At 34.7% G+C, this 288,358-nt stretch overlaps 6 protein-coding genes and 1 long non-coding RNA gene across 10 annotated transcripts; 6 read left to right on the top strand and 1 right to left on the bottom strand.

Annotated features, from left to right (window-relative positions):
* The first annotated feature begins 5,057 nt into the window (after positions 1–5,057).
* On the top strand, positions 5,058–11,795 carry LOC123550218 (multiple epidermal growth factor-like domains protein 10). The gene is made up of 4 exons (XM_045338650.2): positions 5,058–7,114; positions 7,880–8,015; positions 9,293–9,336; positions 11,446–11,795. Exons 1-4 carry the CDS (start codon positions 5,425–5,427, stop codon positions 11,532–11,534), a joined length of 1,959 nt encoding a protein of 652 aa, XP_045194585.2. The 5' UTR covers positions 5,058–5,424; the 3' UTR covers positions 11,535–11,795.
* Positions 11,796–67,568: 55,773 nt separating this feature from the next.
* LOC123549261 (multiple epidermal growth factor-like domains protein 10) lies at positions 67,569–82,243 on the bottom strand. 2 transcript variants are annotated; one of them, XM_045337191.2, is made up of 5 exons: positions 81,925–82,243; positions 73,625–75,532; positions 73,294–73,405; positions 72,972–73,018; positions 67,569–67,933 (listed from the first exon to the last, which is right to left on the bottom strand). In XM_045337191.2, exons 1-5 carry the CDS (start codon positions 81,977–81,979, stop codon positions 67,803–67,805), a joined length of 2,253 nt encoding a protein of 750 aa, XP_045193126.2. In that variant the 5' UTR covers positions 81,980–82,243; the 3' UTR covers positions 67,569–67,802. The 2 variants fall into 2 exon arrangements, with proteins under 2 accessions (XP_045193126.2, XP_045193125.2); XM_045337190.2 differs by having other exon boundaries at positions 67,569–67,939; positions 81,925–82,242.
* Positions 82,244–93,883: 11,640 nt separating this feature from the next.
* Positions 93,884–112,603, top strand: LOC128558117 (uncharacterized). The gene is made up of 3 exons (XR_008371529.1): positions 93,884–94,035; positions 95,305–95,485; positions 112,467–112,603. It is a non-coding gene; the product is annotated as an uncharacterized LOC128558117 (long non-coding RNA).
* Positions 112,604–114,191: 1,588 nt separating this feature from the next.
* On the top strand, positions 114,192–129,423 carry LOC123549264 (hemocyte protein-glutamine gamma-glutamyltransferase-like). Its single transcript, XM_053546742.1, has 14 exons — positions 114,192–114,201; positions 114,560–114,817; positions 115,459–115,577; positions 115,977–116,084; positions 116,896–117,070; positions 117,783–117,921; positions 118,621–118,724; positions 119,175–119,337; positions 121,409–121,524; positions 124,607–124,686; positions 126,128–126,329; positions 126,857–127,017; positions 127,407–127,543; positions 127,905–129,423. Exons 1-14 carry the CDS (start codon positions 114,192–114,194, stop codon positions 128,050–128,052), a joined length of 1,920 nt encoding a protein of 639 aa, XP_053402717.1. The 3' UTR covers positions 128,053–129,423.
* Positions 129,424–134,814: 5,391 nt separating this feature from the next.
* On the top strand, positions 134,815–161,262 carry LOC123549263 (protein-glutamine gamma-glutamyltransferase K-like). Of its 3 annotated transcripts, XM_053545534.1 has the most exons (16): positions 134,815–135,085; positions 135,306–135,478; positions 141,945–142,154; positions 143,023–143,280; positions 143,532–143,650; positions 146,127–146,234; positions 148,190–148,364; positions 148,774–148,912; positions 153,579–153,682; positions 153,913–154,075; positions 155,593–155,672; positions 156,644–156,723; positions 157,043–157,244; positions 159,366–159,526; positions 160,029–160,165; positions 160,463–161,262. In XM_053545534.1, the coding sequence occupies exons 2-16, from the start codon at positions 135,343–135,345 to the stop codon at positions 160,599–160,601; spliced, it is 2,211 nt and encodes a 736-aa protein (XP_053401509.1). In that variant the 5' UTR covers positions 134,815–135,085; positions 135,306–135,342; the 3' UTR covers positions 160,602–161,262. The 3 variants fall into 3 exon arrangements, with proteins under 3 accessions (XP_053401509.1, XP_045193134.2, XP_045193135.2); XM_045337199.2 differs by lacking the exon at positions 134,815–135,085 and having other exon boundaries at positions 135,250–135,478; XM_045337200.2 differs by lacking the exons at positions 134,815–135,085; positions 135,306–135,478 and adding an exon at positions 140,611–140,960.
* Positions 161,263–164,213: 2,951 nt separating this feature from the next.
* On the top strand, positions 164,214–213,007 carry LOC123549262 (protein-glutamine gamma-glutamyltransferase K-like). The gene is made up of 15 exons (XM_045337197.2): positions 164,214–164,679; positions 167,680–167,904; positions 196,924–197,181; positions 198,991–199,109; positions 199,757–199,864; positions 200,468–200,642; positions 201,484–201,622; positions 202,353–202,456; positions 202,626–202,788; positions 205,853–205,932; positions 206,763–206,842; positions 207,114–207,315; positions 208,621–208,781; positions 210,766–210,902; positions 211,153–213,007. Exons 1-15 carry the CDS (start codon positions 164,541–164,543, stop codon positions 211,298–211,300), a joined length of 2,238 nt encoding a protein of 745 aa, XP_045193132.2. The 5' UTR covers positions 164,214–164,540; the 3' UTR covers positions 211,301–213,007.
* Positions 213,008–227,866: 14,859 nt separating this feature from the next.
* Positions 227,867–284,454, top strand: LOC123549265 (uncharacterized). Its single transcript, XM_045337202.2, has 13 exons — positions 227,867–228,380; positions 254,133–254,201; positions 268,007–268,265; positions 269,495–269,679; positions 270,541–270,740; positions 273,091–273,259; positions 274,828–274,857; positions 275,578–275,742; positions 276,292–276,501; positions 276,835–276,975; positions 282,651–282,707; positions 283,166–283,297; positions 284,296–284,454. The coding sequence occupies exons 1-13, from the start codon at positions 228,371–228,373 to the stop codon at positions 284,412–284,414; spliced, it is 1,746 nt and encodes a 581-aa protein (XP_045193137.2). The 5' UTR covers positions 227,867–228,370; the 3' UTR covers positions 284,415–284,454.
* The last annotated feature ends 3,904 nt before the right edge of the window (positions 284,455–288,358 follow it).

Raw genomic sequence — 288,358 nt, 5'->3', positions numbered from 1 at the left:
AACAGTCTTAACTATGCGTCGTAACACAGGTAACAGATAAGAGCAGTTTAAGAAACACATGCTTCGATTAGTTTTGATTGAGTTTGATTGGATTATCACACCTATCGATTATAACCATTAATTAGGATATTTGCAAGTACATAAAATTTGCACGCGACAATTTTTTTCCGCGCACTTTTATTATACCTTTGACTTCTAAACAGCTGACCACCTCTATTTACTTTAGGTGCTTTCTTCAAAGAATTTTGCTTTGATACTATGGATGTAAAGTGTTTTAGTTTTTTACTATACAATAAGTCATGTTTTTCAATAAAATAAAGGATTATGTGTGCTCTGTTTGCAGTGTGACTCCATATTCTGTAAGGTAAGTTCATTAAGATATGACTGTACAACATATGACATAATTATCCATATCATTTGAAAGTTAAGAACAACAGGTAAATTTGATATAATATTCCATGTTTACACAAACAGTTCAAAATGAAGATACAACCGTATTCCTGTAAATTTTCAACGAATGATATGCAAGAGCAAGATGGATTTTTATGTTTCCGTTGTTTATTTTATTCCTCTTCTTCTCTCAAACGTTCATGTCGACAAAAAGACCAGTCATTTTCCAAGTAACTCAGATCTCTATTTCTTTAGTAAATTTATCGGAAAAGAAAGTTGCTTCGAAACCTACATTCTTGTTATCTAAATTCGACATTTGTAACGCTTACAAGATGAACAGTTTCAATGTAGATTCAATATAACTCCATTACCGTAACGAAACACTCCATATTGAAAAAAAAAAAAAAAAAAAAAAAATGTGATATACGACCTGAACATTTATCCGGACCATCTCTTTTCGCTATATTCTATACCATGTCGCCTTAAAAATACGTTCTTAATATTGAAATTGAAAAACATCATATGATATAAATTGCTAAATAGTGTTTAATACAGTTAGATAGATGTCTAATACAGTTAGATTTAAGGGAGGGATTTTGTCCGCTTCATCATTCATATTATATATAAGGGTGTCTTTTTAACTGACATCCCGATATTAATGAATTCCGATTCCTTGAACAACATTTCTACATGGAATTAATTTAAAAGGTATGGCTTGAGGTAGAGATGTCCCTACTCTCTCCCGCAATATATCTTCTTTTTTTAAATAATTGAAATTATTTGCAAAAATAATTTGAACATATTCAAAGTTTCAAAGTCGAACGCTCACAAAAAAAGAGAAAGAGAAACGTCAACATAGATGTTATCATGTTCACATTTACGCCAAAATGTTACCAACTGAAATCGCAATTAAAATACAAAAGTCAAATAGGATAAATGATTTCTTTCTTAAAACACCGATACCGGTATGGGAGAAAACATCAAGTCTGTGCTATTAAGAGGACCCTCAATTCTGATTATAAGTAGATCACAAACACCCCAAAGGCGGTATTGCACTTTGAACTTTTTGGGACCGGATATTAGTCACATGTCAATATTGTAAGACGCCTGTTCGGAATTAAACAATTTTGTGAAATGCGAAAAAAGGCTATGTTCCTTTATATGGATATATACTTTTTGCTGTTTTCACTGCTTTCAATTTCAGTTTTCTTTTTTAATTACTTATTTCTTTAACTTTGTTTTGTCTCTTGCAGTTAGCTGTAAGAAATTTAGAAAATATAAACGAAGTTGTGAAATAATAATTTCACGGAGAGGCGATTCCCAATTTTTAAACAGACTGAATGTAAAAATATTTGAACAAAATTGAAAAAAAAAATAACGGTAATAAATGGCGGGGTGGGGGTATGGGGGTGAGGAAAGATAACGTTAAAGAGGGGATAAAGGGGTGGGGATATGTGTGCTGTAGGTGTGATAGGGGAGGGGCTCCAGTGGCGGCGACGGTGATTTCAGGAGCATGATATGTTTTAATATTTCTATAGAAAAATGCGATTTTACATTTAAGGGAAGTATACGGTAAATGAAACGAACGGACGCAAATTCAGGTGAAGTGTAACTTCAATCCCGTGAAGTCAGATTGTATAAAGAATATCATAACAATTGGTACAAAATAATTATATGCATTATTTTAAAAACATTCGGCATATACGAAATTAAATTCATTTTCGCATTCGCAAGCTTTTTTAAAAATGATTTGTTGCCTCATTTGGATCCGTTAACAATTTTATGACATTGATCCTTTTCATGCCCCTGACAGATAGTTAACTACTGTTTGAATCAACATGTGAGGCACAGTTGTCTTCCAATGCAGATTATTGACCAGCTATGTCATTGAGAAAGCTTGAAAATTATACTATTATTTATTTTCGAATCAGTTGAACACCGTAAATTCAATTCACGCGCCACTGTTACATTTTACGCATAAGGCAAAGAAATATATCTCTCAAGTATGTGTAAGCAGATCATTTAAATAAAATCTACTTCTCCTTTATTGTTAGCAAAAGCAAATCGCAAATTTAAATCTTTTTTCTTTTGCGTTGATAAATTGATTTGTGGAATTATGCCGCTGATAATACGTAAGTAAGTAAATGTTTTATTAACGTGATATGTGCATAAGTATTAAAATACATATATACAAAATAATACAGCACCCGGCTATATGTGTCTTAAAGTTACCTAAAATAATATTTATGTTATCATCTTAAATTAAATATAGCGAACTTGCTTTACCCTAAAAGTATATTCTGTGGTTCATGTTCATATACAAATCAATTATCAGCTGAGAAATATATATCACTGACATATGCAGACAACAATAATTTAGAACGTCTTTTATTAATTAATGAATAAAACCAATGTATGTAAACGATGAAACAAAAGAATTTGAAGGATTACATGTTCAGAAAAACATTTTAAGTGAAGTGGATGGAATTCATAGTTTCGCTGAGATTTCCTTAATTCACGAGATCACTTAAATCTGATTTTATTGACTTGTTACAAAAGTTCGACCTTAACACAAATCCGTTATGGTAATAGGTGATAATGTCTCATTTGAATGAAACGATTCAGATTTTTCACGGTTATCGTTTCTTTTCTCGCTGCGCAGTCGCAGTAAACTCTCGTTTCACGGTTCTCGTTTAAAGGCGTGCATGCGTATTCATTTACACGTTTCACGGTTATCGTTTCATGAACACATACCTAAGGATACCGTCTCTTTTCCCGAAAGCACGGAAATTTATCGCGAGCGCCACTGTATATGTTGGCAAGTATAGTGCCGTGCATTTGATATATTATTGTAATTTGAAATTATTGTGTGCCAGTCTATAGCATATCTTTACAATGTCCGTTTTGTTGTATGGTAGTTGTTATTACATTCCTACCAGCTATTGTATAACGTTTAATTTGCATAGCATTGTGTTAATTTGTGGTTGTAAATAATAGCTGCAGTTTATCATTTTCTCATCTATGATTTTCATCATAATCTTTTTAAATCTTTTCCGTACTTTAACACCAGACTTGTAAGTAATTAATTTTAGAAATAATGGAAGTAATAAGTGACGTATTGTAATCACGTGACGTATGAACTTTGTAGCACGTATATTTTGTATAAGTAGCACGTATTATTTATGGGAGCTACGGAGATGTACCCAAAGGAGCAGTTTTATGCCCTTATTTGTTTTTGCTATGGTGCTTACCATATGTTATATATTTTAGCTTCTTCCACCAGACGACTTTTTAACTGGTGATGATGTCACGACCCGGAAGTATTTTACCCGAGGTTCACTTGATTTTACTCGCCTGGATGTGAATTTCCCAGCACAGAGATCCTTCGTCCCATGGTTGTGCCTTCACCGCAAAGACGCTGATTTTTGTAGTCAAATGAGACAGCTCAGGGATACAAACACCTACCCACATGGGGAGCCAAAAAGGAGTGAACGTTTTCACGGTTTAACGGGACTCTATTTTAAGATATGTTCTAAGTGCTCCTTTAAGTTTGAAGTAAAAGGAAACACCTGTGAAACGTCAAACTAGAAATGAACTGTAATTTTTAGGACTGTACATCTTCTAGAAACAGATACTGAGCTCAGATTTTTTTAGTTTTCTGTTTGTTCTATTCTTCTACATGTAATAAGATTTTTTTCATTCATTGTAAATAATCATTTTCTGTAAATAAACTTTTTTATATTGTAATGAGTGTTAAGTTTTCCCGATAGTTGCTTTTCCCGGTTCGTCCATCCTCTCACATTCTCAAGCAGGCAGGCGTGTAAGATCCTTGAATTCATGTAGTCGTTTGACGCAAATACGTTAAATAAAAAAGCGGAAAACCACAGGTCTCCCAACACGACATAAACGAAAACGATGCAAGCTCGGTTTGATTGAACCTGTTCATGGACGGTAGTAGCAATGCAAGCTTCCTTCCACGCCCTCTAGCCCCGGATTGAGCAGAACTCAATATTTACAATCGTGTTTTGATTGATTTAGATACTCTCGGATTTGGCTTATCGACGTGTGGTAGAAATGACTTGGTATGTGCAATGGGTCGTTACATAAAAAGTACAAAAATGTACAGCGGTTAACGGTATCTGCATTCTCATTATCTTCGACCTCATTTAGACTATAAGAGTGCCTTTTAAATGGACACCACTAAACCCCGCATTGATATAAAAAAGTTTAGAATAAACTCATTATCTTTGGAAAAATACTATTTCAGATTGTCAGAAATGTGAGAATGGTTTCTGGGGTAACAACTGTACAAACAGTTGTGAAGAAAATTGTGGAAGTGACGGATGTGATGTAGAGACCGGTGCATGCGTTAATTGTGACAATGCCCATTGGGACAGATATTGTAATGAAAAGTGCCCGATAAACTGCAAAACCATATGTAATAGAACTACAGGTATCTGTAGAGGTTGTAAAAGGCATTTTTGGGGTAAGCTTTGCAATAACACATGCAATGAAAATTGCCTGGACCGGTATAACTACAGGCCGTCCTGCGATTTTGGATCGGGTTCATGTCTGTTTGGATGCGTAGACGGCTGGTTTGGGAGTAAATGTGACAGAAAGTGTCGAACGACCTGCTTAAGATGCAACAAGAGATCAGGAGCGTGATACGGATGCTACGACGGATACTGGGGGGAGGTCTACTGTGAGAAATCATGTATACCAAACTGTAAGGCGTGTGAAAAATTTACTGGGCAGTGTAGTTCTTGTATACATGGATTTTGGGGTAATAACTGTTCTAGAGAATGTCATGGGAACAATTGTAAAATTTGTGAGGCACAGACAGGCAAATGCCAGGCATGTGTTACTGGACTGTGGGGCGAAATATGTGACAAACGTTGCGGACATTGCCTGTCTGGCAAGTGCGGAAAGACTGACGGTAGATGCGATAAATGTGTGGACGGGTACATCGGTATAAACTGCACGGTCAAGTGTGCCTTGACAAACTGCACTGATCTTAGCTGCAATTCAGACAGGATGTTATGTAGTAGTTGCAACAGTGGGTATTGGGGTGAATTTTGCGACCGAAAATGCGAATACTCTTGTCCAAACACATGCAATAAGATTTCAGCAGAATGCACAAGCTGTAGTTATAAAACATTCGGTTCTTTCTGTGAACAAACGTGTAGCAAAACATGCTCCGGAAACTGTGTTAGACAGTCTGGTAAATGTTACAGCTGTTTACAAGGATACTGGGGTACATTTTGTGAAAACAGTTGTAACAAGTCTTGTGAAGGAGGTTGTGATAGGTATTCGGGTGTCTGTAGCAGATGCCTTTCAAGTTATTGGGGACCATCTTGCAGTTACACTTGCAGTCAGAATTGTATGTTGAAAAGGTGTGACAAAAACACGGGTAAATGCGGAAGCTGTGCTCATGGCAGATGGGGTGAACTGTGTGAAGCGACTTGTAGCCTACAGTGTAATGGAAACTGTAACAGAGAAACGGGCGTTTGTTTGTCTTGCAATGAAGGTTATTGGGGACAATATTGTAAATATAAATGTGAGCCTGGATGCAATGATAATTGCGACAAAACTTCAGGGTATTGCAAGTTCTGTTTGTCCGGATCATGGGGAAATTACTGCGAAAGAAACTGCAGCTGTGATTGTAGTAGAAATAACGGTCAATGTGAGTCCTGCATTAGTGGGTATTGGGGAGTGTCATGTCTACAGAAATGTCACAAAAACTGTGAGTCAGGATGCTACCAAACTCTTGGAGAATGTGTTGATTGCAAAGATGGTACATGGGGGATAAACTGTACAAATTTGTGTCCACTTAATTGTGCAAGTAATTGCGACGATCGAAGTGGTGAGTGTATGTCATGTCACAATAGATACTGGGGACCGAAATGTGAAAAGGAATGTAATAATACCTGCGAAATATGTCATCAAGAAACAGGTAAATGCCTTATGTGTATGAAATCAAAATGGGGAGACCAGTGCAAAGCAGACTGTCCAAACAAATGTAAAGAGCAGTGCGATATCGCTACAGGAAAGTGCGAAACCTGCCTCCAAGGCTACTGGGGTGATCAATGTCAGTTTCAGTGTGGGCATCATAACTGCAAGAAATGCAACACAAGTACTGGCGAGTGTGAATCCTGTTTTGAGGGGAAGTGGGGTGAAAACTGCGATAAAGACTGTGCTGATCACTGTCTATTGGGATGTGTGAAAACAAATGGTACATGTTTTGCATGCGAAGCCGGTTACTGGGGTCCCAGTTGCAATGTAATATGTAGGATTGAAAACTGTTCAACTTGTAGCCAAAACACAGGACTTTGTGAAACCTGTATATTGTCACGATGGGGTGAGACGTGCGACATATCATGCAGTGAAAGATGCAGGCATGGTTGCAACTTTACTACTGGTAAATGCAATGGTTGCAAAATCGGATACTGGGGAAATATTTGTGAAAATGAATGTCCGTCTTTAAAGTGTGAAATTTGTCAGCAACAGATCGGTGTTTGTTCTGTTTGTCAGACCGGATACTGGGGAATAAAATGTGAACGCCAATGTAATCAATGCCTTAGATGTGACACTAAGGAAGGATATTGCACTTCGTGTCATAAGGGGCGTTGGGGCTTGTCATGTGAAAACGAGTGCGAAGAAAGTTGTGTCTGCTGTGGTATTTCCAGTGGAGCTTGTGAGAGGTGTCCTGTTGTGTCTCTAAAAGGTGAGAAGAAGTTCCAATCTAAACAATAAAGATAGAATATAATTTACAATAACGATATATACACTGAACGGCTTTGAAAACGCACAGTCTTTTAAGTTGTGCCAAACCAGATTTAGAATATTTTGAATATATAGTTTTAGACCTATATCGTACAATTTCCAATGTCTAATTCTAAAACCATTCATGCAAGAAAGTCAATTGAATGATTCAGTTTTAAATTCCTGTTATTTTAGCCTCATCCTCAAAACGGATAACGAAAACAGGTTTACGGACAGCTCTTTGATTTACAAACGAAGTAAATATGCATAAATATATTCTGCGTTGCTCTAAACACTGTTTTGTAGCCACCAACAATTACAAGAAAATTTATTTTGACGGAATCCTACTGATATTCTTTAAAATTGGTTAAATGACTTTAATTTTCACGTCAAATTCTTTCTAACGATCACAAAATAGATTATGCGTTTCTTCATTTATGAAATTTTAGGCAATTATGAGTAACTTATAGTGTTACATCCTTAAATTAACTTTAACTATAAGAATAATTCAAAATGATATTTTTCACAGTTATGATTGGTGTGCATCTTCAAAGCCGTTAAGTGTAGTCTGTTGCGGCGTTTCTTTCAATTGTTGAACTGGATAGCAATATTTACTCGAAGTAATGTTAAAGTGTATTATGGCGTTTAAGTAACGCACTAACTTTAAAATCTATGTAAGTCAAAATTTACGACAGAGATAAATATTTTTTAAAACTTTTACGTTCAGGTAATGGGACAAATGTTGACCTTGCCTTCCACCTTGATTCGAAAATAGGACTGATTACCATAGTCATAGCAGCTACAATAAGCGCAGTTGCAACAGTTACTACCACAGTCTTGGTAATGGTCTGTTTCTACCAAAGGTACAGTGTCATTTTTCAATTCATTTATACGTTTACGGGATTTCATAGGTAAGGATAGCTCCGTGACCGAGTGGTTAAGATTACCAACTTTAATTTACTTGCACCTCATCGATTTTGGTTCGATGTTGGGCGTAGAATTCTTCAAGATATGCAGCTGGCTTAAGGGAGGCCGGTGGTTCTACCTAGCCCGTTAGCAATGAAATGATGCCCAGAGGGGCAGCTTAGGATTTCCTTTATCACGAAGCTGCAAAGTCGGCATTTGACTTTAATTTTGTTGATGTGACGTTTGTAACACTATACGCCTCTTTGTAGGTTGCATAGATTAAGAAAATTAGCAGCTTTTGACACACACAGGTTTATTTACAAGACGAACTATACTAAGAATCAATCAAGATATAAATGTATTAGCTTTTCAAACAGTGTTTGTCCTTTTAAATAATTCATATTTCTAAGCCGAAAAGTTCCATGTTATAATAACTAACAAACCCGTTTTCTAAATTTTGCATATTCCTTAACCCTCTGTCTAACCCGATCTGATTACCATGCCTTATTCGTCGAGTATTTATACCTTACCCTAAAACTGTGCCACAGAAACATGTTTACAAACATTTGAAAATATTTACAATTTCAAGAACATGTCAATCAAAACATTAAACAGTAAACAACAGATGCAAAATAAATCACAACTGGGCATTTTCATAAACAAATGACTAGTATTGAAATAAAATAATTGATTTTATGCATTTGATTTAATCAATGAAACAGTCTAATGTGATTCAATTTGGCAAAGTTGTATACAAACTCATGTTACTGACCCTGTAAAAATTTTTATTAAAACTTCTGAGCAATTAATAGAAATTCTGTTCAGGATAATTACAAAATAATTAGTGTCAATGGAGTAAATTTCGATTGTGTATTTTGCACATTCTGATCAGTTTATAATAGAAAACAGAGAAATAATTGATAAATATCTCATTGTTGCAAAGCTTTAGTTGGAATAACAAAGATCAAAAGGGGTCCGGCCAGGTAAACAGTTAATTGAATTATTTCTAAAAACATCAACAGGTCGTTTGTAATTAAAGACAAGATCTATTACTAAGTACTTGATTTAATAGACAAGTTATTACTACCGGTACTTCCAATGTGTTACGCGTTAAACCCGACAAAAATTGTTTTGATGTAAACGATCGATTAATTAAGATCAGTTTTATCAAGAATGTTTTTCATGTGTACTTCAAGTTTATCTGCTGTTTACCATAAACATTTCTTTTTTTCAGAATTAGTCGGAAATTGGCAGGAAGTACAAAGGAAAAGCAGTCAAGTAAGCTTTCTTCCCTGTACATGAATTGCATTTTTTTGTAAAAGGGTAAACTTTATTTTCAAATATATCTTTCGCTTTACGTATATGTATAGTGTATCTTTATTTAACAAAAGTACGAATAAAGATGAATGCTCGAACGATAAACAAAATCTTCAAAGGACATCGGTCATTATGCTAGAGATTTTGCCCAAATTTCAATGTCATTAATTGACTTCAATAGCTGATAATTTTATATAATGACTTTAAATGCTCATAAATAAGTTATATTCCTATCAAATTGTCAGTCACAAATGATGATTTTATTTCATATTCGTTTTCTTGAACTTTGAAGTTTGTGACTAATGAAATAAAATGTGTATGTTAGTGAAATAAGTATATGCATTTAAGGTATTTCTATAATAAAATGTTTTAAAACAATAAATAAACTTTTACCATGCAGATTATCAGTTTATTAACATTTCTAAAAATAACTGAACAGCAAAAAGTAAACGTGGAACAAAACTTTGGTCACACAACTGTACTTTAGTTCTTTCCACCCGAGTTCCCATGACAACTGATGCATTGATAGCCTATTGTTTGTTTTCTATATCTCTATTGCTAAACTGTATTTACACATGTACAATAATGACCGGTAATTATAATGGTGGGGTATATATTGCAGTGGTGTAGCTGGCCTCAACATTTTTGAAAACTTCCGTACTTGGACTTTTTCAGTTGTAGCGGAGGGGTGTAGGAGACTACCAAGACCACTGTGTGTTCAGGGTACCTGGGTTTAAGCATTTTACGACACATTTTGGCACGTTCTAGATGCATCGTTTGCTCTTTTGCACAGTCCTGCTATGCTTATATAATAGCGGCTACGCCACAGAGTCATGCACATTTAGTCTAGCAAACATTCAAATGTGCTTTCTGTTACTCCAATAAAAAAGAAGAATAAAACAACGTAACATTACATGTTGTAATAAGATACCCGACTGGTCCAATATATCAATGGAACAGCACTTCACTAGCTAGTAAAAACATTTAGGTAGATATTCTTGGGGTGTCAGTGTTAGTTCTTTGAAGGTCGTTACTAGTATTTCGGTCGACTTCGGAATAATTTTTAGACGTGTAGGTGAATTTGTTTTAAGTCTGGGGGTGTCAGTGTAAGTTCTGGGGGTCAGATCAGAAGTTGGTGTTTAGTGTAGTTCTGTTACAGTTTAGGATGCTGGATCCAGTGGTTCTTTGGTTCGAATTAAAGCAAAGTTTGTTCTTAAAATGCATTGTAGGTGCGCCATAACAGTGTGTTACAAAAGGTAAATAGGTATTTGCACCACAGTGGCGCTATTCCCATAGAAGTTCGTCTATATCTATTTCTCATGTTTAGGTTGAGGACACATACATCTAGTTGTATATGTTTAAGCCACTTGCTTGGTTCATGACTTGCGACAGACGCAGTTGTCTCAATCCTGATGAAACTCAATCGGCGGACTTAGATTGTCAAGAAGCAACAAACCTATTTGAAAATTCATAAGATATACTTATCAGGATCAGTCTGCTTTCAAGCTTGACTTTCTATGTCCGCTATTTATTTATTAAAGTATTTTCTATGCTTTAAATGTTTACAAAAAAAACTAACAAATCTGTAGATATGTACGGTTTGAGAAACATCTGCAAAAGTGTCAAAATATTTAATGTAACAATCATTTTCTGACACCCTGTAGGTAGTGTTTTTCTTCAATATTTAACACTCCCCACCCCTGTGACCAAGTACATGTACCATTATTGCAGCATACGTTTATAATAATAAATTGCAAAGGCAAGTAAAATATTTTGTTGCGTCACTGGAGGGAATGATGTTTAAAACGTAAAAAAATGATTAATGTTCATATTTCAATAGAAATCAGAATGAGAAATTTATATAAAGTCTTCTTTTTTTATCACAAACTTGTAACATTTAGTCGAATATATCAAGAAACGGTCTTTTCTATGCAATTTCAGAAATCTAGCCCTAGTTCAGTTTTTACTTAATCGGATAAACAATCTGAATAGGAAAATGTCCGATGTCTTTCAAATAAAATATGTTACTTGATAATATTTACCAAATGTAGCATTTGTAAAATATTTTAGGTCAAACTGAAATGACAGAATTTTCTACAGACAGTATGGGAAATCATCCATATCAGATATTATCAGAACATCCTGTTACACCGACTTAAACCAGTATCGCGACATCCGTGTGCTTATTGGAAAATCCGAAAGACGAAGAACTGCAATTTCACGGATTTCTTCAGACCTTTTGAGAAGGAAATCATACTAATATAGGGAGGCACAAGGCTTTTGTTTTTATTGTCATTGCGTTATTTTTCAGTTGATATTAATGATAGTAAAATAATAATAATAATGATAAATAAATATAACAGTTAAGCTGAATGATATATGCCTGATAAAGACAGTATTGCTGTGAGTAGTATAGGCTGGTGATTTGGCACCGGTGCCAGATAACCATGGCGCTTGTTGTTAGGTTCCAGATCACCATCCCCGTTCGTTGCTAGGTGCCAGATCACCGTTTAGGGTGCCAGATCACCATCCAATGTACCATAATTATTTTTACCAGTAGATAATAAGAGACAGTACTTTCTTTTGTAAAAGAAATGGAGTGGCCCTGAAAAGGGCTGTTGTGTTTTTGAGTAGCATCTCTACTCAGTGGTGCTATCAGCAGCGACCCTTTGGACATAGGGGTGTACTCTTACAACCCTAACGTAGCGCCGAACCATGTATCTCTCCTCCATTTTGTGCCTTTCTGTCCGTCTCCACTGTTCTCTATCTCTTAAGGATCGGATGATCCTTAACGTTTCATTCGTTCTTCGTTGGGTCTCCCTCCACCTCTCTTCTTCTCTCCTAAGCGTATTGAGGATGCTGTTTTGAAGAACAGCAGCTCTAGCTTCAAGCTGTTGCAACTCCTCAATTTGCTCGGCAATGGACTCAATTGTGAACGAATGATGGAATGTAGGCCAATGTACTTGCTTATATGGGGATCGCGCGGACCGGATAGAAAATCAATATATTAGCCAATGAGATCTGATCTTACATTGCGGACCCACATCTACATGGCTAAGTTGAAAAAACCAGGACCTCTGGTCTTTTTGAGGGATGAGTTTTATGGCGCCTTAACTACTACCCCTAGATAGGGAAAAAATAACAAAACAAAAATATTTTGTGTACACATTTTTGTCACGGTACGGACTTGGTAACGTTAGGGGAGAAGATGTGTCAGGCAGCCGGTTAGCTCGGTTGGTAGAGCACTCGCCCTGTAAACGAGAGGTCCCGGGTTCGAACCCCGGACTGACTGCACATTTTTCTCACCATGTGACATATGGCGCCCAACATGGGACTGTGGCATGCTTGCTTGGTCAGTCTTACGACGCTTGCAATATTATATACCTCCGGAATTCGAGGACGAATTTCCAATTTGTGGGGGTGTATGTCACGGTACGGGCTTGGTCACGTTCGAGGTTCGAGCCCTGGACTGACTGCACATTTTTCTCACTCTGACATTTTTATTGAACAAGTAACTGTATTAACAAAAAGCATTAAGGGTACAAATAATCATGGTCTAACACATACAATTTAAACAAAGCTAAAGCAAGTTTATCAGATAGATCTGCTGTATAACACTGACAATGTTCAGGTTTAGCTAGTGATGTAGTTTTTGCATACAAGTGTCCATAGAATTGTTTAAACCAAGTTCCTACATCGTTGTCATTGAGACACCAATATCTTGGCTCTAAATGAAATGTGATAGTCAATATAGTCTCTAAATCATAATTATCCTCTGGCAATAGGTTAAACCATCATGTTGATTCACCACCACGTTATCAAATCTTGACTAAGGAGTATTAAGAACAGAGGGTAGGGTGGTACTCTTGGATCTCGATTGCATGGGACTTGAAGTTTGAAATCCAGACATGATACTGTTTGGTGAGTGAGGAGATCTCACCGGCGTTGTCTGATCAATCACATCAGAGACACGACTGTCAAAGGCGAGCGTTGTCTTGGTGAAGATTTTCGTGTTACAGTCACAAACCGATCATCGAGTTTCCTCATGGGTGGTGGAAGTGTCCTGCCAGTGGTCTTGCCCGATGATTTCTTGACTTGTATTTTGACTTTCAACGGTGATTTGTGTTTCTTGGCTGGTGTTTTAACAGGTCTCTTTGCCTTTCTTGGCAACTGGTGTTTTGACAGATCTCTTCTTGGCAGCTTTGTCAAATTTTTTCAAAGTTTTTTGACCGTCTCAACGAAGTAGACTTCGAATCGTAACACCTCCAAGAAATCCACTACCTTCTGGTTTTAGTATCAATTTACGTTTGGTGTCGGCATCCACATTGGCGTCTGCTAACTGTTTAATGTCTTGTTGATTTCTGTTCATGAAATTCAAAGTCTGTTTAGGCAGTTGAATCTTTTTCTGTATGATGATCTTGGCTTCTAACGTAAACCATTTGATCATTTCATGCAGACCGGCTTGTAATAACTGTTGTCTTTTATGAAGATTTTTCTCCTGACTGAGCGATTCCAAGGCTCTGATGACAGCTTTTGGTGTATTATCCATGACGAATCGTGTTGAAGTGAATACCTTCTTCCTATGATTTATTCTTTTATACTAGTCCCGTGTACACAACAGGTCCTCGATTTCCATCAGTCACCCAACGATGAAAAATATCTGTTCTCAGTCTGTAGGATTCGGGAGTTCTTGGGTGAAAATCACTTAATATCCATGAGGGACTGATATGGCATCTCGATAGGCTTTGAGTAAATGTGGCAATTGAATTTGACTTGCCAATACTTTGATTTGTCCTGTATCTCTAGTATTTTGAAACAGAATCATGTAATGCGCATTCAGACTCACTGTTCTGATTGCTTTGGATTCTTGAAACATGTTCTGGGTGATATAAAAGATAATAGGTAAGGGTAGATTTCTCGGAAGCACAGAGGTCCAAAAACACAGCCCCAGAGCCACGCATTTGCCAACAACAAAAAGAAGCTGTAACAGAAAAATATTTCAGACGGGTTGCTTCAAACATCCAACAAGTATATATTAATTCATGCTAAATATTGATGGAGGGGAAGGAAATAGTAAAGGGCGAAATGGGGGGGGGGGGGGGGGGGGGGGGGGGGGGGTAGGGGGAAAGGAACCCGAAGGGAAAAGTTGAACAAGGACGAATATACAAGGGAATGTCATGTTCTTTAGAAACAGTCGCACTACAACGTAGTACAATAGCGCAGACACTCATGTACCAAAGATAAACATACAACTACGATCAACTGAATAACATAGAAAAACGAACAAGCAACACATAAGAAAACAGTAGGGCACCGTTATAGACTTACAAGCATACAAACGCACCCACACAAGTAGGAAAAAAACAATCAAGTAACGTCTTAGGATTCGGCTGCCAAAACAAAGGGGATCCACGAAAACTTACTAAAAGTAAAGGGGGAGGGGATGCAAAATGTAGCGTAAATGCAAGGGAAAGGAGCGGGCAATAAGGGGAATGAGGCTGAGGATAAACGCTTACAACAAACAAGAAAATATACGCAACAGTCAATACAAGACAGACAAAACAACCAGTTGAAAATAGGGGCACCGCCTTGGAATGGTCAGTAACACTGGCATTACATAAATCACACTGGCATTAAGATGGTGTCCTTGTCTTGTAAACCAAAGTTTGATTTTACTTCATCTTTATTTCCGAGTATGTAGTCAAACACCAAAAAAATTAGGAATACTGGTATCGCTAACAACCTCCTCCTCGTCTGGGATGCCATTGACAAACTTGGTATAAGATCCTTCTCTTTCTTGAAACATAGCGTAGGTAGACTGCCATTCGTTGTAACACCACACCACTTGTTGTGGTACAGTTTGAAATGCATGCATTTTAAACTCAATTAATTGTTTGACAAATTGTGTTTTACCAGACCCACTTGGTCCAGAAGGAAAATATTTCAAGAATGTTGAAATAGTAAACTACGTTCTTCCATGATGGTTTCAATAATAATGACACCATATTCTTTTTTACATGTTTATTTATACTGACAAAAACAATGTTGACAAAACAATGTTCACAACAAAAACAATGTTCACAAAACATAAAGATTTTTAACAATGTTCACAAAACATAAAGTTTTTTTCAGTAGTTAACAATTATTTAACAAATACAGGTCTTCTATCTTGTCATCAATATACCACTCCAATTTAATGTTTTCAATGTCACAGTTATAAAGTTATAGAAAACCAGTTTAAACTGTCAAGATCTTTCATCATATGCACAGTCATCAATATCATAAGTGCTATTTTTTCCTGTTTGCTTGATGCTTTATCCACTGGCGCCAGATCAGAAAGAAAATGCCTCTGTACATGTTATACCCTACCCCTAGGTATTCTATAAGAACCATGGTCGTGAACGGGAAAATATACTAACCCATTTCAATCGCGTATTTCATACCTAAAACACGCAGTTCAGTAAATGTGTACTATTGATATTAAACAAGTGGTAATTTATCTTCCGTTGTGTACCGGTCACATTTCTTCAATACTTCTTATCTTAGAAAAACAACGTGTAGTTTACAGTTTTTTCAAAGGTACACAAAAAACTTGCTTGAACTTCTCTGGTGAAGTTCCGGTCTAGATTACAGACACACTCTGATTGGCTGATGTGAAAATGTATGTCAGTCGTCATTTTACTACACGTGTACGCTAAAATGTTTATATGCAGCATACATGTGCAAAATGAATTAAATAAACAGAATAGATGTATACCAATGTATGATTTCAAATTCAAAATCATATACAAGATGAATTTCATTCATCATTTCGAGTCTTATCGTAAAACTGTGAATATATTGCATTCTGTTTTTGTTTGTTTACATTTCGCTTAACATGTGCACACTGCCGTGACCTCTAGACCGGATGTTCATTAGGGGAGTTCTCGCAAGTTTTTTCTGTAACGTTGACTTAAGCATAAAATATATGGAGCATCTCTGCAATATGGAATATTGAGACAATGTGACTGGTGCACGATGGAAGATAAATTATCGCTTGTTTAATATCAGTAGTACACATTCACTGAACTGCGTCTTTTAGGTATGAAATACGCGATTGAAATGGGCTAGTATATTTTCCCGTTCATGACCATGGTTCTTATAGAATACCTAGGGGTAGGGCATGTACAGAGGCATTTTCTTTCTGATCTGGCGCCAGTGGCTTTATCCATTAATCTTATCCAGTTGATGACATGAGTGATTTTTCTCCAGGTGTAAAGACTTTCTTCTCTTTACTGTCTGACATGTTGTTGTAATCTGTACTGGTCATTCAGGTACAGCAATTCTGATGCTACCATATAATGCACCCACAAAAGTGACTTGATCTTTGGTAAATGTTCTAATATTTGATTCACTTGGTAAAGGAGATCGTTTATTTCACCTTCTGTAAAGTTGTTCAAACCCTCAGTGACTGCTCCTTGCCGTAAAGCCAGCGGTTAAAGTCCCGACTCGTCAACAAATAAGTAATTCTTGACAATCTACATGACACCATGCATGACCTGGTGATGTCTGAATTCTTTATTTACACTGGCTTGACAAAACAACCATTTCATCACATACTGATATAATGTACCGCGAACTTGCTTTGACATCAACGCTATGTCCAATGTTTTATCATGATGTTTTGGAGTGATTTCACCCACATGCAATTCCATCAACTCTTTGAGTTTGAGAGACAACACAGCTGCCTTGCTTGACATCATGTTTACGGATGATACTTTTTCTGTTGTGTCACTAGTATTTACCATTGTCGATTTGCATGGCGATCACATAACATAGTTGGAATGTTGACGTAGACTTTATCATCTCCAACCATTATTTTGGGTTCCGTCGTGATGTTACACGTACATTACGAATTTGGTTGCAAACTGTGTTCACACCACTCAAGTTCAATGTCAGAATGATATGTACTCATGTATTTTCGGAGCATGTACATCCATGTAGAGAAATTCATATCCAAGTCTATCCTTATTTTTGTTATGCCCTTGTACCTGACGTAGAGACACTTCTTTGCTTCTATATCTACCAAATAATTCTCGTCAGGCAAATTGGTTCACATGTCCGTATACGAATCACCAGTGTGGATGATGGAGAAGTCTACATTCAAATTCGTCCTGTTTCTTATATAGCTTGTGAATAATTCTACCCAAATGTCTGCCGAAAAGCCAAGATGTACTTTACTGTAATGCGCTCCATACTTTGTGATGTACTGGACACACTTACTTGAATTCAGCACCGAAGGAATTCATCATATTCTCGAATACTTCCGAGGTATTTTCCATGTCAGAATGATTGTCTGTTTTTTTTTGTCTTGAAATATAACACAACTTCTTCTGTTTTGTTAATTTTATTCAACACACTTTATGTATGACTTGTTGGTTACAATGCTGAAGTCAGTTCTGATTCATGTAAAAAATGTCCAACGTTTTTCCTGTGAAAAAGTACCACCCCTTCTCCAGTCGTCTATATGTAAAAGCACTCTTTCACTAGTGCTGTTAATAGCTTCCAGGTTAATGTTTGCTTTTCCTTGTTCTACTGCTTTTGTTACAATAGTTTTAAAACGTTGAAATGTGTCAGGTTCGTTCAACCATGCACATATCTGACGGTTTGACCCAGACCTTTCCTCTAAACAATTGATGTGAAATAAAACCACAGCATACAGTTCAAAATCTAGAATATGATACAACGAAATCCAGGGTATTTCTACAAATCTCGATGTACCCGCTGACATATATCTGGAGAAAGCTCGTTTGATGTCGTGTTTACGACTGAAGATATCCGTAAGGCACGGTTTGATGTCATGTTTACGACTGAAGATATCCGTAAGGCACGGTTTTATATTGATCTACTACGACACGTTCGGTATACACTGAACGGAAAGTCTTGGTCTGGAGTTCACTGGTGACCTTTCTATCTCTGTGTCTTTTGATACGGTATGGATATTCAATGAGTTTTGAAAAGGAAACCCTGTTTTGGACAGCTTGTAACATACTGTTGAAATTGACTTTTAGCGTGGTATTGTAATCCAGGGTAATGCCTTTGACCTTGTACACTGTGTGGCGTTCCCCATTGATAATGTACTCGTATCCGTAGTTTTTAGGACCCAGGGCAACATACTTGACAATTCTTCCATTGGGTACTTCATCAGTCCACTTTTCCAATCGACTGTCTGTAATGGGAATGTTGTATTTATCAGGGTCGTAAATGTACATACAACCGTCTGTGCCAAAGTATAAGACCCAATCCCCTAAACGTTCCAGGACTGAGTACACTCAACAAAATTCCTAATCGGTCAATTTATATTGTATTACTATTTTGTTAATAATGCATGTATTTACACGAAATTTCACATACCAACATTTGAATAGGAACTGCAGCTAATTATTGATTTATTTTTGACCGACTAACGGCCAAAGTAACTACATTAGGCGTTTTGACCAATATAGCATAGTTTGCACGTGCAGGGCATGAGCACCAATATGCACTTGTTAATGAGCACTTTTTGCATTACTGACGAAAGTCCTACTAGAAAAACACATATCATCGTGAAATTGACACAAGAGCAACGCGCCCGGGCTGTCGGAATCATACAACGAAATTCAAAATCGGTCACTTCAAGGAATTGTACTTGAGTTAAATTTCGCCAAAAGAGCGCGGGTGGTAGATAACCAACGAGTGAAGGTTCTTGTAAACGGAAATAAGGTTAAAAATGGAAAAAAAAACATAAAGTATCAGCAAAAAACAAATTATATCAAAATTCTTTTGAAATTGCAAAAATAATTATAAACGTGTCGTAAATGTGTCCCGGCTAGCAACATTCCGACAGCTCGATAGCGTTGCTGTTGTGTTAATTTCACCATAATATGTATTTTTCTAGTAGGACTTTCGTCATTAATACCAAACATGTAAACGAATACGTGCATGTTGGTGTACATTTCCTGCACGTGCAAAGTATCAAATATTAGTAAAAACGCCTAGTGCTGTTACTTTGGCTGTTAGTCTAAAAAATAAATTAATAATTAGCTGCAGTTCGTATTCAAATGTCGGCAGGTGAAATTTCGTGTAAATACATGCATTATTAACAAAAATAGTAATACAAATATAAACTGACCGATTAGGAATTTTGTTGAGTGTACAGTTCTAACCTAGCATAGGCAGTGACAAACGCCGCAACTACCACATTGGCTGTAGCATGGGGTTCCGACATATCCGTGTAATCGGAATAATTGATCAGAGAAAACTCATCATGTTCATAGAAGTCAAAGTAGTGGACTTTTTTGTGAGGGTCAGCCATGATCTCGTATAACCTAGCTGGCTTGTCAATGTATTCCGATTTGGGCAAGACATTGTTTCAGGCATTCTTTCCCCAGAAACAATTGAGCATAGTTTTGGCCATGACCCTTTTGCCGGGATTCTTTTCCACATCTTCAAGGATGACACCCTCGGCCTGAAAATAGTCGCTTTTGAACTTGTCTTTATCTGCCTGAGTCTTGACCCAGTTGGGATAACCACTGGCCTCCTGTTTTCTTTTCAAGTACTTATTGATGTATTTCTTATAGACAGTGTCGCTCCATTCCTTGAAATGCCAGATTTGATACACTTCAAGGATTTTGTAACCTAGATTTAAAGACTTATTCAATTCCACTGAAGTCCAATCCCCAACCAAGACCCTTTACTCCTCTGAATGACTACAGACCTGAAGTTCTTTCTCTGCACATGTACGGCACAAGGTACACACCATTTTCTTGTTGCAATACATGGGTAGGACGGGTAACCATAAATCTTGAGGAGGGAGCTCCTTACACTTGACCAAACCCCCTTTATTGTTTAAGGTTTTGTAATATCTATTTCCTCCTGACTTAGAATGACAGGGTGATGAAGGGGATATTCTTTGTTTTTGTTCACATAGGGATACAGTGAACAAATATCAGCGTACTTGATCTCTTGATTGGTGCTTTCATCTACTTCATGGTATAGGGTGACTGCATTGGTACGTCCACCAAACGACCGCCTCGATAGTCTAGTGGTAGAGCGTCCGCTTCGAGTGCGGGAGGTAGTAGGTTCGATCCCCGGCCGCGTCATACCAAAGACATAAAAAATGGTACTAGTAGCTTCCTTGCTTGGCGCTCAGCATTAAGAGGATAGTGCTGGGACTGGTCAGCCCGGTGTCAGTATAATGTGACTGGGTGGGGTTTCATGTCAAGTGTCTACGGCGTGATATTCCAGTGAGGCAGCACTATAAAGTTGGGCATTGTGCTCACTGCTACAAGTAGACATTGTCGTTTATATGACTGAAAAATTGTTGAAAAAGACGTTAAACCCGAACACACACACACACACACACACACACACACACACACACACACACGTCCACCAAAGAGGGCATCAAGAGGTTTGATCGGTTCCAATCAAACTCTTGTACTCGGGGTTTTCCTTGCACTTTTGGTCAAATTTACATTTCCAAATGTTTGCAACGTGGTACCCTTGTTTTTGCAAAGCTTCAAATCTTGAAAAGGTCTCTACATACAATGTATTCATGGTCTTTAACGAGTAGGGATTCTCGTCCTCACGCTTTGGATAGCATGTTTCACATCCATGAGTCCAGCACCCTAAAAACTCATACACCGTACTGGTCTCTGCATTGTACCCATCAACAGAATAGGGACCTATACGGACTTCTCGACCGTTCAGTGCATGACGAATGGGTTTTCCTGTGATAGTTGCCTCGGCCTGTAACCATCGTACACCTTTAATGGAACAACGGGTCTTGTTTGGATATCCTGCATCTGAAATGATACCCAAACTCTTTTCTGTCGATGTATTTTTGCGGTGGGCACAATAAAAAAACTTGATCCAAAGTGACATATTCGGTAAAAGGATTGATACAGTCGCTAGCCAATAACTGATGTTGAAATTCACCACAATCCCTCCTTAAAAGATCTACATCTGATCGGCAATACTTTTCCATCTCCTTTTGAAAATTAAAGATGGAACGTGTGTTAACGTTTTCCTGATACCATTCTAAAAAGGCCTCACGGGCTTCGGGTTTCATACCGCCTGGATGATAGTACTCTGAGTCTAAGTAATCTCCCTAAGTAATTCTGGAATTCAGCTTTGTTAGTCAAATGTGGAAAATAGCCTTTAGCCACTTCAGTAAGACCAAACGTTTTGGGAAAAGCTGACAATGGCGTACTGAGAAAGCTCAAGGATCAATCATTTTGAGTCCATGAGATTTCCTGAAAATAAGTTTGCTTCCATTCATGATGACCTCGGGTTTGGTTGTGGTATGACAATATACCGCAAGATAAATTGACCATCATACCCTTGAAAATTGTGAGCTATGACCGTGGATCCTTTGTGGGTGGGTTTAAATAACTAAGCACAAAATTCAGCCACGGTATTATCATCCCTAAACAACATTTCCCTGGGTTCAGGTAACGTGTCGCAGTGATCGCACGGTTCCGTTATGTCCTTACGGATACATTCATCGCAAAAGCGTTGAGCACAACAAAAGATTGGTATGTGCTCGCTTGTATCGAACCGACGCTCAAAATCGAAAAAGATGTTATCTGAAGGACCTTCAGATTCAGGTAAAACATATTTTGGGATATGACATTCATGGTTTGGTCCAACAATGTCCTTACAATACCTACATTTCTTAGACCCTGATCAAACATGATTTTTCTTCCTACCAACAACAATATTATGACATGTTTGACATTGCTATACAGATTCATAAATACTTTTCTTTTTGTGTCCTGTGATTTGCTTATGCTTTTGATAACATTCAACACTTTTAAAAGTAATCCTACAGTCACTACATGTAACCTGTCTGCCAGGTTCACAGAGTTCCGTTGATTAAGACGACAAATGTTTTCACAATTGTGCTGTTCCAGATTGTTATAGCCAATGTCATAATATTCACAATAATAACTATGTCCGTAGACTCCCTTGATCGAAGTGATGGTGTCATAATGTCCTGCATCGTGGTTTACTGTATCACCTTACTCCCTTTCCTCGTGGTGGGTGGGGTAAACAAAGGTTCACCTTTACCATGTTGAATGTGAACCTTGATAATGTAGTCTGGCTAGAGCTTAGTCTGGATTTTCTGGTACTCCTCTATTCCGCACGGCTCCGATTCCAACACTATCCAATAACATCTGAGCTTCCTTCTGTTGTAAAGGCTTCTTGGATTGTCGCATCAAATGCCATCGTTTTTTTCCATTCCTCGGTATTTTATTTTTGTGCGTGGCATATATCTACAACAATGGATCGTGCCAAGCTCATGTTATCATAAGGAGTGTCAATTTGTATGACACTTTGTTTGTGTTTTGTCATGTTCTCTATACTGACATGCGATCCATGATGCATATTTCGTCTGGCTTTGCCGGATCCTTCGGCATGGAAATATGAGTAATTTCAGCATGCAGTTTACCATCATGAATCTTGAAATCTTCATTGCTTTGCATGACATTTTCAATTTCTTGAAGCAAAGTTTCCCCTGTCACTGCTGACGCATTGGCAAATGGGACGTGTATTCCAAGTTTTAAACCGGGATGATCAATTAAGACTCGAACTTTATCTCTTGGCTTGGTCTGACACTCCTCTTTCATCTTGTCTACCATTGCATTGAAAAGTTCGTAGGTAAAGTCATGCGGCTGGTCAAAGAGTTTGAATATGACATTCACACTTCACTTTGCGTCTTGAATTTTCTTGATTTTCGCTCCATTCTAGGTGTAATGTTAAAGTAGTTGCTTGCCAGGTCGTGTCGTTTCTCATCGTGTTGATCTTGCCTTGCTTGTTAACGTTTTTCTTCTAAACCCTCACGCCGTTCCTTTCTACTAGCTAATATTTGTTTCCTTTTAGTTGATGATAAAAGATGCTTCTTTAGTTCTTCTTCATCATCTTCATTGCTACTTGAAGTATCTGAGTAAAGTACTAATTTACGCGGTGCTGCCATATTTGCCTAGGCAGAAATGATACAAGTCCCTTGATGACTGTCCTTTTATACTGTCAGAAACTAAGCTCACTTGAGGACCTTGAACAATCCTATAAATACGGGGACTGCCAGCACATCGACATCAGTTGATCTCTGAAATCTGAAGAGACAAGATTGAAAGCAAAACTTATACACCTGTAGAGAAAGTAGATGGGGCTGATACCTTGTACTATCAACAACCAAGGGACGTGTTGTTGGAGAAATTAAAGAAGCATATCCGGGCTATGGACTGGTTGATTTACAACATTGGAAAGGACGTTTGTCAATGTCCCAACGAGCAAAGCTACAAGAAGAATCTGAGTTGTTACAACTGTAACGAATTAGGACATTTTGCTAACAAATGTCCCACTGGACAAACAGACGATAGCAAGGACACACCGACGACTTCAGCCTGTAGACCATTATTTCCACCTATCAGAGGATTCACTAACAGCATACCAACACCACTAAGTCTAGTCACTGATATTGCAAAGCCAAAGAAAAGCGGCGTAAACTTTGGTTTTGGCTCTGTACCCTCTGTTGATCCGCGACAAGGTTTTGTTCCACAGAAGCCAACTGCTGGTATACAAGGTATTAAGAAAACAAAAAAAAACTAGGGCATATGCTACATCTGATCTGATCGTACCAACTGTGCCCCATAGGAACACGGTAGAGAATCAGGATACCACACCACAAACGGAGGAACAGGAGGCTAAGAACGAGGCTAATATGCGTTTCATACCCAAACGAAAAGCTGGTGGTAAGAAGAGCCAGGGAGAACCCAAGCAGAAACAGCTAAATTTGACAGTGACATTGACTTTAACATAGTTGTGTGTGTTTTTTTCTTTAAAGTTTTATTTTAAATAAAAGTTTAGAAAAAGATAAATGTTTGTTGTTTTTTCAATTGACAATAAACAAGGTATTTTCTACTCTAAAATAGTTGGTTGGTCCTTAAAATGGCCCTTTTTAAAGTCAAACTTAATAAAACTCAGAAAAGTCTGGGTATAAATTATTAAGTTTGACTGGCTGAGTCTTAAACTCAGTCAAGTCCGGGTACAGGTGCTTTTCATTTTCTGCAGACGCTCAGCCTCAGCCTCTTGGATGGCTTGCCGGAGTAATGAGATACTCATCCCCAACCTGTCGTAGGCCCTCACAACATATGCCAGTCTGTGTTCAAATTACATCGTGTTTACTGCCAGAAAGTGCAATGAAGCCTATGGAGCGCTGCGCTATATAAATATAAGACGCGCGAACCTAATAGCGAGAGCACCATAAAAGTGTCATTGATACATTTTTTGTACGACTAAATATAACGTTAAAATGGTTTATTTGTGTTTCTTGACTCTACGATTTGTCTTGACTTCTCATTGATTAGTCGTCCAATTTTAATGAATAGACCCTTGTTAGGAAGGTCCGGACCTAGACTATACAATACTAATCAGTAATGATGGAAATGATGTTAAGAAAAAAGACTGTAGGAGGAGAAAATGTAAAACATTACGTGGATTTTAGCTCATGTTAACACTTATTGTTGATCAACCAATGAAAACAAGTGTTACATCTGCATCATAGCTCTATGCAGGGTATATAAAGGCGGTGCATCCTACGTCCACATCACTTTTTGAAGGGTGGGGGATATCTTACCTTCAACCAAATCTATACTTGAAGAAGTCGAGGAGGCAACAAATATCATTGAACCGTATACACAAACAGTACCACAGATGAATATCTATACACCAAATCATCAACCCGTGTATACATCGGTACCTCAAAACACCATGCAGAATGAGGTTGATTCATATTATACCTCACCATAGGCGAATTTTACACAACAGTATCAACAGTACCAACATCAGCCACAGCAACAAGCTCAGCAACAAGCTCAGCAACAATCACAGCACCAGCAGGTACATATGGCGTACCTCAATAAAGTTGGAACATCCATACTTGAAGAGATCAAGACTATCAATATTAATCTTGTGAAGCTCAACTCTACTATCAAGGAGAGTAGAAGACATCTGGCGCAATGTGATGTGAAGTTCAAAGCAGGTCAACTTACGGTACGTATCCTCTTCACTTCTCCAACAACGACAAGTACGACTCAGCAGGAAAACAGTAAGGATGAAGAGCAGGATATCAGTACACAGTCGAACAAAAGACCTCTATTGAATGACAAAGATCAGGAGATATAGAGTCAAACAAACGAGCTGCTTCAATAGGACGAGGCGCACACATGAAATCTATCAACAACTTCTAGAAGGTCAATAAGTAAACATCTCACAAAACACAACAGCCTTTTTCAAGGCCACTCCTTTTACGAAAGAAAGTACTTTCTCTTATTGTCTACTGGTAAAAATAATTATGGTACCCTGGATGGTGATCTGGCACCCTGGATGGTGATCTGGCACCTAGCAACGAACGGGGATGGTGATCTGGCACCTAGCAACAAGCGCCATGGTGATTTTGCACCGGTGCCAGATCACCAGCCTATACTACTGCTATGCAAGTGAATTTCTTAAGATATCAAATGAGTTGCGATTTCTCACCTTTACATTTATGTGTGTATGAAGCGGTTCTCTATATGTAACATAAAGAAGCGCCCAACAAATTATAATTGAAACATGTGCTGCATAAAACGTTCGTAATAGGAGGGAAGACAGTTTTCAGTTTTCGTTTCTCTTTTTATATGTTACGCATTCTAACTGGCCATTATCATAATTTGATGACTATGAAATTCAAAGAAATGATAGATACATATTTGTTTCAAAGTTTCCAAATGCAATCATTTTGTCTTATTTTAAATACACACAAATACCCGGGTCAAAGGGTACCTTTTAATTAGCTATGACGATGTATATATGAAAATAAATGATAAGAAATTCTCACAAGAGTCGATGCAAGTACAAATTCTGTTCCGTTAAATCAACGAATAATGCACTATGTATTTGTATTATGTAATTGCTGCACCCTTTATACTATCCCCTATTATATATAATTAATTGCGGGTTATTTGGTACGAAAGGAATCAAAGATGTAAATAACGAACTTAAAATGCGACAGAAAATCAAACAAATTAGTGACCTTTACGAATAGATCAATTGCAATAGTTGGTTCTGGCAGTGTCAGTCAAATCTATCTCATGTACATATTTAAATATTTCTCTTGGAAAGTTGAAACTAAGGCAGACTAAAGTTTTTACTTCCTTTTTCCAGGTGCATGTAGCTAAATACATATAATATGTTGTCGTTGGCCTCTGATTATCGTATGTCATATAACTAAATTAGAATAGAAAGTTAAATACAATTTTCCCAGAAATCTGCAGATGTTAGTTCGAGCTACAATGCTGAAGTGGGAAAGTTTCCAATTTCTTAGGAGATTGCCTACTGGTTAGAAAACATAAAGACAGGCTGTGTAAGCAAACTGCCGTGACATGATTTTAAGGTTATTGAGAAACTGCGTAAATCCAACAAAATCTGGAATCTGCATCGTTCTTTCATAGTTTATACTTCAGTTCATTTATATAACCACGTTTTGTTTCAAGCTGAAGTTGAAAATGACAGCGATTAAGCGGCTATATCCAGCTATAATATTCTTATTATTCAAATTTGAAATAACAACATACTGATAAAAACATTTGAGGTTTTTATCTGAGTGTTCAATATGAATACGATCAAGTTCTGACAAAAAATCTTCGCCATAGTTTTACACTAAACATAAATGAATATATTCTTTTTTGCTTCAGGGCGTTCATTCTAGCTTTGATGGAAAAGAATATATCAGAAAATATAATTTAAAATAGGCAGTAGTTACATTCACTCCTTTTATGAACTTCACGTAGATATTTTATTGTTTTAATACGACGAAGAACTGGATGCAAAATGAACTCTTTAGCATAGAGAGAGGATATTGCATGAGTGTCTTTTCATATTGAATTTATTACCAAAGTTGAAAAGAATAATAAAACGCGAGGTTCTGTCGAGCATTTTATCAATTTTATTCAACGAGTGTAATAAATCTAATGTGGAAAGTCACAAATGTAATATTCTTTTCATCACATGTTAGCTTTTCCTGTCGAAACATGAAAAATTCTACTTTCTTTTACTATATGAACAAGTCAGTTTGACCAACGTCTTATATACTATAAACGACGTCGACGTCAAAGCTTTATTACACTAGTGTATTATCATTTTTATGTAATGACTTTATTACACTCCCTTGACGTCAAACATGAGATAAAAGCTGTTTATTGTCAACGCATAGAACGTAACAACGTGGTTTCCTCATGCGTAGTGTTAGATGTTCCACAAGGTGCTGCATTATGCCTTATTGACCTTAAGTATATACTTGACTGTTTGTTAATTTCTTTGTAGTTAGTGTACTCTCTAAGACTGCGTTGTTGAAAATTTACAAAGTTAAGTAACATTTTTGTATGCTTTATTGCGTTTTAACGTTTCTATTCATAGTTGTCTTTATATTCATTGTATTATACAAAACATTTGTTTAAAAGAAATAAATGGTTATACCATGCCGCCAGTTTGACAGACCGCTAGGCCGCGAGGCTGCCAGGCCGCTTGATCGGAAAGTTTCAGAGTAATTTAAAGTGATGCTTTGTATATTTTATTGAACATGGATTACCTATATACCCGAATGTTTGTTAATTTCTTTGTAGTAATTAAACTCTCAAAGGATACCTGGCAAATAAGCAACATTCATTTTATGCTTTATAAAGCTTAAACGTTTGTATTCATAGTTTTCATTATATATATATCTAATTTTACAAATCATTCTCCTAAAAGAAATACACTAGTATACCAGGCCGCTAACTTCAAGCCACCAGACCGCTAGACCGCTGACTTCAGGCCGCTAGACCGCCAATTTCACTTCAGCAACATTATCCGTGGCCATTTTTATTATTCAATTTGAAAAACGACATTAAAAGATAAGAGGTAAGGGTAGATTTCTCGGAAGTACAGAGCACCAAAAACACAGCCACAGAGCCGCGCATTTGCATAGTAGGCCCACAACAAAAAGAAGCTGTAATGGAAAAATATTTCAGACGGGTTGCTTCAAACATCCAACAAGTACATATTAATTTATGCCAAACATAGATGGAGGAGAAGGAAATGGTAAGGGGCAAAATTGGGCCGCGGGGAAGGAACCCAAAGGGGAAAGTCGAACAAGAACGAATATACAAAGGGAATGCCACGTTCCTTAATAACAGTCACACCACAACGTACACCACGATAGCGCAGACACTCGTGTACCAAAGATAAACATACAACCACGATTAACTAAATAACATAGAAAAACGAACAGGCAACACATAAGGAAACAGTAAGGCACCGTTATAGACTCACAAGCATACAAACGCATCCACACAAGTAGAAAAAAAAAACAATCGTGTACCGTCTTAGGATTCCGGTTGCCAAAACAAAGGGGAGCCACGAAAACTTACTCAAAGTAAAGGGGGATGGTATGCAAAAGTAGTGTAAATGCAAGGGAAAGGAGGGGCAATGGGGGTTGGGGTGAGGAGGAGGAAAAAACGCTTACAACAAACAAGAAAATATACGCAACAGACAATACAAGACAGACAAAACAACCAGTTGAATATAGGGGCACCGCCTTGGAATGGTCGTAACCTATATAAAGGAAACTGGGGGTTTAAACGCGTTTAGGGCATGCCAACCTCGCACTTACCCTAGCCCATCTTCAACAAGTTAGACAACACAATGTAAATAAAATCCCCGCTGAGAAAGGCTCTAACAGTAGTGCAAAAATAACAGAAAAATAAAACAAAACATAAAATTAAGGTAGATCTAAGGTATTATTACGCCAAAGTACTCAACAACTTGTCTGAAGTCAGAGCAACAAGAGCCTAACTTTTAATGGCACGACTAAGAAAACTGTAAGACAAAAATCAACTCCCTCCGTCCGTTGTATATAGGATTTAGGAGAAAAACATCATGGAGTCTTACACTTTATTAGTCATCGCACCATCAAATAGGAAAGCGTAGCAATTAACTGTAGAGGGATCAATCACTAAACATGCACTGTGTTTCACGATTTTCGCATCGTATCCTCTTTTGATAAACTTTTTAACCCATTTTACAAATATTTGATTAAAAAAAGGCTATGTTTAATTTTCCGAATTTTATAAACTACATCTTCATAGTATTCCAGGGGCCGTATTCATAAAGCATCTTAAGTATAAATATAAGAAATTGATTATTTACTTAAGTATTACATAGGTTAGAAATTTATTTTACTTAAGTATATTTGTTATTCATAAAACAACTAAATAAGTAATTCTTGTTTTTATTGTGGACGAAAACATTAAAAAAAACCCCATTAATTTCAGACAGATACAACATGCACAATTATGTTTAAAGTGCTTTTATCTAAAAACAACACTTTAATCGTACTCACCAAGCTATTTTATTTTCTGACTTAAGTCATTTCTTACGTATCTTAAGTTTTAGCTGTTTTATGACTAGAACTTAAGTTTTTACTTAAACTTAAGTTGAAATCACCACAAACTTAAGTAAAATCTTAAACTTAAGTCAAAACTTATGCTTAAGATGCTTTATGAATACGGCCCCAGGTGTGTAGGTCCAAGTTTTAGAAGTGTTTTTAGGTTCGTATTGTATTTTTCTAATAGTTCCGACGACCTGTAATAAAATTTACTAAAAGCTTTTCGTAGCTTATGAGAACGGTAACCCTGTTGTAACAATTTCTTAGTGATATGAAGATTTCTGTCATTAAAATCATCTTTGAGCAAGCTCTTGCAAAACGAATAAGTTGTGAAATATAGACACCGTAAGATGTTGCTCGAGGGACATCTCCATAAAGATTATTATTATTATTATTATTATTATTATTATTATTATACCAGATTATATAGCGCCCTTTACATGATCAGTTTTACGTTCAAAGGCGCTTTAGATAGTTCAATGAGGGAAGTTGACAATTTCAAAATTAAAATCGTCCCTTTTATCATATATTTTCGTTTCTAGATTATAATTCACAATTGTTAAATTTAAATCCAAAAATCACGCTTTTAAATCTGAAGTATTAGTCTTGTTAAGCTGTAACTCTTTTGGGTAAAACATGGTCGGTTAAAATTCAGACACCTAGAAACAATCTTCTTGCTCTACGTACTCTGATGGTCGAGTGCAAAAGCACTTGAAATGTGTCCCCCACCCTTCCTTTGCAAAAAGCGTCCTTCATTGCATTATTTGGATTTGATACCTAGTATTATGACGAGACAAGCGTCCTAGTTTTCCATATTTGACAAAAGATGAGCGCCCTTGAAAATATCGCCTTACTTATGTTGAATTATAAATATCATTTTTACCTAAAGGAGGACAATATAGCTTTATATTACATCAGATACGAAATGATCTCCTGTGCATTATTTTTGTGCATATGCGGATCGAATTAAATTCATTTATGATATTTTCAATTTATTTTATATCATTAATCTATTTACAGATACCACAAAATCATTTAATGATATCATTAGTTTTATATTACTATATTTTTATATTTTATTCGCATTTCTTTGCTGGTTTCTTTGTTTGTAAAATAGAAAGCAGAAAGTACATTATAAAGTTCACGTCTCAGAAGACGTACATGCAGTTTAACGTCATTTGGCGCCAAAAATGTTACTAGAAACAGGAGAATATCGACAACTTATGCATGACAATTGCAATGCATGGCGGTTAATTTTATCTCTTCAGCGATACAATTATTGCATTTTTACCATCAAAAAGACGTGAATTTGTGAGTTATGTTGGAAAACTTATGCGCATAATAGGCTTTCGACTTTACTCTTGTACGTTTGTTCGTAACATCATTATTAAACTGCAAGATGTTTAGATTGCTGACTCTATCATGGCCTCATGAACGTAAGGAAATGATAACACCCGCTATATCAGCATTGCAAACAAGTTCAAAAGATGGACACTGTAATGCAAAACATTGCAAAACATGAACGTAATACACGCAATTCATATGTTCCTAGATTCTATTTCAAGATTCATTAAGCTGTTGTAAATAATTACCGATATTAGATAAATATTGAACTGAATTGTAGATAAGAATATACATACGATTTATTCTTTACCTAAGTCATACCTTAATTCAAAGTTTAAAATAAGGAAATTTAGCAATAGGTAAATACCGAAAATTGTTATGTTTCACGTAAAATCGCAAATGGTCGCGAGCCAGATAGTACTTGCCACCTGTAATAGTATAAAGGTTTAAACATTTTGTATGTTTTTCTCTTGTTGCTGAAATAATTAAAATTAGCTCTTTTAGATTTTTTTTTTATAATTTGTCGTTAGACTTTTTTTATTACAAACTTTAGTTAGCCACGAGGCTAAAATACGACACTATTGGAACACGTTTTCAGTTTTGATTATACAGCACATCTCCTTCATCGCGCCACATTTTTAAGAAACAATGAATGTAATTAAAAAATAAATAGGGGCCGATCACTTACCCATCGAGCCTAACTCAGGGCGTTGAATTCTTCATGAGAGGAAGCCGTCCAGCTGGCTTAGGGAATGATGGTGGTTCTATCTAGGTGCCCTCCCATGACGAAATAATGCACGATGGAGCATCTGGGGTTTCCCAACCATCGAAAGTGGAAAGTCACCATATGATCAATAATTGTGTCGGTGCGATGTTAACTCAACAAGCAAAATAAAAGTTAAATTGATTAACGATTTATCAGTTACTAAAACGCCTTTTTTTTTTCGTTTCGACCCTAGCGGGAAAATAAAAAATACATTTAGAAAAGAGGGAATGCCACCAAGAACAGGTACTATAGAAGTGGTGATTTTAAGGTAAGACCCATGTAATAGCGTACCTCCTTTCGAAAAGTATTTAATTCCTACAATAAGTCTACTTTGACTTATTTTTTTTTCAGAGGGGCATAGGATAAAGCCAAACTGGGACCAAATTTCTTTTCCCTTATATTCCTTTTTTCCCAGTAATTTTCTACATTTTTGCAAAACGATTATCGCATACAAATAGTTATTTTTAATTTTACGTTTGTTCGATGATAAAATCAAAATGTATTTGATTATCGCAAAAACTTTGTTTCTAACTATATTTATAAATCCAATAATCGAAGACATATTTGATACATTACTGTATCTATGCTTTCAATAATCGAAGACGTACTGGTACAAACTTCTAAATGTGTGTCCAATATAGAAGATTTATTTAATACATACTGCTACATGCTTTCGATTATAGAAGACATATTAGTACAAACTACTTACTATGTGTTCAGTAATCGAATACTTACCTAATACATACTGCTAAATGTGTTCGATAATCGAATACATATATTTAATGATACCGCTATATATTCGATATGTAGTTTTATCCACTACATCATTTCGATAATCGAAGACATACTTGAAATATGCGTCCAATAATTTATGTTTAATAATGATTGGTTGAACCACATCACGTGTTCTGCCTACGTCAATCTCATTGCACAGTCAGCATCTGCCATGGCCGTAGCGACCAATTGGCGTGTGACTTTGACCCCTTATGAATGATGGACCCCCACCCTGTTCTCTACAACCCAGATCCCATTATCCCCAACATAATAACAGGAAAATACACCCCCCCCCCAAAAAAAAAAAAGCTATATATAAAAAGAATAAAGGTATGGTACTTCACGGTCAAGCAAAAAATGGAATGGCCTCAGTAACGATCTCACTGCGTACACAATTTTCGGCCGATTTTTGAAAATCTGGTCTTAATCAACGCATAAAGCATAAATCTTAACGGTAAACATGCACTTTGGTCTCAAGGCTGCATCATTTTGATGCAGCGAGACGCTGTTCTTTGACAAATATCATCTCGTACACGATGTGACATAACCCGTATATTTCTCGGGCCAATAGTCAAGTCAATGGCAGCCATCTATTCCCTTCGTTATTTCCAAGCACAATCGTGGCCAGCCTTTAGAAACATAAATAATTAGTCGCTTACCTATAATTACTTCGTCCCGTTTCCGTCAATAACGATGCATCGAGTCAATTTCCCAACGCGGTATTCTCTCAAAACATCAGCTGCCATGTTTTACGGTGACCCGGAACTGGTTTACTGCGCAGCCTTTTTGCGATTGGTCGATTCTGGAGGTGTGTTCTCCACGTGAGCTGGTACCCTACTTCTACGTTATCTATCGTGTACACATCGGTAACCATACACAGTAAACATTGGCGGACTTTTTAAAAGTAGCGTGTTTTTTTTCCGAACTATACAGTTTTCGACGCAATCAAACAGTTATTTGTACAACATGTCATTACTAACATGGTAAAGTATCTTTTCCCTTTTTCTCCAGCGATGTAATATGCAGTTACGTCACATATAACAATACTTTTGTTGGTCTAATAATGCCAATGATTACATGCATAATCATAAAATTTCAGTTTTGCTGTTAAAGACATTTTCACTGTTTTTAGAATTTCATATCAGGTAGGCCTAGTGGTGAACAGGTTATGCTACAACTGCCTGTTTGATTCTCAGTCTGTTGCAACTTTCCTTGAATACCCACTTAGAACAATGAAGGTAACAGTTAATATACGAATAATATCTGCAGATGAATCTAAATTCCGTTTGTACTTTTTGCATGCTTAAATGTTGTGTTCTGCTCCACCAGAGCTACAGGGCTTTGATGGTAGCTTGCATTTCCACTACCGTCCATGAACAGACTCGATCAAACTGCTTCTGCATTTTTTTCATATTTGTTGTGTTGAGCGATTTTAGGAGTTTCCACCTTTGTGTATTTCAAATTATGAAATTTTAGAATAGTTCACATTTATAAGTATATATGTAGTATATATGTTATGTTGAAAAAGTGACATCATAAAGTTGAAGTAACATTTAAAACAAACTTATTAACAATACTGTTACCTAGTTTGCAATGTTTTTGGGTATGTACATCAGACATTTCATAATTTTTCTAACTTCTAGTATAGATATTTTCAAAATAGTTATGCACACTCTGAACAGTAGAAGCGTGCACCTTTCCGCTGATATTTCTTCCACTTCATGTGGTGTTTTAGTCCAGCACAGTTTCGATGTAGCCATGAATCACAGCTATCACACTGAATCCATTTTATTCCCTGATCATGGCTATCACAGATTTTGCACTTTACATTATCTTCATTATCAGATAATGGGTCAGGCTCTGTAACTATATCTTGAGGAATTACTGAAGTACTAGCAGCAGATGCAACTGCTTCTGTTTCAGATGAAGTGGGTAACTCTTGTTGAAATGATGGCTGTTGTTCCTGTTGTTTTTTAGATTGCTTCGGAGCAGTGCTCTTTCCTTTACTGGTCACTGTAGATATACCTTTAGTAGACACTCTGACCTGTTTTCTATGAGCCATCTTTTTCTCAACCTTGAAACTGTCGAGAACATCCTTTCTAAATTGTTTTAGCATTACCATCAAATAGTATTTTATAATACATCTGTAATTTTTTTTTCAATTTGAGACACTTGTAAGGTCATACTTTTCAGTAAATCATCAACAGACTCTTGTGATTGAAGAAATTCTTCACACGCTTCATTTTGCTGAGAACTAATCCTCACAAACTCTTCATACAGCGGAACAGAAGATAAAATTTCACTGTGACATTCCTGGAACATTTGACTCCCCATCTTATTCAAATTTTCATTTATGAACAAGGTTAAGCATTTTTCAGTTAACTTCAAAAAGAAATTAAACAAGCTGTCTGGGATGTTTGTAAGTCCTCTGTTGAAGTTCTGCCGCCTTGATATATCCAAAAGAGAATCTGGCTCTGCTGTGCTGGCTAAAACATTCTGCTCTTCAATTCTAAGATCATTTAAAATTTTCACTGCACATTTTGCTTCTTCATATTCTTCTTTATCGGTCTGTTTATCAGAATATCTATGAGATTTTTTTTTTACAAACTTGTGTCGAACTTTAGCTATGCAATATCCCCCAACATACCCCAAGCTTGGGTTATGGTCCTTTTTGATATTTGCCTAGATGATGGTGTCACTTTTTCGGCTTGTTTACTTAAAATGTATTTTCTGAGCTCCACAGAAATGTTGAAACAAATATGCTGGTGACTGACAGTATAACTTTGTTCATTTTGAAACAATTTTAAGCAGTTTATTCTAAACTCTAAACTGTTTGCATGTTGGTGAATTTTTGAATAAAAGGAACCAAGATCTTTTGAAACAATTTGACCTGTTTCGGTTGAATTGCACTCATCCATTATAGAACTAAGCTTATAGAACTCATTTCTGGCAAAATACTCTAATTTTGATTTATCCACTGATGATAAAATTTGGGTTGTTTCAAACTGCATTGGAGTCAATACTTTTTTCACTGTTAATCTGTCAATGATAGCATTTAAATCTAGGTCTTCATGAAGTTTTCTTTGTTGATAGTCCCCATTATCTAAATTTGCAATTACTTCATTAAAGTCATCTTCAAGATCTTCTGCATTTGGGGAAAGATCATCATCTGCATCAAACTCTTCCAGTTCCTGAAGATCATCAACTGTTACTATTCCCCGTCTACTGCAATGTCCCCTGGAAAAATATATTGGATATTTAAGACAGTCATTTTAGAAACTTAGCTTGAATTTTTTTTTGTAAAGCAATTTGTGCACAGATGATGCAGAAATACAACAAAATTTTGACATAAAATGTTTAGTCTAATTGTAGAATCAAGAAAATCAGATGAAATAAAGCTTGTGTAAGATTAATGAAACAATCAAAATTGAAATTTTGATGTTCAATGGAAAAGGACTACAAAAATTTTATACAGGCCAAAGCTTACTTTCACAGAAACAGTGGTTTCAGGGTAAACAGTATAAATATAGCTTGATAATGGTATTTTTGCTGTCAACAGTATATTTTCTTTTGAGTTTGCTTTTAACATGTTACAAAGAAGCCTGCATATGATCCTTTCTAGCAACAAACACTGTTAAAATGCACCAGTTATGTACACACTTGTGTGCAGTATGTATTTATAAAAAGATGTAAGAATGTACAAAAAATCTGATTGTGTTTGCATAACACTTTTTAGTATGATGCTATCAAACAAATTCATTATCTTCATGGTCAGATTGAATGGCATTGAATGCATAATAATAAAAAAAATATCAGTTAAATGCAACGTATAAGGAAGTGGTTCCAATTACAACGCATTACTGTATATCTCATCGGTTTATGTATTCTTAGCATTTTTGACTCTATTAAATTGCACCATTCACAGGATATAGATTGTGGAATAGTTATTTTATCCTTTTGACACCCTTCTGCCTCACTAACTGAAAAGAAACGGAAACACCCCAGTGCGTTGTAATAGTAACCACTTCTACTGCGTTGGCATAATTTTTTTTTTTTCAATTTTTTTAAAAAATTCATCCAGTATAGCATTCCAACAAGAAAAAACAGTACATAATTTGGATTACAACACATACAGTGGTTCTCACAATTACAACAAATTACTGAATATTTGACACCATTTATGTCTGTTTAACATGTTTAACTTACAGGAAAAATACTGTGGTACAGCCATATCATCTTTTTGACACTAGCCAGCTATGACTATTAACACAAAAATCAGAAACAACTTAAAGACTTAAAATTGTAATTGTCTCCACCTCTACATGTGTTGGAATAATTTTAGACCATTTTTATATGCGTACAGTCCCTTTTATTTGAAATGCATGACAACAGCATTCCAACACTATTTTTTACAGAAGAGCTTACTACACTACTGGAACAGAAATGCTCTGGACAAGACTTGGTCATTGTGTCAAGTAAATGGAACAAATGTTGGCTTCTGTCCCAAAATTGTTTCAAATGAGCAAAAAAAAGGGGGCCGTTTCGCATATCTTATCATATCTCGTCCTTTGTTAAGAAAACTTGTTGATGACAGCAAAAGTATTTCTAACAAGCTAAATGTTCCCATCTTTTCTGCTATAAGGGACATTTTTCATTATCAAACTTATACATTTAATACATCTGACAAAAAATTCTTTAAAAAATAGCTATTTCAGTAGTAATACGGCTAAATACGGGCGAAAAGGAAAATACGGACATTTGACAAATACCATACGATCAGCGGTTTTGCTTTTGGGTTTCAAACAATTCTCATAACGAAGATGAAATATGAACTTACTGCGCTTTGATTCGAACAGGAAAGAGAACTTAGTCTTTACCGGAAGTATACATATGCCATGCGCAAAATCAGTGACGTCATCTACCTTTCACGTCATAGCCAAACTTCTAAAAGCGCGCTCGCTCAAGGTGAATTTTTGAAGTAAATATTTAAGGTTTATGCTTCAGCTTAAATATTGATTATTTGTGTTCATTCGTTTCTTAATTCATTCGACTTCAATTTAACCGCAATTTTATCATTATATCATATGAAAAACGCTCAAAATATTGGAAAATATTAAGTGTCCGTATTTTTCCGAACATTTTTTCAGGTAGGAAAACTACGGACAGCTATGAAAAACGTAATCATAAGAAATCTATATGCTGTTGGCATGCACCATCATGGACCAAAAGAACTGACGACTGGCTCTGCTGTTTATTATGTTAAACCAGACTTATTGAATCAGAATGATAAAGATGCAATAGCAATTTATGAAAATAAAGGTTGTACCAAGCTTGCGGCTTATCTTCGACGACAAGATGCTCTACAAGTGAAAAAACTGTTTGATTTTTGTTTTATACACGACATTTGTTATCTTAGAGCAAAAGATAGCCCTGTGAAATTCAGCAAATATAAGGGGCCAATGCAGTCAGTCAGTATTGGGTTTAAAATGCAAGAAGACAAAACGGGAGAGTTAATAGAACTACTGAATAGACTTCGAGTCGTTTATAAGATTTTCTAAAAGTGTTTTGTGTCATAATGCTTGTGCATTGATTAAAACCTAACTCTAGCGTCATTAAGTATTAACATATATAAAGAAGCAATAACGAGGGAATGAAATAAAATAAGATATAAGTTTGTGATGTGTTGTGTGATTATTAACCACTAGGCTCCATGTATTACATTATCCTTACCTTGGAACTGCAAGCTGTCCTGGTAAGAGTGAATATAACCCAATACCTTTCAAAATCTAGTCCATCGCTGAAACATGTCTTACTATATAGCATGGGGATGTCATTTTATGTATACGTAAAAATTAGATGAAGAGACAATGATTTAGTATCAAACTGGATCTAATATAGATCTATATAGAAGACAACAACAGAATAATAAATTATATAAATGTCCCCTTGTATTGTTGGTTAGCAAGTTAATCATCATGGGAATGTTGTTTATTCTTCAATTGTGTCTGGTTAACGATTTATGAATAATGATCATGCTCAAATACATTTACACAACAAATGAACTCTCACAGAACGTAATTGTATTTGAACAAGCTAAAATCGACAAGTCACTTTGGTGCAAATTCATTTTGACCTTCTTTAACTTTACGTATACATTGTCACCTCATCCTAATCAATCTCCATGACATATGTTCATCAATGGCATGTTTCCGGTGCAATGAAGCATATCATCGCTAGATCGTTGTTATTGGCTTGTGATCGTTTAGCTTACAGGTTGCTTTGAACTCTTGCTTTCAGATGCCTTCAAAATATGTGTACAAAAAGAGGGGTAAGACGATGAATTATACACCAGAAACGCTAGAGAAAGCAGTAATGTCTGTTCAAAACGGAAGTATGTCTGTAAGAGAGGCTGCGTCTGCGTATAATGTTCCTCGTTCTACAATAGGCGATCGCATTAGTGGAAAACACGATCTGCATGTCACCCACGGTCGCCCCACCCACATTCCGAAGGAAATTAAAGACAACCTTGTCTCAGCTGTTAAAATGGCTGCTCGCCGGGGTATTGGTCTGTCCAGAAAGCAGATATTGCAGCAAACCAACATTACAAAGGTAACTAGTAAATAAATGATTTTATTCAAAATAATAATTTTAAATTCTAGCCTATATTAAACACTTCAAAAACTCTTTGATTTTACTTATAAAACACTTGCAATGCATTCCTCACACACCTTACACACACACACACATATATATATATATATATATATATATATATATATATATATATATATATATATATATATATATAAGGAATGTAGATGCCGTAGATATAATACGTAACATGTTTATAGATGTAAAACGTTTTAATCAGTACAATTTTTGTTTCTTGCCTTTCTAGCGAGTAAAGATTGGTGGCATGGTTTAAAGACAAGGTATCCTGATCTGGTATTAAGAAAGCCAGAAAAGTTGACTCCAACACGGGCCAGAATGATGAACAAAGATGTTATGAATAACTACTTTAAGGATTTAGATAACACAGCTAGATAAACGATTTAATAAACAGCATAATTTCCCTGTTGCATGATTTACACTGCAAAGTTAATCAAAACTTAGCCTCTAGTTTTGTTCAGAACATTATTACCTTCGATCTAATTGTTTATGACAAAATGTCGATTTTCCACATAGGGTGAAGTTTCCAGATTGAGGAAGGGTAGTTAGTACTGGTGATAATACTGTCAATGTGAACATGGTTAAAGAAAACAAGCCTGTAAAACTGAAGCATGTTTAAAAACGGCGTAGAATGACAAAGAAACAAGGTAAAATCTGTTTCGACGCAGTTAAAATATTTTAACGGTTAAGCACAGTCCCATTCAAAATCCAGTAAAACAAAATGATTAATGAAATATATGTAGCCAACTTAGTCAGGCACTGTATTTCATCTTTACACCAATCAATGGCTTGATTTTTTTTCAATAAAATTATTTGTTTTCAATAAATGGTGACTTCGGATCAGAAAATGATATGTGATGCAACTCCATTACGCGACAGTATTTGCTTACGTTCACTAAACGCCTTTAAGTTGTGTGAACCTCTATTTGTTTGCTTTTAACATATATTGTACGAAACATGTTCCAATTCTTGGAATGGCTTTCTTTTTTTGTAGGAACTATCATCGATGGACTCAACCTATCGTCAAGTCCAGAATGCATTTGGAATTGCGACGAGATGTCGAAGAACTTCGAGCACGATCCTGGAAGGGTTGTCGGCCAAAGAGGGGAAAGTTGTGTGTTTAGGACAAGTTCGAAGTCTAACAATATCACGGTGATGGCGTGCGTTAATGCTGAGGGAGGGAAGATGCCCCCGATGTTTGTGGTCAAGGGTAAGACCTCTAGATCTCTTCACGGGTTTAATACAACCGCTGCACCAACCGGGTCCATGTGGGATTATTACGTAAACGGTTGGATGAATGACGAATTGGGGGAAAAGTGGTTCCAACAAGTATTCTTAGAAAACTGCGGACCACATAGGCCGCAACTTATAATATTAGATGGGCATAATTCCCACCAAACGTTGGGACTACTAATGGCTGCAATGGAAAACAACATCCACATCTTGGCATTGCCCCCGCATACCACGCACTACAGCCAACCGTTAGATAAGGCTGTTTTCGGTCCACTGAACAAACGATACAACGAGGAATGCTCTCTATTCATTCAGGAACATCCTCTTCATCAAGTAACCAAGTGGACATTTCCATCACTTTTTGCTAATGCATGGGAAAAATCGGTAACTTCAGCAAATATAAAAAGTGGATTTAGAGCGTGTGGAATATACCCATACGACCCCCAGGCAATTTCCGAAAAGGCATATGGCCCAAGTCTACCGACAAACCTTCCAGTTAATGTTGAGACAAGCATGAATAGTACAGAAGATGAATGTTTGGTCGCTACTCCCTTAAATTCACAGCCATCTGCAGTCAACATCCTTGACATTAGTGACCCCGTACAGTTGGTGGGTCTACTTAATGACACCAACGTCACCATAGAGCCTTTAACAGACTCGATAGGTCAGGAAGTTACTATTCCTCTCAACGATATGTCATCTGTAGAGTCTGATGCGGCTGTGATTTATCAACAAGTCGAAGATGTGTTCATTCCTCCAGCAATCACTTCACCTATTATAAGACAACGAAAACAAACAGCCGTGAAATCACACAGACTATTGACAAGTGTTGAAGTTATAAATGAAAAAATAAGATTAGAAAACATAAAAACAGAAAAGGACTTAAAGAAACAACAAAAAGTAAACAAAGCAAAAAAGATCAAAATTGAAAAATGTTAACATTCATGTACATATAAACAGGAGCTGTGTATTGTAAAACACTGAACAAACTTGTGTTTACTGAGACTAGAATATCGGAAAAATATGAATTCCATGTACATGAAAATACTTTTATTAAATTTCATATGCCTACATGGCAATATACTTACATTTTTTTATTATGTTTTGTCCAACGTTTTATTTTCAGTTTGCTAATCAGTTGTTTTTAAAAATATCAAAGTGTCCGTATTTTTCCTACTGCTTTTACATATGTCCGTACTTTTCCTACCGTTGTCCGTATTTAACCCACCACTGTCCGTACTTACCGACTTGCGTCCGTATTATCCCAAATTGGCTTGATATGTTTATTCGACTATTTAAGACGTTTCGGACCACACACAGTTGAAAATTCAACGATATTGTTCGTGGAAAGAATTTTCCGAATGTATTACAGTTTCATAAACGTTAGATATCAAGCAGTAGTTTCAGCATATCAAATCAAAGATTGAAGTCGCAAAATCCGTCCGTATTTAGCCGTATTTACTTGCATTTATTTTTTCAGGCTATTGACTAGGGTGGAAGAAGATGGTAATTCTGAAGTTGACATAAATAAGCTACTTGAAATATTTGAATTTGAGACGAAGGAAGCTGGATTACCATTCGATATTAAGAAAGTGCCTTCTCGGAACACATACAGAAAGTGTATCCTAATGTGAAAAAGGAAAGGAAGACAAACGCACATGAAACAAGGACAATTTACAAAGGCATTAAGGTTAGGCTACCACACGAAGAACAGCACATTACTTTTACAGAACTGTCAGACATTAAGAATCACTTGCCATCAGACTTTATTATATTGAAAGAAAAGTAACTGTCAATATCATGCCAAATAATTAGTGGATATTCATAACATGACCAACCAATTTACAAAATTGTGACATTTCAAAAAGATAATGCATGGAGTCTTAGCATCTGTGGAAAGCAAGTCAACCTTGACAGTTTATATGTGTCAAATAAATATCAGAACACTAAACAAAGCATCTTAGTAGTGTGTGAAATTGTCAAAAGATTGAAATTGTGTGAAGGTGTAGCAGTAAATAAATCCCTTATAGTTACAAGATTTCACAGTGTTGAACATCTTAAAAATGACAAGGGCATTCAACATAGAATTGTTAGAACTATTTTGTGTGACAGAGTTGTTCCCTTAAATAGTGTCAAAATGACTTGCAGAAAATGCCAAAAAATGACATTAAATGAGCATACTGTAAACAAGGAAAATGTTAATCCTGAGTCACAAAATAATACTGAAAATTTTAAAAATCAAGACCAAATGCCGAAAAGAAAAATACTTTAGATGACATTAAACATTTGATCCCAGATGTAACAGAAGATATTGCAGAATCATTTAAGTCAGGCAGGAAATCAGCCAGATCCACGAGGAAGACGATGGCAGAAAAAATTATTTCTGTTTGCCTACAATGGTACTGGAAACCCCTCAGCTCGAGTCTTTTCGGCCAAAAAGCTCTACTCCCTGTCCCTCACTAGTGCCTATAGAAATAAAGAAAGCATAAAAGTGGGGGGTTTGATGATAATGTTCTTGAAGGGATGCACAATGGGCTGTTGGAAAGAAATTCCCCAAAGGAGGGTAGGGGGGAATCGTTATGGTAAATGGTATACGTCAAAATTTAGATATCAAAAAAAGGGGGGATTTTGTGGAACGTGTGGTTTTAAATTTTGGAGATGGGGGAAAGCATGCACTTATTAAAAAAACGGTAAAAATGAAAAACTGGGAAAACATATGATTGAAATTGGTATTTTTGGTTTAACCCGGCTTCAATTTCCCTTTGCACTTTCATTACAAGGGGGCCAAGGGTGAGCTATACTTTCTGTTTTGGGAAGCGGGGAAGCTTCAGATGTTGGTTTTAAAATAATTACATAGTTTTAGAGGGTGCACAGGAAATAGAAATTTCAAAATAATTGAATTAAAATCATATTTAAAACACCTGTCCATGTAATTTTAAAGAGTTGTCTTTACATGGTATTTCCCTGTGAAAAAAGAAGATCGGAAAATTTTTTTGAGTAGGGCTAAGGGTAAACAAAAAACAAACAAGACTTTTGACTCTCCCCTCTTCTATATATTTCATGGAAAATTTTTGTTTTTGCTTCAACGGGAAAAAAAACAACTCCTACAACTTCACGGGAAAAACTTACAAAAGAAAATTTTTTTTAACGTGTCATTAAAAAAATGCGAAACCCACTTAGCAGAAATTTTAAAATTCAGAAATGTTAAACACCATATAAATTATCTTATCCCTGGGACAAAACGGGTTCTGAATGGAGTCATTGATTTTAAAACCCAAATTCAAAACTGATAGACATATTTAAGGCATGAGGCCTATTTCCAATTGAAGACCAAGGATTCAGGAATTATCAAAAATGGTACTTGGTTCAAGATTTGGGCAAGATGACATTAATGCCAGTGAATTTTTCCACAAAAAAAAAGCATCCGCAATGTCATATCAGGTCTGAAGACATAAGTTTTGTTTACTGGTTTATTAAACTAAAAAAAATGGTGATTGGTCCAAAAAGAAAATTGTGACGCAAGCTTAGAAAATCAGTGTAGTAGAGAATACGTTAATAGCAAAGGTCCACTACAATCATGCAAACACCCAACCCAAATGCGTTACAGTATAAAAAAAACCCCTAAATAGGTACCCTGGGGAAAACCTTGTATCAAGAAAGGCAAATGTGGAAGGACGTGACGTGCTATGCCATAAATTTTTCTGTCAAGAATTACCCCAAAAAGAAGAAAATTGACGGGTTTTAAAAGTAATTTTAAACACCTAAGCAAAAAATTTAAAACCCTCATAAGTTTTTGTCTTTCTTTATTTCTTTCATTTGGTTATTGATTGAGCTTAAATTAGAAAAACTATTAAGGAAAAGCTGTCAAGATATAACAACTAGTAAAAAAGTACCTTTGTAAAAAACTTGAAATAAAATAAACTTTTTTTCCGAGCGTACAAAAGGGTTGCCAAACAATTTTGCTTATTTCAGTGTTTTTTAAATAAAAGTAAAGTGAAAAATTTAAAATTATGACAAAATTTCAAATGTGATCTATTCCCCTTGAGGGTAATCACCAAAGTTGATTTTAATTAGTCTTTGTAAAGAGGTGTTTGCTCAAGAGGGTTACTGTATATCTTATCAAGTGTGTAAACATTTTAAAAAGTATTAATTTATTTTTAAACTCCTTTAAACCGGATAATTGTTAACAGCTTCTATCATCTCGTCCAAATAAAATCTTCTAAAGTGAGAAACCTTGGATTTTTGGCTGTTTGATGGGGTTCTTGTTGAATTTTAAAACTCTAAGCCCATCTAAGGAACGAGCTTTTCCAATGGTTTCACAAGGCCCCGGTTTGAAAAACCCGCAGTTGACTTCATCTGAAAAATGAACAAAAATTTTTTCAGCATGAAATAATTTAACTTTGAAACTGTTTATAAAATTTACCCTTTGGAAACATACTAAGTGTTTTTTATGTGTAAAAAATGTATAGACACTTTAAAAGTTCCTGTTGGGTGCCTTTTTTAGGATTTGGCGAGGTTTTGGGAGCTCTCTCTAGGTCGGGGGTTTCGAACCCCTTTCGGGCTTGATGTTTTTCTGTGATTTTTCCTCCCATACAAAAAATTTTTAAAGAAAATTTAAAAAGAGAACCTTATTTTAGAGTGCTTATGTTATGAAGCTAAACATTATCAAGTTATCAAAGAGAATCTGAAAAAATATTGTACATCAGAAAAAAACCTAAAAAGTTAATTACCTTTAAAGGGTCATATTTACTTTTTTGTTTTGTAAAGTTGCTGCTTTAGGGGCAACGGGCTCTCGGGTAGAAAAAAAATTTGTTTTTCCGCGGATCAAAAATAGAAAAAAAAGAAGAAAAAAATTTTATTTAAAATTTTGTTTTTTGAGGATTTTTAAAACATGAATGTTTTTCCCTAATTTGGGTTACCATCTTAATTTACAACAACTTTTTTTTATTGCAAGAAAAAAATATATAGTCACTTTTTGAATTATGGACAGATTTTCTTAAAGTATATTTAGCTTTATTTAAAGTATGAATGTTTGAGTGAGAATAAATGATTTGTGATTACTTGTTCGAAATTTTTTAGCTATTTAAAAAAAAAATTATAATCCCATGTCTTTACTTCCCCGATTTTTTCCCCTTTTTTTTCTACAACTTTTTTCAGTGTTCAGTGGGTTTTTAGCTTTTTTACCTTAAAAATCAAATTGTAAAAAAGATTTATTCCCTTCAAATTTGACCCGTAAAACAAAACTCCACCAGAATCTTCCCGTCATCACAGATATCATAAACTTTCCCTTAAGCCATTCACTAACACATCGGATAAATTTTAAATTTAACACAACTGGAATTCCAATTTTTAACCCCCTTTTTTTGCGCCGCATGCTTAAGGATTTTATCCCCTGTGTCATTGTTTTAAATTCAAAAAGTTGTCAGGAAAATCAGATTTGGTCTCGATTATAATATCAACCAAGTCATTATTTTTGCAAAAATTTTTATGTTTTTCCCTTTTAAAAGGGGTGAATTCAAAATAGGTCTTTTGGAAGTTCACCTAAAGATTTTCCGGATAGCCTAAACCCTTAATTTGTTTTCTGTCAATAACCTTTGGAAAAAATAATAGGGTGGGGGGAAACTGCTCTGTAAATCATTTTCAAAGCAATATGAACCTTTCCTCTTTTTTCTAGAAAAGCCACGGTGAATTTGCACGAGTCACCAACAAGTTTATTGGATTCCACCAAAAATAAAGTTGTGGATTTTTAAAGAACATACTTCATGCAAAGTTTCAAGTAGTTTTTCTAAAACTTTTGAGATTATAAAATGATCAGACGTTGTGTTGGAAATTTGCCCTCCGTCTTTAACGGACGTTATTTTTACAATTTTTTTCATTTCAGATGAGTCAAAAAGAAAATCCCCTACCCCTGCCCAACGATGTAGGGTCATTGGTTTGAGTTGGCGGAACACAAAAACGGGGAAATCCTTTGGGGCAGTAACTGCAATTTTTTCCCCCATGGTAGGAATTTTTACAACTCTATTCACCAAAAAGGATTTAGGTGCTGCCGGACCAACAGTACTAGATTGTGCCCCCAAAAACGAATTCTAACGCCTTTTTTTTTTGGCGTTTAACGAGATCATTTTGAACGAAGCCATGTTGACATTTTTGCGGGAAGTTGATTACGGCTTATTTCGGGTCCCCTTTAAAAACAGGGCAGCTGATGTTTTGAGAGAATCCCGCTTTTGGGAAATTGATCGATGCATGTTATTGAGGAAAGGGGAAAAAAGAAAATTATAGGAAAGCGATAATTATTTAGTTTCAAAAGGGCAGGCCACGTTGTGCTTGGAAAACGGGGGAATAGGTGGCCCCTTTGACTTGTCTTTTTGGCCCGAGAAAAAGGGTTAGGTCACATGTGTACGAGATGATTTTTTAAAAAGAAAGCGTCTCGCTGCATAAAAATGATGCAGCCTGAGACCAAAGTGCAGTTCCCTTTAAGTTTATGCTTATGCGGTTTAAGACCAGATTTTCAAAAATGGGCCCGAAAATTTGTGTACGCAGTGAGATCTTTTATGGGCCCATTCCATTTTTTGTTTATTTTTGGGCCCGTGAGTATCATCCCTTTATTTTTTTTATATATAGCTTTTTTTTTTTTTGGAAGGGTTTTTTTCTGTTATTATTGGGGATTGGGTTGTAGAGAACAGGGTGGGGGTCCACATTTTATAAGGGGCAAAGTACCGCCTTGCCTGTGATTGGGGAAAACCCAGGAACTTGCCTCGGTCAATCTTTTGCCTTCTGCCGCGGCCATTTTTTGCCGGCCAATAAGTGGTCTACAAGTTTAGTTTTACCTTAGCTGTATGAATTACCAGCTGTTCTTGAAGAACCTGATTTCGGTTTAAGAATAGTTTTCGAATAGATTAGTTGTAAAAATATGGGGAAAAACTATCGCACATATCTACGACATCACAACAGTTTGGTATCGAGAGATTTGTAGTGCAGTTCTTCGATTTGGGGCGCGCATTTGATTGGTCTTTTCATATTCCCAGCAGAATCCAAAAGTCCCGCGGTCATTCCAAGACGTAGCGTGGTCATTCAGTTTCTTGTGATTGCTGAGTAAAATTTGCAATAAAGCCTAAAATAAAAAGGGTAAATAACCAAAAGAAGCAATAAGGCGAGGGTATGATGCTAGTACCAATGTTTGCGCATATATCAGTAAACTGTAATTTTTGTAATTTGGGACGTTTTAAAAGACAATACGGGCATAGTTGAGATTTTTTTGATCTTAAAAAACATAAAAACCCCCACCCCCCCCCCCCCCCCCCCCCCCCCCCCCCCCCCCCCCCCTAAAAATTGAAAAATCATTTGCAAATTATTAGATTGACCTCCTTCGGCCTATTAGAGGCATGTTTTAAGAAAATCAGATTCGACGTTTCAGTTTTTTAAATTTGTAATTTTTAGTAGTTCGTGGTTGATTTAAAAAATTTTGTTGCAATGATATTGAAAAAATTTGGAACGGTAAAAATAAATGTCATTGAAAAAGTTTTAAATTTGTCACTGCGATTTTTGTTTTGGGGGGTCCTTTTTATTTCGTTTTAAAAACGACTTCCAAAACTAAGGTATTAGATTTGCTATATTCAAGGAAATAATTTTTTAAATTTTAAACGTCGACGATGTTCATCCAAGCCGTACTTCCCGGGAAATCCGTCTTGTTTGGGCTTTTGTCAACTATGAACAAATGTAAGATAAAAAGGGAATGGGACATTGCGTTTTCCCTGTTCATATCGTTTTGCGAAAACCCCGGTTCAGGATGAAAATTTGATTTTCTGAGCCCCTGACGTTAGGTTCATTGTTTACCACAAAGAGGTCCTTGTGCGCGAACAGAGACGGATCCGTTTTCTCATTTTCCACAGAGAGTGATCCGATATGCAAATACACCGTGTAAAATGTTGATAAATGTTCGCCGTCCTCAAACGTAAATAATACTGATTTATATCAACAAACGTTTTACACTATTACAAAAAAGTGCACAACAGGTATAAACATAATTTGATATCCTTTCATAATCCTTTCATGATTTAGATGCGTCATTAACGAAATTTTAGCAATCTTCAAAAGATTTATCAGATATAATACTGAATCATTTAGTGGTAAAAACAAAATGTTCACGGTATCAAAATATCAAAATGACAGTATATGTTATCAGATACGTTTGCATCAAAATCTTAACACAGTCTAATGCAAAAAGTATCAACAAAACTATAGAAAATGGTCCAATGAAATTGCTTTTAAATGTAAATAGCGAAATAAATACCGCAAGGTAATTTCTTTTCCTTTTTAGTAATTGAATGTCATTATTTGGTAATATGGGCATAAGTTGCAGTCTCATTGCATTTGTTAAACAAAATGAGACAAAAAACTCTTGAAAACTGCGTGAATAATTAAACAGACAAAAAACCTTAATCTATAGATGTGGGAATAGAAAAAATTTCGGAAAAAAAAAAAAAAGTTTATTAAATGAAGATTATGTAGCTACTTTTTTTCAAAAAGAGGAAGGGAAAAAATTTTCCTCAAAATTTTTCGATAGAAATTTAGATTTTATTATCAAATTTAGGATTTAATTTTGATTAAACAATAGCAAAACTCATTCGGTCAGTTGTGATGAACCTAATGATGACTTCTTGGAACACCCTTCCACTTACCATTGCTTCAAAATTGCACTAGTATATCATACGAATAACAAGAGCCGTCGGAGAACAGCAACGCTCCTTTATTCAACAGCTTTGTCAATTGAATGAGTCAGAAAAGAAAGGGGCAAATTTTGTATAATGCAAAACAGGGTTAAGGACCGCACAGTTTGTGTCGTTGAAAGTGGACGGTGTGTGAAGTTTCAATCCCTTCCATTAGTGGGGGGCTGGATATCGCTTTTATACAAAAACTTTTCCCAAAAAACTGTAAGTCAAAAAAAAGGGCATAATTTTGAAAAAGTGCAAGCAGAGTTATGGATTGACAGTGTGCTAGTATCACAGTGAACAAAGGGGTGAATTAAAAGACTTTCCCTTTTTCCTTTTACCGTTCTTTTTTTATTGATATGCAGTAAGAATACCCTTGAAAATAATACTTGTTGTAAAATCACTTTTGTGTTCATCGGCAGCAACCCTTTGGGCGAGTTCGTGCGTTTTCGACCGTTCGGAAAAAACCACGGACGCGTGAAATAAAAAAAATAATACAAAAAAACACCCCTTTTAAAAGTTTTTGGGAAGCAAGAAGACTTTTAAAAAAGTTTCAAAAAAAAACTATAAAAAAATTTTTTTTCAGTAGGAAAACTTTTAAAAGGTAATAAATATTCTAAATTATGAATAAAGTGGCTTTAAAGGGGAAAAAAATAAGATAGTATTACAGTTTTTTTTTATTTTATTCAGAAATATTGCCGTAAAAGAGACTGATAGTGTGTTTTTTAATTTTTATTTAGTAAATAATGTTTATATCTTTTTTAAAGAGAAAAAAAAGACGAACACTTCAATAGGTAAAAATTTTGTGTGTTCGTTTTTAATTAAAACAATTTTTTTTTCAAACTTTTTTTCCTTCTTTTTTTTTTATTGGAAAATATCAACCTGGGTAAAAAATCGAATCGCACAGCCAGGTGATTTTAAGGGGGATAATTTTACGATAAGACGGCAAAAAATTCCCAATTGTTGTCTGTACCCGCTTACCCACAAACTTTAACAAAAAAATCAAGTCGGAAAAGGGGCATAATTTTGTAAAAAAATGCAAAATAGAGTTATGGAAATGTGCGTGTAAGTAGTTTGACAGTGAATAAGTGTGTGAAGTTAATGATTCCCATGCGGTTACTGAGATCCCGTTACTAAAAAAAATTAACAATCGGGAAGCGGACGTGGCGAGTCCAAAAGCTTACCCCCCTTCTTTGAATAGTCGGCTAAAAACTATATCAGTAGAATAAAAGGGGAAAAAAAGACCCAAACCTTTTCGTGGGTTTTTTAAGGGTTTTTTTGCAGTTTCCTGTCATTTTGGATTTAAATTTATCAAGAAAAACCCGGATGCATTTGTCATATTGGGGAAAATTTTTTTTTCAGCAAATCTTGAAAAACCCCGTAAAAAATGCTAAATTTTTTAAAAAATAACAAAACGAAAACCTTTTTTATTTATTGTGTAGAAAGTTCTAAAAAAACATTTAACATGATTGAAATTTGAACATTAGCTGACTATAAAAGTTAAAAAATGTATGGTTAATTTCTTTAGAAATCTTTATTTGATGATAAATTAACTTTAAATGGTACCTGAAGAATTTTATCAAGTTTGTTTTAAAAATTTTTTTTCCTTGCAATCTTTAATTTAAAGAGTTCGATTGCACAGGTTTCAATCATAAATTTATCAAAAATATATAAATGTTTCTAAGTTTAAAAAACCCTTTTTACTACTTTTGTTTTGTTCCATTTGTTAAAACCCTTTAAAAACGTTACAAACACAATCTTTTTAAAATTTTAAAAAATTTCAAGATAACAAATGATGTAAAAAGATAAAAAATTAAACAATGTGACATTTTTAAATTTCCGCAAGTATGCGTTTTTTCTGTTTAAAAAAGATTGAAAATGTCACCCTTCTTATAAAATTTGCCATGTGACATACAAAAAGGTTTGTTTCCTTTTTCTTCCTTTTTAAAATAATTTGGGAAGAGGCAAGTTACAGAATTTTTTAAAAAAAATTAAAAAAGTGAGGAAGTTTTTCTGTTAAAAAAAGTTTTTGTTAAACTATTGAAATGATATTAAGCCTTTGTCTTTAAAATGACCTCAAAACCTTACCAATTGTATTGCATGATTTAAAAATAATTATAGTTTAGTGTTGGTTTTTATAGGGTTTGGATTTTCTTTTAATTTATAAGGATTTTTTTTTCAGTAAAACATTTTTTAAGTCAGTTCATCGAGGTTTATGTCTTTAAAAATGTTTCATACGTAACGGTAACTAAAATTTTTTTCCAGAATTTATAGCATACCTTTTTTAAATTGTTGGTTTTAACTTGCACCCAAAAAAGTCTGAAAAAACATGAATTTTTTGTGCTTAAACAACCCAAATTTTTAGTGTGAATAAGAATGAAAATTTTTCATGACAGAAAACTGGGGACGTACTTCCAGGATATATTTCTATAACGGTTTAAAGTACGATGCTGAGTTAAAATTTTTCATTTCTTCGGTCGTTTTTGTTTACTTGCGAATAACAGTTGCTCCTTTAGGGGAAAGTATGGAATTGAATAGTCAATCTTTGATTAAATTGATTAAAATGATGAGATATGAGTATAGGTTAAAAGTAACTTAAATTATCATCATGAGCAATGTGCATACAATTCACTTCCAGTACGTCTGTACATCAAATGATCATATGCAAACGTGAATTAATAATTGTTTTACTTCAAGATGATAACCTCAAACATGAACTTGAAATAAGATAGCTTACCCCGGTAACTTGAAATATACACCTTCGTCCTTAAAATGCAGGGACTCCATTTTAGTCTGAATTCATCAATTATGGTCCATAACATGATACAGAGCTTTTTGTTCTTTCCACTTACAAATTTAATGTTTGACAGTAAAATGTTTACCAACTCTAGACCCATGCAATACTGTATGATGTGAAAATGTCTTAAAAATTTCACCCATTAAATATCATTTTAATCAATTTAATCATGATTTCGCGCCCTGTGTGGCTGCAGTTGCTGTAAAGCGCCTTTGAACGTGTTTATCATGAAAAGGGCGCTATATAAATCTGGTATAATAATCTTAAATATTTTCGCATTTCAACATACTAGTATATGCAGTCTAGTAAACTTGAGGTTTTACTCCTTCCACGTTCTAATTTCTCGTTCTTCTAAATTTACGTAATAGAATTTAAACAAAGAAATATAATTTTGGGAGTTTTAAAGATATTTGCAAAATATCAAATATTGCATAAGAAGATTTGTTATGTGTGTCTTACCGAAAATAACTGTATAACTTTCAATTAAGGTCACAGCATTATTTATTTCTGCGGTAATTTCTTTCCATCGAATTAGCATGTTTCAAAATTAACTGAGAGTAGAAGGGACTTGATCGGCGTAAAATTGAAAATAACAATGTCTTACGTTTACAATATGCTTTTAATTTTGTTGTCATTGTCCACATATCTTTGATAATACCATGTTTATCTTATATGCACAAACTATTTAATATATATGATAGTCCGCTCCGGCTGCTGTTACCCATGGATGCCACAAACGAAAAATGAAGTGAATATAGGAAAATTCAACCTGCTTTTCATAATTCAGTGTTACTGCTTTTCTTAGAAATGTTTTTTTTTTAACTTATATCTATGACAAACCTCTTTCAAAAATCAATCACATGTGGTACTTGGAAAAAATCGTAACTGATGACATTATAAAAACGCGCAAGTATTATGGCAGTTAATAAAAGTTTTCTTTTTAGGTTCAGTGAGTATCCCGTATTATAAATGTATACTGGAATAGTGAAATAGGGCATACATAGCTTAATTAATGGGTACAGAAGCCAGTCGGTTTGCAGAAAGACTAGAGCTGAATTGTACATGTCTGAGGAGGGCTTTCTAGGTTTAGATTGCTTTTTGAGTGCTTAAATCTTGAATTAGGTATTTTAGATTCCCGTTATGGTTGATACATGGACTAGGTTCAATTTGATTTTGTTTATATAAAATTGAAAAAAATCAAACAATATTCTAGTTAGGGACTGACACTGAATGTATTTCAATTTTCTCATTATTTTTCTTTACATTTCTCCTAATGATATGGAGATAATTGCTTGCCCTATATATGTAGTTTTATGATATCGATCTTTTACAGTTTCAACATCAATAATCAGCGTTTGTGAATTTTCAATCATCTGCGTAATGCAAGTAATTTGAACTTGGTAACGTAGATAAATATATAAATATATATGTGTTACGGATGTAACAACAGGTCAAAAACATGTGTATAAATGTTTAAACAATTTTAATTTTTTGATATATTACTTGCATATTCAAATTGCGCTTCTCTATTCCAAATTCGTTTTTTACATTTTTAAGTTTAGAAAAGTTGTTGTTGTTGTTGTTGATGATGATGATAATGCTGCAAACAGCTGCTGCTGTACCTATCTGTTTGTGACGTATTAATTGTGTTTCTTTTCTCTGAGTAGTTTGTTATTTCTACGAAAATGATATTGCAAATAACAACAACATCTTTATCAGTTACTAAGCAATCAACTGAAATACAGTATGAAATATACGCTATCATATGATTCTTAGGGCAGCCATTTTGGATTCTAAAAATAGAAAAATGCCCAAGGATCTCGCAAAAGTCATGAGATACTATGTATGCTCCATCTAATGAACAACATAAAGCAATAGAACCTTAGATAAACCCCGCTACAAAGTTTTTCATTATTTTTTTTTCAAGAAGAACAAAATTGAAATTAGACGATGGCGGCCATTTTTAATTTTCTTAAATAAAAAAATTTCCCCAAAGATGACAAGATGTCATCCGGTGGATTCTCATTTACTGAAGTCTAAAGAACAGGAAACTGCAAAAATACCTTGTATATACCCTATTGCAAGGTTCAGTCCAAGTTCTACTGGACTAATATATGTTTATCATACTAAAAACGTATATTCGTATAGACTACTTTAAGTCTTACAGCTTTCAATATTCTCAATCAAATTATGTCATTCATTGTAGATACCAGTTTAAACTGTTATCTTTCCTATTCAGTTTCAAATAAGCTCCCATAGTGTAGTATCAGCCAAAGACGAGGGTCAAATGTGTTGCCAATAATAATAACAAAACAATATTTGAACTTTGCATTCGGAGCAATAGCAAAATCGGTTTGGGAAGTTTCTTGATTGACTACTTACGGCAAGTAGCTGCTTAATTAATATCTGTAGGTGACCGCTAAAACTGTACTGTATACCTCTATCAGAGTTCAACATTAAATGTGTGCAAAAAGTCTCTTGAATCTTAATTTCATCTTACACCTTATCACCTCATTTATTGAATATCGTTTTTGTCATTGTAGAAAAATGATGAAATGCCTGTGCGTATGTTACTATTCTGAGCTACGTGCCTGTCATGTGCATTATAGATCTACAAAAGTCATACTGGCCACTCGCTTTTACAAAGAGCCACAGGTTCTGTTCTCTTTCTGTTACCAAAACCTTCAACTGACCCACACAAACGGACGGGGATTCCTCTTGCTGAGAATCCTTCAGCATTGGTTGTACTACGCCCTAACTCTCCTATATATGTGATAAAAAAAGCCTATTAAAACACACAAAATAGCTATTTCCAAACATTCATCCAAACGTCATTTCGTACATTGATACTTAATTATAACCGGAGCAATAATTTACAGGACCTGGGGATAGGGAGGTTGGGGGTTGATTACATGCTTCGCCTGGAAAGTTTACATACCTACGTTTTCTGGCAATTCTATGTTTGATCTCCTACAGTATAAATCCATTTTTTTTTTAAAAACCGGGGCCAATCTTATTTCAACGTATGGTTAAGTTTCAAACTAAACCGATGCATTTGCTAATGTCAGAAGCAAAATTATTTAAAACTTAATGATTTATCATTATATTCTATATGTACATTTTGATATTTCATGTTTATTAAAATATTATTGGTGGACAACAATACAGTTTATTGGAAAGTCATACGCAGACGATAGGTAATGCTGCGTGGACTTGTTGTTTCGTGATCAATTGATGAAACTTTGTTAATGCTGTAATTATTATTCAATATGTATTTGCCTTTTCAACCTAATGACGTTTTATCTAATCTTACGTCGCAAACAATATATTCAATATATTGAAGCGCATTCTACTCTTATCTTTATGGCGATTTATTATCCAGTCTTATAAGCAGCATCCTTTTCGTATGAAAGCAGAAATTGTTTAGAAAACAGAGAGCAACATTAGTCGGAACTTTGATTGTAGGGAAAATTGTTTGAACATTTTTACATTTAATTGTACTCGTATGAGATAAACCAGGAGCTTCATCAAGAAGGATATTGCACATATATCTCCCAAAAAGTAAGTCCTCTGTTGCATCTGAGACCTCCTCCTCAAGAGAGGCACATTACAAACGAACAACGAACCATAAATCGGTATAAGTACCTGGGGTAGATCTCGGAGTGAAAAGGTAATTTGTCTCTTCTAATATATAAAAACAGCCCACCAAAGTGTGTTTTTCATAATTATAATATATTTTTCTTTCTTGCGGGAGCCACTTTAAACCTTACTATAGGACACAATCTAACTAACTAACAACTGTCGGCGCTTTGCTTTTGCCATTCAAATTTTCCTAACAACCAAGAACACAATTACCTCGCTAAATTTTAGTCTCTTGCTACGGCCATGTTTTCATATCAATTTCACAGTTCTAATTCTGTACTTTGGGTACCGTTTGTACCCATGCATTTTACTATGAAATTTTAGGCAAACAGAGTTACAAAATAGAGCCTCCACAAAGGGGTGCTTTTTCTCGCAACGTCTTATTTAAAACTCTGTAAAACATATATATACATACATATTATGTATAACATAATTTCGTACGTTTTTCGAGTTAATGACTTCAAGCTCCTAGATATAAGTCTATATAAACCATATTACCCCCGGGGCAGGGCCATATTTGACCCTAGGGGGATAATTTGAACAACGTGGTAAAGAACCACTAGATGGTGCTATATTACAAATATTAAAAACCTAGGCTTTGTGGTTTTGGTCAAGAAAATTTTCGAAGTTTTTCCCTATATAAGTCTATGTAAACCATGTGACCCTTGTGGCGGAGCCATATTTGTTTATAAAATAAACGTTGTGCATGTGTAGCACGTTAGTGCGTGGTGTAACACGTTAGTACGTGGTGTAGCACGTTAGTGCATGGTGTAGCACGTCAGTGCATTTGTAGCACGTTAGTGCATGGTGTAGCACGTAAGTGCGTGGTGTAACAAATCTTGTGTGTTGTGTAACACTTTAATAACTTACCATATTAGTCCACTGGGTCAAGCAAACCAGGGGATGGCTTAAAATAATTTCTATTCTTCGTTTCTCACATAACATCTTAAGCTTGAATTTCCGCTACGCGCCAGTCAGTTGTGCTTTGTTGTGTTACTATCGCGACTTCAGAATTACTTAGCGGCCACATATCTCGACAACGATAGTAGGACAAATTATAGGAAGTTTTACGCAAGAACAGGGACTGACATTTAATTTGAAAACAGTGTTCTAAGGACTTGATCTATCTGTCGCCTATATGGTACTGCGGATGATCTGATCTATCTGTCGCCTGTTTGGTACCGCAGAAGATCTATCCATTGAAATTCCACAACAACAGTTTGACAAATTATAGGAAGTTTTACGCAATACAGGGACAGACATTTAATTTGAAAACAGTGTTCTAAGGACTTGATCTATCTGTCACCTATATGGTACCGCGGAGGATCTGATCTATCTGTCGCCTATTTGGTACTGCAGAAGATCTATCTATTGAAATAAACATATTGACACTGACTGTTTAAATAAGTGACAATTCATAGTGCTAGCTGTAATAAATTTATCACTATGTGGGCATTTGCCCGATATGAATAATGATAATAATAATAAGAATAATAATAATAATAATAATAACATGATGCTTCTAATTGAAGTAAAGTTGTTGTGTTTTTAATTATTGTTGGGAGACCTAGTCTTCCGTTTGAGTATGAGATTTTCCCAAATGTACATGAATGGCCACCATAAACACCTGTTACTTAAAGCAGGCCAAGATGTTCGGTAATCGAACCAGGTGTGTTGGATTATCCGGAGTCTTAAAATAAAGTATACGAAATGATCGTGAAGAGCATTGTACGTGTGGGTCAGAGTTTTTATGCCCCCGAAGGGAGGCATATAGTTTTTGAACCGTCTGTCTGTCGGTCTGTCAGTCTGTCGGTCTGTCCGCATTTTTCGTGTCCGGTCCATATCTTTGTCATCGATGGATGGATTTTCAAATAACTCGGCATGAATGTGTACTACAGTAAGACGACGTGTCGCGCGCAAGACCCAGGTCCGTAGCTCAAAGGTCAAGGTCACACTATGACATTAAAGGTTATTGCATTGATGGGCGTGTCCGGTCCATATCTTTGTCATCGATGGATGGATTTTCAAATAACTTGGCATGAATGTGTACCACAGTAAGACGACGTGTCGCGCGCAAGACCCAGGTCCGTAGCTCAAAGGTCAGGGTCACACTTAGACATTAAAGGTTATTGCATTGATGGGCGTGTCCGGTCCATATCTTTGTCATCGATGGATGGATTTTCAAATAACTTGGCATGAATGTGTACCACAGTAGGACGACGTGTCGCGTGCAAGACCCAGGTCCGTACCTCAAAGGTCAAGGTCACACTTAGACATTAAGGGATAGTGCACTGATGGGCGTGTCCGGTCCATATCTTTGTCATCGATGGATGGATTTTCAAATAACTTGGCATGAATGTGTACCACAGTAAGACGACGTGTCATGCGCAAGACCAAGGTCCGTAGCTCAAAGGTCAAGGTCACACTTAGATGTTAAAGGTCTTTTTTCATGATAGTGCATTGACGGGCGTGTCCGGTCCATATCTTTGTCATTCATGCATGGATTTTAAAATAACTACGCATAAATGTTTGACACAGTAAGACGACGTGTCGCGCGCAAGACCCAGCTCCGTAGGTCAAAGGTCCTAAACTCGAACATCGGCCATAACTATTCATTTAAAGTGCCATCGGGGGCATGTGTCATCCTATGGAGACAGCTCTTGTTTTTTATATTATGCTCTATATGGTCGAATGGTCGAGTGAGCTAATTCAACACAACTGCTTGCCATTCTAGCTTATGTGTGCTGTTTGTCAGGTGTAGTGACCACTCAGCTGCGCATTTATTGTTATTTTTGGAGTTTCCTAGGACTTCCTTAAAATTATACCACTTAAACCCGTTCATGGAGCATTAGTGGTGTTGTAATTTTAATAACGTTTCAGAAACTGACCGTTCTATGCCTTCGAAGAATCTTAAATAGATTTTATTCACAATCACAACTGCAGTGTTAAGTTTCTGGTCCTTTGGAATCTCGTAGTTTATCAATGGTTTTTGTTTAATGGAGTTCAATTTTAGCCTGTGCCAGGGGACATCAGGTGTTTTGCACATTTTATTGCATGTGATTAACAGACAATCAACTTTACTGTTATTTTTTGATGCGTACTATGCTTATATCATCGCAATAAAACGTGGATACCAGATACCTGACGTAAACGATTTTATTAGGCTGTTGTCCTGTTAGTAATATAGAAAATGTATGGTGATGCATCACCATTGAATATTGTTGTTGAAATGATTATCACTTTGTTCAAATTAAATAGATCGCCCCAAATATACATGTTTTACCACCCCCTTTACTTTATATCCTAGGACGAGGAGCACATTTTTATTCAATCTCGCAGGGCATACGAATGTTTTTTACAACACAGGAAGTGACGTCGGACGACCTTCAGCTTTATCCGGAAGTAAAATAAATGAAAGAATGCAGGCTAAACTTGAAAACGAAAGTCGCATTTGCATTGGTCTAATGTTAGAGGACACGCACAAAAGTCACTCCGTCTCAATGTATACGCTTGGACTTCTTTTTTCCCTACATTTTGCTAACGAGAAGTCAATTTTAAGCATTTTCTAACGACTTGAAAGTACATCTACGAAAACATATTTGAATTTCGGAAAAACACAAACCGACAGTAGTCCGTAACGGAGTAAGTGTATCTTTTGGAACTTCGTCAAATCGTTCAAAATGTCCTTTTTTATGTTGTCTGAAAGTGTCATTATACTTTTCGGATGTAAGATATTTCCGTATTTGAGAATTGCAGACCTAGACATTACAGAAATATTTTCAAAAATGAATTTCGTATTATAAATGTTGATTCTACGGAAGTGTGAATGGCTTATCAAACGCTTATACGTTTTATACGTTTTATTACGTTAAATGTGCGGCAAGGATATATATATATATATATATAATATATATATATCGTAAATATACGTTGTACCAAGGTATTAAATATTTCAAATCTGAAAGCCTGAAATGCTGAATTTCAAAGAGCATGTTAAAACGAAATGTCCTACAGCTACAGTGTGCTACTAACAAAAGATGTTACAGTAAAATGTTTGTCATTTGTGTGTAAGGTGTTGGGATTGGCGCGGGCGTTAAAAATGGATGCGGGGTAGTTTGTGCCTTCTGCTATGGCTAATCTTTATCTTGGAAACTTGCACTTTATTATTTCCTTATTTTTATGCGTGTTTATTTTTGTAGTTTTCATGTGTATTGTGTCCTGTATATACATTAGATACTTCAATATCACGGCGGGGAATCACGTGATGTAAACAGTCGGGTGACACGGACAAAATGGCGTCTAGAAGAGCCGATTTGTTTTCATAAAAACAAGGTAATCTAGTACTTAATAATTTTTGTTTTTGTCAGCATGTATCCTATCATTTGCGGATTTACTTCCGATTTATTTTGATACATGTTTTAAGGCTGAAATCCTTATACTTCCGGGAACATTCATTAAATTTGACGAAAAGTACCCAAAACAAGAATGATGGACTCCACGTACAGCTGGTATATTATAAATATCACCATAAAAAGGCGTGCTTTTTAAATAAATGTTTACTCCCGAAATCATATCCTTCAGTTTTCGAGAAAAAATGTCAAGCTACGCGGCGGCTATAACGATTTTTTCTCAAATGATGGCCTTCACATACATTTGGCGGTTTTCACGTACACCCTAAGTTTGGATGGTTTTCACGTACACATTTTCCACTTTCCAAAACTTCTGTTTGAAAACATAATTTTGCGTACTCGAAAATTGAAGGATATCATTTCGGGAGCAAACATTGTTCAATTTATTTACAAAACACGCCTTTTTTCGGTGATATTTATAATATACCAGCTGTACGTAGAGTCCATCATTCCTGTTTTGGGTACTTTTCGTCAAATTCAATGAATGTTCTCGGAAATTATAAGGATTTCAGCCTTAAAACAGGTATCAAAATAAATCGGAAGTAAAGCCGCATATGATAGGATACATGCCGACAAAAAAAAAATAAAGTACTAGATTACCTTGTTTTTAAGGAAAAATCGGCTCTTTCAGACGCCATTTTGTCCGTGTAACCCGACTGTTTACATCACGTGATTCCCCGCCGTGAATATGTTGACGTACTATGTACACCTAAATCAAAAATACATAACACACATACCTTCTTTACACATAACTTAATTTGCACCGCTTTTTAAGGAAGGTTTATCACATATACCTAGGTATATATGATGAAAAAATACGGCAAGTATGGGAAAACGTAAAAACCAGAGGACATTTCCCATGTTTCTCCGTACACATTACATAGAGGATATTTGTTTGTTTCAGTGAACATCATATGCAACACTTGCTCGAGTGGCGAAGCCACCAGTGCAAATGTAAATTATGTTGTTCACGAGTGAAATATGCTTCAATCTTACTCTGAAACAAACATGTTTTCTATCATTTGTTTTTCTATTTCCAATTCAAGTGTAGATCTAGTTCCTGACCAATTAAAAATAAAAAATGATATTTGCGCTGTTTGAAACAGTGAAAATATCAATGTTATTTCATTCATAAATGTAAGTTTTTTACTGAAAAAGACAGAATAAATTACAGTATATTTTTCATTTATACTTTGGCAAAACAACGATAAACATAATATAAACACGGCAGACATTCTCACACATCTTTTCCAGTCAGCAGATCAACAAAATTGGTTTCGTTTTTCAAATTTCGCCACTTACAAAATTACATTCTTACAAAATTATTCTAAGTACGAAAAGGTCAGGGACTTATTCTATCTCCGATCTTCCCCGTATGTTCGCCTACTTCTATGATCTATGATAAAATTTCATATTTTTACAAATTTCGCCACTTACAAAATTACATTCTTACAAAATTATTCTAAGTACGAAAAGGCCGAGGACTTAGCTCCTTTCATCTCTTACTATCTCCGATCTTCCCTGTATCTTTCCCTTCTATGATCTATGCTAAAATGTCATATTTTTCAAATTTCGCCACTTACAAAATTACATGCTTACAAAATTATTCTAAGGCCGCGGATCTAGCTCCTTTTATATCTTACTATCTCCAATCTTTCCCTTCTGATCCGCTTCTATGATCTATGATAAAATTTCATATTTTTACAAATTTCGCCACTTTCAAAATTACATTCTTACAAAATAATTTCAAGCACGAAAAGGCCGGGGACTTAGCTCCTTTCATCTCTTACTAACTCTGATCTTCCCCGTATATTCCCCTTCTTCTATTATCTAAGATGAAATTTCATCTTTTTCAAATTTCGCCACTTATAAAATTACATTCTTACAAATTTATTCTAAGTACGAAAAGGCCGGGGACTTATTCTATCTCCGATCTTCCCCGTATGTTCGCCTACTTCTATGATCTATGATAAAATTTCATATTTTTACAAATTTCGCCACTTACAAAATTACATTCTTACAAAATTTTTCTAAGTACTATTCTATGATCTATGATAAAATTTCATATTTTTCAAATTTCGCCACTTACAAAATTACATTCTTACAAAATTTTTCTAAGTACGAAAAGGCCGGGGACTTATTCTATCTCCGATCTTCCCCGTATGTTCGCCTACTTCTATGATCTATAATAAAATTTCATATCTTTCAAATTTCGCCACTTACAAAATTAAGAATGTAATTTTGTAAGTGGTGAAATTTGAAAAAAATATGAAATTTTATCTTTGATGATAGAAGTAGGGGAATATACGGGGATGTTCGGAGATTTTAAGTGATGCAATGGGCTACGATGAAAGATGAAAAATATAACTACAGTGTTATATAAATGTTCATAGCATATTCGTTTTACACTGCAGGTAGACATGCACGTGCAGGGTTACGCACATTTGTGCGAATGCCGCATACACAGACATCTGTTCACATTAAAATTGAAATAATTAAAGGGTGAAATAAACTGTTGTCGAGAACTTTAATACGAAAACATTTTCTTGGTGACCTACATGTTTCTATAACAAAAATACATTTCCAGCACGTGCAGCCCACTATTTCAACCAGACAGAAATCGTGACTGCTTTCTCATTATGCGACTTTCTGGATATCGGAGTCCTTTGATTTATTCACATCAGTACGTATGATTTGTAATAGTGTTTTAATTAGTCTCTCAGAATCATTTGATCATACTCCAAACTCTAACATAAATTTGCATAACGATCATTTGACTTTTCCCGAATACGTCCAATCCGAACATCACTGCTATAAGTTATAATTCATAATTATTCGCCCCAAATCACTTAATCATATTCTAACCTTTCACATAAAATTTCGATATTTCTCTTTGATATAATCATTGCATTTCCCGAATAAGGCCCACTGCAGCATCATAGCGACCTGGTCTCCGCTTTATATACTTCTTTCTTCTGTCAGCCGCTGATAGGATTTGAGCTTGTTGCTGCCCATGTTCTTCTAACTTACCATTTCCAAAGTACAGAAGCAGAATTTGTTTTATTTTTGTTTTCCTTTCTTCCTTATTGAAGTTGAATTACTTATTTATTTTAGAATGAAGTTTCCTTTAGAAATTAATTAAGTGAAGATGTGAGCAATAAAAAAGAAATGTCGTAGTTAGTATTCCTGATCACATATTTGACGTCGTTGGAGCGATATAACGCCATTATATAATTTTTGGTTTTTCAGTAGTGAAATTATTGACATCGTTTCAAGTATAGAACACGTTAGTCGAATGACTTAAAGTTTGTAATAGGTAAAGGAGATGTTTCAGCACAAAAACTAATGTGATAAACAGAACATTACGTTTGTGTCTTTCTATACTGAATTTATTAAACTGTTGAATAATACTGATAAACTGCTCGGCAGAGCTTCGTTATTTATTATCTTATCTAACTCATTTAATAATTTCAATATAAAAGCACATCTGATGTTATATTCTTTACGTAGGTTCTACTAGCTTGTTTCGGACAAATTAAGTAAAATATGTAGCACGGTTTTTTATTAGTGAATGTTTCCTGTATGAATATGCTTTTTGGAAATAAATTCATACGTATGTTCGGAAAGTTAGGAAACAAAGTTATGTAGATCTAGTACTATTATAAATTTTGCAAATTGTTCATTGTAACGGTTATATCAAAACAAGATTGGCAATAATGAATTATACGTTGTGTTATATATAACTCAGCTCAACTAATAATATTTAGCTAGTTTCCTGTATTCCTTTGTTTAAGGTGTCCTGTTTTTCAAATGCTTTGAAACTGTCAGAAGCCATTTTGATATATATTTAAAAATACTAACCAAGTACATTGATAATGTAACATAGGTACTAGCATGCATTTGTGTACTACGCATAAAATAGCAATAATTACGTATCTTATGGACGTCCGAGTCAGACTGGCTTTTATGGATACATTGTCTTCAGTACTATGCCGTCTCCGGATCACACTTCTTAAGATCTAGAACCAGTTTGTATGCACTTACGTGTGAAAATTCTCCATGTCCGCTTCAGTCAGATATTAAGTTACTATTTAAATTTCGAAGGCGTAGAACAAAAAAAAAGCTTTCGAAATATAACAAGAGGAAGCCGATAGCCTCACTTTGCTTACGCCCCATTATTTCAGGCACAAGTAGGCATTTGTGTAACACCATCGGCCTTTCATAAGCCATCTAGATAACTTCCTCGCATGAAAGAATTATCCCAAGAAAATTTTAGAACGACAAGTGATTGTAAGTAGGCGCCATTTACAAATTAGCCACCGGGAAACCATTGTGACAAAATTGAGTATTATCTTTAATGAACATCACTTCAAGGATGATCTGTCATATAGCATGTAATTAACAGCTAGAAAGTGTTGTCGACGGTTTTCTCAGACAGTGAAGTTTCTGGTTCGCTTTAAAACAGAATATATACATCGGAAACGCACCAAATTAAATCGATATATCTAAAAAGATATTGGATTTATATTAGCAGTTACAGAAACTTAAAAAAAAAATTTTTCTGGCGATCCCTAAGAAATTTTCATACTAAATTAAGTAAAAGTATGTACAGCTTTAGATAAACCAAAATAATCTTTATTTGAAACGTACAATACCATATGGTATGAGAAAGTCGCTAGAATATACACGAAGTAAGAAACTGGAGCAAGAATTGTTTGAATTTGCAAATTTGTAGTAGTTAAATATCTGTGTAAACTGACAATAACAGCTGGGAATTTGTCAAAGCCATTTTCCTAAAAGCACGTGAAAAAGGGAAAATTGACAATTACAGTTTCAAACTAGTATGATTACAATGACCATACAAAACACTGACATGTAAAAAATTTGCTTTATTATCATTTTATCTGTTTTGTAGCCAGGCAAGAAGACAGACAGATAAAATAAAAGAATGGCGATTCATGACAAATGCAAGCATAGATGTTATCAGTTATATATCTGTAGTCCAGTTAGAAATTAAAAGAAAAATGTTTCACTTAATCAGTTTATTGTACTAAATCTGATTACAACATATGTTTTTCAAAATAACTGTAGCAAGTGCACAATATAACTATATCTATATCAGACATGCTTCATAACTAAATTACATAAATTGAACTTGTACAAACAAATTTCTACTTGAAAAGAAACATAATTGGTGCTTAAATTTAACATCTTTATGAACCATAAAATTGTCAAATACAACATTTTATTCAGATAGGACAAACGAACCCACTTAAACAATCCTTTCAATGTTTATATCTTAACTACTCTATGTATCAATTATATGGTATCAGTTTTTGGTCACTGAACAAATGCTGTTTTCAGTACTGTTAGTATAGCCTTATTTTAGGAAATAAACGAACTTTATAAACGTCCGGATATTTCAATTTGTGCAACTGTCAAATTTCAAAGTAATTGAAATAAATATAACAGATACCAAACCTCTTAAAAGTTTATAAAATATTTCTCATCCGTCAAATAAAAAGAGGCCTGAAACATGATGAAGAAAAAAACCCACAGTATATAGATTTACATCGCTTTGGTTCGACACAAACAATCAAAGCCTGCTTAAAAAGTTTAACAAAGTATTGCTTCTACATTCAGTTAGATTTCTAATATTGTCATAGTAGAGAATATGAAATATGAATGCTTTTCAATAACTATTTACATTTTTAATGGTGGACAACAATACCTCTTGTAGGCAGATACACATCAATCATTTGTAATGTCCATATTTTCTTTCTTAACAGAAAATGGATGCATTCGTTTCAATAGATAAAATGTAATATAAATTGTAGAAAACACATAAGTTTTATTTTTTATGTAAATGTTGACAATACATGAACAGAAAGAAAACATTAAAAATTCAACAAAATATTTTCATAACATTGAAATGATAAAGTGAATAATGAATTTTTATCTCTAGACACCTTCATTAAAAACTACGAGCAATATTGCAAAAGCAGAGAAGAAGAAATACTGTTCCACAAATATATAATAAAATACAGAATATGTACAATTAGAGCATAATTGACCGCACATAGTTATAGATCTTGTTATCGTATATATAAATGTACAAAAGAAGTTGTAGTATATAAAATGTCTCCCTACGTTCAAATATGTTCAAGCAACTATAAAATCAAATGCAAAAAATATATTGAATTGAAAAAAAACCAAAAAAACAAACAACAACAACAAAAAAAAAAAAACACGCACACACGCACACACGCACACACACAGTTATACATTATACCAAATTTATATGGCATCCTTTTCATGATAAGCTTTACATATATACAGACAAACGCAGGACTCAGGACCAGGACTTGAACCTTGACCTCTAGAATGACAAGCATATTTCCACTAAACAATCATGTAACCCATAAACTATTCACAAAGAGCGTCTTAGCTGATCACAAAATGATTACTCTGAAATCATTAATATTCCTGCGGGATTAATTTTCGTGGCTTGGCCATTTCACGAAATTAAATCTCAACGATCAAATACAATCCGTTTTATTTATGTTCAAACGTCGAATTCCTAGAATTCACGAAATTGAATGATTTACGGTATTTTATTTTTCATCGAATTCTTGATACAGTGAATACAATGGTAGGTATGTTCGACACGCACCTGATGCATGAATCACGTTTACGTCGATTCTGCACAGCTTTGAACTCTGGTAATTCGTTTTTTCTAGTTATTTAGACCATCTTCTATAAAACAGCCTAGGCCATCGTTCACCAGCTCTTACAAGGAATGTTTCTGACGGTCAGTTTACTATGCGTTGCACACAAGTTTCCTGCGTAGGTACAATTTACACTAAGCATGAAAATGTGGACGAAATTACCAATTTCGGCGTTTTTGCGTATTTATTCAACGTTTGTTCAGCATGTGTAGTGTTAAAAATATCAGTTTCGACTCATGAGTACATTTGATCGTTTGTTTCAAAACCAATTCTTAGATATATTTTACCAGACAAAACGTTCAAATGATCACGTTTACATCGCACTCAGACATGATCACGTTTAGACCTAAAATTTCAATTAGAATATAACACGTTTTGATATACTTTATGATTCACCATTTCATTTCATTTACTTTTTGTTACATTTTAGACAATAACACAGCTTTTAATTAAGACGTGCAGCGTAATGGTATATTTTGTCATTTGATTGACAGGTAAGTATGTTGAAGAAAAGAAAACAATATTGAATTTACATCGAGTCAGAAGGCTGCAAAAATGTTTTGAACTACCTCAACATGTTTTGTCTCGCCCTTGCGGACAAATGAAATTTTTTTATCTAAATCCATGTAGAAATCAAAAAAAAAAAAAAAAAAAAAAAAAAAAAAAAAAAAAAAAAAAAAAAAAAAAAGCATACACACACACGAAAAAAGATTGTTAGATCTTCTACAAGAAATTTTCATTTTTTTCATCGATTTGCACTGCTTATTAAAGCAGAGAACTTATAGGGACGAAGTATGACAGGAAATAAAACACATTTTACCTAAAACATTTTACAGTTTGTAATCATTTGTTAAAAGCTGACTATACAATCATTTTCTCAATTGCTCGTATATATGCACTGCTGATGTGTCAACTGCAGTGGATTGCACATTACAGTACACGTGTTCCCTTGTACATGCAGCTGCACTCGGGCTCTCTGTCATTTCTGCTCCAGAAGGTCCTGCAACTTGATGAATATAATTTGATATAGATTAAATGAATATAATCTACAATATCAAAATAATTCGTTGCACAATTAAAGGTCCATTACTAAGGGAAAGTGAGTTGGCAATTTTTTTCATAGCCAGTGCATAGACTTCTGCAAGACACTAATTAATGAAGATTGGCAGGTCAAAATTTACAGAAGGTCTTTGGAACTCAAAGAAATGTATGTGTATTATGTTGAAATTTCAATGAATCGACAGAATGACCCCCCCAGGTCTTTTTAACTTTCTTCATACTTCATAGAAAAATAATTGTACATATACTGCGATTTATTTCGAATTTCTACATACCAACTTTCATTTTCCAATAAAATGAAATAGTTTCTGTGCTTTTTAAAAGAAATTAAAATGTTCACTTTCCTTAGTATTGGACCTTTAAGTAAAGTTTTGTCTTATACGAGTATGAAGTTATTTAAAAACTTTATATATCTCAAGAATCAAAATAATTCGTTGCACAATTAAGTAAAGTTTTGTCTTATACGAGTATGAAGTTATTTAAAAACTTTATATATCTCAAGAATCAAAATAATTCGTTGCACAATTAAGTAAAGTTTTGTCTTATACGAGTATGAAGTTATTTAAAAACTTTATATATCTCAAGAAGTGACTGGTCGTTACATGACATCATTGTTTGGAATTTAGATGCGAAGATGAAACCCGAGTGATTTAATAAAATAAATGCATCTGAACGACAAACAATGATTTTGTTCATGGACAAATCACTGTTTGAGAAACAAAATATCAATTCTAACATATTAAGGATAATTATCTACATTCTTGAAATTAACCATCAGTTTTCTTTTCCATATGACGGTTGATAGTTTGATACTATGACGTAATAACATACAGTTTCATTCTTCTTTGTTTAAAAGGGAAATTAATCGGATCGTATTAGAATAAATTGTCACAGGAAGTGAAACTGATATCTTTCAATTCTTACTCTGTGAAAAGAAAAATGACCTAAAGTAGTTACTTGTTGGTGCCATCGTTTGTCGCGTTTCCGCAAGTTCTAAAAACAGATGGTAATATATATTTGGTAGTATATAGATCTACAAATCATTCAAACACGTCGTATTTTTGTTCTTGACCGTCGGGATAAAATATTATACTTAAAAGAACAAGCAGGCCTCCAGATCAACATCAAAATATCAAACTTTTAAAATAGACTGCACGGCTACTAGATTCTACATATTGAAAAAGATAAACAAGCATTGTTTAAGAACGCGCAGGACCTTAGACAATGAAAAAGCAAAACATTAACGCATATCAATGAAATTGTGTCTGAATACTAGCCAAAGGCTGCATGTGCGGAAACCACAGATCTGATACTTATCTTTATTTACAATACCCTTCTTGAATTTTAATGAAGAGCACTCCTAATGGTATCTGCATTATACTATTTCCGCTGTAATTTAGATGAAACTGGTCAAATTTCTTTTTTCCACATACTTAAAGATATTCCATTTTGGAAAATGCCAAATACATATTTTATTACCTTAAACCGTGCAAGCCCGCCCCCTTAGCTAAATAGGTAGAGAGTAGATCTACGGATAGAAGGGCCGTGTGTTTGATCCCCGTGCAGGGCGTATGTTCTCCAGGACGATTTGATAAAAGACATTGTGTTAGATATCATTCGTCTTCCACGTCTGATTCATGTGGGGAAGTTGGCAGTTACTTGCAGGGAAAAGATTTGTACTGGTACAGATCCTGGTTAGGTTAACTGCCCGCCGTTACATAACTGAAATACTGTTGTAAGCTACGTTAAACATAAAAAAAAATAAAGAGTGCAAAACTTTTGTCCTTACGTATAATTAAATTTATGCAATAATTTAAACCTTCATCAGAATATAACGTTTCATATTATGCCAAAATAGCGACAGGCTTAATTTCACCTTTAGAGTTCCACTATATATTACACGAGACCCCATTTTTATGTCCCTCTCATTAATATTGTAAAGAACTCAAGACAGAAAATGATTGTTCATGGTTAAATATACGCTGTTTTCACATTTCATAAAATGCAACATTAGTTCAAATATCGCCAAATTTCTCATTTCATAAAGCGGTTGCTCATCGGATTTGCCACTCGTATATTTTCAGAAACACAACACACAAAAAAAATTTTTTGTTTGTTTTTGGCTTGCGCTCGCCCCACTGAAAAAATCAAGCCAAAATTTGTTGGTGCGCTACTTTTTACGGACGTAACAGTGTACAAATGCTCATAATTCAAGTCTCAGATTGTTCTAAAATGGACTTTAATAACAATAAATACATACTACTACACACATCGTCTATAGCATATCATGATACATTGTCCCCTGAGGAATTTCTAGCCGTCCGGTAGACACTTCCTACATTGTCCTTATATTTTGTTGCATTAAAATCATTTCCCATTATGCAGTTATGCCATTTCCTGCGAATGTTTACCAAATTGAGTTGCAACAAAATCAGATTTATTTCATTTAAATAGGATGAAAAAACATACTAATTTATTTGATAACATCAATCTATATTATTTTGGTAAGGGTAAATACGTATTGATGCATGTCACTTTTCTGTTTTCTGGTTTTCGTGTCCAAATGATCAGCATTTGTATACGACTGTGGGTGGGGTAAGGAATTTACATTAGGAGATGTGTTCAGACCAACTTAGATCTTCAAATTTTCCATTCCTCGAGTAGAATAATGTTAATATAAGTTAATCTACATTTCAGACCTTAACAGAGACTTTGTTTCAACAAATTTAATCCGTTAAGAAAGTTTAAAGTTGGAACTAGCTTAAGATCTTCAGCTCTCTCGGTTTATATACTGGATTTGGACGGGAGAGCTGAAGTGCACTCCGTAGGGAAATCATACCAATAATCGTGCCAGAAATCTGACACGCTCGCGTTTGTACATTTTAAAAGAAATCAGCAGCAGCACTTTCTGATCAGTTAATATATAGTAAAATCTACCATTGTGCCAAATTTTACGCATTAAAACCCATAATTGATGGCAGAACTACCTGACAATTTCGAACTGGTCTGAAACGTTTACTCTACGCCGCCATCTTGCTCCTTTAAAATACGAGACTGACCTTTCACCCGCGCGAACCGCTAAGAGAGCACTCACGTGTGCCGCTTCGTATTTGAAGTTGCATCAGCATCCCGGTGGCACAAAAACTTGGGAAAATGGTTATTTTTTATTGAAATTAATTTGAATTATTACTTTCATAGATAAATCCTTAAGAAAACTTGTATGTATAAATCATTTCTTTTGTTTACAAGGTACTCTACAGACTCTACATGTGTATTTTTAGCGGCTCGCGCTGTTACGTCATGCGAGAATCTCGTTGTAGCTATTCAACAATGGCCGCCGAAATGATGCTGATCTAGCAGTGACTTGTAAATATCGGCGATTTTATTGTAAGATTTGCTTCCAGAATTTGATAAATGGTGTTTACTGATGTAGAAGTGATTACTTTATCAAGATATCCATACATCTTCGTTCAAAATTTCAGTTGACTACGTTTGCGACGAAAAGTTGGACAATTTCTTTTTTGGTATGGTTTCATAGTAGGCCTGGTCCAAAACTCTAAAGCCGCAACTATGAAAAAAATAAAATATAAAAAAGCGGCATTTAGAGTTTTGGAAGCCAGGACTAAGTTGGAACAAGTGCTGTAAAACAGCACGCTCGACTTTTCTCAGTGCTTGACTCTGAAGTAGAGCTTTGCCAGTAAAAGGGGCATAATAGTCAATAGCTTTTAACGTATCAGAGATATTGGACATTATTTTAAAACTTGAACAAAAATATAAGTTAAAAAGGGGCATAACTCTGTCAAAATTTAAATCACAGTTCTAGGAAATGTTTCTCCAGGAGTAGACTTTGAAAGTAAATAACTATTATAAGTTCCAAGTCAAAAGCTTTAATAGTAAGATATTTGACTTTATCAAAAACTTCGGAAAGTCAAGCTAAAATGCTATATTTTCATAGCAGTAAATATTCAAGTCACATATCTATGTCATGATTATGGTTTAAGGTCTACATCTACATCTACTGTGTACTGCCCAACAATCAGTTCTTATTATAACTGGGAGGCGCTTTGTCTGGGACACACTGTTAAAAGATGAGCAAGCTCATTAGGTGCATTAGGTTATGCATGGTTGTATATTTAAGAAATAATAAGTTCCCAGACGTGGTTTATCGTAGAATAACCCGTGTTTTGAGTTCTTATGCGAAAGAATATATCACGAAGTCCGTAGGCCTGAGTGATATATTGTTTCGCATAAGAACGAAAAACTCGGGGTATTATACGATAAATCACACTTGGGAACTTGTTATTTCGATTCTAACACGACATACTAGCACCAACAGTGTTAGAAAAAACTGGTAACTACTTTTTACGACCGTGCTACGCACCTGGATCGGATGACGTCATTGCACGCGAGTGGTTTATTACAGATAACCCGAGATAGATTTTGCTCTACATGTTTGTAGGTTATTTGCTGGTCGTGTTAGAATATATATTTTCTAACAACATTTTTAAACGCATATATTATTTGATTACACTGTAAGCTGTATGCCAGTGTTATTACCTTTTTTTCACGAGTTTGCTTTGTTGTGCGTCTGCAGGTCAAAATGTACCCAAACCAAAATGTACCCATGTTTTCTCAATCCCTGGTGAATTATTTTTAATGTAAAAGGGCTGTACATTTTTTTGTTAGTTAATCGAGAGCCAAAACAAGACAAATATATTTCTTCGCTCTTCGCTCGTTCCTGATTTTCTCAAAAACAAAAACAAATATTTAAATTATTTTTTCGCTCGCCGCCTCAATTTTTCAGAAAAAATTTCAATTTGGTGTGGCCTTATGTATTGAATCAAATTAGTATTTTTATCTTTAACGTTACCGTGCTTACAAACGAGATTTAAAATTGTAGGCCTATTTAAATATTGAGTTTTACTACAAGTATAAATACGACGACACAATGGCACTATCAGAATTCCGTACATAAGTACCTGATACATTCTCCGTTTCTTTCTGCCGCTTCTTTTGTTTAAGATATCTAAAATATAACGTAGAGACAGCAGTACTGAAAACTATACGAAAACATAATGAAGAAAGACACATTATATTCAGTGTTAGAAAATATTTCATAAATTATTTGCAGATATGAAAACAACTTATAAATAATGAGGCGTTTGTCTTGAGGTCAAATATAAAATAATGATAATAATTTGATATCCATGGTGCCTTAACTCTATTTAAAGATTAAAGAACTGGGTTAAATTTGGCTGTTATTTTTAGTACCATAATATACATCATGAAAAATATTCTTACCTGTATTTTATGAAGGTGTATACACCAACAGCTGCAGCAACTACAACTACACTGACGACTACAGCAATAATAACTGTTGCAGCATGTATTCCCTGTGTTGAACCCTCACTCTCTGTGATATATATATATCAATATTACATAATAATAACTTAGAAAAGGCGCATATTTCAGTAACTTTAAGAATTAAGTCAACGCTTCAAATGTAAAACATTCAATATAATGAATACATTAAACAAAAACAAAGCAATGAGCTGTATATTTAAATTGTAACGTGCTTCTAAACAAAGCGTAAATATGTACGAGTTAACAAACAAATGTTTTTATCCCTTACCGGAAACAGGACATGAAAACAGGCAGGCTCCATTACTGATACTGCAACAGGGGCATTCATCTCTGCAAATGTTATTGCAATACAGTCCCCACCGTCCTGGGTGACATTTGCTGCAAAACCCGGTATTCCTATTGCATTCAAGGCATCTTTCTGACCTACATGTATATTCACAGTTAGTTCCCCAATAGCCTAGCTGGCACTTTGTACACAGCCCGTTTGTTTTGGAGCAAACTTCGCAGTTTGAGTCATTGCAAAGTCTACTGCAATCTTGACTCCAGTATCTATTTCTACAGGTACAGTCTCCTGTATATCTATTACAATTCCATGCGCAGTATTTCTTACATGTATTTTCACAAAATGGTCCCCAACTGTCCGGTAGGCAACTGGTACACTCACCTGAATTTTGGTTACATTGGTTAAAATAACATGTGCGGTTACATTCACTTTCACATAATTGGCCCCAAGAACCTTGTTTGCATCCTTTACACGCACCGCTTTGTTGATTACAACTGGACAAACAGTTTTTGTTGCATAGTTCATTACAATGTAATCCCCAGAATCCAGACTTGCAACTGCTGCATTCTCCATTATTTTTGTTGCAGCTACTTGATGAACAAGTTTGACTGCATGTTTTATTGCAAAAGGCTCCCCAGAATCCAGACTTGCAACTGCTGCATTCTCCATTATTTTTGTTGCAGCTACTTGATGAACAAGTTTGACTGCATGTTTTATTGCAAAAGGCTCCCCAGAATCCAGACTTGCAACTGCTGCATTCGCCATTATTTTTGTTGCAGCTACTTGATGAACAAGTTTGACTGCATGCTTTGTTGCAAAAGGCTCCCCAGAAACCAAGTTTGCAACTGCTGCAATGTCCATTATTTCTATCGCAGCTTGAGGAACAATTTTTGGCACATGTTTCATTGCAAAATGCTTCTCCCCAGAATCCAGACTTGCAGCTGCTGCATTTGCCATCATGTTTGTTGCAGCTGCTTGAAGAACAAGTTTTGCTGCATGTTTCATTGCAAAATGCTCCCCAGAAACCATATTTGCAACTACTACATTCGCCATTATTTTTGTTGCAGCTACTTGACAAACAAGTTTGACTGCATGTTTTATTGCAAAAGTCGCCCCAGAATCCCAGTTTGCAACTGCTGCAAAGTCCATTATTTCTATCACAGCTTGAGGAACAATTGCTGGCACATGTTTCATTGCAAAATGCTCCCCAGAAACCAGACTTACATGTTCGGCAAGAAAATTCGGCAGTATTACATGTGTAGTACCTGCAGTTTACAGATTCACACGGAGTCGTACAGTTTGCACCGGCAAATCCTTCTTGGCATTTTTCACAGCGTCCATCAGTTTTGCCACATTTCATTGAAAAGCATTTCCCACAAGTATTCTGACAATTGTCCCCCCAAAGTCCAGATCTGCAAACTTGACATTCGCCTGATTTTGTACTACAAATTTCACAATTAACCCCGTTGCATTTTTCATTACAAGAACTATTCCAGTACCCAGGTTTACAACTTTCGCAATCACCGCTGGAAATGGAACACTTCAAGCAGTTTTTATCGCAGATGTTTTCACATGATTCTCCCCAGTAATCTGCGGCACACAAGGAACATAAACCACTGTATTTATTACAAATTTCACAGTTTGTTGGACAAGATGAATTGCACGTTGAACCGTACCAACCATTTTTACAGCTATAACATTTTCCCTGACTATAACACGAACTGCTGCAATTTTCTGGACATTCCTTATTACAGTAAGTATCCCAATAGCCAGTTTTACAACCGAGACAAGCCCCAGTTAACTGATCACAATAACTCGCACAATTTGTTTCGCAAATGTTCTGACAGTCACTCCCCCAAAAGCCTCTTTCACATGCTTTGATGATACACTTGCCTACAACAAAATTGTTAAGAATGGTTAAAGTACTTTTCATTTATAACAAACACGGTTGTAACAATCTTTCGGTGGTACGGAACAACTTCAAGCCGTTTTTGGTTCTATGTAAAAATAAAATAGTTATACCTAACATTGTTATAGCAAATTATCTGACATACGAAACACATTTTCATGTCCCAGTGTTAAAAAAATTAAATTATAATAATAAAAAATATAGCAAACCCCATGATCAGAAATTTTAATTTCGAATGGTGTTTCTTATTAATTCAATAATGACTGGATTTCGTTTGCTATATTTTTTAAATCTTGCTTTAAATAGGGAGAAAAGGGGATGGGGTGTTGTAGTTTTCCTGGAGCCAAGGATTGTTTCCGGTTTATATTCAAAACATTTTGTTCAGAACTTGAAGGCCAGAGAGTTAACTAAAGACACGTTCAAATATTATTATATTTTTGTTACACTCTCCTTATTCGAAATCAAATAAGCAAGACAAAACTATGCATTCTGTATTAAATAGTCTGTAGTCTGCTTAGGTACATAAAATAGCTAAATGCAAACCTTCTGTCGTTTATACTTCTTTGATAAGAAGCAGTTTGACCCAAATCAGAGCTTCTAATTTGACCATTGTCATATTCAATAAGCAAAATAGTTCAAGTATGCTATTGTTGTACAATTTATAAGTATTTAGTTGTCCAGATTGCTTAGACATTTCAGAGGTACTGTGGCAACATTGATAATTGTGGGGTACTAGTTTTCGTTGCTGCGTCAATTCGTGAAATTCATCCCAACGAACGAGACAAAGGACTTCGGACACTATCATATGCTTCTAGCCTACATTTTAAATGCAAATTTCTCCTTAAGTATTTAAAAAATACCCAAAGCGTTTCGAGTCAGTGATAAACCAATGTATTTGTTAATTTATTACAGCAGAAACTGATTTGTATCTGTTCCTATCAAGATGTTTTTCTTATTTTATCTAGGCCAGGGTATATTTTCTTGAAAAAATAAAATGTTTAATTTCCGTGAAAATATAATGTCATCAATTTACGGAAGTTTTAAATATTTGAATTCCAGTCGAAAAAAGTGACAAAATCTGTTTATTTAAGGAAAAAATAACATTTTAAGATTAAAATCCTATAAATAAATAAAAAAGGGAACGATATTTTAGCAAACAACCTGTACTTGATTTATCTATATAATGTAAAGTTATTGACGCATTACATGTGTGAATAGGTATACATGTATAAGTGACCGGTCAGTTTTATTACAGTGGTTCAGGTAGTTATTTAAGTACATGTACATGTCTGTATAGCTCTGTTTTAAGTGATGGCAGATATTTGTGTGATGTATAACATTAATACTAAGAAAAGGCAGCAATCTTATTAAGGCCGTAGGGTGGATTCTTGCTTAGGATAAGTACCAGTGGCACACATCATATTTGAGCCGCGCCATGAGAAAACCAACATAGTGCAATTGCCACCAGCATGGATCCTGACCAGCCTGCACATCTCCGCAGTCTAGTCAGGATCCATGCTGATCGCTAACGGTTTGTCTTATTCCAATAGGCTTTGAAAGCAAACAGCATGGATCCTGACCATACTGCGCAGATGCTCAGGCTGGTCTGGATCCATGCTGGTCGCAAAGCCACTATGTTGGTTTTCTCATAGCACGGCTTATTTCGCTTAAACATGAAATAAAAATGTATCCGAAATGACAGTTCTTTCTGAGGCTTGCCTAAGGAAGTTGGATAGGAAAAAGTTAAATCGGAATAAGTCTGACAACAACCAATCTATAGATAATGTTGTCTATTCAGGGCTGAAGTTGTGGGCAAACATATTCGAAATGTGTCATTTGTAGGGCTAAAGTTGAAGCAGGTCGCTGTATAAAAATTCCACGTGAAACTCGGCTGGACCGTTTAGTTCGTTTTCGCGTCTAGCCGTATTTGTATATGCCATCTGAATGGAAAGCGACTTGACACATCACTTTCGTGGCATCACAATGAATGTGAAACCGTCACTGATATGACCTGCCAAGAAGCTACTGTTCTTGACCTATGCATCACAGGCATATCAATGCCAAGCTTTATTTCTGTTGGATAGACTAAAGTCAGGATCAGATTAACTGCTGTGCACATATTGCATCCTTTTTGTTGTGTTTAGGCCTAGTCCGCAGCAAAGAATAATCTTCAATTCAGTTTTTACTGAAGGAAGAACATGAAGTAATGAATGCGTGTCACATGTAGTATGTGTCTAAAAGAAATAAATATAAATGCACAGGAAAAGATGAAGAAATAAAGAAATGAAAAATATATAATAAATACAAAAAAAAAAAAAAATAAAAACAAAATGGAAACAAAATTACATCCTCATCGCTAGCGGTGTGCGCGTCGCGAGGAAGGCATGCAGAAGATTACCTGGTGTGTTGCTAGTATTTTACAGCACACATTTGCCAATCTACTACACAAACAAACAGGATATGCCAATGAAAATTTAACCCAAGGAATAATAATGAATTAAAAGTATTTGCTTCTCTCACTACTCTACATGTATAACATGCCTATATGTGCCCATTCAAACATTTGTATAGTATTTTAGTAACAAACAGATGTAAAAATATGTGACTATCAAATTATTAAAAATGAATATAAAAAGTATTGGTTACTTTATATTTGGGAACACCCTGTAGTTATATTTTTTGTTTAAAAATACGGCTCCACCCCTTGCATCAACACAATAGTCACAGAAAATGTGTATAATTAATATCTACATATGCTGGCCAAATATGGTTTTGATGCACGGGGGGGAACAATGTTCTTTAAAGCAAAATAGCTTTTATATGTATATAACAGGGTATGTAATTCTATTTAGAGCAAAAATTACCATTTTATGAAACAAATATTGAAAAATTGGATTTTAAGAAATAATCTCAAATATGTATTTTGATGTATATGTAATTACATACTTATTTCTTAGTGGTTTATTTTTCACTCTTGGAGTAGGCAAATTCATATAGAAAGTGTCCGAAGTCCTTTCTCATTCCTTTATCTTGGTAAGCCGACATTCGCTAACATATATCCCAAGCTGTTTTGGACAAAAAGGCTTGGGATTTATTTCCAATGAAATTAAGATATTAGATGAATTCACAATATTGTGTATTTCCGTTTTATAACAAGATGAGGAAAACAGCATAAACGTTTAGTTAATTGATGTACTAAGCTATCATTAAAATAACAACTGCTGACATGTTTATTTCTATGCCTATTCAACACTGGGATTCTGCTTTTACTCTATTATACTATCGGTCTGTTGAATTTTTAGCTGATTTAGCCCTTACCCTGCTAAATTTCTATAATGATCTTGTCCATCTTTCAATTTTGACAGTACCATTATTTGTTGATAGGGGTGCTTTCCAAAAACTACTGACTGAATGGCGAAAAGTGCAGATCATGATCAGACTGCATGGATTCATCTTACAGTTTACTAGTATCATACACACGATAATCATTTTATCCTTTAACCTTTAGCCTGCTGGCGGCAATTGTATCTGCCTTTGCTACCAGTGCAGACCTAGATCAGCCTGCACATCCGTGCAGTCTGATCATGGTTTGCACTGTTCGCTATTCAGTCAGTAAATTTTCAGTTAACACCCCTTTGAATAATAAATGGTATTGCCCAAATTGAATGATGGATCAGTCCATTTTAGAAATTTAGCAGGCTAAGGGTTAAAAGCCTAGCGTGCAACAAAGAAAATTAATAGCAGACTCGGTTTGAATATGTTCGTAATAAGTTCATGTTTACAGTGTTCTAAAATTAGAAATGTACAGTGATAATGACTACTTTTGTAAATTTTACACAACTAAATCTGATAGATACCGGAAAAAAATTCAGAAATACAATACTCTGTAAATTCATTTGAGAAGATTTATGAGAGTTCTCTTTTTTTAAATCAAACAAATGACGGAAGTCAACAACTTAGAGTTTATATTTCCGTACTAAATGTTTCAGAAAATGTATTTTTTAAATTTGATGATTTTAATAATATTGATTAATGCAAACTTAATGAAAGCATCACAATGAAGGCACGACGTCGTTAATCTCGTTGAAATATGATCGCCGTGCGCTGGGTCTGTGTAAGTAACTGTTTTCGAGGAGGCGTAACTCCTGATTGCATGGTCATAATCACGTCGAATTTACAGTGCATTTAGTAGAAATATATATATTTCTTGTTTTGTTTCATTAAAGTATATAAAAGCTTGAGAAAAAGTCAACGTTATTTTTGAGGAGCCCTCGTAATAAAATGCGAGGCTCTGTCGAGCATTTTATCAATTTTATTCAATGAGTTTAATAAACTGGGCTGCGCACGGATAAGACACAAAACTTATTTCAATGATAGTGCAGTTTAAAGCAAGCAAAATGTAGGAAGCGAATTAATTGATGTATTAACAGCAAAACTTACTCTGATCTTTGGATCAATCCCGTCACATTGCGAATAGATTAACTCATTTCGTTTTACTTTTCTTGTTACCAAATATGCCGGATGGTACCTCAGAATAAAAGCGGCAACGCCTTCGATTTGGAAAATAACCCTGATTTAGTGATATTTTTGTACATTTATTACTGATGTTTAGTTATTTATACTTATGTACAACGTCCTCGATGTTTAAAGTAATCGACATGATATATTTCATTTACCAGACTAGTGTAGCATTCCAGCTACATGCATGTATGAAAGTAGTTTATGCCTTTGAAATGCGAATCTCACTTTAAAAACATTTCTTTACATTTTCATCAATGAAAAAATGACGTTCATTTCATGTTCAGATGACGGGACGTTTAATTTCACAATGTTTATGCAAACATGGCTTTTTAAAAAGACAAACGCATTAGAACACTATATTTAGTATACTGTTATTTAGAGACCGTACCATAGCTCTTCGCATACTTTGATTTTTCAAACTAAAGTGATTTTTACAAGTGCACCGGTTACGATAAAAATGTAAACAACGGACTCTGTCTATGAAACTTTGAAATGAATGAATGACAGTCGATCTCAGTCATAATACTGATTGACAGTGAATGCTAATGACTCCATGTGTTGCAGAAAGGTATTTAGTTTGTAACTGTAATTTCCCATCAATTGAAATCCTCTCAAAACTGGTAAAATAATTACTTATATTTGGACAAATCTCATCGTCTTTGCCGTTCGGCAGCTGCAAAAAGGGCAAATATAAAAGATTCAGTGTAAGTAATATTTCACTGGTACTGCCAGTTAGTAAGTTCATACTCTGAACAACACGTCAGAGAAATTTGGGCAGATTTGACCAATTATGACGTTGGCAGCATTAGATTATATTTTTTCTTTACACAAAAATTGCCGTTAGGTAACAAAGCGAATACGCCGATAATCCGGAGTTCACCGATTATTGTTCCGATTCACGCAATGTAATCCAGCAATTAAACTGCATAGCTATTAGCTACTGCTGTTATAGGGAAGTGGTAGAGTGTCTGCCTTAGGGGTGAGAGGTCCTGGGTTCGAGTCCCAGTTAGAGCTTAACTCTATTTAGATTCTGCTAAAGCATAGTTTTGCTGTTAATAGACTGTTCCAGATGTTCTAAATTTTTAGCACACAGTATCATGGATCAGTATTTAGCAATCCAGATCAAAGTTGAATGTTAAATCAAATGCACCCGATTAGAAAATATTGACTATATTATGTCCCTTTGATGTTTATGCTCTGCATGTTCAAGAAGAGTTACATTTCCTTGATCACAAAATTTTCGTTATCATGAAAATATTAAATGCTCATAACTCTGCACTTCTGGTTAAAATATTGTCTATATTTCTGTTTTTGAGAAATATATGGACATTTCTCTTCATTTCAAAGCTTTTTAACTTCAAACCTATGATTTGAAAAACTTAGGTACTATCTCTATGTTATTGTGCAAAAAACTTTTTAAAACAAACACTTGATATTTTGCGTAGTACGTACTTATATTACTTAAAGTTATTTGTTTTCTTATTATATTCAAGACACCACACTCTTATCCACAAACTACTGAAAATTACAAGTGGTAATGAACATTTTATCTGTTCAGGAATAAATATTTCACCAACCCACCAACACTTTCTTTAAAATCCATACTGTTCTGATTTCTGCATGAATTCTAAAAATAAATATCTGCGTTACGTTTTTCTTTTGATAACTACAAAATGTATAATCTGCTACAAAATTTTTTCATTTTGATGTGGAGATCCTTCATTTTTTCTTTGTCAGGTAGCTCCGAACCATTTAAATTGAGAAAACACTACCAATGATTTTTTAATAGAATGTCTTAATTAATGTTTGTCGTAGTTTAAAGTCATACATAATAGAAAGATATATTAATACGTACCGTTAAAAAATAAGAAAACGAATAAAAATACATAACCAACGTTTACTTCCATCATGAATAGCTACACAGAAACTTATAACCACAGGTTTGTAAAGTAATTATATTCCATTCGTTATAAAACTATATCATAGCTGCAATCTTTACTTCCTTGTCCTTCATAGATGCAATACAAAGAAATGAATTTATTCGACGCCGCCATAGTGAATAGTTTGTAAAAGGACCCACGATATTGCATAATAGATTTTAATGAATAAACAAAAAAATGGCAAAAAGAAAACATAAGAAATGTATGTAATGCAACTTATTATGTGTTATAAAACAATGTTATCTGTCTTTCCTCTCCTTATTTGTAGAGCACAAAATATTTCTTTATTTATAATTTCGTCAAAATGTTGATCCGATTTATTGATAAGGGAGGTTACTCTGTAAGTCAAGATTTCTATTTTTGACCTTAGCATGACCTACTTACCTATCTAATTTTCTATAAATACCATAGATATACCATACTGCAACGCGTGAATTGCGGACAAGGGAGCGTTCATGTATTTTACAATAAGTAAACTTCGAAGAGAATATCAGAAAATAAAAATACGGAAAATTACACTTTGCCTGCATAAAATTCCTTGAAAAAAAGTATTAACAAATTAAATAAAGGAATCAATAAGCATATATATGTTGAAATGAACGTAGGAAGTGCCGCTGTTAACTTATTTTTAATTAATCTTTTGTCTTATTTTCTTAGTTGATAGGTACAGTGATGTTCAGAATGCGCGCATTTTTGCAGATTCCTTTTACAGTTGTATATTTATATAATTGTTATGGTTACCTTAACTTTGAAGCATAGAGTTTCCCATTTGTGACCATGTACAACAGGTCAGAATATTTCTAAATATTTTATAAACTCATCTTGATTCTAACCTTTGGCTTTTTTTTTTGCTTATGTGTCAAATACTTATTGTTTACAGATATTCACTGTTTTCTAAGGTGTGCAGTAAAGGGCCATCATTTGGCTGAAGTTGTCAGTGACAGGTTAATACTTCTTTAAAATATGGTTAGATCGAAATATCAAAAGCCATGGGACGATAACTTATCAAAGCATCAGTGACTTTCAAATATATTTCCTTGTTGAATTTATATTTTCATTAATTTTATATGACTAGTCAGTTGCTCTGGTTGTATTATTTTTTGTATCTGTCCATTCCTGTCTAACTTTAAAAATGATTTTCATTAAAACATTTTCTACACTTTGGCAGTGGGTTATTATGCTTGCTAAATTTCTTATAATATTAGATTTGAATCTAGACACTGACATATTCCTAGTAACCTTACGTTTCAATGAGGACTTCAAGTTTACCGTTCGTCCAAAAAAAAAAAGAATTCTATGATATTCCAAAAGTATATGAGGAAAATTTGTGAATAGGGGCAATTTAGAGATTATTCATGTTATATCATTCTTTTCTTGGACAAACTTTTTGGTTGTTTTGGCAACGGAAACTGTATAATCTGCATTCTGAAACCTATAATGCAGGTGACTATGGTCCACGAAACTTCATCAGTGAATAGAAAACACTCATTACATTATATGATAATAAAAATAATGGAATCTGTGAACCACAACATTGAAATAATTATCTTTCAACATTTCCTCATTTCCCAACAAACTGCATTTCTGTGAAACTTCATACACATGCCCCTGCATATAAGAACTTTTCATAGGTGCTGACATTAGTTGGTGAAATAATTACTTTAATTGTTTATGTAAAGGGACCACCTACTCGCAATGTCAATGTTATTGCAGGTAGAGAATTTGTATTGCATGGTAATACTTTTCTATCATGCTTATTCTTCATGCTTTTAACAGTTTATAACATATATTGTATTATGTGCTAATGTTGATAATTTGTAACGAGTCAGACTAACCAAACTAATAATTAGGTGATTTCTCATATTGCAATAAATGTACTTCAGACACAACACTTGGCGGCGTCTTTGATGCTTGCATCAATGAATTTCCTTGTTTATTTATTTGGGTTTTACGGCGCACCAACACAGTATAGGTTGTATGGCGGCAAACAAAGAAATGAAAGACGTGAACCATAACTGATAACATTTGCAAGAAATCAAATATTTAATATATACAAAATCGCGAGTTTCGTGTTACTTTCTAGTGAACAGAAAATTATGGACGGCGGTTACCGCCAAAATTAGTAAATATACAATCCATCCATAAACAAGTCAGTCAGTGCAGTGCATTTCAACGCCATCTAGTCTAAAACTCAATCCCGTCCAATAAATTTGCATTCGACGCATTGCATTTTGAAACCATTTAACACAAAACTTCATTCCATCCATCTAAACATGGAACGATGCATTGAAAAACTTGTTGCGATGCACCGGACTATGAAATCATCCAACAAAACATGATACCATCCAGCTCAATGTGAAGCCGTCTTAAGCAGACGTGCTATTTTTAGAACTTGTTTCTGATTGGTCCAAATTTAAACATAACGTTGTACAACGAGTACTTGCTCTATCAAATATCTGGTTCCCTTTAACTTTTGTATATGACATAATGTGCGAAGCTGGGACTCAGCCATTCACATAATGAACCCAAATCAGCCACAAATGACCCAAATTCTATTATTAACAACAATTCAACAATAATAATAGCAATGATAGCATGGAAAGGGAGTCAAGCACTATCTGTGCTTATGTGTTACGTTATCAATATATTAAATGTACAAATTATTCTGACAATAGCCCCCTTCTCAAGAAAATACTTTCAGTTTTTCAAACACTTAAGGAATAATTTGTGTACAAAACAAAATCTCATTTTCTTTTTACTATTTCTCGATTTTTACGAATCATGTATCACTGCTATCATTAACATACATTCAGTAATATTCTGATTATCAAAGTTCAGTCATCTCTAAAAGACTCAACATAAGGTATATGATTTCAAGAATATCATACAACGTTCATCATCCGACCTTTTTATACTACTGTCATCATGAACGATATTCATTTGTTTCTTTGATCGTAAGAGTACTTGTCATCTATTCTGTTGACATAATAATTGTTATCACCAAAACCTCCTTTTACACGACAGCTTCTGTCAGACCTACGTATAAACCCTTTACTGAGATCATTTCTCATGTCATTTTGTCTCCATGACTTCTTATGCTTAGATTTATTTGGGCCATGGTTTTTAAAACCCCTATCATCTCGTTTGTTAATATCTCTTTCTATGCCTTTTCTGTTATGCCAATGTGATCCTCTGTTCATAAAATTAATAGACGACCTCTCATGATATCTGTTCAATCCTCTATCCTCACAATTGTATGACTCTGGTATGTCATCAGAGTGTCTCCAGTTTCTTTCTGTTCTATCGTGATGCCTATATTCTTGCAAACCATGTCTACTGTTACTACTCTTTGATGCCAGGTCAGTCTTAACTTTCTGGCATACATCACATGACCGGCAAAACCTTGTTACTTCAATTGTGATGCCTGGCCAGTGAAAACTCGTTCGTATTTCATCAACTGTCTCTTTAGCTGATAAGTGTCCCTTAAATTGTGACTTATGAGCTAATGTCATAACACATCTTCTGAACTGTGTTGGGACTACTATTTGTTTAACAACTCTGCCCTTCTTCTTCTCGAAGATTCTATATAAAACGTTTTCCCTCACTTCATAAAGAAACCTGAAACCTCTTTTTGTTTTCAGTTTCGCCTTATCTTTAGCATAAGTCCAAAGTTTCTTTAATGTCCCATCATCTTTCTGAGCAATTTTCATTTGCTCAACATCAAACGTTTGCTCTTTGACTTTGCAAACCTCAGATGGTTTCGAAGTTACTATATTTATTGCATGCTGGGTTTCCGTCATTCCAGTTGCAGCAACATCTTCGCCGTATGAAAACTGTCTTTCATCTCGGGTTTTCCAGTTTATGTCTGGCCTATCTGAAACTCCTTTTATATTTCCGATTATCAAATCGCATATCATGGTCGGCAAAACCATTGCCTCAACTTCACCAATAAAATGTGGTGTATCAACCTGTATCTTTGCTGCAGGTACTGTCTTTGATCGTCCATCAATCGCAACCATAAGGTACTTCTTGTCTAACATTTGATTCTCTGATGCGTGATCTTTCCCGACAGCCGCCAACTCACACCCTGTATCTCTCAAAACTTGAATTTCTTTATCACCAATATATCCGTTCTTCAATACCAAGTTCCTTTTACCTGTTGTTGAATTAATGGTACAGGTGCTTGCTATGACCGAAACGGATTGTCCATCTCCTAACATAAGTCGTCCATCTAATATGTTGTCTTTTACCTTTTTGTCATATAATGGTACAGCTATGCATGAAGCTGAAACTTTTCTGTTATCCGACTGTCTGTCTTTCTGCGCTTGACCTTCCTTTCTCCAGTATGTGGGTGTAGACTTTTGCATTACATGCCTATTCCTCTGCCCTTCCTCATAGGATCTTCTACTAGCTAAAGCAGCACCGCTTATTTTTCTCTTGGATAGATCTCTGCATTCTCTAGCTATATGACCTTCCATGTCTCATATAAAACATACAGGCTTTTTAAAAGCTGGCATTTCTCTTTGTGTAGGCTGAGACACTGGCTGAACCTCGGTCGAAGGCTGTGGCTCCTTGCTGCATGATAAATTACTTCTATTCATCCAGTTAGATGTGATAGAGCCACCATGAGCTTCAATATATTGTTCTGCAAACTGTGTAATCTCAGCTCTCGACTTTGCAACTCTTTCCTTTAGGAATAAAGCAAAGTCCTTGGAACAAGTTTGGATGAACTGTTCTCTGATCATAAGGTCTTTCAGCATTTCAAACGTATTGTCACCTTCTGCCATCTCTGTCCATCAACTGAAATACCTGTCCAGCCTAGCCATAAACTGAAAAACAGTTTCACCACGCCCTGGCTTGCATTCCCTGAACTTCAATCTAAAACCTTCCTCTGTCAACTGATAACGCTTCAAAACTGCTTTCTTCAATGCCGTATAGTCATTTGCTTGGTCTGGAGGCATGCTTGTATATACGTCCAGGCCTTTTCCTGTGAGTAATGAGCTGAGGCTGACAGCCCATGTCTCTTCTTTCTATCCCTGACTTTTTGCAAACCGCTCAAATCGTTCTAGGTACGCATCCATATCATCTTTACTTTCCTCGAACTTCGGGAGTCTCGGCCGCAGTGTTTTACTATTATGGTGTTCAGCACCGTTATCATCTCCCAGAGCTCCGGCATCAGCCTTTATTTTAAGCATCTCCAACTCCTGTTCCTTCAAAGCTCGTTCTTCCTTCAAACGCTCAATCTCAAACAATCTTTTCTCTTTTGCCTGTTGTTCCTCATAATGCCGTAACTTCTCGGCCTGTTCAAGCTCAAAAAGTCGTTTCTTCTCAGCTTCCTGAGCCTCAAACCTACGCTGTTCATCATCATAACGCCGTCTTTCCTCATCTCGTCTCAGTAAACGCTCCTCACGTTCAGTGTACTCCTTTTCCTTTCTATCCACATAATCACTCAGCTCTGTACCCGAAAATCCCATTCGTTCACCCATCGCTACCCATTTATTGTAGTCCATCTTGAAACCTTAAGTTGGAACTATCTCTACAGCTCAACTATATGTGACTCAGACTATCTTCAGTCACAGTGCCTTCTGATACACCAACAGAACGTTATAACCACTAGTCTCTGTACCTCCTTGGATATAGATCCCGGACGAGCCCCCAAATGTCAGGATACTAGTTATATGACCCAGGGAAGTGCCTACGCCTTTAGTATCTTGAACAATGGTTTGGGTCCAATCGCTAAGGTGACTATGTCTTAGACTAGCTGACAAATGATGTAGAATGTCCTTTGTTAAAACGTAGAGCTGGTGAGACCAAATATCTCATATATAGAATTTTCCTCTGGCTACCTTGCCTTAATGATTCGTGTACCAATTATTCGTAAATGATTTCTTATTATGAGCTAGACAATTTCAGGCTTCAGGCAAATCACTAAATGTTTCAAACTAACAATCTTCAATTAAAAATGATTAGCTCAAACTGCTATAGGCTGGAGACTCTATACTTGACTGGTCTTTTTGTTGAAGTTCCCGTCAGACAATGTCTTTGAATCAACAACATACGAGTCCTATCGCGTAGATGCTCGGCCTCTGTCCTCTCAAACTCTATAAGATTGCCCTGACTCCTAGATGCTCAGCGCCTATATGCTATCATATTTAGCATTCAACTACCATATAGGTATATCCCCGATGCCTTGGCTGTACTTCGCCAATAATGCTGAACCTTCTATAAGCTGGAACTCTCCTACTATCTCAGTAGATTACCAAACTCTGGGTCTCTGTCTCAGCTTCCCGATGCTCAGCCTGTATATGCTATCGTCTATAGCATTCAATTACCTTTAAGGTTAAACCCCTATGCGCTGGCCCTATAGCTCGAAACCTTATCGAAATTCTGCTACTCTTCTTTAGTCTAAGAACTTCCAAAGCCTTCTTTTTAATAATTTATCCGCCCTGACAGGGTAACTGCAATAGTCTCCTTCTCAAGGTACTGGGATAAATTATTAGTTGAATCCTCGATGTGTCTTCTTCAACCGCTGGATATCGAATGAGCTCTCTGTCATCCATCTACCTATTTATACCCCAGCAGACGTGCTATTTTTAGAACTTGTTTCTGATTGGTCCAAATTTAAACATAACGTTTTACAACGAGTACTTGCTCTATCAAATATCTGGTTCCCTTTAACTTTTGTATATGACATAATGTGCGAAGCTGGGACTCAGCCATCCACATCCACAGCCATCCCAAATTAGCCACAAATGACCCAAATTCTATTATTAACAACAATTCAACAATAATAATAGCAATGATAGCATGGAAAGGGAGTCAAGCACTATCTGTGCTTATGTGTTACGTTATCAATATATTAAATATACAAATTATTCTGACACCGATTAGAACATGTTTCGCCAAATGACCTACTTTTGGCTATTCCGATTTATTCTCTCGTATCTAAAACCGCATTTTATTCTATATTAGCATCCCTTCCTTGTGTAGTTCGAATGTGTCAGAATGGAAATAGAATTCAGTTTTGCGTGCTTTGTTGGGAAATAAAACATATATTTTTCGTTCAGATGCGTCGTAATCAATAACACCTTCGGTCTTCGTGATTAGATTACAGCGCATCTGAACTCAAAAACGTGTTTTATTTGCCAACAAAGCACGCAAAACTAAAATCTCTTCCCAATTATATCAATTTAGGTTAAGTGAATTGAATTTCAGCTTTATATTTATGATTACCATAATTATACTGTTGGGTTTAACGAATGAAAATAGAAAGTAACGTCAGTTTGTTCGTTGTTTTGTTCGAGTTTAACGCCGTTGTTCAAAAGTAACTGCCAACTTCCCCACATCAATCAGCGATGGAAGACGAATGATTTCAGACACAATGTCTTTTATCAGTCACGGAGAACATAAGCCTTGTCCAGGGATCCAAATCACGACTCGGAGATCCGTAGATCTACGCTCTCCCTACTAAACTAAGCGGGAGTCGGAACAGTTAACAGGACAAAAGGTTTTCAGTTTATTGACTGGAGACTGTTTTTACTGCCAATGTCATAGTAATCTTGACATTTGTCATACTGACCCCCAACCCTTCAGCGTCATCAACTCGTGTTCTTCAGAACAAAAATGTTGTCGATGAACCAACCAACTGTACGTTATACAGAGCAACATGATACAAAACAAATCTCATTCTCATATACAGATTAAACTGTACTGACGGTCATGGGATAGAGTAATTGCATTGCCCCAGAAGATGTTTGATATGACAATACAAATTACAGAAAATGGTTTACTGCAAAATAGTAATCGGATATGAGTCCCGGCGTATACGCAACGTATATGTAATTTGGGGCGGGGGTTTGACTGGCATCCGAAGTGGTCCTCATGTTTTTACAATAACCAGATAATTTATAGTAAATTGCCAGATAGAACGTTTTAGCATATTCAGATGGACAATCACTCTGAAATGTTCCAGATTTAGGTAGAATCCAGTACAGGTTCAGAAAATGTTTAAAATTATTCAATAGAACTTGGATTGAAAGTTGTGATCTTCTTATAAACTTGATCCAAAGTCATGAAAAAGTAAAACTTTTAATGATGATAATTTTGTTTTACAAATTATTCTTGAAAACTTTGAAAACGTGAGAGTAATTTAGTGTAATTTAGAATAAAGTGATTCATTTAACGTAATTGATTAGATGTTTGGTTATGTAACATTTGATGCATGTAGTTCCTTACGATCTTTACCAGATACCGTATCACACTACATTATTGCATGTCCAAAGGAAACCAACGCAACTTGACCGTATATAAATGGAGTTTAGTTTGTTTCCGCTTTATTTTAGAAGTATTTCAGTTATATAACTGCCACTGCCAGCACCAAACCTCACCATTGGATTCTGTACCAGTACTAACCTGTTTTCCGCACGTAACTGCCAACTACACCACTTAATTCAAGGACGTACACAGCGGGCTCGCTCAGTTAGTTAGTATCCAGTGACGGACGATTTTACAACGTCGGAGGAATAATTATTAGTATTCATCAAGGAGAAAATGTAGAATCTTTCTGTTACCAGTCCTCTATACAAAACAACTATCACCTAAAGAACGAAAATCAGCTTTACCAAGCAGACTCTCAACTCCGGAATCAGATTGTAGTAGAAATGACTAATTTGCTTACAGAAGGTGTATAGGTACTACAAAAAGAATTCTTGTAGAGAAAGCCACCTAAAACACACATATGACACATGGAGCATTTGACCTATAAAACAAGAACATACATTGAAGATACCTTAATTTACAGAAGGTGTATAGGTACAATAAATAGAGTTCTTGTAGAGAAAGTCATCCAAAACACACATATGACGCATGGAGCATTTGACCTATAAAACAAGAGCATACATTGTAGCAACCATAATTTACAGAAGGTGTATAGGTACTTTAAATAGAATTCTTGCAGAAAAAGTCATCCAAATCATACATATGACACATGGAGCATTTGACCTATAAAACAAGAACACACATTGTAGATACCTTAATTTACAGAAGGTGTAAGGTTCTATAGATAGCATTCTTGCAGAAAAAAACAACCAACACACACACGCGCGCGCGCGCGCACGTACACACGCACGCACAAAAAAAGGATACATTGTAAGTCGTTAGTGGCACTCTCCTTGCAATTTTTAAACTTCTAACATCACTAATAAAATTGCGTTTTCCTCAAAGAAACTTTGTCCACTAAACCATATGCAGTATAGTATTTGCCCCTTTTCTTGAGTTTCGAACAAAACACAAGTTGCCTTCACATATATCTCCTTTTAACACTGATTTTCTGGCACACACAATATGCGTATATTACATTTATGATTTGACGTTATTGGTATAACGCCTACGTTTTACACAGATATTCATGCAATTTAAGAAAATGTAGCGTAAAGATAAGTAAATGGCATATAATGTTAAGCGAATACAAAATGCGAAAAGAAGCAAAATTGGGCAGGATGACACCAAAAGAGGTTGCCATGGGGATTAAAAGTTACTTGTCCAAAGAAAATATGATTTTGACATATAACTTAAAATATCCTTTCCTACATTAGATAACAGTTTTAACAATTTCTGGTGATATGTGAAGAACTGATAACGCTTTTCTGGGTGTTTACTGAACACCCTCGTATGTGCAAGACATGTCGAACCTTGAACTTCAAAGTTTGCTTGATCACAATACATGATGTTTTGGGTGTAAGTGCATATTACATCTGATTTTTGCACGAATAAACATTTCTAACGTTTTCATAAACATGCTTTAATTTGTAAAAGTTTACATTCAATTACCAGCTGCGGTGTAGTACAATTCTTATACATAACAAACTTAAGTTACTTCATTCGACAACGACTGTATCGCTGTACGTAAAGTGTGACAATAATGTGTATGAAATATTTTCTGAAGTATTTATACGCTTGGTCAATATTGTACTTCAAATAGTCACCGGCTTTTAAGTTTAGTGAAGTTTGCATTTGGACTGACAAAAGGGTTCATTAACATTTTGTTATCTTAATTCTTTACTACCTGTAAAATGTATATGAAATGATGTAAAGAAAACAGTGTGTTAACGTTATTAATGTACGAAAATAGGTTATACGTCCGCAAAATAATTTCACGAGGGCGTATTACCGATTTGAGTGTATTGATATTAGTAAAACACGATATTGCTACACATCATTTCGATTCTAATATGCTCTTAATATAAAACAATAGATAAAATATATTAGCGCTCTTTCTTGGTCGCAGCAAAAATACTGATGTCATCGCACGTTAACGTGACGTCATTCTAGCATGTTAGAATATCAAATCATACATTGAATATACACGGACATTTCATGTATTACAATATATTATATAACTGCAAGCATTTAACTATTTAACCTTTAGCCTGCTGGCGGCAAGTGGCTTTGCCTTTGTGACCAGTGCAAACCAAGATCAGACTGCACGTTCAGGCTGATCATGGTCTTTACAATTCGCTGTTCAGTCAGTAAATTTTCAGTGAAGAGCCCTTCTAATAATAAATTGTGCTGCCCAAATTGAAAGATAGATCAATCCATTTTAGACATAAAGCAGGATAAAGGTTAATTTGTATGCAGTTTTTTACCAACGCAAAGTCGGCATTAAAGCATTCAACCGGATTCCTTACAGTAAACCAGGATACCACATATCGTATTCGCAACAACCTGTAAAAAGTGAATATATATACTGACGAGAAAAATAAACGCCTAATTCAAACTCATTGTGCAATACCTTTTTAACCGTAATTCAAAATTAGAAATTAACAATTCCTTTCGCAAATCTGATGATTTAAGAGAATTTATGGTTAATCAGATAGCATTTTATATTCGCATTATGCTTCAAATCTGAATTTCAATAGAATGGTCAGAGGAATTTCACTAACACAATGAGTAGCGCATGTGGCCGCCTCTACTGGCAACCACAACAGCACGACGTCGACACATGGACCCGAACCAGTTGAGTAGCAGATACCGTGAAATTCTGGCTCACTCCTGGTGGAGCTGCGGTTGACGTTGACGTAACTGCCTTCCAAGGTAATCACAGCCGTGCTCAATCGGATATCAGTCCGGTGAGCACGTCTGCCAAGACAAACGTCAGTTTTGGTCGTCTGTAAAATGTTCCTGGTGACAATATGTGGTCTCGCGTTGTCATAATGAAAGACCAAGCCTTGACGTTGACGGAATATAGGGACAACCACAGGATGCAATATCTGGTCGATGTAAGGCCTGGCTGTGAAATTACCTTGGCACACGGCGAGTTGGGACCTTAACCCCTATGTTGACATCTACCAATAACCCCGCCCTCACCATAAGTATTGTGCTGCAGAACGCAATTGTTAGCGTAGTGTTCACGGCGTCGTCTGTAGACATGGATACTTCCGTCGGCGTTCCACAAGATGATACATGACTCATCACTAAACACTACGTTCTGCCAATGCTGACCGCGATGGTTGCGGGCCAAAAATAGACGTTTGTTACGGTGACGTAGATAATAATAAAACCGCGGTAGGGCCTGCGGCTGATAGATTCCCGTTCTCTAAGCCGATTTTTCACTGTATGCCGACTTATAGGCCGATCATTTGTGTGGCAATTTTGAACTTATCAATCTAACTTTGTAGAGTGTTTTTTAAATATTATTTACTTTGTATATTTTTAATTCAGTCTGCACATGTAATGCAAATATTGTACGAGAAGTATAAAGTTTCATATAGAATTTTTTTTTGAAAAGTTATAAACCACAATGTACCGCTATTTAAAATTTTACGCCTGATTAAAATCAATGTTAAAAGGATTATTTTTAGAAGTTTACTGTATAGCTAAAGAGTAATAGAGAAACCTATAGAAAATATTTTCTGAAGTATTTATACACCACGAGTCAATATTATACTACGGATAGTCACCGGCCTTCATTAATTTCCGTTTTAAATTTTGTGATATTTTGCGAGGCGGAAGTTTCGATCTCCCAAAAGGTAAGAAGCATTTCATGGGTTAGTACATTACTATCTATGAATTTTTAAGCTTACTATTGAATTCTCAATACCATTATCAAATATAAACTAATATATGTCTTTAATTTACCTATATATCAATTTTTGTCTTTCAATATATTTTAACCAACATGCTTGAGTATTATGTTAAAATGAATTTGAAAAACAAATATCACTTTGGATCTTTTTGATGCATTTCTAAAACGTCTTTTTATGAGCTGTTTTATACCTAAATCGACATATTTATACAATTTTGGCGAATGTTTTATTCTCTCAAATGTCCATAAAATATGGATACTGTGAAAATGACAAGTGGTACAAACATACTACATTACTGATATGATTTTTGAATTATTTCATAATAAATAACTTAGAATAAGTTACCTTTCCAACGTGTCTGAAATAATGGAGAAAGAAATTTTTTTCTTGCTTTTTTACCAATGTCTTAATTGTTTTCACATTCATTTTACAATTCTTAATGTTATATATACTATATGTATTCTGTGCCAAACTTGGTGGAAATTAACCATGGGGAAAAATGGCACCCAAACTGAACGATACATAATGAGTTGTATCAAATACACAACCATTTGCTATTTATATGCACTGATACACGTTAAATAGTACCATGCATCATCTGTTCTCATATAGGATTTATACTTGTTGTGTAAACGCATATTGTAAGACTAAAATACAACACGTCTATCTTTCATAGTTTCATAAAATCATAAAATATGTAAAGAGATGATCATGCAGTTTTAACAGTCGTAAAACTGAAATATAAGATTACCCATATCCAAATATATCCATCGATAGCAGTCCTGTTTGAATTTAGCATTTTACTGACATATGGTCATATATTATATAATACAAGATTGGTATTATATTTCTGTCATTTTATGTTAGCTGGTTTCTGCCAATCTTGACCTGTCTTTAAAATGAAAGAACGATATTTTGCTTGTTTGTATTGTTCAGTTCTGGCCGTTAAAACAGAATAACGCTATTTTACTGCATTCTTTGTCTTGTTCTGTTCGCAGAGGAACTGGAGTAAAATAGAAGGAAACTTATTATACTTACCGGAATAGTACATTAAAATCTTCGTCTTTTCGTTCTTTCGTGAATTTTGGCGACAGAACGAGAGTCATCTAAACTTAAGATACCTAATGAAATTAAAGTTTAAGACACTTGTCCAGTAAAACAATAAACAACTAACGCATGGTTATTATAACAACTATATTTACAAATCATCAGGTGTGAAAGATGTCCGCACACCATTTAGTTGGTACGGGAAGACGGCCGCCACACCCACCACCGCTGCCTCGGAATGGAAGCAATGTCTTAACGGCCTCCGAAGCTCGTGCAGAACGCCTGCGGATAATCCCTACCAATGAATCGAGAGCAAGAGAGTTCACACCAATGGAGGTCGATCAATGTAAGTACATAAGATATAAATATTTAACATATCAATGGAATGATCTTTGGTGACCTGGCGTCGAATAAGGTTAAATGTAATCCAATTATAAAAATAGATTAACTTCTTTTTATGTTCTGCACTTTATAGTAATAATACTCACATTTATTTGTACCTGCGTTTAAATAGCCCCTGTAATAAAATATTGTTATGAACGTACAGACTAAGATGGGGTGGATAAAAAGGTTAAAGTAAATATGTTACGCCTGGTGTAAAATTCGGTTGAATACACCTTGATTTAAAATATAACACAAAAATCATGAAATACATTAACTGAATTCCAGACACATTAAGAAATTTTTAAGGGCTCTATAACATCTAATAATTCAAATATTATCCATGTGCATCAAGTCAGGAGATAAACCTTATATTTATTAACAAATGTTTAAACGTTACCTTGCAAAGCTGAAAACCCAGTATTTATGTGTTTGCACTTGTTAAGCGATGGATTATATTACAGTAGAAAAATATTACACAATATTTTGATTCGTACACTTTAACGAGTAATCATCTGATAGCGAGCCCATCGTCTGATAGCGAGCCCATATTTTATAAAATACGTTTGTAAAGATCGTTCAGAGAGCTCCTTTTGATACAACACAGGAAGTGTATTCAAGTGTGGAAATATCTTTTAAAATAAAGTATTAAAATGGGTGTCACTTACAGTTGGTTTTTTAGACCAGAACGTACCCTAGAAAGGTACACATATTATGAAAATCATCCAGGTCTACATAATAAACTTACCAACGGAATTGAGTCGGAACTTGTAAATAATGGTCCGAGAGCTCACGGACTTTTATTGCAACAATTGAGGCCAAAAGAAGTTTATACATTTTTGGAAACAATATTTCATATCCTCTATGAAAACCAATTTCTTAAGTGTCAAAGCCGTGCCTATCTATGTTTTGTTCACTTATGTTTGTGATATGGGATGTTAAACTCACTTGTAAAAATTTAGGGGGTAGGGTAAAGTTTACATCTACAAGTTTTTTCACTGTTTAATTACAGTAGCTATTTGATTGTCAGTAAATGTATATATGTCAACCAATGTCAGCAAAAAGAAAAGAAATTCATCAAAAAGGAATGAAGGGCAAACCTGATATTTAAGGTCAAAGGTCAAATTTATATACAAATCACAAAAAATGGCATATTTGAAATTTATTTTTATTCTTAAAAATTGGTTTGTTATCATAAGTCAGTCAGCTTTATATATGTAATGTACATATATCAGTCAAAGTCAGAAATGCAAATCTTATTGCAAAACGTCAAGGTCAACCCTGATAAATGAAGGTCAAAGTTCATTTTCATGCAAAAATATGAAAAATGTTACCTTTACTTTTTTAATCTGTTTAATATGTTTTCACAATATTAGTCACCGAAGTTAATTTGTTTTAATGTCTGTCTGTCAGGCAAAGTCAGCAGTGCAGATGTAATCCCAAAACTGCCAAGGGTAAAGCTTATATCAAAGGTCAAAGGTCAAATTTGAGTGAAAAATTGCATGAATAGCTTTCTGTTTGAAATATAAATGCTATTCCTAATCATTATTAGTAATTGCTCGTGATTTATTTTAATGTATATATGTCCCACAATGTCAGTAATAAAGATATCGTCTGAAATCAGAAAAGTTCAAATGTGATATTAAGGGTTAAAGGTCATTTTCATGTAAAAGGAAGAAAGAAATTGCTCTTTAACTTTTCTTCTTGTTGATAATATTTTGTCGATATTAGTCAACGATATCACTTGATTTAATGTATAAATGTTAGGCGATGTCTAGTATGCATATACAATTTCTAAACATTCAAGGTCAACCATAATGTCAAAGGTCAAAGGTCAAAGAAGTGAGTAAAATGTTGCAAAAATATCACCTTTTTGTAATAATTTTTATTGTTTAAAAGTATTTGTTTTGTCATTTTAATAACTGGTCGTTGTTCATTTTACTGTATATATGTCAGACGATGTCATAGAAGAGAAAATAAGTCAAGATCAAACCTGGTATTGGAGGCCAGGGGTCACTTTTGTATAAAAAATCACAACCTTTACCATACTTACTCATTACTTTGATCAAAAATAGCTTGTTGTTATAATTCACTGTTAGCAATTTACTTTAATGTATACATGTCAAATAAGGTTAGCAATGTAGGTCTTATCCTTATAAGTCAAATATCAAAGGTCAAATTTGTGTAAGAATTCGCAAAATAACAAGAATTTTGCAATGATTTTTGGTTGCGGGTTTATCCCGCTACCAAAGTTAAAGTGTATTTCTGACTATTATAGCATCTTTATTTTATTTTGATTCACATCCAAAAGATGTTCATGTGCTCACAAAATAGTCCCATTCATGCACAGTGCGGATGAATTATCAATGAACAAGCAATTCTTATTCTACCTGTATCCACTCACACTAACCATTTAGATTATATAAGATCTATCAATGATAAGGTATTCCAGCCCATGGTTACATCACAAGCTGGGTCAGGCAGAGTTCATCTTAGATATGAGGCACATTAAACTTGTATTTGTTTCTCATTCATGTATATTCATAGACTGGCATTTTAAACAGAAAATAAATCTACCAAAAACCCGCAACCATCAGACATTTCAAGGCTTTGATTTTTTATTGTGTAGGTTATTTCTGTCACTACTCGTAAAACTGATCAGTATTCATTTTAAAATATATACAACTGACAATATCACTGTTGAAATAATAATGAAAAGTAAGTCAAGGTCAAACCTGACATTAAAGGTCAAAGGTCATTTTCATGTAAAAATTCAAAATACAGCATTTTTAATTTCTTCTTCGTTACAAATTATATTGTCATTTTGTTCATTGAAAGCAATTTTGTCTTATGTTTATTTGTAAATCAATGTCAGCAATGCAGATCTAATTTCAAAAACAGTGATTGTTAAAGCTTATATCAAAGATAAAAGGTGAAATTTGCGTGAAAGGTCGCAAAAAGTAGCATTTTTGCAGTACTTTTCATTGTTTAAAAGCATTTTTGTCATTATTAATATCTTATGGTTATTCCTTGAAGTCTCATACATGTATATATCTATATATGGGTCAATGTCTACAATGGAGATATCATAAGACATGAGTCTAGATCAGCCCCGGTGTTAAAGTTTAAAATTCTTTTTCGGGTAATAAATACAAAAGATAGCACGGTTATTTTATTTCTTTGTTCAAACATATCTTGTTATAGCTTGATGTTAGTTCATTTTAAAGTTAGCCTTTACTTCCTTACTGCCTTCCATCTTCTTATGGCCGTTTTATATTTTATAATAAGATGCGGCAATGAACTGCGCTGTATTCTGCCGTCGCTGATATCTTTTCGCGGCTTGGTCTCAAATGGGATGTCTGTTGACCAAACTTTCTGGCGTGCTTCTTCCAGATAGGAACAGCTCTGCAGAATGTGAAACGATGTTTGTTTCTCTGAACCGCACTGACATTTAGCTTTCTCTGCAACTCCTAGCTTCTTCATATGTTTTCTCAGGCCACAGTCTTCAGTGCGCAAATGGAAGACAGTTAATTGGCTGTTTAGCTTGTGTAGACAGTCCTGATTTGGCGGGTAACCTCCTTTTATGTTCTTCCAGTCTGACGCAAAGCTGTTCTTCCACAGAATCTGAGCTTCTCTGTATGAAGTTGGAGGTCTGGGCTGTATTTGTCTGGTTGCTGTCTTTGCAGTGTTGTGCTCAGCTTCATTTCCAGCTATGCCCACATGTACAACAATCTATCGAAATGCTACATTGTTGTTCACAGGCAGGAGATTGATGTTTTTCAACAGCTGTCTGATTAAGTTGTCTGATGGACCTGCTGAGAGAGCCTGAAGAGCTGACTTGGTGTCTGTTAGGAATATATTGTCCCTTTTCTCCTCGCTCATACTGTTCGAGTGTCGCCGATGTGAGGGCTTGCATCTGGATCTGTAGTTGGAGCATCTCTTGCCGACTGTATGAGAAAATACGAAGGAGGAGCTGTCTGAAAATTTGATGTAGGCACCACCCAAAGCTTTCTGAACTGCCTTTTCCACTGATCCATTGGTGCAAGAGTGTGCTGGATAGCGGTTATTGATCATTTCTAGCGTAAGAGGTTGTTGGTAAGCCTGATGTTGCTTTCCCTTTTCTTCTACTCCTGACACCTCAGATCTGATCTTGGGAGCACATTGTCTGGGAAACCATTTATTGGGCTCGTGCCGCTCTGCCTTTGTGTCCAGTGCTGCTGCTTTCTATTTTTGCAGTTTTTTGACGATGTGGATAAGACTCTGTCTTTTCAGTTTGTTCTTGGTTTTGCTCTCGAATTTTGAGCGGAGTGGGTGGGATGGTAGTCTCTTTGCATTCTCTGCATGGACAAAAGCTTTGTACTTTCCTTTTGTCTCTAATTGTTCAGGGTTGGCTGTCTTTTCGATTCATTTTATTTGAGTTGTTTTCATTGCCCCGGGATTATCCTCAGCCTTGAAATTTAACCTTGTCCAGATTATCTTTACTGGTGTTGGAAGCAAGTACCAATGAAGTTGATGCGTACTCTGCTATGTATCCTACGTTGTCTGTGTAGACTTGCAGATGATCTTTGCATTTACTCCCCAACTTGTTCCAGCCAGTTTTTTCAAGGCCCTCTTCTTTGACTTTTAATGTCAGATTTGACCTTGACTAATTTTTCATTATTATTTCAAGAATGATATCATCTGTTATGAATACATTAAAATGAATAATAATTAGTTAATAGTTTTTAAATACCCTAAAAATAATGAAAAACAGTTGCAAAAATACTGTTATTTTTGGCTAATTTTCACGCAAATTTGACCTTTGACCTTTGATATTAGGTTTTGCTTTGCCCTATTTGGATAAGACCTACATTCCTGACCTTGCTTGACATGTATACATTAAAATAAAGAAAACAGAAAATTCTAACAAGAGCTATTATTTTTGAACAAAGTAATTAGTAAGTATGCTAAAAATTGATCTTTTACATAAAAATGACCCCTGACCTTTAATACCAGGTTCGACCTTGACTTATTTTCTCTTCCATGACATCGTCTGACTTATATACAGTAAAATGAAAAATGATAAGTTACTAAAATGACAAAACAAATACTTTTAAACCATAAAAAATATTACAAACAGGTGATATTATTGCAACATTTTATTCACTTTTTTGACCTTTGACCTTTGAAATTATGGTTGACCTCGAATTTTTTGGAATAATATGTGCATACCAGACATCACCTACTTTTTATACATTAAAATGAACTGATACTGTTGATTAATATCGGCAAAATACCATTTACAAGAAGAAAGGTTAAAGAGCTATTTTTTCGTTCTTTTACTTGAAAGTGACCTTTAACCTTTAATATCACATTTGAACTTGTCTTATTTTAGACGGTATCTTTATTAATGACATTGTGAGACATATATACATTAAAATAAATTACGTGCAACTACAAATAATGATGTGAAATAGCATTTATATTTCAAACAGAAAGCTATTCATGCAATTTTTCACAAAAAATGACCTTTGACCTTTGATATTTACCCTTGGCAGTTTTGTAGTTACCTTTGCACTGCTGACTTTGCCTGACATACAGACATTAAAACAAATTAACTTCGGTGACTAATATTGTGAAAACATATTAAACAGATTAAAAAAGTAAAGGTAACATTTTTCATATTTTTGCATGAAAATGAACTTTGACCTTCAATTATCAGGGTTGACCTTGACGTTTTGCAATAAGATTTGCATTTCTGACTTATATATACATTACATATATAAAGCTGACTGACTTATGATAACAAACCAATTTTTAAGAATAAAAATAAATTTCAAATATGCCATTTTTTGTGATTTGTGTATAAATTTGACCTTTGACCTTAAATATCAGGTTTGCCCTTCATTCCTTTTTGATGAATTTCTTTTTGCTGACATTGGTTGACATATATACATTTACTGACAATCAAATCACTACTGTAATTAAACAGTGAAAAAACTTGTAGACGTAAACTTTACCCTACCCCCTAAATTTTTACAAGTGAGTTTAACATCCCATATCACAAACATAAGTGAACAAAGTATAGATAGGCACGGCTTTGACACTTAAGAAATGGGTTTTCATGGAGGATATAAAATATTGTTTCCAAAAATGTATAAACTTCTTTTGGCCTCAATTGTTGCAATAAAAGTCCGTGAGCTCTCGGACCATAAGACAAGATCACGTAAGCACTTTTTAAATATTAGTTGGCGTAATAATTATCCATACAAATACTAAATATTTATCCAAGACTGCTGCCCTCTGCCCACTCCTCCCGTCTCAGATATGTTGCTTTTTTATCATAATTGATCTGAATTAAGTATATACTAAAATGAGTTTTTAAAATTTGACAGTGACTTTAAAGTGCATGATGTTAAAACATGTGTACTTTTATACAATATTATTTTTTGAGTGCAAAAAGAAATTAGATGATTGATAAAACAATTCATTCTCACTGACATATCATGTTTGTTCTTTAACAGCTGTTTCCATTCTAGGCTTATCTGAGCATAAAGTGCCTGTTTCTTGCTGTTTGATCTCTCACCGTCCGTCGTTGGCCTTGTGATGTAAAAACATCCTTTTTGTTTAAAAAAAAATTAAAGTAGCTGCGATCAATTTTATTTGTGTTTTACATGCTTTCCATAAATAAAGTAAATTTTCATATAACTTTCATCTATTTAGCTGATAATGTTTTCTATAAAAACGATGGATAAAAAATGTTGTATATAGTATTTGTCAGTTAATATAGACGTAGCCATTTTTACACTTTATAAACACTTTTATGTTAAAATCGGTTGTAAATATAATAGCATCAAAAGAGCATCATACTTTTATAACCAATACCTATGTAAAGATATGTACATGTATTTGTTAAAGATAAATCTAACGAAGCATTAAGTAGAGAATATATTTCGAAACGGGCAAACTATACATAATTGAAGCGAATTCATAAACGAAACTACTACATACGTGAAAAAGACAACTTAAACAAACTGAACGAATATCAACCCAAAAACTCTTATACTAAAAAACAAACACAGACAGAAAACTTAAATATCAATGAACTCTGTGATCATTTCAAAAAGTTATATAGTACTGAATCTGTAAACCGAAACACAGAGATAAACTTTCATATCCAGGATACAGAACTGGATAAGGAAATAGATATACCTGAAATAAGAAAAGCAGTATTTTCAAAAAGTGATAACAAAAGTAGCGGCGCTGATTCAATTATGGCCGAAATTTATAAATATTCATTCGTTGAAATATCATCAATTCTCCAGTCACTGTTTAACAAAATATATCTTTCGGGTGAATATATAAAAGTTTGGGGTGAAGGAAGAATAGTACCAATACAGGGAAGATGCAAAAAATTATAGGAGTATTACTTTGATAAATATTCTAGCATAAAACTGCTGTTATTGTCACATTTCGGGGGTGTTTTAACAGGACAGAAAACGTGTGTTAACAGAGAGATTCTCGCGCTCACATGCTGTTATAACACCTTTTTATATAATTATGCGAGTTCCGTGGCAAAGCGTAAACGTCATTCGGCCCCAAAACGGATACTAGTAATTCAAAAAGAAATGACGTCAACGTAAAAACAGCTCAGTCATTCCGCGCATTTCATGGAAATTTAATGACGTTGAGGTAGGATGTATTCATTTATTAGTATTTTTTTCCGCGTTTTATGGTAGAATAGCGTTAGCGCATGTTCATTTCGTGTTATAACATCTGCAGAATCCCTCGGGATACGTTGATACCCTCGCCCTACGGGCTCGGGCACCAACCAATCCCTTGGGATTCTGCAGACGTTATAACACGAAAAAACATGCGTTATCCCTACATTATCGCAAAAATTTATTCCCAAGTACTTCTGAATCGATTAACCGAGTGGACAAACAGGCATAAGAAAGTCATTGATAATCAGTGCGGCTTTCAACAATTGCATCGATTGCATATTTTACTGCTTTCGGTTATAACTAAAACGTTATCACAAGGTAAAAAACTTTACTTAGCCTTTGTCGATTTTGAAAAAATGCTTTGATAAATTAGAACTTACTTATGCATATGTAAAATTATTCCAAGAAAATGTAAGCTTTAAATTTGTAAAAGCAATCCAAAGTATGTATAGTTCTGTCAAAGAGGTAATCAAATATAAAAAAATGTACGTATATCATTTTTCGAATCAAACATTGGTGCAATCAGACTGACGCGCATTATTATTTTCCGCAAAAATTACGTCAACTTGTTGTCGCAACATGTGCGTGGACGCCATGGACGTCACGTGATTCTTTCCATTACAACGTTAATAAAACATTCCACGTCCGATATGAAATATTGCACGATCGCGGTCCATTGAAACCCAATGGAAAGTAATTTTAGGTATGTAATAAATAACGATATTGATCGATGACGTCAAATTATTTGTTCCGTTGTTCGCAGACGACGCGGTTCTTTTTGCCCACACACCAGATGCTTTGCAGTCTATGCTCAATGATCTTAATCGATACAGTTCAAACTGGGGTATAAAAAACAATACAAAATAGACAAAACAACGAAGACATTCTACTTTTAACTTCAAACTAAATAATGAGACATTAGAAGTTGTGATACAATTAAAATACTTAGGAGTAACGTTATTGGAGAACGGATACTGGCATCGCACGTAAAAGCACCTCACACAACATTTACTTTATGCTCTTCATAATCTTTTAATGTATTTAATCAGTAAGAATTAAAAGTTTAAGCTACAGATAAATGTAAATTATTTGAAAGTCTTGTTGGCTCGATACTGAACTTTGACGCAGAAGTTTGGGGATACGACGAAGCAAAAATATTGAATTAGTCCATTGCAGATTTTTACGGAAAGTGCTAAGTGCTAGAAAATCTACAAATATAGATGGTTTGTGTACGGCGAGCTTGGTAGAATTCCAATGAAAATCCAAAGGCAAACCATACTCCTTAAACATAGGCCGAAAATAATTAATCTTGACGTAAATTGCTTACTACGAAAAATGTATACTCTCCTAAAAATTATGCTAACGATGGAAATTCATACATATGAAACTATTGGGCTTATCACGTTAAATCCATCCTTAACGAAATATGGATGTCAAACCTATGGTAACTCATAATGCTAATAAAGTAATTTTATCGGTATAAAAACCAGAAATCTAGATATCCGACAATGTCAATTCGACTAAAAACTTTTATTGTTAAAACGACGTCAACGTCAAAATGTATAACCAAAATTATAGTAAGTTTGCCTTTAACGCACACATTCAACGAATGTTCCCTTTGGGTCTTTATTTAATGTAGTATTTACACATTCAATGACATCTGGGAAAAAATTATGTAATCAATGACGTCAAAATTATTTTTATATGTAAATGTATAGATACGTTACCGCTTGGTAGATGGTTTTAAAACGCAGCTTGGGTTTATGTACGATCGTTGAAATATGCTACTTCACTGGTGATCCAAATAACGGAGCTAAATCATAAAAAAGCTCCTTACATAAATCATTGATTTAGATATGGTGTTTACATTATAAGACCCTTTATCGGTTTGTTTGATATTATTACATCAAGGCACAATTCTTTTGAAATAAAACCGCCTACGGTTTAACATCAATGGCCGTGCGCATATGTTTATTAAGTATGTCAATTTAGCAACAGTAGAAAAAGGTTACATCGAATGCCTGAAAAATACCTTTGTTATTATGCCATAAGATCACAAAGAAACTTGACTTCAAAATAGCTTTCATGTTATATTTTACAGCTCTTCCCCATTTCCATTGCTATCTGAACATGTTATATTGTTAAATACATTACAATATATCTCCATATGGTTTAAACAGACAAGTTATTCAATAGTATTTCATACACTTCCCGTGTTTTGTTTAAATTACACTAATATTAACAGTAGCTAGAAACGCGTAAATTCATACATGCAAGAAATCAATGTTGCATCTCTTTAGAATTGTGATCAATACTCTATTTTCTGTTTGTAACTGCATGTATTGAATGAAATATATGACTAAAGTACGGAAGCTGATCACACCCATTAAATAAAATATGAGCTGCTTGGCAATATCTTTGAATTATCTTCTTTCTTTTTATAATGATAACGAGAAACCTCTCGTAATAAGGGGTAAAGTCATAATTACGAGACACTGCTCTAGAAAGAAATAAGAAATTAAAACAATATATCCAGCAAAAGACTCTTAAATAAATATGGTATTTTCACGATATGGAGACAACGGACGAGGTCATTTTGTCTTCATCTCAAAATGAGATAATGTTCTCTAATGATAACTAGACTATACTGAATGATAATTACGGGGAAATTTGTCTCGTTATAATGAAAAATGTATGATAAGAAGGAGAATAGAGAACTCATCTAACTTAAAGGCACTGACCTCCAGATTTGGCTAAAAATAATCTTTCTTTCAAATTGAAGTTTGATCATGTTATGAACATTAGAATATGAAATTTTGTTTCTAAAATATTTTTAAAATTCCAAATCAGACAAAAAGGATGACCGCATCGGGAATCGAACCCCAGACCGCCGCGGCAATAAAGACATTTTCCCGTCGTCGTAACCAATAGCGCTATAGCTGAAGTAGTGAATAATGACTTCGAAATGTAGATATTTATAACCGAGACAGTTTACCTGGAGTAAAAGCGTGACAAACGCTTTTCGATTTCATCGTAAAAAGTAGTAAAAACAGCAAATACTCATGTGTTTCCGTAACATAAATTTTGTCAGTTATATACTGTAATTAAGTTTTAAAGCCTTCTTAAGAAATATAGCATTTATTTCAAGATATCTAAAAAAATATTATTTTTTTGTTGTCGAACAATCTGGAGGCCAGTCGCTTTAAGAGAAAAAAACGGACATAAGAAGTTGCACACACATTGTTTTGCATTTTAAAGATCCAAGATAATGGGATAAGTACATTTGGAGTACCATGAGTCTATTCGGCTCTCGTAGAATAAGACCCGTCAAGAAAAATAATCTCTGGGATTTCGTTGATATAATAGCTACTAAAAAGTATAATACGGCGGCTTGTCAGGTAAAACCAAATTTTGATATTATTTCGGCGGGTGAAAACTTAATTTATATGTATTCTTCAGAAGACGACTTTCGCAACTGCGTTTGAATATGTAAAAGTTAAGATAAATTATCGCCTCAGCGCGAAACTATTGTATCGGGTCCTTCGTCTATTAAGTAGTAACCTAATGCGGTAATTACTTTTATGAAATATTATGCATGCAAAAAGTTTAGTACAGACATGTCTTGTATGCCTTATTTAAATACTCAATTATTTCCATTGACATATCTGAACAATTATGCAACTGTATTAAACTATTAGTATGAAACTCTGTATGCAGTAACAGAAGCATTTCTTGTCTTGCAATTCGGATTAGGTTAGCGCGAAGAGAAATGCAACTGAATTGCACCGACTAGGGTATGATTGTTTTGTCAGTATAGTGTTTCTCTTTTATTTTGTATTTTTTAAATCTGCTCAATTATCTGACAGGTATCTCCTCGGATAGATAAATTACACAAACTTGACATACGAAATTGTACGATTTCTTTTTCGGATGTTTCTGTTTTGAGTTGTTTGCGTGTAGATATTTCGGTTAAAAACAGAACAAGTGGTACAAGCGACCATAAACTACCACATTGTAGAATTAAACGCCATTCTTTCATATACAAATTCATAAATGGTTTGCCTTGGAGTGTTCAAGGGTGTTTATATAATATTTCATTTATTAAACAAAATAATTAGCCAAATAAGTGCATTATAATCTAGTGTCTTTTTGGATACCTTAAATATCATCAACTAAACTACTTCTTTTACGTAATGATAAGGATACGCTTTCTTCCTTGTCCTCTGAAGTAATGATTACGTTCCCTTGCTGGGTCTCCTTACGCATTCTGTTTTCTTGCTGGTTCCTGTGATGTAAGTATTACATTTCCTTGCTGGGTTTCCTGACATATTACGTTTTGTCGCTGGGACCTTTTATGCAAGTATTGCATTTTCTTGCCAAGTCCTCTGACGCTAACTTGTTGGGTTCTTTGACGCTAGCATTGCGTTTCCTTGCAAGTTCCTGTGATGCAAGTATTACGTTTTCCTGCTTGGATTTCTGACGTACTGAGTTTTCTTTCTGGATCCCCTGACGAATAACATTTTCTTGCTGGGTTCCCTGATGTATAACGTTTTTCCTGCGGATCCCTTTACGTATAACGTTTCCTTGCTGGGTCCTCTGACGGATTACGATTCCTTGCTGGGTCCCCTGACGATTTACGTTTCCTTTCTTGGTCCTTTGACGTATAACGTTTCCTTGCTGGGTCCTCTGACGTATGACGACTCCTTGCTGGGTCCTCTGACGAATTACATTTCCTTGCTGGGTCCTCTGACGGATTACGCTTCCTTGCTGGGTCCTCTGACGGATTACGTTTCCTTGCTGGGCCCTCTGACGGATTACGTTTTCTTGCTTGATCCTCTGACGGATTACGTTTCCTTGCTTGGTCCCCTGACGGATTACGTTTCCTTGCTGGGTCCTCTGACGTATAACGTTTCCTTGCTTGGTCCTCTGACGGATTACGTTTCCTTGCTGGGTCTTCTGCCGGATTACGTTTCCTTGCTTGGTCCTCTGACATATAACGTTTCCTTGCTAGGTCCTCTGACGGATTACGTTTTCTTGCTTGGTCCTCTGACGTATAACGTTTCCTTGCTGGGTCCTCTGACGGATTATATTTCCTTGCTGGGTCCTCTGACGCATTACGTTTCCTTGCTGGGTCCTCTGACGGATTACGTTTCCTTGCTGGGTCCTCTGACGTATAACGTTTCCTTGCTGGGTCCTCTGACGTATAACGTTTCCTTGCTTGGTCCTCTGACGGATTACGTTTCCTTGCTGGGTCTCCTGACTTATTACGTTTCCTTGTTGGGTCTTCTGAAATGTTACGTTTTCTTGCTTGACCTTCTGACGTATTACGTTTTCTTGCTGGTTCCCCTGACGTATAACGTTATCATGCTGGTAATTCTGACGTATTACGTTCTCTTGCTGTGTCCCCTGCCGTATTACGTTTTTTTTCTTGGTCCCCTTACGTATAACGTTTTCTTGCTGGATCACCTAGTGTCAGTATTATAATAATTCTGGCAGCTGTTCTTACTGTTAACAAATGAACCTAGAACTAACTTTTTAAAGTTTTAGTATGTTATTTGAATGCGACATTACTTTTAAAATGTTTTATCTTCTTAATAAGCTAATAACTTAATAACAAAACATGTCGTTGCGACCGCTGACATCGAATCACATAGTTTACATCTCGGATGTGTCGCTTCCTGCACAGACCGTCAAATGAGAATGGAACCTGGTTGTTGAAAGTTTTCTTCTAAAATCGGTATAAAATTAACATGTCTTTTAACTTTATTCTTGTTAGTCTGAAAGTTAATGCCTAATGTAATGCAGTGTTAACTAACGAACACATTTATTTGCACGATTTAACATAATTCAACCGATACGTATGTCCATATAAGATAGCAACGGCGTTCCATAGATACGTATGTTACATTTTTGGTTTCAGTTTCAAATATCGAGAAGTATTATATATGTACTACTGCTAACCGTAAATATAATGGCACCGCAACAACACCATACAAAACTCCCTATGAATAATAAAGTAAGCTATTCAAGTGTGTTCATGAGGAACTTACGCCTGAATGTATACTGTAAAAGGTGCTGTGAGCAAATGTTTGTTACGCAAGAAGTTTATTTACCATATCAAAGACAAAATTTTCATAAAAGGACATTTATCGTAACATTTGCGACGGATTAACGTTAACCACAGAATGTTCATACCAGCGGACGTTTTAATTTTCAATAAAATATTCAACTGTTTATGAGATATATTTGTCATTCAGTTTACTAAAAAGTTTTAAAAACTGCAATGGGAAGCTCCGTAAGTACGGCTAGTGCCAGCACTCGAACCGTGGACCGGAATAATTATCACAGCCGGCACCCTGGTCTACACAATAACTCGACGGGTGGATTTGAGTCCGAGGTTACACGTAGAACAAGAACATGTAAGCATTGTGATTTTATAAAATACATATATCCAGATAAAGATAAACCACATCTTTTAGAAAATTTGAAAAAAATATCCATGGCAAAATTATGTTTTTGCCATGGTAGAATTATTTTGCCATGGTAAAAGACCGATCTGCCATGGCAAATTCGTTTTTGCCATGGCAAATTCAATCTTTTCATACATATTTACGAAAGATTGGTAATGATATGAAAAAAATCTAACCAACGGGTAAATATGACAATTTAAAACAGTTTTCATTTTTGTAAAGCACGTATAAATAAAGGCTTAATTTGCCAAATACCGGCGTGGCAAAAAAGAAACCGGCGGATACCGAATCAAAATTTTCAAACTGCGTTCATTATCAGCTCATAAAATATTATATCTTTGTTATTGAAGTGTATAGCGGTGTCACATTGGCGTTTCTTTAGAGTCAGGAGGTGACAGTATACACATACTGGTACCTTTGATGATACCTAGCCGCACTCTGAGAACAATTTTTTAGCGGATTACTGAAATAAAACAGTGAATATATAAGTGCTTTTAAAGTGGAAATATGACATATATTCTCTATGGTACAAAGCTACATTTGACAATGAAGGTATACGAATGCTATGAAGTTTAATCAAAAATATATTTTGCTAAAAGATGTCATAACATATAACATAACAACCTTTATGTTTGAATGTAATAATATTCTATAAATCAAATCAATTTATCTTTTTTTCATATAAACAATATGTAATTATGTGTGTTTAAAGTAGTTTCAAGTTCGTTTCATTGATTGCCATGACCTGGAATTGTTCAAATTGGCACGTTAATCAATACTACCTCATGTTTTTTTCGAAATATGCGTGATAGCTAGAAATGCACTGATCCGTAAAAGCAAAATGAATCGATCTTTTCGTACATCAGATCGTATATCAGAATTTTAATCAATACTTACTGAGGTAGGGAAGTCGAACAGACAGTTCTTTGTGGACTAATTTATTTCTATCGTGAAATATGCAAGAGTTCGATCTACGCGACTTTACGATCGTACAATTACTCCGCATAAGAACAAAGGTGTCCTTCCTTGAATGTAGTCCGTTATAAACTACAGTATAACATTTTTCATCCATATAGACATCATTTTCGTCATTTTTATCGTTGTATAATTGTAGTAAGCCTTCCATGATGTTGTTTTGGAGGTAAAAGGAAAAGTCTTATCTTATTTTAATACCATATGTAGTCAAATCACGTTTTGTTTTCCTAGGCGGTATTTTACATGATGTAGCTTGTTCGTTTAAGTTGCTTTTCAACATGTTCAAACTCATATATTTATTTGATTTGCATTTCTATCTACAATGTTCCAGGTGACTGAGACATGTATCATAACTGATACTGTTATACTAGGTTCTGAAAATAAGGCTTTGCTTTATGGTGATTAAACAGATTTTGATCAAGTAACTTAACACACTAATTTGAGTTCAATGAGTGCTTAAAACCAGTTAGCTTTTCACTGGAGGTAGTTGTAACCTAGGTTATTTTAACTTAAAAAGTATGTTTCTATAAAGGTACTTTGCCAAAGCAATGATATTAAATATAAGAACTGTTAAATATTTGTCAAAGATTTGCACTGAATTTTTTAAATATTTCAAATTTCAAGTTTGTAAAATCTTTATTACTTTACTTTGCCTCTCCAGCTTGCGCGTTCTTGAAGTTTAGATTGTTGAAATGTTCCAATATAGTTCAAATGCAAACGTAAATCTAAAAGTGATACTGATATGGAAAGAACTACTACCGTTGAATACTTCTGTAATAAAGGGGCGGAATGACAAAATTTCACAAAAGATAATAAAGCATACATGTACATTTCTGACACATATCATACTCTGTGTGATGAATCTTTCTGTTTCTTAAGTAAATCCCAACGAGAATACACAAAAGATAATAGGTAAGGGTAGATTTCTCGGAAGCACAGAGCACCACAAACACAGCCTCAGAGCCACGCATTTGCACAGTAGGCCCACAACAAAAAGAAGCTGTAACGGAAAAATATTTTGGCCGGGTTGCTTCAAAAATCCAACAAGTACATTTTAATTTGATGCATAATATAAAGAAAGAGGGGGAGGAAGGGGTCGGGGGTAGAAAGGGGGTTGGGGAGGAGTTGAAGAGGAAAGTAGAACAAGGATGAATATACAAAGGGAATGCTACGTTCCTTAATCACAGTTCCACTACACCGTAAACCACAGTAGCGCAGACATTCATGTACCAAACACACCCACCCACACACAACTAACTAATATAGATAAACAGACAAGTAAGATATAACAACACTGTATGGCACCGCCCAAGGCACACAGACTCACAAGCAAACAAAAGCACACATATAAGCAGGAAAAAACAACAATCGGGCACCGACTTAGGATTCAGGCAGCCAAACTTAACGATAACTTACTCATAGTAAAGGGGGAGGGGATGCCAAAACAAGGGAGCGCAATTGCAGGGCGATTTTGGGTGGGGGCGGTAAGGAGAAGGAGGAAAATCACGCTAACAACAATAAGACAACATACACAACACAAAATACAAGACAGACAGAAAACAAGTTAAAAATAGGGCACCGCCTTGGAACGGTCAGTAACCTATATAAAGGAAATTTGGGGGGTTAACGGTTTAGGGATACAGTTAAGCCTAATTAGGCCCTGGTTTGAATTAAGACATGATATCACTGGTTACGTGTAGTAAAAGTGTCATGAAATTTGGATATATTTCTTTTAAATTTTGAAATGCGCCAGTACTAAAACGTAGAGATTGAACAAAAGTTTTCTTTGCTTTTCCAGTACCTGCCGATGACAAAGATTTAATTCAGGTGTCTAAAGTAGATCTTAACGTTCGAAACAACACCAGAGCTCACCACACAGATAGTTTTGACATCACTGATGCTTTAGTGTTTGACAACAGAGAAGAACTCGTTATTCGTAGGCATGAGTCATCATTAATGTCGATTCAACAGACCTTATATTCGAAGAAAGATGCTTAAGAATTGTGTTCAGTCGTAAGACATACTTTTTATATTACTTTAATGTGGGAATGTAGATGTTCAAACAGTAAATACTTTTCATGCTTATAACTGATAAAACGACTTTATTTATACCTCTGGATTTTCAGCCAGACATCAGCATATTTTACATACGTCTGAAAAAAGGAAAAGTAGCCTGTTACTACTTTGAAGAATACATTTGTAATATGGTAAACTCAAGATCCAAATAAAATCTGAAAGTAGATCTTCGGAAGCACCGGGAACAAGCAAACAGTGAAAATTGCAGACTCGTTGATCCGAGTTGTTATGAGCAGTATGGAAAATGCAACACACCCAGCCCCCTATCACGGCTAAGCAGTATTCAATCTTCAATCACATGAGTTAAATCAATAATAACAAAGACAGAAAATATGATCCAACTGAATGAAGTCGGAGCGACTTTTTTACGGCCATACACAGCACTTAACACCCTATTGTTAGTAAATAAGTCTGAAAGATCTTTTCACCAAAAAAATGAAAATTTGGTTGAATTTTCTATCTTAGTAAATTTGGCCTCATTTGTATGAACGCCATTAATGAAATCAAATTAAAATCTTTATCCAAGAATTAGTAATTGGTAAGGAAATCCTTTTCAATGTGCTAATCTTAAGGCAAGGTCTACATGCTTTAAAAGAAAATAACAAACATCATGCGATAAAGTACAGTTCTTATTTGTTTTTGAAAAAATGGTAATAACATAAACATGTCCGGGTTTTTAGTTGATGTGTACCCTCATTGATAAGCAAAACACTTTGTGTGTATCCAGCTTGATCATCCTAGTGCTTTTGCTTGCTTTGAACATATTTCTGGTAAAACAAAAGCCAAAAAAAAACGGGACGTATTAATGGAACATGCACTTCGAGCGTCTGGCGCTGCGTCCACAAAAGTTTTGTCTCTACTTAGAATTCTAATCAATATTTACCATCATTGGTACAAATGGTTCGCTTGGTTGATAACAAGCTGATCACATTAGTCCTGTCTCTGAGATTATGATCTTGAAATTTCTCTAAATTGTGATGTGCAGTTCTTACAACGTTCACAAATTTTGTCAACATTTTTTGGCACTATATGTATAGTTCTATTGGCTCTCAAATTATTGCCTTATCACTAAAAAGTGTGCAGTGTGCATTTTAACTTAGCATCTTTCCATGTCACTAACTTGGCCACAATGTTTATTGGATCAAAATATCTTTAGAAAAGTTGATAACGACCCGATACGCTACACACTTGAATTAATTGCCAAAATGATAGTACCGCTTAATACTTGAGCATTCTTATTCTGTGTCCACAAATACTCGATATTTATTGGATCATATTATCTTTCAAGTTCATAGCCATCACTCTTACTTGATTAATTATTTCTAGCTAAAAAGTCGACATTAAGATAAATGTATTTGTTTGTGTGAAAAATTACACTTTGGCACTCAATCCTGATTAAGTATTTTTCCTGTAGCATATGTGTACGGTAAACTTGTATATTGAGCAGATGGCTGTATGTAACAGTTTCAAAGTATCTTTATGACTGGATATGATTACTTAGGATATATCTTAAATAGAAAAAAGTACACCAGCGTACATCTTAAGAAATAATGATATCCACACTTGCTTCTAAAGTACACATATTTGATCTATATTACAGCAACAACTTAAAAATGAAATAAAACTGAATTAGACATAAAATTACCTAGTATTTCATTGATAATAATGTGGCTTCGCTATCTGTTATAAACGTGGACATGCATGTTTTCAAATATTTCGAAATTAAAAACTCGTAAAAACGTGTTTAGTCTTTACTTTAAAAATGCTAATGTTAATCTACGACACTAACACAACTAAAATATTTTCCTGTTCCAGGGAAATCTCCAAAACCGTCGAGAGGTACCCATGTAGAATTTATCCTTTCCGACCGAGATGTTCCGAAAGAATGGGGCGCTTTCGTCAAAAGTAAAGATGGAAATACCCTTAGCCTCGTTGTGAACACTCCGCCGTCATGCGCAGTTGGAAAGTGGCAGCTAAAAATAGATGTTGTAAAACGGTCAGAAAATAATGTTGATGTTTTCAGATACACGCATGCTACGCCGATTTATATTCTTTTCAACCCGTGGTGTAAAGGTAAATATATCTAATACATGTCAGAACAATGATACTTTATTCAAGAAACCGACATTCCTGTTTTTTGTTTAAGATATGCCTATATGATTAAATACTAATTAAGTGCACTATGGTCGATTCGATACCATTTTTTTTTTGCACATTAGAAGTTCAACATTGTTTCCTGAGATTTTGATGCACCACATGGAAAAGAATGTTTCTTCGAAGGAATGATATTTTATCATATACACTTTGTATATTACCTTCTGTAAGTAATGATTTTGTTTCATTGATATTATTGTTCCTACTTCTTGACATTCATTTAGTTAGATCTAACCCTTACCCTGCTAAATTTCTAAAATGGACTGGTCCGTGATTCAGTTTGGGTAATACCATTTATTATTCGAAGGGTTGTTCACTGAAAATTTACTGACTCAATAACGAACAGCACAGACCGTGGTCACGGTCATCGCTGGTCGCAAAGGTAGAATCACTTGCCGTCAGCCGTCTTAATGTTAAACCTCCAAACTGACGAATTTTATTCTGAAGTTTAAATATAAATGCTCCGATTATTTAATGAATATATGCATGTGTGTTATTTATGCTACCTGGTTTTCTGGTGGAAAAAAGGATATGTAGGTTCCATAATGTGATATTTTCAGATGATCTTGTATATATGTATGAAGAAAATCTTCTTGGGGAATATATCCTAAATGACACTGGCAAAATTTACTCTGGTAACTACAAGATGATTTCGCCTAAACCATGGGTTTTTGGCCAGGTATATGATTCCACAATTAAAATGATATACTTATGTTTCTTAAATAATGCTTAAATTTAGAAATTTATACAAAATGTATATCAAATGAATTTTCAATGGCGTTTACCAACAAACATCTCCTTTTTGAAAGGGTCTCTTTTAATTCTACAGTATTTCAACAACGCCTATAGTTCATGCTGCCATCTGCCGTGACTTGTTGTCAGTTGATCAGGACAGATGCTATATCAAGTTTATTCAATAACTGTATATGTTTCGTTTAATAGAGAAAATATTCGAATAGTCGATCGTGGCAAATAAAATCAGCCAGTCCCGTATATTGCTGTCTGTGTTAAGACCTATACCTAACCAGACCAAGTATCATCGAATAAAAACATAGTTTTGAATATTTTTTTTTTACAGTTTGAAGGCGATGTGTTAGATTGTGTGATGTATTTACTCGACAAATCCAATCTCTCTGATAGCTCTAGAGGTGATCCCATTGCGATCGTTAGAATGGTTTCAAAACTGGTATGTACCTGTATCTTATATTTGCGTGCTTATGTTGTTATATGACTTTGAACTGTTGAACTGTAGAAATATATTTTTAAATTCAATTCTATAGAAGCTTTGAAGAATAGGAAATAAACGTGCAACTTAAATCAGACTCATTTTGACTGAAATTGTTTATAATTCAACACTATAGAAGGAGTTTTGAAGCATAGGTCACAAACGTGCAAAAAATCAGCCTCATTTTTACCGACCATGTTCATGAGAGGTTATGAAACGTCCCCTATTACCGGCTTGTGTGTCATATCTAATTAAGTAACATACGTACCGCTAGCACCAGTCAGTGAGCCCATATCATACCTCATCGTCGGATAGCCACATCAGGTCCATTCCGTTACTCTCTATTCGTCGCCTATGGGTGTCGTTATGCACGTCTGTTTTGTGAAACGATAGTAGGTTGACGTAAGTAGTCAGTCGTGGGTCATATTTAAACTGTATCAATAGAGATATTGTAAGAAACTCCCAAAACTATGTTCAAACATCCAGCAAATACTTAGAAGTCGAAGCATTGCATCTTCATCATTAGTGATGTAAGAGCGTTTTCTGACACGTGCATCTGGATTGATAGTTCATTTGTTCTTATCTCAAATACTTTTTTTTCTAAAACCGTTTTTTTACTTTCTTGTCTTGCTTGTACATGTGACATGTTCATACGATACATGGATTTAAATATACATTAGAATAATAGGGAAGATTCATGCACATGCGAGTTAGTTAAAAGGTATGTATCGTTAGATAAACGAATTTAATCTTTAAATTGCCCTGATTAAAGGTAAATGCTCCGGACGACGGCGGTGTTCTTGTTGGGAACTGGAGTGGAGACTACGAGGGTGGTACTTCGCCACTGAAATGGAGCGGGAGTGTGGCCATTCTGGACCAGTACTACAAAACAAGAAGCCCTGTACAGTATGGACAATGCTGGGTGTTTTCTGGAGTTGTAACAACTGGTAAACACACACCTTAATTATTGTATTAGGGTCTAAGGGAGTTACAGCGATCTTTTGTTAATGTGGAATGCATTTCGTTTTGTTCGCGTATTTGTTCGTATTGTTTGCAATTTATTCTGTTAAGCACTTTTGAACGTGTACATGTGCATGAAAAGAGTGCTATATAAATGTGGTATAATAAAAAAGATAAATGAATATATATGCAAATAGTGCAAGGCACATAACAAAATTGTTTCATTGAGAACATTTTCAATTTTATGAAAACCAGTTAGAGTTTGTTAAATTATGCACTTATCGATCTACCCTAGAGACACATTCGTTAACACCTAAAAAGTTCGTGATTTTCTAAACTGACTGACAAAGACAAATATTCTGTTGACAATAACACGTTTAAAGATGTACCTTTTTTTAAAAAGAAATCATGATTGATTTGTTCATAAAGGACGTCAAAAAACATACAATTAGATAAACCAAATAGACAAAGGACCACAGGTGGACATCGCTCTTGAACGGTCAGTGACAAAACATCAACTGAAAAAAAAATGACACTGATAAATTGTGTGCGAACCTATTCTATAAACATTCAACAATATCCTTAACATATCAGATACTGTAAATAAACGTTATACCCGCCAGACGAATATCCCTAAAACGCTGTGAATTTGTATTTGAAATAAAATATATTACGTCATATAAAAACCACTATTTTCAGTATGTAGGGCTCTGGGTATACCTGCTAGAAGTGTGACAAATTTTGCGTCTGCACATGATACTGATGGCAGCATCACTATAGACTGTCACTTCGATCATAAAGGAAAACCTCTCGAGTGCCATGATGACGATTCAGTTTGGTAAATACGAACGCACGTAATTACTGTCTGAGTTTTGAAAAATAAAATATCTTATCGTCCATTCTAAATGCTTGGGAAGCCACACGCTTTGGAACAACAACATTTCCCTATTTTATTTTACTAAAGAATCTTAATCTGGAGCCCGCCCCCTTAATAGCATTTTTAAAATTATTGTATTTTGTATTTCTAAACTGATTGTTTTGTTTTTCAAGTTTAAAATTATGGGCGATCTTTGATTATTTTGCTATAACGGATTATTATACATCGCTGTTGAAAGGGGAGATATAATAAGGAAGTTGTAAACCTTGGGCATGTATTTCCTCCTTCTCAACTAGGACCTACTGAGGGGAACAACTACACGTGCTGAACAATGTTCCAATAACATTTCACGACCCCAGGTCAAATAAATGTTTGGATAACTGCGACAAAGGTCCTTAATGCATATTAAATTTTGAAAAATAGACATGTTCGCAGGAATATGTTAGGATTTGAGTTGTCTAAATAAAGTAATCATCGACATCTGCATTAGCATACAAGATGTAACGATGAAAAATAATCACTTACAGAGATAAATAAATTATTTTCAGCTCTTTGATGGAAATAAAACATAAGCTAGTAATACAACATGTATTGCTACTGAAGGTAGCGCTAAGTTTGTCATGTTTACTGAAAATAATTCATGGCTGTAATGACATTCAGGAACTTCCATGTTTGGAACGACGTGTGGCTTGCCCGGCCAGATCTGCCACCGGGATACGGAGGATGGCAAGCAATCGATGCCACACCACAAGAAACAAGCGAGGGTAAGACCGGTATCCCAAATGAAACCAAACTAAATTTGCAGTGATATAGAATATATTTGTTTTCAAGAATTTAGTTTGTGTTAGTAGTTTCTCATGTTATCTAAAACCAATTTCTGTAAGTTGCTGTCAGGTGTATATAAAATCAGTTTGTGTACAAGTGACTTTCAGGTGTTTGTAAAATCGATTTGTGTTAGTGGTTCTAGAGTGTATCTAAAATCAGTTTGTGTAAGTGTTTCTCAGATGTATGTAAAATCTGTTAGTGGTTCTCAGGTGTTTTTCAAGTGAACGTATGTCAGTGGCTTTCAAGTATATGTAAAATCAATTTGTAAAAGTGGTTCTCGGGTGTATGTAAAATCAATTTGTATTAGTGGTTCTCAGGTGTATGTAAAATCAATTTGTGAAAGTGGGTCTGAGTTGTATTTAATATCAACTTGTGTTCGTGTTTCACAGGTGTATATTGCATGGGACCGATGTCGCTCTTGGCTGTCAAACGGGGAGAAGTATTCTATCCTTATGACGGACGTTTCCTCTTTGCCGAAGTCAACGCTGATAAGGTTTACTGGCAAATGGACGCTAATGGCAAAATGAACCAGGTTTATGTCCAGAAATACGGGTTGGTATGATGTGTTCATGAAATATTGTTCAAATACAATGTATATCATTAATTATGAAGAGTAGGGAGATATCACCTACTATTCCCGAAACGGTATAAGTATCTATTCCCGAAACGGTATAAGTAACTATTCCCGAAACGGTATAAGTAGTAGTTTTTAAAATAAAGAAATCGATATGAACTAGAAATGGTTTGTACATTTTTTTTTAAGGATACAAGTCTATTTTGATTATAGGTAATAACTTATATTTTTTGAATGACATAAGAGATACATTGTGCCAGAAATCGGAAGTTCTTCCCGGGAAAAAATTTAAAAAAGTCTAAATTAACAGAATTTTAAAAACTATCCGAAAATATTGCATCTATAGCAATCAGATTTGAAAATTTTGAGACACAGTTGTGTCTTTATTATTGACAGAAAAAGTTACAAAATCGATAAACATTAAAAAATCTTTACAAGCCAAATTTATCAGTTGTGATTGTTTCACTGTTTACAGCAGAGACAGAACATGTTAGGAACCTATTCTCTTTCAGTTTTGGTACTTGGAAAATTATATAAATTCCATTTATGTAGCAGTACTATGTTTTCATGAGGTTTTTCTTATTACTAAAAAACCTGCATCTTTCCTTGTCTACTACCTATTCTTGCTTAAGCCAATATCAGTATTTATATATCTTTTGCACTAAATGTTTATTGCTTAACACATGCTTACTGCCAGAATTGTGAAGCATACTAGTATTAAATTATTTTGACAATGCAATCGTGATGCCTGTCCTTGCAACAGTTTTCTTCATTTTCTAAGCAATTTGAAATATTCGGAGTGTCAAAAGCTTAGCAATTATATAATACATTGTCATCTGTGACAGCTATAAATGTAGCAGATGTGACACCCTGGTTCTCTGGAGTAATTGAGCACATGATATAGTTCTTTAGATAATGCACTAAATTTTGGCTGCCATTTACTTTACCCTAGCCCCTGTAATTTAGGTGCCAATTTAGGCAAGTGTACCTACAGTATATTATCTGCCATATTGGTTTTGGTGTTTGTTGCCAGACTTGAATTTTGAGTGTTCTGTGTTTGCCATATTGTAATGAAACTACAGTAAAAGTTTAGTGCTGTTTCATTTTGCTGGACGGAAAATACCAACTGTGGTCGAATTTAGGTTGTAAATTTTCAGCATGGCTTCCTACTGATGGCTTTCAAAACCATCATGCCAGGGATTCGATCTGTAAGAAACTTGAAACTTAAATGGTATGCTTTTATAGCACTTATGCTGATAGAAAGTGTTAGACAATAAACCAAAGATTTGGACTTGCATTTGTACAAAACTGCACAGAAAACTTGTTAAGCGGTCGAAAACTGGTTGTGCCGGGATATATTTTATTGCTCTTTTATAATTGCCAATGTACTAAAACGCATAAATGATAATTCAAATGTATTGAAAGGGTTTAACAGTTCTAGTTAATGTTTCTCACCAACAGGATTTCACACAGGCGTAAATAAGTCGGACATTCAAAGGATAGAGTAAACTGAGAAATTACTAAAAAACCTTTTCCGAAAAAGTAAAACTGTATTTTGAGTGTTGTTCAGTAACCTATGGTATTTTTGGAATAGACAAAGTTATATAATAAGTCAAATATTTGATAGACAATTGGTTAATATACAAGAGATGTAATTTATCTATTTTCAAAACTGTATGAATTTTTGAACTTCGCTGAGAAGATTACGTCAGAAAGTGTTTCCTTTCCAAAGCGGATAGTAAATAGACTTCGACTTGGTAATCATTTCGATAAACATTACGAAAAGATAATGAACACTTTCAATAATGCACACACGCGTATGACATGATTTTAATCATAAGTAAGGATAATTTATCTTATCATTACTTTAAAAATAAAATAGTGTAAATCTGTTCCTAGCTACCGTCTTTGTCCTACACCTCTTAGCTGGTTGCCCACAGCTATGATATATCGGTCCCATCGTTTGAAACAGCTGGAATGATCTTGTATTATCAAGCCTCTGAAATTAAAACCATGCTATATAACATTCCACTTCTATTTCCTTTGTAGCGTTGGTCGATTTATCAGTACCAAACGAGCGTATGGTCGTGCCACTTGGCGGGAGATATCTGCTGGATTAGACCCAGACAGAGAGGATATAACAGAACAGTATAAGTTCAAGGAGGGTAGGTCATGATGCTTCGGTTCTAATAACTACTATCATGATGGATAAAACATATCTCCATTAAACTCTTACAGGGAATATATTACAGAAAATCTAAGATAAAATCCTTTAGAAGCATAGAATTAACCTTTAGCCTGCTGCTGGCAAGTGATTCAACCTTTGTGGTCAGTGCAGACCAAGATCAGCCTGCACATACGTGCAGTCTGATGATGGTCTGCACTGTTCACTATTCAGTTGGTAAATTTTAAGTAAACACCCCACTTTGAATAATATATGATGTTGCCCAAATTGAATGATGGACCAGTCTATTTTAGAAATTTAGCAGGCAGAGACCTCTCAGTTTGATTCGGTTTGCTCATGAAAGAAAATGAAAGGTGCAACACCGGTCGGGCTCCTTGCACACTTATGCAAAACACTGTTACAAAACAGATCTTATGTGCTTCATTATCCCAAAGAAAAAGAAATAGTAACAGATCAATGTTGAAGAAGATTCGTTTGAATGCTTAGAACACAACCAAGCAAATAATAGCAGACACGGTTTGATGGAGTTTAGTCATGACAGGTAAAATAATTTGCAATATCTGTCGCAATCCCTAGCTCCGTTCTAATAGATAACATGAATGTGCTCCAAGATCTAAAAGCACAACAAAGGACTAGATATAACTGCACTGAGACGAAGCAGGGGGTAGTTGTACTGCTTCTTACTTTCATCAAGGAGTATGTCAAACATCGGTCTTAATGCAGAGCTTATGTCAAATTATGACATTTTAATGAAGGCAGCGTTTGTGCATTTTACATTTGGTTGATGGTAAGCTACGGCGATGCACTTTAGGTGCTTAGGCGGCTATCCAGCTGCTTTGATGATTCAAGTATGGTCAACGACAGTCAATAAGCTTGATAGCTTCCTTACATTTCGATACGATAGCATATGTTTGAAGTCAACGACTTTATCCACTCGCTCGCATAATAAAAGTTGCACGCACAGTTTAACGTTTACAGTGGATTATGCAACCCTCGTTTATTATAAATTCTGGGTCATTATAAATTCTTGGCAGTCATATTTCTAATGGAATTCAAGTTATGCAAAAACATGTTTTTGTTTTCTTGTTTCCATTTACATGAAATTAATTATGGCTCCCCCAGGAGACATATTGTTTTTGCCCTGTCCGTCCGTCCGTCCGTCCGTCCGTCCTTCCGTCCGTCCGTACGTCACACTTCATTTCCGAGCAACAACTGGAGAACCATTTGACCTAGAACCTTCAAACTTCATAGGGTTGTAGGGCTGCTGGAGTAGACGACCCCTATTGTTTTTGGGGTCACTCCATCAAAGGTCAAGGTCACAGGGGCCTGAAACATTGAAAACCATTTCCGATCAATAACTAGAGAACCACTTGACCCAGAATGTTGAAAATTCATAGGATGATTGGTCATGAAGAGTAGATGACCCCTATTGATTTTGGGGTCACTCCGTCAAAGGTCAAGGTCACAGGGGCCTGAACATTGAAAACCATTTCCGATCAATAACTAGAGAACCACTTGACCCAGAATGTTGAAAATTCATAGGATGATTGGTCATGAAGAGTAGATGACTCCTATTGATTTTGGGGTCACTCTGTCAAAGGTCAAGGTCACAGGGGCCTGAACATTGAAAACCATTTCTGATCAATAACTAGAGAACCACTTGACCCAGAATGTTGAAACTTCATAGGATGATTGTACATGCAAAGTAGATGACCCCTATCGATTTTTGGGGTCACTCCATTAAAGGTCAAGGTCACAGGGGCCTGAACATTGATAACCAGTTCCGATCAATAACTTGAGAACCACTTGACCCAGAATGTTGAAACTTCATAGGATGATTGAACATGTAGAGTAGATGACCCCTATCGACTTTTTGGGTCAGTCTATTAAAGGTCAAGGTCACAGTGGCCTGTTCATGTAAAATCATTTTTTGGAAATAACTTGAGAACCACTTGACCTACAATGTTGAAACTTAATAGGATGATTGGACATGCAGAGTAGATGACCCCTATTTATTTTGAGGTCACTTGATCAAAGGTCAAGGTCACAGGAGCCTGAACAGTGACTTGAGAACCACTAGGCCACGAATGTTGAAATTTAGCGGGATGACTGGACATGCCAAGTAGATGATCCCTATTGCAGCCAACCATCAGTGTCTCTTTGACTTTCGCTTCTGACCCCTATTGACTTCTTGCCTATAGGACTTTGCATCGGGGGAGACATGCGCTTTTTTACAAAAGCATTTTCTAGTTTCACAACAGAAAAACTAGCATGATGGCTTTTAAGATGAGGTCGGTGGTTCTACTCAGGCGCAGGCCTATGCCTAAAACAATGCCCGGAGGGAGAGGCCCCTGGGATCTTCCTCCACTTCCAAAAGTGGAAAATAAAATCTGTAAGCAGAGACTTTAGAATTATAGAATGAAAACAAGCAAAAGTATCAGATTCGATACGGTTGAGTATGTTCATGAGAGGTAATGTATGTCCAACACGCCCTCACGTCCCCTAACACCGGCTGAAGCGGCATTAAATTTTGGTAAACTGAATGTTCTCCATAATCCCAGGGGACCAGAGAATAAAACATACAGTCCAAGTATAGGGAGACTTTTCTGTGTCACTTAAAGTCTGCTGTTGTGATCATAGTTAATAAAAATTGAAGATCATATGAGCCGTGCCATGGGAAAACCAACATAGTGGCTTTGCGACCAGCATGGATCCAGACCAGCCTGCGCATCCGCCTGCGCAGTCTGGTCAGGATCCATGCTGTTCGCTAACGGTTTCTCTAATTACAATAGGCTTTGAAAGCGAACAGCATGGATCCTGACCAGACTGCGCGGATGCGCAGGCTGGTCTGGATCCATGCTGGTCGCAGATGCACTATGTTGGTTTTCCCATGGCACGGCTCAATTATGGAAGCAAAGACCACAATCAAGAACAATATAGTAGCTGACTCGGTTTGACTGAGTCAGTTCATGTAGGTAACGAATGTGCAACACCCCGCAAAAGCCGCCATATGGCCTAAATTATGTCGGTGTGACTAATAACCCAATAAACATTTATTTCAGGTACGGACGAGGAAAGAACTGCTGTACAGCGTGCCAATCTCGTTTCCTCAAGAAAAGTGGTATATGAAACAGTAGCTGAGGTAGAGCAATTATAAGTCAAACATCATATTTAAAATGAAAGATTAAAGAATACACACCATCCGGCCATAATGTTTATGCCTCTACCTCCTCCACTTCTTCGCACTAACTTTGCTTCGCAGAGTCTGTATATCGATTTTAATTTCCGATTATTTGATTGTTTTAGACTTCCGAATATGTTGATCTGTGTTTGAGAAGTAACAACTAAAATACGAAACAATTTATATCATTTCCCATTGTTTAAAATATATGAAACACTAAAATTCAAAATAGAAAGGCAGAGGTAATATGATTGTAAAATCAGAGGTTCTTGTTTGATAGTTAAACAAAACAATCAAACATCGTTGGTGTTTCAAAAGTACAGATATCATAGAATATAGATATGCATCTTCTGCTGTACATTTACAACCTGGATCATTCTGCAAAGGGCGTAATATTTGTTTTTCTGGCCGCACTACCTTATCAAAATTCAATGTACTTTTACAAATATATGATAAATACTTTTACATTTTATCATTTGTTTTTAGAAATAATCAAATTGTAGCTCAAATAAGCTCACAATCCTCATGGCGAGCTTTTGGAATTGCTTAAAAATTCATCAAATCAAATTCAGCCAAACTTCCCAGGAATGTTCATTGGGTGGTTCCTTTGGAGAGTCCTTCAAATCTAGGTAATTCGCGCAGAATTCAGGAAGACAAGAAAACATTTAAAGCCTTTTATTAGAAATGGCGGACCCTATTTAGATACGATTTTACAGACCTGTTCTTTAGGTGACCTTCTACCAGAACCCTTCAAATAATATTCTTGTTAAAATACATGACCGCCTGAGCGGCGGGGCTAGTTTTGCCTGACGTCTATTTGGAAACTTTTAAATCTTCTTCTCTGAAACTGCTTGCCAATTTCAAAATGGTTTCATAGCAGTGTTCCTTAAGTGACCCCTACCAGATTCTTTCAAATCATTCTGTTACAATGAAAAAAATATAGCCAACAGGAGGCGGGGCTAGTTTTTACTATATGGCTTTATGGAAAACTTTGAAAATCTTGATCCCTGAAACAACTTGCTCGATTTAAAATAATTTGTGTTACTTTAGCTCGACATATCATATTTCCTATTACGTATAATATGTGGGAGGCTCTGTGCCTTTATATCATACTTCACCGGTACCCGACGAATAACTTAGCATTCGGGTAGCAGCTACTCAGTTCGACACCCGAGTACGCACTGGTCTCATTTCTTTTACCACATAGCAATACTACAACGCGCGAACGTTTGGTAAAATCACTCTTTGTTCAAAACAATAAATACAGAAAACATTTGGTCTTAGATATGAAATGGCCATGAAAATGTTGGTCATTTAGCAGTTAAGTATACGATTTTCGTTATGTAAAATGAACTTATTAGTCATTTTTAGATATTCATAAAAATATACGACTATGTTTTAGGACGTAGAGTTTGAACTGTGTGCCAACCCGGATACGTTCATGGGAGATACGGTAAAGTTTTGTCTGAAATTGAAAAATACGAGTGATAGCACGAGAACTGTAAACGGAACTCTCATGCTAGCAAGCACATACTACACTGGCGTCTTGCATAAAAAGGTCAGAGAACAAGATATTGACAAGACAGTCCTTCAGCCTAAAGAGGGTATGTTATAACTTTATCGTTTATGTAATTTCGGACAATCAGAAAACCAGCCTAAATAGAGTATGTTAATACAACTTTAAAGTTTCTTTAATTTCTGACAATAGGAAGGCTTAGAAACCTAAGTAACTGGCACAATTGGTAATTAAATATTCTTTTTTTTTTCAATACGATCATACTTGTTAACAATTGTCGGTAAATACTGTGTTTAGAGCTACACGTTAATTCTATTGTCATTACTTTTGATAGTTAGAAGACGTGTATGTAGTAATTTTCTCTGGTTAAAAAACAAAACACTTGCAAAAATCTAGTAAAATGTCTTTATGAGAATTTACTGCATGGACCTTGGCAGTAACAAATTTAAAAAATGTCATGAAATGTTTGGCATCCTCATTACCACAGCCAATCTTCCTTATTCATACGCATGTCCCCATTTCACAAGTGTGACCAGATAAAGTGCCTGATTTCATGAATAACAATATATATACTTATACAATTGACATGAGTAATTTTATTGGTTTACCTTTTAGACAAGTGTATAGACGTGGAAGTTGACGTGAACGATTACCTTGACAAATTGACAGACCACTGCATGTGTAAGATATCGTGTATGTGCTTTGTGGATGAAACAAAGCAGACGTTTGCTGAAATGGAAGAACTTAGACTTCGCAAACCACATCTTACTATCAAGGTAAAGCAAAATGTGAAGAACAAAACAACATACTAAAGATTAAATATATGCATAGATACTGATGGGTTTGCTGGCATCTTTAAAGTAATGGACATGACCGCTTGTTGTCTATACTCATTAAATATCTTTTTTTACATTTTGTCAGATTATGAAGTGAAGATTAATGTAACACTGGAGTCAGAAACATACATATAGATTTTATATTTGAGCGACGCCATGAGAAAACCAACATAGTGGCTTTGCGACCAGCATGGATCCAGACCAGCCTGGATCCTGACCAGACTGCGCGGATGCGCAGGCTGGTCTGGATCCATGCTGGTCGCAAAGCCATTATGTTGGTTTTCTCATGGCGCGGTTCATTTCATATAATGACATTTGCATTTCTACAGGCACCGGAGACGGGAGTTGTTAAAAAGAAATTCGAAGTCGAAGTTTCATTTGAAAATCCTCTGCCTGTTACTTTAACAAAATGTGAACTGCGTGTTGACGGACCTGGTGTTCAAAGGCCCGTTATATACAGCCAAAGGTAAGACAATTCTTTTTTGCAATTTCTTGAAAGAATTTCTTTAAGTTATTTTATGAAATTACTATTTTTCAAGATCATTTTAAATAACGGACAAAGTTATTGCTTTCGTGAACTAGTAGATACTGCATAAAATTCAGTTTGATACGCGGTATTGTTATTTACATATTATCATTAAGTCGTATATTGTCTTGTCCAAAAAAAGACACATATTAATTCAAGATATCCGAGTGACATTTTGAAATCAACATGCTACAAGATTTGTTACATTTATCTTGTGGAAACCAAACTTACAGCGTGTTTTTGCTTTCAAAATGCAAATTGCTTGACCAGTTTATTATCGAACACTTTGTGTTTTTTGCAGAAATGTTGATGCCAAGGCGACATATACCGGAAAATTCGAAATGTGTCCAGAAAAACAAGGAAAACGGGAGATAATCGTGTATTTTAACTGTACACAAATTGAATCAGTGAATGTCTCCCATTGGATAAATATCAACGGATCAGAGTAGGAGATGCAGATAGAACAGAAAAATGTTTATAAACGCAACGTATCAACACAAGTGCTTTCATACAGATAGATAGCTTTTTTAAACAAAGGGGTGCAACCCATGAGTTTATGTCATACACAATAAACAATACGTATACAAGTTTTTGTCCTTTGTCTATATATATACTGTATATAAACAGAAAATCGAATTACTCTTCTACAACATTCGTAAACAGAATGCATTTCCTTTCATTTCTATAAAGTTTCTATTGCTTATTTATGCGCTGACAATCTTTATGTTAGGAGCTTGTATTGTACATTTACAGTTACGTCTTTTTTTAATGATTTTAAAGGCATTTTGATAATTTTAAACATTTAAGGATAATCATCTGTCCAAAATCCTTATCAATGACTTGATACGCAGGACTATCCCCACGAGGGGCTACATGGAAATTAAGTTTGAAGTTCCAGAAAAGCTTAAACAGCATGCATAAAAAAATGATCATTTTAATTCTTTAGCATTATACTTGGTTTTAAATGTTAGTTTTTTAATTGTTTTTCATAATCTAAAATTTTAGGTACTATCTCTATATACAATTGTTTTCGTTTACTTTGCCTACACGGATCATTTCACACAACGCAATGTGCACTTGGTGTCGGAAAGCAATTCCAGCTTAATTTAAATCATTGTCTAATTTTTCTTAAACACCTGAATTACACAAACAGCATATTTACTTTTAATTAGTTCATTTAAACTTATGAGAATCCCTACATTATGACAGTTCATAAAATTATGTGGTTTATACGAAACGATCACCTTGCAACATTTTTTTTTCGTTCAACTTTATAGCTTTTTGTGAATTCTTCAAATGTATTATCATATATTTTAGTTTAGAATATGTGTGTCTAGTTGCTAGAATTCATATATTTATTGTTAGTTAATTGGTTTTCAAATAGTTTAGTTTCAAATAGTTTAGTACATGTGTGTCTAGTTGCTAGAATGCATATATTTACTGTTAGTTAATTGGTTTTCAAATAGTTAAATTTCAAATGGTTCAGTAGGTATATCAATTGAATTAAAAATGTATATATATATTCACTTGCTATACTCCTATAGACTTTTTATATATGCCGAATGAAACATAACATACACATCAGTACTTAAGCTTGTGCAAGTGTATATAGTAGGTATACAATTTTCATTCACTTTAATTTATACTGGGTGAGGCATATTTGAATTCGAAGCTGAAGGTACAACAGTCTACAATTTTATGTATTATTCTTACAACCCAATTTTATGTAGTATTTCTCGTAACAAATAGCTTATATGTTTCTCGCCGAGGAAAAATACAATGCCTCATGTAATGCAATTAAAAAACATGACTTTAAATATGACATGTTTGTTTTGTTTTTCTTGTCTAGTTTATGTGAGAGTTAAGGTCATATGGTGTATATCAAAGGTGGACCCGACTTGCGTGGCCGAGTTGTTACAAGTCGCCGAGTTTGAGTTATCAATGTAGAATTCTCAGCGTAAGGAAGCCATCGAGCTGTATTATGGAAGATCGGTGGTTCTATCCAAATGCTGATCCACGACCAAATTAATGCTCGGGGGAGCAGCTGGGTTCTTTAACACAATAAGAAGCTGGACAAGTCGTCACATGACAACAATGGCGTAGGTGTGACAACAAAAACAAAAATGGTGGAACACTTGGTAGAACAAAATATCCCTTGGGCAGACGAATGGCTTCCCCATATCGGGACCTCAGCGCAAAACAAGTCCAACTCAGATTTTTCAAATTTTTAGGAGAGCTAAAAAACTGTTTTATTTTGTAAGATATGGGAATATAACGATGATACTTCACATATATGCTATAATTTCCGTAAGAATTATAATGCAATATTGTTTTTTATTCTTAAAAATATTCAAATAATGCATTTGATACTTGGTCCTATTGTGCACTATAATCTTTAGTGCATCCTATTGTGCACTATAATCTTTAGTGCAAAATAAATTCATCTCAAGATAGACTTATTTTGCACTGTTATATTGTAAAGATTTGTTAGAAAAATGCTCAAGATGGTCTCAAGATAGACTTATTTTGCACTGTTATATTGTAAAGATTTGTTAGAAAAGTGCTCAAGATAGTCTGATTTGCAAATAAAATTAAGCTGCTTTAAAACCCTTAAGAGATGATTAAAGTTTAGTATATCTTGAGATAAGTTTATTGGAAGAAATTTCGAAAACTTAAAATCTTTATTTACATCTTTAATAGCAATATTTCAAAACATGCTTGAATAATTTTGTAACAGTTTATTCACAATTAAATGCAAGCAAACAATTAGGGTTTTGAGAGGTAGTAATATTTGACTGTTACTCTTCTTTAATGTTAACATTTTATCAGTGTTTATATTATTCTGGAGCTGCAGACAATTATAGCGCGTTTCAGTGTATTTCATATAAAATAACTTGTGTTATAACTTATTTTATTTTAAAATCCTTTAGTAAAACAATATACGTTTTAATCTGTTAGTAACTGATGGTAAAGTACCCTGGAACTCAAGTATCTGCTTGGCGATACCAAAAATATGAATCATCCAAAATCATTGTTATTATCTCCATATTGATATCTCAGAGAGAGAAAATGGCAAATACTGAAGATTATGTTTGATATACACAGCTACAATAAAACATTTTATTAAGCTGATGTTAGACTTTCACAGTATATAAATTTATGGGGCAAGGGAAGTGAAACTATTTGGGAGTATTTTGAATCTATTCTAATGCAGATGTTCATCACTTTTACTCTGGAATAATCTTGATAGGTGAGGGTTAGAAGCTCTGGATCTTTCTTTTCTAACGTAACACATTCAATATGAAGTGCCTGACTCACCAAACACTTGCACATGAAGAAATACCCATACACCAACTAGTATTTGCATAACAATTTAGTACCTGTTACTTCACCTATAAAGTAATTAAATTTACATCAAACACAAGATAACAAATGTACAAATTACAAGAGCAGCGAAATAATGATTTTTGTCTTCCGCTGACTGGTACCAATATACTCATGCGTAGGTAACCCCGAGTCCATGGTCTCTATTTCTTCTGCCAAATATCAGCTACCCTTACTCCATCATAAAGTGTTGTATTCATAATTTTCATTGCTAAAATGCCAAACATAGCAATATTTAAAAATAATTAAAGAAATAATAATAAACTGATAAAGACAGACTTAACTCCTGTGAAAAAGAAGTCCAACTCAAGATGGACTTGTTTTGCAATAACAAAATAAGCCAGTTCAAGATAGACCTTTTTTGATAATTAGTAATTAATTAATAATTAATCAACATCTGAATTTCATGTTTTTAACAGAATATGCAAAAAAAGTGATTTTGTAAAAAAATGTGAGATGGACCTGTTTTGCGCCGAGCCCTCGGTATGCAAGTTTACATATTTGCGGTGTTTCCAGCCGACAGAGATGAAGTAAAGTAGGCTAATCAAATATTAGTAAAGCCAGACAGGTGTAAAACACAAAAAAATGGCAGTTTTATAAAAGTGATACTCCATAAAAATATGTTTCGGGAATTTGTAGCTCTATGCCAAAGTTACTGATTTAGCAAAATTTATGATTAGGTGCATTATAACAGTGTGTATGAAATAATAATTTCACTGGCATTGTTTCACTTAAATGCAGAACCATCTTGTTTCAGTATTGCAAAGGCTAAACATCTCTGTATTTATAATATAATTGTCCGTTGTTGTATCTTAGAGTTACCTACAATTTCAAAACCCTTCTTAATACATATATATATATATATATAAATAATTCCATGTAATAACTTTCAGTTTTACATATGATATGACAGTAAAAAAGGGTAAGGAGCCCCAAACACGATCAGACAGCCATGCATCACAAAGTAGGCCCACAACAAAATGAAACTGTAGCAGACGGGTTGCTTCAAAAATACAACAACAAGTACATTTTGATTATATGCAAAACACAAAAATGGAAAAGGGGTAGATAAAAAGATGGAAGTGTTTGGGAAAGTGGAAAAAAGCAAGGATGAATATTCAGTAGGGAAAGCCACGCTCCAAAACCGCGGTCTCCCTACTCTTCAAACCACAACAACGCAAACATGCACGTACGCAAGATACGCACGCACGCACGTACATAAGACACACACATGCACGAACGCACACAATCAAACAGATAAGCAAGAAAAACAACACAGATGGGGACCGCCCAGGGACGGTCGATGGCCAAAAGTATGATGGGCACCTAACATCACTCATAGTAAAAGGAGAGGGGCGGAAATGCAAGAGAGCGATGGGGAAAGGAGGGGGTTGTGGCGAAGAGGAAAGAAACACGACCAAACAAAACAAGACAATTTACATAACATAAAATACGAAAAGGACAAAAAGCAAGTTGAAAATAGGGACGTCAGTAACCTATACAAAAAACGTGTTTAGGGCATGCCAACCTCGCACTTACCCTATTTTCACCAGGTTAGACCAGACAGTGTAAATTAGAATAACACCTCGCTGATAACATTAGTAAAATTAGTGACAAAATACCAGATTATATAAATTACAATATATAAAAAGGGTCAATCTAAGGTATAATTACACAAATGTACTCAACAACTTGTCTTAAGTCAGAGCACCAAGAATCTAACTTTAAAAGGCACGACTAAGCAAGCTGCAAGACAAAATTCCACTCCTTCCGTCCGTTTTTGTGGGAGACTTACAGTTTTTTAGTCATCGCACCACCAAATAGGAAAGTGCAGCGACTAAGTGTAGAGTAATTCATTTTGATAGATATTTGTATTGCAATAAAAGTGTGAAAAAATAAATGTTTATCTATTTATCGTATTTAGAATTTAAAATATTTAGTCCTATCTTAGAACAGTCAAGTTCTCCTAAGAATACAATCAAATATGTAAAACAAATCGTTCTTCCTGCACGTGCATAAACCGTTAAAGATTCAGTCGATCTTCGACCTTTAAGGTACAAAACGCGTATTGTGTTTGACTAAGGAAAATATCAATGATATTTTTTTGTGAATTAAATGGAATTGCAAACATAACATATTATATTCCTGTCATATTATACCCAAATATATGCAACAAATTGCGCGATCGTGAAGCCTGCTTTGCACGTGAAAATAGCCTATCAGTCTTAAGGCAGACATAAATGTCCGTGTTAGACAAAACGGAAACTTTTCCAATTATTCATGCTCTTTGTACATACTTTTTCTGGTCGGAAGATTAGCTCCAAAATAGCGCAGAAATTTGAATGAAGGTCAGAATAGATACATTTAAATAGTTATCGAAGAGCGGAATAATTTGTAAATGTTTCAAATTTATTCAACTTCATCATCCATTTTGGTTTGTTTAACAGACTCTAACCATTTATGCAAAAATAATAAGGTTCACTTCAGAGAAATTAAATAATAAGCAATATGAAAATAACATAACGTATGGCAGCCGTTCTGAAAATAAGATGGCCGCCTAAATATTGATAAAAATGACACGTGTATAATATAATGTCGTTATGATGCAGGCCTCTCCAATTTTAAACATCCCCCACCCCCTAAATCCATGCAGTTAGTTTATTGTTCCTGAAATAAATGCACTCCATATTTTAAACAGCCTCAACAAATTTATAATCATGACAAGATATAACGATGTATAATTATAAGGGATATTTATTATTATTTTGAATTCTGTATTCATGAAAAAAACTGAATAAGTTATTTTCATATTTTCTACCATCAAGTATCTACTTAGTGGTTTCATTTGATTTATCACTGGACCGTTATCGAATTTTCGAAAAATTATCATAATTCAAACAAACAAAAAATATTAATTTTTTTTTTTACTAAAGACAATAAACTTGCGCTTTGCATTGAATTTTCCGTTTATTAGATCGATGTTTTACTTCTTCCTATCTATTAAGTTCCGGTTATCTTACACGCAAAATAGATATCCATATATACGCTTGCACTCTATTTGTAGCTTAAAGGTGGATAATCAGATTTTGGCCATGTAACGGATTTGTTCGAAACTTTAGCATCTGATCATTTACACTAATTTATGTTCACTTAACACTTAATACAAATTAGATTTTCACTGGAGGTATTTTTTTAAATTTCATTTTCCTATCCTGGTTGCCCAACCAAGATAGAGTTATTTTATCATAAGTATAAATTTGATAAACATACTTTGCCTAAGGAAATGTATAAATATTAGACATATTGTAATATATTTGTAAAATTTTGCATTAAAAATTATGTATTTAGATGGAATTCATTAGAAACGCAAGTTTGAAAAATTATTATTTCCTCCCTTTGCCTATCTTGGTTGCGCAACCAAGATAGATTGGAAATAAATGAATTCAGAAGCTACACACAGCTTTTAAACTTGCATTTTGGTTCAGATTGTTCAATAGTTGATATGTCTATCAAATGCAAATGTAAAACTAGACATTGTATCGAAATGAAAAGAAATGCCCAGCTTTTTATATACTTTCATATTAAAGGGGAGTAATTACAAAATTTTATAAAAATAATAAAATATACATTTCAAATAGGAATCTAACTCTATGTAATCGGTCTTTCTGTTCCTTAAATAATTCTCTACCAGAATATACAAAAAGTAAAAAATGTCATTAAATGTTGTTTAAATGTGATTGACCACCTTTAACACCGATAACAAAAATAACAAAATCAATACCTATGAAAGATATATAAATTATACATTTACATTCAAGTATGTGCACTATTACATAAATACAATGAAAATTACCCTAGCAGCACGACATGCGAATGGATTTAAGTAAAGTGGTAGACTCGACTTCGCCAGTCTATAAACGGGCATCACCATTCACGTGTACTTTACGCACGTGTGTTTTGACTTCAGACTTTCAGTTAGAAATTAAACATACGAAAGGTTTTATTTTCGTAAAAAGAAATTGATCATGAAATAAACTGATGGATTAATGTAAAGAAATATACTTATTATTTGAGCCGTGCCATGAGAAAATCAACATAGTGGGTTTGCGACCAGAATGGATCCAGACCAGCCTGCGCATCCGCGCAGTCTGGTCAGGATCCATGCTGTTCGCTTTCAAAGTCTATTGCAATTAGAGAACCTGTTAGCGAACAGCATGGATCCTGACCAGACTGCGCGGATGCGCAGGCTGGTCTGGATCCATGCTGGTCGCAAAGCCACTATGTTCGTTTTCTTATGGCACGGCTCATTTGTTAAAAGAAATTTTTACAAGTCGTAGTCAGTGTAACTCAATGTGATGGGGTGCTCAGGAAGTACTACTGCTGGTGGTGCAGGAAACGTCGACCGGAACACTTACCACGAAAGGCACCCAGGGGTACATAATAAACCGACGGGCGGAATTGAGTCTGAGGTCACAGACAGAACAAAACCATGTAAGTAATCTGTTTGTGTAGTTGTGGATATTAAGGAGAAAATATAAACTAGTAAGATTTATATGATATTGTCTGTTAGAGAGGAACACAGCACGACCTAGTTGGTTGCAATATACTGAAATTTAAGCAGTGCCCGTGTGATTCAATATTCTTCTTGGACAATTTGGCATTATTCGGACGTAGAGATGACTCGTCGCGAACAGACTTTTCCGTAGAAACAAGGAAAATGCCGAAACCGTATACGGCGAATACGCATTTGGCCGAATGACGTCATGACGGGTCTCGTACTGGTGGCATAATCTTCATATAGACATCATTTAGTTTATACTGATTTATTTTAGCTTGTTTGTGATGAAAGCTTCAAGATTTTTTGAACCACTTTCAAGTCCGCTTTACGGAAAGACCAGTACCGTGTCATATGAGAAGGCGTGATCATGATCCTAATGAGGCTCGAACCCGCGAACCCTGGATTGAGCGGCCGACACCTTGACCACTAGATATCATTTCAGGTGAAGGACACTTCGCGTCTGAAAAAAAGACAGTCTTCTTTGCATATTGCTGTCCGTTAAAGTCAGTAGTCGTTAAAATCAATCTAGTACATCATGATAATGGATGTTATCGATCCTTCTTACGAATACCTGAAATAACGCCCGATAGGTTAATCACAATGGAACTGTTTTGAATTGCGCAAGTCGCCATAATTTCTGGATTTGACTTACTTTGGGTAACCTTATATATGCATTTATTCCAAAAATATTTTCATTGTCGATCGATACTGTTTTAAATTGCGCGAGTTGTTTTGACTTACTTAGGATAACCTTATACATGTATTTATTACAAAAATAGTTTTATTGCCGATCAATATTCATACAGTCAGTTGAAATTTGAATGTTAATAAAATACGGTATATGTAAATTCGCTTGACATTTTTTAAACAATGAGCTTTAAACGATAGGCAATAAAGCGTTGTCTGTAACAGTTGTCGGACGCTAAAATCATTTCAGCTTTGTTGATATAGGGTTATACCGTATAACATCTTTTATACGTTTTATTATCATTTTTACATTATCTCTATTTTCAAAACCACTGTAATAGGTCGTTAAACCTACGATTATAGATTTAATCTATTTTAAACTTAAAACTTGTAAAACAAGTCTCGGGCGCATTCAGTTGTTCTTATTTCATTTAATTTCATTGGATCGCGCACGCGCAACGTCAAATTGTATCTTTTTTTACAAAATTACTCTATGGTGATTTTATTTACACTTGTTATGTTCAGTTGCTAAGGGTTACGACCAGTGACATTACTTCTGTGCATCTACCTCGATAATCAGGCGGGAAAACAGCCTACATATTGTCGATTTCATGTTATCTCAAAAGGAGTTTGTGCGCTGCATCAGAGCATGTTTAACCCACTTGTATCTTTTTTCTCCCTTTTTTTATTTCAAGATGGATTAATTTACTTGATTGTTTTCTTTTGTTTGTAAATATTCGACATACAATTAATAATGTTGTAAATATACAGTAGATTTTCGTATGAGACACATCCCTAGTTAACACTAGGGGAATCCGGCACGAGCCAGGATTCGAACATCCTCCAGTCCGTTACAAGTTTTAGGCAACACTAGGGGCGTCCGACAATAGTTGTGATTCTAACACTCTTCAGTCCGGTACACTATCTATTCTGTTAGTTTATTTCACTAAAATGTATTATTGATAAAGTATTAAGTACACCTTCTGACGGGGTCCTCCATGACCAAGTGTTTAAGGTCGCTGACCTCAAATCACTTGCCCCTCACCGATGTGGGTTCGAGTCTCACTCGGGGCGTTGAATTCTTCATGTGAGGAAGCCATCAAGCTGGCTTACGGAATGCCGGTGGTTCTACCCAGGTGCCCGCCCGTGATGGAATAATGCACGGAGAGGCACCTGAGATCTTCCTCAAACATCAAAGCTGGAAAGTCGCCATATGACCTATAATTGTGTCGGTGCGACGTTAAACCCAACAAAAACAAAACAAAAACACATTCTGACAATACGTTTAAAGGCACTGACCTCCAGATTTGGCTAAAATAATATTCCTTTCAAATTGAAGTTTGGCCATATTATGAACAATAAGAATATGAGTTTTGTTTCTAAAATATTTTGAAAATTCCAAATCAAGAAAAAAAGATGACCTCGTCGTTAATCGAACCCCGGACCGCCGCGGCAATAAAGACATTTTCCCGTCGTCGTTACCAATAGCGACAATCGGTAATTTCCGTACCATTACTGTTTCTCCGTATGTGATTTCGGGAGTCTCCGCTCCTTACGGAAAAAATACTGGTAAGAGCTACATTAACGACCGAACACTGCCGAAATAACAAACGATAATTAGGAATCGCGCGGAAATAACCGATTGCCATTTCGGGTCGGAAACCGTAAAATTTTAATCATGCACACTCCCTGATCAAAATCTCGATATCTATGGATGTTAACAACAGTTATCACGTAAACAAAACTAATAGCGGCTAATGTCTTTTATTTGTTATGACTACGCGACTGAAAATAAAAGTTTGCATCGCGTATCTTGTTCAGCTTCGTTGGTTCATACATCGGGCAGTTAAATCAATTCTACTTTATTTATATCCAATGTTTTTTAATAAGCGATAGGCAGAAACGCGTTATTTGGTGTCGATCATATTTCATTTCAGATATTTTTTATCAATACGTTATTGTGAAAACTTCAAGTACAAAAACGTTAATGTTTAATGAAATATGAGCTTAAGTACGGAAACTAAACATGGCCATTTAATAAAACATGTTCGCCGTACTCAGTGACTGCATCTGTGTATACTGTTCTTTTTTGGTTATAACCAGAAATTGTCCGGAAAAATCCCGTTGTTGGGATTTAGATACATTACACCAGATTAATTTGAACTTGTTGCTCTGACGTCACTTTCAGTTATATCCCCAAATTCTATACCACCTTTAAAAAAACAACTGTTTATATGAGAAAATATGATTGTAATATGCAACAGGGCATTTGTTTATGGAGTAGAACAATTTACGAAAACAGTCAAGCACTTTTGAAATCACGGTTAATCGAAAATAGACGCCAATAGACGTGTTAACAAATAAATATCAAAATGTGAAACGTGCATGCTGAATTCTGTATAAAACGAAATGTCGAAACCGAATCCTATAACTTCTTCAGCTTAAATGAAAGCGTGTATTGACGATGCCGTACCGTTAACGTTGTCGTTTTAATAATTGATTAACATGATGCGTTGTCGATCTAAGTGACCATCATTTTTAGGATAACATCACGTGACCGTTGCCGAGCTATTGTCCGTAAGTATTGCCCTGGCACTCATGAATATTCCGTATGTTTCCGAAAATTAATTTTCGGTGTCCGAACCCAAACAATGATATAACTATTGAAAAGCTAATTATATACCATCATGTATCATGTGCAGAAATAGCTGTGCGGACAAAGCGTTTTGCCACTAATCTCAGGGTTGAGTGTTCGAGTCCTCTGTCTGACCAAATTGTTTTTTTTATTATGATTTTATCTGTAAAAGACGGAAACGTGTCACACTTGTCATGTTTTATCAACGAAATACTCTACTATCGATTACCATTCTTCTACGTACATAAACCCGTTCTACAAAATGTCGTTCAAAATCTTCAGGACCGGACAAGCATTCATTCATTCATTCAACGGACAATTTAAAGAACTGTTGTTAGCGATACAAAATGCAATGTTTCACAAAAATACATAATCATAGAAGATACAAATACAAACACAAGGAATTATATATTTAAAAAATGGTTAAAAAAAAATTCAAACCCATGGTAACGTGTTTTCAAGTCGGAGAGCTTACCACTACACCACTGTGTCGTTGCTTCTCTAAATTGATTATTTTGATAAATCAAGATATTTTCAGGACACATAACGAAAACGCCCGAAAATATTGGCGAAGATTAATGAGTGCCAGGTCAATACTTACGGACAATAAGGGAATGTCTTACTGTATAAACAAAATTTGATAAAGTGGATATTATTGAAAACATTAGATTTTACATTGTATATTGTTACCGGCATCCGTGTCGATCATTACGATGATATACACTAGTCCATGTTTGCCTAAAGTGGTCATCAGTATACTTTGTGTACACTTATTGCGTACATTGTATATTCATTTGGCCATTAACCAGATGAAAAACATTCAGTTTAGAAATGGTTATTCAAAAGTTTGTAACACGATGTAAACACCATCAAGTCATTAAACAACATAAGCACCATTTTCAAAGTTATAGAGTGAATAATGTCGGTATATCATATACTTTATAAACAAACTGCAGTTCAATGGAGAACGACAAACATAATATATATAGCAGTCTGATACATGTATGTAATACTACAAAATATATCAAGACCTTTTGTAAAGTGTATTCTACCAATGTCCCAATAAATATATTAGCGTAAAAATAATTACGTCGACTAATATACTAAGTTTGTTCAGTACAGTTATATTTGTGCTAGAAAACAATTCTTCCAACTTATTTTTTGAAAAAGTTCGGATTAACATAGTGCAAGCGTTTCAAATACTTCTTTCTTTCAGTAACAATTTTTTGCCATATAAAAAGGAAAGTGAATTTTATCTCCTACATCATTATTACAAAAAGTACATTTTCTTTCCCTGCCATCTTCCCATTTCCATGGGTATTCTATGGTCTCTAGTAAAAAGATGCATATTCGATAGGCTATGTCTAGATGACAAAAGATTAATGTAAGCACTTCTATGAAAATTAGTTTTAATAGCTTTGTAAATATAAGTGTTTGGTGTTATTTGTAAAACAGATTTCCATTTCTATATACCGTTGTCTTTAAATTTTTGACAAAGTGATTTAATCAACCATTTATCCACTAAGAAACCCTGACTATATACCATAAACCCGAAAATCCGGATAAACATAATTACTTAACATTGTCGATCCACTGGGGCACTTATGGCATTATAAGAACACTATACTACTATCAGCAATAGCTATGGAAGACATTTAATATGCATGTATAAAGTAAATTATTCAAGCGTGTAAGCAATAAAATAACGCCTGACTATGTTTTTTTTTAATACAGTCAGGCATCGTCTGTTATGCAGAGAATCAGTTAAAATTATTTGAGTCTTTTAGTGGAGTACTAATATAATCATAAAAATTACACATGTCAGAGGATTAACGTTTCTAAAATAGTTTTTCTTAACCAGATTTTTTAAGTTTTCAGTGACACATTTACATTTATGTGTCCTTAGGATATAAAAGTGTAAAAGTGTTACTCAACTTACTTTAAATTCAAGTAAGCAATGGGTAGTGGCGGAAGTACGAGTAGTGGTCGTTCTCGAACCTACGACCGCAACAATTATTACAGCAGGCATCCTGGTCTTCACTATAACAGGACTAGTGGATTAGAGTCCGAGGTTACACATAGAACCAGACCATGTAAGCAAAGTGAATATATAGGGAACTCTCTGGTAGTAAAGTGTAAAGCACTGCCAAATTTGTGCCTTTAATATTAGTAACTTTAGTAAAGTCCAGACTTCACTAGAGGGTCTGGGAAAATGATCACCAAGATATTATTTTCGAAACTGAACTTTAATTAATGGGCAAATTAATGTCAAAATTATTCTAGTCTGTAGGGCATTTTTGGACACACCGATATCAGCTGGAGTAAGGATATATTCTCATACGGCTGACAGAATACTTTCCTACACAACTTCATAATTCAGATGGTTACGACACTTGCTTCTTTCATCTTAATTAAAACGTCTGGGATTTTTCATTTCTTCCATGAAGTGAAAAACAGCGAATATTTGTATAATACTTATTGCATAATGTTCCAATGAGATTACATGGGAAATAGTTCCTTGGGAGGATATTATGTGTTACGTTCATCCAACGTTTTTTTCTAAAGGCCTTTACAATCATGGGAATCGATCCAGTGGGAACATTCCTGGTGTCATGATATTATAATAACAATAATTTTTCTTTTGAGAATATTTAGTCAATAACCGTTGACGTTAACACAACGGGAATAATTTCTCAAAGAAACAGAAAGTCACGTGGTGGTAAAGAAATGGTCATTCCATGGGAATTTATTCCTTTGAAATATTTTCTAAATTATATTTTGCTGCGTATTTAGATTTCCTGTCATGTAAATATGAATAGTATAAGAAAGGACCGATAGAAAACATCATCGATTTTAAAAGTTGCAAACATGTCACTTTTACTGATATGTCATAATGTAGGATAGGGGGCATTTACCTTGTTATATAACTTGTATAAATATATACTAAAAGTAATACTTTGTTTATTTAAGAAATTATGCACATTATAAACAAAGTGACTGGCGTAAGTTCATTAAACAATAGGTGTAAGTCTTGAAACACCCGACATTCTGTATATTTACTTTGTTTGCTTTTCTAGTTCCTGCCGACGACAAAACTTTAATCGAGGTATCTAAGGTAGATCTTGCCGTCAAAAGTAATGCAAAAGCTCATCATACGGACGAATATGATATCACTGAGACACAAGACAGACTCGTCATTCGTAGAGGTCAGGAGTTTAACATCAATGTCGAATTTAACAGACCATATGATTCGAACAAAGACGACCTGAGAATTGTGTTTCAGTTCGGTAAGAATGCGTTTGCAAGTTATTATGTTATTTGATAGGACAGAAATAACATATTCAAATTGCAACAATAATTTTTCATGCAGGTTCTTGCATACGTCAGTGATAACGATTAAAATTTCAAAAGTATTTTGTTACTCGAAAGTATTAATGTAACTAACGTCACATTTTTATGAATCAACAGCGATTCTACGTATTCTTTACTAGCCTGGCTCCCTGGCTGCATGGTTACATTTTTAAAATTTTTAAATACTACAAACCTTTTATACGTAAATTTTAAGACTCTTAAATAGCATCTTAAATAGTACCTTAAATAGTACATTTTATCGTATGGCTAAACCATACACCTATGTTAGAAGACAGTGGCAATAGAAATGTCAAGGCAATACAGAAACAGCCTGTCGGAGTTAATTTCACTGTTAATGAAGAGAATTTAGATAATAACATGTATAATACTTACCAAAAGAAACAATTTCGGCAGTTTTATGCATAGAAATAAAAAATTCGCTGTCTGGGGAACAAATTCCGTTCTCTAGCCACTGCCAAAACGAATTAGTTGATCAAAGCTTGACAAACCAACATATTCCGCTACTATATTGGCGATTAAAAATTTTTCTAAAAGCGAGTACTGGTGCCATGTTAAAAGTGCTGTCGTGACTCATTTGTGGTTCAAGCTCGCCATTTCCAGATTGAACGGCTTGTGCATTCACACAAATCTATCACTTTTTGGACTTCGTATTTCATACGGTGAAATTGAGACTGAAAGTAACATGTCATCAGCACTGTAGATTTATTTCCAAAAAATAAACAGCAACAAAAGATCGCAGGTTTTACAGAAGAAACAAGGTAAAGGTGTTTTTTCTCTTTTCAGGAAATTATCCAAAACCGTCGAGAGGTACCCATGCAGAATTTATACTATCCGACCGAGATGTTCCGAAAGAATGGGGCGCTTATATCAAAACAAAAGAAGGGAATTCCCTTAGCCTCGTGATGAATACTCCCCCGACATGCGCAGTTGGAAAATGGTCTTTAAAGATAGATGTTGTGAAACGGTCAGAGAACAATGTTGAAGTTTTCCGATACAAGCATCCTTCGGATATTTATATCCTTTTTAACCCATGGTGTAGAGGTAAATATGTTCATCAAGTACCCTGAATTTATTTTGTGACTCAGTCATTTCGAATAGTTAATGATCATATACTAATAGAGGTGTATCAAATACTTTTAATTGAATTATTACTACATTGCATATGCACATTCAAAAAGTAATATTTTAATATTATATTGGAAACTATACCTGAATGTTTACATAGTTTTACCAAAAACCAGTTTTATAATACTTTTTTTTTTTTAACAAAAATATAACATATGACTTTTCAGATGATCTTGTATACATGATTGATGAGAAACTACTTGGCGAATATATCCTAAAAGAAACCGGGTACATATACGCAGGTAGCGCCGACAGGATCTCGCCAAAACCCTGGGCATATAGCCAGGTATGTGTTTTGTAGAAGAATTTATCGAGATTTCCAATTTTTGCTAACGTATATGAACTTAGTAATGCTTCCGTCGGGAAGGATGTCTATTTTAGTAGTCCATTTGTTTCTGTAGAATTAAGTTACTACCTATATTCCTAAGACTGTTGCTAAAAACAGATCTGATGCGCCTGTGATATACTACGGACCCAGGTATATACCGCATTCAAGTGATTGATTGGCTAGTAACTTTAATGTATAAAGTTTGTAACATTGATCCTAAAATTTTGTCAGTATAATATACATATTATATATTAAATGCGTTTTAATAATCTGCGGAATTTCGAAATTGACTTGAATACTATTCTGTTTGGAAACCCAGACCTATCTGATCAGGATAACATGACTATATTCACTCATGTATAGGCATATATTTCTGAAAGTAAGATATTTGGTTAGCAACCCTTAGACATTCTCATTTCTTCCCATTTTCTCTCTTCTATTCTACCTTTTACTTGTTCTAATCTCTACATTTATGTGAATACTTTCCTTCTACCATATACATTGTCCCCTTTCCATTTTTTACATTCACAGCGATTTATTATTTCTTATTTTTTCATATTTCTTTTTCATATCTTAAGACTATATTCCTAGCCCCATTACAGATTAAAGTTCGATATGCCCATACAGTTATATTTTGTCCGCAAAGGAGAAGAATTCTATAAGATTTGTCTTTCATTCGTATCCTTTCCTGTTTTGTCTTCACTACAGTATGTCATATGTATAAATATATGTACTCTATTTTGGAAATAAATATGTTTAAACTAAATGCGTGCGGACATGCAAATATTTGAGCCGCGCCATGAGAAAACCAACATAGTGACTTTGCGACCAGCATGGATCCAGACCAGACTGCGCATCCGCGCATTCCGGTCAGGATCCATGCTGTTCGCTTTCAAAGTCTATTGCAATTAGAGAAACCGCCAGCGAACAGCATGGATCCTGACCAGACTGCGCGGACGCGCAGGCTGATCTGGATCCATGCTGGTCCCAAAGCCACTATGTTGATTTTCTCACGGCATGGCTTATTTTTTTTGCGCTCCGATGATAATCACTTTGTTACATGCACAGAACGACTGGACAGATCTGTAATGAGACATATGAAATTCCAAAACGTGAAAATTCATGAATTAACGCCTCATTAAATAGTTTTGATTGGAATATCCTTCGGTCTAATGCTATTTTAAACAACTATTCCAGTTTAGGAAATAGTCGACAATTATGGTCATTTTAGTAGATGTATGCTGTAGGCTACATTCTGGTACCAGGGCAATTGCCTTACTCATTTGGCTTATCGAGATGACCTATCTTATGATCTGATATGTTGTTGTTGTCATCCCTCTAAGCCTTACCCGTAACTGCATTTTACTGTTAGGAAAACAAAGGCACTAAAAATCCAAAAAGACATAATATATATAGGTAGAAACTTCAAATGGGTTGAATTTAACTTACAATTTTAAATAAGACACTTTATGGTTAGCCTGCTGGCGGCAAGTGATTTTGCCTTTGCGACTAGTGTAGACCAAGATCAGCATGCACATCCGTGCAGACTGATCATGGTCTGCACTGTCCGCTATTCAGTCAGTTAATTAGTGAATATCCCTTCAAATAATAAATGGTACTGCCCAATTGAATAATGAACCAGTCCATTTTAGAAATTTAGCAACGTAAGGGTTAATCTTCCTAAATATGATGTGAACAGATATCTACCCCTGACAGCGGTTTCAGTACATTTAGCGGACTGCCGATGACACACGTTGTATAAACATAAAATACACATTCGAAAATGTCAGCGAGGCAATTTTTCAACATAAATTCATTACCAGAGATGTAATCATTACAAATACATTGTACATTATCAGAAAACGTTCCAAACGGATTTTAGCCCGCCCGCTTAGCTCAACAGGTAAGAGCGTTGGTCTACGGATCTCGGGGTTGCGAGTTCAATCCTCGGGCGGGGCGTATGTTTCCCGTGACTGTTTGATAAACGACATTGTGTCTGATATCATTAGTCCTCCACCTCTGATTCATGTGCGGAAGTTGGCAGTTGTTTGCGGAGAACAGGTTTGTACTGGTACAGAATCCAGGAACACTGGTTAGGTTAACTGCCCGCCGTTACATGACTGAAATACTGTTGAAAAACGGCGTTAAACCCAAATCAATCAATCAATCAATCCAAACGGATTTCATTAGGGATTTCCTAACAGAAATATGCAGAATAAGTTTGGACGTGACGGGACAGCGACAACCAAAATTTATTTGGACTACATGAACTAACATTTACTGGGCAGTTCATTGCTCTGGTGGTGCCAGTGCGGCTACACAATGTCAGCGAGCTTAAAATACACATGTACAAGTATCATGTATTCTATACACATGCAATATTTTGTCAATGTCATGTTTAGAAAAGTTATTACAATTCTTTATAATTATACAGTTTGAGGGAGTTGTGTTAGACTGTGCGATACAATTACTCGACAGATCTTATCTTCCCGATCATTTAAGATGGAATCCGATTATGGTTGTAAGGATAGTTTCAAAGATGGTAAGTATAACGAAAACGTATATTTCCACCCTTGTTGATAATGTCAACGTACTTGTACTCGATAAAAGATATAATACGCAAAAATAAGTAGCATGCCTTTTTTTTCAAAAACAAATCGCATAAGCTTAAGGATAACATGGTGTAATAGCCATATTTCGTATCTTGTAACTCGATGGTAATATCTAAATGAAATTTGGTCACTTTAAAGACATTCAAAATTAAAAATGTTTCACCGAGAGTTTTTTTCAAATTTTATCATTTTTTGGGGAGATAATCGGCATTGAAGTTAACATTGATGCCTATGGGAAATATATAATTTCTTTGATTATGAAAATCTGAACTTGAATTTCGAGAACCTTTTGCGGTAGAAAGCTGCATTATATGATTCTGATACAAATATCAAAAAGAAATCTAAAATTCCCCGTAGGGAAAAAAGGAGAAAATCATTTTTTCTAGTTTTCAGGGGAGATCATTCATGAAACCCAAAATTATCAGGGGAGGTAAGGTAAAGGAAATTTTTGAGAACTTCTGTCGCTATATATTTTGTCAATATGCACCTTATTTCTATCGTTTGACATTTTTAAAGCTTACATTATCAAGTTGTATGTACGCTTTTGGTGAAATTGAGGCCTATTACACCATGTTATCCTTAAATTGAACATATTCAAATACCGTAAAAGGTTATATTTTCATCGAGGATTTTTTAGCTCGACTATTCATAGAACAGTAGAGCTATTGGACTCGCCCATGCGTCGGCGTCCGCGTCGGCGTCCGCGTCGGCGTCCGCGTCCGCGTCGCGATTTGGTTAAGTTTTTGTATGTAAGCTGGTATCTCAGCAACCACTTGTGGGAATGGATTGAAACTTCACACACTTATTCACTGCGATAAACTGACTTACAATGCACAGGTTCCATAACTCTGTTTTGCTTTTTTACAAAATTATGCCCCTTTTTTTGACTTAGAATTTTTTGGTTAAGGTTTTGTATGTAAGCTGGTATCTCAGTAACCACTTGTGGGAATGGATTGAAACTTCACACACTTATTTACTGTGATAAACTGACTTACATTGCACAGGTTCCATAACTCTATTTTGCTTTTTTACAAAATTATGCCCCTTTTTCGACTTAGAATTTTTTGGTTAAGGTTTTGTATGTAAGCTGGTATCTCAGTACTCACTAATGGGAATGGATTGAAACTCACACACTTGTTCACTGTCATGATCTGACATGCACAAAGCAGGTCCCATAACTTTATTTTGCTTTTTTACAAAATTATGCCCCTTTTTCAGCATAGAAATTTTTGGTTAAGTTTTTGTATGTAAGCTGGTTTCTCAGTATCCACTAATGGGAAAGGATTGAAACTTCACACACTAGTTCACTGTCATGATATGACATGCAATGCAAAGGGTCAATAACTCAACTTTGCATTTTACAAAATTATGCCCCTTTTTGAACTTAGGAGTTTTTGGGTTAAATTCTTATATGTAAGCTGGTATCTCAGTACCCACTAATGGGAATGGATTGAAACTTCATACACTTGTCCACTGTCATGAGCTGATAAGCACTATGCAGGTTCCATAACCCTATTTTACTTTTTTACTAAATTATGCCCCTTTTTCGACTTTCTTATTCATTCAAGCGACAAGGCTGTTAAATAGTCGAGCGTTGCTGTCCTCCGACAGCTCTTGTTTTACATTGGATTCATTGTTAGGTTAACTAACGATAAGCAAACAGAATTGCCTTTTATTTTATATCTTTGAAACTAAAAATCGATTACTTTTTCTCAGCCATACGATGGTATACCGACTAAGTTAATGATTTTTACACAATACCTATACATATATGTAGTAACATAATATTTAATGAAAAATAAACATACAGATATCATCTAAAGAATACAATTAGATAAAAGAAAACAACCTGTATTGTGCAATCATGTATGGTTTCCAACAATAGGTTAATGCTCAGGATGATGGCGGCGTTCTTGTAGGAAACTGGAGTAGCAAGTATGATGGCGGTACTTCGCCGCTAGACTGGACCGGAAGTGAAGCCATTTTGGAACAGTATTACACGACGGGACGGTCTGTATCATATGGGCAATGTTGGGTGTTCTCCGGAGTTGTAACTACAGGTATTGCTAATTTAATCATAATTAGATATGTTTGATATGTTAGTAACACGTGTGCAAATATTGTGTATTTGTAAGTCTTTGCGCTCGCATAGATACAATTTTGTAATCAGTCAAAAATAATGAAGTAAAAAGAGGCTAAAATTTGATTGTTTTAAACTGCATTGCAAAGCTTCATCGACAAAGAGAAAAAAAACACTGTTGAGGTTAGCTCCCTTTTGAGCATGCGCATTGCCCTTAATGTTCTTTATTAACGTTTGAATGCTTTATCAAATACTTCGAATATTGCGATGTTTTCACACATTTTATCCTTATTTGATAAGTCTTATTTGGCGCTTTTACGCAACAATTAAGGGAGTTTTCAGTTTCACAGTTTGTTAACAACTAATGCTGGAAGTCTTGGTACTTTCAGTATGCAGGGCTCTGGGTATACCCACAAGAAGTGTTACAAACTTTTCGTCTGCGCATGATACTGAAGGAAGCATTACGATAGATTATCATTTTGATCATAAAGGAAACTATTCAAAGGAATTAACTGACGATTCTGTGTGGTAAGTACAATGTGGTCAATGTGTGTTATAATCAACATACATTATATGGAATTTGTGTGGGTTTTTTTCAACAATTTTTCAGTCATATAAACGACGGTGTCTACTTGTAGCAGTGAGCACAATGCCCAACTTTATAGTGCTGCCTCACTGGAATATCACGCCGTAGACACGTGGCATGATATCCCACCCAGTCACTTTATACTGACACCGGGCTGACCAGTCCTAGCACTACCCTCTTAATGCTGAGCGCCACGCGAGGAAGCTACTAAAGTCTGTTCCACCTATTACGTTTACCTCGTTTCTGAATTATCAGTATCGATAAAATCGTCCAAAAAAACATATTTATATACCATACATCAATATCTCTAGACCTTTTTTTCATTTTTTCAATAAAGTGTATTTTAAAGATATAATCTTGGATTTTTCTTTTTTCCCCATAGGCCGTAATGCTGTATGACGTTACGTCGACTTTCCAATATGGCGGCGTCCGTAGCGCAACAAACTAGGGGTCAACTCAAAATTAAAACGCCCGAGTTAATATTTGAAAATACTGTGTTTGTTATCGTATTATGCTAATTCTTGGGGAATTCATGTCAGGCCACCTCAACATGAATAAATAAATAAATAAATAAATAAGAAAATAGAAAGAAACAAACACAAAAATCAATGGCATTCTAAAAACAAATGTGCGTGCGAGCGTCTCGATATTTTAATAACACATGGGTATTCTCCTTATATTATGTTTTCTGTTGTTAGACCGGAAAATTATAATATAACTTGACTTGTGTGGATGTGACCTAGATAGATATTACCTCCCGGAAGTATTTTTATGGATTTAATTAATAAAAGTGGAAACTAAACTTCGCAGTCCGTCAGGATATTCCCTTTCAATCACGTCACATTAATCTGAACGGACAGGACAAGGAAAAAAATGTTTTAAACTTAAAATGGTTAGATGTCTACTACTCGAAATATTTGCGTTGAAATACGTTCATAGTTACAAAAACTATCTTGACCGTTTAGAAATAGAAATATTGGGTTTTCTTAACTTTGTTAACATTTCTGTATTTTTTAGTTATATTTAGGACCCAGAACTAATTTATAAAGAAATATCAGTTTATGTAAATGTTCCATTGAAAGGCCAAATTTTTATATTGGACCAGTGACGGAAAATATACAGAAAAGTAATAACGTAAACAAATTTTTTCTTTAAGACTCCATATTTATGTTGCATGTAAACTCCTTTAGTCACCACTGTGGATAAAAAATGTAGAACGGACAATGGCCTCTTTTTCAAAGGTAACAATTTAACGTTTTACTGACAGGGTGTAAAATTCCACTCGCCCGCTCGCATTGGCGAGTTAAAGTCTGAGTAGGACGAGTGGACCTCGCTGTATACTCGACCGATCGGGCGAGTGTTTTTTTACGTCCTTACTTCACCAAAATTCAGAAATTACAACTCCAAAACCTCAACAAACTTTGAGATGGTTCAGTCGCTACCTGGATTGACTGGAATTTACCCGCGAATCGTAAAGATATCAAAACGTCATGCCGGTAATTTTCCATTCCACAATCACGTGCGACCTGTCGTATTAAATATCTAATTTACATCGACACGTACACAAAAACCGTGCGTAGTGCATTCATTTTTTAACATTTTCGCTTCAAGTTTTCAACACCTCTTGAGAAATAATACTATTTGAATTCTATAATGATTTTAATAAGATATCGACAGAAATGTAGGCAAAATTGTATAAAAACGGTCGAATTTTCATATAATCATTTGTAAAAATTCAAACAGCGCGATCTTAGTTACTTATTTCTTTCGAAAAGTAAATAAATGATGAATACTCTGGGCATAAAATTCAGACTTTTGACCAGAAAGAACAAAAAACAGAATAAAAAAATCTTAAATAATGAAAAAGCGGCAGCAATTACAATACATAGAGTAAAACGATTTTTGGCAAACAGATTTCTGTTAGTGCGGCAGAATAGGTAACGTGACCTCGTGAACATGTAAATAGAAATGCGATTTTAAAATAAAGCAATGAGATGTCATTGCGGTTTTTATTAAGTTTTAAATGAATCTTTGTACATGTATTTTTTAACCAACAATTTAAAAGTTTTTTTTTTGTCAAACAATAATGTAAATTCCTTGAGGGCAAATAGGTCACAGAGGTAGGATATCCGCTATTGTAACTATCGTTTGAGACATTTACCTTTTATACGGGATATAGCACATTCGCTTTTGATAACAAATTAAAGAAGAAACTTTTTATTGATTTCTTTTTCTCAGCAATTTTAAAGGTGGTTAATCAGATTTTGGTCAACTTTCAGATTTTTTAAAAACTTTACCAACTGATAATTTACACTTATTTGTGTTTATCAAGTTCTTAATACACATCAGATTTTCACTGGAAGAATTTTTAAACTATGATTTTCCTATCCTGGTTGCCCAACCAACATACATTGCCTAAGGAATGTTATGAATATAAGCACTACTGTATTAGAGTTGTAAAAGATTTGCATTGACAAGAACATATCTTGCAAAATTCATTAGAAATGCAAGTTTATAAAATTATTATTACCTCCCTTTGTCTATCTTGGTTGCGCAACCCAGATAGATTTAAAATAAATCAATTCCAAAGCTACACTTTGTTTCAAAACTTGCCTTTTGTTTCAGATAGTTGTAATATTCCAATATATATCAAATGCAAATGTAAAACTAGAAATTATATTGAAATTAAAAGAAATAATCCACGTTTTAAACACTTTTGTATTAAAGGGAGATAAATACAAAATTTCTTAAGAAGTAATAAATCATACATTTCCAATAGGTATCTAACTTTATGTAATGGGTCTTTTCGTTCCTTAAATAAATCTCTAACAGAATATATAAATACTGAAAAAATGTCAGAAAATGTTCCTCAAAATTAATGTGATTGACTACCTTTAAGAACCGATGCGGTACGATCAGACAGTGATTTGTCACATGGCGCGAAAAAACATGACGTAATGCCATGACAATCTCGAGCAAAAATACCGCTTTGATCTCCACTTCAGATGTCAAGATACTGACACACTTCTTTTAGCTCTTTGAGGGGGTGTAAATTGATCATGAAAACAAGGTCAGTTACTTAGTTTATCAACTGAATAATTACCGATAATCTTAAACGTTTTTCTTCATCTCTTTCAACACGGGTGGATGGACGATGGTTATTGTGTCCAAATTTTTTAGACACTTTTCAAAATAAATATTTTTCGGGAAATAATACTATTGTACATAATACTCCTTTCATAAAAGTGACAGTATTAAAAGTGTCAATTATTAGGGCGAGTGGCTGTTCACCAAGGGCGAGTAGATATTACTGGCTATTAGTCCTGCAGGGCGAGCGGTGTGAAAATTTTTTTTATACCCCTGAATTTAGTCTAAATTCTTATATAAGTGCTCTCTCAAATGGGCTTTTTCTGTTAATTCTAGGAAAAATCTCTTGTTTTAATTAAAAGTGCGGGAAACGACGGGGAGGTAAGATGGGAGGGGGTGGGGGTGGGGGAGGGAATACATGCTGTACACCGGGTGTCCTTCAGGTCCCGCTGCTCCTACGCCTATGTTACACTTTTTGCTTATCATTTTGATCATTCTATCATATTTTCTTCGATCGCGCGCCTCGTCACGTGCCAAATGTTACACGTGTGAGCACCGACCGAAAAGAAAAGAATTATCAATCTGTCTCCGTGGACCTTATTAACAAGACTTTGTGCCAGAGTCAATAATTAATCTGTGCTCGTTAAATCCAGAAAAAAAACTGAAGTTACGTAACACTTGAGACGATTGCGCTCATACCTTTGAGGAATTTAAAAGCATACTCCAGACTGCAAATTCAACAGGAATATAGGATATATAAAAATAATGATTAGAAACAAAAAGAAAATATCAAACCTTTGTTAAAAAAAAAAAACCCTGACTGGAGTAATGTAAGACTAAAGCAAAACTTTAACGGAAAGAAAACAAGTTTCAGCTCGCATTAGCGTTAATTATTCATGAATGATTTGAAAATAGTTTGTAAATGTTTAAATCTGTTTCTGGACATCGTAGCTCTGATGGACAATAAAAGCTGATAAATGATAGTTCGGGGATATTTTTTTATAACTGAAATCGGCGGTTATGTATAACAATATTTTACGTTCTATGACTGCTCTCTGGACTTTTTACCAGTTATTTAAGTCAAATGTAAATCTGGCATAATAAAGATAATAATAATAATTTAATAAAAAACAGAGAGTGGGTTCACGATCCGATTTCGCTTTTAAAAAAGGAGATGCTTCCATATAAACAGCAACATTATAAAAAATAATAAAACAGATAGGTTGACGAAATGATAAAGAATTAATCAAAGTTGGGGTAAACCTTTGGAATGGAACAGACTTTAGTACCATTTTTACGTCTTTGTTATGACGCGGCAGGGGATTGAACCAACGGCCTCTCGTACTCAAAGCGGACGCTCTACCGCTAGGGAACCGAGGCGGTGTATTTAATTTGTTGTATTTCAATGTATACTTTTTTGTAAAGAAATAAATCTGTTTATCTATGATTCATATTTGCGCTTAAAGTAATACATTGTAATACAAAAACATCAAAACATTGTAATCATATTTTACTCTACAGGAACTTTCATGTTTGGAACGACGTATGGCTTGCGCGGCCAGATTTGCCGCCGGGATACGGAGGATGGCAAGCAATTGATGCTACACCACAAGAAACAAGCGACGGTAAGTATCATGGCTGCCTGCCGACCAAACCGAATTCTTTAAAATATTTGCACGAATGAATGTTGAAGATACATTTTCTTCGTTTTTTAACATTTTCAGTCATTATTCTTGAAACAGATCATAACAAAATTTCTTCATCGATACAACATGTTGCGCTGGCAATTCACGTGTTTGTGATCGTTGACATATCATCATTTTTATGACATCAAGACTATGTTTGTTGTGCTCAGGTGTATATTGCATGGGACCAATGTCCATCTTTGCTGTCAAACGGGGAGAAGTATTGCATCCATACGACGGACAGTTTCTCTTTGCCGAAGTCAATGCTGATAAGGTCTACTGGAAACATGAAGAAGATGGCACAAAGAACGTGATTAGAGTAAAGAAATATGGGTATTTGTCGTACATATCCGAAACATTACACTGTAGTACTATTAAGTTTGGAAAGAACACTTATACATCGCTGCTTTTTATATCTACGTGTGCTTTCCATCGAAAAATTAAAGCTTAAATGAGCCACACTATGAGAAAATCAACATAGTGTCTTGATTCGCGCAGTCTGGACAGGACCCATGCTGTTCGCTTTCGAAGCCTATTGCAATTACAGAACAGCATGGATCCTGACCAGACTGTGCGGATGCGCAGGCTGGTCTGGATCCATGCTGGTCGCAAAGCCACTATGTTGGTTTTCTCATGGTGCGGCTCAAATACAAACGAAACTATCGATGTAACGTTTAGATTACAAACCCATGTTGTATTTCGACGAATGTTATATAATGAAATTGTTGGCGTATGAAACTATTAACATATGAGCCGCGTCATGAGAAAACCAACAGAGTGGCTTTGTGACCAGCATGGATCCAGACCAGCATGCGCATCAGCGCAGTCTGGTCAGGATCCATGCTGTTCGCTAACAGTTTCTCTAATTGCAGTAGACTTTGAAAGCGGACAGCGTGGATCTTGACCAGACTGCGCAGATGCGCAGGCTGGTCTGGATCCATGCTGGTCGCAAAGCCGCTATGTTGGTTATCTCATGGCGCGGCTCATATGCTATACTGCACAAATTAAACTATCGACATGTTAAATGATACAAAAATATATAAAAGCTAAGGAAACTTTTGACAAAAGTTTGATAAAACCAATTAAACTATTGGCATATGTTAAAACAACGAACGAAATAACTAAATAAGTCTTACAATACAAATGAAGCTATCGACGTGTTTTTTAAAAGCAAACGAAACTGTTGACATACGCTATTAAATAGTACAAATTACTTTTATTGAAAACATAAAGTTTGAACTTTACTAAAGCTACACATAGCTAAATTGCTATATTTTAACGATAAGGTTTACATGATGAAGAAAAGTTTTTGAAATGTTGATTACATACTGAAAAACTTGCAAAGCGCAAAGAATATTTTTATATTTTAAGCTACAATTATATATATATAAATCTGGTATAATAATACAATTGTCTAGAACAAAGCCAGGTGCGTTGATCGGATTGCCAGTTTTTTTGCCAAATCGTGAATGTCTTCTTAATACAAACATGAAGTGTTTACGAACACAGCAATTTTATTAAAGCATAGTTGCACTAGACTGCAATGGCCTCTGCAGCCAAATGGTGAATGTCGCTGATACCTTGCCTTTACTGAAGAATTCTTTCATTTGAGAAAGTCTTCAAGATGGCTTAAAGTAGGACGGTGGTTCTACCTAGGTGTCCGCCAGTACATGAAGGACAGCCTGGCAACTCTCCACACTGAAAGGCGGGGAAGTCGCCATAAGATACAAAATATGGAGATGACAGTAACTATTGTATATTATTATTTATTTATATACAATTATAACAGTTTAGCGCTAAGCCCGCGATGTATGATATCACAAAAATGTTTGCTTTGATTTCTTCTTAAGTGTTGGTCAGTATATCAGTACCAAGCTAGCAAATAAACCAGAAAGAGAGGATGTCACGGACCAGTATAAATTTAGGGAAGGTAGGTCCAATTACTTTTATGATTGATGATTTTTTTTTTGAAATAGATGTATTTAGTTAGTACTTACTTATTTTAGCTAGCTGGATTGTGATGAAAACTTTGAGCCAATTAAAAACACTCTCGAGTCAACTTTTTATGTTGTATATTATTATTTATTTATATACAGTTTCAACAGTTTAGCGCTTAGCCCTCGATGTATGATATCACAAAAATGTTTGCTTTGATTTCTTCTGAAGTGTTGGTCGATATATCAGTTCTAAACTAGCAAATAAACCAGAAAGAGAGGATGTTACGGACAAGTATAAGTTTAGGGAAGGTAGGTCGCGACCCTAATGTGGCTTGAGCTCACTACTTCGGGTTGAGCGACCGCCGCCTTCATGTCCAATCATTATACCGTTTGTTTTTTTTTCTCCTAGCACAGAAAATAACACATTTGATTAATAAACATAGGTGAGAATTCGGCATATGATAACAAGGACAGAGTTAAACTTTGTTGTTAGTTTAGTCTTTGTTCATGTTATAATGGTAGCTTTCCACCTACAATGAACAAGGCCATCACGAGCCCCTCTAGAAATTATGTCAGATGGGGACGAGTACCTGTGTAGAACCTCCGATCTTCCACAAACAAGCTTAGTGGCTTTCTGACATGACAATCTTAGCAGAACTGCAACCCATATAGGTGAGGAATGAGGGGCACCAGCGATATTAACAACTGAACCACGGGGCCGAGACAATATATAAAGTAACGTTTGAAGATGGTAAAAATCGCTGATACGGTCCAAGGCCAATCAATATTTTGTATAATTCAATGCAGTTACTTTGGTATCACTTCATTGTTGCAAGTGCAAGTCTAGAAGCTTAGCATATTGTCTGAGAAAACTTATGGTTACCGGAATATCTTGCCAAAATATGGTGTTTCTAATTGTAAAAAGAAAACGAACCGAACAGCTTACATGTCGCGTTTATTTCAGGTACTGAGGAGGAAAGGGCTGCTGTCAGACAAGCTAATCTTGCGTCAACAAGGCCTGGTGTTTATGAATCAAAAGCGGAGGTAAATACAGTGAAGTCTAAACCAGTCGCGAATATCACCGACTTAGTATCCTATTAAACTTAAATGTACAAGCAAATGATGTAATATCTTCTATATTCTTAAAAAAACAGTTGTAAGTCAAATGTAAAGAAACAATTACTAGCATGTTTCAGGATAAATTTTCATAAGAATTTTCATAAATCCTGCCGCTATATTTTTTTATCAAAACCGAAATTTAGTATCTAGCTGAATGCCCGTATGTCACCTTCATCATCGAATTAGATCTATTTAAATGAACGGTTCATTGTTTAACACCTCTTTTCAATAATACGAATCTTAGGATGTAGAGTTTTACTTGAAACCCAATCATGACATATTCATGGGCGATACGATTAAGTTTTCCCTGGTGTTGAAAAATACGAGTGACAACAAGAGAACTGTACACGGTCACCTCACGTTATCAAGCACGACTTACACTGGCGTCTTACACCAAAAGATCAGAGATCGTAATATTGATAAAACAATACTCCAACCTAAGGAGGGTATGTTGGTATAAATTTATATTCTAGAAAAATTAGAAATCTTAACATAAGCTATTGCAATACTACTCCTTTTATAGTTAAAAAAATACAGTGACTTGTTAAACAAAACTATAATAAGCCGCACCATGAGAAAACCAACATAGTGCGTTTGCGACCAGCATGGATCCAGACCAGCCTGCGCATCCGCGCAGTCTGGTCAGGATCCATGTTGTTGGCTTTCAAAGCCTATTGCAATTAGAGAAACTTAGCGAACAGCATTGGCCTGGATCCATGTTGGTCGCAAACGCACTATGTAGGTTTTCTCATGGCGCGGCTCCATTGTTTTGCGTTCAGATGCACGAGAATGCAACCCGTGTGATATGAAAATAAGTATTTGAACGACAAAGAATGAGTTAATTCAAGAGACAATTACGGTTTGAGATATATCATTTCGGTTTTAACACACGTCTACATGTTTGGCGGCATCCACCAAATACTGGTTTATTTTGTGTGCATGCCCTACGCACTGCTATGACCGTTTTGTCGCTGTAGAGTAATAACTGTGACGTACTAGCAGTGATTCTGTATCATATTAATATACTGTTTCGTTCTCCTACATTTTATAGGAAAATAAATATGTACTACAAATAATAAAACATACAGACCTTCATCCAGCAGACTTCTGGTAAGGCTGTACGTATTAGAAAATGTTTGGCAATTATGTTTACCACAGCATATCATTATTTTTGGCAAGAAAAGGGACCAGCGCCATATTTCACTGGCTTTACACACACTCTGGCGAAATTTATTGTAATCATGGGGAAGAACTCTTAAGTTTGGTTAGTTGAGAAAATACCGGTCGCTTATCAACAGAAGGTTTACACATTATCATTGCAACGGAAAAGGAAATTCTTTAATCCGTCCAAACTTCCTAACAGATTCCAAATGAACTTACAAATTTCTTTGCCTACGGGCTTACATAAAGATAAATTGAGCCGCGCTATGAGAAATACGTTTTTTGTGTATTAACGTCTGCAGAAGCCAGCGGGATTGTTTGTGACCGAGACCGAAGTCGCTATTCTGGCATAAAAATATATTTCACGACGATTTATGTATTGTTTTCATATGTGATGACTTGACGATTCCGATACATTTTTTATTTACCATTCCAGTTGTTTTTGGAAACGGTAAACATGTTTTAAATATCCGTATTCAGGGCCCGGAAATAAACAACACTATCAAAAGCACATCCTGAAGGTTTTTAAGCGATTTTTTTATCTCTTATTATTACAAACATAAAATTACCAATGATTATTCATATCATTTCACAATTTGGTGGACTCGATCACAATTTCAAGAATAATAACTTTACATTCGAGTTATATTGAGTACGGACACGCAGTTGGAGTACGGATGAGTACGAACGTAGTGTCAAGTTTCCAAGCTGTTTATATAAATTCTTCGAGAAATTAGAAAAAAACATACTGACTGATACCTACCAAAATCATAAATATGATACCTAAAAACAAAGAAACGCACAGGTAAACAAGCTATTCTTTAACATTCACGGTTGTCTACAAAATCTGAATTGACGCAGAGTTCTAAAAGGGGAGTAAACAAGGGAAGAAACGAGTACGAACAATGTTTGGGGCAGCGCATTTGGCGTTAGTTACTGATACAGTAAAACATTCTATGGTTTAGATTGCATCTTTAATGCTTCAAGAAGAGGATTTTATGAAAGAAAAAAGACGCAGATACCAGATGTCAATCTGCGCAGAATTACATATACGTCCGTGGGAAAGCATTTCAAAAATAAAAATCGGGTATTAACAGCACGTGTATGCCTTGTTTGCACACGATTTTTCTCCCGTTAATACATGGGCGGATCCAGTGAAAAAGTAGTTTTTATGCAAGAAAGTGCGTTTGCGACCAGCATGGATTCAGACCAGCCTGCGCATCAGCGCAGTCTGGACAGGATCCATGCTGTTCGCTAACGGTTTCTTTAATTGCAATAGGCTTTAAAAGCGAACAGCATAGATACTGACAAGACTGCACGGATGCGCAGGCTGGTCTGGATCCATGCTGGTCGCAAACGCACTATGTTGGGTTTCTCATGGTGCGGCTCAAATATATTTATTTTAGAGGAGAGTATAGACATGGAAGTGGAAGTTAATGAATATCTTGACAAGTTGACAGACCACTGTATCTGCAAGATAGCTTGTATGTGCATAGTGGATGAGACAAAACAAACGTTTGCTGACATGGAGGAACTTAGACTGCGAAAACCCCATCTCGCCATCAAGGTAAAGTAGCTTATGTGTGACAAATTACATGTAAAATGTACGAATTAAGTACACAGTCTGATGAAGATTATTTTAGTTTTTGCTGGTAGACACACAAACATGGGATAAATTTATGTCTGATGAAACTTTGCAATTTTCTTCTGTAAGCTTAGATATTTATTTTTTTTCTCTTGACTCTGTCATAAAATTTGTATGTGCGCATGTCTACTATGAACCGGAACTTGATCATTTACGGCAACGTTTACGACAAACTAATTAAACGTATTTGTATATTCATTCTTCCGTCCAAATTCATAAATCTGTCTCCAATTAGATGCTAGATGATTATAGCAGAAACGCTACAAAACAGTGTTGCGTTAAAATGACGTCATACATGGTAACAATGTACTTTAAAAAATGAATTTGATACCAAAGCGGTTATCTCCTGTGAATATTTGTTCGCCTTCTACACAAAATGTTCAGTTACATTATTCTCCATAAAATGTCTATTTCACTTTTACAGGCACCGCAGACATGCAAACTGGGACAGACATTCGAAGCTGAAGTTTCGTTCGCGAATCCATTGCCTGTCCCTTTAACCAAATGTACATTACGTGTTGAAGGACCCGGTCTTCAAAGGCCCGTAATCTACAAACAACCGTAAGTCAAACTCTTTTTTTTTTTTTCAAAATAGATTCGAATGGCAGAAAAATTACTACTCCCAATGCTTTATATTTCATAGAACCGTTTAATATTGTAACTAACATGTAATGTGGTCTGTTACATGATCAAAAAAAGGGAATTAAACATGTTCTGGTGACATTTTAAATTTGTTCATGAAAACATATGAAACATTTGTTACGTGTTTAAACTCAAGTGATAAAGCGTGTTTTTTTTTTCTTTGTAAAATTGTTTTGTCTAAATCAAATTATAACAAACATTGTGTTTTCTTTACAGAAATGTTGATGCCAAGGCGAAGTACAGTGGTAAATTCGAAATGACTCCCAAAAAGCGAGGAACAAGGGACATAATTGTGTATTTCAACTGTGATCAGATTAATTCAGTGAATGTATCCCATGAGATTAATATCAATTAGAACGCAATTAGTAGAAACAGAATTTCCAAAAAAATAAAAGGAAAAAAAGAATAAAAACCGAACACATATTTGAACTACAAGGGCCTACATGATAAGGGCTCAAAATCTGAATTAACCATTCCATTTATTTTGTATTTTTATAACATTCTTTTGCTCACTTATTTATGAAAGTTTGATATTTTAATATGCCTATTTTATCCTTGTGCTTGATTTTAAAGCTGTGTTGTGCCATATTTTTCACATATCACATTATTTACACCCCAAGCGAAGAATACCATAGTCTTCTTCACATCCTTGACATGAAAGAAATGCGAATGGCATAAAAAGGGGTTTACAGCAAATAACAATTTTCATAAGATTTGTTCTTCATAGATGAGTGTGTGGTATTTTTAACCTATTAACTAAATCAAACATGTTAAAATCTGCAGGCGACTTGCTCGTGTTTTTCGTGAGAAACTGCTATGAACCTGAAAGACGATAATCATCTTACATATTTTTTTTGTATCAAATATATAATCATTTACATGTATTTAGTTTTAATGAATTTTCTAGATTTACTGTTTTGTTTTAGACGTGCATTTCTGTCTGTTTACCCTTTATATATATATTTTTTATATGATTCTGCTGGGAAAAAATGTATACCTATATATAAAATTGTGTTAGAATTCGTTTATCAGTATCACATCGTCTACATAACAGGTCAGGCATCTTGCAGTATATGTGTTAAAGAGGACATATTCTCGTCTGATCCATTCAATGAGAGGTTGAAGTCAGCAGCCCAAAGACGCCCGTCTGATTCTTGGCAACGTATTTCTATATGTATCTCGCCTTAACTCTTGTTTCCTTGAAAAAAAAGGTCGCAGTCTCCCAAAAACGCAGTGTTTGTATACATGTATGCCAACGCGATAAAAAAAATTGACGTAAAACATAGACAAAGCAAAACAGATGGACAACGAGGACACAAAAAATGAAGCAGCATGTGGTTAATGGTGATAATATATGGATGGCCCTGTGTTCTAGTGGTAACACGCTTGACTGTCGGTACAGAGGGAGTGGGTTCGAATTGCGGTCCAGGCACTTGAAATTTCTGAGATGCTCTTAAGTGTCCCAAACCTGACGAAGAGGCCAGTACTGGTTCTTCCCAGGAAAGAATTGGAGCTATATACCGGACGCGATAAAAATAACAGACTATTTATTTGCCAAGAGCTAAGTTGGAGGTCTCTGTTCTAGAGGCTTTCTCTCGCTCTGTCCCTATGGTCAGATCGTTCTGTGTCTGTACTAGAGGATGAAATTTGCGCCCTGAGTGGCTGCCTTTGTATGTAGAGCGCGCCTTTGAACTTGTTTATCCTGAAATGGGCGCAGTATAAATCTGGCATAATATATATTTATAGGTTATTACCTCTGTATCGGGAAATATGCATGAGTTCCGCAGCGAAAATATTGCGCGACTTCAGCGCATTCTTTTTCTGCTAAAGAACGAATGCATATTTTCCGATGCAAAGATATATGTTATATTTACAGGTCTTTCAACTTGTTTAAACTCATAATTAATTCCCGCTCATCATATCTGAGTCTGTTACTTTTTAGGCATCGGCATTTCTCTATTAATACTTATCATTTAAAGAACAATTGAATATATATATATATGCCTAAAAAGTAACAGACTCAAATATGATGAACAGGAACCAATTTGAGTTTAAACAAGCTGAAAGATTTCTGCTAAATCCTATATATATATATATATATATATATATGTTTTTGCCGACGGGTTTTCAACAGTTACGTTAAACCACGTATAATTATAAGCCTTCCCACATGTCTAACACAGTCACGTGGTTAATGATAATAAGTCGTATTGACTCGTAGGCGGAACCAAATTGGATTTTAAGGCAAAATTTGTCTTTGACGTCTCAAGCCTCAATCTTATTTCGCTGAATTTTGTACGATTGAGTAGCATTTACTGCATACAAAGTGACTATTATTTTGTATTATGAATAAGACATTCAAAGCGCAGGAATGAAAACTGCGGAGAGCACTCGGAACTGGGCGTTACACGAAAAGTGACGTCAGGGGCCATGTTTCCGACACAATAGCAAAAAAAAAACAAAAACAAAAAAAAACTCGAACAATATCTCGAAAAAGTAAGATCGGAACTCAATCGCATATATCCTGAATTTTGTACAGTATAAATTTCAGGACGAAATTCGGCAAAAACTTTTTGTGTGCATTCTACCTTAACCTTACATTTTGACGTCATAACAAGCTGACGTCGTACACAACTACTGGAAAAAGACCAACTGCTATAAATGTTTGATTTTTTTTTTCAAATAGTCTTTGAGTCGTTGGATTCAATAAAACAATCGTTGCTTTTTATAGGTATCGCACAGTATTATGGCGTTTTGAAATGTAAACAAAAAGAATAAGTCCATTCACAACACTTATTCCTCCTTAGGCCGAATGGTTACGCACTCCGTTTCGTACATTCTCGTCTGGAGTTCGATTCCCAGACCCATGTGTTTTTGTTGTTTTTTTTTGTTTTTTTTTAATTTATCTTTATAACACTGTATTTTTTCTTATTTATCCGTTAGCTTTAACAAAGACAAATCAAGTTAGTTAATCAAGTTCCTTTTTTTTTCATTAACTGACATATACGCCACTATTAACACGCAATCATGTTTAAATACACTCCGCCGTAAACATAATGCAATGCGTTTGAAGCTCTCATGTGACATTTTAAAGCACAGCGGGTTAGTTCTATAAATTTTATGACAATCTTATACTCCACTTTAAATATCATTGCCCTGCAATAACTTCAGTTCTGATTTATGTAACAAAGAAACTTCTTGGACGGATGGAAGATTCGAACCTCCAATAGTATCACTACAAAATGAGGGCTTTTCTATCCACTCATCCCCAGCGCTACATGATGCTAAAATTAGAAACGCCATAAAACTGTGCGGTATAGTTCGGTCTATTAAAATTAGGATTTTTATCGACCTAACAAGAGTGATATCACCCACGGGTTATGATCTTGGTTGATATCAATTAAAAGCTAATTGTTTAACATTGAAAATATGTAAACATGACCGCGTCGGGAATCGAACCCCGGACCGCCGCGGCAATAAAGACATTTTCCCGTCGTCGTAACCAATAGCGCTATAGCTGAAGTAATGAATAATGACCTCAAAATATAGATATTTATAATCGAGACAGTTTACCTGGAGTAAAAGCGTGACAAACGCTTTTCAATTTTCATCGTAAAAAGTAGTAAAGACAGCAAATTCTCAAGTGTTTCCGTAACAGAAAGTTTGTCAGTAATTAAGTTTTAAAGCCTTCTTAAGAAATATAGCATTTATTTCAAGATATCTAATTTTTTTGTGTGTGTTGTCGAACGATCTGGAGGCATGCTGCTTTAAAAATAGAAAATACATTTTCACTTTGTGTTGGTTATAGTTACATATAGTGTTGCTCTACATGAACTGGTTACCATTATTTAATGGTACACTCGAACGTCAAGATAATGTCACCGAAAATACACCATACTAATATCGCCAATACCTATGAAAAGATATTCAGATCATAAGATGTTCAAGTGCCTACTCTCTATCATAAGGACGCTGGGAATTACGTTTTGCATGAGCTGATCAGAAATAAACAGATAAAAGTCTTGTGGTAAACCAGACAGCATCTCAAAATGCACGTCATTATCAGATGCTATCTGCGCATGTGTTTGTTTAAGAATTTTAATTTAGTTTTCTTGTGAACTGTTAAACATACGAAATACATTATTTTCCGAAAAGGTTATTTTTTTCGTACCACTTGCCGAAGGATTAGTGTTAAGCTAATATTTTTCTTATAACCGGATAATATAATTATAATTTTCATGTCATAAGGATATATAGAAGCGTTACTAAAAATTACTGAAAATTCAACGAAGCAATGGGATGCACAGGGAGTACTGCTAGGGGTGGCGCTCGACGAACCATCGACAGGAACACTTATTACAGCAGACATCCTGGTTTACACAATAACCCGACTGGTGGAATTGAATCTGAGATCACACATAGAACAAGAGCATGTAAGCATTATGATTTTATAAAAGTAATAACATTGTACAGACTTTTTTTATCTTTATATAGACCCATAAATTATTTTTCTGTTTCAATTCCAAACTGTAGTTTGTAAAAACTAAACAATTCACTTAAGGAATATTTCGCTATCTTGTGCATTATTCAATGATATAGCGTTTGTTTAATATCGAGATATAATCCTGATACTTGTTGACGTCTTTTATAGTTTGAACAATGGAATGGGAACAATCATTGAGGTGAGATGTTCCTGCAATACCTAACAAATTCAGTTAAAGCTGATGAGTCCAGTATATTTTACCCCGACTGCCTAGCCTTAATGATTCATGTAAATAATTTATGTACTGAGCTCAACAACTTTAGGGATCAGGCAAAGCAATAAATGTTTTAAATTAATAGCATTTAATTAAGTAATGATGTTCACTTTAACGTCTTGTAGGCTGGAAGTACTATACTTTTTGCTGTTGTTGGCGTATAATGAATGAAGCTAGGATCCATTGATCACTACAATAAACGTAACGCAAACAGAAAGTTATTAATTGTCTGAATCATTCAGACAGTGATATTCAGACATATCCAGTAACTTTCATGAAAATTACATTATCACAAATATGAAACAGAATTGATATGAAAGCTGATGACTGTATGCAATTTGTGCAACGTTTCTTGTCTTGCAAATTGGATCAGATTAGAATCGAGAGGAAATGCATACTGCGTCGGTTAGTGTGTAGTTTGCTTTGATAATATACTTCTTTACATTCATTATGCCTCTTGCTATTTCCTTTCATATAGTCTAGATATATTTTTCATAAAATATTTAAGTTAAAGAAGGGCACTGCATATCTTTAACACATACATGTTGAACCTCTTTATTTCATTGCAACATTCTTAGAAAATGTTATAAATATTCAACGCCAAATTTTGTAACTGCTGTTTTTGAATAAATGAACGTGGAACCATTTCTTCGAATCATGTTGGTACATAACTTATAGTGGGTCTCTATGGCGGAGTGGTTTAGGACTCTGACTTCAAATAACTTTCCCATCACCAATGTAGGTTCGAGCCTCACTCGATGCGTTGAATTCTTCATGTGAAGAAGTTATCAAGCTTGGTGGTTCTACCCAGGAGTCCGCTCGTGATGAAATAATGCATGGAGGGGCACCCGGGGTCTTCCTCCACCATCGAAAGCTGTTAACAAAATTTATAATGAAAAGTGTTAGTTTGTGTTTGTGAAAGTTAGCGTTAGCCAAATTTCCATCAACACACTTAAACACATTAAATAATAATACTGTACCTTTTGAAAGTATTGCATGCTCAATAAGTTACCTTATTATTGTTAATACAGATAAATATTCGTTTCTTTGCTGTGCTTGCTGACATAAGTTATATAAATGCTTATGACAAGAGAAACATAAATCAACAATATTTTTTTAGTCTGATTCAGGTTTTACCTGCAGCAAGCTGTTTAACTTGGCATCCTAGCTCATCTATAGAACGTTGTTTTGCAATTTTATTTGTAGAGATTCAAGGATATTTATTGATATCAACAACTAGTGTTTGAAAAAGAACTATTGCTTAGCAAAGCAAAAACATATAGGACAACTGTATCTTGTCTTATCTTGTCTTTAAATCAGGAAGCCATATGTGGTTCTGGGACGATCTGTGTATGAAAAGAATCGGAACCACTGCCTCACCCTTGCATGATCGTAAGAGGCGACTAATAGGGTCTGAACACTTGGTTTTGCTGTAACTCTGTGATTCCAATAGGTTTGCAAATTTTGATTCCATACCTCATGTTTTTATTCCGATGTAATGAGATGTGGAACCAAAATTTGTAGTCCTGTTTGGCCCCATATAACCTATACTGTGCTGGTGCGCCGTAAAACCCAAATAAATAAATAAATTAAATCAGGAAAATAATGAAGTCGAACTTTTAAATTGTATTCGTATACCTTTTACCTTGAAGTTTAGATTTATGTGCTGTATTCATACAAGTTTTTTGAATGCGTATACTTTAGAAGTTCTTTTGACAAACCTACATCTTTATCTATTCCGACGGAGAACACATTATATTGTGGTTGGTGTTTGCCTATGTAAATCATACATATTTTTATTCTTTTTTTTTTTGTTAGGACACGGGTACATCATTGCAGTTGAAACATTTTATTTTGTTTTGTTAAATGATTATATACTTTTTGCGCCATCATATTACAGTTAGTGCAATCGGATTTGGAAACTTTTTCAATAACAATTCATTAGTGTTAGTCCCTCGAATAGTTTTCTTAAACGTGGGACATTGTCTAACTGAATATTTGTACACGCCTATGAAATACATTTAATGTCTTAGAATATATTTCAAACCCATAAACTTGAGAGTCAAATAGAAATATTTCCAAGTGGTCATCCCGTTTTAGTTGATCATATGGGAACATGCTTTTAATAATCATTGCCTGAGAGCTGATCCCATTGATGTCCTTCTGCATAATTTCTCATATGATGTTTTCATAAACTAAAATTTGGTGACGTTTCATTATCTTGCAGGCCTCTACGTCAGGTTTGAACCAGACCATGAAAAGTTTTGGTTTTATATGAAAAGAAAATGGGCGGAAGCAGCTGCAAAAAGAACAATATATTTGCCCATGCAAATACAAAATGCAGTCAGCTCGTATTAAATACAAACGAAGTAGATAAAATATATTTGTTTTCAAATATTAACAATAACACTTTCTGTAAGAATTGTACAAATTTCATATAAATATTTATCAAAAAGTCAACATAGCAAATAATTATGTGGTTTCAAGATGATATTATTTGTTGACATAGATCCTGCCAAGCTGGTTTCATATGATACGAAGGTTACTTAATACTGACAAATGCTCAATATTGCAAAACACTTGCGTTCATGCATTCTGCATATAATTAGATATTACAAAGGGTGACAGTCATTAAGAACAGCTGTTCTATATGTCTTCTTTGTTTTTGTTTTCCAGTACCTGCCGACGACAAAGATTTAATCCAGGTGTCTAAAGTTGATCTGAACGTTCGTAATAATGCAAAAGCTCATCATACGGATGAATTTGACATCACTGACGCTTTAGTGTTTGACAAAAGGGAAGAACTAGTCATTCGCAGGGGACAAGAGTTCATCATAAATGTCGAGTTCAACAGACCTTATGATTCGGAAAAAGACGACTTAAGAATCGTGTTTCAGTTCGGTAAGACTATAATTTTTCGTATAACTTGAATTTCTTTAACAACAGGGTTCATCTTTCATGTCCTTATCATTGAGAGAGGAATGATCATTTTATACTGGCCATATTTAGGATGATCTCAATGATACTTCGTTTATCTTTAGTACACCACTACCTTGAAAACAAACAGACAAAATTTATAATTTTGTACAAAGCTACACCAGAGATCATATTTGGAACATTTCGATATAGTGTAGTTGTCATTGATTTTGTTTTATAAATAAGATCACGAGTGACATGGTACTATACCAAACGCACATAAACGGCCTTATATGAAGTATATTTAGAATATAAATGCGACACGATTTCTTAAATTTGTTTTCCATAATTGTTATTTTTCTGTGTGATTTGGGATTTGTTTGTCATTTTAAACTAACTTACTTCTAATAACTATTGTGAAACACTTGCAAAGCGAACAGCAACGTCCATATAGTGTAGAAATGGATGCGAGTAGGCAAAGTGTGAATGCTAACCCTGTTTGAAACCAGGTACGAAAATTTTATCGTTATAACGATAATCTATTTTGAGAGATAATTAACTACCCATGCAATGGTGGAAATGATCTAAATTTCAAGGTCTAAATCATGTGTTAACATCAATGAGGCAAAACAAGACGAAAGTATTTGCTTATGTAAGCGTCTAAGTGATAAATATCAAACCTGCGCATGATCATCATAATTTTGAAGGATGATACCTGTTGAATTATTTCTTGTTGCAGGATTTGCAAAACTTTAGTAAAGAAAGAAGTCCAAAGTAAATATATATCCTACTTTTTCCCATTTTAAGCGCAATTCCGTGTAGAACGGGTGCATTACGTCGTGTCATTATTACGATGCTCTAACTCCATTTTTATGAAAGTTGAGTATATATACCGTTGGATTCGGGATTTCAAGTCCTATCTCCAGCTCTATTCCATTCATTGACCTGACATTTCTACTTGGCATAATAGAATGGAATTCCTTCTTTGCTTTCTAAAATTGAAGTTGAACTTAGTATTACAATGTCTTATGTCCATTATTGCATAGACATAGACCAATGTATTTCTAAGAAATGTTAAATTATAGCGGAGACAGAGCAGAAATATTGCATTTCAGTGGAGATAAAGTGACAATCTTTTACAATATTCTTAAAAAATACTGTAACATTATCCACTTAGTTTTCTCTCTTACACAGTGCTAAGTCCTGTTGCATCATAATACTGAACAAACATAGCTATCATTTGTCATCTTAAAATGTCCTATATTCAAAAGCAATGTAACACTGAAAGTTTGAAATGCTGGAATTTGGAAAAAGTTCTATCTCCAAATGAAAAGTCTAATTTTCCAATAAATCGAGATACCGGTAGATATCATGAAAATGGGGCACCTGAAGTTGTTACCAAAGCAATGTCCAGCCAAAAATTCTAGATATTTTTTTCATTTTTATCACAGAAAATAAGAGACCAAATTTTTAAAATAAATTTCCCACAGATTACCAAAATGGAGTTAGAGCATCGTAAGATGGTTTTAAATTTGTGACAAATGGTGATAAAATCCATAGGAAGATCACAAGTACCCTGCGGCAGGATATATAGCCGCCGCTTTGACTAGCCGCCGTGATTTGACCGTTATTTCTCTCATTTGAAATTCTTTACATATAAACTCACCATATAACCCACAACTTTCGATTTAAATGCTTCCTTAAAATATTCAGAATTTGACGATGATATTAAAAAAAAATGACAAGGTGGCTCTCACGCCATTTTTTCAACCTACAGAAGTGGATTGAGCCTGGCTTGGCAGTGGAAACGCCTGCGCACGCTGGGAATCTCGCTCTGTTTACATATCCTTGCGGATTTCGTCGTTTTCATTGCCAAGCCGGGTTCAACCCACTTCCGTTTGTTGAAAAGATGGCGTGAGAGCTACCCTGTCATTTTGTTTTGATATCATCGGCAAAATTTGAATACTTTCAAGAAGTATCTAAATCGAAAGCTGTGGGTTACTTGGTGACTATAAATGTAAGAAAGAATTTCAAATAGGGAAAATAACGGTCAAATCATGGCGGGCAGTCAACACGGTGGCGCTTTATGTCCAGCCGCAGAGTACCTATGAGAAAAATCATTTGGAAGCCTAGAATGCATCGAAGCAAAGTAATAGCAGATTCGATTAGACTGAGGCTGTTCGTTTAATAAAAAAATGTTCAACATCCTTCACACCCGGGCCCCCTAGCATCGGTTTAAGGGGAATGTTACTATACACAGATATTTTACCGATTCCATGATCCCAAAGGACGAGTAAATATAACAACACTGAGTCCAAGTATGTGGAGAATGTTAACGGCTGCAACATGATTTTTAAGAATGCTGTCGTGATAGGTTATCAATTCTCTATGTTTGACAAAAACGGATGTTACAAATAGAAATAAAAAATACTAACTGTATGTTATTCCTTCTCGTTCGTCGCAACGATCTTTTTTTCCACAACAGATAATTATACTAATGTTTTAATTTAAGAAATAATTTATAGCAAAACCGTGTTTTATCATTATTTATACACAATGGGCGGTTACGCCCTCATGAAATTATTAAGCTCGACGTATTAAAACCGGAGTGTATAAATAGTGTTCAAACACGGATTTGCTATGAATTGTTTCGATTCTAATATGTCTTTTATTGTAAAATTTTTATCAAATATCATAGAACTGTTTCTTCTCGCATATATGAGGCCAAATGGTATAGGTCGTCACGCTCCTTTGTTTAAACACGCCTGGACTGGAAATGGTAATACGTCTTGCGGAATAGTTCAGGTAGAGAATTATTCCGTACAGAGAATAAACATAATCAAGACAGTTGTGCTATGTGACATTTCGTATTAAACATGATTTTAAGTAAAACATGTGATGAATTTTGAAAGCGCTTCATGACTCTAAATATCACGTCGATCTGACGTCAACATAATACCGTTGTGATGATTTAAGCATTGCTAGTCATATCAGAATTTACTATAATCTAAGCTTGAACATTCACTTGTTTTCATCTCTCTAACTTTCTTCCTATGGGTACGAGGTGTGCCTTGTAAAATGGCGTTGTCCTGACTCTTAATGGGTTTGATCCAACCACTTCCTTGTTGCGTTAATGACACTTTAATCATTAATTAAGCTTATTACTCAACTTGTGTTGGTCATTATTTGCTACAGTACACTGTAATTACATTTTCATACTATACATACTTAGATAGAGTCCCGTTTGTATTTGCCATTAAAACAAAAATGTAGAATATTTACGTTGGTATTCGATGCACGCTCGTCTTCAATTTACTGAAGTGTTTCTAAATTAGTTTATTTACTTAAAATAAACTACTTGTTGTCTCACATAAAATCATCGTTTGTTCTTGTAGAAATGGTAACTGACTTGAATATATCAAAGACAGTCGCTCTTTTGATGATTTTATCATAGGCCTTCTACCTTACTTGGAAGTTGGCACAAATATATTAATTGTTTGTTGTTGTTGTTTTAGAGGTTGTATGTCATATCGACACATTTTAAGTCATGTGACGGCTTTTCGGCATTTTCTGTTAGAGTAAACCCCCGAATACCCGCCCCAACACCTGGGCATTCTGTTAGGCACAGAGCACTTGAGTAGAAACATCTAGTTGATGACCTACATTCCCAAACCAGCTGGATGGTTTCTTCTAACTCCATCTAGGAAATCATTTTTCAGAGAAAAATTGTTTCTTTGTTTTAATTTGTTCAGTTAACGGCGACATTTTCAAACTTCACAATGTACTTGTGCCTGAAACCTGGTTTTATTATTATAATGGGTCCTCTACATCTGGAGATCATTTTGTTGTTTGCAATGCCCAGGAATGACAAAATATGGTCTATCAAACTTTTGAAGTACATAAAGCGTTATTATAATGAATTAAACTATTTTTCAGCAGACTGCAAATACTGTTTGCCATACATAATCATTGAATTAGTGTCACATACTGGTAAATTAAAGGACAACTAACCATGTTAAAAATTGAAAACATAAATATCGATCAGTAATAAAACATTCAGTGTTCACATTAATTTTATAATTCGAAGTCTTCTCTTTCAATTGCAGCTGTTTCTCTAGACCAAAATCGTTTCGAATCCTACTCTTGATAGCCTGTAACGGCAACGGCTTGAAACAGAATTCATTTAACTGTAAAGTCATCGACAGACAAACTTTAAAAGGTGTACTAGACTTACTGCAAATTTACAATTAAGAAGTTTAATATGTGTACGTCAAAAGTAAACACAGTATAAACTGTGGAACTTTTGGAAAAAAATTACTGCTGATGCAAGACATTTGATTATGAATGTAGTTCTACAAACTCAATTATTTTATATATTTAGTAAAGTTTAATAAATCTGATGATTTTCTACATTTTAGTGTCACATACTGGTGTTCTATAAACTCAATTATTTTATATATTTAGTAAAGTTTAATAAACCTGATGAGGATTTTCTACATTTTAAGTAAATACCTAAGGATAAAATATTTCTAAATTAGTGAAATATGGACATCAGGTACCTTTAAGCTCAGGAAAACAGTTATCTTAAATTCTCTAAACATGTATGTACACACATACCTCAAATATCTGCACGTGTGTAATTTTTCAAAGACTTGATTTTTTTCTAGATTATAGTTTAGAAATGAAATTAAACCAACTCATTTAGCGTGTTTTCAATTTTGACAGAAACTTTAATTAGTTTTTCATCTCCCAGACAATTTTCCTATGATAAAGATAACGTTTTGAAATCAATTTGTAAGATGCATACATTTTCTGCCTGCCGGAGTAGTAAGATAAGAACAAAGTGGTTGAATATTCCAGATTTGTCAGTATCATCTCTGTTAAATTTTAAGTCTGGTAAATTCGGAGTTATCAATGAAACAATGAACTACACAGTAGACTAGCTTTCGTAAATATTCCTTATAAAGAAATCGTCTTCATTAACAGTAGATGGAACACTTCCATGATCTGAAAACATAGGACTGCACCAGCCCCTAGGTGAAACTGAAACAGTTTAGGCTAAAACGTTCACTTCAAAGTGTTTGCAATATTTTCAATTCAACCATTCATCAAGGGAGCCAGTCTAATGATAATGCCATGAGCAAAGGACATTTTCAATTCAGGTTTGTTCAAGGTACGCTAAAATTGAGTTTTTACTTGTAAGTGGCAGTTCTTACAGATAATGAGATAATTTGATTTTTTATCTGAAAAATGCTTGAACGAGCTAGACTGCGTTCATCAACTTGATAGCTAGAAAGCAGCATTCGTTTACATTGCTTCGTCTGGTATATGTCCATAAGTCATAATTCTCATGAAAAAACAAAAGGAAATGGCATTAAAAAGTGTACTTCTTCTCATTTAAAAAAAAAAAAAAAATATGTTAGGTTGTTGCGAGTGACTGTATCCTTTTTGATAAATGCTTTTTTTCACAAACTGTTTCCCAATAAAAACACTTTTAGATAAATTAAAGTCGTAACTTAGGTGGATAGATGCATGGGAAGATCATAACCTTTTTTAATTTAACAGATGATGACTACTTGTCACCACTTCTTCCTTATATAAAAAAACATTTCATATTAAGGTAGATATCCAGATTATGGGACATTATTTACCAAGTTCATGAATTAAAGCAATACATGCACGTTTCATGTGCATGTGTCGTACAGTCTGTTCTTATATTAAAACGAAGGTGTCAGTGACCATTTAGTATGATTGAGCCGCGCGATAAGACCAACATACATGTAGTGCGTTTGCGACCAGCATGGATCCAGACCAGCCTGCGCGTCAGGATACATACTTTTCGCTTTCAAAGCCTATTGGAATTAGAGAAACTGTTAGCGAACAGCATGGCTCCTGAGCAGACTGCGGATCATATCTTTTTAATGTTTATGTATGACCGAACCTGAGGATTAACTTTTGAAGTCTACGCCGATATCTTGGCAATATCTTTCATACTGATAATAATACATTTTAGAGAAATTCCAACACATTTAGAAATACATGTTGTTAATAGCATATCTTACCAAAAGCAAACTTGTCATGTCTTTGAAATAAATGCAGTTATGAATTGATGTTTATTATACATCTGTCAAAATTCATTTTCTGCACACATGTATACAAAAGAACTACATCTTTCATAGGTGCACGGTAAATTACTCTTTCGCAACTTCCGAGCTAGTACTTTCTGTGAGGAAAAAAAGAAACGCCAACAAAGGAGAATGCCGTCATGGCGTTTTTGTAAACAATGTATCAAAAATCAAAAAAAAATCTGGGAAGTTGGCAAATTAACTCTTGAAATTAAGTGGTCGATGCGGTCTTTACTGTAATCTACATGTGATCTACATGTGAAATGGTTCATTTCGTCATCAAAGTACTTCTTTGTCACATGTTTGCATTTTAACTGGTTTGAAAAGAAAATACGGGTTAATGCCCAATGTATTGTATACCTTACAATTATTTCACGCCATACGGTTTGCTTCAGGATATCAGTTAAAATGCAAGCATATGACAACGAACTATTCCTATGAACTGCACTACAGTCCAGATAAAGTCACAAGCATGAGCTTTTAAGGGATGCCCATAGTAATTTTGTCCGTCTTAACACAGTGTCTGATCAGTCTTCACACTTTTTATGCTCTTTCATACTTTGAGCACCCTGATCTCTTCCAATAGTTTACTTTAGCTTCATTTAGTATTTACTTAAGATCTAAGCGTTGGGTTGAATTCTGTTTAATTACATGACATGGTTTTAAAAGTCAGATGATGGTGGCACGTTTTACAAGTAGGGCCTCTTCGTAAGTTAAGGTGCATCAAATATTCGCATAAATGACTGCTCCATATGAATAAAAGTTAAAAAGCAGGAACTAGAAACAATTGTTGAACAGAAGTAAATTATTGAAATGTATGACCTAGCTTTCAGGTAAACGGAAGCGTTGGTTTGGTTTTTACTTTACACATATACTCTTAAACTGTAAATCAATAGTCAGTAAACAAAATGCGATAAAATTTGATGTTTTCCTTAAAGGCGTTAACAAATTAGGCTGTAGTAAACAAACTTAATGGCTAGAAAGCAGTATTCTACTTTACTTCTGGTACGTTCCACGTCTGTTTCTTATGAAAAACGAAAGGAAATGTCATACGAAGTGTGCTTCTTTTCAAATCTGGAAAAGCATTTCCTTTATTCACAAGTTTCCTGTTTCGTATTAACTTTTTCAAAGAATTTATTCGAATAAACACTTTTTTTTCTAAATACCAGTCGTAACTTAAACAGACAGTTGCCAGCATGGAAGATCACTTCAATTACCTTTATCAGTTTAACAGATTATTTTTAAGTTTTTTCTCCTTTTTTTTTTTGATTAAGCGTCTATATGTATACATGTTTCCATTCAACTGGCGTTGTACAATACGTTTTAAAACCAAAAATATCATTACAATTCATTTTGATAATCACAAAATATAATAAAAGATATCCATCTTACATAAAAAGAGTACATAGATCAAAGTACAAGAACACAACTAGCTGACAAAGTTCCGCAAATTACAATACCTAACTGTTGTGTCCTAAAACAATGCATGGAAATCTCTAAAATGAAATGTTTTGAGATCATTTAAAAACAATACAATTAGGAATTTATACTGCGTAACCTCAAAGGTATATCATCATTTAGTGCTAAAACTTCTGTCATAAAAGGCTTCCTTTATTGAATGGCACACCTCTGTAGTACTCGCTGACCTCAAACCTTGTCTATTGAGAAAATATATGGCAATCGACTGAGCAATTATAAATGAAAGAGAGTAATCTAAATTTGATTCTGGATGTGATAGGTAACCAATGCAGGTCGTAAGGGCTTGCTTACATATGACATGTTTCCTACTGTTTAAACACGTTTGTACACATATTTTGAAAACGTTGCATTTCCTAAAAAACAAAGACAAATATCAAATCCATGTGGTATAGAATTACAATAGTCCAAATGCGACATAACCAATGACAAAACAACTGTTACAGATAATGAAAAAAACACGGTAGTGAATAGGTCTATAGAATAAATACTAACCATATTTCAAACATCTCATAATTTTATCGTCATAACTATATCTATTCTGAAATACAATTAACTACCCATGCAATAGCGGAAATAATCTAAATTTTAGAGTCTAAATTATGTGGCAAAACCAGACGAAAACATCTGCTTATGTAAGCGTCTATGTTATAAAGATATCCTGTGAAAGTAATTATTCACATAATCATCATAATCAGGAAGGATGATACCTGTTAATTTTTTTCTTGTTGCAGTATTTACAAAACTTTAGTATAGAAAGAAGTCCAAAGTAAATAAAACATATCTTATTTTTTCCCATTTTTTGCGCAGTTCCGTGTAAAACGGGTGTTTTAATCACACTTTTTCACTGCTACAATGCATTCTTCATGCAATAAAACCGTTTTCATGTTAAGGCATAAGGTAAGTAATTCGGTCGAAAATGTGCTTCCGTGACTACACAGACCATGATCACAAAAGATGAGAACATATAGGAACACTGAGTCAGAAGTACGTGGCGAAGTTTAGGCTGCCTCATGGTTCTTCAAGACTGCTATTGTGACATGTAATAAGTTCTCTATGTTTGACAAACACTGGTGGTACACAAAGAAATAAAAATACCGTCTGTATATTAATCTTTCTCTTTCGGTACAACGGTATCTTCCTCCAAAACATAAATACATAAATACTAATATTTTCGTTTGACTATAATCTAAGCTTGAACATTCAATAGTTTTCATCACTTCCTAGGGATATGAGGTGTGCATTGTAAAGTGCCGCTGTCCTGACTTAATGGGTTCAATCCTACCATTTCCTTGTAAAGTTACTGACACTTCAACCACTAAACATGCATTTTGTACAAAGCTTTTTACTCAACATGTGTTGGTCTGATTTGATACGGTACACTATAATTACATTTTGATAAGTAGATTAAGTACTTAGATAGTGTGACGTTTGTATTCGTCATCAAAACAAAAATGTAAAATATTTACGTTGGTATTCGATGCATGCTCGTCTTGAATGAACTGAAGTGTTTCTAAATTAGTGTATTTCCTAATATAAACAATTTGTTTTATCACATAAATATATCGTTTATTCTTAAAGAATTGATGACTGACTTAAGCCACACTTTTATTTTATTCATAGCTTGCTTGGTATAGATGTATGAGTGATTATTGTTTGTTTTGTTAGTCACATCGACATATTTTTAATTGTTCTGGTTATTTTTTGATAGTTTATGGTAGTAAGATCCAGTGTGCCACTGGGATAACAAGGATAAATATCAAACAGGGAATGCCAAGTTTCAAAAACGCAGCCTCCCCAAAACGAAACCCACAGCACGCAGATGGTCATACTTTTAACACACACACACTCACATACAAAGCAAACACACGACGACAAAACAAACTATTAAAGGAACACAGTGGGGCTCCGCCTTGGAACGGTCAGTTGCAAAATCACCACTGGGGAGCTTAAACCGGTTTATGGTGCGCACCAACCTCACTCTTACCCCCACCATGTTCCAAAGTCACGGACAGTGTGAGCAATTGGACAGCAGTATTGACCTTCTTAACACCAGCTTGATAGCTTTCTTAAATCAATACAGACGAACTAGAAACCTTAAGCAAGGTTTCAAATTAATAGCGGCATTACATTACATTCAAACTTAATGCTCATGGTCCATAGCATTAGTATATACTACATCTTGTGGCTGTTTCGATGTTAGCAAAGTCATGTCATATATCGAAATTTTGAAGTAAAAATACAAAAGTACCTAAAGCATTATTTGCAGCAATATGAGAAATATTTGTTTTCAGCAGACTACAAATCGTGTTTGACGTGCATAGCCAATAAATGTCACATAGCGGTAAATTATAGGACAAACAACCGCTCTGAAAGTCTGAATCAGGTATTGAAATTACATCAGTATTATAATTCTGTTCTTTCGGCTACAGCTGTTTTTCTAGGCCAAGGTGGAACAAATTCGAAGACTCATTCTAGTTGTTGTTTAGCTAAATGTATCAAATTTAGTTTCGAAATTCTGCGCTCTTGATTGTCTATAAAGTCAGCATCTTAAAGTAGAATCATTTTAATTTAGCAATTAGAGAAAGACAACCTTTAAGTCCAGAAAGACAGCTACTTCTTACCCTCTTTATATATATATGTACATAGAGCATGTACAAATATCCCTTGAAAATCTGCAGGAGGACAATTCTTCTGCCGAATTGATTTTCTCAAATGGATTATAACCATCAAATATAAGATGTTTTCAATTTTGATAGAAACATAAATTAGTTTTTCATATTTCCCAGACAATTTTCCTATGATTAAGATATCGTTTTGTAATCAATTTGTAAGATGCATAAGTTTTCTGCCAGCCAGTGCGGCAAGATAAGAACAAAGCGGTTGAGCATTCCAGATTTATCTGACTTATCTCTGTTAGATTTTAAGGCCGGTACATGTATATACAGTGTCATCAATGAAACAATGAACTACACAGTAGACAACTATCACATTTCTTATACAGTAGTCATCTTCTCTAACAGTGAATGTAACACATTATTGACTTTTCTTTTCTGAGAACACATAGGAATACCTCAGCCGTCATGTAAGAGGAGGCTTACAATTTGCAGAATTTATTACTCAATCATTCACCAAGGGAGCAAGGGGCTAGAGATAACACCATGTACAAAGGATGTTTTCAATTTAGGTTTTGTTCAAAGCTGAAATAACCATTAAATTGATTGATAAGTAAAATGTATTACAGATTTTAAGTGTGGTTATCAATTTGCAATATTCGCATTTACTCAACAAAATTGCCAATAAATAGCCACTTTAATAATGCGTGGTGTTATAACAAATATTTTTTTCCCAAAAAATTCTTTATGGATCTGATTGTGTTCATCCACTTAGTGGCAAGAAAGCAGCATTCGTTTACCTCGCTTCTTCTGGTATACGTCCGTTAAACATAATTCACATGAAAACTAAAAGAAGTTGAATAATAATATGTACCTTTTTTCAAAACAGAGATATTATTGTCATTGCGAGTGACCGTGTCCGGTTTTATATTTACTTTTTCCCAAATATGCCTCAGTAAAAAGAATTCTAGTAGTATCAGTCGTAACTGAGACAACAGATTCATATAGAGGTGATCACTTAAATTACTTTGATAAATTTAACAGATGGTTTTTAGTTTTTACCACTTCTGCTTTATATCAAATTTTATTTCATATAAAAGTAGATATTATCCAGATGTTGAGACATTATTTTCCAAGTTAATGAATCCATACAAAAGTTGCACGTTTCACTTTGCCTTTGTTGTGGGCGTCAGTGATTACTTTTCTCTTCTTTTTTGTTTATTTATTTACAAACTAGATTGAAGATAAACAACCTACCTCCATGTCGATATCTTGGCAAGATCTTTCATACTGTAACAGCGCATTTATGAAACATCCTACACATTAAGAGATATATGTCGTTAATAGCGAAAAAACGTGTCATGTGTCCGAAGTAAATGCATATATGGATTGATGGTCAAGATTCCCTTTCTGCGCATTTATATCTTAATATCTCGGAAACAACAAAACTACCTCTTTCATTCAGGGGTATACGGTAAATCGGTTTGTCGCAGCTTCCGAACTAGCGCATCCTCGCGACAAAAACGTGAACAAATGTCAAAAAGAGAGCTGCCACTCACAAAAAGTCTATATTTCCACTCTTAAACGGTTTTAGGTACAAATATAAATGATCACTGGTTTGCTTCGAGAAATCAGTTGGATTGCTAACGCGTGGAACTGGAAATGCTTTCATGACGATATGACCCGGATCACCGCTAAATCAGCTTGCTGGTAAAGACCGCCAAGACCATCCACATAATTGAATAAAATATACACTGGCTATCCTTTTCCGATGCAATGTTTGCAAAAAGTCCAAAAATATGATGACAATCTCCTTAGTGGCTTTAAACAACCATCCTTTTTGCAAATATCCTGTTCCATTTTTATGATATATTAGTATTGTTCAATAACGTATATGTCCAGATGTATGAAAAACTAAACATAAGACTTATAAATGCCCTAACAGTAGTATTTGAGATAATAGATATGAAACTGCCTAGGGAGCGGGGGTAGTGAGGGGGGAGGGGGGCAAAAAGTTCGTTTAATTTATTTAAACCATGACGAAAAGCGGCGAAGTTTGACGAAGAGTATCAGACAGTCCCTTTAGTATAATTATCATCTACTCTGTGCACAGTCTGGAGGAAAATGACTAACGCTTTAAATGTACAGAAAAGTAAGGAGCTACGTTCGATTCTGGGAGATAGTACAAAAAGTTCAACATTTCAAAGCTTCAAATTAGAGAAACGATTTTTGTCCCACTGGCATCATTTCCTATAAATCAAACGAAGACTTGCTGTCATTGATCGCGGCCCGATGAGGCCGCGATCATTTTTAATAGGACAAGTATATACGCGCTGGGGAAAATATTTCATGATGGACCTGTGAACTCTTTACTTATGGATGAAACAGGTCTCATAAGCGTAAATACGACTAGCTTCTACTGATTATAAAACATATCGTACGATTTGTTGTGAATTAACTGTTGTTGTACTTTTAGTAGTTCAACCGCCACCCTTGTTTAAGAGCAACATTTAAAAAACACGTTTTTTTTTCATCCTCAAGTAATTATGGGGGCAAGGGACAGTAAATTTGAAAACTCCACAACTCTGCGCTGATACCAGTGCGAAAAAAATCATAAAAAAATCCAATTTCGACAAATTCAAGGCAATTGTTGAGCGAATGTCTCGCATAGACATAGCACTTCATTAGGTGACATTTTCAGTCTGCCGATTCTGTTGCTTCTGTGATAAAAACGAGTAAAACGCAGGTTTCAGGACACTAAATTTTTAGACAAAAATGGCCCAAAATGCACTCCTTGCGCGACCTGAACCGTATTATCTGCAAATGACTGACCTAAAACACATGCATATTTTTAAAGCATGTGACCAGACGAAAATAATGGTGGGAAGAAAAGTATCACATAACCGTTTACTTTTTCCGCAAATTTGAGCTGAAGCTGGATGGATGGAGGACCGTTTCCAATTCGTCTGACTTCCGTTACCTCAGGTAAAGTTTTAGACCCGGCCGTCTACATGGAGCTAGGAAAATCGATACATGCACATATTTATTTTACACAATAATCACTCGTACGCAGGAATCCTTAGTTCTATAAACATCATAAATAACCAGTTGAATATATATGCCTGTAAAGTACATATGTCTATTTTATTTAAAAAACGTACCCGGGCCAAATGCGAAACTGGCCCCTGCCACTTAAGTAAGTAACCTCGCCCAGTTTAATCAATCTAGACGCACAATCTTATTTTATACATAGAGCGCGTACTTCACCCGATTTATATTCGGAACATTTTCACGCGTTTCGGGCTTTATCGTATGTTTAACATGGGATTTTTGAACCGTCAAAAGATGTTGGAAATGTTTGTCTCATTGTCTATTTTTTTAATAAAACTGTTTCTGCTTTCATTGTCTACCACTTTTTTCCACCCTTGCCTGAAAAAAACAGTAATGAGTTTGTACACTGTTCAGACAATTGTGCTCTGTTGAAATTTAACCAAACACAAGTTTACCTGCATAACCAGAAAGCATGATATGTCCCCATGCGCTGATCCAGAAGAGGGTGGGGGGGGGACCGGGGGTCCGGACCCCCTCTGGAAAATCTTTAAAAAAGGAAAGAAGCAAAGACAATGTTTTTCGAAAAAGGCAACATTAGGACTGCATGTAAAGTATATGCGGCTGCTGCTTCATACGACCCCGACATAATTCATATTATTTATCTAAAAGAAACTAAGAATTTTACCTATAAGAAAGCTTGATTTTATCATTTTCCCAAATTTAACAGGTTAGTCCATAAAACTGTCCCAGAATGCAAAAAATGAAGTGCTAAATTTCAAAATTGTCAGGGGGGGGGGGTGGACAGGGGATCGGACCCCCTCTGAGAAAATTGGCTGTGTCAGTGCATGGTCACTATACCTGTCCAGTACTGGACATTATGGTAAACGCTTCTTTCCTGCACAAATGACAATTTCGCAACTTCTGTCCGGTTTCTACAAATTTCTGGCCGCGATAAACCATTTGACTTGTAAGTACACTTGAATGATATTATACTTTGTTATTTGCTATTGTTTGTTTTCGGCTGAGCGCTGTCTTTCAACGGTATTTCAGTTATGTAACGGCGGGCAATTAATTTAACCAGTTTGATGGGTTCTGTACCAGTACTAACCTGTTCTCTGTAAGCAACTGTTAATGTTCTACATATGAATCAGAGGTAGTTGACGAATGAGTTCAGTCACTATGTCTTTTATCAAATCGTCAAATAGAAGAAACGCCTCGCCCGGGGAGCAAGCGCACAACCCTGCGATACGTAGATTTCCGCTCCGCCATTGAGCTTAGCAGGTGGGTTGGCACTTATTTTGAAATTTTGAGCTCGCTCTCAGCCTTGGCTGTATTCGTATTATCTTAAACTATTATTTTAATCAAGAAATGGAACTCACTGACAATGAATTCTAGTCATTTTGTTTTTGTTTCGAGTAATAACAAAAAAGTGTGTTTTAAGTAAAACAGGTCCAAAACGGTTTAAAATGACTTTTATTTAAATGGTAGGATACCTATAATACATGTATTAGCTTACTGTCTCTAAGAACTTGCACGTGTTGTATATATAAGAATATAACTAAAATGAAATTATAACCAATCCAGGAAGGCTAACATTTTAATAGAAACAATAAATAGTTTAAAACTTCTAGTAAAAAGTTCATAGGATCAGAAATATTGTATTGCCATTCAATTAATTCACGAAATAATTTCTGCTAGTACGACAAGATAACAGCAAACTGGTTGAGCATTCTAGTTTTCAGTGGTATATCTGTTGAAATGGAGGTTTGCTATAATATAAACAGCGTTATCATCCGAATTATGAACTGCACTAAAGTCGAGATAAAGTCACAAGCGTTGAACGTTTTCAGTTCAGGCTTTACTGAAGGGATATCCATAGTTATTTTGTCCGTTTTAGAGCTGAAAAAAAATGGTCTATTGGTAACGCTGACTGACTACGAAACCAGGGATCGTAAGTTCGATCACCCTCTCCTCCAAATAAAAATCCTAACATTTTGATGAGTCCATAGTATGGGTGCTTTACACCTGGCACTCTACAGAATCAATGACGCTACTGGAACTGGAGTGTCTTCTGTATCTTGCACTATCTTAACATTAAACTACCAGTCTCCTTTAGGAGTTGGCCATCACAAAAAGCATCCACACACACTTTGTCCGTTTATAAATTCATTTCTTAGGACTTTTTCAGTTTAGTTTTCATAGTTTGTATGCTCTTTCATTCTTTCAGCACCCTTATCTCTGCCAATTTTTTATTTTAGTTTTATTTGGTATTTACTGAAAAACAAACTTTGTGTTTTACTTCTTGACATGATTGTAAAAAGATTGTAATGCAATTCTGTACGTTTTGTATGTGCAATAGTGCCTCTTTATAAATTCAGAGCATCAGAGTGAACCTTCATTTAAAAACAGTTAGAAAACAGGTAATGAAAACAACTGTTGAATAGAAGTAAATTGCTGAAACTAATGAAAATGTTTTTGAATGATTGGAAGTGTAGGTTTTTACTTTATATTATGTACTCTATAACTGTAAATCAATACTAGTAGTAGTAGTAGTAGTAGTAGTAGTAGTAGTAGGTAAAAAAAATCGACATTTGTTTTCCCAAAAGGCGTTACAGATATCCAATGGCTTTCATTAATAATTCATGTTAAGATATTTACTTCAAACGTAGAAAATCCTCATCAGATATATTTAGCTTTACTAAATATAAAAATTAATTGTATTTGTAGATCTACATTCATAATTAAATGTCATGCAGTAACAGTACACATTTATTCTGTGTGTCAGCCATAGATGTACACAGCCCATACTATTTTAACTTAATGCAAAGAACTTTTAATATACATAAACGTGTTAATTTTATGTTTACATAAATTCATGTTTACAAACAGTAATTTTGAGTCTAGTTAGGCTTTATTTATCAGCTTGGTGGATAGAAAGCAGTATTCTACTTTACTTCTGGTACGTACCATATCTGTTTCATATGAAAAACAAAAGGAAATGTCATTTTTCAAATCAGAACAAAAATATTCCTTTATTTTGAAGTTTCCTGTTTCGCAATAAATTTTCCAAAGAATACATTCAAATAAAAACTGTTTTTTAAATTCAAGTCCTAATGTAAACAGACAGTTGCCCGCAGTGAAGCTCACTTCAGTTACATTAGTCATTGTAACCTATAATGTTTTTAAGATTTTATCATTATCTTTAATTGATTGAGCGTCTATTTGTATATATGTATGTATTCCATGGCACAGTACACTAAATTAAAAAAAAAATCAAAGATAGCCATTTTACATAAAAAGAGTACATGAATAAGAGGAAAAACCAAAAGTTAGCTGACAAAGCTCCGCAAATCTTAATACCTAACAATTGTATCCTAAAAAATGCATGAAAATCTCTAAATTGAAATGTTTTCAGATTTACAAAAAAAACCATTTAAGAATTATACTGCCTAATCTAAATGGTTACATCATCCCACAGTTTCTAACTAAACTAATAGTACTAAATTATTGAATGGAACAGCACAATACCCCTCTGTGATACCCGCTAACCTCAAATCTGGTCTATTTGGGCAATACGGAGAAAAACATTCAGTCAATCAACTAAGTAAATGCAAGTTAAATTTAATCCTGAATTTAATAGGTAACCAATATAGGTCGTAAGGGTCTGCTTAGATCTGACATATTCCCTACGGTTTAAACACATGTATACACATGAATTTCTTTTGTATGCAGTATAACATTACAATAGTCCAAATGCGAAATAATCAGTGACAATACATGTATTACAGATAATGAAAAAAACATGCTGTAGTGAATAGGTCAAGTATAAATGCTTACCATGTTTGAAACAACTCATCCTCAAAACTATATATCTATTCTGAAATATAATTAACTACCCATGCAAAAATGGAAATAATTTGAATTTCAAAGTCTTAATTACGTGGCAAAAACCAGACGAAAACATCTGTTTATGTAAGCGTCTTGGTGATAAAGATATCCTGTGAAAGTAATCATGCATCATAATAAGGAAGGATGTTACCAGTTAAACTATTTCTTGTTGCAGGATTTACAAAGCTTTAATAATTTATTTACGAAAAAAGTCAAAAGTAAATAAATAGATCCTTATGTATCCATTTTTTGCGCAATTTAGTGTAGAATTGGCGCCTTTTCACAGCTAGAATGCATTTTTCATGCAATAAGACCGTTTTCATGTGTATCCTCCGATGATGACACGTTTTGCAGATAGAAAACTAAATAATTTTCATAACTACATTATTTAAAATATATAACATTATATATAACGGTGACATATATTTTGTTTATAGCTTGTTACTCAACATTTGTTGGTAATGATTTGCTACCGTTTTTCGTACTATAAATACTTAGATAGTGTACCGCTTGTATTTGCAATCAAAAATGTAAAATGTTTACGTTGGCATTCGATGCATGTTCGTCTTGAATGAATTGAAGTGTTTCTAAATTAGTTTATTTATTTAAATAAACAATTTGTTGTCTCACATAAACACATTGTTTGTTCGTATAGAAATGATGAATGACTTGAATATATCAAAGAAAGCCGCTCTTTTGATGAATTTCTTTCAGACGTTTTAGGTTGTTTGGCATTGATATATTATTATTATTATTATTATCATCATTATTATACCATATTTATATATTAGTGGATATTGTTTATCTTGTTTTGTTGGATTTTGAATCACATTAACACGAGTGTAAAATCATATGGCGCCTTTCCAGATTTTTCAGGTAGAATAAGAACCCACAACTCTGGGTATTATGTTAGGCACTGGTAGGCACTCGAGTAGAACCACCTACCTTCCTTAGAGCAGCCTGGTAGCTTTCTAAAATTCATATGAACGAACTATAAACCATAAGCAAGGTGGAATTACATTCAATCTCGATTATTATGTTCCCTTTAGCATTTACTACATCATGTGGTCATTTGGATGTTAGTAATGTTATGCCATCTGTACATACATTGTAAGTTTTAAGTACATCAATCATTATTGAAGGTATATGAGAAATATGAGAAAAGTTTAACAAAACTAGTTTCAGCAGACTTAAAATTGTGAAAATGTACTTGTCAGTCAGAAATCTAGGCAAGTGTTGAAGACATTCGCAGTCTCTGACTAGTTTCTATATAACTAAATCTTATTAAATTTAGTTTCGAATCCTGCAAATGATAGCCTATAACGTCAAAGTATTGAAACAGAATCATTTTAATTTCGGAATCATTGAAAGATAAACTTTATACATTTATGGATACAGAACCCTCAGATATCTGCAAGGTTATCATTATTCCACCGAATTGATATTTATTCCTAGATTATAGTTTAGAAATGGAATTAAACCAACTAATATAGTGTGTAGAAACTTCAATTAGTTTTCCATTTCCCATACTATTTTCCTATGACCAGTATATCGTTTTATAATCAAATTGTTAGATGCCAAATTTTTCTGCAAGCAAATGCAACAAGATAAGAAGAAAGCGGTTGAACATTCCAGAATTATCGGTTTTATCTCTGTTTTAACTGAAGCCTAGTATAAACAGAGTTTTTTTTTCAGTGGAACAATGAACTACACAGTTGTCTAGACAGGCTGCCGTCTCTATGTCTGATCCGTCATATTCATTATATAGTCTACGTCGTCTTCATTAACATTTGATGCAACACTTTCATAACTGTTTGTCCTTTTCAGAGAAAACAGGACTGCCTCAACTATGAAATACTGGAGGCTTAGAATTTCACTTAGAAAGTATTTTCGGTATTTATTGCATCAATCATTCAGCTATAGAGCCAGGCTAGAGATAATGCCACTTGCAAAAAAAAAAAAGCTTTCATTTCATGTTTTGTTCAAGGCATGCTCAAATTATTTTTTTACTGAAAAACAGGGTACTTAAAGTAACTATTGATTGGCATGTTGATAAGTAAACGTTACATATTTTAAGTGTCATGGAGTTTATCTATTTGCAATATACACATTACTCCAAAATCTTATGATTAGCCACCTGAACAAAGTGTGGGATTGTTACAGATAATTTGACTTTTTTTCTCAAAAATGCCCTTATGAGTAGGATTGTGTCCATCCGCTTTATGGCTATAAAAGAGCATTCGTTTACCTTACTTCTTCGAGTATAAGTCCATGTAACATAATTCACATGAAATCAAAAGAAAATAAGAATGTATACCTTTTCTCAAAACCGTGTACGGTTTCATATTACTTTTTTCACAAGATATGTTTGAATAAATACCCGTCCTTATAGACTGCGTTAAAAATTCAAGCGGGAAATTCTCAAAACGAGACAACTGTTCTTCAACAACTCGACAGTTGTCTCAATGAAATCATAAAATGGATGAAAACCTTCAAACTGAAAATGAATCAGTTTAAAACTGAAATTATTATGTATGGAACAAAACAACAGTTTAGCGAAATTGAACATCACAAGTGTAAACGTTGGTGGGTGTGACGTAAAATGCGTCGATCATGTCAGAGACCTAGGTGTAACTATGACCAATACACTCAACTTTGACCATCACATTCAGAAAAAAGTGTCAAATAGCTCATGTGCAGTTACGAAACCTTAGGGCTGTACGGAAACATCTAACACAAAAGTCAACTGAATCATTAGTGCATGGATTGGTTCATTCTCACATTGACTTCTGCAACAGTTTATTTACAGAAATTCCAGCCTACCAAATCAATAAACCACAGCGCTTCCAAAATCATGCCGCTAGAGTAGTCAGGAATGCTTCCTATGAAAAACCAAGTACCGAACTTCTGAAAGAATTACACTGGCTTCCAGTTAAGGCTAGAGTCATGTTCAAAGTTTTGGTAATAGTCTTCCGTGTCATCAATGGTACAGCTCCAGTATATCTGAGGGAAATGTTTGTACTTACTCGACAACGATACAGACTTCGCTCACAAAGTGACACTAACTTTAACATCGCTAGACGGCGAACAAAATTAGCAGACAGATCTATCGCAGTCGTTGGTCCCAAATGGTTGAACGATCTGCCTAGCTATCTGAAAAACATTCAGTCTGAAGCCAGCTTTAGATCAGAACTGAAAACACATTTATTTAGGCAGTTTCATGAACAATGAGTGTAGTCTTGTTAAAATACAAAATATCAGAAGTGGTGTAAAATAGTATTTATACATGTCCAAATCTTTAAATCTAAGTTCTAGAATCCTGTTCATATTTTGTATGTATATATGTTAAATGTGTGTTATGTAATTGTAAAGCGCAATAGAATATTTTATAATTTTTGCGCTATATAAATGCCATGTATTTGTATTGATATTGTAAAAACTGCCACGACCACAAAACAAGAACAGATTTGCTAATTTCAAGTTGTCTGAAAAGTTAAAGCAGCATGCCTCCAGATTTGGCTAAAAAATAATCTTTCTTTGAAATTGAAGTTTGGTCATATTATGAACATTAGAATATGAATTTTTGTTTCTAACATATTTTAAAAGTTCCAAATCAAGAAAAAAAGATGACCGCGTCGAAAATCGAACCCCGGACCGCCGCGGCAATAAAGACATTAGAGAGTGTGAGATTTCAACCTTCGCCTTCCCCTTCAACGTCTCTTGCGAAGTTAACGTATGAAGTTGAAGTTCGATTAAAATCCCTTGAGATTTAAAACTTTAGAATGAACATTACTTCATTTAATCCGCCCTTTCAATTTATCCGTAATTATGATCGTTTTTGTTTTCGTGCATTATAAAAATGATAATCATATCAACGTATTTTATTGTTGATGGTGTTCTTGAAAGATGATGCAGTCAATATTTTTCAAACAAAAACATGAAACAGCAACTATTACAAATGCATTTGTCGAACTACTTTGAAATTAAGTTAAATATATGCGATAAAGCAAACACAAAAGGCATGATCATAAAATATAAAGGACAGATTCATCCGTCATGCTGTGGACTAGTTTTTCATAAAGGTTTTTTTCACTTTGAATAGGTACTTTGTACATCGAATTCCTTAAAAGACGCGTTTTACTTGTAGACACTCATAAACAATGTACTTGATGAAAATTTAACCTTTTATAAAATATGTTGATAACATGAGCCAATATACACAAGTTATGAATACATTTAACAAGCGAATTGAAACAAATGTAAGATACTCTCAGACAGCACAATATAATCGTGCCAAGTCACCATGTGTCTAGCGAAACAGTCAAGAAATGTTAGGTGGAGACGAAATTGTCGCACAAACTAACATGTGGGCATATACATGTATTTGTTTGAATATAATATTTTATAAGTAAAGCATTTTCAGATCCAGGAATTTCGGTTAGGGGGACACCAACTTTAAAGAGGGGGTCACCCATTTTAAGTGTATGTGTGGGTGGGGGGGGGGGGGGGGTCACACCGAGTTCAAGACCGATTTTCTTTGTAAAATGTAAGAATCAAAGGGGGGATTGACCCACAATGCCCCTCTGCCAGGCTCTGGATCCGTGCATGTAAAGAATGGAGTTATCCCACACGGCTAACAGGAAACTTCTCGCATCATGACATCATTTATATGAAATTGTCTGATACTTAAGAAGAATTTTCCGTCTTACTAGTACCATTTTATGTTTATAATTAAAAGCAACTGTCGTATAAAGTGTCAGTGGAAGTGAAAATAAAATGTTCCACCAAATGATAATCGCGCGTAATTATTTATTTTTCAAGTAAAATGACTGTCCTGCCATGTGCCTCCAGTCAGATTTCAGTCTTTGATGCCGAGTATGTGGACAGAGTAGATGAAAAAAGATTGAAGTTTTGATTTTCGTGATATCACATCTTCGGACGTTCAAAACTTCACTTCATACGACAAAAAGGCCCATCTAGTATAATCGATACCGCCTGGGGACACAATTATGCCGTAGAAGTTAAAGTTTGAACAAAATCTCAATGCTTCTCAAAATCAGTTGATAACTTCGTACTTCCAGGTTCAATTCAATGAATTAAGTTAAAATTAGTAGCCACACAAAACTTCATTATTCTAATACTTATTGATAGTGTTTCGCATCAAATTTAGTCTAATTATACATATGGATAATCGAATAACTTAATAAGAAATCCTGAAACAAAGCTTTTTATTTCACATAGTAATAAAGAGAATAAAATCTGGAGAGTAGATCCCTCGGAAGCACCGAAAACAAAGCAAACAGTGAAAATTGCAGACTCGGTTTGATTGAGTCTGTTCATGAGCAGTAATGGAAAATGCAACACTGCCCACGCCCCTTAGCACCGGCTTAAGCAGTATTCAATCTTCAAATCTAAATGAGTTGAAATCAATGATCCCGAAGGACCAGAAAATATAACAACACCGAGATGAAGTCGAGGCGACTTTTTACGGCCGCCACACAGCACTAAACACCCGCTGTTGTGAAGTAAATAAAATCTGGAAAGTAGATCCCTCGGAAGCACCGAAAACAAAGCAAACAGTGAAAATTGCAGACTCGGTTTGATTGAGTCTGTTCATGAGCAGTAATGGAAAATGCAACACTGCCCACGCCCCCTAGCACCGGCTAAAGCAGTATTCAATCTTCAAATCTAAATGAGTTGAAATCAATGATCCAGAAGTCTTAGGCTTACTTAATACTACATGGAAACCTTTAGTAGCAACGTCTGATATAAATAAAATACACGCATATCGGTGACGTGTTACCCCAAATATATATGAGAGACATTGAAGGGAAAGGCAAAGGTTGAAATCTCAAACTCTCTATTTTCCCGTCGTCGTAACCAATAGCGCTATAGCTGAAGTATGGAATAATAACTTCAAAATATAGATATTTATAATGGAGACAGTTTACCTGGAGTAAAAGCGTGACAAACGCTTTTCGATTTTCATCGCAAAAAGTAGTAAAATCAGCAAATTCTCATGTGTTTCCGTAACATAAAGTTTGTCAGTAATTAAGTTTTAAAGCCTTCTTAAGAAATATAGCATTTATTTCAAGATATCTAAAAACATAAATTAATTTTGTTGTCGAACGATCTGGAGGCATGCTGCTCTAAATCTAATCCACAACGACTATCACGGCCCAATTTTTGATATTCGGCACTATGCTTGCAAACAGGCCATAAATATTATGTTACTTACATTGTATTTGCATCACTCGAAGTTGCAACAGAGCGACTGTAACAGGCAGCTCTGTTAATTCCGATCGTTGAGTTAAAGCAACCATTCCTTTATTATTGTGACTTTTTGAGAATTTACTATTCGATTTAATATTAAATTAATATGTTTTAACAGTGTGAACAAATGTATGAGAAATATGATAAATGTACTAAAAGTAGTATGGAGGATAATAAAGGAAGATGTTACAAGTTTCGCTTATTATAGTGGAAAAAGTAAAAATCATGATAAAAATTATTTCGCTATTTATTATCTACCCCATGCACTGTCTGGAGGAAAAAATACTAATGATTTAATGTAAAAAAGAGAAAAGAACGTCGTTCGATTCTGAGAGGTAGTACAAATAGTTCAACATTTCAAAGATTCCCACTTGCATCATTTCAAATAAAATTGACGACGTTCCGCTGAAGGTACTCTTGAAGATAAATCGATTTACACATATTTTGATTTTTCTTTTGTTATTGTTCGTTTTTGGTTAGCGCCGTTTTTCAACAGTATTTCAGTTATGTAACGGCGGATAGTAAATTTGACCAGTGTTGCTGGGTTCTGTACCAGTACTAACCTTTTCTCCGAAAGTAACCATCACATTCTCCACATAAATCAGAGGTGGAGGACGAATTATTTCAGACAATATGTCTGTTATCGAATCGCCAAAAAGAACATACACCTCGCCCGGGGATCGAACGCACGACCATGCGATTCTTCGATCTACCTCCCCCCTCCACTCCAAGAATTTGTAACTGTTGTATAACATCTGAGTCAAGATGAAACGATTGTCGTGAAGAAAGCAGACAAAGGTTCCAGTGTTGTTATAATGAACAGAAAGGATTATATTTCCGAGACTTATAGACAGCTAGAAAACAACAAATATTATAAGAGACTTGATGAAAACCCCCAGAAAGTATTCAGTAAAGACATACATGATAGTCTTAACAATTTAGAAAATATTAGAGAATCAACTTTAGAAAATCTATACCCCTCAAACGTAGACAGAGTCCCACAATTTTATATATTACCTAAAATTCATAAAACGTTTGACCCAGATTTACCCCTAGGTTACCCAGGGAGACCTATTATTTCAGGCTGTGGAGCTTTAACTGAAAATATGTCTCGTATGTTGATACAATCTTGAAACTTCCTATGTAAAAGACACTACAGATTTCATCAAAAAGTTACAAAACCTCTCTAGCATAGATAAAGATGCATATCTTGTAACACTGGATGTAACATCTTTATACAGTAATATTCCTCATGGTGAGGGCATAGATGCTTGCAAATATTTTATGGAAAATGGTCGTAGATCACAGGATTCTATTAACTCCATTTCTAAAATCATAGAATTAATACTTACAAAAAACCACTTCCAGTTCAATGAAATCAATTACATTCAAAGATTTAGAACTGCTATGGGAACAAAAATGGCTCATTGTTTTGCCTCTCTATTTATGGGTAAACTTGAAAAAGAATTTATAGACTCCTGTGATAAGAAACCACTTATCTGGTTACGTTTTTTAGATGATATTTTTTTCATCTGGAATCATTCAGAAGAGGACTTATTAGACTTTTTTGACAGATTGAACAGTTTTCATGATACTATAAAATTTACATATTGTTACACTAAAGATACTGCTACTTTTTTAGATGTTAACATAGAAAAAGATGAAAATGGTATCCTGCACACTAGTGTTCATGAAAAAGACACTAACAGTCATCAGTATATAGAATTTTCATCATGTCACCCAGTTTCATGTAAAAAGGGTATTCGCTTTAGCCAGGCTAAGCGCTTTAGGCGTATTACTTTGGATAATACCATTTTTGACAAGGAAATGGACAAGCTCAGAGAATATTTTCAAGCACGTAACTACCCTGAATGTGTTATAAATGAGGCATTAAAGAAGGCCTCTTCTCTATCGATGCAAGATGCTCTTAATTCGTGCAGTAGCAAAAATACGGATAAAGTCATTCCTTTTGTATGTACCTACAATCCATCTTTGCCCAATATTGGTAAAATAATAAACCAATATTGGAATCTTTTAAAGTATTCTCAACAAGAGAGAGTTTGACAAGTATATGCCTATAAACCTATTGTTGCTTACAAAAGACCCAAGAATATTCAAGATGTTTTAGTTCATTCTAGGCTGAGTAAGAAAGACAAAAATTGTAGTGTAAGTAAATGTTATAGACGTCGCTGTACACACTGTTTAAATATTAATGAAGATAATTCATTTTCTAGTTCCACCAATTCATCTTGTTATAATGTTAGACATGATCTGTCATGCAATTCAACTGATGTTATTTACTTAATAACATGTAATAAATGTTTTAAACAGTATGTTGGACAAACGCACCAGCAATGTTCACAAAGAATGAATAGTCATAGATTTGATATCAATCATTATCAAGAAACTACTACTAATGTTTCTGAACATTTTAATTCTTAAGGACATACTATCCAGGATTTCTCTTTTATGCCCATTGATAAAGTAACTAATCCTTGGAAAAGGCTTTTAAAAGAGACTTCCTGGATGTACCGTTTGGGCACTGTGTCTCCAAAAGAAATGAATTCAAAAATTCTGTATTAATGCCTTTCTGAAATACTTGTTATATATGTATATTTTATTACTTGTATGTATTCCATAATCAGTTTTTACTGGTGCCATTCCTTAATCATTGCACTTATACTGCATTTTTTCACCAGTTTTTATGTATCATACTATGATCCTGTTTATGATTTTTACGCCAAACTCTTTGTTTAATTTTGACGTTGTCGTCATCGACGTCGTTTGACGTTGACGTCACTTCCTTTGTTATGTTTATTTTGAACCCTGAAGAAGGCTGATGTAGCCGAAACGTTGGTTAAGAATAAAGTGACTTGTTTTTAAAACGTTTTTGTAGTTTTGACTACTTTTAATACTTATAACTGTTGTATATATAAGAATATAACTAAAATGAAATTAAACATAATCCAGAAAGGATAACGTTTTTAATAGAAACGTTAATTAGTTTTAAAGTTAAAGCAAAATAATTCATAGGATCAAACTACCGTATTACCATCAAATTTATTGACGCAAAAGTTTCTGCTAGACAGTAGACAGTACGACAAGATAGCAACAAAGCTGTTGAGCATTCCAGTTACCAGTTGTATTTCTACTTAAACGGAAGTTTTGATATGAACATTTACAGCCAAATTATGAACTTGCACTGTGGTCGAGATAAAGTCACAAACATTGGACGTTTGCAGTTCAGGCTTTATTTAAGGGACATCCATAGTAACTTTGTAATCCTAGATCGGAAGCAATGGTCCAGTGGTAACACTGTATGACTGCGAAACCAGGGGTCGATCCCCTGCTCCTCTAAATAAAAAGAACATACTAACATTTGGATAAGAGTCCCATGTATGGGTGCTTTACACCTGGTACGCTAAAGAATCAAGAATACTACTGTATCTGCAAAAGCCACAAACAAATAACACATCCTTAACATTGCGTTTTAATACACACTTAAATTTTAATATACCAAATACAAACTGTGAAATATTTAAAGGTAGTCTTTTATACTCAGGAACGATTGTATGGAATTGTTTGCCAATAGAAATCAAAACCTCATCTTCATTGTCATGTTTTAAATTTAACTGCATAAAATGGATCGATGAATGAATGGATTTTAATGCTAACTACATTTCATGTATTTTTATTTTATTTTATGCATATGTAATTTCTTCTTTGATTTCTGTTTAATATTTGTTACTATGATCACAATACTGTACATTCTAGTCGTTCATTCTAGTCGTAAGAGGGCCACATGGAAGGTTAGCTTTGCTAAATGGGTTACCCTCTATGAATAAAGAATAAGAAAGAAAGAAAAAAAGAAAGAACCGGAGAGTCTTCTGCATCTTGCAATATCTTCTCACTAACATAACTAACAGTTTTTTGGAGGAGTCTAACATATTGGTTGCCGATAGCGACAACTGTTGAATAGAACTAAACAGCTGAAACGTATGACTTAGCTTTTGAGTGAAAGGAAGTGTAGGTTGGTACTTAGCATATGCTCTTTAAAACTGTAAACCAATAGTCAGTCAACAAAATGCAAAGAAGAAGGTTCATTTTTGCCCCAAAAATGACCTAAAATGGAAAAAAAATCCAAGTTTCCTTTCATCAAAGAGTATTGTTTTATCAAACTGCATTCCATATTTCATAATTTATTCATTATCGAAGAAATGTCTGATGTAAAATGGAAATACTTTTATCATAACGGGTATGGGAAACCTTCAGTTCTTAACTGAACTTTTTAAACACATCTAAAATTTTCAGTATGGCCACAGATGTCGACCATAATAAAAAATAACCGCTAATTCTGTACTAGAAGACCGACCTACGGTCCAAATATTTTTGTTGTCATTGAATGTGCTCACTACCTTTAACGGTCCTATGTGAACTAAATATGGCAAAAAATACAAATTTTCTGAAAAATCTATGCAGTATTCAGTGACACGTTTTGAAAATAATAAACCCGCTTCAGAAAAGCTTACTTCCTATAGGAGATAAACAGTCTGGTAGCAAACTGTGCGTGTACTTCCAATAATCACCATTGAATTTTTTCAAATTGTGTTAGCCATATAAGGCTTAAGTGAACCTTGTTCTTTGATTTTTTTTCCAAATAGGCTTTAACAAATTAGGCTGCATTTATCAACTTGATGGCTAGAAAGCTGTATTCTATTCTACTTCTGGTACGTCCCACATCTGTATCATATTAAAAACAGGAGGAAATGTCATAAGATGCGTGCTTCTTTTCAAATTAGAAAAAAAAGATTAATTCCTTTAGTTTTGCCATTTCCTGTTTCGTATTTGCCTTCACACAAAATATATTCAAAGAAAAATATCTTATAAATGCCAGCCATAACTAAAACAGACAGATGCATGCAGAAAAGATCACTTCAATTACCTATATCAGTTTTACAGATGAATTTACGTTTTTTCACTTCTGTCTTAAACTATAGTTTTTATTTCATTTCATGTAGATATTATCCATGTGCTGGAAAATAGTTTTCCAGTTATGTTAATCATCGTTTGCGTTTTAGTCGTAAGAAAGCTGTACATTACTGCTTCCTCTCTCTAGTGTGTCGTTCTCTTCAAATTACCGAGAGTGGGTCCTTAAATGTGTCGTCCGCGCCAAATTACTCCTAAATGTGTCGTCCGCGTCAAATTACTCCTCAATGTGTCGTCCGCGTCAAATTACCAACAGCTGAAAGATATAGATTTCAGCGTTACACTAGATGATTCGGTTATATCATTTAATGCCAACTCGATTAAGAACATGTCCAATACTCAAAAGAATAGGACGTCCCAATATGATTGTCAGAATCCGATTTGGAAAACAAAGTCCTTAAACACTATACAATTTATTTTTCATATTTTGGTAATTGGTTTTGAATCTGTTCGGTAAGATATTCGATTTCACTTTTTTATTCATTATGTTGTTACTCATGTTCATATTCATATAAGTTCTAATAATAACAATTTTGATTAAGTCATGTTTGCAGCACCGGAACGAACATACATGCTTTTTCCCTTTCCAGGCAAATCCCCAAAACCGTCGAGAGGTACCCATGCAGAATTTATACTATCCGACCGAGATGTTCCAAAAGAATGGGGCGCTTATATCAAAACCAAAGAGGGAAATTCTCTTAGCCTCGTTGTGAATTCTTCGCCCACATGCGCAGTTGGTAAATGGTCTTTGAAAATAGATGTTGTGAAACGGTCAGAGAACAGCGTGGAAGTTTTCCGATGGAAGCATCCTTCGGATATTTACATCCTTTTTAACCCATGGTGTAAAGGTTAATATCTTTAAAAAGTTCCTTGAACATTTTATCATGATTGCCATTTTTACATAAAGCTGTGGCTATATATCATAGGGTAGCTAATTCTTAACAGAAATTAAATTTGTTACTATTTGTTACTATTCGAAACTATTTCTTGCTCATGGATAGGCATTCTCATCCATCAGAGGTTCAGCTAGGGAACCATTGTATGCTAGAATGCGGATAAGATGCAATTTTAAATCTAGTATATCTAATACTATATTTAAATTCATTTTTTTTCAAAATTCAAATACCTCAATGATATTTTGCGAGTAGATTATTCTTTTTTTCATAAATAGTTTGCATATTCTGTAAAGCCATATTTGATATCCTACTTGCAGCTAAGTTCTTCCCACAGTCATCCAGATTTCCTAATTTGTAGAACTGCACTGAGCCGATATTCTCACTAGTCATCTTACTGTCAAGAATATATCTCATAAGCTTTTAAAAATGACAAGGAAACTATATTGCATTTTATAATGTACAGATGACGGCTTCTCATATAACATTTAATATTTAGAGGGATACACGCTTTCAAAGTCAAAGAAGTCCGGTCCAGACGACCTGTTCATGTGTACATGTAGGCGAAAAAACTCACCGTTATAAATAAACTTGATGAATGATGAATGAAGGTCGTCATAGAAATGTACACATTTGTTCTGTTTGTTTAATCTAAAACAATCACATTGCTCGTTTATGTTGCATATACACATTTTATGGACCTCAAAAGTGTACAGTCCATAAAATAAACAAACGTATTTGTAAACATAGACGGATCCGAACGAAAGGGGAAGAAGCATTTTATAGAAATACTTGGATGGCAAAATGCAATGCACCTGGCCAACCTATAAACCGGGCCTGTCTATTTTATAAGTACATCAACACGGTTGACCCATTTAAACGAGCTGTACATTTGTGTAAGGTAAACAAAAACAGTCGTTAGTTATTACAAAAAAGTAAATGTCGCATTGGTTATTTATAATGGGTGTGGGTAATCCTCAAAACGAAATTACCTTAATTTGTTTCATACATTTCTTGCATTAGCCTGCATCGGACGGATGTAACCATAGCCATTCCCGCATCGACCTATACCAGACCTTACTTAAATACAAGAAGGAAGGTGCTTTTTAATTTTCAGATGGTAAATGCTATATAAGGCATCTTTTTACTTGAAATATTGACATCTCTGACGATCTAATTAAATATTAATTACTAATTTCCTTTTGTGTTCTTAAAAAGTACATGCAGTTTTTGTGTGCAACAACTGAAATTTTAAATTTATTTTTATTTTGAATTGAGGTAACTTCACAATTTATCCTCAATAAAATATTCAACTAATAGTAGAGAGTGATATGTTGGAAACGTATATTCATTCTACTAAAATAAAAACTTGCATCACTTTACATAGCCATGTGATTTAATGGACTTTTGTGTGAAATTTCAAATGGAATGAAATAAGTAATAATTCTGGCTTTAACATGCAAAGGATAAGAGACAAAAAAAACCCTTCAGTGTTACATAATTATGAAAAATGCATCATCTGAAATAAACAAATGACCAATTAGGTATGTTGTTCAGTTTAATTCCGCAAGGATATCAACACAAAACTACATTGATTAAAATTTATCAGAAATATACTTTGTACTTAATGATGTATGTCAACAAAAAAAAATTCCTGTAATTTCAAAGATTAGATATTATGCCAACAATATGCGTGCAATGTGTTTTTTTCTGGCCGAAAATACGATATTTGGATGTTCCATAATCTATAAGTTCTTTTTGCAGATGATTTTGTATACCTGTATGACGAAAACCTACTCGACGAATACATACTCAACGACACTGGAGAAATATATGCTGGTAACTGCAGAAAGATCTCGCCAAAACCCTGGGTTTATGGCCAGGTATATGATTTGATAACTATGAATCTGAATATAAAGATCTTTTACTGAGGGTTTGCAACGATAAGATGTTAAAGCAAAGTTATCTTGAAAAAAGTCTAAATATGTATTTGATGGTGTTTTTAATGCTCGTTTATTCGTCTCACAAAAAAATCCAAAACGTACAATTCTTATGCAGTAAGTCAGCTCGCTCCATTTTAAGACACTATTTAGACACATTGTCAGCTACTGTTACCTGTTTTTTTAGTTGATCATACCGTACATACAAAGTTGTATTCCTCAATGACTATTCAAGTTTCATCCACTCAACTTCAGACAATAGTCGAAAATCCAGACAGTAATAAGTATCAAGCTCCGCATATTTCAGCTTACATGGCATTTTTGGCAATCTAGTTTAGTAGTGGTTTTATTGCATCGAGTACATACTCTAACATGAATAATAATAATAATAATAATAATAATAAATTATAAACTGTGCAATTCATGGTTTTACTTCCAAAAATCATATTTTAATAGACTGACTTCTTCCTATACTTTTATGGCCACGAAGACATGTAACTTTCGAGAGAAAAAAACTACTTATACTATTGTATTTCCTTGTCAAAAATATGTGTGACGCGATTACAGCTGTGCTTAATTTCTATATACAGTTCGAAGGCGATATCCTGGATTGTGTCATTCAATTACTTGACAAATCAAAACTTCCTGATCATTCTAGAGGGGATCCGACTGTTGTTGTGAGAACAATTTCTAAAATGGTAAGTAGTTAATTAAAGGCAGTCGAGAAAAAAAAGATAGCAGACACGGTTTGATTGAGTCTATTCGAGCGAGTTTATGAATGTTGCATCACCCCTCCATCCTGATTTAAGCGGAATTCTGTTGTGCAATTACTTTGAATAGACTGCATGAGCCCACAGGACAGAAAATATGACAACACTGTGTCCAAGTACGGGGGGGGATACTTTAAACGGCTTCACACGGCACTCGAAGACAAAAAAGAAACGTGCTTTTAAGATTGCAATCTTTATAGCTGATAATTCTGAGACATGTGTACTTGATAAGGATAGGCTAGGATCGGAAAAAAACTTCTGAAATAAGGTGACTATTTAACGCGTACATTCAATATTTCACTTATAACAAAACCACAAAGGTTTGTCCAGTACATTGTTTGGTGGTGTTCTAGGTTGTTTTACCAGACCAAAATAAATATCAACGAACAAAGATATAAAAAATTCTTATTTCTACTATTCAATTTCGAAAGAAATTCTTTTAACCAAACTAATAAACTTGTTTTCCAATAAGGTTCAATAATTTAACAGTGCACATGTACTGTATCATACTATATATACATAAAATAACAGGTAAATGCTGCGGATGACGACGGAATTCTTGTGGGCAACTGGAGTGGCGAGTATGAAGATGGTACTTCCCCGCTAGAGTGGACCGGAAGTGTAGCCATTTTAGATAAATATTACAAAACAAAACAGCCTGTACAATACGGTCAATGTTGGGTATTTTCTGGAGTTGTAACAACTGGTAAGCAATAAAAGAATTAATATTCAGTAATAATTTGATAACGTTAACAAACAAAATATAAATCTCCCAGCCCGAATTTAATGAAGCAAATAATGGAAAAAAGACTGTTTTAAATGACACTGCTTATTTCACCGAATACTTTTTTAGCTTCGGACCCCATATGGGCAGCCCCATTTCTTTTCCCCGTCCATCTGTCTTCCTGGGGGTCGGAGAGCCATCCTCCACTGGCTTTACAAAAACAACATTGATATGCATTTTTTAGTTTATCTTAATGTATTTCATGTATATACCTTTTAGACTTAAAAAATACAGTTTTTTTATATCAAAGTAAAAGGGTTTATTTTACCAGTTTTATGATATGTACATTTTGATATATCACACAATCTAAAAGTAAGAAACTATATTATTAGCGACCTGAAATTATGCATTTTTATAGTTTTAAATATGAAAATGTTACATAAAATGTACTGAGAAAAAAATGTATTTCCATGCATTCTTTAAACCCAGTACACTTTACAGGACTAAATGTAGTTTTGTTCATATATCTTTCAATTGCCCACCTATCTCTGTCAACCTCACTGGAATTAATTGAGCATATTTCACCGAATACTGTAAAGGGTAACTATCGTTTAATGATCATGTACATCGCCATCCTATTTTTGAACCTTTGAATGCTCTAACAATAGTTTATTAATAATGATTTTGAGTGAATAATCCAATAAAATCTTTGAGTCCTTTGAAAAGTACGAGGAAATTGCTACACATTTTGACTTTTTTTGACTCCTAACCTACTAAAAGTCTAGGACATTTCACCATTTGCAAAATGTCTTACTATTTTCAGTATGTAGGGCTCTGGGTATACCCGCAAGAACTGTGACAAATTATAAATCTGCGCATGATACTGATGGTAGCATCACTATAGATTATCATTTTGATCCTAAACTAAAACCTATGGAGGAGTATAACGACGATTCAGTGTGGTAAGTACACTCAAGGATATACTGCAGAATAAACATATAATAACGTTCAATTTTGCTCCTAGCTAATAAGATGGCCTACGTGGCTGAGTGGTTAAAGTCGCTGACTTCAAATCCCTTGCCCCTCGCCAATGTTGGTTCGAGCCTCACTTTAGGGTCTGAATTGTTCATGTGAGAAAACCATCCGGCTTACGAAATGTCGGTGGTTCTACCCAGGTCCCCACTGTGATGAAATAATGTACGGAAGGTCACCTGGGGTCTTCCTCCACCATCAAAACTGGAAAGTCGCCATACTGACCTATAATTGTGTGGGTGTGACGTTAAAAGATCAAAACTAGCTAATTAGTTTTCATTGCTTTGAAAGTAACCTATCATGATATCGGAAAAGCCTGTTATATTGGGTACGCACCTCTTTAAGATATATAACGTATTATTTTGTAGCTCTATCTCTAATTGAACTCTGAGATGTATATGCTGTGATTCTCAGGTGAACATTATCTAAAAGCCTTATCATTAATTCTTGCACCTAGATGCATGTGGTATAAATAATGCAAAATACAATAAAGATTATTTGTCCGAATTGTTTGCAGTTTACTGTATTGGAACAACACTGCAGCTGGTTGCCATTGGGATAGCCAGGCTTGTTTTTTACGCAGTTAGAGAATAGATTCATAGCTGCAAGTGAAACAATTTATCGGTAAGGTACAAACATGAATAATATTTTATGATTTAGGAACTTCCATGTTTGGAATGACGTGTGGCTTGCCCGGCCAGATCTACCACAGGGATACGGAGGTTGGCAAGCAATCGATGCTACACCACAAGAAACGAGCGAGGGTAAGTCTGGTAGCTTACAACAGACTAAAATGAATAATTGAAAAGTGTGTGAGGGTTCTAAATTCTAATATTATCTGTCATCCAATATGGCAATATAATTTCCAGTCCTTATTAACTGTTTGTTCTTGTTTGCTTTTCAATGAATCTTATTGCCGTTTGTTGTTCTCAGGTGTATTTTGCATGGGTCCGATGTCCCTGGTGGCTCTTAAACGTGGAGAAGTGTTTTATCCATACGATGGACGTTTTGCCTTTGCCGAGGTCAATGCTGATCAGGTTTACTGGAAAATGGACGCTGGTGGTGCAATGAACAACGTTTATGTAAAGAAATATGGGTCTGTATGATAATAAGTCTGATATTATTTAACTCTTACCCAGCTAAATTTCTATAATGGACTTGTCCATCTTTCAGTTTGGACAGTACCATTAACTGTTAAAATGGGTGCAAACCAAAGAGATACTGACTAAATAGCGAATAGTGCAGATCTTGATCAGACTACACGGATATGCAGGCTGAACATGATCTACACTGGTCGCAAAGGCAGAATCAATCCTGTACAGCATGATAAGAGTTAATCATTAAGTGAAGTTAGAACAATTTTACATGGCAGACTTTCACATCTACATATTCTGTTTCCGAAATCGTTTAAAAACCGATGAAATTGACACGAATAATGATTTCAAAATATTTAATTTAAAACATTAGAAACAGCCATTACGAAAATCAGAAATAACATTTGCTAGAAAAACTGCCAATGCTTGAATTCAACAGTTTAAGCATTGATATATACCAGAGTGATTTGTCGTTGAATAAAACCGTTGATGGTGTTCGGATGCGAAGTAAGTATATCAGGAGGGCGAAGTCCGAGTGATATTATGATAAGCATCCGAACGACAAACAGTGATTATGTTCAAGAGAAAATTTCTTTCTGACATAAATAATTTCGATTCTAGCACTATATCTAGGATTATTATCAACTGCCTTGAAGACATCCGGCAAATATTTGCTTATTTGTGCAGTTTTCTTTACCAGCAGTTTGACGCTTTGACGTAAAAAAATTTGAGACTTCCGGTGATTTTATTGTACAAGAAGACACAGTATCAGTCTTTTTTCTTAATAAAAATAAATCGGGTCGTGATAGTATTTTACATAAGATGTATATGTAATATTGCTTATAAACAGTTTTATTATTTCAAATAACTTTTATGGCTGACAAAGCGTTTGTACTCTATTGAAGTTGTACATAGCTAAATTGCTAAACTTTTCAAAGAATTATCAAGAAATGATGACTGGCGTTTTACCAACACTTTGGATACTGATAACATCATTTCCTGTGCAAATGAAGCGGCATTTCTCATTTCTTACTGAAATTCTCGTATAAATTTGATTCTGCAGAAATGAAACATTATATAACATAGTCACCACCCACCAATATTGTACGGTTATATATTCATTAATTCGAATGAGTAAGGATTGGAATATGCTGCTCATTATAAGTAATGTTGATTTATCTGAAGATATCCCTAAATAATAAGATCGCTGATTGATCTAAAATCGCGTGGAATTTGTTGTTCTACTGACTCACAGATTTTGAAAACCTGCCAGTATTATTAAATCTTTTATGAGTTAAGTAAACCATCTTGACTTATCTGCTAAAGTGCAGTGGTAAATATTATGTATGATATTTATTAGTGCAGACAGGAACCATATCTTTATGCTTTCTGTCGTTTTAGTACGAATGCGTACGTCATATTTTAGTTGTAACATGGATATACATGCAACAGTTTCACAGTCTTGTAAAGGAGCTATACAAGGATTGTTCAAATATAAATGCATCTAGAACGTTATCTCACTCAGTAATGCGAAAACCTCGAGGAAATTAAGGTTATTGGGTAGATAAACATGTTAGCTTTACATTGATACCACACCCATTCAAATCCGTTCGCTTTAGCTGTGTCTTTCGCTCGCTAAACATTGCCTACTCGAGTATACTAATACAAAAATGGTTGGAAGAAGGTCAGTGTACGCCGTTGAAATACGGTCCTATATTAAGAATCATTGTATTCTTGGCATAGGGTGTAAAGACATTTTTGATGAAATATGTTCTGTTTATGGGCATAATGAAATGTCTTTTTCGACAGTTATTCGTTGGTTTAAGAAATTCAAATATGGGTTAGTTTCACCAGAAGATGCAACACATGGCCGTCGGCCGAAAACAGCAACGCCTGCCAAGATGGTTGCTAGAGTGAAAGAAATAGTTGTACTGATGTAAGATACACCGCTAGGCAAATAGCTAGTATGGTTGGCATCTCATTAGGAGCAGCTCATACAATCCTGAAACGTAATTTGAAAATGAGAAAGATCTGTGCTAGATGGATTCCCCATCTATTGACAGATGAGCAGAAAAAGGCATGCGTGCAATGCGCAAAATTGTTGCTTAAACAGTTTCCGAATTACAATGCACGGACTTTCGCAAATGTCGTCACTGGTGACGAGACATGTGTTCACTTTTTTGAGCCCAAACGAAAGATTCAAAACAAAATATGGGCAACAGAGTCTGGCAAAAGACCATGCATTGCAAAGCGGACCATGAGTGTCAAGAAGGTAATGTATGCCATATTCTTCACAACTCAGGGTCCTGCCATTCAGGTTGCTGTACCTAAAGGCAAATCCGTAAATGCGAAGTTTTACAAGACTAAAGTTCTTCGAAAACTGAAGAAATATTTCAAAAATCGAAGACCCGCAACTGGTTTGGCCAATGTCAGATTGCTACATAACACTGCGTCATCGCACAAGGCGTCTATTGTACAAGAATTTCTGAAGCAGGAAAAGGTTGTTTTGCCCCCTCATCCTCCTTATTCGCCTGACCTTGTCCCGTGTGACTTCTTTTTGTTCCCAAGGCTCAAAAAATACCTTTCTGGTCGAAAATTTGTGCAGCGCAAACACCTCGGTTCTGCAATATTCCAGTGTCTTCATAGTATACCTAGAAAAGACTATGAAAATGCCTTCAAGGATAAGATTAGAAGACTGAAACTTTGCATATCTGTTGGAGGTGAATACTTCGAGGGGACCAAATAAAATTTTCATTGAAATCTTTCAAGGATACATTTTTATGTGCTTAGATGCATTCATATTTGAACACTCCTCGTAAAGTACATAAATGTACCTGATAAACGACAGGTAAATGATGGGAATGATTGAAACAATGATAAAAATACAAGTAGAATTTTATTTAAAGTTAGTAAAATGTGTTTGCAGCTTATGATCAAGATGACCCTGCTGAAGTCTTGCCATATTCCTATTGTTTACTTGAACTTTTTTCAAGTACTCTCACCGCTCTGAAATAAATAAAAAGTATGTACAATATAATAATGAAACTGCTTTGAATTCCTTTTAAGTGTTGGCCGATATGTCAGTACAAAACGAGCCAATAAACAAGACCGGGAAGATATTACGGAACAGTATAAGTTCAAAGAAGGTAAGTCAGAACCACTGTTATGGTTGATAAAAATGTCTTTTATAATTTCGTACAGTGATTGTTATTAGTACCATCATGGAAAATGTCTAACATCAATATTAATTCAAAGAACAGATGTTAGGGTACGACATTCATTTATAAAGGCCGTGCTTTTTCTTTGTCACTTCTATCATTACAAAGTTACAATCATATGACATCCTCTACTTATACTTTTGAGACAATTTCAAATATAAGTACCTCTCACTTTCGATGTGGAGCCTCGGGTGATTAAAGTGTCTGACTTGAAATCACTTGCCCCTCATTGATGTGGGTTCGAGCTTCGGGGCATTGAATAATTCATTAGAGGAAGCTATCCAGCTGGCTTATGGAAGGTCGATGGTTCTACCCGGGTGTCCTTCCGTGATGAAACAATGCACACAGGGGCGTCTTGGGTCTTCCTCCACCATCAAAGCTGGAATGTCGCCATATGACCTATATATAATTGTGTGGGCGTGACGTTAAACCCAACAAAAACAAAAAGCATTTCGGATGTGCTGTTTTAACAGAGTTGATGGGCTTAAAGTCATATCGACAAAATTTAGGTCATGTTGCATTTTTTCCAAATAAATGTTTAAAGAGTAGCTCCTTTTCACTGATTAGACCTATGGCAGACATAGAATTACTCTTAGAAGCTCGTGTATCATCTTTTGGTTTTAATAAGTTCAAGACAAGTAGGCCAGTTTCATTTCTTTTAAACTGATAAACAGAAAATTCAAAATATACCAGAATATATTGTTTTAAATTTTCATGTGGAAATAAAAGGAACAAACAAGCTATGATTTTCATTTCAGGCACAGATGAGGAAAGAACTGCCGTCCGGCGTGCCAATCTCATTTCAACAAAAAAAGTTATATACGAAGCAGAGACAGAGGTAGATATGGTGAACTAAGTCTAAAGTCATCAGTTTATGTGTCGGTTTAAAATTACATAAAATAAAAGTATACTCGTAATATTCGTGTATTGATTATGCACGCAGTTTTAAGTCAAATAAATCGGACAAAGTAATTGTATTCCCGTATATCTATATTACGATCGCACACTGCAAAAAAGGACTCTTTTATATGAAGTAAGGACTCTTTTTTATATAAAAAGCAAACTCAAAACACTTTTCTTAAAGTTATTCCCACGAAAATTTATTTCAGGACGTGGAGTTTGACTTGAGTGCCAACCCGGATACATTCATAGGAGACACACTGAAGTTTTGCCTGATTGCGAAAAATACGAGTGAGAGCACGAGAACTGTGAACGGTACTCTTTTGTTGTCTAGCACGTACTACACGGGAGTCTTACACAAGAACGTCAAAGAACAAGATATTGATAAGACAGTCCTCCAGCCTAAAGAGGGTAAGTTGGTATAAATTACTTTTTAACTCCTCTTCAGTTTCCGAAATTCAGAAAACTAAACATATAATAATGAAATAAAGCTCAACAAAACAATCATAGACTGTACTTGAATTTCTTGGGCATGTATGTATTTACCTCTGCATGTATTATGTTCTGAATGTAAAACAATATCAGAGCCCAATTTCATTTTTTTTTCTTGAAAATCTGCAATAAGCATAGATAATATCTCTTTTAGATTTTACTGAGTGATTCTTTACTGTTTCCATTTATTTGGGTTACACTAGATAGCTATATTTATTTCTGTTGGACGTTTCTTTGTTTGTTTTGGGTTTAACGCCGTTTTCAACAGTATTTCAGTCATGTAACGGCGGGCAGTTAACCTAACCAGTGTTCCTGGATTCTACACCAGTACAAACCTGTTCTCCGCAAGTAACTGCCAACTTCCCCACATGAATTATCAGAGGTGGAGGATGAATGATTTCAGACACAATGTCTTTTATCAAATCGCCACGGAGAACATACGCCCCGCCCGAGGATCGAACTCGCGACCCCGCGATCCGTAGACCAACGCTCTCCCTACTGAGCTAAGCGGGCGGGTTTATTCATTAACATGCTCACTAAACATCATGACATACTAAACAGTGAGTAAACAATCTGATCATATATGATAACTGAATGTTGTGGAACAGGGTTTTCACCCAAATGATACTAGGCTTTATGATTTATCTTTTTACAAGGTGGCATAATGTTGTTTTATCTACTCTATTCTGAACGGGTAACAACATTGTATGTTTTGAAATAATCAATGTGAGTCAAAATTTCCCTTTTCAAGAAAAAACTGATCAATACATTTGAATTTCTGAGCAGTTTTATGGTACCAACATCAAGTCTATATTGTACGGCGAATGTAACTAAAAGTATCTCGGTATGATTGTAAGCTATTCAAGTTTTCTACACAGGAAGGATAACTTCAGTTTCACTTCTTGATAACAGGACTGCCAATAGATTCCCCAGGCAAGTTTTGATGCACAGTAACTTCAATGTATTACATTGATTGACACCAATTTCATTGTCTGTATCCAAACGTAATGACAAAGTTACGAAAAGAATGACTAGTTGATAAGCTGCCTGCCTCTTATCTAGATAAGTTGTGTACACCTTTAATGTAAAGATCGGGTTTATCTTATTTATTCGTAGATTCCCACAGAACTGAAATGTTTCGATCAAAAAGAAATAAAAAGCGGATTCCTATAGAAAATGGGCTTACATTAATTATGACGTACTTATTTCAAATTGCTATTTTAGAGAAGTGTATAGATGTGGATGTTGAAGTCAACGATTATCTTGAAAAACTGACAGACCACTGTATCTGCAAGATATCTTGTATGTGCTTGGTGGATGAAACAAAACAGATTTTCGCTGAAACGGAAGAACTAAGACTCCGTAAACCACATCTTTCAATCAAGGTAAAGCATTCCGCAAACCACATCTTATAATTAAGTTAAAGCAGTCCGGAAACCACATATTAAAATAAAGGTAAATCAGTCCGCAAACCACATCTTATAATCAAGATAAAGCATTCTGAAAACTGCATCTTTCAATCAAGGTAAAGCATTCTGCAAACCAAATCTTACAATCAAGGTAATAAAATCTGTAAAAAGATCCTTTGGAAACAAAGAATGCAACCAAGAAGAATAATAGCAGACCCGGTTTGACTGAGTCTGTTCATGAGATGTAATGAAATGTGCAACACCTCTAACCACCTCTATCCAGTCTGAAAACCACATCTTTCAGTCAATGTAAAGCAGTTTGCGGTCCATATTTTGCAATGTAGTTAAAGTAGTCTGAAAACCGTATCTTACAATTGAGGTAAAGCAGTCCGCAAACCGCATTTTATAATCAAGGTGAAGCAGTGCGCAAACCACATCTTTTAATCAAGGTAAAGCATTCTGCAAACAGCATCTTACAATCAAGGCAAAGCAGTCTACTAAATCACATCTTACAATCAAGGTAAAGCAGTCTGAAAACCACATCTTTCAGTCAATGTAAAGCAGTTTGCGATCCATAGTTCGCAGTGAAGGTTAAGTAGTCTGAAAGCCGCATCTTACAGTTAAGTTAAAGCAGTCCGCAAACCACACCTTATATTCAAGGTAAAGCAGTCCGCAAAGCACATCTTATAATCAAGGTAAAGCAGTCTGAAAACCACAATTCATATTTCAATCAAAGTAAAGTGTTCTGAAAACCGCATCTTACAATCAAGGCAAAGCAGTCTGAAAACCACATATTTTAGTCAATGAAAAGCAGTTTGCGATCCATATTTTGCAATGAAGGTAAAGAAGTCTGAAAGCCGAATCTTACAATCAAGGTAAAGCAGTCCACAAACCACATCTTACAATCAAGGTAAAGCATTTTGAAAACCGCATCTTTCAATCAAGGTAACGCATTCTGCAACCACATCTTACAATCAAGGTAAGGCAATCTGAAAACTATATTGTTTCAGTCAATGTAAAGCAGTTTGCGATCCGTATTTTGTAATGAATGTTAAGTAGTCTGAAAACCGCATCTTACAATCAAGGTAAAGCAGAATGAAAACCACATCTTTCAGTCAATGTAAAGCACTTTGCGATCCATATTTTGCAATGAAGGTAATGTAGTCTGAAAACAACATCTTACAATCAAGGTAAAGCTGAATGAAAACCACATCTTACAGGCAAAGTAAAGCAGTTTGCAATCCATATTTGCCATCCTCTTTTATGGATTATCTAGTAACATCTATTCAATTTATTACAAAGACTTGAGGTAACATTTTATTCAGAACCGTCAATTCGTAATATGTGAAACATCTTTATTATATATCAGACAGCATGTCTTACTAAAGTTAAGGATGTCGAACAAATATTTTAATCTATGATACGAATAAAAACCGTCCGCCTTACGCGTACATCAAATACTAAACAGATATGATCTCTACATGAAAACATTTGAACCTTCTTGTATATATAGCTTCAGTCTGTGCAGCCACAAGTATTAAATATTATTGTATAAACGTCTCATCTTAAATGTTGCATACAGAGAATATCTTGAAGATTTCAAATACATACAACGGGAACATTTGCATGTTGATGCTCTGGACGTTCTCCTAGCTGCTCAAAAAAAAAACAAAGACAAATATCAAACAGGGAATGCCACGTACCAAAAACGCAGCCTCCCCAAAATGAAACCCACAGCACGCAGACGTGTGCACCACTAAAACACACACACATACACGCGCATACACACAAAGCCAACACATTAGGACAAAACGAACAAACAAAGGAACACAGTGGGGCACCACCTTGGAACAGTCAGTGGCCAATCTTGTTTTCTCTCATGAAAGAATTTATAACAAAGAGGTCTTGTTTTGTTTTATGTCAGTTTTAATCCCATGTTCTCTCATTTTCACTTGTATAGGCAGCGGATACCGGAACTGTTGGAAAGAAATTCGAAGTTGAAGTTTCGTTTGCCAATCCATTGCCTGTTACGTTAACTAAATGTGAACTACGTGTCGAAGGACCTGGAGTTCAAAGGCCCGTGACATACAAACAACCGTAAGACATGTTTTGACATTTTTTCTAACAGCATGTATAAACTCATTAAAAGTAGTTCCATAAAACATTAGTTTTTGTTCAAAATTGATTTAAATGGCAGAACGAATGACTTTTTCATGTTCAACTGCAATTATTCTTCTTTTCTCTAAAATTTCCTACACATGGCATTTTGTTGAAACAAAGTTTTAGTATGTAGCAGCAGTTGAACAAAAACTTGAACAAAACTGAAAAACATTGTGATTTTTTCCAGAAATGTTGATGCCAAGGCAACTTTTACTGGTAAATTTGAAATGAGTCCCGAAAAGCCAGGAACAAGGAAGATAATCGTGTATTTCAACTGTGCACAGATTTCGTCAGTGAATATCTCCCATCAGATTAGTATCAACGAGTCAAACTAGGAAAAATAGAAACAGAAGAAATATAATTTCATCAAAGAAGCTTACAAATTTCTACATAACTGTTTTACTTACATCATAGAGGCTTGCAATTTGCTTTTACCTCTCCATCAAAATTTATTATGATTTCATTTACTTTGGTTGAAGGAAATGACTTTATCTACTATGTACAGACGAAGATGCCTGCTATTTTGCAGCCGTCGATCATCATACAAATTATTTATGTCAATTTAGATTTGTTAATTATTCTCATTACAAACATGACAAGTTGAAGAAAAACATTCTATACCGATGATTTCACACATCAAAATGTGTACTTGGTGAGACCATTTTTATCTTGGCAATCATTCAACTATGAAAAGGAAATCTACAGCTGTGTCAGAATAATGGTACTGAAATAACTTTATATGTATCAGAGGATAACCTTTCATGCAATGTGTTTGGGTCTTTTGCGTATTAAGTTCTGACAGAACATGGTTCCATGCTGAGTTAATAAGTAGCTGGTGAATGTCCTCAGCAGCTTTTCTCATATATGTTTATTTTTAGGCACTGAGTAAGAGTTTCAAGCAATATGTAAATTTAAGCTATTTTTTGCCAAGATATTGCAGTTCAAAGCTTATCTGTATGAAAATATGATTTAGTACTTACACCTGCATGAAAATACCAAACTGTTTAACTTTCTAAACGTTCTCACAATATTGACGTAGATTCCTTAATGCACACTAAGTGAGTATAAGTGCATTGTTAAAAGACGAAAATATCTCAGATATGCTTAAATATATCAGTGGCTTAACCTGTTTTTGGTTATAGAAAACACATGAGCTGTATTGATGGAAAACGTGACCATATGATGACTTGGATTTGAAAAAAAAAGATAAGATTGTCGTTTGTTTCAACACATCTGGTCGTGGGATCAATGTTTTGCGTCTTGTTGGCAGTTGTTACGAATACGATGTACAGTGAAACATTCTAGCAGAATTTTAAACGAAATTCGATGAATATTCTTCAACTAAGAGGCACAACAAGGAAAGAAATCATACAGTCCCTTTAAGACTTTGACTTAGGATATTATAATCTCCGTATATGATTACAAGCCCCAAATATGTTATCAGCTATTTATCGTTAACGATTTGCTTGAAATGTACTCGTATAGTTTGGTTATAGAATCCCAGGAAGTGTGCCTGTTATCGCTTGCGAAACGCAGAACTACAATTGCCTTAACTTTAACTGTACAAAGTCTTTCCCAAGTTAGTAGCTTATGGAATGTATCCTGAAAAAGCAATGCTAAGATCAACTAGATACAGGCGTGACATTTCACGTGGAATATAAACATTTATCTAAAATAGTTCTTCCCTCTGACAGTGGCAATGAGGAATAATATGCAAACTACATCAGTTTCACAAGTTGCTGGACGATTTCAAGAGGACAGTACAGTTCCTTCAGAAAATGTTGTGTTGTGTAAATAAGTAATTTTTTATGCTGCATGTTGTTTTCTGAATACCCAACAACCAACAAGTGTTAACATAGGTTTTACAGCTGTCAAACCCCACCTGAGCACGAAGTGTGTTGCCGGATAAAGCTGCTTAGAAGTTTAAAATATATATTAATTAGTTAGAATTTGTACATTTAAATATAATATATAAGTTATGAAAAAGTTTTATTTTTTAATTTTATGTATGGAAATTAATCAAAATAATAGATTTTGCTTCATTGGCTGTATACCATGCTAGGAAAAAGTTTATCTTGTGACATGTATAATTGTATGCACTAATGAAAGAGTATATATGAGTGTGTTTTAGGTTAAAGTGACTCATCTGGCGTGGAAAACTTCTTGAACATGGTTTGAAAGAAAAGTGAGGATTTATGCCTTAATTGACCGGGTTTGAGCTCCGCAGTGGTCTTTTGCTACTAACCGTTCAAAAGCGATGCCCAATTGTATTCCTTGCTATGTTTGCTTGTCCTTCCATCTTTCATCCTTTTTTTGTTATCTTGGTTTACATTCTAATCCAGGATACTTTGTTTTTTATCATCATTTGTATATATTCATTTAGCGTTAAGTTTAATTTATTAAGTCATCGCTCATAGTTCAACTTTGCTTATCTAGAGTCATTCTGTTCGTTCAGCTAATACATGTTTATTCCGTGTTAGCGATTAGGTTTGAATATCTATTACTCATGTCCATGATTACGACTCAAATTAATACCTATTATGTAAGTCTGATTCATTAGAGAGAATCATAGTTTTCTCACATTGAACATGACATATAATGTCTATTTAACAAGTATTTATATATAGCTGTGATATTCAATGACATTTTAGTTATCAATTTACAAGAATTAGCTATGACATACAAATGAAGAATTACATATAATGCCTGTAATGGCATAGACGTTTACGAGTGTTCGTGAAGCTGTTAAAAATTTTATTTGATCTATCAGTGTATTATTAAAGTAGTTACAAAAAGAAGTGCAGAGTCATGTGGAGACTGAATTTACAGTCTGCTCAGTAATTTAACAGTGTAATATTGCACAATGCAAATAATAATAGCTTGATAGAGCTATAATGTTGCTAAGTTTATATTGGTTACAAACTTGATTTGACTCGACCGGAAAAGAACTAAAATTAGATATCACTGTCATCTTTCATTGCTTTAACTTATTTTGTGTAAGGGTGATCAAATATTTGATCGGTCGTCGTCGTAAAAAAATGCATTTGGATCGTTTCTTATTTTTACTATGCACTAGCAGACTTCTCCATCTATAGCGTGCATTGCAGACTCGTTGAAATACACAACTCTCTATGTCTTCCAAAGCTACAATTGTAAAAGTTGCTCCCCTTTAATTGTTTCACCCGTCACCATGTGGTGGTAGGATTTCATATCTAACTACAAAGTTTGTACCTTGATTCACGGCATGGTAAAAATATATATATATTTCTTTACAAATTTGCTTTTATGTTACTTATTAAATTTCTCAAAATCAAATGAACGGAATTTGTATTATCTTGATCTCTGCAGAAAAAGTAAGAACTTTTTTTAAACCGCATAGAACGGCTCAGTCTCAGAGTCACTTGCACTTGTGATAGAAATATTGTCCGCATGAAACTAGAATCACACTGCTCCGGATGGGCTTGCGGATTACTTCCGGATAGCATCAGTAAAGCATCTGTAGAACTCCTAACTCATTCGTATCCATTTAGAAATCGAGGGCAGCCGGGGGCAAGGGTGCGAAGTTTTGAACATACTCCAAATTTGGCCATGCATTATATCCGTAAGGAATCCGTAATAAATCCGGAAGTTCTGAAAACAAATCGTAGAAGATCTTGTAAGAGTAACAGTCCGGAAAACAATCGCTGTGGTAAAAAAAGGAGCTATTACGGTTTTATTTCGGTTCTAATAAGGTTAATTAAGGTTCTATTACGATTGCATTATTTTCAAAACCTTTTATCTTAAGCTAGAATCACACTACCCTGATGGGACTGGATTCCCGTTCCCGGATTGCTCCGGATGTGTAAAAAACAAAATGGGTTATGCAAATAATGCAATCGTAACAGAACTTTAATTAACTTTATTAGAACCGGAATAAAACCGTAATAGCTAGTACATTTTTATCAAAGTTATTTTTTTCCGGGCTGTTACGATCTTGTAGGATCTGTTTCAATCTTTTCAGAACGTTAACGGATTTATTACGGATTCCGTACGGATATATTATCCGTGGCAAAATTTTGAGCATGTTCAGAACTTCGCACACATGCCCCTGGATGGCCCCACTTTCTGAACGGATACACCTGATGACAGGGCAATGTTAGTCTAGCTTTACACATCCAGAGCTACCCAACTCATCCGCAAGCCCATCCAGCGCAATGTGATTCTAGCTTTACACATCCGGCGCTATCTAGGGATGGGAATCTGGAACACATCCGCAAGCCCATTCGGGGACAGTGTGATCCCTGCTTTAAGAGTAACTAAAGAACTCGGAGATTCCTTATCATTAATACTATCCGTGGGCCAGTTTCATATATCAAGGAAATGTGAACTAAGTGAAAAGCTTCATTTCATGGTGATTTATTGACATTATACAAGAGATACGTTAAACCGATTCTGTTAAAATTCTACTTCGGAATTTTACTCTTTACTCTTAGGCCACACCAAATCGATTACTTGGTCAACGGATTTCCCGCTCCATTTTTTTCCAGAATCAAAAACAAATTTTTTTCTTTTTGAAAATCAGCTTCCGCTCGTTTCAGTTTTTGCAGACCAATTTCAAAATTTCAGGGCGGGCGTTTTTTCACTGTTTAGGGGCCTTATTGTCACTGTGAAGAGACAGTAGGCCCCCCTAATTCATAAAATCTAATACTTTTAATCATAATTGTCCATTAAAACACCAGAAGAACATGTTTGAGGCTCTGTGTTGCCCCAGTTTGCAATATTGACAGCCGAAATGACAGTAAGTTTGTGTAAATAAATCTTGGAAAGATCATTATGAAGAGTTTCCGCAAGACATTTTTTTTTCTCAAAATGAACATCAATATCTCATTATTTAAAACAGTGTCATTTAATAATGGCTGGTGATTAGAACAACATTTTGCTGCGATCCTTAAAATTATACACATATATCAGCAGTAACTTGGTAGTACTTAAATGATGAACAGGTGGTATAATTCAGTTTGGACTTCACAACCAGTGTTACATCATAAATAATGAATTGTTGAAATAACTTTGATTTTAAGGAATGGTAAATTGCTTCTATCAGCTATGTAAAATGAACACAATTTTCTGGCGGAGAAGGGGTACACACATGGACTTTAGTAGTGCAAAGGAATCCTAAAGAGCTTACAAACTCACAATCCAAGAAAACATGCATTAAAGGCTTACTTTTTTATTTTTCAAGTAGAGTTTAAATACAAGAATATTATATAACTGTTTATAGATCTTTTTTCAGGTTTGTTTAATGGGTACCATCAGATCTATTTATCAAAATAAACTGAGGATGATAATGCATTTATTGTTAAGGCTTGCATCATCAAAAGTAAGCCTTCCCTTATCTGCTAAAGTTAAATGTGAAAATCAAAGAACAACAGAAAGTACAAAATTTGTCATTGAATTTACAAGTGAATTGGGCCATCAGTGGATGATGGATTTCCTGGTATCTGGTGAAATTGCATTGAAATTTGACAGACTCTATGATATATAGGTCATGAGTACCTAATGTACCAGTGAGGTGATTGCAGTATTTTCCATAAATGTAATGATTTCTGTTATACACTACATGAGAGTAACAGCTTTCTTATTCTTATGTAGTGACATAGAATCTAAGGCGAAACCCTGTGCATACTCAGAAATCTAAGTCAATTTGCTGGCTTATTGACGAAATTGTCTCCCTTGAAAACAGCTTATCGAGTGTATCGATTAGCCAGTATCGGTCAATTTATGCCTATTGAAATATAGAAGGGAAAAAACTTTAACACATCAAATGATATCAAAAGCATTATCTGACAATATTTATTAAGTTGTTGAAGTAATCTGCAATATTTGCACTTTCTTTCAATATAATTTTTAATAAAATAAAATATGATCTTCTTGCTTCCCTGAGCGTTTGAAATAAGTAACTATTTTTGATCCCGAGTTCCATTGATTTCTGTAGGAAATGACAGATTTTAAGCTTTCCATGGTCTTTTTAAATGATATATTCTCATATTTATACTCATCTCACAACATTTATTAAGTTATTGAAGTAAACTAGAAAAGTTATTTTTTCTTTCAATGAGTTTATTTTTAAATTATTTTTATGTCTTCTTGCTTCCCTAAACGTTTGAATATCACTGATTTTACTAATTTGGAAAATTTTGCCCGTCATAGTACACGTGTACTGATGACACCGGATGAACAGGTACAAGTCTCTGAATTAGATTCTAATTCCGTGTTTAATGTCATTACATTATGAGATTAAATAAAAATAAATGTTATTTTGAACTACATGTTTAAATATAAAATATTTTATTTTTAATCATTTTAAATACTAGTTTTCACTAACTCTACTAGAATTATTCATTGCATTAAAATAACATTCATAGCATGAAGTTGATTAACATATAGAACTACATGTTCATAGTTAAACTTGAATACTGTACGTGTAAAAAGAACACATGGACATTAAAAGTAATATTTAGTTTATAACATACATTTGCAGTCGACTTCCCTCTTTTTCACATACTTCATTTAAAAGTAATGGGAAAATATGAAAACATATTTTATTCTGCTGCAGTTATTGTAATTATTGCCTATCTGTACATGATAAAATCCAATCAAGCATCACTTTCGCATTGTCATATAAAATGCTGACATCTCGTATTTCTGTATATTATCATGGTAATTATAACTGGATTAGTGTCTGATTGTCTGACATGCCCCACGGCTAGAAACAATTATCACGGCTCTTGTCTAAACGCTTTAAAATCTAAATCATGGATATGAAGTTATAGCTTTTGATAAATCATATTACTGTTCAAAATCGAAATTTACATCATTGGAAAGTAAGATGCATTTGTGGGCCACGGATCCATAATATTAAAAAAACTTTTTATATTGAAAAGACACTTTTTTCAAGGAGATTCAAAATACATATATATTTTGTCCGATATGAAAAGTACATATTTAGAAAATACGCTGAGTAAAGGGAATAACATGCTTCCCGACTATTTTTAAACAAAGAGCTAAAAAATTGTATTTTATACGTTTTGGTTTTAAACAAATACCACATTATCACTCAAAATCACCATTTTGAAGAAATGTCAAATATTATGCATATCAGATATATACATGTGCGTCAATCTAATTCCGTGTTTGTAGAATTAAATAAAAAAATTATCTTAAATTACATGTTTGAATAAAAATCTTTGAATTAAAAAAAAATTTAATTCATTAACTTTAAATTTGTGATTCACATATATTTTTGCCCTAAAAAATTTAATCAAAAGATTAAATACGTATCTAAAAGTTACGCTGAGTCATGGGAATAACCTTCCCGACTCTCAATTTTGAAACAAAAACCCGATTATCGTTCAAAATCACCAATTTGAAGAAATTACAATGTTGTGTATTCTGCAAATAGCCTCGGGCTATTTACTCCGCTTGTGTAAAACGTTTCCTTCCGTGTCGTTACAATACCTCTAATTAACAAAACCAGGGTAGTGTGTCAAGGGTATAAAGATAGTTAAAATGGTATAAAGGGAAACAATCAAATTTAAACAATTTGGCTTAATAATCAAGGGACAATACTCTTCAAAACACGGTCTCATTTCTGGACATGGCCATGGTACTGGCTTGCCTAGGATACAAACTTAATACAAACACATTAGTTCTTTACACTAGAAATATGGTCAAATTGTCAGGTTTACTTGTATGCGCCTGATGTCCCTCTAGTTTGTTTAAATGTCTAAATGTTTGTAAATATTACAATGTAGCGCGACCCGGTAAACACAGATATATTTGAGTCAGGTTTCGAGTGGCTGCCATGTATTTTGGGAACAGTCTGTCATTAAACCTTCGAGATTTAAAGATCTTTAGTTCTTTTATGGATTTTCAAGCCATTTTGATACGTTTTTGTAGTGCTTGTTCATTCTTGTGACAAGGTTTTATATTTTTTTCTTCAAATCGCTCCTCGCCCGCTCCAAAAATAGGTGAAATTCAAAAACAAATATTCTTATTTTTATTTCGCTCGCCCGCTCCTAACTTTTTTGGAAAAAATCCGATGACCAAGAAATTAATTTGGTGTGGCCTTATCTGAAAACTGGATATGACTTTATTTTGTATCCACTATACACTGATAACCTAACGAAGCGCATATTAAGATAAAAGATAAATATTTTTCGAAATCAAATCAAAAATAATTTTATATATATTTATACAATTCAAACTTTTAAAAGATATACTGTTAAATATTTTATCTTTCTTTGGTGTAGCACCCTGTAGTCACTGCTGGCCCGGGCCTACACTTTCCCCGAAAAGAAAAGAAAAGAAAAGACAAAACGCTAATATATTTGGAATGCACAATTTAACATGCATTTTCATTTTCTTTTGGGAGCCATGCTTCTACATCGCACCTTCGATGTCTTATCTTTGGAACTACTGCTTGCTCCTGTCTTTAAATATTTAATTCAATTTGAAGGTATAGAATCCTTTTAAATGTATTCAACTTTACTAAATATATAAATTAATTTTAATATAGAGCTAAATTCATAATTAAATCTTATACAGTAACAGCTGATTGTTAAAAACGTAGCCAGATTTTTAGTGGCAGTACACTTTTATGTCGTGTTTATCTATATGTACGCGTACGAGTACAGTAAATACTATTTTTAAACATAATGCATAGTACTGTCCATTTGAAGTCATTGTTCATATTTTAATATGAAATTTGGATTCGATATACCTGCATAAACCAAATCTTACTTCACCTCAGTAGGAAAAACGTCCTAGTCCTCTCAACCAATGCGTAATAAGTGATATAAAGCGACTGCAGTGTGGAAGCTGGAGATCGAACCCGCAATGACCGTTTATCCAGTTTAAACCGTAAAATAATTTAGTTGAAATTACGAGATACATAAAGATGTTTTTTTTTTTTTAATATTAGATCCGGTAAATCTAATTGTCGAGTTAGTAATACGACATGTCGAGTAAGTTATCTCAAGTTAGGTACGTAACTCGAAATTTAGAAATAACACAACGTTATTTGTTTGTTTCAAACAGTTATTTCAATATCTGACGTTTTCCCTCTCGGTTGAATCTATATTCTACTATTTTGAATAAATACTATTTTGACCTCCTGTATGTAAAAGGGGGGTAATATCTTTATTTTGTTTTGATATTCTATTTATAAATTTGAATAAGATTTATTAGTATTCATGCAAAATGGACTTTTAACAAAGAAAAATATACTACAAGAAAAAAAAAGATGTTTCACGCAAAATTGGAACCATTCTGACAGCTATATATAAACACATATAAAAACTAACATGATACTTTGTTCGTCGTGAGTAGAATAGCTCTTCTATTATAGCTCAAGACTATTCGAATGAAGAAAAAACAATTTTGTAGATCCTAAAGATGGGTCATATAAAAATATCACACATATATCAATTTCCTATCATCACATTGTTATGGGGATTCTAATGGTATATTGAGGGAATATTTCTTCTTAACTCCTTGTCATAGTTCGTATCAAAGTTAGTATTTAGACTAGTGAAGTTAGCAGTAACAGCAGTATTTCACGAACAAATGCGAGGTTAGTGACATTTATACGTAACCAATTTTTATCAGACATACCACATCCTGAGCACCGCCTCGGTAGCCTAGTGGTAGAGCGTCCGCTTCGAGTGCGGGAGGCCGCGGGTTCCATCCCTGGCCGCGTCATACCAAAGGCGTAAAAATGGTACTAGTAGCTTCCTCGCTTGGCGCTCAGCATTAAGAGGATAGTACTAGGAATGGTCAGCCCGGTGTCAGTATAATGTGACTGGGTGGGGTATCATGGCATGTGTCTACGGCGTGATATTCCAGTGACGCAGCACTATAAAGCTGGACATTGTGCTCACTGCTACAAGTAGACACCGTCGTTCATATGACTGAAAAATTGTTGAGAAAGACTTAAACCCAAACACACACACATCCTGAGCAGCTCAAAATCATTTTCCGACGGTATATCTCCCAACTTCATAGCCTTCAATTTCTAAGATTACTTCGAGGTTTTGAACGAGTCGAGAACTTTTTTTACAAATGAAATGTTACGTTGCTGTTATAGAGGATATTTGTTTGTTTGCAGTGTGATTTAGAAATAGGTCTTCACCGATTAGAGAGACAATTGAATATTTTCACGAAGGCGGATAATATCAGAATTATCTCCCTTATCGGTGAAACTATAATTTCGATATCGCACTGAAAACAAACACATTTTCTTTTTTTTATGCTAATTGGTGAAGATCAACTAATTTTCTGTTTATTACATGCTTACATGATTAAATAAGACCAATACTTCATGATGAAATTCGGATTTATTAAGGCTACCGTGTTACATATAATGTATCCGCTAAATTACCATGGACACTTAGGCACATTGATATCGAATATTGGTGATTAGGTCTGTGAAACTAACACGACGTCATTTTGTTTTTAAAAACAAAAACTGCATTTTAATTTTAGAATATTTTGTTTAAAAAATGCACAATCCGCGACCAGCACCCGACAGACAGTGGCAAATGTCATTATTTAAAACTTTTCGGGCCAATGCCGTCAGTTCGTTGAATAACCGGAAGCTTGCTTTGTTTACAACACGCTGAAGGTCAGATTAAATAAAAAAAAAACAATACGAAAAGCGTATGCAACTGGGGTATATCCGAAAGTCCTTGGAAAATCAAGCTGCAAAATTAAACATCATCATGGTTTCAATGGCAATATTGATCTAGGGACTGTATAGCATAACGTATAGGAGTAGTTAACCTGATATCTATAGACCAACGCACTTGATGATCCCTTATATATTCTATATAAACAGCCATTTTGGTTTTTGTGGAGTAAATTTTTGAAATCAGTCTATCGTTATCAAAGTATAAGAAATATTAATGAAAATGAGAAAATGATACGTTACATGTAAATATTTTCTGATTAAAGAGGATGGAGCTTAACAAGAACGTTTCTTTTAATCCACTTTTTATATTCATTTGCTGCTTTTCCACTGCGTTTTCTTTCAGGGTCACAGAGATATGACTTGACATACTCTTTTTGTGTTTATACTTGCAATCAAAACTGTACTTAAAAGACCCACTAGTTTCCAAATGTGTTGTAATTTTCCGCTTTGAATTCATTGATTCATTGACGTAACAAGACTTTGAGTTATTGTACTTTCATGTAAATATAAGATTTCATAATTATAATGTAATCAGAAATGGGATAACATATAAATCAACTGGAAATGACTTTTTTTTATATTTCTATAATGTTCTATGAAAATATTTAATAACAGAGGCTGGATAAGCAGTGTAATTAATATGTCTTTCTAAATGGTGTATTAATGTTCCTATTCCTGTATATTGTTGAATTGTTTCCTTAAATATCTCAGCTATTAGACTATGCTAATGTTCTGCGCTATTTATCTGGTGTTCAAATTTCCGGCCATTTTATACGGATAAATGCAGACTGCATAACAGCCAATTAAGCGGATAAATCAGCAGCGGGTGGGGAGATTGTACTGTAAATACTTCTGTCTAATGACCGGACAGTAAACTTTAAACTTGTTTTACTAATAATAGGCAGGTCTTTTCAGTCATTGGCTACATCTAAATCTTGATTGCTATAACACTAAAAACTTATTCGACTGCACGCCAGTTGTCTTGTTCTTTCATTATATTATAAGCTTACATTTCTCGTTCTATTTAAGAATTAAAGCCACACTTAGCCGTTTTAAAAACGTTTTATATAAGCTAACGCGATATTTGGTAATGCACACATACACACACCAATCACTGACGAGTTTGCAATGCTACACAGTGGTCTCCCCTTACAGTAAAGAGGGCTAATGTGGCGCTAGGGGAGGTAACCGCTTCTAGACGTTTGGTTAACTTAAAACAAAATCAACGGCCTAACATAAAAGAACATTACATAAAAGAATCCTTCATCCCCAGTTGGGTATCGGACCCGAAGCAGTGCGGAAAAGAAATTGAAGTAAGCAGGAACTGAAGCCCCAAAGAAACTGTGAACGCAGACACTTTTTAACAATTTCTTCAGAATGAATCTTTATGATAAAGATCATATCATTATATCACCGTAATAAAAAATGAAGAAATGACATGCTTTTAATGAATTCATGAAGTTAAAATATCATAAATTGTCTTTCAATAAATCATTAAATGCTCTAATACATCTGTAATGGCTTACAGACATGAAATCCATTTTAAGAGATTCTGTAAAGATATAACTTGAAACAGTTTTCTTAATGCAGTAACTCAATTTTACCAAAATATTGCCAAACACAACAAAAAATACAAACGTTTCAGAAAGTTTTACAACAGTAAATCATGAAGGCTGCAAGAAATAACAGAATATGCTACTGGTTCGAGTAACTCTGAGAGATAGACCTGTACAGTTGCTTATGTATTGTTTCTGTCATTATTTCCAGCAGTAAGAAGACAAACTCTGCCGTGATACAAATCCAGAGCGAAGTATTAATACTAATAAATAGCAAACGCATATTTGATCATATATTATTCAAAGCAGTTACAAAATATGCTGTAAAGATAATTACAGCAAAAACACTTAGTTCAAAGAAGACTCGATATTATAAAATAGATAAACAATGGCACAGGGATTTAAATACAATGTATGTATACAAAAGCTTTAAAATCTGTTCATTGAATGACACAATGAGCATTGACACTGGAGGCATATCATACAGACCTACATACTGCAAGAGACGATAGATCACCAGCTAAAAGGTCAAGGTCACCTTTGGAGGTCATCACTTCATTTTATATGTCCCGCCCGTAACTTTTGTAATTCTGTATGCATATATGGATGTTCAAATAGCCTTGCACATACATACACCGTAATAAGACGTGTCAAGTCTAACACTTTGATCCGTAGCTCAAAGATCAAGATCACAAGTCAAAGATGTTAGTCATTTTTGGCGGAGTGGGGCAGGGGGCGGGGTTCTAGCCTATAACTTTAATATACGTAAAAGGAACTTCTGATAACACGATACACATTTTCAACATAAAAATGGGATGTAACATGTTATCATTTAATTTACTTTTTTCTTTCCGTAATTTCAGTATTTATTCTCCATTTTCGAAGTGCTATTTCAGGATTCACTCGTTTTTGTCTTTATATCACAAAGTACGGGCATATGTGTGCTATGGACAAATTTCTAAAGATCAGATAGGAAAAAAATGAAATACAGGGTGTTAATAGGTTTCTTTCTGTATTTTGACAAGGTGGTCCGGTTTTAAAACACTTAATTTTTCTTAGGCATAAACTTGTATCCTAGTACATTTCACATAAGCAAAATGAGGAAGTGCGCTTCACAATGGATTTAAACTCACCAGCGGTTAAAGAATTTTAGTGGAATAAATTTTTAAAGGACCAACACTTTTTCAAGTTTCCTGTTAAGTGGCCATGTTTTTGGAGAGTTTTGTTCAATATTATACTTATCAATAGAAGGGAATCTCCTATTCTATTATTTGTATTGTGAATGAATCATGTACAGACACCTTGCGTATAATGCATTGTTTGAAAAGGAATGTTGATGACACAAGTTCCCGTTTTTTGCTGTTCAGTGTTTTGTTTCCCTACATGATTCAAATCTAATATTCGTAGATATTTATCTACAATTCGAACATCCGCAAATTATTCTGCATGATTGCTTGAATAAGGAAAAAATTCATTTTTCAAACAAATTACTGCTATTATGTGGTACTTGTCCTCAAAAACCACGGGTCGATTAAAATCACCAAATCTATAAAAAGTACCTTTGGACGATGTATCGGTTCAGAATACGATATTATGTGTTGTGACGAAGTTTGATGCGGAAAAACAAACCCATCATAAACATATTAAGTATAATATGAATACATGAAAAACTACTGCATGTGGAACACTGTGTAAGAGACTTTATCGTGTTCTTAAGTCAGGAAAATTATGTGCACTCAGAGCTCAATAGCTGCTGTAACGAATGATGGAATAAAATTACATTTCCTCATGTTAAATCATGTGGCTAATTTGAACACGTCTAATTCCACAGGTACAGTCTAAACAGATTAAACTGGTACGAACTCCTGTGTTACATTCGCTAATATTTTAGGAAAATTACTATCAGGGCATTTCTACAGCTTTTGTTGCACTATTGTCAAAAGTATTAAATAGTGTCGTATAAATGTCGATTTTATATATTTAGCGAAACGTTTTTCATACTCGTACATATGTCAACCAGTTACCTCTGGCACTATAATTTGAATTATATATTTTTTGCTAGTAGTATTTTGAACATTGTTGGTAGATATGTCAAACTTTTTAACCAGACACTGTACCATGTTTAGCATTGTATCAGATTGCTCTCAACACGACCTGGCTGAAGAATTATTCTTGGCAGCTTATATAATCTATTTTCAATAGCACTGTTTTATGAATGCATGACTCGGCAAAACTAAGTATTTTTGTGAAACAGTATCTTTTAACAAATAAGAAATACTGCAAATGTATCATGAGCTTGCATATCATTTAACAAAGGCGGTGTCTCTGATACCTTTCATTGATCTGTTTCATTGCTTGTTATTACACAATTATTAATACATTTTGATGTGTTTATAATTGAATAACAGGGAAATAATTATTAGAGGTTACTCAACGAATGGTTACATATCTTTTCTAGTTAGGTCTAGTACAATATTTCAGTTGTTTTCTCTTGCTTTTGATTCACAGAGAAGCATTATTTTATGAAAAATATCCTTGCATATGCCTCAACTGTGAATTTGTTTTAGAATTTGAGCTACGTGTCTGATTATGTTAGCATTTTCCAAAAGCTTAACAAAAACAAGCAGCATTGATTGTCAACTTGGCACACCTTGATCATTTTTCACAACTTTATAATTGACTTGGTATATCTATATACAGCATGTTATTAAAATTTATTTGATTATTTAGATTAACTATTTATCAAACGATAGGGAAGTTTTAGTTTATCGTCTGCAATCCTTGGCATTTTCATTTGCATGACGCATCCATCTAGAATTACAGACACTAATTATAAACTTGAAACGTTTCCTGATACCATTGATAATCGATTAAAAAATTGCGCGGCTTTGTTACACTGGTGTTTCTTTACAATTTATCATTTTTTGAAAATTGGAAAATGGTATTGCGCGCATAGCAACGGATATACTAAACTGCGTGTTTATGTTGTTTAGGCTGGATATTAAAATTAATTCGCAGTAAGTCTGTCAGCATCATAAATAATCTGCAAAACATGAATTTTGTAATTAAGTTTTGCTGCAGATTACATACGTCTGACATTTCCTATTGGCTTTATTATCTATAGGCAGGTAGGATCATCCCTTAAACCCCGCCCTTCTAAATTCTGTAACTACAGGTAGGCTCATACACTATAATCTGTCGTATCTGGGATCTAAATTAGTTTTAAAGTTGTATAACTTATAAGTTTCTTCATAAGAAAGAAATCAAGATGATCTAAAACATAATCTTGAATTAATCTTGCAAATATTTTATTAATATTTTATTTTATTTCACTAATTATTCTGTAAATACATTTTATTTTCTTGTCGTCTGAGGTCAAACCCACTCCATACACAAAAAAAAAGAGTATCCTATGAATATCTTGTATCATGTTTATCTACCACTAAGCATTGTTAACTCATTTTTGCACCTTTTCAATTTAATTTCATCTATAAAAAGTAATCCTAAACAGAAGTCTTTTTTACGGGAGATACTGAAAGGGTAGACACATACTGGTCCAAAGAATAGTCCATACAGACTTTCAAGATTAAGGCCGAAGTCTCTATTGTTACTAAAAAAATCACAGGATAGTTCGTTTCTTTATCACATGTTTGACGTCGTTGGAGTGAAATAAAGCCATTACATAATTTGATAATAGATCTACAATAGTGTAATAAAGCTTTGACGTTGACGTCGTTTATTTATAGGAGACGTTGGTCGAATTTACTTGGTCTATAATAGGTAAAAGAAGAAATTTTGATGTTTCAACAGGAAAAGCTTACATATGATAAAAAGAATATTATATTTGTGTCTTTCCTCATTGAATTTATTTAACTCGTAGAATAAAATTGATAAAATGCTCGACACAGCCTCGTATTTTATTATTTTATTAACTTCAATATGAAAAGACACTCATGCAATATCCTCTATTTATTTTTCTAATTCATTTACATACATACTCAAACAAGCTGAACTTAAAGGGTCGATAAGTATCTGTAAAGAACAGAAACAGAAGTTGATGAAAGAAATGAAATTTATTAACAATGTTCTCAATCAGATCAAACTTTTGAGAACTTTGAACGTTCTATAATTTAAACGACTCATAACGTTCAAGTTATCACACATTTCAAACATTTAAAAAAGTAATCTCTAAGTGGCACCACAGTGCTACTTCTTATGTGCAATGAAAGTATGTTCATTTTAAGTGGCTGTATTTTGAGAAATGTTTGTCCTATCAGCTTTGATAAGATCATAAGATCTACATACATAATAGCTTTTTTTCCAAAGCATATTATAATGATGTAATGTTAGTGATTTCTGGGAAGTCAAAATAAGCATTACCTAACAAATACTTTTAGTTCTATGCAGACGAAGTCATGCGGGATGAATTGCATTTCATTCCAAGGCATAAACAATGTGGCAGTAATCTTTATGAATATTGTTTATGTTATTGAATACATACAGAATGCAGATTACCTGGACGTCAATCAATTGAATAAGTTTCCAGTTCCTTGTGGCTTGTTCAATACAATAGAATTTTAAATTTACCTGTGCGCTCAAACCGCTTAACAGAACAGCATGTTTGAACTGCAAATATTTTTCAGGCGATTAGAGTTTCGGTACCCTTTAAGATCGCTCCGCTGATAAAAATGATAGGTAGAGCTGTTCTAGCGGGACATACAAAAACCTCACAAAATGCTACAGAACATTTGGGTAATGACATAATAAATAGTGTTTCAGACAAAAACATTACAAATTACTTATCGGCTATATCTTAATAGATTCGTGGGATGTACAAACGAGCATAGCAGTTGTGTCGCACATTAAAATGATAATTAGTTAATTTAGCCAATTGCGGGCTGGACCCAAAAATACTTATAATGTGAATTTCGGCGTCATGTAAAAAGTTGAAAGAAAAGTATTTAAAATGCTTTAAAAGATGTAGTGTAAGGCTTCGGTGCAATAAATGCATAAACACTTAGAGACGGAATAACTCATTTCACGGCTGGTCAAGAGTGAAGCTGGGCGTGAAATATTTATAAATTTGGGGTTACAGTGTGGACTGACCAACGACTTCCGAAATGAAGTTAGGTGAGTACAAAGTGCATTTTTTTTTTATTTATTTATTTATATATCTGATTTTTTTTCTGCATATCATTGTTAAGACAGTTTTTAAGTTTGAGGTTTTAAAGTATCTAAATTAGTATTCCAACCACTTTTAAAATACGGTTAAGAAAGAAAAGTGTGGGAATGTGTTTTATTTTATTAAAAGTGAACCACACTTACTTTTAATGAGTAGTTTGTATTTTGTGTGTGAAAAAATTCATATCAAAGGTTACACGTGTACACATATTATATCACATATATTAATACAATGAAATTCATTTTTACATGAAAAATAGGCTTGATGTTAATTAATTTATACAGTCATAATAACCATAAATACATTCTGGAATGCATGTGTATATATAAATATCTAGAACATATAAATAAAATAATATCTTATAAGAATGTATGTATCAAAAATAATGTTTATATACATATGTTTTCACATCATAAAATAAAATTGATATTGGCAAAAAATGTACAAAATATGTATACCCGATAAATACAGCATTAAATAAGCATCTGATGCAGGAGAAGTATGTAAGGTGCATGTTATTCACGTGTAAGATTTTGCATTTCAGGAATAGATATTACGATGAGTATCATAAAATGACAATTGCACTTGTGACTGCTAGGTCTTTGAATAACTACCGAGGGAGGGATGCATCTGGGTACAGTTTTTCTCTCTAATATCAAAATAATTATGCTGACGAAGTAAAATGTAGGAAATAAATTATTTACGGTCTTGTATATGTCGTACAAACTGACATGTCGTATCTGAGTTTTATCACAGTGGTATTAATTGTACGTTTGGCAGGCACATAAGACAGTGATAAGATGCAGATATTCGTCATGAATACAGAATAAGCTTGAATTCTATAGGAATGTTTCTTTTTTACAAACACAGCTCTGATGTTGATGTAGTAATTTGTTTTGTAATTGCACTAATTGATGACCGGCAATGACGTCATATCATCCTGTGCGACCTATACTCCGGTGCAAATCAATGCTCGTATCAACAGTTGAATCCAAATATCCTACGTCCCATGGGTCCCAAACAGCCATCTGTTTTTCGAAATAAAGCCTATTTCCGAAAATAAAACCAGTCTATTTTAATTTGAGTTTAAAAGCAACGCGACAGCTATTAACATGAAAAAGAAGTATGTGTAATTCATTGTGATTGTCCCTAAAATACATCTGTTCATCCTTGAGACTAGCCTAGACATTTTATTCTTTCCTACCTAGCGAGAAAAGTTAAGGTTATCCGGGAATGAGACCCTAAGAAAAAGATAAGCTGCATCTGCGCTTACAGACGTCGTTATAAGTTTACGCCATATTAGGACGTCGTAGTGTATGTGCTTTTTCAATTAGCGTATTGACCTCATAATTTGACGTGATTTTATGACGTCATAGAATGAGCTTTTTAATTTACAATATCTTTGAAAATATCGCAACAATATTCACGATAGGCAAAAAATGACCTAACATACCTTCCTAAGTATGGAAGGTGTTTTCCCAAACTTCAGGTCAGCGTGGATATAAGTCTCGGTTGTTCATCGAGTTTGAGAAAACCCTGTCTTATACAGAGGCAGCCATATAAGATCATCTTTTTCGCGAAATATTGGAAGATGCATGCTGTTTGGGGTGATAAGCTTTTATTACACCGTTTACTTTTTCTTTAGAAAATAGAAGAAGAACATTAAATACAAAAGTCGTCTGCTTGTATGAAACTCTTCATTCCACAAATACTCAGACTCGCTTAGCACGTACGGAACACTTGACGTTCATGTAATATACTTATAAAAATACAAAAGGAAAACTGCAGTAGCTTGTTGAATGACAAAACAATCATGAGATAAAATATGAAGATCACAAAATTCTCTTACTTCATAGGAAATTGTAAACAGACAGAAAACATGTCGAAACAATCGACCTAACCGACCTATAATGTACAACATACAGCTAAGTGCTCCGAGACTTATTTCCACAATGTTTTTACATATAATACTTAAGATAGCAGAAAATGCCATGAAAGTATTCAAAACAAACTTGCAATTAATTGAAAGTTCCACATGTTTAGTTGCTTTCTTGCACTACGGGATTATTGACATTGTACGCAGACGATTTCTCTGAAAGTGCGTCGGGTATAATAATATGCTTTTGGTTTTTTTTGTATGCAAACAGTAGCTTGTACAGGGTATAGGTGAAGTTGATCAGTGGCTGAAGCTCTATTTGTTGATACAGAAAATTGTTGCCGAAGTAGGTTGTTAGTTTTCACTTTTTTACAATAGACAGGGATCTGATACTATTGCAAAATCATAATTCGTTGTTGTGTAAAATCTTATCTGGCTTACCAAAGGTCGGTGGTTCTACCGCCGGTGCCTTGGATAAAGCCCGGAGGGGCACCTTGGGTTTTCTCCACCACAAAACTAAGAAAATCGCCGCATGAACATAAATTGTGTATGTGTCGGAAATATCCAATTGTTAGCCACAGTTGTTAGTAGTATGCAACTCCACCTAGCATTTCGACTGATGTTTTTGACAATTTATCTCTTTGACAACTTTCAAAACTACACCGGTTCTTATAACCGAAGTGGTATAAAATCATTTTAAGAGTCGAATCCGCTATAAAAGTGTTATCTTTACATTTTTTATTCGAATGAACACACTGATTAATCAGACAGCGTGTAATAAACCTTTACTATTTTTTTCCAATTGAAAAAACATTTAACAAAAATAAAATTTGGTTTCAAATCTACCTCAATTTCCTACGAGAAGATTACGGCATGGCTGTATATTTGATTGTAATGGAAAATCTCTTAAATCTCTGAATAAACAGATAATCTCCGTTTTGAAAATAATCAGCATCTTAATATCTTTATCTTGTTTTGTAAATACCCAATGATCCGACGTTACTGATAATGGATTGACACTGACTCGTGGCTCTACATAATTGTAAAAATCTGAAAATCGCGCGAAAAGAAAGGATAAAATTCTTCTCTTTTTTTTCTTTACCGGCGCTCATCTTCCTTCAGTTGAATGTCCCAGTGTATTTTGTGGCCGGTTTGAGCGAGCTATGTTCAGCGTGGGATGCGTCTATTTCCCGTTATTTTCATCACTGCCCTGTATTCCTCATACATTTATCAATTGCTTAAGTTGTTACTTTTCATGTAAAGATATGTGAAAAAGTTAGGATTCTGTCGTTTCTGCCACCTTTTAAAACAAAAGTTTAATATTTTTACGCAGTGAGGTATTTGTTTTACCTCCATCTACCTAATAGTTGAAACTGATAAAAAGTTTCCAGTACATTAACTTTTCTCATAAGATTAAATCATTAGCACCACTTAAAACGAAATGCAAGCTTTATGATGACAGCGATATAACTATCAAAAATATTCGTCAGATTTTTTTTACAGAATTTTTACAATCTAAGCAGACGAAAAACAGTTGTCAGCACTTGTAATGTTCGCCAGGTGCTTTCTTGATTATTTCCGGATTTTAGCAGTTCTAGAATATGTAAATATTAATATTTTTATTTATCTATTAAAATAAACCCATATCCTTTACCCGCCGCGTTGTCTATACGATGGGCAAACATAAGTAAAACATAAGTATACATGCCAATTTAATTAAGAGGTTCAAACACTGGCTCAGTCTGTTTTCCAATTATATGGTCTCATAAGATTATGAAATAAAAAGCTAATTAAATACTTTTAATAGAAAGGAAGTTTTAAGACAATGATTAAATGTTGACGTTAGGCGGTTTCGTGAGAGCTGTTAACCTTTGTGGCCAGGATTGCGCTCAGTGCAAATACATTCTCAATTTTGCTTAAAGTAGGGGGCAATGTGATCCATTGTGGAATGGTGGAGGTGAACATCGGAGGAGCGAGTGGGGGTTAACATATAACGTTTGATTGTGCGTAAACTGGTCGTTACAACTATTTTGTAATACTTTTTGAATAGCAAGGTGCTTCTAGCATACACGTGTCAATGTGACACGGGGTTGGGTTGTTTGTGTGAGTGTGTGTGTGGGGGGGATCGTTTAGACTATAACTCATGGAATATGATACACAATTTTATTCATCACAACAAAAGTGCAGATAGCAGGATTTAAAACAAAAAATCAACTAACCAGAAAATGCACTTCTGACCTTTTTCTTTCTAATATGTGTAACATATTTTTAAACGTGCATTCACGGTGATTTACTGTTATCACGTGCAGTATGGAAAATAATGTTACTAATCTAAAGATATTGAATCTTAAATCCACGAACAAACAGAACTTTATCCTAATTTAATGATATTAATGCATTTCATCAAACAGATAATAGTGTTTGAAAAAATATTTATATGTACTTTATCTTAATCCAATAGCATTTGATGATAATGATGATAAATGTATTTTCAGATACGGTTTATCAGCGAAAATAAAACATTCTTAGATTTTCATAGACAGAAAGACCAGAAATAACATTAATATCATAGTTGAAATTATCAGTTGTCACTCGAAAGTAAATTATTTATGAGATTTTTTTTTTATTTTATCAATGTTAATTCACAGAGAAAAAAAAGATCTGTAATTTTCCGTCTTAGTTTCGAAACTATGTCTGTCAGGAACCCAGGTTTTCGCTACAATGTTTATAAATGCGAACATTCAGTATTACTTTTATTCTTTTACTTCAAAGTACATGACATGGCTGCGTTTATTAAGTGGAAACCCAACAAAACTTACAATGTGCGTTTTATTTAGTCCTTCTCCTTTCTTTAATGTGATGGACCTAAAGAGTACCTTGACAAAAGTATTTATGTTAACTCTAGATCTGCTCCAATATTGAAGGTAAATGTGAAATTAGACGCTATGTCCTATCCATGAAATAGTCTTTCCTCTGCCTTCTATGTTATTATGAAGCTAGTCTTAGTTCACAGGAGATAACTCCTGGGGCTATTCAAATTTTGGGTTATATGTCTCTTTTCTTCTCAAAACACTGGGTAGATAATAAGAGCCAAGAAAGATCGGTCAGAATATAGATGAGAAAATATTATAAAAAAAAAAAGATTATCTAGTCGGTAGCCAGACTATTATGAAGCATTCAACTGCAGTGGTAGGTAATTAGGGACAATGTTATAATGAAAAATATTTTTATTCTCAAGTCTCCGATTCTATGCTTATCGTTGCATTGCTTTTCTACTCTCCCTAATTTCATAAGGCGCAACTAGAACTATCCGAATGTTGCGTGTCTGGTAATTTTCTTACGCAAAGAAAACTTCGTAACTGTTTTGTAAATATTATACGCAGTAATAATTGTTACTTACACGCTTTAAATAAACGCATTCCACTTCAGTGTAACGACATTGTTGTGAAATAAACTTGAAGTATTTGAAACATTATTTTTTAAAAATAAAAATCAAGGTTTATTTAATTCAATAAGACAAATATGAGATCTAATTTACTTGCTGCAACATGTTTTGTCATGATTCACAACAGTTTTGACTTCTTTTCCCACGAAATAAAGTTCAAATAAATTTAAAAGCCATTGAAATAAAACAACTTGTTTACGTACCTTGTTTTGCTCCTTGACTTGTCTAGTATCTAGTGATCTAATTTTGAAAATGCTAAAAAATCAATATTATAAGTTTTATGCGAATATCTAAAATGAACTAACGTGTCTCTCGGATTAGAACATGAAACCGAGCATTTTTGCGAAGGGTGGAATGGTTTACTTCATCCCTCAAGATGCCAAAAATTCTCAGCGTTTTGATCGAATGAAGGCAAATGGGAGATAACTTTATCAAATACAAAGGTCACGGATTTAACTGTAGTGTCATTCGGCTATATAGAAACACTGAGATAAAAAATACAGTTAACTCATTGCTACATTTCGTTTGGTTTTACGGCCTCTATATTGTTTTCTCTTCCTTTTCTTAAACACATTTTTATTTCCAAAAGTCTGAAAAATGTGATAAGAAGAAAACATTTTATCTAACGTATTCACAAGAAGTTGATTTCGAGTATTGAAATGGTCAGTTTTAATATATTCAATAAACTTTTAAATTGTACCGTTTCAGAATTGTACAACACGTTTCTATGGTTACGGTACTCTAGTTTCCGGTTATGATTAGAAAGTGACTGGAGTGGTAGTGATAAAATTTGATTAAAGAATGACATACTTATTTGTCTGTCTATTAACTAAATTGCAGTTCGTCTTGCTTAAGTTAGTTAGATCAAACTGGAAAATTAAATTTAATAAGGGAGTTTATCAGAGCGAAGTGTCTTGTCTGAATTAGGGGTTATCATGCCACGAATGACACTATCGGGACCCATCCACTGTGTTTAGATATGACGAATTAATATCGATTAAGGTACAAAATGTCGACACACTGTCTATCACGACATTCTGTAATATGTTTCAATGTCAAGTTTTGGCGGGAACGCCGAAATCTTCGTCTTCCTTTTATGAAGCAAAACAGAGTATAACCGATTCTATCATTGGCGATTTATAGAAAAACTGTTGTTCAAAATGTACAGCATAAGTTTTTGTGAAAGTTTATGGTAGTTTAAAGTTTTTGTTCTATATTTCCAACATCAGACGCAATGCGCAGAATACTGCACTATTTCCCGCGCTGATAAAAAACAAAAACAATTGTTCACTAAATTTTTAATATATGAACTGCAAAAATTGACGTATTTAACTACACTTAGAATCGAAAATTCTTAATATCTTTTAATTTCGATAAATGTGTAATAGTATTATACACACAAGCGTATTGTTCTTATAGTTGTTTTTTTTTTTTCTAGGATTAGTACAGATCGATACACGGTGAAGCAGTTTTATATATATAAAGCAACAAAAAACAAAAACAATCGAACAAAATACGCTACATCTACTTACAAGAGATTCATGGTGGTTTAAACAACGACTAATTACTCTAATACTTTTAGAAGAACATACTTTTAGAAGGAAACATACCATACAAAGTTAACGTTATTATCTGCTTTTCAAACAATGTTGCTACATTTTACACTGATAACAAATAATAAAGTAATTGTACAGATTTGAACAACGTTTTATAAACAAACAATCATTATGGTAAAACTTATTTTTTCTCTGCTTGTGGAAAAAACATATTACCCGCTAGATTTTGATAAACACGCTAATTTGACCAATCACACCTCGGTTACAAACGTTGCTTGGTTTAAAGGTGGTCAATCACATTTAATCAACATTTAATGACATTTTTTACTTTTTGTATATTCTGGTAGAGAATTATTTAAGGAACAAAAAGACCGATTACATAGAGTTAGATTCCTATTTGAAATGTATATTTTATTATTTTTATAAAATTTTGTAATTACTCCCCTTTAATATGAAAGTATATAAAAAGCTGGGTATTTCTTTTTATTTCGATACAATGTCTAGTTTTACATTTGCATTTGATAGACATATCAACTATTGAACAATCTGAACCAAAATGCAAGTTTTAAAGCTGTGTGTAGCTTCTGAATTCATTTATTTCCAGTCTATCTTGGTTGCGCAACCAAGATAGGCAAAGGGAGGTAATAATAACTTTTCAAACTTGCGTTTCTAATGAATTCCATTTAAATACATAATTTTAATGCAAATATTTTACAAATATATTACAATATGTCTAATATTGATACATTTCCTTAGGCAAAGTATGTTTATCAAATTTATACTTATGATAAAATAACTCTATCTTGGTTGGGCAACCTGGATAGGAAAATGAAATTTTAAAAATACCTCCAGTGAAAATCTAATTTGTATTAAGTGTTAAGTGAACATAAATGAGTGTAAATGATCAGATCCTAAAGTTTCGAACAAATCCGTTACATGGCCAAAATCTGATTATCCACAATGCTTTCAAATCGGAATAGGACTTGTCTACAAACCGCGGGAAATCAAACAAAACAATCCACCCGAACACGGCTGCGCCGGGAAAACGGTATAAAAGAGCTATAAATGCCCCCAGAATGTATTTCTATTGTCATTCAGCTTCTTGTAGCATTTTCATGACTCTAAAATTGTTTCTTTTAAGTGCATGATGCACATCCTCTTAAGTATATTGCTGAATATTATGTCATAATAGAATAAGTAGGACGATTTACTGCAATCTTTATGCTTGAGTAACGAGACATTTTATATTTAGTGTAAAGTTTATTACATTACAAACACTTGAAGGATTCTAGTTTATAGTCAGGTCTCTTACATTTAACTTCATGCATACACGCTGGTATTGTCATAAACTTTGAAAGATTTTTTCTGCAAATATTGTGGATGTTGCATTTGTAAAGTACTCACATGATGCCATGTTTTATAATGATGTGGAGTTTTATCAAAGTTTTCAAAGTTAGGGGTTAGGGGCAAGAGTGGGCCAGCCAGCCGAACTTACCATATTTTCTCAGAAACATTTTGGACAACCGAACACACCCTTACCAGTACATTAAAATGCCCTTTCAAACGAGCTTTTCCTCTCCTGTAAAAAGAAACAACAACAACGTTTAGGGTGGTGTTGGGGGACAAAGCATTTAATATGCTGCTCCTCACTCACAAAGTTGAGGATTGGGGTTGGGGCCTGCTTCATCCTTTCTCTTACGCCTTTGCATTGATTGATTATAATGAATGTGTGACGTCACGTTTCGTGATGTATATAATCGCGTGTTTTAAACTGCTGTCGTGACGTCAGTCTTTCCGCATAGGTCAGTAACGTCACAAGTTGCAAACTCCAACACAGTGTTACCTCCCCTGAACAGTACAATAGATACTGTCATCGCGTATAAATTGGGCTGAATTTCAGCCGAGTTATATTATTTCATTTTTGAATTTTGCTGTGTAAAGTTTATATTTTAATAGCTAAATATTACATACCTTGCTTTTAATACGAGTAAAAAACAACCAGAAAATAATAAAGCAATACTAAACTTACTCCATTTCTGGCGTTGTGACGCGCACCTGTTAAATATATAAACAACTAGAATTATTTGTACATTTAAAGAATTTGATGAACATTTACAGCAAAACACTTACACTACGTTCTGAAGGCTGTGGTAAAAATGTCAAGATGTCTGTTAAATACAGCAGCGTTTGACCTCCCAGGCGTTACTAAGCGTTTCGCTGTTGCACTATGACATGGTCACATGATTTGCTTGGCGACAGGGATTATTGTTGGACAATATTCCTACAGCATGTTGCAATCCTCATGTTGAAGTTATCTTGTTGCAGTAATCATGTTCTAATCCTCATGTTGCAGCCAACACATTGCGTTTATCATGTTACCTTTACGGAGCATTCTAATATTATGCGCCTTCAATCAGTAGCACCTTTACCAACAAAATGTCAATAGGTCAGTGAAAAGGCTGTAAAGAAAACTATGGTTTAGCTATCTAACTGTAATAATTGTTTCAACTCATCCTATTTCACTCATCATTGCAATTACGCTTGGCTGTGTATTGAGCTGTCTATCGTTTGAAGCGATATTTCCTTCAGGTTTGATCATAATCTGGTACATGTTTTGACTTACGCCTGTACGCACTGAAAATTGTCAGTAACCGTGTAAAAGCCAAAACTGTAGGAGATCAAAAAAGAAACATTTAAGATTGCTTTACAAGATCAAAGTTTAAAACTATTTGTTCATTCGGTTCATAAAAAGCAAAAGTCGTTGTTAAGCACTGTGAAACGTTTGGAGGTAAAACATAGACTCTGTTTACATCATCATTGAAACACCAGTTTTTGTAAGAGATGGATAAGACATGTGACATTTATGCGTTATCGTTTATTACATGTATGCACGTAAAATTCAAAACGGTTCAAGATGTATTCTTATAAAGTAAAGTTCTTTTATTCTCACTTAGACAATTATATCTTATCACAAGTTTGATACGTTTTTTTCTGCAGATAATAAAGTCAGAGAGTTGCCGAAAATTGAACATTAAAATATAATGAATCTTGTCTTCAATATTCTTAAGTGTACAAAATGCGCGTAAAGGTAAATCTCTACTTGACATTCATGTGTATGTTAAATTTTACACGATAAATGTTTAAGAAACAAACTATTAAATCTACTCTTGAAAAAAAATGCAATATATCGAAAGTTGTCTACTTATAGACTGATAACAAACGAAATGTATAAAGTGGAATTCATCTTCTAGAATGCGTACACAGCTTGCATATGGGTCAAAGTAAGGTAAACTTCAAATTTATAATCATTATAATGTACGTTCAAACAGATGTGTACGGACCAAATATCGCATCACTCATCTACGGAAGCGCAGAGTTGCCAATTGATCAAGATAAATGTGGATAACGGGATCGTTTCTAAGATTGAAGAAGGTCCTATCAGAGATGAATACGATATGTCATCGCAAATCAAGTTCAATGGATTCGTTATCAAGTGAATTCTGCTCATTATTCATAATTGCTAGTTGTGTATCGAACAGACTGAAGTAAAAATAAAATTGTGTGTAAAAATAACTTTAGAAGTGCAGGCAAAACTATTATACAATGTACAATAAATTTAATGTGTAACGATTGCTGCAAAATAGAAAGTGCGCTAACGGTTTCTTTAATTGCAATAGGCTTTGAAAGCGCGGTTGCGCAGGCTAGTCTGGATCCATGCTGGTCGTAAATGCACTATGTTGGTTTTCTCATGGTGCGGCTCAGTTATTATTACTTTACGATTGTTTTCCTCAGTGACTAAACCACAACGATGCAGATATAACAGTTCCGATCGCGTTATGGCATATGCACTTAATCGAATATGCTTTAAATTACAAATAAATTCTTCTAGGCAAAATAATAGAGAATAATAAAATCTGTAATTGCTGGATAACAATTTCTACGAAAGCAGAATAGTGTCAGTTGAAGAAAAAGTGTTGAATCTATTATCTCGTTATTATAACTTTCTCTTTAAAAAATAACTACAAAACGTAGAGTCTTAAACCCCTACTTTTTAGGGGGCCAATGTTTTATCTCTCAGGGTTGCATGGACCCGAACTTAAAACCTGATTTCTTATCAATAAAGGGAGATCTGCTTGACCTAGAAATTTCAAACTCCAAAGTGTAATTGGTCTTGGCAAGTTGATGAAAATCATTCTCACCTAATAACTTCAGGACCATTTGATCTTAACCCTTCAATCTTCATAGGCTCATTGGACTTGGTCAGTAGATGACCACTATAACATTTGCTGTCAGCAGGTCTCTGGTCAAATTCACAGGCCAGTAACTTGAGAACCGTTTGCAGTCTTCAAACTTCATAACGTAAATGTGATAGGGAGTAAATTACACAATTTCTCGTTATAATGAGATGATTTTTTCTTAATCATGAGATAATTTTGTAGTAATTTCTTGTAATTACCAGATGTTTTCTCGTTATCTCGTGATTATGAGATAATAAATTAAATAACTATTTTATGTGACACGATTCGGCTTTCGTAAACTTTTGTTCATAGATCGTCAATGCTGAAGGCTGGAGCGAAATACGTGCACTCCCTGTGGCTCACCAGAGACCTTGTGCAACACAAAATGTTTATTTAAGATTATTGATGTATTTCTACAAGGCATTTTAAGATATGAAATGGGCAAAGTCTTCAGTCCCAAGTTCATAATTATAATAACTCTATTACCATCGACTTAAGACAATAATCCAATGACTAAGTTTCAACAATAGGACCATGCTGGACGGGTGGTAAAAATCGGGGTGTTGGGGTGGAGGTATTGGAATTGCAAGATTAAATACGTCTTCTAGAGTACTTTCTCCTTGCAGACGTTCTCTTACACGTAAACTCCTGACGTTGCCACTATATCTTAGGTACTTAACTAGAATAATACACATTATCTTCCCAGCTGTAATACGTACTTCGCGTTTTGTTCGTTTTGATTCCATTTTGATTCAAGGAGACCCTAGTCACGTGATTACCTCAGTGCCATGGCAAGTGTCGTACAGGATACCAATGCATGTAACGATTGAGGGTAAGCCTGCTATCTTGAATCCTGAATTTGGAATCTACACCGATTTGCTTGGTGTAATAACCCCGAAAGCAGTCAGACAAAGGGACAAACAAAGTATTAAAGTTTCAAGTTTCGGGGTCGATTCTAAGGCTTAAATGAACAAGTTAAAACACCAAGTTAGTCATATATTGCGTCTATTAAAGACGCTTGAGTAATTTGTATTCGTTTGTATGAGATATACTATGTCCTTTGATCAATCTCTAAATCAAACAATAGACAAATTTTAACTGCATGAAATGCATTTAAGACAGGTTTATCTTGCCTCATCACACTTGAGATAACGAGGATTTAAGAGGTTTAAGCCAAAATGGTGCATATTTTATGTTTTCCTAGATAGATGTAAACTTCAAAGGATATTTTATTACATAACAGATACTTATTTCTCTCCACATACAGTAACTGCGTTCAAAATATTTTCCATGAGCTTGTCCTTACTGTAGAGTAAAACGTACAAAACGTTTGTCCTCTCCTAACGTTATAGCGCTACCTCACTGGAATACCACGCATGATACCCAACCCAGTCACATCATACTAACGTAGGGCTGACCAGTCCCGGAACTATCATTATAATGCTGAACACCAAACAAGGAAACTACTTGTACTATGCCTGGTATGACGTGGCCAGGGAGCGAAACCAAAACTTCTCGCACTCGAGCTGACACTCTTAACAATAGGCAACCGCGGCGGTCTTTTTATTCTATCAGTTGAGAGGACTTTTATCCTTTACGCGTAATATTATAACATAAATGGAGTTTCTTTTTGATATATACCTGTAAGCACTACTTAGTAATTGATCACTCACTGTACTATACCAATGCGTTTTTCTTTTGTCCGGGAGATGCTCTTTAGCACCCCCACCCCCTTCCCCACCCCATCCCCCCATGTAAAAGCAAACTTTAACCATTATTTTACTGTTAAGAGCTTGTAAATGTTGGGAAACAAAGTCAAAAAACAGTATTCTAACATGGCTCAAATTGATTTCCAGTTAAACAAAGAAGAAAATCAAACGCAATATATCCTGCGATAAACAACGGTTGACGCACGGACCGGTAAGAGAGCATTATGGCGTCAATTTTGACGTCATGTAGCCGCCTGACGTCCGATACATTACTTCTCGCGTAAATGAATTCCAGCATAATATTTATTGAAATATATCAACGTGCATGTCAGAATCATCATCGTTCAGATGCTTCAGTATTTAACCACTGGGACTAACGCCCTCGTGGTTCAATTCCTACACATCTGAACTCTGAACCGTGGTAAATTAGACGATAAACAACGCGAAGGTCTTGATTGTTTGTTAAACATACTGCAGAATCATACGATGATCTTTATGCTTTTATCCAAAAATTCAAATAATATTACCGTACCTTCTCATATATAGCTGAAAAAAAATGTTTTAATAAAAACATGCGCGTGGTTGACCTTTGTTTATAATAAATTGATATAGTTCTAGTAATTTTCCTAGAATTGAATACATTTCTAGAGATTATTATAAAATTTCAAATTGAAAACGATAAAAATCCACTTATCGTTCCATGTAGTTATTATCAGTGTGCGATAAAAGCGCAAAGCGCTCTGATTTTCACAAATCATTACAATAAAATTGCATTTTCATGATTTTTATGATTTTTGTTCTTTAGAAGACTAAAGACTTTTAATACTGTTTGAGTGTAACAAATTTATTTTATAATGTAAGATAAAAAAAAAAACGCTCGAGACAGTTCATAAGCATTTCTAAATTATCAAGAAAAAATCCCATTTTTTCCCTAAAACTCTTAAGTACTAAATAACTGTTGTAGTGGATTTTTACAAAATGATAGCATCTTTCGTTTCGTTAGAAGAATCACTTTTGAGCTTTCATTGTATTTTATGTAATTGCAGTTATTGCGCATGCACAAAATGAGCTCTCTTCATAAGGTGTCAGGTTAAAAACGACCCTTGAATCGTATTTCTCAAAGGAAATTTTATCCGCCACTTTTATAAATCCAGCCTGTCATTCGATAATTACTGTAATCAGTATTGCCGATAGCCTGTTTGCTTTCAATACAGTTTCCACTAGAATGTCGGTATCAAATCTTTCAAAACCAGTATTAGTTATAATTGTCTAAATAAACAAATGCCTTGCCAATTAACTAAGTTGATTGCACTAATATTAGCTAATTTGCCTCACACTCTGGTATATTTACTATGAGGTTTTTGCCAGGTGCTTCTACAGTTCTCATTATTGTTTGATATTCTTGTTTGTAGAACTCTTCTGTGAATATTTATATAACGATATCAAATATTCTTTCATTGTCTTCCGCGGAATCACCTTTCGATTCTTCCCGGGTGGTAATTTTATTTAGAAGTGCTTTCTTCAATAATCAGTTGGTACTTTATATAATGGATATTTATGCCAAAGGCGTAAAAACGTATCCTGTAACTACATTGGTAAAATGGGATGTCTAATTGTGGGACGTTACGCTTCCGTTCAAATTTGAACCCGATAGATTTAGATGTTGTTATTGTTGGAGGAAACCAAAAGTATAATACAGAACTGTTATTTAACTTAGATGAACTTTGAGTTTAGCACTCTTTTTCAGTTAGGTAACGCTAGGCAGTAAACCTAACCTTTTGTCCTGGATTCTGTACCAGTACTAAACTGTCCTCAAGTACATGTATTTGCAAACTTACCCACATGAATCAGAGGTGGGGAATGAATGATTTCAGATACGATGTCTTTTATCCATCGCTACGGAAAACATAAACCTTGCCCGGGGATCGAACTCATGACCCCGCGGTCAGTAGATTTGCGCTCTCTCAGAGCAAAGTTGGTGTACATTTATTCATATATCTATTTAATATAATTATCTGAAGAAAAAAAACTGTTTCAAAAGTGGTTTCCTCACTAATTATTAAATACGTAATTAAATTTTTTTTTGAAGTAGGTGTTTTTGTCTCTATGAAATCAACACAGAAAACTAAGTTTGAAGCATCATCACCATAAAACTATTTCAATTCTGTCGAGTCATTCAATATTACAAATGCAAAAGAATTTGAAAAATATTCAGTAGTTCCTAGATTCATAGATTCTTTATAATATGTGCATAATAATGCGTTCATTTAACTTATTATGAAATGAAAATGACGTAATTAAGTTTCATCTAACGAGAGAAAACTTCGTTTAATGCCAATAAGGTTCTGTAAATCTTCTTGATTAAAGAACAAAATAAACTTTGCATAGAAATCATATACAAAATATCAACTTCTTTTAGTGAACCGATTCGTAAGCTTGCATATTCATGACTGGTGTATGCAAACACGACTGTCAAACACTAAGTATGCAAATTTGTCGTTTCAAACATAAGTTTCAACGGTAATGTTCAGTTAGGATGGTTAGCATCTTCGGGTTTTCAGGATTGTTTCAGTTAAATCTTTTTAAAGTGATTTGCAATTTCTAACTTATTCTTAATTTCTAAGTTATGTTAAAATTGCACTCGGCACTTTATCAAAACGCTGGCCAATACTGCTGTATTTTTTACCCATTAAACCAAATACATTTACAATGAGTACGCCACAACATTGATTACCACAGAGCAATGTTTTACGCAGGATTCTAACAAAAGTACCTAACAACCGTGAAGAGCTTGCCGTGTTTACACTGACGCGAATGCCATCCAGTTTTTTCTCGTTGTTTAAAAAGATCTTTCGTGCAAGGGATTTAATGGATTATTATGTTTATTTTGAAAACCATGAACCGAGGATTTTCTCGCAGCATCCTGTAGAATTTGACATAAACTCCTCTAACAGGATCATGTCAAGAAATCCATTAAAACTAATCGTTTCGATCTGTTCAATTACATGTCTCGAGCTTTGCACGTGCAGAACACATGCTCGTGGTAAAACATCATGCTGGACATGCGAGACAACTTTATTAAGTACGTTTCTCTGTAAGAAACAATAAAAACGAGTTATGACGATCCAGATTTTACTGGATAATTCTGTTTTTATTTCTTGCACATTATTTGTCTGATTTATGTCCGTGCGTATTCGTTAATATCCCACAATTCATTTACTTTTCGTAAGTGATAATCTTTATATCATCAGCACTGTCACAATAAATTAAGTTTTTTATTCCATCAAGCATAGTCAAAAAATGACAAAATGACACGTGTTAGATAATATAGTGTAAAAACACTAAGAATCTTATGAGCAGTACTTATTACATCAAAGAAATGGATTATAAATATAGTAGTACAAATAGATTGTGTACTAGTAAACACGGCGTTCAGTTGTCCGCGTCTCTTTAATACTCCTTGCTTACAAAACATTCCTTATGTTTGGTAAAAAATATATTACGAACAGGTTTCATTTTTTTAGCTCACCTGAACAAAAAGGGATCAGGGTGAGCTGTTTGTGATCACTGACTGTCCGTCGGCCGTTCGTCCTCCGGCTGTATGTCCACACTTTTCTTCAAAAGAACTCTTCTCTGAAATCATGTATAGTCTGGATTTTCCTTGGCTGTTATTCAAACGGTTCCGTTTGTTGCACATAGGGGCTACCAGAGATTAAAAAGGAGAAAAGTCTTCAAACGACATCTCCTAAACCATTTGTCCGATTTAAAATAATTTAACACAAATTGTCCTTCTATGACTCTCTGCTGAAATTTTCAAATTATTTCAATTAGTCATAAAAAGACCGCTAGTTACGTTATATATTTAGCAAAGTAAAATACTTTTACATTTAAAGATAACATTGAATGACATTTTTTTTTTTTTGAGAATGGTGCGTTTAACTTATATAACTGAACACTTGGAAGTAAATATATAACAGTAACTTAATCTGGGATACTGTATTCGGCTTGAGTCGGACCAAACAAGGTGCGCAATCGCCGAGTGTGATCCGAACTTGTCAGGATTCATGCTGTTCGCTTTCAAAGCCTATTGTAATAAGAGAAAGCGTTAGTGAACAGCATGGATCCTGGTCTTGATCAATGCTGGTCGCAACTGCACTATGTTGGTTTTCTCATGTTGCGGCTCATATATTGCCATGAGTATAGCCCAGAGCCTGGGTTATATTCTAGGTAGCTCAAATATATATATATATATATATATATATATATATATATATATATATATATAAGAGCAATCTTTGGAAGCGGTTTCTTCGCATAAGTCTATTTCACAGTTTAATAGTTATGCTACATGCAGGACTATTTGTTTCAACAAATGAGCAGTGTCATGTGAAAACCAACATAGTGGGTTTGCGACCAGCATGGATCCAGACCAGCCTGCGCATCCGCGCAGTCTGGTCAGGATCCATGCTGTTCGCTAACAGTTTCTCCAATTCCAATAGGCTTTAAAAGCGAACAGCATGGATCCTGACCAGACTGCGCGGATGCGCAGGCTGGTCTGGATCCATGCTGGTCGCAAACCCACTATGTTGGTTTTCTCATGGCACTGCTCAAATATTCATCATAAGCTTACAGGTATGCTTCTATTGGTTGAATAGTTGTGAACTCGGATTACACCACAAAAAAACAACTTTCAGGTGTAATACACGAATTCTGAAAATCACGGTGAGAAACGTGGCTTATGATAAATATTTAAAAAATAATGCATGAGGGATATTAGTTTTTCTAAAACCGATCATCACAATTCTTTTTCCTGCGAATTTTAGAATTTAGAAATAACCCAGAGACAACAGAAAGACCATATTCTTGAACGCTGATTTCAGTCAACCCGATGTCAATTGTGAAACATCATTTTGTGTCTTTTATGAGGTGTTATTCCACTCTGATAAATAAACTTTCATTAGCCGAGTCTTATATCAACCCTTGAGTCTAAATCCTCTTTGATACCCTAGTTGAAACATTCTCATGTCTAGCTGAACTCTTCATTTGCACGAACACAAGTTTTCTAAACGAATTATACTACAGATAATTTTTGCGGTATTTATACCAATTTGATACTAATGTTTTCATTATATTCTTTATCAAGAGGAGAAAGTTATTTACATTTCAATTATTTCATTATAGTTTTCATTCCCCAGCCCCTTTCATGTGCGTGAATAACTGATATTTTTCAACAGAAAAGAATATTTCAAACAGATCTGCCTTAATACTTATATTTTTGTCTTTAATCATTTTCATTCAATTCTTTATTGGAGCAGACAGCAAAATCCCAAATATATTGTTTATGTGTCTACCGCATTAAATTCTCTGAAATCACAATTTCTTGCAAAAATGTTAAATTATCTAAATAATTGAATGTTTTTCGTTCTAATATTCTTTCAGTACTTCAAGTGTTACTTTGAGCTTGTAGAAAAACCGTCGTAATCTGGGTATCAGTTGTCAACACTTTAGTCAAAAGCCTCTTTGATTATCTGGGTATATATGTCAATTTAACACGTAATTTATTTTACATAAAGGTTTATTTACGAAAACGAACTTTAGTTAAAGAAATTATATGTGCTTAATACTAATTTACCATTTCTATCTTATTTACAGTTTTTCATTATTTTTCCCTGTGATGGGTTTATTAATTAGTACAGAATATTTCCTTAATTACCACGGAGCCTGAAGCTTTAGCTTAAACTTATGACGGTTTTTGTAAGTTGGCAATGAACCAAAAAGAACACCAGGAAAGAGAAACAAATAACATGTAAAAATGTTTGAAATAGAAGCTGGACCGACGTCCAACTGCATATTAAGATAAACAATTTAGAAAATTTTGTTTGCCATTTTTTTTTTTTTGTAGTAGAAGTAAATTTTATCTGTTGCAGTCTCTTATAATTCATAAATGAATGACATTGTACGCTGTATATTGATGCACAGTGAAGAGACTATAATAAAGAATAAATATACATGTATATACGGGACCCATTTGTTTATACCGTGATCAATCGCACTATTCACCATAATTATGCGTTTTTCTCTCTTTTGCGATGTTTTGTCGTTAGTACAAGTAAAAACCGGGTCTAAGTGAAACGCTGTTAAACACGTTCAAAACTAGCACTAAAAAGATACAACTCTTTTTTTTTTATCGTTACTTATAGTTATTTAGGCTAAGATGGTTGTGCCTATCATTTTGTTATATGGCTCTGCTCTGAAGTGTCGATCCTTTACGACAAGTTGCTTATAACAAGACTGGGTCTTGGAATACATTGGAATAGCCAGGTTTCACTTTGTTGGAAATTAGATGCCATATTTCTGTTGAAGTCTTAAAAACATGTTTATACACGTTGTCCTAATATAAGAACAAAAGAGTTATATAAAAAGAAAGTTAAAAATATTCAAGGATTAAAGCAACGAACTCCAGTCAGAATTAAGCATAAATTTCATTACCTGTGATAGGTAAAGAAAGAACTGAAAGCTTTTGAAAACCAGAATTAACGAATCTGAACGATGGAAACGATGAAACTTAATCGAGTCAGGATTATAGTGATATATTTACAGTTTGCTAAATATGGCATGGATCAGTTTAGACAGTGCAGTCAATCACAGTTGGATTGTCGAACAGAATAAAGGCAGTATTTTCGAATTAAAAATTATCTGTAATCTTTAACAAACGATAGCATATTTAATTGGCTTGTCTGATTATTATCTAAAAACATAATTCTTTTTTATATAATCTATAAAAATACATAGTTCGATTTCTTTTCCTAAAAATCATTTGCAAGATTTCTTTGGAGCTCGAAGTTTTTTGTCCAGAAAACTAAATACCTCTAGATGTATTTTATACCTTACCTTAGTGAATATCATACGTCTTCTAAAAGTAAGCGACCGCCTCGTTAGCCTAGTGGTAGAGTGCCCGCTTCGAGTGCGGTGGGAATCGTGGGTTCGATCCCTGGCCGCGTCATACCAAATAGTAGCTTCCTCGCTTGGCGCTCAACATTAAGAGAATAGTGCAATGACTGGTTGGGTATCATGTCACATGTCTATGGCGTGATAATCCAGTGAGGCAGCACTATAAAGTTGGGCACTGTGCTCACTGCTACAAGTAGACACCGCCGTTTATATGACAGAAAAAAATGTTGAAAAAAAAACAACACTAAATCCGAACACACACAACATCTAAAGTAACCGCATGTGTATATTACTTTGTTATACCACGCACATTTTTTAAAATGTATTTTACACTTTGTTAGTGTGCTTAATTATACGTGTTCTTGTGCGTCTTGGCCATACTCATCTTAAAACTGTTAATGATATATGCCGATTTTCCTAACAAACCTAAGTTTAAATTCTGTTGAGTTATTGCCTAGTGCTTGCTGAAGCTTCCTGGAAAAGTAGTCAGAAGAATTTATATCAAATTATTTTTATCATCTTGCAGTCGGTGAAAATAAATTTGAGTATGATGTATGGTCCCCTGAAGAAATAGATATAATTGAAGGTGATGTTAATAAATGATTCTTCTCGGTTCTTCTGTCAACATGGGCCTCCAGGAGTGTTCCACAGAACTTACCGCAGAGGCATTTTTCAACTGACATTATTGAAATCGCTTTCAGATGCGGTTTCGACATCTAATTGATAAGTACTTTCACCGCCAATTAACTTTATTACTTAATCGCCCTTTCGGAATGCAATATCTCAAATGGCTGGCTTTGCTGCGATAAGAGTTTCCAGAAACATGCTATGGCTCTTACTAAAGTGGGAATGTAAGAACTTCCAATACTGCTTATTATAAACACTATGTAAAACAAGAACTTTTTGATAGAAGTACAAGCTATTTTGGCAATGAAATGATGTTGTTTTCATTCGTGCTCTATCAGATATCATGCAAGATCAGCATCGTTATTTTGAGCAGATTTCTTGTTGTAATAAACTATTGTTCAGTTTTCAACTTCGAAGAAAATGGCAAATAGAAAATATGTAAAATTGATTGGCAGATTTATTTCCTTTTTATTTTAGAATAAGATTACAGATTATGATATCAATATGAAAGAAATAAATTACTGATTTTGACGGACAAAAGGATTGTTCAGAACTAATGTACCACATTACTTTTATAATTCTCAGCTAACTAAAATACACAAGAGTGTACAAGTAAAATGTAAATTAAAATCAGAAATTCCGTTAAAACTATATTGATATAATTCTGGTATATAAATGCAGTATACATTTCACAGTAGATACGTACAGGAAACACACCGGCCTGGACGCTCAAAAAATGGATCGTTTTTAATATTGCGCCAATATTTGAACCATATTTTGATACTTTGTTGAAATACGATTATTTTCAAGCAGAAGGCTGGAGGGGAATAGCATTCTTTTATATACGAAACGTTGTGTTTGTTAAGGAGAACTTATCTTATTAAATATATTAGATCAACTATTAACAAAGATGTTGAATAACTGGTTCGATTTATACTAGGTTGAAAAATAAATGCATTGGCAAACCATAACATTCATTCTGTTCAAAACTACCGGTATTGTGATTCTATAGATTTTGAGAAAGCATTTGATTTCGTTGTAAGAGTTAATCTGCCTTACAAACTAATAAAATTAGATACCTGTGGAAAAGTTTTGATATTTTAATGTCAGTACAACAATATTATGTCAGATGTCAAATTAAAAGTACTTTTGGAAGGGAGTTCATATGTTTACTAGGGGTTATACAGGGTGAATGTTTATCTCCTTTCTTATTTACGTTGTCGTTAACTGATATCAAATCTTTTACTGCAAATGATTTTGATGGTATAAATGTTAATTTTATTGAGCTGCTTTATGCAGATGATATTTTAATATTCTCTAAAGATGCCATGGATTTTTATAAAAAGAAGGCTGTCTTGTAAAATTACTGCTAAATTGAACATTGGGTGTAGATATGTACGAAGGGGATGCCTTACCTATGAATCTTGTTTTAATTATAATGGAAACAACCTTGAAATAGTCAGATAATGTTCATTTTTAGGACTTGATTTTGCATCAAGTGGCTCATTTCTGGGTACATACATGTAGATGCTAATCATTAGAACAGAAAAAAAGCTAGATTTGTAAGGTATATCCATATTTTGATAAGCTAGTTTTTTGTTCAGTCTCTTGTAGATGTGTTTTGAGTTGTTTATTGGCCAGTTACCTCTAGCATCACTCGGGGCGTTGACTTCTTCATGTGAGGAAGCCATCCAGCTGGTTTACGGAAGGTCTGTGGTTTTACCCAGGCGCCTACCCGTCATGAAACAATGCACAGAGGGGCCCCTGGGGTCTTCCTTTACTATCAAAGCTGGAAAGTCGCCGTATGACCTAAATTGTGTCGGTGCGACGTTAAACCCAACAAAAAATATCGGGCAGTTAAGGATTTAATCATGTGTTGTTATTTTATATTCTGTTTTATTTTGTTGTCAATTTTGTTTGTCCGGGGCATTTACACAAGGATATAACTATAGGGCACCTTACTAGATTTATTGCAAAGGCACTAAATTATTATTAAAATTAAACTTTTTCGAAAACAATTGACGTCGGTTTAAATGAAAGACATTGTAGGTAGTGTCACACCGTTGAAGATGATTTCCTCGTGAAATAATCACACATTTATGAAAGTACTACTAAGACTTGAATAAACATATTGAGTAGAATAAGTAAAATATGGGGGGAAAAAAACTACTTCTATATAACAAATGAATATATCTACCTGTATGTTTATATAAATTTCGAAATGAATCTGGATCAAAATTAAGCAAAATTAGGTAGTAATGTACTACTTCCTTATTCTTATTAAAGTTCGGATGTTAAGCCGGGTACCAAGCCCTATGCAACAAAATAAAAGAGAGGAGATGCATATGACAATACCTATGTATTTCTTTGCCAACATGTGATTGTATTGTAAAAATATGTTGCCTCATGGACAAAATCCTGTATACTGACTTTTGCGTACTCTCCATATTATTTGGTATATCTTTTAAACATTCATCAGATAGTTGTTCATCTACAACATTTTCCAAAGAAGGGTTATACAGTGATAAAACATAATTATACTGAACTAAAATTAACGCCAATTATACAACTGTACTTAATTTAATTTCTTATGGGTCCTCCGTGGCCGAGCGGTTAAGGCCAGTGACTTCGAAACACTTGCCTCTCTCCAACGTGGGTTCTATCCCGCTTTGGGCTTTGAATTCTTCATGTGCTGGCTTAAGAAAGGGGTTTTCCTACACCATCAATAGCTGGAAAGTCGCCTTATGACCTATAATTGTGTCGTTGTGACGCTAAATCCAACCAAAGAATTAATTGAATTTGTTAACTTATTGTTTGAATCAAAAGCGTATGCACAACAATTACGCCATTGCATTTTCTAAAGTATCTCAAAAGAAATACTATAATACAGACAGAATGAAAAATGCGTTCCGAACAGGAGAGAATGAGAGAGAAGGTGAAAAAAACATGAATTTTTTACATACAATGACGGACGCTCTTTTTGAATGACAACTTAGAATTGTTTGCCGACAAGATAAATCAGCAAGCGAAGTAGTTCTGTGAAAACCCTGGAAATCCTTAATTCTTGATTTATGGAGGGCATTCCACACTTTTACCTCTTAACAAATTATACTTACCGTTTTGTAAATACCGTGTCATATGGACATGCGGCCCATGTATCACTCCGCGAATAAAAATGTAATTTGTCAGACAAAAATGATGCAAACAATTACGAAGAAGAGTGAAAAAACATCAATCCCTTAGCGGAAAATCACCTTCTGTCTTATTTTACATGTTAATCATACGTGTTTCTGTGTTTACTATGTGAAGAAGTGCATGCTACAAATTCTATACTGTGAGTGAAGACCAGCGCCATGTGCTTAGCTCATTAAGTAGTCCGCTCGTGGAATTACAATGAAATTAACAGCGGAAGTTAATTGAAAGTATTGGGCGGAACGGATCTGTATTATGAATGTGCTCTTACAGCCGCTTAACAAATGTTTAACTGTAAAAATATAATAAGCTAAGATTCCTATTTGATAACAAATAACCGGGTGCCATGCACAGCGTGCACGGATAAATCATGCTTAACTTCCAGAGCAAAAAAAAAATACTGATATAATAGTGCTATCAAAGAAATCCTCTCTAATAAAGATAGGTCTTTAAAATTGTCTGTAATATTTCACTTTCATTTGAATGACATTTACAGATATCTTAACAAAAAAGTAAGCTTAGAGCATAGATTAGTAAATAAGAATATGAAAAATGACAGTTGTGCGTGCATTTAGAAATTGGCTGAGAATACCACTCTGTTCTGTTGAAGCAAAAAAAACTTACTAATATCTTAAGGAATTTAAGATTACATATGAAAAATGCTGGCAAATGAAAGAGTATAAACATAGAACGATATGTTTAAGATGAATATAATTGCTTCTTTGTAATAATAGACATTGGAAGAAAATTCAGGCGACTTTTATCTGTTTAACAACACTAGTTTGATTACGGTTAAACCATTCTGCAGAATATCATGACTTTGGTAAAATAACTATTCATGACTGATGTTGATGTGGTTTCAGTTGATATATGTTTTATTTTGTTAAATATACACACATGTAAAGTGATGCTTAAAATGAAGTTAATACCGTTATGTTTTGTTCTGATACTGAAATATGTCCTTTGGTTTACATATTCAGTGACTTTCAAATCGCGTAGAGTATTTCTGGAATATCTTTTTATCCCATTTAAAATAACCATTAGTGGTATATTTCTGTTTATCTAAAGCCTGTGTTCATGCTTAGTCTCTTAACAGCATTCTGTAAAATTCCGATGGACCATAACTCCATCACCGGACATAGCACAGTTTTCTAGGAAATTATCATAATAATGTTGACCTGTGGATATAATCAAGGGAGATATGTATTATTCTTAGTTTCATGGCCAAGAAACACGAATCCATGAAATCAGTCGAGCACAGCAAAACTGTCAGAAGCAAATCTGATAAAATGCAGCACATTGCGTAATTTAGATATAAGGTAGTTAAAAGGATCCGACAGAATGCATCATTACGAAGTAATTGGATTCGAGTTTCACGGGGCACCAGCACAGTACAGGTTATATGGCGCCAAATATGAGTAAACATTTTGGTTTCACATCTGATTTAAATCGGAATAAAAATATGATGTATGGAATAAATGTTTGTTTATATCTGCTTGAATCACAGATCAAGTGTTCAGACACAACATGTAAGCTACCTCTAACGATGGCAGTAGTTCCAGCTCTTTTAACACATACTGTAAAATCATTTAATTTCGTGGGCATGAAATTTCGTGGTTTTGGTCAAAACGGCAATTTCGTGGGGATATGAATTCATGGATTTCAACTTTTGAACATAAAATTAAGGGGAATTTTACTTGTTCTTTGGGATTAAATTTCGTGGATTGACCCAACCACGAAATCCACGAAAATTAGTCCCCCGCGAATATTAATGATTTCACAGTAACTTTCCGTCCCAGAGCCTCGTAGGACTACGAGCAAACGTTTCCGTGTTATTAAGTTATTAGCATAGTAGAATACGTGAAGACAGCCTAGTGGCCATTTTTGAATCATTACTCAATTCAAGTATCTGCGCAAAGAGAATCAAAGTAAATAAATAACCTATGCATCCTTAAAAAATCAACGTTTAAATCTTTCCTTTCCTACTTTATTTACAGACAAAACTCTTTTATGGAATTCTAAATACTAGTTGTTGTTAAGATATTTCCTTCGTCATTAATAGGAGCCAAGCTCAAAAATAATAAGTTTTGTTTCTTTCTCTTTCAGACCAAAGACCTCTATATATCTGTGTGCTCCTATCTTATATATCAGCCCTGCAAAGTGGCATCGACTTTGGTAAGAGAAATATATACTGTTTCATGTGTATGTTATCCATATTGTAGACACTTTTTTTAGTTTCATGTTATTAACATTGTAGACAGTATGTTTGTTGTATGTTAATTACGATGTAGGCGCAATAGTTCAGCCGTATGCTATTCACAATGTAGACAATATCTAAATTGTATTTTATGAACGATGTATGCAATAGTTTAGTGATATATTATTGTAGACAATAGTTTAATTGTATGTTATTTATATTGTAGACAGTATTTTAGTTGTATGTTATTTGTATTGTAGACAATATTTAAGTTGTATGTGTACGTATTGTCGACAATAATTAAGTTGTATATTATTTATATTGCAGACAGTATTTTAGTTGTATGCTATTCATATTATAGACAAAACTTTATTTGTTTGATATCATGTATTGAAGACAATATTTTAGTTGTCTGTTATTTACGTTGCAGACAATAGTTTAGTTTTATGTTATTCATATTGTAGATATTATTTTAGTTGTATGTTATTTATATTATAGGGAATTCCTTTAGCCGTGTCCTATTTAGACAGCATGAATGTTTAATCATGTGTTTTCCTTTCCCTAAGTCGTCCTTTTGTCCCTTCCATTTCTTGCAATCGCATCAAATGAAAGTGTATCGGTACGTCTGTTCCACCTAGACCATGTTGCTCCAAACATATATTGGTAAAGCTTTCATTTAGCTTGTTATTTATCTGTTGCCTCAAATAGCGATGAAACTACATCAAGATGCAAGCTACAACAATAGAACAATAAAATTTATAATTTTGACAGGTAAGTTTCATTTCTACCAGTTTGATGATAGTGCTTGAAACAGCAAAGCTTTTGAAAGTTAACCAGCGGACAGCATAACAAATGGATAGAGTCCAGATGGACACTTCTTTAATGTTGCAACTCTCATATATTGTAATTAAAAGTATACCAGGTCTAATCATTAACCAATAATTACACAAAAAGTGACAGAGGCGTTCGAATAAGTAAAGTTTTGTTATTATTTAAAGATGAAACACCTGCATGTTCTAGCATCGTACGAGTTAATTTGGTATCTGACAAAATCTTAATGAAAACTGTTTTCATTGCAATACGCCATAAGATTTATAAAAAATTGATGCATATCCTATATCTAAACCTAACTGTTCTAAGAAAAAGTTCTGAATTTTTTACATAATATATATCGGTCACGAATGAACTTATGTTTAGTGTCCGTACCACCATGTGTGTCCTTTCATACAATTACGCTGAATATTAATTTAGTACGTTCTTTCCGATGTAACATATCTAATGCAGTTAGGTAGTGAACAAAAAAATTCGGTTCCATTCCTGAGGTAACTAAAATAGCAATGAAATAGACCTTTTGCAAAGTCTTTAAAGTTCATAGACTTTTGTCTGTTTTAATGATCTTGATCTTAGCAAAGAAAACAGAGCAAACATAGACATAACATAAATGGTTTGAAAGTCATTCAATTTAACATTAAAAGCACTCTTAAAGGACTGTAATGCTCCAAACGTAAACCTATTTAGTTCAGTGGATGTTTTGCTATTTATCTGTTTCGTCAAATAATGATGAGTAAAACCCATCAAGATGCACACTCTAGATCAATAAGATTTTAACAGATTTAATGCCAGTTCTATCAGTTTTCATGATAGTATCTGAAGAATTTGACCAGCAGACAGCATAAACAGCGAATAGATGTTAGAGCAACTCGGTCTAGGCGAAAACTTCTTTAGCGCTGTGTCTCGCATTATAACATAACCCTATTAACACACCAAAAGTGACAGGGACGTTCAAATGGATAAAGTGGTCGATGAAACACCGGCATGTTCTAGTGTTCTACAAGTTAGTGTGATAATCTAACAAAATCTTAATGAAAACAGGTTTCATTGCAATTCGTCCTACAGGCCTATTAAAATTTTATACGTTCTTATGATGCATATTCTATACCTGTATCTAACTGTTCTAAGAACAAGTTCTGATATTTTTGTGTATTTTTTGGGCAGTACAGTCGCAATACATCGTACATGTTTCTTCCGTAACATCAGTTAGTAACACATAGAATCTAATAGTCATAAACGCCTTTTGTAATTTCGTTCTTATACGACGTCTTGACGTTACGCAAATGAGACAGACGGTACATAATGATTGACTTTGTTATGATAACTTGTGCAACTTTGTTTCCAATTTTTGGTCTCTTTCACAAGGTTTATGATTCTTCATTATACGAGTCTGTTAAAATTTTTAACCGTCTTCGACTTACACAACTGTGTCGGTAAGTCCCGTCTTCCAAGAAAGATTTTTCGTAATGTCGATATACAAATCTTTGTTCTTTGCTGTCTAATTGCACTAATCTGTTAAAACCTAGCTTAAGCCTCTAACTGCAGGTATGTTCTTTGAATGCACAATTGTTGTTACATCTGTAAGCATTCAGATATTGTCGTCATTCCATTACTAAGCTTTTGTGCAAGTCCGTGCTACAGAAGTATTCCCTTTATGCTAAAAAACAAATAATTAAAAATTTGTCTGAACATACCGTACATTTCTCGCACTTATGTTCACTGTAATTTGTCATATACAATATGTATACGTAACAAGCATGTAAAAGTCCAGTTTGTGTATCTACCACTGTATGAGACTATACAGTATTTATATGAACTGACAACTAACGTTATTTCTATAAGTATTTGATGACAGAAACGTTTTTGTGTGTTTCAATCAAATATAAAGGAATGTTTCTCGTATAAAACATCTTTAAAGCACTTCATTCCGTTGATTGCATTAAATGTACTTGCAGTAATAAGATAAGAACCAGTCTTTGGAAACAGTAACTTCATTGAATAATCAATATATAAAAAAAATCTATCAGAAACAGATTTCCCCTTGTTTTTTTTTAATTGTTTTAGTTATTTTAGTATTATTAAACTAAGTTTGTTTTTATATGGAACTGTTTAAGCTCGTTTTCTTCAAGTTACTGAAACATTTCTCATCAACTATATATAAACACCTTTTAATCGGTGCATTCCTTTCAATTAACATGATAAAAATAATCGTTTGAAATATTTTTTGTTCCTCAGCTATTTGACACAGAACAGTCACAATCTCAAATCCGCTTTATCATTGGACGCATCGTCAGTGTAAAAATCTTAAACGAAAGTGGTTTTCTTGTGCAATTATCGTGATAATCTGTTATTAGGAATTTAATGGTATTTTACGGAAATTTGTATCTTGCTTCTAATTTCAAATATTTCGATTACATGTTTTTTTTCTGAACATTTATATACCCCGCACAGTTGAACAGCTGTCGTCAAATATAAGAGTTTTTTTTTGTTTCATCAAAGAAACTGCAAGATATGTAACTTACTCGTCTCGAATGATTTTTTTTAAAATTACATATCATAATATTATTATGATCTTCAATTTCAGTACATTTATTGCTAGTTTTTTCCGCCTCCCACGCTTCCGAAAATGTTTCAAAGTTCAGGTGAATGTACATTTACTTGTATCTATATGTAAAGTGTAAAAGTATTTACTGACATGTTGGCGTAGAAAAGAAGAAAATCAAATCAAACAATAAATTAAGAGAACATTCTATACATGTAATTATAACAGTTTCACAAAATGCGTCTAAGTTTTGATATATTTTTAAAATCAGATTTTTTCCTTTCTCAGTGTTTTATTTTTTTTAAATTTGGATTAGAAAACAATTCTTTTTTTTTTCAAAAATAAGTATATAAGACCCACCACTGATACACAACAGATGCATTTCACATTTAAACTGATATATCTGCTTTTCAGACAACAAATGCGTTCAGTGGCACACTCGTACTGCATATTTGCACCGAATAAACGTGCACTATTTGATAAGAAATAATCAGTTAAAAGATTTTCTTTTCGTGATATTTGACACGTAACGGATATATGTAATCTGTATCTGGTCCATTTTCCTCATCTGTGTGGTTTATCAGTACTAGGAAATGTCAGTTCGGAAATACTCGACTGCATCTCTTCTGTTTATTGCCCTTCAGTCAGTCTGCACTATTTCAAAACTTAGCGAATGAATATCACCAATGTGACAACACAATGAATCATGCGCGCGCATCTTATACCCACCGCGTAGTAATATATGTCACGAAATTCTAATATTTATCAAATATTTTTATAAGATCAAAAACACAAAAATCAAAAACGTATTATAAATAAAGTATGATTAATTGCTTATGTCATGATTGATCTTCTTTTTATATATTTTTATATTTTTCTGAAAAATTACTCATTTTTCATCTAGACGGACTACTTCTATCTTGTTAAAAATAACTATCAATCAATTTGTGGCATCCGTTTGCAGATACATTTAACGCTAGATTAAGATCTAAGATCTTCAAAATCTCCTCATGACGTCCAGGTATTTTTTACACAAAACGTTATTTTATCATCAGGAAAAAATAAATGCAGGTGCCCGGTATGAAGACTGTAATATCAAGAAAAATGAAACTGAAACTCAGTTTATTTTTTCTTTACAAATTGCGCACGACCTTTACAAAACTGGTAATTATGTAGAAGCTAACACGGAGGCGGTTACATTGCAGGAGGTTGGTCAGCTGTTCAGTGCTTTTAAAAAATACGCATCAGTTCCTAGCGATTTTATTGAAAGTGCCGCATCATTTTTTTTTTGCTGACTCTGCATCGACTCCGATATTTTCAAATCAGCTGTTAATTTGTAATGGTACTATTCACAAGCGGTCAATTTAGTTAGTGTTTTTATTAGCTTAGAAACAGATACATATGCAACAGCACAAAGCTGGTGCAATCTGTATGCTGAAATTGTGTCCCTAATAACAGTTTGACACTTAAGTCGACAAAAATACCTTTGACCAGCTGTAGCAGAAATTATTAATCAGGGCGTTCGGTAGGTTCTGAAACTCGAGAGTCATTGACTCTTCAGCCTAAATTTTCAAGGGTCAAAATCAGATTTTCAAGAGTCAAGATCAGCTTTTCAGGGGTCAAGATATATTGTTATTAATGAAACTCCCACATACTTTATCTAAAACAAGTACATTAGTCATTACAGATTTTCTTAAGCAATTCATATTTTAGTTGTCTTATTTTGCACACTGCCTAAAGTGGGTGGGGTTTGGTGCCTTTGCATGACTTTATTCTCGGCAAATTCTTCAAAATAAGAGCTGCTTTTCAAACAGTGATCATATTTTTCTTAAATACAGACTTTTTATTGGCTTTTTATTTAGATTGTACTAGAAAAATCGTGTAAGAACTGATAAAAATGTCCGAAAATGGGGGTCTCGAAAACGAGTGACAAATATGGAAAACGAAAGTACAAATTTAAAATTCTTGATAAAACACCCGTTTTAAATTTCTTTTTTTCATCATACCGCTTATAATTTCTGCTTTTAAGTAAATATTTAATTTGTTTTGGCCCAAACAAAGCCTCGGCAATGATAATAATTTTGCTATAGACCGTATAACGGCCAACCAGCTCATGTAATCTTATCAAGCACACAAAATAATTAACAAGTGGTACAAACACGATAATATAAGGCCTCATTGTTTATCAATTAACTTTTACACATTGATCACAGCAAACACCTTTGATAATGACATGGCATTATTGTACATAATACACACCGCGAGATGACCATGTGTCAATCGGCGCGTGGCGTGATTGACATCTGTCTGTAGCTAATGAACATACGACGCTCCGCCTACTGCCATACTTCCACTTGTGCTGGCGAACAATTCTGAAATTCACTGGGATTTTGATTGACAAGGGGCAGAACTTTCAAACTCGAGACGCATCAAGGTAAATTTCCACGAGTCAAGCTGGCGCACTGGGCATATTCTGTGCGGGTCAAATATGAGTTTTGCTTGATTTTCATGGGTCAAAACCCGGGACCTCGGGTCAACCGAACGACCTGATTAATGTTCCATATGATATTCATGATCCGACAAACAAGACGAAATGTAGCAGGTTAAATCTCTCTGATACACACGGCAAACAAACTGAGACAGAAAAATATGCGATATGTTGTTAAGTCAGTGATAACACGCTGTGCTACAAACGCATGTTGTGTCAGCATCTTCTATATATCAGCTGTGTCATATGACGGAGACTTTGGTGGACAAGATGTCGATATTGACCATAATGTGAAGTGCTATCGAAACATGGTCACAACATATTGAAACCTGCTGCTGCATCATGTTGCCTTTTGGCAAGTTTCAAAAGCATTTCTAAAGGTGTTACTGTAAATATTATAGTATGTCAACATCGATCGCATTTTCTGCACTGGAACACGTGATAAGTGTGTTTCAAGTGAAACATTAAAAAACGAAGAATAAGAAGAAGATTAAAGCATAATGTCACCTTTTACTGAATTCTAGGAAAGGAACTAAAGATAAACATATTTAGTGATGAAAAATTAAAAACACTCATTTATAATAACTGGGGAAAAACGGCGAAGACGTTTATTTTGAAACAACAACCTCGTAAATTTGAAACAGCAACCCCGATAATAAATCTACCATTAATTTCAAGCTCATGTAACCGAAATTTATCATAAAACACGAAGATTCAGAGAATTTTTCAATTAAAATCTGATTTATGTTTTCGTGTTTTGAACAAGTCAATGAAACTTAACACCTGTTCAAGAAAGCTGGAATGCAATGCACGGCAACAGAATCTGTTGCATAAATAACCAAGTCTCGTTATGATTATGATGGAAGAAGGCGTCGTATCTGATGAAAGCTCTTTCACGCCGCCTTTAATGCACCATTAGCCGTGATTGATAAAATGTTAAAGAGTAGATTTTTATCCATTTAACTGTTTTATAGAACCTAGCTTTTCTGCGAGTTCAATTCGGGGTAACTGAAATTCAAGATGCATTGCAAGAGACAATGTCGATAACATAGTCCGGTTTTATTAACGATTCAAAGCAATATTTTTGCACGATAAAGTCAGTTAACAAAGATTATCTTATAATAATTATTTATGGCCCAAAATGAATGCTAAAGAGTAGTTCACCCTGAACAGTAAACCAAAAATATATTGTACATATGGTTATTGTTGAAACGTTGATTCATTCTTTTATTTGCATTTTCCTGGTACATAAAATCTGTGAGAATATTCTTCGGAAGCGTTGACTAAAAGAACAATATAGTACAGGTTTGATTGAGAGAATGAAAGTGCAACACTGTTCGTGTTCTGTAGGTTAGGTTTACAAAATTAATATCTTTGAATTCGGGATGAAGGACAACAAAATAGATTTTTCTTGGAAACCGGAAGCTGCCAAGCGATGCTATAATTGGTTTAAACATATTTTATCACTTTATTCTAATTTCCGTCATAAATACATAGAACAGAACAGATATTTTATTAACGTATGCAATACATGTATCTTGTTAATACAACAAGAGATTATACATATAATACAATACAATACACGTGATAGGCAAAATGACTTTTAAGTATCTGCAGAGAATGAACAGATCTGATTTTAACCATTGGGATGTTACAAGAATATTACAACGATATCACAATAGAAACGATGTCAATCTTGTTATACTAGTATACAGAAATTAATGCACACAAATAATCTGCATTTACGAATTCAAGAGGTATAGGCAATATAATACATGATAATAAACTGAATGGCAGTATATGTTGTATAATTAATGTTAATATAAACAAACGCACATGCATTTCCAAGACACGAGTTTAAATTCCTTGCAATAATTCGTTTCTCTTGTTATAAGCTAATGTTATATATTTACACAAATTAACTAGAGTAGATTTATTACTTGATTGTAGCAATTCTAAAAATTTATACATACTTGTATGAGTATAGAAATAACGTTTAATGAACTTTGTACGTAATTCTTTATAAACTCTACATTTAAGAACAAAATGAAATTCATCTTCAACCTCATTAAGATCACATAGCTGACAAATGCGTTCGTGTCGTTCTAACCTGTCTCTGCCGTACCCGGCAGACTCTATACGTAATTTATGTGCAGATATATGGAGTTCGTACTATTTTACATAATATATTCAAATAATTTTCAATACCAAAATTTTTTAACATGTGAATATAAAGTGTTTAAAACATTATTTGCAGCATTTTTGCTTAATACAAAATATAATTCTTTGTTTAAAAATGGGTACAAATGTTTTGGCATCAAATTGACCTAGTAAATTCCAAACATCAGAAAAACCATGCTCGTTAAGATGGCATTTCACATTGTATGTCCAATTTTTTACACCATTATGATTACATTGTTCTAAAGCATTTTGGTAAATACCTTTCAAAATAACATTATCTGTATTTAATAATTTAAACCAATACTTAATAATATGGACATATCTATTTATATACAAGGGATGACGCCCAAGTTCACCATAGGTTGCAGCGTTACATGCACTCTGTTTCACGCCAAGTATGGTTTTACAAAATTTAAGATGAACTCTTTCAAGATCTTTAGACTTTGAGAAATCCCATATCGGACATGCATGATTTAAAATAGAACCTACAAACAAGTCAAACAGTTTAAGCGATATAAATGGAGTTATATCATATTTGTTAATATTATTCATTAAAACATTCATGGCCTTTAAAGATTTGCCAACGATACACTGATTATTAAGAACAAATGAACCAGTATAGTTAAAAACAACTCCTAAATAATTAAAATTATTTACAACTTCTAATGGTTTATTATCATAATACCAGTTCTCATTTAATTTGATGGGTCCCCTCTTTCGAAATACAACAACTTTGTTTTACAAGTATTTTTTTCAAGCCCCCTGTAACAGCAATATTCATGTAAAGTATTTAGACAGTTTTGTAAGTCTTGTTGAGTTTTACCAACTATGACCATGCCATCAGCAAATAATAGAAGAATTATACTCAAATCGTACAATGAAAGTTCGCTGTCATGCTTACCTTGTAAAAACAATTCAAGGTCTTCTACGAACAGAGCAAAAAATGCCGGGGAATTATTTTGCCCCTGTCTTAATCCTATCGATATATAAAAAAATCAGAAAGTGCATTGCAATGTTTGACACATGATTTTACCACAGAATACATAGCTTTAAAAGATCTAAGTATTTTACCATTAAATAACTTAAACCATAGTGCATTTCTATAAACTGAATCAAAAGCCTTCTTCAGGTCCACAAAGGCACAATATAATCTTAAGTTTCTAGACAATATAATTTTAACTAGATTATGTAAGACAAAAATGACATCTATCGTACTACAGCCTTTACGAAAACATACATGCATACGTCTAAATAACATAACATAAACAAGTAGAAACAGTGGATACCGTAAAAGGGTTGGGTCAAAAGTTTTCACAATATTATTAGAAATGTAGAAAAATATTACAATCTATGTGAATAAATATATTTTAAATATCAGTTAGAAACGCTGTCAAAGTTGATTACCAAAATTTCACCAGAGATTTTCAAAAGACCTCCCAAAAGATTTCCCCAAAGCCGAATACATATTTCATCAATAACTGGATTCTAGAAAACCTCTTTAGTGATAAGTAATTACAAACTCATTTAACAGAAAAAGAAACAAAACACGTTTATTTCGAAACAGAACCGCCGTAATAAAACTATCATTAATTTGAAGCTCATGCAACTGGTGTATATTTAAAATACGAATATTTTGAGAAGTTTTCAGTAAAATTATATTTAATTTCTTCGTGTTGTAAATATATATTGGACCCAAATTCATAAATGAAATTATGAACAGTTACTTTAAAGTATATATGACATAAAATTTAATGTATCTGTGTATATTCAAAACAGTACACACCTAATACACGTCTTTTACATATGTATTATCAATAAATCAATAAAAAAAATCTGGAAGTTTCTTTTGTTAACAAGTGATTGTTATGCATGACATTTAATTGTGAATATTGCTCTACAGACACAGTTTATAATTATATTTAGTAAAGTTAAATTAATTTGATGATGATTACATTAAAATGAAGTATCTAAAAATAAACTCTTATACATGAAAAATGGGCACTGAATCTCTTTAAACATAAATTGTTACAATTCAGTCAAGGAAGATTTAAGTGCATTGCATTGCAACAGAAATTGTTACATAAATAACTCAGTTTGCTACGATTCTTATCGAAGAAGTTTTCAAATCTGATGAAAGCACTTTCACGCCGTCTTTAATGTGCCATTAACCGGGATTGATAAAATGTTAAAGAGTTGAAATTTTACCGTTTAACTATCAGAGAGAGCTGAGTGCTTTCATACAAGGACTAAATCTTAAGCTTGTTAAACTGCAATAGGAAAAAGGTGAAGCTGCGCTTACTGCACGAAATGTTCTGTTACTAAATAAGACCTTAGAATGCCTTGGAAATAAATGTGCAAGTTGATCAAGTAGTCTGTTTAAGACATTTCCTAGATTTATTTTATACGGACATATTTTTAAGGGGTTTTTTTACAAATATTAACTTCAGTATTAATTTTTGTCAACATGTCCCCATTTTACAATATTGACAGGATAATAGCGCGTGCATTCAAATGTTTTTATCTCACGTTTAGTTCAATTGATAACTTTTTTTTTCATTTTTAACTGTTTCAGTAGCTTATATAATATACAAGAGAAACCATAGATATTATGGGTACCTATGCTTTTTTCTGAAATATTTAGATTAATTACTCAGATTTAGGCTCACTTTTACAAACAACATTTCTAGAAGAAAAGACATTTGCACATTTTTTTTATTTTGTTTATCTCTGACAACCTGTACAGTTAAATATGATTTCCTACACATAAAACAACACTATAAATAAACTCATTATCACATGCATACATCTTGCATAAAAATAAACAATAACAACCATATCTTTACTTTTCTTCTTCTATCATGTAAACACTGATCAGGCATCTCTGTTTCCATTGCATCTGCCTTTCTTTTAGGTAGAAACCGACATTTTCGCTTTTAACCAGTTGAAAACATTTTCACAGCTAATATGTTTCGATTAAGCGAAGTGTCCGATACCATCCGCAACTATTCAACTTCATCCAAAGGAAAGATTCAGTCCGTAACAGCATGTCAGTTGCGCTAAAGGTTGCACAGTGACAACCCCTGTTTTCCATATTTTCATATAAAAATTTTTATATCGTATATTTCACGGTCTTTTACGATCTATATTCTCATTTTATAGATGAACCATTCAGATTTCATAAAAGGCTTTATATTCATTTCTTAACAAGAGTTGTTTCCCTTATATTTAATTACAAATGGCAATCTGTCAAAATTACATATGGCGTACTCGGAAGAAAAGAATATAAAAATCATCGATTTTTAGCTCACCTGTCACAAAGTGACAAGGTGAGCTTTTGTGATCGCGCAGCGTCCGTCGTCCGTCCGTGCGTGCGTTCGTGCGTAAACTTTTGCTTGTGACCACTCTAGAGATCACATTTTTCATGGGGTCTTTATGAAAATTGGTCAGAATATTCAACTTGGTGATATCTAGGTAACTTTTGAAACTGGGTCATGTGCGGTCAAAAACTAGGTCAGTAGGTCTAAAAATAGTTTAACCTTGTGACCTCTCTAGAAGCCATATATTTCAGAAGATCTTCATGAAAATTGGTCAGAATGTTCACCTTGATGATATCTAGGTCAGGTTTGAAACTGGGTTACATGCCATCGAAAGCTAGGTCAGTAGGTCAGATAATAGAAAAACATTGTGACCTCTCTAAACGCCATATCTTTCATGGGATCTGTATGAAAGTTGGTCTGAATTTTCACCTTGATGATATCTAGGTCAGGTTTGAAACTGGGTCATGTGTGTTCAAAAACTAGGTCAGAAGGTCTAAAAATAGAAAAACCTTGTGACCTCTCTAGAGGCCATACTTATGAATGGATCTTCATAAAATTGGTCAGAATGTTCATCTTGATGATATCTAGGTCAAGTTCGAAAGTGGGTCACGTGTCGTCAAAAAGTAGGTCAGTAGGTAAAATAATGAAAAAACCTTGTGATCTCTCTAGAGGTCATATTTTTCATGGGATCTGTATGAAAGTTGGTCTGAATGTTTATCTTGATGATATCTAGGTCAAGTTTGAAACTTGGTCAACTTCGATCAAAAACTAGGTCAGTAGGTCTTAACATAGAAAAACCTTGTGACCTCTCTAGAGGCCATACCCTTGAGTGGAAGTGGATCTTCATGAAAATTGGTCAGAATATTCACCTTGATGATATCTAGGTCAAGTTTGAAACTGAGTTACGTGCCATGAAAAACTAGGTCAGTAGGTCAAATAATATAAAAAACCTTGTGACCTCTCTAGTGGCCATACTTTTCATGGGATCTGTATGAAATTTGGTCTGAATGTTCATCTTGATGATATCTAGGTCAAGTTTGAAACTGGGTCAACTGCGGTCAAAAACTAGGTCAGTAGGTTTAAAATTAGAAAAATCTTTTGACCTCTCTAGAGGCCGTATTTTTCAACGGATTTTCATGAAAATTGGTCAGAATTTTTATCTGGATGATATCTAGGTCAAGTTCAAAACTGGGTCACATGAGCTCAAAAACTAGGTCACTATGTCAAATGATAGAAAAAACGACGTCATACTCGAAACTGGGTCATGTGGGAACAGGTGAGCGATTCAGGACCATCATGGTCCTCTTGTTTTCTTTTTAATTGTAGGGCTCCGACTTTGCAAATACATAAAATGTATGCGTTTAACAGTGCTAAGACTAAAGCATTAGATAAAAATGTGGTCCTGCGAATTCTGAGGCATATGTCAATGAAATGATAATGTTTTATTTGCTGTTCAGTTTTCTTTTATAAGATTTAGTCCTCTTAATTTTCTTATATGTAAACCTGGACTTAAAACTTAAACAATGTAAAAAGGAAAACTAGTTTTCTGTTTATCCGAATAAATATTGTTGCTTGTCCATTAGAAACAACGAGTCTTACAAGTGCTTCTCGAAATTGGTGAGCAATGAAGTTTCCTTATATCATACTTTTTACAATTCCGATTTAAATTGATAATTTTAGCGTAATATGATTCACCACTTGGTACATTAAAATCGACATTCTAAGGAGGTAAATTGACTATAAGGCATAAGGAGGTAAATTGACTATAAGGCATTGAGTGATTAAGGAGCAGTAAAGCTGCAAAATAATTTGCAGAAGCTTCATTATTTTATGAGCTTTAAATATTATAATTAAATGGAATCAATTTATTGTGCTCCGTATACGTTAGAATAATTTACGATTTAAACCAAAATTTTGTCGTGGCTCGATAAACAAATCGCCGGTCGATAGTTTGTACTGTGGGCCAGTGTTTAGTTCAACAATACATTTTGCTCATCTATAAGTCACAGCTTGGAGACAAAAAGTATGACCATTTATATCTGATGCCATGTAATAAAACACTTATTGTATGGCTTGCCTATCGATAGTAAAAATAATTAGCCCTCGCTTCTTCAGAACTCGGGCGATAGTTTTTACTATTGAGCGGCAAGTCATTCAATAAGTGTAAAAAATATATGATTCGTAAAATATAGGCACTTTTTCTGGTAATATATTAACAGTCATGCAGCATGTTTGATAGATAATGTTATTCTGCCTTTAGGGCCTACCTTAATACAAATAGGTTGTTTCTTGCTTGGGATTGGCTACTGGGTAGATCGTTGTTATGTATTTTTTTTTATATAAAAATTGAAAAAGTAAAATAAATGAGGCAAAATATAAATATTGAGTTAAAAAATAATATAACAATTGGTTATGTCATTTTAGGAGTTACGTTTTGCAAGAGAGGTCACAGAACTACAGGGGCCACCCTCAAGGTCGAGAAAGGTGACTATGGTCATATCGCCTCGGCAGGATACCCGAACAATTATACCACAGAGGTGTATCATGGGCATCTGTGTAACGTTGAACTTCAGGCGTGCAGCACGTGCAAAATACGATTGAAATTCGTGGAACTACTTTTTCCGGATTGCTTGTCCCAAAAGACATTGGTTGTACAACAGATCAGGAGTGTTTGTGTGACAGGGTGAGTAGTACCTAGAACATGAGCAATATTATGGGTGCTGGACTAACATTAGAAACGTGTTTAGAGCCTCTTTTAGTGCAACTATTCTGACTGCGATGTCAGTATTTTTTAACAGTTATAGTTATCATAAAAATTATATCAGCCGCACCATGAGAAAACCAACATAGTGCATTTGCGACCAGCATGGATGCGCAGTCTGGTCTGGATCCATGCTGTTCGCTTTCAAAGCCTATTGCAATTAGAGAAACCATTAGCGAACCATGCTGGTCGCAAACGCACTATGTTGGTTTTCTCATGGTGCGGCTCATATCATTTTAAATGTTGAGTCCGAAACTCATACCAAATATCAGAGAGACTTAAAAATTGGGTTAGCTTAGTTTATATTAACTTTAAGATAAATAAATTGGAACTGAGAATATTGATTAAGCTAGCGAAATGTGGATTCGCCGTTATAACTGAGCAACAAACTAAACTTTTGCTTTCAAATATCGCTCGAGATACATTATTTCCCCATTAGTCATTCGCAGGGTTGTTACACAACTGTGGAATTTGCTTTGGGCAGATGATATTCGCTAATAAGTTTGGGTTTTTGGGTTGGCGCCCCTCGAATCTATTGAGATATTCGATTCGTTAACGTCTCGTCCGCTGCGATAATAGCCCTAAGGAGAATTATCCCCATTAGGCTATTAGACAACTATTTTATGATGATGAGATGAATATCCAGGTTTGTGGAGCTGAAAGGGTCCATAGACTTGGATATTCATCGATATTATTTTACAGTAAGTGTTTAATTTATGAGTCCGCTTAAAAAGAGAAGAAAGGTTTGCATACAGTCAATACACACATTAATTGAAATGTAACGAGGCTGTTGATTGGATTACACATTTAAAGAAACCAAATATGGTTGGCTGGTGTTTGACATATCTATATTTAGTAATGCGCATGAGGTTGTTTTGAAAAATAGTTGCTCGTTCAAGTTTGTTTACAAGAATATCACTTTTTGTGGTGAATATCACTTTCTATGGACCCCAATGTTATCGACCAATGAGATAAGCGGAATTTTCGAGTCATAAAATAATATTCAATGTGCGGTTAAATTTCCACCCAATGACGATCAGGATCAACATGTTACCATCAAAATAATGAAATAAGGTAGTGATCTATGTTAGGATGCAAAGGTGCATTAATTAAATGACATCATATAATAACGTCATAACCTTATTTTTCAGTTGCGACCATTTACGATTATTTGAAGTAGATCAGCCGTATCATCGTTCCACAGAGACGAACTACTTTTCTGACGCGGAAGGGTCTGTGTATGAAACAATGTCTTCTGGTGTAGTAATTCAACACTGTATGTCAAATGGTACCAGTTTAGATGGAAAACGATTTTATATACAGTTCGAGGTAATTGGTACGTGGCTGTGTTATTTGTAATTAATCATGTAAAGCACAAATAATTAAACTAAAGGAAAGAGCAAAAATGCGCACGATATTTGTAGATTAATTTTGATTAAATGCATTTTTTATATAAAACTCGTATAGTGTACAAAACAGATACGAGGAAAGACTATGTTTTGTAAGTGACAACAAAATAATAATATGTGATTTTACAGTCTCTCTTGCGAATTTTTATTTGCTTCATGTTCAGAAAGAAATCAATAATTTTGTAAACGTGCAATGCCCATATTTGGAACTTTCAAGCAATAGGCATCTAAAAACAATTAGGTTCATTTTGACAGTTTTTATCAAAATTAATGAAAAATTGATCCGCAGTTGTGTTTATATCTGCAAGACAAATTAAGCAAAATAGAAGTAATGCTTTCACGAAATAACTTTAAAAAGTTAAAGACTAATTCTAGGGATTGTGCAGATCGAGCAGAGGTATGATTGCCTCGTTCTCCGAATCAGCTGCGAAAATGCTACTTTCAGTATTGGTCTGAATAGCGCACCTCTCTGCAAAGGCATATATTCGGAAACTCCCAATATACACTTGGTTACCATGAAGAAAACGTAGCCAGTTTTACTTGACGGCAATCATATCCGCTATTTTCTTTATTTGTAGGGGCGGTACGCTGACTATTTACCACGTGGCTGGATTTTCCCATAAAATGGGCTTTATGCTTTGCGATGAATATTTGTTAGCCGAATGTTACAGGGGCCGAAAAACTGCATTTGTCATATTTGGATTTATTCGCACCTCTCCCATGTCTTCTGTTCTGTTCACTTCTCAAGAGACGGAATAATAAGTTGTAAAGATATTTTCATATTACAGATAAAATCCAAAAGATAACAGGAACAATTACAGCTCCTCTCTATAGCGCCGGAACTGGCTCAATTACGTCACCAAATTTCCCACATGGCTACGCCCTAAATGGAGAAACATTTACATACATGATACAAAATGTAGATCCATACGGACATGTACGGCTAGTGTTTGATGACTGGGATTTAGCTGAGAAAAGTCATATTCAGGTAAATTTTCTGTTGAAAATGTTGTAGCCTTAAGAAATCAGTCACTGGACTCAACATTGTTTTTAACAAGATATGCTATTGGACCTGTTTGACTGATTCATTTTCTATGAAAATTATATTTTCTGAACTTACACTTGCAGATCTAAAATTTTTAGTGTTGGTGAAAAGTTTTATTTCCGATAAATGAACTCAATTCAGAAATAAAACTCTTTTTTTTTCCATTCCTTAATCATGTTTTAGCTTTGATGATGAGAGCCACGGAATTACACCCTGGGATATCAAAGCTTATGCAGATTTCAAATAATTAAGAATAGAATAATTATTCATTGCGTATGAATGATTTTAATAAGAATTGAATTTTCATTCTGATGAGTTATGTTTTGTTTGTGCATTGACACTTCTTCTATTTAATGATGAATGCGTTTTGCAAAAATGGCTTTAAATTCCTAGATTCTGATTCATGTTTCGTTGTACTAGTTGATCCGTTTTATAGCTAAGATATCAATTTGAAACTTCAGAACGTTTAATGCTTAAATTTTCGGGTAGTTTAAAAAAGACCTCAACGGTATTATTAAGGGTGGAACTCGATATTGTGTTAAACGATACGTTCAAATAAAGTTTCGTCTTATTAGACAGTTAGGTTTTGTAAAGGTATTATAATGTTTTATAACAATTCAGTTTTGACTATGTACAAACAGAATTAGAATTAACTGCACAAGTAAAAAAAAAATAATTTTCTCCAGTACAGATGGTTTTTAGCAGGTGTATTTCTTTTAATCTTATGCATATGCACAAATGATTTTATCAAATATAACACCTTTCAACACTCTCATACTTGTCAGAAAGGTTTGCATAGAATTATTTCTACTGCTTTGAATGTTATATATTTTTTATGCAAAGTGAGACTATAATAAAAATATCTTATCTTATCTTAATTTGGATATGATCTGCAGTAATTTTATCCTTAACAATAAAATTATTCAACATGATTATAAAAGACAACTTTTTCCTTATCTCTCAATATAAGATACATTAGTCTGTCAATATCAGATACATTAGTCTGTCAATATCAGATAAATTAGTCTGTCAATATCAGATACATTAGTCTGTCAATATCAGATACATTGGTCTGTCAATATTAGATACATTAGTCTGTCAATATCAGATACATTGGTCTGTCAATATTAGATATATTAGTCTGTCAATATCAGATACATTGGTCTGTCAATATTAGATACATTGGTCTGTCAATATTAGATACATTGGTCTGTCAATATCAGATACATTGGTCTGTCTGTCAATATCAGATACATTGGCCTGTCAATATTAGATACATTAGTCTGTTTATATCAGATACATTGGTCTGTCATTATTAGATACTTAGTCTGTCAATATTAGATAAATTAGTCTGTCAATATCAGATACATAGTCTGTCGCACAATAGTTCGAGAGTACATATCAGCCTGATCAATGATGAGAATACATTGATCGGTCTGAATCATGATGATTAGTCGCTAGGAACAATTCATGTCCTGTACAATATACAGATACATCTGCCTGTCCATAATTGATCAGATATACATCAGGATGTAAAAGGCATGGAGCTGCTCAATATAATCCCAGTATACATTGAGATCTGGCCCGTTCATAGTATGTATACATGTAGTCGACGACAATGAGAAAGATACATTGGCCTGTCAATATTAGATACATTAGTCTGTTAATATCAGATACATTGTCTGTCAATATTAGATACATTAGTCTGTCAATATCAGATAAATTAGTCTGTCAATATTAGATACATTAGTCTGTCAATATTAGATAAATTAGTCTGTCAATATCAGATACATTAGTCTGTCAGTATAAGATACATTAGTTAATCAATAATTGATACATTAGTTTGAGTCCCATCAATTTACATACACCTATGATACCCTATTAAATCAAGCAAGTATACAAATATCTTATCTAAACCAATAAACTTAACATATCCATTAAATAGTCTATTTTTCAACTGCAAAATGTGTCTATTTTCAAACCGCAAAAATTTATAATTAATGTTTTAAGGTTATTTTTTTCTAACAAACATATGTACAGGTAGTTCGAGTTCAGAAGCCAAAAAAAATCACATCGGTAAATATAAGGTGGGGATTTTAACTTGAAGTTGTTAATTTTATCAAGTATAATTGGACATTAAACTGATTTATTAATTCTGCGAAAGGATTCTTGACACTGTTATAGTTCAAATGTTTCTAATTAAGAAAGTTCATTTTAAAACAATATATTATAGAAAATGCACATTTATTTCATCTATTACGTGATGGTAAATGTTTTTTATATTAATATTTAGGTATATGATGATTTGTCGGGACCAAATCGAGCAACCATATACGGTCACAGAAAACGTCCTACAATCATGTCCAATGGCAACACGTTGGTGCTGGTATTCAATGCAGGACTTGACAGACTAGCCTGTTGCAATCATATAGGCTTTAGAGCAACTTATACATTTGTTTCCGGTGAGTAGGATCTTCATAATATTACTCTTCATTAACCTGTACCCTGCTAAATTTCTAAAATGGACTGGTCCAGCATTCAATTTGGGCAGTACCATTTATTATTCAAAGGGGTGTCCACTAAACAATTACTGACTGAATAGCGAACAGTGCAGACCATGATCAACCTGTATGTTTATGCAGGCTGATCTTGGTCTGCGCTGGTCGCAAAGGCAGATTTTTACTTGCCACCAGCAGGCTAAAGGTTAAATATTTTGCCCTCTCACCGATGTGGGTTTGGAACCTTACTAGAGCTGTAAAATTCTTTCATGCGAAGAAGTCATCCAGTTGGCTCACTGAATGTCGGTGGTTCACTAATTTGTCCGCCCGTAATGAAATAATGCAGAGGGGCGCCTGGGATCTTCCCCCACCATCAAAAGCTCGAAAGTCGCCATATAATTATGTCAGGTGTGACATTAAACCCGTCAAAAACGACAAGAAAAACACATTAAACATTAATTTTACAGCTAGATGCCAGAGAAGTATGTAGAGAGAGAATAAGACTGCTTTCAAGTGTCTTTATTGCGTAAAAAACTATTCAGATGAAGAAAGCAAAGCTGCAAAATAGTCCACAAAAATAAATGATATAATGAAATAATCATCATAAACAGTGATGTACAGTTTAACAGACGTCTTTCATTAGATGTGCAGCAGTTATGCCTTATCAATATAAAGGATCAGAGATGAAAGGAGTACGAATTTCTAAAAAAGACGTAAGAAAACTTGAAAATCTGGTTTAATGCGTGCGTGAGACACTTAAGATCTATTGAAATATATTTTTTTCTGTTCAGACAGAAATGCCATTAAAGACGTTTTTACAACATATTTTCTAATTTTCTTTTGCCTTTTTTTTCAAAATAGGTGTTCCTTAATATCAGCACGTGATCATTGGAAAAAAGACCCAAACTCTAGCGCCAATATTTCGTGAATTATGTTCACTGTTAGAAATTTATGCTAGATTTTTTATACAAATCCACTCTATCTCTGTTATTACTATGCAGGTTTGATTCAAACTTCAAACATTTCATTCATATTATCACTATATCCTAATATGTCCGTAATAATCGCACATAACCGATATGCCATGAATTATGTCCGTTTCTAAATTTCTTTCCAATAGATTTGCTTTATACTTGAATTAATTGTCATATATCGTCACCGAAATCACAGTCAACGACAAAAATGTTCATAACTTTGGCCCAAATATTTCATGACTTTTGACCCTTTTTTACTTTGAAATTCGAGTTCAAGTTTTGATGCACTCCCACTCTAAATGGAATAGATTCATTCAACTGCTCTTCAACATCATTGTTAATCACTTCATTGCGGATAGCTGTAGTTTCCACAGATGTTCCTTATTTTAACAATAAGCATTAGAAATAATCAAGCGAGCTGTCTCCTTTGACAACTCTTTTTAGTAGATTTTGCAATATTACACGTATTGGTGCGATATTGTCTTTTTGGGGGTAAGACCACCTTCAAATGTAAACTTTAAATCCATGGTCTAACATGTTTTTGTTTTGTAATTGTAGATGAAAAATGGACACAAAGACCTAGAACAGGTAATAATTTAATTATTTCTAATCAGTGCATTGTAAACGTCGTAACGTTATAGGGATTTTTCTTAGAATTAGACACAGCCGAATGAGATGCATCTTTACCTCTAGACATTTCTTAACATTGGGAAATATTGAAAAGAAAACACATGGGGAAATATTGAAAAGAAAACACCTAAACAACCAGAATTTATGTTAAAGACCCACGACAACCTGGTGACCTCCTTCCTGAAAATTCTGATAATACAGGTATAATTCAGCCATACTACAAGATGACAGATGGGCGGTTTAGGCCCTGAATTAGTATATTTTCACAACTTTATCTGCTAATCTCTTTTCTGTATAGTTTTAAAACATAAATTATATGAAACAAAGTGTGGTCAAGATTTACTAAATATACAGCAAGTACTGTGCATACTGCTACATTAACTCGGTAAAATGTTTTTTTACAATAAACACATTGTCTTGACCTAATATATACCGCTGTCAATCTGTAGCCGGATACTTTTCTTCAATTTGTTTATGAAAATCATGTATGGTTACCATAAAGGAAACACAAAAGGATACAGTTATTCTGTGGTGGGTCTTTAATGCATTTTTAAACGTAGACAATGCGTTAAACAGTCGAGATACTGTTAATACAAACACTATAAAACGGCTGAATTTTTAAAGCTTTGCGTGACTTTGCGTTGTCCAATCAACGGCATTTCCATTATTCTTCTGCAGATTGCAGCGAATCATTTTTATTAAAAACTGGCGGTGTCATTGAATTCAGCACAGACCCGATGGAATTACCCCAATGGTACGATTGTGTATGGACAATAAAACGATACATTGCCAACTTTCCTGATGGGGTGATATTACGATTGGCTGAAATAAATTTAGGGAAAGGTCAGTATTTATAATTTGTATTATGAAATATATATATAGAATAAGCGAGAATAATTGTTGTGTTGAATGAAAGTATGGAAAATGTTCAATAGAGTAAACACAATCTCGGAACAATTTTAAATCCTCCATTATGCGCCTTGTTGTTTTATGTGTGTTCATATTAAACGAAGTTCGAGTATGCAGGATAATTTCAGCTCGTTATTGCTATGTTCTTAGAATTGACAACGATATTAACAGAAACTTTAATTTTTATTTAAAATACATTTCGTGTTAAATAGGGAAAATATGGGAAACCGGTAAAGAAATATGCCGTTATTTCCTTACTATTGAAAACTCAAAATTAGACTTGCCTAACGATCATACTGTTTTCTTTATTTACCGAATTGGAGAATGAGTTCAAAAGGGAAGAAAATATTCACAGTATAAACGGTTCTATATACGCTGACTTCAGACCAATGAGAAACTCTAGAAATTCATTTTGCAGTGCTAAACTTTAAATATGGAACACTGAATGATACTAGATATTAAAACACGACTTTTTATTTACAGGTTGGCTTGAAGCAGGAATCAATTCACTAGAGATTTATGACGGTGTAACATCTCTGGGCAATGTAATAGCAAGATATACGTCTGAAAATTTTACGGCTGGTGATATTCTGTACAGTTCCGGGGACGGACTTTATATCCGCCTACGAGGGGTTTTCAATATGGCGGACAAGTTAAAGATTGTATACACTGCAGTCAGTAATAGAACAGGAAGTGAGTGTCTCGAATTTTCGATTTAAATCTTTTTCAATTAAGAAAAACTATTTTTACACATTACTGTGTGACTACAGTATGCAGTTGGAAACACAAAATTTGATAAAAAAATGTCTTATACAGGTCAAGGGTTCAAATCAATACTAAGATGTAAGAGTTACAAAACATTAAATTACTCCCACTAATGTATACATGTATAACTCATGTAAAACAATGTAACAATATTGTAAGCTTTGCTGTGTTTTTTCCGACCTTTGACTGGAAAGGAGATATGTAAATTTAATCAAGGGAATTAACTCTAAACTAACGAAGCGAATTTTCGTATCATTTCAGTTGGATGCCCCTCGTCTGCGGGATTTATGTGTGAGAATATGTGGTGCATCCATGATGACTTAATTTGTGATGGCGTTGATCATTGTGGCGATAATTCAGATGAAAACCCTGTTTTAGTTTGTACTAAAACCGAATCATTTGGTAAGACTATAATAAATTTCGGATTGTTTATGATTTGGATTGTCAAAAAAAAATTAACTAATTTTTACTAAAAAGGTATTTACAAAATACCACATGAAGTCGTAAATGCATTTAGATACAGTTACTGTTAAGGGATATAGGGTATATTTTATTAGTCCCCTACTGGTTGAAAACCAGTTTCGGGGACTATAGGAATGCGCTTTTCCGTCATTCCGTCCGTCCGCAATTTCGTGTCCGGTCCATACATCTTTTATCCATTAAGGGATTTTAATATTACTTGGCACAAATGTTCCCCATGATGAGACGACGTGTCATGTACAAAACACGGACCCCTAGCTTAAAGGTCAAGGTCACAATTGGAGGTCAAAGGTCAACAGGGCTTTTTTCCTGTCCGGTCCATAACTCTCCCATCCATGAAGGGATTTTAATATCACTTGGCACAATTGTACCTCATAATAAGACGATGTGTCGTGCACAACTTTCAGACCCCTAGCTCAGAGGTCAAGGTCACACTTAGCAGTCAAATGTTAACATGGCATGAACAGGGTCTGTTTCGTCTCCGGTCTATAACTCTGTTATTCATGAAGGGATTTCAACATTACTTGGCACAAATGTTCCCCATGATGAGACGACGTGTCATGCGCAAAACCCGCACCCCTAGCTCAAAGGTCAAAGTCTCAATTGGAGGTCAAATGTCAACAGGGCTTTTTTTCCTGTCCGGTCTATAACTTTGTCATCTATGAAGGGATTTTGATATTACTTGGCACAAATGTTCCCCATGATGAGACAGCACGTCACGCGCAAGACCCGGACCCTAGCTCAAAGGTCAAGGTCACAATTGGAGGCCAAATGTCAATATGGTGTTTTCCTGTCCGGTCCAGAACTCTGTCATCCATCAAGGGATTACAATATTACTTGGCATAAATGTTCCCCATGATGAGACGACGTGTTATGCACAACACCCGGAACCCTAGCTTAAAGGTCAAGGTCACACTTTGAGATCAAAGGTCAATAGGATTTTTTTCCTGTCCGGTCTATAACTTTGTCATGCAAAACAGGATTTAAGTATCAGTTGGCACAAACATACCCCTGGATGAGACAACATGTTGTGCGCAAAGCCCCGGCCCTAGATCTAAGGTCCAGGTCATACTTAGAGGTCAAAGGTCAAATTCAAGAATGACTTTGTCTGGAGCATTTCTTCTTTATGCATGGAGGGATTTTAATGTAACTTGGCACAAATGTTCACCACCATGAGACGAATTGTCTTGCGCCAGAACCAAGTCCCTAGATCTAAGGTCAAGGCCATACTTAGAGGTCAAAGGTCAAATTCAAGAATGACTTTGTCCGGAGCATTTCTCCTTCATGCATGGAGGAATTTTGATGTAACTTGGGACAAATTTTTACCACCGTGAGGCACACCTTTTTTTTTAGAATTACGTCCCTTTGTTGTTACTACAAATAGATTATATTGTAACTTTTTTATTACTAGCCGTAGGGAAAAATCGAGACCATTTTTCTGTGGTACAACATGCATGGTACATCCAATTTTTAGGTGTATTTTGATCTGTCTCTACCTGGTAAAGAGTTTCTTGTGGACTCGTATTATATAGATTTTTAGGGTTAATTTCACTTTGTTGTTACTATAAATAACTTTTATAACCTTTTGTATAATCGGCCAAAAAATTCCAAATGAAAACAACTGTATGTTTTTATATATGCAAATTTTAATCCAAGTGCTTTGTTGTATTATATTGTATATAAAGTACAATATTGTTTATACATCATTGGCAGATATCAGTTCATTATGTTATACTGCAGTAGAGAAAATTAGGTGCCTTCAAGTAGTGGACTTCACTTGTTCAGTACAGTATCTTTGCGTATACATTTATAAACCGCAGAAACCTGTGATATATGATAATGTACACTTAAATTTCGTTTGTATACATAGTATGAATAAACTGTCTTTTATGATATATATTCATCATCATCATCATCATCATATCCTGTGTTTATTTGTCGACTGCTGCGGGTGTCCCAGTAACTAGGGTAGGCAGCAGGTGGCTAGATTGTTTAACACCCAGTCTCCATGCTTCTCTGTCATGTGGGTCAAAGCTGTCAAGGTTGTAAGCCTTCAAGTCCCGCTTGACACATTCCAACCAGGTCGTTTTAGGTCTCCCACGTCCTTTGGAGTTTGGTATGGACATACTCAAGATTGAGTTGATGCATGATGATGCACGAATGACATGGCCATACCACCTCAGGCGTCTGGTACGAATAGCCTCTGTCACCTCATGTAACCCCAGCTTTGCGTACAGTGCTGCTATGGGTACGTCGTCATTGGGTTTGATGCCACAGATCCATCGGATCATTGACCTGTCGTTTCGACGGAGCCGCTGTAAGTCTGGAGCAGAAGGCGCCCACGTTTCACTACCATGCAGTAGGGCAGAACGGACACAGGCATTGAACACTTTTCCACGAGTCTTGAGGGATACATGCTTGGAAGTCAGAATTGGCAGGAGTTTCTTGAATTTTCCCCAGGCAGTACAACATCTGGAAATGATGGCAAGTTCACAGCCTCCACCAGCACACAGCATGTCGCCAAGATAGCAGAAACCGGCTTCCACGTCAAGCAGAGTACCATCCACATCTACTTGAGTGACTGGTCTACCATCAACTGGCCTTGCCTGGCCACAGCATCTAGGACATACGTATGATGGATTGGCGCTCAGTCTTCCAATGATGCCACTGCACTTCTTGTGAACCCAATGTCTGCACTTGGAACATTCGATGGAGTTTACCCCAACACCACTCCGACAGACCGCGCAAGGAAAAGCACCGGAGTCTTGCAGAAGATCCAGACCAGAGCCAGAGATCATAAACTTGGTCTTCTTCATGTTCACTCTCAGACCCTTGTCTTCCATACCATTCTTCCACGCCTTCAGCTTAGTGACACATTCCTCCAGTGAATCGGCGATCACAGCTAGGTCGTCTGCATACAGGAGCTCCCAAGGCACACCTGTGCGGAACTCGCGTGACAGAGCCTCCAGTACGAGGATGAAAAGTAGGGGACTGAGGACAGATCCCTGATGAACTCCAACTTCAACTCCGAACTCCTCGCTGTACTGCCCGTTGACTCGTACACGGCTTCTTACATCAGAGTACATACCCTGAATGACACGAACAGCCCATTCCTCAACACCCAGACTCCTCAGTGCCCACCAGAGGACTTTCCTTGGTACACGATCGAAGGCCTTCTCCAAGTCGACAAACGCGATATAAAGTGGCTTGTTTGCAGCTATGTACTTCTCCTGTAGCTGGCGTAGGATGAAGATAGCATCTGTTGTACCTCGGCCTGGCACAAAGCCAAACTGCATAGAGTCAATGTCCACCATACCACGGATGAAACTGTCCAACACACGCTCCAGTAACTTCATAACCTGGTCGGTGAGCTTAAGGCCTCGATAATTACCTCGGTCGAGGGCATCACCTTTACCCTTGTAGAGGTTCAGGATGTAGCTCTCTCGCCAATCCTTGGGGATCACACCACTACTAAAGACAACTTCCGCCAGCTTTCTTAACAAATCTATGCCCTCCTCACCTGCAGCCTTCAACATCTCAGCTATGATGCCCGAGGGGCCTGCAGCTTTGCCACACTTCATCTTGCTGAGAGCCTTGCGGATAATATCCATGGTGACAGGTGGGGGTGGACCCTCCACTGGATCAACCTTAGGAAGTAGGTCACTCGGCCACTCGAACTCAACATTCAGAAGTCTAGCATAGTGTTCAACCCAGGCCTTCATCTTGTCCTCATCATTCAGAGATAGTTCTCCCGCATCATTCTTAACACACTTTTCACCCACAACATCCTGATTTGTCCTGTCCATTTGTTTTGCAACTTTGAAGATGCTGCTATCATTCGGAGAGATGTAAGCGAACTGCTCATTCTCAGCTTCTGACTTTGCATGCCAAACCGCATGTTTTGCTGCCCGCTTGGCCTCATTGTAGGCAGCCTTAGCCTTTGTTGCCTCGGTTTTGTTGCCTGCTTTAACCAGAGCTTTATATGTCTTAAAGCTAACCCGCTTCGCCTTGACCGCATCTTCAACCCTATCGTCCCACCACCAGGTTTCCCTTTTCCACCTGTGGTTTTTAGAAAGACCACACACTTCAGAGGCTGTTTCAAGAAGTGGGTTTTTGAATCTTGCCCACACATCTTCCACAGAACCAACAGAATCCATGTTTGCATCATCAGTTACTTTGTCCTTGAAGGTAGCATGGAATTCATTTGCCACGGCTTGATCCCTAAGCTTCCAGGTACGGATACGTGGAATGAATTTGCGCTTTTTAGCTGTGGGGATGCTAACTGTGAAGTCACAAACAACCAGGTTATGTTGTTGGACGCATTCCTCAATTGGGACGACCTTCACATTTTGAACTGATTTGCGGAAACTCTTGCAGTAGAGTATGTAGTCTATCCGTGTTCTGTGATTACTTGAACAGTATGTGATAAGGTGACTGTCTCTCTTAATAAAGCAGGTGTTGCCAATAACCAGATCATTTGCTAAGGCAAACTCCAACACTCTCTCTCCTTCGGTCTTACGGATACCAAATCCTCGACCACCATGAACTTCCTCAAAACCTTGACCTTTAGCACCTACATGGCCATTCCAGTCCCCCGATGGAACAAGAATCTCTGATGCAGGGATTTTGGTGACAACTCCTTGTAGCTGGCCATAGAAGCGCTCTTTCTCAGTTTCAGATAGCCCGGACTGTGGTGCGTACACGGATAGGAAGGTGAAGACAACCTTGCCTATGACAAGTCTCATGAGAATGATTCTATCGGAAACACGCTGAACGTCAAACACATTTCTCAGCCAACAGAATTCCAGCACCTCCTAGACCCCTATCATTTCCACTCCAGAAGAACTTGTATATAGAGTCCTTTCCTTTGATTTGGCGGGTCTGATTCGCTGAAAGACTGCCAGCCCATCTATGCTCTTGCACACAGCAGAGGTCCACTCTTCTCCGGGTCAGAGTCTCCACCACCTCACTGCCTCTCTTCTTCAGGGTACCCACATTCCAAGTTGCTGCCCTGAACTTGGTCGGGTGCTCGTTGGATTCGCCACGATGGCCGGACCCAGCCTCCCGCACCCGAGAGTCAGCCAAGCCCGAGACGCCACCGGCAGACCTATGACTGCTACCGGTACCGCCTGTGTGAGATTTTGATGTACATCTAGCCATATTGTGAAACAAAAGTGTTTTACAGGACCGCCTGTCCTAGCTGACGCCCTAACTCGTCTCTTTGCGGCGTCCGAGTCTCCGCCGTTCCCACACTTGGGCTGGGTGCCTCGCCGTTGTCCTTTCCGGGCAGGGTCATCCGCCGAGCCACTGTGGCAACTGTACCAGAACATCAGTCTGTCGATGACTGCCAACAGAAACCATACTGCCATCCAGGTTATGACAGGCTATTTCTGAAAAATAGCGGTGGCCACTTAACCCAATTTTAAGGAATATTTTCGTAAATGTTTTTTCGAAACTATTTTCCTACATTTTGGCAATGTTCTCAGTATAATTTGCAGTGATACATATAATAAAACGGCAGTTTTAGAATAATACCAAATGTCTGCTCTCTTATTTGTGTTCACCTTTAAGTAATTTCAATCTCTCTTTTTTTCTAGAATCCGATTGGTTATGGACATGGGACGAACCAAAACGAAATGCTATTATTACTATAGGTAAGCAAGCCGATTTCAAAATAACCTAATTTTACCTGAATCTGCAAATTAACAATGCACAATGGAAGTTGAAAGTTGAAACACGTTTTATGAATCTCTTATCAATGCAAGCACAGTTTTTGAAAATTGAAACTATAACCTTTTGTAAATGAAGGAAATTATCTACTGTTTTCAAGTTTTGATAAAGAGTTTTTAACAAAGTCACGATAATGAATCATTTATAACACCCATAAAAACCAACGTGATTCCGAGTGTCTTGATAACTACAATGTATACAAATACATTACATGTATGAACTTAATTACATATCATGCGCCATTTTAAGGACCGCCAAGTGAAATACGCAGCTACCTACAGTGAGATAAGGCGTGTTTCAGTACCTAGAGCTATGGCCATGAGAAATACAAGATTGCTACATAACTCATTCTTTCACATTTTTATGATTCAATTTTATTCAGCACCAAAAACAACGACGGAGGACGCTTGTTTTGGTTTATTCCGTTGCCATGACGACTCGGGTTGTATAGATCCCAAACTTCTCTGTGATAAGGTAGATCACTGCAATGATAGGTCAGACGAGACAAGTTGCAGTAAGTAATGATTATCTCCCTTGTCTAGAAAAAATATTTTTTTTATGATTTATAGGAAAAAAGATAAATCTGTTAGTTTCAACAAAAATGTTTTGAAGCAATCACGCGACAATGTGTGGTAATAAATGCTTGTTGTCCGGAGTGTGTATCTATGTGACATTGGCAAAATATTTTCAAAACTCGGATGTTTATTAAATTTGCTGCACAGCTGAGATATGCAAATAAAGACAGGAACATCAACAGTTACTGTTATTACTTTATTGTGACAGTTTTCATATCTTTAGAATTAATTTAATTGTTTATTCAGCGTAGTATTTTAGTTTAATTGAGTTCAATAGTTTTTATTACCTCTCCTTTAGGTTTAGGAGTACATCATCAAAACACAGAAATATTTGATAGATGAACACCATCTTGGCCAACAATTTACCTACCCATTACATGTCCGAACTGTCATACTAAAAATATTTTCAAAAAGTTGTCCCCCTTTAAAAAGGAATGCCATTTGTATCGAAATGAAAATAAACAATTACTGAAAACCTGGTTGTGAGAAATTTCAGCACTGGAACATTATTGAAAATGCATCAAAAGAAAGATATGTAACATTTCTTTGAAAATGGTTAGTTTTTAAAGGCGCTGAACTGTCCGAAATTGTGGCCTCTTTATGCAGTCCTTTTTCTTAATTCAGCGTATATATCAATAAATTGACGATTGTTTTGTACAGTAATATACATGTTTTATACGCTATTCAGTTTTCATGTAAAACAACCCTTTCTTTCTTTGATTCGGTATTGTTTGAATATTTTTCTCAAAATATCGGGCTAGGCATTATTAAATAAACTTTGATCGATTTACATTTTCATACATCAAAGTTATATCATTTCTAGGTATGTTACATGTAAATATTTTCGTTCGAGCATCAGTTTGAAAATACTGTAAAACTGTTTGCGTTTATGTTTTACTAACTTTACATGTCTATTATTTCTATCGTCTATTTTCAGGTTTGTACATATTGCGTGGTGCAGCTACGAGAATGAATTCAAATACATTTCCAGTTTTCGTTTATGTGCTTAGATTATCAGCATTCAGTTTTATGATTTCTCAATTTTCTGCCTTGTAGTACTTGTTTATAGTATTTATTTATGAATAAATTATTTTGTTAATAATTTGCGTTTCCTGTTATAAAAAAAGACATATACATGACTACAGTATGTCTGACCTACCTTTATTCCTACGGAACAACACTGCTTCATTGTATTGCCCTGGACTAGAACAGTCTTAATGCACTCTTGGTCATTTTGCGATGCTTTAAAATATTAAAGCAGCCGTGTAGCCATTTAAGAATTTGACTAGGCTGTGTTCAGACCGTATGTTTTGTTCAAAGGAGATAACTCCTGAGGCTATTCAAATTTTATATAATTATGCCCCTTGTCTTCTCAAAACGTACGATAATCATGCAGAGCCAAGATGATGAAGTCAGAATTTTTTTACAGAGTTTTTTTTCTAAAATAAAAAAAAAGATTATCTAGTCGGTAGCCAGACTAGAATTTGACGTGTGAGACTAGTAAAAGCGAAAACAAATGAGACTCGGGAAGTCGTAGTAACTTAGAAGTGTTTTAATTTAAAAGTGACAATACAAGAAAAAATTGTTAATATTCTTGCGTTTTCACAATTTACAAAAACAAATCAATATGGAGTAACGTTGCTGCTGGTCACAGGGACAGTTCGACAGGCCCTGAGACCTAAGTAATTTGAGGTCCATTACGAAACAACCTTTCAGAATTGTCTGGTTCCTCGTATCTTATAGTACTAACTTCCAAATCTAAGTTGGATAGTCCCTTTTCAGAGGAAAAACTACCGGTATATACATATGTCAGTTATTTCTTCTCGGAGAGCTTTGATATATAAAAAATAAACGGTAAGGGTAGATTTCCCAGAAACACAGAGCACAGCAAACACAGCCAGTGTCATACATCGCAAGGTAGTTCCACCACAAGTAGAACCCGTGTGGAAAAATATAGCAGCTTCTAAAAATCCAACAACAAGTACGATTAAAACAATTAGACATCAAGGCATCTTAGAACGGACGATGGTAAAACTCCGCTTAGTTTAAACCGGCTTATGATGCACATTAATAATAATATCTCTCTCCGAGTCACAAAAAATGTAAATAAAAGTTTAAACTACCACACATTAATAATGATTACAGATGGGCGATATCTAAAACACAAAAACCTCTGTAAATTATGTAAAAGCAATTCTAAAGAACCGTATACAGAAATATTCAGTGGCTTTGCAGAAGGCAGTGCAACAAGAGAAAAACATTGGCCGAGTTGCCAGAATATAAATATCAAAACAGACTGTTCCAGTGGGCTTTTAAGAAATGGCTATCGTGGAGCTATCCACCTGATCCCGTTTAGATACAAAAATGAAAAGCGTATCGTCAAACTGTAAAGGCTAAATACCATACATTCGATGTGTCTCAGTAAAGTCGGATAACCACTTTTAATAAAACGTTTGATAAATTTATAAAATACAAATAGAACATTTTCATAGCCCGTAATATTACAAACTGTATAAACAACATCTTCTTTAATCTAGTATGAACTTAAGTTTCATATTATACTGAACAAACGGCTAACTCGCCATTAGTTCTTTTGCCAGTAATATAAAAATTGCTGAACGTACAACTTTGAAATTTAGTCTACGCTTAGAACAATATGCTGTTGATAAGTTTTTACAATTTCAAAAAAAAATCGAATTATGCTATCATATAAATTCGCTAATCATCTGAAAAGTCACAAAAATACACTAAAACATCTAGAATTTACAAATTTGAGAGAAACGTTATGAGGGAAGAAAATGACAACATAAACAAAATAATGGCGTTGTCGTGCCCCTTTCACAAAAGAGCATTTAATATGTGTGTGAATTTAAACATTTCCCAGTAAAAAATAAAATCTACACTTACTTATTTCTGTAAATTGTATATATTCATTTTCTAAAAGCGCATCTTTCATGTGTATTTTTGCGACTTTTTAAAAACGGGTTTGGTAGTAAAGTGAATAAAATTATATTTTTACGTAAATTAATACTATTGAAATTTTGGTATGTTAATATTGAAAGATCGATCTAACTGTCGCCTTAATTTAACAAATGTACTTTCAGTAATCTTTACACTATTAGAAAAACAGCAAATGTCGGGTTAGCTCTTTGGTTCATCATAACTTCATCTCTTCATTCGAGGCAATATGTTGTCGCTAGTATCTACTGAAGCAAAATGTATGCACTTTGTAACTTCCATTCCGAACTTGACTGCGACTGTAAAGTTACTGAATTATGTGTTCTCAACGACGATTTGATTGAAGATACACTTTGAGTCAGTGTATCTTTGTAGATTTTTTCGAATATGGAGATTTTTGTTAAATGTTCTTTTTGAATTTTTGTGTCTAATTTTGACGTTTTTTTGTCGAACGAAGCCATGTTTGTTGTCAGATGGCGCGTACAAATTCGCAGAAATGGCAACCCCAGATATTATTGTAGAAATGTTGTTTATACGAAAATAAACGTATTTTGCCAACTATAAAAAAATAGTGAATGTAAATATTTTCTTGAAAAGTGCGCATTGTTGTAAGGATTTTCAAGGAACGATAAATGTCAGAAAGTACACTTAACTTGATAGTGCTTAATCTAATCAATTATACAGACAACAAATAATAAATAAGAATTGACTTGATAAAACATTTCTTTGTTACAACCCATTTAAGCAAAATTGTATATCTAATAATAATTGATTTCACTATTTACTTTGAACGATTTCTCCTCTTGATCTGCTTGATTGATCATCAAACTTGGTTAGAACCAGCCCTGCGTGAACATCTCTTAATTTCACTTAACCGACTTTGGTTTGCATCTTTGTATAAATCTCTTAAAGTAATTTTGTTCAGTACACTGCAAACCTAGAGCTAAAATTAGCAAAAGTATTGAACAATTTCTTCTCATGAACCGCTTGGTGTTTCTTCACCAAACTGACTGTGTAATATTTCTGAATAAACCATTCTCAGTTTTGCTCAAACGGTTCTGTTTGACTCTTTATAGGGGCTACCAGAGATAAAATTTGGCAAGCCTTGTAAAGACGACCGATTGATGTATGCTAACCAAAATTGGTTTGTAATATCTTTGTAGGGGTTTCTTTCCAGTATGTTCAAATCCTTTAAGAGTTTTCCTCGGCTAAATATATATGTTTTAATGATTTCTTCTCATGAAAGCCTTAATGGATCTTCTGCAAATTTGGTCTGTAGTATCCTTGTGGACCTCTCTAAAATTATATTAGGGACTGCCAGGGATAAAAATAGGTAACCCTTTAAAAAGTTCAGCTGAGCTTTCCAGGGTAACTTGGTCCTCTTTATTATTTTGATTCAATCTACTCCAACCTTTCTCCTCATCAGATACGCTTGTTGAACCACTGTACTGCTTAAAAACATTTGGGTTTTGCATAATAGTGATAAAAACTATCATTTGAAATATTTTAGTTCCTCAGATGTTTGACACGGAGCATTTAGTATCTCGAATATCTCAAAACCGTTTCATCATCCGAGGCATAATCTGCGCAAAAATCTTAAACTGAAAGTTTTTTTCTTCTTATAATTATTCCGGAAATCATACCTGTATGAACAAAAAGTGCTTACAATCTACACGTATGATAATTTCATTTGGCATTTTTCATGTAAAAAGGGGCATGAAGACGCATATCAAAAGAAAGAGATTTAAGAAATTTGTTCAGAGTTTAATATTTTACGGAAATTTGTATTTTTATTCATAATCATATTTTTTCTCCCAAGTCATTTAAAAAGATATATTTATTATTTGTATTTCTTCTAGTCAAAGACCCAAAGACGGATGCCTAATTTAATAACATTTTAAGGAAGTTAGTATATCAAATTTTAATTTGCATATCACATACCTTCTTTCCAAACCTATTTAAAAAGAGATCATACTCATTATAGATGAACATATGTCATCAGGTATAAAACTGTATATAGTTGAATAACTTAAATGACTGAA

Source organism: Mercenaria mercenaria, chromosome 6, assembly GCF_021730395.1.
Source record: "Mercenaria mercenaria strain notata chromosome 6, MADL_Memer_1, whole genome shotgun sequence".
Lineage (NCBI taxonomy): Eukaryota > Metazoa > Mollusca > Bivalvia > Venerida > Veneridae > Mercenaria > Mercenaria mercenaria.
This window is presented reverse-complemented; position numbering and strand designations above follow the sequence as displayed.

Bases quoted from the DNA above. Each gene is read 5' to 3' on its own strand.
- LOC123550218 (XM_045338650.2), top strand. From the start codon at position 5,425: ATGTTATGTAGTAGTTGCAACAGTGGGTATTGGGGTGAATTTTGCGAC. The intron at 7,115-7,879 runs GTGAGAAGAAGT...TTTTACGTTCAG, and splicing joins TCCTGTTGTGTCTCTAAAAG to GTAATGGGACAAATGTTGAC. The intron at 8,016-9,292 runs GTACAGTGTCAT...TCTTTTTTTCAG, and splicing joins ATGGTCTGTTTCTACCAAAG to AATTAGTCGGAAATTGGCAG.
- LOC123549261 (XM_045337190.2), bottom strand. From the start codon at position 81,979: ATGATGGAAGTAAACGTTGGTTATGTATTTTTATTCGTTTTCTTATTT. The intron at 75,533-81,924 runs GTACGTATTAAT...ATTTTGTTGTAG, and splicing joins CGTTTTCTTATTTTTTAACG to GCAAGTGTATCATCAAAGCA. The intron at 73,019-73,293 runs GTAAGAATATTT...GTTATATTTTAG, and splicing joins TACACCTTCATAAAATACAG to ATATCTTAAACAAAAGAAGC.
- LOC123549265 (XM_045337202.2), top strand. The intron at 268,266-269,494 runs GTGAGTAGTACC...CTTATTTTTCAG, and splicing joins AGGAGTGTTTGTGTGACAGG to TTGCGACCATTTACGATTAT. The intron at 275,743-276,291 runs GTCAGTATTTAT...TTTTATTTACAG, and splicing joins TGAAATAAATTTAGGGAAAG to GTTGGCTTGAAGCAGGAATC.
- LOC123549262 (XM_045337197.2), top strand. From the start codon at position 164,541: ATGGGATGCACAGGGAGTACTGCTAGGGGTGGCGCTCGACGAACCATC. The intron at 201,623-202,352 runs GTAAGTACACTC...TTTATGATTTAG, and splicing joins TATAACGACGATTCAGTGTG to GAACTTCCATGTTTGGAATG. The intron at 210,903-211,152 runs GTAAGACATGTT...GATTTTTTCCAG, and splicing joins CCCGTGACATACAAACAACC to AAATGTTGATGCCAAGGCAA.
- LOC123549263 (XM_053545534.1), top strand. From the start codon at position 135,343: ATGGGGTGCTCAGGAAGTACTACTGCTGGTGGTGCAGGAAACGTCGAC. The intron at 143,281-143,531 runs GTAAATATGTTC...ATGACTTTTCAG, and splicing joins TTTTAACCCATGGTGTAGAG to ATGATCTTGTATACATGATT. The intron at 159,527-160,028 runs GTAAAGTAGCTT...TCACTTTTACAG, and splicing joins AACCCCATCTCGCCATCAAG to GCACCGCAGACATGCAAACT.
- LOC123549264 (XM_053546742.1), top strand. The intron at 115,578-115,976 runs GTATATGATTCC...TTTTTTTTACAG, and splicing joins AACCATGGGTTTTTGGCCAG to TTTGAAGGCGATGTGTTAGA. The intron at 121,525-124,606 runs GTAGGTCATGAT...CATTTATTTCAG, and splicing joins ACAGTATAAGTTCAAGGAGG to GTACGGACGAGGAAAGAACT.